At 32.1% G+C, this 288,358-nt stretch overlaps 1 long non-coding RNA gene across 2 annotated transcripts; it reads right to left on the reverse strand.

Annotated features, from left to right (window-relative positions):
• Positions 1 to 27,500: 27,500 nt before the first annotated feature.
• LOC118182417 (uncharacterized) lies at positions 27,501 to 170,602 on the reverse strand. Of its 2 annotated transcripts, none has more exons than XR_015041007.1 (3): positions 170,474 to 170,602; positions 38,365 to 38,434; positions 27,501 to 28,104 (listed from the first exon to the last, which is right to left on the reverse strand). It is a non-coding gene; the product is annotated as an uncharacterized LOC118182417 (long non-coding RNA). The 2 variants fall into 2 exon arrangements; XR_015041008.1 differs by having other exon boundaries at positions 27,502 to 28,104; positions 38,377 to 38,434.
• Positions 170,603 to 288,358: the final 117,756 nt, after the last annotated feature.

Consider the following 288,358-nt stretch of genomic DNA (forward strand, 5'->3'; position numbering starts at 1 on the left):
CGTACCTTGAATCACCTTAAATATTATCGAATTCTGTGTATTTTCTGAGGTAATAGTTTTGTTATATAACTATACTTGTTTTGATTCATTTATAGGCTCATATAACATACAAAGTATTTTAATTTACAAGCTATTAATTCAATTCAGTAGTAACTAAGTTCTGCAGTTAAAAACCTCATAAATAATTTAACATGTTTGTCCTCGAGTTTTCTGCTATTTTGAAGACTGTTTCGGAATAATTCCCTGAGCTTCCTTTAGCCTCAAAAATGAGAAAGATTATGATTTTTGTCTAACGTCCACTTTTTGTTAGCAGTCCAAATAAGGAAGAAACAAAAAAAAAAAATCATGTTTACTCTTGTCAGCAGAGAAGAGCACCGCTGTCTCGATCTGTGAACTCACACAGAGTTTAAAATTTCTTGCCATACCTAATACTCTAAATAACAGGAAATACTTCAAGCTTGGAAAGTTGACTTCTGTGAAATTTTCCTTTGAGCTATTTTTAGTGGATTTTTAAATTCGACAGGATGTATAAAAATATATTTATTTCATTTTTTATTAAGCAGTCTTGCATCTTCTGATCAAAATTTTGCAAAACAATACCGAATGGCTTACAATACCGAATTTGGTGAAAATTTCTCTCTCGGAAGTTAATATATTTTGGCTGAAAACACAGTGCAATTTCACAGTTCATGTAAGGGTGTAGAACAATGTTTTCAACATATTTAATGCTATACTTCAATAGCTTTCCGCTGTTTGTTGTGTTAACACAAATTTATTTAACTTATCTAATAGTAAAATAAGAAGTTTACGAATTGTGGAAGAGTACAGAATTGTATCTGCCGTTGGCGTGGTCCTTGGGAAATTTATAGGTCACAGTATTTGCCGAACTTCGTCTGAATTTTGAAAGAAAATTCCTCGGGAAACAGATCCAAGGGTCTGTAACCTCTGTTTCCCTGACGCCCAACCTCTTTGAGAGAACTTTCAGCTCGCGGTGTGTTTCAAGTCGTCTCTTAGAGCAAAGACACTATACACACGAATGTCTAAAGGGCCATTCCCACTGGGGTTTATCTGAGTTAACGGAGTCAGTTCCATGTGTCGAATAGCTCCGCAGTTCAGATTTTTCAACTTGCTGGTTTTGGAGATGGGTCGGCTACGTTAGTTGCATTCTTTAGCTCAGATAAACCCCAGTGGGAACGGTCCTTAATTCTTCTCCGGGATTCGAACACGGGCCCACGGGAACCAGCATTTCAAACTACTATACTGATCAGTACACTCTGCTAGTATTTCTAGTGAAGCTATCATTCGTTTATTATTGCATTACTTGTGTTTTTAAATATGTTTTACCATCACAAATTTATATAATCCACAAATCTGTTTTGCCTCAGAGAATAAAATATGCCACATTTTCCAGCTGCCGCCTCATTTATAATAACTAACAAAAGTAAAGTAGCTGATGTAATGTGTTTTCAGATTACCATATTAATCCAAATATAAGACGAAAGTTATTTTTTTAAAACATCTATCTGAAAAATGTAAATTTATACGAGAAACCTAACATTTGAAAAACATATGAGTCTAATATTAAAAATATCTTTAATACTTACTTGCCTCCTATATACCCATTAGCCGCTGGTGTTGCGGTGACGCAACGGTCAAAATAAATGCGTATATAAATATAACTACCTAAGATATTTTATACCAGCAGATGATTTTGTGTAGGGAATATTATGAAGATTATTTCTGTAAAAAAATATTTGCCTTCAACAATCATTTTGTTTATAATAATTAATCTCATACTTTAAGAAAAATTTAAGCAAAATTTTCAACCGGGTATTTTTGCTGAAAATATTTAACGAAAAAATCGCCGTCTTTATGAGAGATCTATTTTTAGTCAAGGTCACCGTTTATCAGAACATTACAACAGTCACATATTTATATTTGTGTTGGGAAGGAAGGGAGAACAGGTGTTACGCTGACGCAACGTCAGCGGGAAACGGGTAGTCAATCTCCTTTTTCACTCATTCCTTTCGATGTTCTGGTTCATGTTCTGGTTGTTTAAAAATGCCTAGAACAAAATATCTTGCATTAGAAGAAGCCCTTCAAAGATTTTTTGATGAAGAAACAGATGATGATAATGTTAATAATGACCAAAATGAAACTGATATTGTTGTTGTTCCCCCAGAAATTGCAGAATCTAGTGACGAAGAAGAAAGGAAGAAAGGAATGGCAATGTTTTAAATAATGATAATGATATTTTACCAAATGATACTGCTGGGGAAGTTGAAATTCATGTAAGAAGTAAGTTTCACCCTTCTAAAAGCAGTTATAGTCATACTAAAAAGTTTAAAAAGCAGAAGACTGAAATCTTGAAGTGAATAAAAAAGGAACTGTTAGCTATGTCTCAGGAAGAATATGAAGAAAGAGATACAAGAGAAAATATAAAAGACAAAATACAAGGTAAAACTAGTGCACAGATTTTCGATTTTCGTTTTGGTTTAGACATTTACTCTCTTCTCGATGAACAGATAAGTATATACGCTCAGCGAAAAAAAAAGCGCCCAGAATTTAGTGCATCTGAAGCCTATATGAGAAGATTTATTGGAATATTATTGCTTACAGGATATCATTCTTTACCTCAAGAAAAAAAAAATGTATTGGTCTTTTGATAAGGACATTTCTGTTCCTGTTTACGAGAATCGATATCACGTTTGCAGTGCAGTAATATGAAGCAGAATTTGCATTTGACAATAGTCAAATTGACATTACTGATAAATTATATGAGGTGAGACCGTATCTAAACTTACTAAATATCACCACTTTTTACTACTGGAAATATGAAGTCTCGTTTAGATTTCAGACGCGAGAATGCATTATTACTTTTGCAAACTCCTATTGAGAGCGTAGAATCAGCCAGAAATAGATCAGCAACAGGAAGACCAAGTAAATTCAGCATTCAAAAACCATTGCATGGAGATGTTAGACATTTTATCGTAAAGTCCGTTGATAACAAAAGACTTTGTTGTAAAGAGTACCATAGACAGACTGTTTATAGATGCAAAGTATGTAATGTAGCTTTACATCAAGATTCTAATCAAGCTTTTCATGCTTGAATCTTTCAATTGAAATAATCTGTATTTGTAAAAGAAATACAATGTATATTTTAATATTAAATTAATTAAAGTAAAGTGATTTGTAGATTTATAAAACGTTATACAGCTAAAAAGTAATCCTGCGCTCCACTCAAAAGAAACATCACACGAGTACAAGCCTACTCACTAAACATCCGTAGTCTTATCCCGCTGACGTTGCGCGAACGCAACACTCGCGTTTTCCACAGGTAAGAGCATTTTTTTAAAATTTTGAATGTAAATTTATGTTATAAATGCTTAATTTAATATTTGTTATTATTTTCATGAGAAAAGAAACATTCCTTGCAGTTTTGGCGGTGAATGGGTTAAGAGTTAGAAGAAAATATATTTACCTATCTTTTATTAACACAAAGATTTTATGTTTCAAACTCGTATATGTAAAGTTATCTTACGTGTAAAATTCTTTTGATTGCTTACAAAATACCTTAAAGTTTTGGTATTGGTAATATGATTTTGTTAAAGTTTAAAATCAGGTTAAAGACCAAGAGAAGGAAAATAATCATAGATATATCAAAACTGAAACTGTCAAAATTCGAACTTATTGTTCTTTGTAGAATTTGGACACCAGGTCATTTTTTTTTGGAGAACAGGGTCTGTGACAATGAATCAGACACACCCGTCAGAATTCTGGAGGGATGCTGGTAACCATGGCAACGGAAGTGGGAACAAATGTGAGCGGTTTTCGAAGAGAGCGGTTTACGGAAGAAATAAGGGGTAAGCGCTCGGTAGGAGGGTAAGTAATGGGGTGATAGCAGTTAAGTGATTTCCTTTCTCTTTTCCAGGGGGAGTGATACATTCATTGTCTATTCCGATCGGGATGAATCAGTTTGGAAAATGACGAGGGGAGGGAAGGAAGAATAAGAAACCAATGGAAAGAACCTTTTCCAAAAGAGAAAAAGAAGAACGTTATGAAAGTGTAAAAATACCTTAAACATCCATTTTCCTCTTATTCTTGTAACATAGCACTAAATAAAGGAAAGGCTCTACTCGTAACAAGCAATTTGAAATATGAATGAATTCTGGCTTTGAAATCTTACCTAAGACTGTAACAATCAGTTACAGTTTTATTTTTCAATGCAGTTTTATGATATTGACAATATTTATAAGGATTTATGTATTGAGGTTAGGCTATATTATAATAAGGCCATAAAAATCTTATTGGCATTAATTAAAATAAAAAAAAAATACATGAAAGGTATCATACATTCTAAAGAAAAAGAAACTTTGCCGGTCATTAAGTTATAAGCGGCTAAAGTGTGTGTCGTCGATAGTTTATTGTAGCCACTCGAAAAAATGAGTGCGGAAATTAACGTTTCCGCAGTTTTTAATTAATATCTCGGCTGATTAAAGTCGTACGAAAATGAGAACGGTATCGATGGATTCGGAGAATTTTTTGGAATCCGAAGATACGCGTCTCGAATTTCAGCTCGACGCCGTTCCGTAGATATTCGAGAAAAAAAATTTGGCACGTAGCCAAATCCCTCTAATAGGGAAAACCCAAGAAAGAAAGTGGAAAATATAGAGAAAACGTAGGGGAAAATTAGTTTTTAATTAATATCTCGGCTAATTAAAGTCCTACGAAGACGCGAATGGTCAAAATGGCGTGCGACGGACCTGGGGAATGCAACTGTGTGCTTCGTAAGCCCGGGAGCCAGCCGTTTCGGAGAAGATGATGTTACTTAACCCTATATATATATATATATATATATATATATACAAACAGACACTTAAGCCGCATATATATATATATATATATATATATATGCGGCTTAAGTGTCTGTTTGTCGCCGATAGTTTATTGGTTGCTTGCGTAACTGTACTAGCCAATGGGGTGAAGTTGCCACGGCACAGGGTTGCCGTTTCAATTGAGACATAGACAATTTCCTGTAAAACTTGCCTTTGCTATGACCATCAATAAGTCTCAGGGCCAAACGCTTAAGCGTGTTGGCATTTTTTTACCTGAGTCTGCATTTGGACACGGTCAACTTTATGTTGCCTGTTCAAGCGTTTGTGAAAGAACGGACGTAAAATTAAAAATAATGGATGGTCCTCTTCAAGGCGAGATTAAAAATGATGGAAATATCTACGCAAGAAATGTTGTGTACAAAGAGATCTTTGACATGTGAATTAACATTTTATTATTTAAACCACCTTTATTCATTGAGCTAGCAGTGGCTTTTAAGAAATGTACCGCCAGTGGTTTCCTTCATTGCACTCTACTTTAAGCAATTATGCAAGTAGAAGGGGGAAACCACGTGGGGCAGTAATCCTCGCCGCTTGCCCTGGGTAATTCAGTTTGAATTAGCAGACACCTTTGCACAAATCATTTTAATTACAATTTATATCTAGAACAGCGGTCATTTCGTATGTCCGCCGGGTTTTCTAGTTAAGTTATAAACACTGCAGTTGCAAGTAAAGCAAATAAAGTACAAAATTTTTGAAAAAATTTTAAAAGGCTGTATTTTTGGCAAAAATTAATGTTTTGTAAGTACTAGCAGGTATATCATTAATTAGAGTTATCGAAATCTTAAATGTTACAAAAGAAATCTTACAGCTGTGTAAAAAACAAGACACATTACTCTCAAAATTTAAATTGTGACAATGTACAATACAAGAAGTTCAAGTTTAAGGGTGAATTAGCAATTTCATGTTGCAAGTTTTATGGCCAAACTTCAAAGTAGGAAGTTTTAAACAAATTATTCCAAGTATTTTCGCGCAATATGCTGCTGAAAATTGATCAGTATAAGAAAAAAGTAAGAAATTTAGAACCAATTTCACAAAGGCCCCAAAGAAGTGAATTTCAGTACCATTAAATTTCAAAACCCCCCATAAATATGTAAAATAAGAATTAAGGAAATGTGAAATACTAAAAACTGAAACTTACAAAAATTAGAAAAATACAAAAGAAGAGGAAAGCAATCAAATATGATATAACGTTATTAAGAGGAAGGAGGATACAGGCTCAATTGCAATTCCACTTGAAAACCACTGCATATTGTTATCCAAAATTAGCTGATGAACAAAAATTTTGAAGGACTAGAATTAGAATGATCGCTCAACCCAACAGGTGGACTTCTACCCTATGTTGTCTCAAGACAACAAACAGAATAATGTCATAAAAACAATCTTTAAATTAAAGTTATTTAAGTTCGTTTTGTGCTCAATACTGCACATCAGCACAGCAAATCGTATGTCTTTAAAGCTTACAAGGTCGAAACCTCCCTTTTAACCGTGAAAAGCAAAACCATCAGCATTCAGTAAGTTTTATACATGTTTCTCGTAAAAGGTTTACCACTGCGGTAGCCGTATATGCAACATAATGGTTTTGCAGATTCCGTGCATTGAAAATATAATGTAAGATGGCCTTATCAAACTTCTACTTCTTGTGGCTACAATTGAGCTACAAGTCATTCATTATCAACAATATGATTCTCAACAATGTGATGGATGGTTTCTCCCGCAATTGTTCCGCATTTGTGGATCCATCTGGATTTTACTACTACTTTGTATCACTGATCTGAGCTATGATACCTAATACATCCCCAATGGAGACAGCTTTCTTGTTCCCATGGTAACCCAGCGGTCAGACTACTAATATTAGAAACTGGTATCATTTGTCGAATACTTGGCGCCATGAGGAAATGCATCATGAGGTTCCAATATTTGTTTGCTTTTTCGATGTAATTCGATTTGCTAAAGAGACTAATCTGGATTAAATTGCCAACTTTTGATTTTCCTTGACTTGCAATGGCGTTCATGTTAATATGTATTAATTTTATATCATTAGTTTTTATTGTAAACCCGATCACTTCAAAATCTCACATATTTAATTCGCTTTATCTAATTTCTAATACGATCAAATTGAAAGATATTGATTATGAATGATCATTTCTATCCTTTACACAAAACGAAGCAAAATTTATTAAAATTTATGCGATATAAATGTTTTTTGCTGTACATCATATTTCGATTTATACATAAATATCTGTTATCACTAAGAGTTCTTGAAGCAGATCTATTCATAAATTGAATAAAGTTTGCGTTTAAGAATTATTTAGACATGTAGGGAAATAATTCTCCCTCTTAGAAGATTCTTTTTCTTTCCCTTTTCTTTTTTTTTCTTTTTTTTTTTAAATCATAATAATTTTTTTAACAAAACTAAATTTTTACTTCATTTGCTAAATATTTATCAAATTATACTTAGAGAGTAATAATAATAATTCCAATTTATAATCATTTTCTGTCTGAAATCCTAAGATAAATATCCGCAAGAAATTTCTGATGGTTACAATTTGTAATTCAAATGTATTGGCAACTAAAGATTAAATTTCAAACCGACATTTATTGCAAATAATTCTAACATTTTGAGAAAACTATTAAATAACTTATTTGTAACTTAAAATAAAAATAAGCAAATTATGAAACCTTTCCAAGTGGGACAAAACTTGAGGTCAAACAATGACATTTTCAGTTTGTTAAATTTTTCTGACACGTAATATAAATAATAAATATGTACATTTGTATGTAAATAATTATAAATTTCTTTATTTTGTAATCCAACTTTCAACAGCAAAATTTCATCGCATTTGGATTTTGATATAATTTGTAATCTTCGAGAAAATTTACTTGTTGCGTTAGTACGGGTTCTTAATAGATTGAATACATCCCGATCCAGTGATAGGTTGATAAAACTTATTTTATCAAAAGACACCCTTCAGAGATCTGGAACCTTCCACAAAAATTATCTCATAAATCTTCACAGTATTACAGAGTACAATCTGTAGTGACACTTCAAACTACTGATAACATTAAACACAACGCAATGCAAAATTCAGCTAAAGAGCGAAGCTAAACCGGAGACAGTTCTCTGAACTCACGCAGAGCTAACAGCTAACAACAACAACTGGGAGCAGATGTTCTCTCTGGCCTAATATAGTTTTTACCCAGCCGCCGAGATCTTTCTAGCACTTTCTGCTTCTCGAAATTATTGAAAAGCAATATGTGAGTCGAATTACGGTTACAATTACAGTACCTATTACGGTGAGTGATCAATTAAATTTATTTAATTACAATACCTACAATACCTATTTTGGTGATACAGGGACGGGGCCAAAATGTCGCTAAACTGTAGACAAGTGTAGCGAATTTTGACGATTTCATGCCAAATTTAGCGACAAAAATTAGTCGCGAAATCATTGCCAGCTTGGCGATATCTCGTCAGATTACCGAGATACCCATTTACTCAAGGTTAAATAGACTTGACCCTGTATTCTTAATTTTCCGGTATAGCTTTTCTCTAAAAATCTGTCTAGATGTTTTATGTTACATTACACAGAAAAATACAACAATTTCAAATATAATTACATTAAAATCATCTATCTAGGTAAAATGTTCCTAACCTTTTCTTCATCATGAATTAAAGACGCTCAGCGATCATTCTGGTTCGTTTTAGAGACTTATTAATTTTCAACTGCGAAAATTCTGCTCACTTATAAATGTACTCCCAAACATAGTGATTTTTCTTATCACAAAAAATTTAACTGGATTTACTTATCATTTCACAAGTACGGCTGAAATTTAATCTAATATATATCTCCAAGTATTTGAATAAGATTTATATCACACTGTAATAGTGACGCTCAACCGGTATAGTGTCGCTAACTGCCGTGCCGAAGTGCCCGGCTTCAAATCCCAGAGAAGGCATGGATGTTTGTGAATGTATAGCGTCCGTGCTGCATGGGGGCACTCTAAATATGCGGCAAGCCGAAATTCCTCTCGAGAGGTTGGGGTAGAGGAAGAGGAGTGGGAGACCCTTAGACCCGTCCATCCGGGGTGCTCTCAATCAAAACTGGCATCGGAACTGAGCTAAATCGCACTGTCACCTGTAAGGGGCTCAAGACTGTTACCAACGACAGGCGTAATCTTGTACTCCTTGCCACAAGGAGTTTCGTGGCTTAGGCTGATTATACGTCAGACAAGTGAGCATCAGTTAACAACAACAACAACAAATTAATAATTACATTTGCAGATTTTCTCAGGCGTTACTCACATTCACTTTTAATGACAAGGAAAATGATGTAAAACTGGACTCCAAATCATTAAAATCACAAAATGTTCTCATATTCTTGTCATAATAATGCTAATTAATTTACGGAAAATGCATTAGTGGTCTTCAAAAACTGTTTCGGGGGCCGCCAATCTGAGACTATAGTAACTTAAACTACAGACACTAAACTTACTTAAACTACAGTAAGTGATTAACGCATGGGGTATTTCGTTGAGGAAGGAAGAGTAATGGAGAAGTATAAGGAATAAGGAAGAGTTTCATCGTTACGCAGCCGGCATAGTGTTTATCGTATTATGCAACAGTTGATTTATCGAATGCAGATAATTTTCGAAACTATCTTTGAATTGCTGAGTTTCCTTAGATGTAATACTCCACTACTTTGTAAAATACAATATTTGGTTAAAATATCTGTGGAATTTCGAGATCTGTCTATCTATATTCTGAAACCTTGCCCCGTTCAATTAATACTACGACGTAGGCTTCTGAGGACCGGTTCTTCTTCATAGATTAAATCATAGGTGAAATAAGAAAATCAAAATATTGAATGAAGCAGAAAAATCCTTAAGTAATTTACAACCTGTGTCATCATTCCAACGAAAAATCTTTAAACTAATTAATAATGCCAAGAAATGCAAAATCAAATGCAGGGGAGAGCTGAACAAAAACACATAGTAATAAACATTATTTTCCTGTAATTTTAATTTCGATTTAGAATAAAAGCAGGGGTCACAAATCTTTGGTTTAGCTAGGTATCCAAGCGGAAGTTTCAAAATGCAAGATGTCCTAAAAATATTAATGATAAAAATTTCCCTTCCCTTTTTTTTTTTTTTTTTGGAGGGGGGGTTCCGACAAATATAAATGAGCTTGAAAATATAATTTACAATATGAAATTATTTAGTATAATTATTTGTAATATTTAGAGCATTATTAGTTAATGATTCATTTAAGAGTTTTGAAAATTATTTGAATTAAAATCAGTTTAATAATTATTGTTCACTGAAGCAGTTTCTATAACTGCTTTAGTTCCTTTCGGTAAATCTCATCTGAATCTGACTGAGATGTAGCAATATACGAATCAACTATTTGGAAGAACTGACACTTGCAGTATAAAGAAGAGTTTAATTCAGAAACTCTTGTTTATACTGGAAGGACTCCTTTATCTTTCATCACAAATCTACCCATGCCGTTAATACAACATTAGTTCAGATTCAGGGTATGATGTTTTAGTAAAAATCTTAGCGATTCTTGGATATTCTTTTGGTTGTGAAGAAAAAGGAATCGAATAGAATGGAACATATCTGATTGATTAAAGCTCATTTTTTGTATAAAAAATTTAAATTTAACACAAAAAAAACGAAATTAATTTCTTATAAACTCTATATATTGTGCAAGTACAGTTTATTATTATGCTTACTTGCTTCTCATCACTTTTTGTTACAACTCTTAATCTATTCATTCCTTGTACAACATTCATTCCTAGTACATGTTTAAATCCTAATGCGAGATTAAATAATTTTCAAAACCTCAAAATCCTTCTTACCGTTCATAATGTGACAGTTCTTATTTCATTAATAAATATAGAAATTCTTGTACGCAGGAATAAGCAAAGAAATTGGAGATTAGTTACAATAAAAATACATTTTCCGCATAGATTTGACTAATTCTAAAGATTATACGACCTAAAAGCCTCTAACCATTACAAACCTTCCTAGCTTAGATTCCTAAACATAACCCACAGTCGCTCAACTGTCAATGCATCAGTATCACATAACACAGCGGAGTTTCGCTCAATCTAACGGCCATTATTCTCGGCTTTAGAATTGAGAGTTGTGCATGAAGGAGAAGGTTGGGAGGGTGGGATTTCAGCAGACGATTAATCTTCCTTGGAGGAGACAACCCCGCTTTTCAACAGGTGTCAGGGGAGATTCTGCCTTAGCTTCTCCCTTATGCAACCAAATTGGTCTTATCTATGTGCAATTCGAGCGAGCTCAGGAGGTCTGAAATCTGATGAAGATTTTAAAGCTGGGAGGGGAACACATAAGACTCAGATGCCTCGTCTGCTCTATTAATAAAAGTAGCATCGGTCTCCGTAAAAGATTTACCTTTTTTCAAGTTTCTCGTTACTTTCAACGAAACCTTTTACAGTGGAAACACATGCTCTGAACGGCGGAAGAAATAGCGCTAGAATTTCCTAAATCATGAAAATTGCATTATTTGACTAGGAAGACAAATTTATTGACATTTCGTGTTTTTATTTTCATCATTTATATCAAGAAGGTATCCAATAAACAGATACATAGCAAATGGTAAGGACGTATATAATGATTTGTAGTTCCAAAGAAATGCGTATTATTTTTCTGTGCTATAATTTAATTTGATTTTATTTCTTTTATGAATAATTTCGTCAATTTTCTTTATTATATAAATTAAGGAAATAGGGAAAGGCTTAGTTATAATAAACATAATCATGACTGTAAAGAAGAAAATGCCGTTATTACTTTACTTCATGTTTTCGTGTCTAACTTTAAGCAATTCCTACTTGACTAGCTTTTAGTTAAATTAATGTCAGTTAAATTAAAATTAATTAAATTAAATTTTAGTTAAATTATTTAGTTAAAGCTGTGTCTAACAAGTTTACTCAACGAACAGAAGTTAAAATTATCATTATAATAAATTATACAGAAATGCAATATAAAATTTATTTATGACAAAATTAACTTTTCATATGTTAGAAAGTTAGAATTTAAAATTTGTAACGTATTTTGTAAAGTTGACAACATTCAGCATTTGTTTATTAATTCAGAAAATCTTGTTTATACTGGAAGGACTCCCTTTATCTTTCATCACAAATCTACCCATGCCGTTAATACAGCATTAATTCTGATTCAGGGTATGATGTTGTAGTGAAAGTCTTAGCGATTCTTGGATATTTCATTAGGTTGTGTTACTGACCAGTTAACGCATTAGCACAAAAAGGGGCAAACCTGCAGTTGGACTGACGAGACGAAAAAAAGGTGAGCTCGAGAAAAAGAAGGAAGGGTTTGGTTTGTTTTTATTTGATTATGACAAAACACTCGAGGGCTATCTGCCTGGGAAAGAGTTGCCTTCTTGGAGGACTTTATAGGGAAAACTGACTCGTATTCACTTTACACATGGGGAAACCATGGAAGCGCCCATACAGCTAGGCCGTTCGCCGTGATTCGAACCCCGGACGCCGTGATTCAACGACTTTGCCGCTCGGTCGCTAGTGGGCGAAAGGAAGGAGGGGGGAAAGAAATTGCGGTTATTGAAAATGGTCGATGGCATCGAAGCGATCTACGAGTTTGCTGAGAGGCGAAAGTAAATGAATTTATTACGAATTCATAATGAGAATATAAAATTTTTTACAACTTTTTGAATGCTGGGCCTCTTTCACTATGAACACCGCTCAGTTGTGGTAAATTATTAAAGGGACGGAGGGAACATGGAGACGTTAGGCAAAGAGGTTGCTCTTCGAATTTGTGGGGAAATGTGAGGGTGGTTCAAGAATCTAATGTCTCTAAATTCAGTTTTATAGAAAAATTGAATTCTCTGAATGAATGCAATTTTGTGTTATGAAAAGGGAATATTGAAAGATAAACTAAAAGTCACTAACATATTTTTTTCAAGCATATAGGAGTGGAAAGACACATATTTGTTAAAACAATAAATTTGTATTGTACACGTATTTCGAATTCTATGTTATATGAATACGAAGTATCTAAGAAATAGTTTTAACTAAAATGGCTTTCGAACTTTCAATTTTAATCGATTTTAACTGTCATTTTCTGTATGGTACAGCCCTCTTTAGTTCAACAGAAGTTGATTAGTATATTTTGGAGTTCATTTTCCTTTATATTACGTTTTTCATACACATAACGCGTACCTGTTGCTTGCAACTTTTAACATATCTAGAAAATATCAATATGGGAATCCAGGAAATGACTCTTAACGATGCTAAAATTATTATTATTAAGGTTTGGCTGCTTCAAAATAATTCCATTGTTTAAAGGTAGATTAACAATATAATCATAAACTGGCCCAAAAATAACACCTGCGAATCGAAACAAATAGGATTTCTGATATGAAGCCTTAATTAAAAAGCAGTTATAGAAAATGTTAATCAATACTTAATAATATCATGTGGATGAAATACTTATTCAGTATTTGATCAATTGTATTGTAAACTGAAATTCGGCACACATAAAGGAAAGAAAGGCTAATCAAAATGCATTGACAAGTTCTATTTTCAATTTTCCGACTGGAAACTCATCTTAAGAAATTACGGATAAGAATAATAATATCCGTAATTTTTTAATTATTATGAATAATAATTGAAAAATAACGGATTTAATCTTCAAATTATTCCTCTATTATTCAGAAAAATGGAGCCATTATTCTTAAATACAATTCACTAATGCAAATCCTATTTTGTTTTTAAATGTTTTTCATTGATTGCATTATTGGTAGAAATTATTAGTAAAAGCTGTTATTTGAAACACTTTTTATTACTTATGTTTATGTACTATATTATTATAAAGCTTATTTTATATATTAAAGTTTTTGTATTGGGAAGCAAAAAACTAATATAATATGAAAGAAAAAATCTGATGTGTACACCACATGACTTCCTTGTACGGAATATTAAATTATACGCATTTTTCCTTGCATTTTATTAAAACTTATTAGATTGAATTAAACCTACTTCGCCGACAGCGCATAAATTACAATAGAATAAATGCATTCTTTAAAATTCACTTTGTTTACTATAGCGAAACTCTGGCGCTAGGTTCACTTAACAGTATTATATTTCATTCATATTATAACTCAGAATGCACAAAATGTATATCATTTAAAGAATTATCTAATCGTTGCCACATGTTCTATTCAAATACTATAATAAAGCTAGAACTATGTATAAAAGAAATTAAGCAAACAAAACAAAAAAGAAACAGTTTTTCACAGACGATTGAGTATTTCGCATTTAATTAATTCAGTTCTCACTTCGCGAGAAGGCAAAAATACATGAAAACTCAAAATATCTATATTAAAAATTACGAAGTAAATCTCAAACCCTTATTTCCTCGAAAAAATTCCAGAAAGAATTAAGCATGATTTAATTGGCAATAATAAATGAGTGCGTTATCTCTGTTGTTGAGAAGCTAAGTTTCTCTAGATTGGCAACAAATCCACTAGTCTCCTGTTTCAAATGTAAACATCAATGGCCGCCATTAAAAACAGGCTTAGCGGCAATTAAACAAATTTAAAATTGCTGATAATTCTAAAAATATTGCACACAGATTTACTAAAGGCATAAAATCCTTAACCGGAAGATAAAAACAATATAATTCAATCATTTTTAAAGAAAACAATGTACAATTTATAAACATATAAGAGTAAAGAAACTGAGATCACTGAGCCGGGTAATAGAGTGGATATATATATGGTGCTACTTTGGTAGACGGTTGCACAGAGTTTTGGCGATTTACGTTGGCGCGATTTTTACAATCGTCAGCCATCTTAAAAAACGCTGTTTTTAAGCATAGTAAAGTATTCGAAACTTTAAAAAATAAATAAATAAATAAATAAATAAAAAATAAATAAATATCGTTAAAAGTAATGGATTAATTTTTTGTTGAAAATGTCGTTTTTTAAGATGGCAGACAAGTGTAAATAAACACATTTACTATGAGTATAAAGTACTAAAGTAAGGCTATTATTACTTTCATATAGCAAAAAAGAGAATAAAAACACCGCTATAAAACAATGTGCCAACGTTTAATTAGATTAAAATATTACTAAAATTGAATATCGAATTAAAAACCATCCTACCAACATTTAAAAGAATTAGAATATTATTAAATTCAAATATTTTAAAATACGTTATATAAAATATAATTAACATTAAAACATATGTGACAATAATTATCTCAGCAATATTTGAAAATAGTGTATTAATTTTTTTTACAAAAATTGAAGTATACAATTATAAAATAAAAGAAAAATATGTACTTACATTTTTTTGAGTAATTTAACCTCTTGTTTATTGATAAGTACCACAAAAAAAATTCGAAATCATAACTGAATCGGCTCTTTTAACCATCTTCACCTGTTATCAAAATATCTCGCTCTTCATTCAAGAAGCAATTAGCGAGGTTTCCTCCAAAATTTCCTTTGACGCTATTAACAATTTATAAATAAATCTTTGATTAGGAAAGACAGGTTGGCCAAAATAAAGTCTCAAAGGGCAATTTTTTTATTCCAATACCAATAATTCTTGGTAATTACCAATAACAACATTCGTCTTCGAAACGGAGATATCCATTTCTTTGAAATCTGAGGAATTCGAAGAGATGAATAATAAAATTTTAAAATGGCGCGGTAATGCACAAATATTCAGTTACCAATCAGGGAGCTGATTACATCACGCATAGAATTAAAATTTTTTAAATAATCATTCATAATAAAATCATTTTAAAAACAAATGCAAAATTAAATTGTTTTTTTAATATTTAACAGCCATAAATAATGTTTAAAACATTAGATTAAATTTATAGATATTAATAAAACCAATTACTTTTTAAGTAAGGTGACGTCATTGATTACATCATCCACAACGTAAAATTATATAAAATATTATAAACAACAAAATTTTTATTTCAAATAAAAATGTAAAATTAAATTGATTTTTAATATTTAGAAGCCATAAATAATATTTAAAACACGGAAGTTATGCATAATAAAACGCATTGTTTTTTTAATAAAATGACAACAAAGTATCGGTTACCATAAATAACTTATCCAACAATGGTTTTACCATAAGTTGTATTACTCGCCAAAAGGCAAATCGCCAAAAAATCGCCAAAATCCGTGCAACCGTCTACCAAAGTAGCACCATATATATAAATATATTTATATACATTTGGTGCGGCCGATTGCAACCAAAATACGAGGTGCACATCTACATGTTATAGAAGTCCTATATACAAAATTTCAACGTTCTGAGGCTACTCGTTTTTGAGTTATGCGAGATACCTACGTACGCACGAACGTACGTGCGTACATACCTTCGTACAGACGCCACGAAATTCTCTTCAGAATTAATTTTAAAGCAGTTTTATAATTTTTTTGAAGGAAAAGAGTATTTTATTCTGTCCTTACGTACACATATCACGCAAAAACATCGTTAAATTGCATTCGATAGCGTTCAAAATGGATATTTTCGTTGAAATATGCTGCCTGAAACTTTTCGCGATTACAATACTTCCTTTTTACTTCGTACAAGGAAGTAAAAAGAAATGAAATGAATTAAATTGCTTATGTTTAGAAAATTTGACAAATCACATTAAAGAACCTGAACCGAACTTGAAGCCAGAATATTATCAGATAATATCCTGGCTTCAAGTTCGGTTCAGATTGTAGATAAGAATAGATACCCAGAGTCGATCAGGAGCTGATGGTTAGTCTGTTATAATATTTATTTGAAGAAAAAATATTTAAGAAATTACGATTATTATTATTTAAATTAAGCAGGATTTTATGATTTGGGTTGTTATTATAACTTCATCTTTCCATTTTTCCTCACCAGAATGTAAATGAGTGTAGCAAGTATTTAAACTGACATTTTTGGATTGCAAGTCAAAGCATGTTTCTGCTCTAAGCGTGCCCGCAACGTTTATTTTTTGCAAGCTCTAATAAGATGTAATTGTTAGACTTTGTATTATATCGCTACCAACACTTGAGTTTCATGCACCGTTACATTTATTGAGCCAGCTTAGAATGTATTAACTTACGTTGTTTTGGGTTACCATTTTAATTTAAATTAATTTAGTGGATTCTTTTTACTTCCTTGTACGAAGTAAAAAGGAAGTATTGTAATCGCGAAAAGTTTCAGGCAGCATATTTCAACGAAAATATCCCATTTTGACCTCTTTCATTTAACGATGTATTTCCGTGATATCTGTATGTAAGGACAGAATAAAACACTCTTTTCCTCCAAAAAAATTATAAAACTGCTTTAAAATGAATTCTGAAGAGAATTTTTCGTGGCGTCTGTACGAACGTATGTACGTATGTACGTATCTCGCATAACTCAAAAACGAGTAGCCTCAGAACGTTGAAATTTTGTATATAGGACTGCTATAACATGTAGATTTGCACCTCGTATTTTGGTTGCAATCGGCCGCACCAAACGTATATAAATATATTTATATATATATCCACTCTGTTACCCGGCTCAGTGATCTCAGTTTCTTTACTCTTATATGTTTGTAAATTGTACATTTTTTGCTTTAAAAATGGTTGAATTATGTTCTTCTTATCTTCCGTTTAAAGTTTTTATGCCTTTAGTAAATATCTATGCAATATTTTTAGAATTATCAACAATTTTAAAATTGTCTAAGTGCCCTAAGCCTAATAATGTTTTTGATGGCGGCCATTCCTCTTGTTTACATTTGAAACAGCAGGATAGCGGATTTGTTGCCAATCTAGAGAAACTTAGCTTCTCGACAACAAAGTTAACGCCTTCATTTATTATTTAAATTATGCTTAATCCTTTCTGGAATAAGCGTTTAAGATTTACTTCGTAATTTTTAATACAGATATTTTGAGTTTTTATGTATTTTTGCCTTGTCTCGAAGTGAAAACTGAATTAATTGAATGGGAAATACTCAATCGTCTGTGAAAAACTGTTTCTTTTTTGTTTTGTTTGCTTAATTTCTTTTTTACATAGTTCTAGCTTTATTATAGTATTTGAATAGAACATGTGGCAACGATTATATAATTCTTTAAATCATATAAATTTTGTGCATTCTGAGTTATAATATAAACGAAATATAATACTGTTAAGTAAACCTAGCGCCAGAGTGTCGCTATGGTAAACAAAGTGAATTTTAAAGAATGCATTTATTCTATTGTGGTTTATGCGCTGTCGGCGAAGTAGGTTTAATTCAATCTAATAAGTTAAATGAAATTCAAGAAAAAATGCGTATAATTTAATATTCCGTACAAGGAAGTCATGTGGTCTACATATCAGATTTTTTAAAATCAAAATGGCAAAGAATAATATTTTTAGACTTCAAGATTTTTTCAGTACTTAATTTTTAAGCTCGACCAAATCTATAACATGCTGGGTAATTTTCTTTAAAAATATGATCAAGCGGAGAAAACGCAAGTAGTAGACAGACGCGTAAGTCTGCTCTGTAGAAAAACATTGTGAATCAATATGCGAAATTGGCAAATAATCGCCAAATGTGAGCCACCTGAAGACATGAATCAAGGAAAAGTTAACACCCGAAAAAGGATGAGCAAAGTTGCGACGTCTTGGACAAATGGATTGCGTTTATTTATTTGCAACCTGCTTCGTTTCTCCTTCACGGGAGCGGAAGGAAAAAATTTGAGTTCGAAATGCACTAAGACATACATTAATGTCACATTTTATTAAGATTTTTTTAAGTGTTTTAATGCATTTGTGTCTTCACAAATTTTGCACTTTCTTGAAGCATCAAATAATTTTAGGAGAATCTCCAAATTTTTTGAAAATGATTGTAGTTAAGTTACCTAATTTTACTACGGATTTAACACTTACGAGATTATCGTATTTCGCGTATCTAAGAAATTTATTCTATTCCTCTTCCTCGCAACTGCTGTTTCACGGAGCTCTAAGGTCTTCATTTTATCTTGTTGTAAATTACCAGTTCCCATTCTTTTGTGGCATAACTCTTTAACTTAGATCTCAAATTATAACTGCTTCAAAGTTTGAGCAATTTGAATGCCATAAAAGAAATTTTTAATAATTTAGCTCTCTTTTTGAATAAAATGTCTAATTTACACAATTTGAAGTATAATTAGTTAATAATATATGCAATCAACTACTTTTATGAACATCTGTAACTTTATTTTTAACATTTCTAATGCCATATATCTCGTATACCGCTGTTCAAAATGTTTTCGTAATATAAATCCCACATGCAGTAGCAATATTTAAAAAATAAATTAAATAAATTTTCGAATATTATTATTGTTCAAACAATTTAAATTTTCTAATAGATTATTTACTTTGTCTTACAATGATATTTTTCTTTGACTATTATTAAAATTTTTTAAAATTAGAACGCGAGAAACAAAATTAGTTTTAGAGAAATATTTACTTGGTTCGGTTGCGGAGATGAGAAACGCTTGAAAATATTCAGAAGAAATTCATTTTAGTTTTAGCTTTTAAAAAGACACTTGTCCTCTCGATACGATTCAAATTTCAATTCCTGATTCATGATCCAAGCATATAATAAAGATAACGAAATAACAAAAATATTTTATACTTCTCTTTAATAACCACTTCTGATATTCAGACAAGTCCACCCACGTTGCCAATATATTTTTGCTAACTTTAATTCTTCTTTAGAGCAACTCACGAACTTCTCTTTTGTTAAATTATTATATTTTTTATTCGAATGACAGCCCTTACGAAAATAATTTCAAAAGGATGTTTGAACTACAGTCGCTCCTATTATTATATTGCAGAAAGATTTGCCGTTCCAACATTTATTAATATTTATTTATTTTGGAAAAGCGAGGACTAGATCCAATTATACTCCGAAATCCAATTACAGAACACGGAAAATAACTTTAAAATACAATTGAAGCTTTCAATTAAATATGACAGTTATTATTTACATATCTCGTATTACGCATAATAAGAACATTTTCGGAAAGCAATTTTTATTTAATGGAATCTGATGTAAGAAAGATATATAGCTATAAATTATACATAAAAGCTAGAATTTTAAAACCTAAATGGTATAAAATTACCTATAAATATTTATGAAAGTAACTAGCCATTAAATTCAAGCGAAAGTTTAGTTTAAAATATCATAAGTAGGAATTTCATGGCAGCTTCTCTCAATACTTTCTCAATATTTAGTATATTAAATTTTTAATTCTACATTTTCCGAAACGTAGTGATACAGCCTCAGCCTATGTTAGATACAGTTTTAAAAATGTAGTAAACTCATTGCTAGAGAATGTGTAATGGATTATTCTATAACGTATATGACATTATATAGTGGTGTAAACGCATTTTATTTGTTACACTAGTGGGGCAAACTCACGAACTTACAATTATCAGTCAGATATATTGCGAAAATTAAGATATTTTAGGAAAATATGGAGTAACGGTACCTCACTGAGTTGGTTTAACATAGACGCCGTATTCAGGTCATAGGAAAAGCACAAATTATTTTCAAGGATTTTTCGTACCCAGACACTTTTTGTTTCTGTAGTATTATGAGTTACATTTCTTGAAATTGTAAGGTTTAGCAGCATTTTGGGATTTAACTAATGGTAGACATACTACTAAAAACGAATATCAAATCTGAAGCATAGGTAATACGGTACCTTTATTAAAACAGGTTCTGCACGATGTAAAATACCAAGGAGAAAAATTCCATGAAGTATTCGCAGAAACGCGTATTGCTTACGTAAGAAGACAAATGTCGTAGCTACCCCGAATTCTAAAATATAGTTACTGAATCTGTTAATATTTTCTCCACCAGATTTTTCGGAAGACTGGTTAGTATATTTTCATTTTCAAGTTAACGTTATTCAAAAGTTCTGAAGAGTAGGGGAGATTAACAGTCTATGTGCCGCAGGCACGTTCTTCCCAAAAGCTGTATTAGACAGAAGTCTGGAGAAAGTGCAGTCTATGTAATGTATACAACATCTTCATTTTTCTGCACTTTCTTTGTAGAGTCATTAGGATTTTTTTGGAGGCCGGAGAGATGAAAAATTAACAACGCCTTCGCCGGGAATCGAACCACGGACCTCTGGAATACCGGCCCAGCGTGCAGAACCACTACACCCCGAAGGACGCTTGGAAAGCGGGAGAAATACCTTATAACCTAATCGAACGGATCTTAGGCGAGCATTATTATTATTATAATTATTATATATATAATTATAATAAAGTCAGTATCCATTGCTACTCTAGAGACACGACTATAAACTAGCAGAATATTTTATTTGTATGTGATGATCCCTTTTTGCAGGCATGCAGCAGTATTTGCCATTGCGTATCATATCCACTGATACCGTATTTTTTCATCTATAACGGTTTTTATAAATAAAGTTTCTTTACTGATAACTTGTATTTTGTCATCCATACAATAACTGGCATTCTAAATCTTAAATTTAGTATAATAACAAATTGGATTCGTTTAGGAATAAAGCACACCGTTACTATCAGGTTCAACTAAGCGTATAATAATGCACTACATAAGGAAGACACTTGTGCAAAATCAAGAGAATTCGCATATTATGTCAAATTTCTGAAAAACTAATGGTCAGATTATAATGAAATTTGTTACAAATATACACTTAGAACAGGAAAAGCGAATCACCATTCTAAAGTCATTCTATGTATGCATGATTATCTGAAAAGGTCATAATGCAAGGATGCCCAAAATCCACCTGCGATATGGAAAAAAAAACAACTCTCACAGCGTGAAAGGTCACGCGCAGCTTGCCAACATACTGAACAGGAAATAGTTGAGGAGTGCCTATGATAGTCGATCCCACTTTTGCAGCAAGCAGTTTTCAACTTTGGGATGATTCTCGGAGGGGAATGGGGAGATAAATTTGCCCGCACAACAGCATAATAGTGGTGTATATGGTTAAGGTAAGGAGATCTGGCTGGCCAATCCATACTTCGAATATCCTATCTTTCCACGTAATCGTCGACCAGCTGAACTCTTTGTGGACGAGAATTGTCGTCCGTTAAGAGGAACTGAGGACCAACTGCATTTCTGAAAAGTCAAATAGAGGATTCTATGATTGTAGAGACAGTAGGTATTTTATAGCATGCAAGATGAAAGATGAGCCACGCCTTCGCCTGGAATCGAACTACCGACCTCTCGAATACGCGCCCAGCGTGCAGACCACCACACCACGAAGGCATGCCAAAAAGGCGGGAGAAATACCTTATATACTCCCTCTTTTAAAGGGTGACTGGTGTTTCTAGGGGACCGAATCGCCAAATCCTGGGTGAGGAGAGTCATCACGGACCTCTGGAAAATGCGCCCAGCGTGCAGACCACCACACCACGAAGGCATGCCAAGAAGGCGGGAGGAATACCTTATAAGATCTCTTCCCTATGTCTCATAGCAACCAGGGAGCCTTTGTCAAACACAAACAGAAGCATGCGGCTATCCAACGTAATGCATTCCCAAACCATTACACCTCCACAACAGTAATGATCCTTTTTCCTGATGAGGGAGGGATGATATCATATTTCATGCTTTCTCCAGATACAGGTACGCCAAAAATCAGTGTCTAGGCGGTATCTAGATTCATCTGTAAAACGCATAGTACTCCACTGAAGTCTGGGCCAAGGCGAATGTTGTCTGCACCGTGCACCATGATAAACGCGCTCTTTTATATGCTGCAGTGAAAGGACGCAAACAATGGGTCTTCTGGCCACAAAGCCTTCGGACAACTATAACCGTAAAATTCGGGTTTCAATGGCAGTATACATCTTATATGCGAGCTATGAAACTATGTCGCTGCGCTGAAGGTGACAAATAACGATAATCATTCGTCGTTGCAGATCTTGATCGACCTTGTCAGGTATTCTCGATTTGAATCCGCTGTCATGAAACTTTTTCCGCAAATTGCAGACGGCAATGAATGTTACACTGAGATATGTAGCCACCTGTGCTTTTGACTGGCCTGTCCCCAATTTGGAGACAATTCTTCATCTCATTCCATCGTTCGTGATTATTCCTTTTACCTGATGCATTAAAAAATTTACCTAACTCTTACGAGAAACACAGCTCACAAATTGCCGAAAAACCATCGTGCGTTTGTATCTCTCCACAATCACAGTTCCACAGATACGCATGTGTACGTTTACGTATTTCGTTAAAAATTTGCATAATTCTTCAAAGACATTGGTACTTTTAGTTCTATACTTTTCATAAAAACAGAAGTAATTTGCAAATTCTCTTAATTGTGCACACGAGTGTAGTTTTATGGTTCAGTATCAGAAATAAAAGTGTTGTTCGAAGACCGCAAAATTTCTATATCATTTTTATAGGTGGTGCTATTATATCAATGGTATTATTGATTATTAAAATAGAGATCACTGCAAGAGACTCGACGAAATCTTCAAAATTCTTTTCTGACGTGAGTAACATAAATAGTGTGCGTTTCTAATGAACGTGTCTATGAGCCACGTATAAATTCAACGATGTTCAAAGAGCAGAACTGCGGCATTGAACCCGCCACTGCACGGGTTGGGTCTGTGAGACCCAGGCAAATACTTTTTTTGTTATTATTTCAGACAGATAGCAGCATCTGTACTGATGATGTTCCATCTACCTTCCTATCTCTAGTACATCAATTAACACGTGCACTGACAGCAAAGCATTTTCTTTCAGATGGGAGTTATTTCATCTTTATTAAATGCAAATATGACAATATGACTCATCCATGAGTTTTTTCAAAATTTCGTTTTATTTTATTTTTATAAATTTTAGAATTTAGACAACTGTGTCGTACTTAATTTCTGGTTTATGTATTTGCAGTACTTCACGAAAATTTAAATCTCAATAATCCTGATGATTTGGCTGCGGTACTGCGTTTGCTTAAAAAAGTTTGGTCGGATTGCAAGATGATATGACTTTAGTTTCATATGTCCCAAAGCGCATTAAAACAGTGGTCCTCCTGGCATGCATGCATAATGATGACAAAACTGACGAAAATTTGGATGACAAGAAACCTGAAATCATAACTTTTGTAATGACACAAAAGGTGGTGCTGCCTGTGTCGATGAGAGAGTGGCATTTATAATATTACTCGAAACACGAAATGTTTGTCAATAATTGTTTTTTATGCCGTGCTAAATGTAGCAGCTTATAATTCATATTTTATTCTCAAATCAAATGAACCTGATAAGGCTGAAGCCAAAAACAGAACATTTAAAAAAAAACTTATGTTCGATTTGATAGAATACGATGTAAAAGAAAGAACAACACCAAAAAACATTTCCAAGCAACATTCATATTGCTGCACAAAAAATTGTCAGGAATAGTTGTAGAGTTGAAACATCGAAATGCAACAGGAAACGGAGACTCATGTGCCCATTTTAAGGACAGAAAAACTCAATACATGTATGAGCAGTGCAAAACATATCCTTGTGTACAGCAAGATGCGTCTTTTTTGTAACGAATGTCAAAATGAAATAAGAGTCATCGTTTTGAGTCAGCTATTCATCGACAGCAGAAAATACCTTTATTTTAATTATTTTGTTTTGTGTTAAAGTTAACTAAAATGTCTAAAACGTTACCTTTGTTGCATAAAATTGCTGACAAGAATGTAAAAATTAATTTTGTTGATATATTTTAGGATATTAGTGTCATAAATATGTTTAACTAAAATAATATAAAGTTGTTTTAATTTAAAAATTACGTGTACGATTACGAGTACATGAGTTCGATATATCTGATGTAAAGTATAATGGGTCTCACAGAGCCAACCCGTGTATTTACGGCGTTATTTTACTCCTGTGCACTCAAGGGTTAATTAATAAAGCCGATGATTGAGATGCTAGAGGAGCAAGCAACTCGATATTACAGGAAGCATCTGCAAATTAAGGAGGATTTTAAAAATAAAAGCACATGTAACATGCATGAAGAGCCTATACATAATATGCATTACGTACGCATACGGAAAATAAAATTCTGTTTTTAATTCTCAATAGCCTCATTGTTACCCTTTTTTATTTGGCTACTTTCCCTTTCTCGCCTAAAATTTATAATATGCTTATAATAAATTTCTCCCGAGACAGACATTACACAATTAATCTGTGTATGTCAAATGATTTATAAGTAACCATCATGAAACAAGTGTTTATGTAACATCAAAAAAAGCTTCAGCCAATAATAATATTATAATTTCCAAATCAAAACTTAATCAATGAAGCCGCAATTTCACTGTTCTTAATCTAAGATTTTTAGTAACCTACTCTCTGTTTAGTCCGCTGTCCAGCTATAATGCAGGTTGTAGCTACGCTTTCTTTTGAGTTGTAATGCTACATAATGTGAAACCTGCATGTGAAATTGTTGAACATTGTGTTACTGCGTGTATTTACGGCATTATTTTACTCCTGTGCACTCAAGGGTTAATTATAATAAAGCCGATGATTTATTATTCTTACATAACTATGTTATGACCATTATTTAACTAATATGTAAATTAAACTGATCCAACATCATGTTCCCCATGAACGCCCAAAACTTCTACGTTATTATACATATAAAGGTAAACATATAATACATATAAAGGTAAACCTATTATACATATAAAAGGTAATATACATATACATATAAAGGTAGTAACATATTTCATGATTTTACTTTAAAATCATTATATTTATTACCTACCTATATCATACATATATTTTTGTGCAGATTTCTTTCAATTAAATAGTATACGTGAAGAAATAAATATTAAGAACATAATCAATTTAGATTTCGGATTTATTTTAAATTCCCAAATCATACTTCTTCCTATAATGAAATAAAAGGCAAGAAACAGCTCTGACTCTTATTTAATAAATAAGGCATCAGCTCTGCATTAACAACCATTCTAAGGCATTAATTTTAAGCGAGAAATCTCCATAAGCCGAAGATCTCTTTTATCGCATAATTACGATACATGTTTACGAAATAGGAGCCAAAAATTGATTTACTGAATCAGAGAGTACCGTGCTCCTCCCCTTTACCCCTCCACCAGTCCCCCCGATCACTCACTTCTATCCCCCGTTATCGAGAAACTGACCGCCGAAGTCAGCTGAGTACATCCTCTTTCCAATAACTGCATTAAGCCGCCTATCACTTCTGTTGCATGCTCAGCACCTGTGCTATGATTTACAGCGCCACCGTTTTGATATCGCCAAATCTCAACAGCTTTTTAGAACATTAAGAGGTGAGGGGAGATGCCAGGGTGCGGTGGAATGAGGCGGCTCTTTAAGTCTGAAATATTAGCAATAAAGTACTAAAAGTAGAAAGCTAGAAGAGCTTGAGCTTTTAGTGCGAGATAGCACTATCAACGGTTTGCACACGTGTGGGATTGCATACGTTTGCTTATAGTTTGTGAAAATTAGCTACCATCTGGACTGTGTTTCATTTGAGTTTTTAATTAAACATGTTTGTTTTCTGGAGGATAAGAAATTAGTACTGATTTACGTCATAAAGAATTTACATTATAACTTTTAAGATAAATTTTACGTATGCATGACAACCAGTTGAGATAAAAATAATGTTTAAACAACATTCATATTCTCTTATTTAACTGGAATGAAATTATATGACGTTTAGATATTCAAATTCTGTAATATTGTATTATAAAATAAATACAGGTAAAAATGGCTACGTTGAATAGCATAAAAAAGTTATTGATTGAAAAATAACATTTCCTTGATATGTAAACCAAAAAATAAAGTTATGCACTATGTATTAGAACACTTATAAGATGAAAAATGAATGCTTTACTTTTTGGTCCTCATTATTTTGAATCATATAACCAAGATTTTTATTTTATTGTTAATAATGAGCTGTGATAAAATGTTGAATTTTGAAAAATATGAAAACATGAATCCTATTACGATTTAGCTTTAATTAGAAGTTTAAAAAATAATAAACTACCTACTCCAAAAGTAATGCATTTAAAAAAGGATTAGTTATACATACCCTCCCCCCAATATATATAAATATAATTACTAATAATGTCATGCAGAATGCTGCGAATTTAATGAATTTAGAGTGAGACGAAGTATATAGAATCAGGATCGAGCAAATGTGGCTAATCTGCTAACAACAAAGTAAAAATTGAAAACGACTTAATCAAAAACTTTGAAAATAAAGCTGAAATTAAATGTAAATAATACAAAATTAAAACAGTGTATACATTTAAAACAAAATCCACACTATATTAAATAATAATTGATAATTCCTTGACCTTTGCCAATGAGAGCTGAAAGATTTATCTACAGAGCTAAATTATATATGGATGGATTGCAAACAAAGTAATTTTTAAATTTAAAACAATAATGAATGAACTATTAATACCAAAGTAGCTTTATTTTAAAAATAGTTTAAGTTTTTAAGAAATTTATAATTGTTTGACAATTTTCAGATAATATCTGCTATTATCTTAAAATAATTATCAGGATATAACCTGCCGCAACGTGACTTGAAATTATGTTAAAATGTAAGAATCATAATTTTAAACAAGAGTACTACTGCTACTACATTTAGAAGTTATTAACTGTTCTTAAATTTTAAATTTAAATTAAAAACTCATTCTCTTCTTTAAAATATTTTTTTTTCTCCTTATAAGGCAATACTAAATTTTGCTTTGCGTACGAATTTCTTAGCTCTATATTAAGATTCACCAATTGTTCGTTAAAATAGAAATACACTTTTCTTTTATTTTTGAAAATCTGACATCGGCTAGGAATTATGAACGAATTCATTGCTTAGTTTACAGTTTCATCACTCAAGCAGCACAACAAAGAGCGACCGCTATTGAATTTATAAGGAAGGGAAAGAACAATATGCAACATCTAGGCCCTACACATGAGTCGAGCCCACAATTTTGAGCTTCCGATGAGTAAAGTTTCTTTTAATCACTTTATAAGGTATTTCTCCCACCTTCTTGGCTTTGTTGTGTGGTGTGGTGGTCTGCACACTGGGCCGGTATTCCAGAGGTCCGTGGTTCGATTCTTGGCGAAGGCGATTGCTAATTTTTCATCTTGCCTGCTTCCAAAAAATACCTAATGTCTCTACAACTTGACAACCCGGGCGGTAAGACGTAAACCTGGAATTAAAAATTTATGAGTATCTACATTTATATATGTGCATTACAGATATTATCTCTTCGTCAGAATATATTAAGGTTGCATGCTCACTCTAAAGAAATATTTATTTAGAATTTATCAATCAAATAATTTCCAAGCATCATTAATTACACACCCAAATTATTACTGTATTGAGCGATCTGCTTTTAAATAACTTGCTATTCTCTATACCTTTGAATCTTATACAATAGGGCAGCTTTTCGTAAACTTTCCTCAAGTGGGAACGACTTTTAAAATAAGAATGCTATGCCGACCCCTTTACTTTTGTTTCTTCGAAAGAAATTTTTTCACATATGTTATTACCAGTATACTTATATTTTAAAAGCAGATAATTAAAATTAATTTAATTTTATATTGACATTCATTAATTAAATCAATAGAAGAAAATTTATATTCGTATTTCAAAATTCAAGGTAATTAGAGTTTGAATAAGTTTTGCCTTATTAATCAAAAATTAAATAAATGTTGGTACTCACACCAACAAGATGGATGAGCTTGCCATTCTTGCACAGTTGTTCAATGTTTGGTTGTATGTTTGTAAGTTTAAATCCGAAAATCGGTACATACATCAAGTTGATTTTGGTCCCTTGTTTATATTTTAGTTAGTGATGAAAACTCTTTTTTATGTAGATACGTAAAAACCAACTGAATTTTATTTTTAAAGCATCATTGCACAGTGTACTACATTCCGTTTTCACTGGTAATAAGGTCAGAAATTTAACTTTGGCTTAGAATTTTATTTTAAAATCGGTTTTGTTAAAGAGTTCAATAAACTGTTTTCTTTCATCAGTGTCAAGGAACACTTGTGGTCCACGGAACACAAATTGAAAAACGTTTTATTAGGAGGATCCAAAATCTCTGTCTTAGAAAATACATTGAAGGAAAAAAATGGTCAATTCCTCGGCAACCGTCTTCGAAATCTTTATTACAAGGGCATGTAATTCTGACTTACAACATTTTGAATCTTATTATATGTATTTTATATCGAATAATAATAATAATAATAAAATAAATAAAAAAATCAAGAAAGAAAAATTGCAGGCATTTGTTACAATATTTGGGCTGGTTTAATTATTCGGATCATAAAAGACCTTTAAAGATTTTATTTCAAAAGTTGCAAAGTTTCCTGTTTACAGATAGGAGCCAGTTACAAATAGGAATCAGAAGTAAAGATATTACATTCCTAATAATAAGTATTAGCCATTCTTCGTTGTATTTGTATTTTTAATGTTATCGCCTTCTTTTAGTTTTAGATCAAACGTATGACTTCACACACATTTCAAAGTATTTTGAAAGTTCTCAACTTGGTTAAGAGTTTAGAAATATGTAACTTTAATTCTTGTAATTTGTAGGGTTTCCCCTGATCTGGTAATGCTAATTAATCCAATAACTCTAACAGAGGGAAGAGAATTATCCCTATGTCTGAAACAACGCCAAAGTCGTCAGATGGTTGAAAATAACCTTTTTATTTAAACAGAATTTAAAACACAAAGGAGCTTTTTTATGCTGCAATATAACCACAACTTGAGGTGTTAACCTAATACCAACACCTAAATAAGTTCCACGTTTAACATAAGTTAAACGTAGAACAATAGTCAAAGACTACACAATTAAAATTATTACGCTAGAAGCTGGTTCACTGCTATACCACAGCGTCAGAATTAAAATGTCGGCAGCCAGAAAACGCAAAGTCGAATAATTGCAACTGTTAGTGGAACTAACGCTTAGCGTCCAAGCTTTCCATTTGCATTTTTGCTACTCATTTGAATATGGAAAGAATATGGAAAAGGGAAGTTATACTAAAGGCTGAAATATAAATAACTGACTAATTAGCATAAAATACTCTACAAATTCCCAGTATAAGCGCTTTTTAAAAAGTCGGGTGATGGGGTTTTGTTAAGCATGAGAGGTTTGTTCGGTCTCGGATAAAATCCAGTAGTTATTGCACAATTTGACACATGGAAATATTCTATAGTTAAAAAGACTGAAATATTCAGCCGAATAAAATTCTTTTCATTCTGTAAAGTAATACCGAAAGAGACAAAGAAAGTGAGATATTTAAATGAAAAAAATTTGAGGTGGACACCTGATGACTTTTTTGTACGATCTATTAAATTATACACAATTTTTGGCTGCACTTCATTTAAACTTATTTTCTGGAATTTCATTAGAGATTACCTAGAAAATCAATCATCATTAAAAATTGTGAAATACAGAAAAATCCTAAAACATCATATAAAGCTAAAAATAGGAAAAAAATAGAATTAAAATTAGAGTTCCTTGGCAAAAACAATCAATTCGGACAGCGGGCAAAAAGACAAAAGTTTCGGTGCAAAAAATTGAAACATAAATTTTGGTCACACTGGACAAAAGACAGTTTACTATTCTACTGAGAGTTTCAAATGTAAACAATAGCGGCCTCGTTAAGATTAGCCACTAAACTCTTAAATTGTCGATAATTCTACAACTATTGCATGACGATTAACTAAAGGAAGAACAACTTTAACCGAAGCATAAGAACAATATAATTCAATCTTTAAAACAAATAATGTACAGTTTTCCAGCATATAGGAATAAAAATACTTAGTTCACTGGTAATAGAGTGACAATATATATATATATATAGATATATATTATAGGTCAGGTGGGGAAGATTGCAAAGAAAAGGGGAGGTGCACACCTAGATGGCATAGCAGTCCTACATACAAATTTTCAACGTTCTATGGCTACTCATTTTTGAGTTATGCGAGATACATTCGTACGTACAAATGTAACGAAAAATATCCCTTCTAAATCCATTTTACAATCCGTTTTGGAAAAAAAAAAAATGTTTATTCTGTCCGTACGTAGAGATTGTGTACGTAGAGATATAGAGATTGTACATAGAGATGACACGCAAACACATTGTTCAAATAAATTCGAGAACAGTCAAAATGGATATTTTCGGTGGTAAATATGGTACCGGATATTTTTCGCAATCACAATACTTTCTTTACTTCGTACAAGGAAGTAAGAATGCTGTAAAATCACTCTGTTAACCGTAGAAACATTTCTATATTTAAAATGATGAAAAGAAGCGTAAAAGACATATAAACATAATTGTATAATAAAAAAAAATTCTTTTAAGGTTTTATAATTACTTAAGTATGAATTTTATTAAAATTTTTCTATGAGTAGTATTTACATAGATGTCTCATAAGTTCCCGTAGCAATCCCTAGTAAAAAATTAAAAAAAAAACCTATTAATTCATCATTAAACTTATTTTGCTATAATACGTTAGCATTGTTTTCTATGCATATTATTTATTAGTAATCTAATATAATATTTTTTATAATATATAAAGCGTGTGAGTAACGAATTGTCTAAACGGGTTCTTTTAAAAGATTTACCTTCGAGATTTTTGGAGTGCGCTTTATCTTATATAGGTCGAGTTGCGTTGATTGCACGTTTACTACCTCTCCCTCCTTGTTATTAACATAATACGCTCTCAAAAATGCAAAATATGTAGTCGTGCTCGTGTAATTTTGTTTTTAGATGCGTATAGAAGCTGTTTAAAAAAGAATATTTTCTTCAACTTCGATCGCGTTACTTTATATTGTTCCATTATTACTGCAGATTAATTTATCACAAGAATAAAAAGTCGATTGGATGTATACTGCTATTGTGATTCCCGTTTCTTTGAAAAACAATCTACACTCATTCATTCATATATTATCACTCATAAGACAGATTTAATTTGTGAATTACCTAAGAAAGATTTCCGTGTAAAAGCATACTGCTTGAAATGTGAAGACCTCCAGCGTCACAGAAATCTAATGGACGGTCTTATATATTTCGGTGTACAAAGCGCACTGGTGTATAACGCGCATTATTAATTTCAGACAACATTTCTTAGTTTTTAGGTACATTCGCCGTTAAACGCGCACCCTTTTCTTTATGAAGAAACCTGAAAGATACATGTGTGATGCGTTTATCTTTTGAAGTCATTCTTTCAAAGATTTTTCGCAGGCTTTCGAACAATGGTGTAACGAATTGACACGCGATAAGGGGAACAGTATATGTGTGTGTGTGGGGGGGGGTGCTTAAAAGAGTAAATAATTCTGCAGAAAGAATCTGTTGTATTCAACGCAAGAGTACACAAGAATGTTATTCTAGGATTTCGAGAAAAGGGAGACATAATTCGAGGTAAGAATGCACTTTCAATCCAAATGAATTAGCAGAATTAGGAGTTAGATGTTTTCTGATTCTGTTATCATTTGAAGCCGTGTCTTTGAAGTCAATATCGAAGGCAATGAAGGAATAAGGAAGAAAAAGGAGACTAACTGCATCATACTAGTTTAGAAATAGCATGCGAATAGATAATAAAAGAGTGGAAGGAAATTAAGCTGATATGATTCAAAATCCATCAAAAATGCAGTATATTTAACGATCTAGATGGAACGGAAAATGATTATTTATTTATGGACCAGAGTAACAGTGATGGGGAAGATGAAACAGAATTCGATGATGTGTCTGAAGATGAAACGAAGACGAACATGACGAACTTTTCATACTGCTAAGATATACAATTTTAAGTTCATAAGGAATGTCATTTTTTTAAACAAACATAATTTAGGCACATGGTAGAAATATAGTTTTTTTATGATAATAATTTGTTTATTTTTAAATTCATCATTTTTAAATCCTCTGTATAATTTGCATCCGTAAATTTTGATCTTATAAATTATATTAAAAGTGCGTGCTATATGCTGGAATATACGGCATTTGGCTTATCAGAAGATGTCTATTTGTTTATTTGTCGACCGGGTGTTTTAATGATAGTTCCTTTGCCTTTCATTCATTAAAGACGCACTGAAACTTATAGCGTGTTTTAGTTTAAAAAAAATTTAATTTAATTATATGATTTAATAAAACGATAAACCTAGGATAAAGACTTCTTGATTATGAATAATTCATTGGAAAGCTCAAGATGAATCTGATGTACATTTTTGAATGTTTTAACGTATGGGTTTCGCAGTTTTAATTTACTGCTTTCTGAGTATACATTCGTACGCAATGAAAATTCAAATTACTGAATAATATTAAAGTAATAAATGAGTAAATAATATTATTAAAACTATATATATGCATTAATCTTCTCCTTTTTTGTATTTTATTTACATGCTACGTTATCTTTTTAAATATTTATGTCTAATATAACATTTCAGAATCACTATTTTTGTATGTAACTGTCCTTTTATCATTTCGCAAGATTACGCGAGTCAGAGAGAAGTCGAATCGAAAAATCGGAGTCTGGCTCAAGTTTTTGAATAAAAATGCACTAAATGACCTGTCTTCTTTACTTAATTTTTTAATACATCTTAAATGTTAACTTCGAGAATTAATAAACTAGTGAATAAGTATACTCCTTTAATAAAAGCAGAATTTCTTCCAATTAAATGTCTTAAGAAATCTGTAGTAATTAATTAAAAATTCATAGAATAAATAGCATCTCATTTATTAAATTGCTGATGTGCGCTGGAATGTTAAAATAAACATAATATAATTTTATTCAAACGTATAGTTCTTTTCTACTTAACGAAAAACATTTTTTAAATTTAATAATTTTTTTTTCTGTTGCTTAAAGGTAGTGGATATTGTGTTCTAAAATTCCTTTCGATCATTCGAACTAATATGAAATCCATTTTCTGCTCACTTGGTATGAACTATGGGAATATGGCTTTCCAAATTGATGAATCCGAATAGTTGAGTAAAACGTTTGGTGAGTTGAGGTGCGGGTATTTGAATCAGTTACCTCTCATTATGCAGTGCGATTCAAAAGATGTTCTGCCTTGAAGGGATCAGCTTTTGTGAGTACGCCTGTGGCAATCCCGAAGTGTTTTAACCTCCACTGGGTCATCTCGGTCCTGGAGCTCCAGTGATCTCATGTTCTTTTCTTCTACACTTCTTCTTAGCTATTTCTTTTCGAGTACAGAAATAACTTGTATGATTACTAAATTACACAAAGAGTGAGTAGAAAGTATCATTTAACGGAATATTTTTGAAATGACCACTAAATTCTTTCACACAAATCCGCATAACAAGATACATTTCTCATAACTTTGTTCAGAATGTTAACTGAGATATCCAGCATGGCTGCTTCGAATGCTGTTCCACGTATCTTTCAACTTCTAATGTGCTTGTAGCAAAGCAAACTTCTGTTCCTCAGTAATACTGATTGTTCCTTCATCCTACCTCTCGGTTACCGTAGTTGGCGTTCTGCCTATAATGAGCAAGAGGTGTTCAGTGAAAGTCAGATATTAATTCAGATTTGCAAATGTATTCCGTTGTTAGAATACATAGAACGTGCAATCAGAATTCGGAAACACATGAATCGCGCTGTATTTAATTGCCAATTAGATCTAAAGCGACTGAAATGTCTGATAATGATATTAAACCATTAATCAGTTGAGAAACTATTACAGGTTTTTCATCTGATACTTCAAGCGGTATAGCAGTTCAGAATCACACTTTTATTAAAACCCAATACTATAGATTGAATTTCAGATTTAAAGCACATTTATTTTCAGACTTGCAATGAGGAAGACTTTAGCAAAGAATGTTTAGAAACAGAAGAGTGGAGTTCACTGGAACCAGAGTAAACTATTAACTTTTTTTAAAAATTCTGAAAACACTTTTTCGAGACATTTGTTAGTACTACTTATAATTAAAAATATATTTCAGGCAAAAATGAAAATTTTGTCATGCCGCAATTGGATTCATACCATGTGAAATTTTGAGGCTTCAGTAAAAAAGGTAAGTATTCCATTTTTCACCTGTAAATCCCATATTCTAATATTCTTCAAATAGCATACAGTCGATACAATGCATCCAGATAAATTTAAAAAGCAAAATTTTTATCCGGATTAATTTAGATACCCACCTTCTCAGAGATCTCAAAAGGAATATTTCCGCGATATTATTTATGCCTGAGGTTCTGACTCTCATAACAATTCAATACTCAAAGGAGACGCTACCAACGCAAAAGTCTTATCTAGTCAGTTTAGACATCTAAGCTCCTGTAGAGCTTCACCTATAACTAGAAGCAGAATAAGCTCTTTTTCCCCATTTAGCGGCCGCTAATTAAGACCGCTGAACAGTGATATTCACAGTTGCTTGCATGGCTGTTTTTATTTAATCTCACCATATATAATTTAAATGTGCGCTCCTTTTCCTTTCACAGACCACCACAAAAGCAGCCCTTTCCTAGGCAGGTACCTTTCGAGTGCTTTACCAATAATCAAACATACACAGTTACTTTAAGAAATAGCTTAAAATGAATTCGCTTTGAAAGAATAATGTATTTTTTGCGATATTTTCTTAAATTGTAAATATGTAAATATTATTTCAGAAACAAATTTAAACGAAACTGATAGTAATTGCTATTTATAACATATGCGTTTGCTAAAACTAACTTTTATAAACATTTCTTTAACTTAACACGTACATATATATCTTGTGGGAATTATTTTTAATTGTATTCAAAACTATTTTTTTTTCACATTTCATAGGCACATAATGCTTTTGAAAGCCTATTCTTAGGCTAATGAAGGCACATAATGCTTTTGAAGGCACGTAATGCTCAAGGCACATAATGCTTTTGAAAGCCTATTCTTAGGCTAATGAAGGGTACAGTAAGAGGCAATATCCTGGTTATTGAAAGCAATGATGCTAATTATTGAATGTGTTGTATAGTATTTGATAAAATTGTAAAATGAAATGAAGTTAAATTCTTAAATACAAAACCGAAGTGTTTCAGAGTAATTTATTTATTAAATATAATATTAAGAAGAGATACTTATATTTTACGAAAAAGGATATTTTCCATTTTAATCTCAGAGAAAAATGTGTGGACAAAAGGTTTGAAAGAAGGTCTGAAAGTATTTTTTATTGTATTTATAAATATTTAAAAGACCATTAGCGGTATCTGTACAAAGGTTTTTGAGAGTTACATTACGTATACTACCTTGCATATATCATCCCTTTCCCTTGCAAGTGTTGCCAATTAAAGAAACACAGTATCTTTGTTTTCCGCATGACCTTGTGCTTCGTATTCGTAAGCGTCTTCCTTCACTTCTTTTTTTCTATATGTGTTATGTTTTGGATACCACAGGCAAAATGCTGATTAAAAAAACTAATAAAAACAAGCTAGAATTACACTGTTAGTGTTTATTATTATAACTGTCTTTAATCAATCAAGTTCTGTCTATATTCCTCTTAAATCGCTTGACAACCTGATTGATTCCAAAGTAATAAATGTATTTCTTAATAATTTAAATCTTTGTTTTACTTTTAAATTTATATGTCTGCCGCTATAAGCTAAAATATATGCAACGTTACTGTAAATACTAAAAAATGTTCTCTGACGCTATATTACATACTTGGTACAGAATCGCTTAGTTTTCAGATCTGTTTTCATTTGTTTAATTAGTCATTTATGTATTTTTGAAGGTACCAGAAAGTACTACGTATCTCGAAAAGGTGAAATGAATAAAAGGACATTTTACGTTATTTTTATACATTTTTGTCTGATATCAAATGGCAGACGACAGAATTTATAACAATAGCCAGAAAAAGTAATTGAGTTATTTATGTTTTATTCTTTCAGACAGAAAATATTGCTTAATTGCTTCCATTATTTAATTCTCTTGGCTTTGTTAATTGAAGAAATATTTTAATTTTTTACTAAAATTATGTATATTGTAATAAATGGTGCAGTTCTATGACACTTCGTTCCTGAATTTTCCTTTATGCATTTAGTGACTTGATGGTTCAGCATATGAATTACTTTTATTCTTTTGTATGAAACTACCACCAAGCTGAAAGGGAAATACATGTCTAACGTAAAGTGTTAAATCTCAGAAATACTATTCTGTAACACTGAAATGGGGTTAAATTCAGATTTAAACTTCCTTTTGAATTTGCAGCTAGAGAAAATGCACTTAGTTTAAGTTTATATCCTTTAATTCATGAATAGCTTTAGAAATATCTATCCAGAAGTTACAAAGACTAAAGTAATGCCCCGGGGATAGAGATTTCTAAGCGTTCGCAGCGTCAAACGATCTAAAAGATAAATTCGTTCCTTAACAGCTTTTCACTTCATGCTGAAAAGCACATGTCAACCTTTGTTACCGGAATCTTTAAAGAATAGGAAGTAGTTCAGCGCCCTCTGCTGGTGAAGCGACGAAATTCATCGCATGCCTTCAAGCGGAATAGTCATATTCACTCAAAAGTAATTTTGTTTTAAAAATATTGCCATATCAAATTCCTACTCCATGACATTTTTGACCACTGACGGGTATCAGTAATTACAATTTCTGCTTTCAGAATTAAAATTTTCGCTGGAGCCGTCAGCAGTATTACATAAATGTCTCTTCAAAAACTCTGCAGTAAAAAAATAGCAGATTCTTTAAATGAGACAGTGCTCTTTAATGACGTATCACAAATGGATCTAAGCTTTGAACATAATTGAAGGATAATGTTAATTTTATTGCAACTGATCAAGAGTTTGGTGCAAATAAACAGCAATAATAAATATAATTATTCTCTTTTACCTGCTTGATAAGAATCTGAAATCTGCTCTGAAATATCATATAAGTTTGTTCTTGTAGTGTTAGCGTAAGTAAATGGGGAAGGGGACTGAAAGCAATTTTTGATTTTTATAAGCTTCTATTTGGCTGCGTTTGTCGCATGGTCAAAAATGTGCAATCGGTTTCTAATTCCTGATAAGCTATCGAGTTTAAATTTTGAGCACCCACTGTTCGTATATTACAACAATGCAATGTGGTGAAGCGATTTTTTTTCCAGATTTTGTTTTAGTTAATTTTTAAAATTTTGCATATATCTTTGTTGAATAGACAAGCTAAAAATCTCAGGAACTTACTGTATCGGAAAAAGCGAAAACAACTTTTAAGTGAAATTTGTAAAAATTTTTAACATAACAAAATTTTAACATTTATCAACTTTTTGCTAAATTTCCGAAAATTGCACGATTTTTTCGACTTTATAATTTTAAAATTTCAACTTCCAAAAATGTATCTTTTATCAAGTTCCGAATTTTTCACAAAATATAAAACGAACTCTTCGCCCTTTTATAAAACAAAAATGATTAAAAGTTATAAAATTGGCAAAATACATGTATACAAAATGAGCTACAGTATGAAACAAAAGGGTAAAATACCGCTTTTCTCACTTTCAAGCTTATGATGTCACTCCGTTGGTGTTTCTTGATTCCGCCAATCCCCATTAATCTAAAAAAAAAAAAAAAAAAAAAAAAAAAAAAAAAAAAAAAAAAACAGGACTAAGTAGTGTTTAAAATTGATGGCAATAAAATTCCCCCGTCACTAATTTTTTTATTTCATAAATTTATGTACATTTTCGCACTATTTCATTAAAAAATATATTTGCTTAATTTTATTGTGGTACGTTTTTGTATTATTTTATGAGAATATAATGTTCTAACATTCAAAAATTTATTTGTTACAAAGATTCGAAATTTTTAAAGCTTATAAAGAAAACTCTCCACCATCATTTAAAATAAGAATGTAATAAAAATATCAATTAGGCAACTTTCTAAAAGTGTTTTTGAAGAAGTCGTGTTTTAATAAGTTTTCATTTATTCAGCTGCTGGTGTTTTTCACTTCGGTCAAAACTTCTTGATCCATTTTTAAACCATTTCCTAATAAGCTATCGAGCTTTGCCCATAGACTCATTAATTAAGATAAAATAACACTTGGAACAAGTATTAATTTAGAAGTCAAACAACAAAAATCAGCGTTATATTTTCAAATTTTCACATGAATAGTTTCGATGGTTTTACCGAACCATCATCCTCTGTCAAAGCGCAAATGTTTGCACTTTGGCAGGTTTGCACATTGACTCCATGTGCCATTTGGCAGCTGAGGATGATGGTTGGGTAAAACCATCGAAACTATTCATGTAAAAATTTGAAAATATAACGCTGATTTTTGTTGTTTTACTTCTAAATTAACGCATACACTCATTGTATAGGACAATATAGTGTGGGGCAGCGATATTTCAAAATATGATTTACATATTTTTATTTAGTTTAATGTTGAAATGATTTTTTGGATTTATCTTCATTTAATGAACAAACTACATTTACTAGAATTGTACAGTTTGCAGCATCGGATCGAATGAAAAGCATCTTTTAAATTAAATTTATATCAGATTTCAGCGCAGCTGATTTTGAATTAACTGATGTTTTGGAAAAATCGCTGCCTTTTTCAATCATTTGACATAATAGAATTTTTGGGAGCAAAAGAGTAACTTTTCATTGTTGAAAAATTAATTTTAATTTGAAAAACTTGATTGGAAAAATGTCAGAGAGGCTTGAAAGAAGAAAATAAAAATGTCGAAAAGTACGTTTTTACTTAAAACTCATAAAGTCATTAATGAACCAAAAGCAGAAAAATAGTTTCTCATATAGTTTAATGGGATTAAGGAATTACATAATGTTTCTTACAAAATATTTCTACGATTTTTATCACGAATAATAAAATGTAGGCGCCTAAAAATGAAATCGAATAATCAAATTGCATTGTAAAAGTATAAATCGTTATCTTTAAACTTTATCAAATATGCTTTACGCTTTTATTATTCGTGATATAAAATTTAATTCACTTATGATTCTATAAACTTTAAAAAAAAGTTTATTTAAAAAAAAACTGTTTTTATACGAAATGCTCGTATGTACTTCTTGATTATATTTGTGCTAAATATTTCAGTAATACTTACCTAAAATTGAAAACTGGAGGAAAAATTGCAAATTGAAAACTTTAGGGTTTAGATGCGAAACTTTAAATTAAAATCCCAAAGACGTTTCTTTTACTAAGAATTTAAAAAATTAAAGCATATGGGAAATTTTAAAATATAAAATATTATAAGTACCTTGATTCAATGCCAATTCTTTAAACAAGATTTTCACTACTAGGTGGCCAGCTGATTGAGCAGTTAGAAATATGAACTGCTAGAGACATGTGGCCAGCAGTTGTTCTGTGATTTGCAAGTTAGCGAAATTTTTATGTCTTGTTTTCGTATTATTTTAAATTATAACTGCAAATTATGTTCCTTTCTGTATTTTTTTCTTTTTTTTCCAACTGATTATAAAATTGTATAAAAAGGAAAATATCGAATGTGTTAATAAAGTGTAATTTTGTTTTAACAAAAACATTACGCAAAGTAACACTCAGAGTTAATTCTAAATGAGGCGCTTAAGATTTTAGAAGACTGGCGCTATACTCATAATATTTTGGTTAATATAGAGAAGACTGTGTATCGAACATTTTAGTTTACTCACCAGCAATTAGACCTTTTATTTGAGGGCTCATACATACAGGGAACCAACAGAAGTGGAAAGTATGTGTTGAAATGATTTTAGAAAACGCTACTGAGAGGCTGACCTTACTGAAGAGAATTGCTGGATCTAAATGGGGTTGTTTTACAACACTCTTGGTTTGACATACAGCTTCTATATACTACTTACTATTGCTTGCCCCTGGTGGAGCAGCATCTAAGTCAGGGATCGATACACTCTAAAGATTTCACAACCGAGCTCTCTGACTTATCACTAGTACAATTAAAACTACCCAAACTGATACACTTTTATTAGCTACACATGATACGTGCATTAAATTCATTGTGGAAGAGAGAGCTCTATTACTATGGGAAAGCATTTCAAAGTGACAAGACTGCTTTTTCCTGTGGAACTATTGCCTGAAGAGGAAACTTAGAATAGTTTTCTTCAAGCAGTCTTTTCCATCCGAGATCAGCTAAGCTTCAGATGGTAAGCTGAAACTTTTGTAAAACCACAATGTCCAACTGGTATAAGAAAATATGTAATCAGAATTAATCTGTTAAACGAAATCCCCAAAAAAGAAACAAATGACCAAATTTTAAAATCTATGGCTTTGGAAACCAGTAATGCTTTATATTCTGAGAGTGAAGGGCTATATGTGTTTATTGATGGCTTTGTGTTGGCTGACAGAATTCATGTAGATCCTGGCGTCTTTTGCAAGTTTTATCATGGCAATGTAAATTTTCAGAGCAGACCCCGACAATTCAGTGGATAAAACAGCAAAGTAAAACTTTAGAGATCTCCACGTTGTTGGATTAATTGACCTAAACAGCAAAATGAGAACAATAAGCCATTGGTTCTATGACAATCGACTCATTGTAGCAGAACCTATGTATTATCAGATGTTAGAAACCAATTTTACCCATGCTATTCTTAGTATACTGTAATACGTATTTGAATAATATTGTTATGAAATCCAAGAAAAAAATTACCTTCTCAAATAATAACTTATGCTTTGTCTAAAAATGATTTTTGTAATATAAATGAAATTATACATTGTCGATTGACACATCTATAATGCCAAGTATAATTTTCAGTTTGAAGGATAAAAAAATTGAGATTAAACAAAGAAAATGGCGACTTTTTATTTATTTTTTCAAAAGCACTTGTTACAGAAACATAACGTTAACAATCTTTTTATTAGGTTATGTGTATTTTTATTAGGTATAATATCTATTACTCAGATTTATAGAGATCATCAGATGACTCAAAAAGAAAAACTAATCATTTGGGAGAAAAATAAAAAAAAAGGGCACGAGTCGAATATTCTTACAAAATTCAACGACCTGAAAGGGAACACAAAAAGGTAGCAATTCTATTTATAACAGCAGATGCGTAAGAAATAATTACGTACAAGAAGAGATTTTAGATAATCCCTTCTGCATTATACTCATATATCAATTTAGATGCATCCACATGTGCATAGTAATTACAAATGGGAAATTAGAATCAAAACACACGAATCTCGCGAAAGATTTGAGATTCGAAAACTCAAAATTTTACATTGAATCATTCGAAACTCAGTTTTCGCCTTTCAAATTCATCAAATTTTCTAGATTGTTGGGGTGGGGGAAGAAAAAAAGAGGAATTGTTATTAAACGTTTTAATAAATCGTTGCACTTTCAGTGGAATTCATTACAAATATCATATGTAGCAAGTCTGATTTCCGTATTTTTTAGTTTCTGCAAATAATTAAGCCTGTATAATACCTATCTATTTTGTTAACCCCAGACATATTCCTCTCTCTCTGCACTAGAGCTAATTTAAAAAATATTTTGGGAAAATGTAAAAAATTTAAACTACTTATTATTTATATATTTTTGGTGAAATCATCAAGAGAAAATTAACCGCAAATTATAATACTTTTAATTATGTACATCTTTTTAAATTTCGTTTGTATCTTATAAGGTATTTCTCCCACCTTCATGGCGTGCCTTCGTGGTGTGGTGGTCTGCGCGCTGGGCGCATATTCCAGAGGTCCGCGGTTCGATTCCCGGCGAAGGCGTAGCTAATTTTGCATCTTTCCCGCTTCGAAAAATACCTAATGTCTCTATAATCTTACAAATAAATTAAAACACACTTTTCTTTTCAAAATTATATTCCTAACTTTGTTTTCCCTTAAATGCAAATTTTAAATTTTACTTTAATAAAAAACTTTTAAAATTAATATATATATATATAATTTTCCTTTTTATTCTTATTCCTACATAAGGAATTTGTGTAATCTGAGTTTAAAAGAATTCGAGAAAATTTAAGATCTGGACTCCAACTCGAAAAAATTTAGGATTCGCTCCACCTTTAACATTAATACTGAACAGTTATGTAGACGAAACATTACGTGAATAATTTAAAACTGAATCTGAAACTCAAAGCAAATATGCAAATCATACTGATCTTCCGATTAAATAGTTTTTATGAAAGAAAAAAAATGACTTGTAATCATAACAGCAGTAAAATAAATACAGATTTGACACAGAGGTTTCAAACAACTGTATTTCATTCAAAACAGGAAGTGAGTGCTTTCCTTTATATGGCTGAAACACAATGGGATGACTAGATCTCCATTGTAAAATTGACTTCCTCTTGTGAATAAGGCAGTCAATTTTCAGAAAACTGTCAAAGAATAAGCCTCATTCTTCTTTCGACGTCGAGCGAGCAGAACTTAATAAAATGCTAATTTAAGCGTTCTTCGCGTAATGCAGAAACTTCTGAACTTTTTGATAAGTCGGCAACTGAATAAAGAACCGCTGATACTCAGCTCTTTTCGTTCCAATATTCTAGAACTTATTTCATTTAGCTGCGTTGCTGACTTCGAGATAATGTTAAGTTTCAAAAATCGAGTTAGAAAACATTTTTTCTAACATTCAAAAGGGGAAACGGCTTGACCGTCGCATGTCTGGGCCTTCATATTTATAATGTATATTGTTAACATTAAACCTGACTTGGCTTTCTTGAAAAAGGTAAAATCGAGTTGTGGCAAAAGACTTCTGTAGAAATCTGTGAAAATTGGTGCGAAAATGCTGCATATGAAACAGTTCTTTTTTCTTATATTCCAATTTTCTGCAACTAAATCTAAAAAATTCCGTGGATTTCCATGTTTTAAAGACTATTACAACATTTCTGTAAATTTTCTTCATTTAATTAGACAATTGATTTTTTTCAATGATTGAGACCCATTAAGCAGCATAATACAAAATTATTTCGAAGGAATTGGATTGACTTTCGTCCGTCTTCTGTTTTACTTCTGTCTAACTTTTGTTAAGAAAGCACATAGTCACGATCATTGGTTGAGAGCTTGCTTCGAGCGTGTTCCAGTGCTTCCAGTTACACAACGATGGCAGGGGGAAAGGAGGGAGTAAATACCTTTTTTTAAACTTTGAATGGTGGTGATTAGACCCAATCACCAAATCCTGGAAGTGAGAATTATCGTCCACCACCACTTTCAGAACTTTTCAGAGTTAGGAAATTGAAATTCCTAACTCTGAACCTAACTCTGAAATTCCTAATTCCTAACTCGCCGGGATTCGAACTCCGGACCTCCTGAATATATGCCGAGCATGTTTCCAGTTACACCACGAAGGTAGAGGAAAGGAAAGGTTCCACGGGTTACTCGACAGGATGATTTTATATTACAGTATGCAGAGGTGAATCAAAAATTTCGATAGCTGTGCTGATAATAAAGTACGTTGCTTGTATAAATTTAAACACCTTGTCTTTCAAAACACTTAGCTTGATAAGTAATGCTCGTTTTAACAGTAAGTGGAAGTGCAGAACGATTAGTGGAAGTGTTTCTACCAGGGTTTTATGAAATGTCGCCTGTAAGGTATTATGCATAAGCGATTTTGAAACGTTTTGTAATTCGCGTTGGATCTTAGCAATAGTATGAAAATATAGTTTGGTTTATTATCATACTGCATCTAACATATTGTCATGTAATGCAAATCTAATGCATTGATAAAGTCTATGTGTAATTAATAAATTTGTAATTGTTAATTTTGCTGCTTTATAAGGTTAATATATAGCATATTAATGTGTTGTATTAGATGAATAAAGTATAATATTGTATTGGCTGTACGATAATTATAGTGCACTGCATGGAAAATTACTTAAAATCTTACTTATTATTATACTTTAAGACTTGAGTTAGATAATTACTTCTAATAAAACATTTAGCCTGATATACGTCGATATGCGTATCTGTTGACCAGCTGTACAGCAAATGATTAAAAGTGAATAGTAAGATAAGAAGGAGCAAAATGGGCCGTCATTCATTTAACCAGTTATAGAAATAATAGTTATAGAATGCATCATAGAAACTCCAAAGAAAATACTACATATTCAAGTCGTTAGGTTTGATCCATACGACTCAAAAGCAATGTCTATAACGTTATTCATCATATTTTGATGTTTCGCAGGCAAAAGCTTTAAATTCATTCCCCATTTTTTGGAATGACGCTAGTGTTAAGTTCCAGATCACTCATCATCTTCAAGGGATATTCTTCAGCCTTTGAAACTCGAAATTTTGAACAACTCGAAATTTTACTTACGATTATGCAAATACATGCCAACACATAATAAATAATAATGTATTTTAAATAATATTTATAATAAATATAAATAATATGCCAATTTATATCTTTATAAATAATGCTTTATAAATCGTATGCATAATAAATAATAATGCACTGGCATTTATTATGCATAAATAAAGTCAATGCATTTTTATTACCTGTCTGGTCAATTTGAGCTTCAGATTTTCATGTTTCTTCTCTATTCCATTTTCATATCTATTTTGTAACCACAGACGTAATAGCAAACACACACGTAATAGCAAAAACATTGTTGTAATACCTACCGATGTTAATACAACAATGGGGTTTCTTGACTCATTGCCTTATTAAAATTTAGCACCTTGTATTTTTGATCCACTAGCATAATATCAGAGTACAATTTCATCGATGATGACTCAGGTGTTCTTAGAAATAAAGGATTTTTCTCTTTGACATTTTATTCTTCCCCACGACTTAATATTACCTCCTTTCCTAGATGAAGTCAGAATTACTTCATCTAGGAAATCTGAAAACATAGCATCAAATGAACTTCATAGTTCTTAAATTTCACCACGCGGTCTCCAAATACTATTATTTTACATTTTACATTACTATCTGGATTACTAGTGTAATTACTTGTAGTCTTGTAATATTTCTGAAAAATTACAATCTGGCTACATTATGCTATAAAATTTTGCTTGAGCGTATTTATAAAATAGACCGACTTACAACTTAGATGGACAAAGTTTAAATAAGCCTCTTCCGATTTCGAGAATTATTGGCATAGGTCCTTCTTTTCCACGAGGAACCATCCCCCCTTTTCGTCATAGGTTTCAGCTTCTCAAAACATTCATTCTTCATTTTCTCTCAGAATCTAACCCCTTATCTGCTTCCTTTAGGTAGAGAATATAAGCACGGGTTTGAAAAACATTTTCATCAAAGTAGTTTCAGAATATCCGTTTTTCCATTTTCCGACCTTTTTAATGAATATTGCAACAACTGACTTACTAGAAATATTTTTCAAACAGATAGGCAGTTTATGTACTTTAGTGTAGCTAAAAACGAATTTCAGTCATTTAACCAGTTATAGAAATAATATATCCCGAATCTATGTTTGTATATTTTTGTAAAGATTAAAAAATATTTTCGCTCATGGCTGAACTGTATATTATTGGGAACATCTGATTTTACAGATAATATTTAGACCTTTTTTTTGTAATGTATCGCCTTCCCTTCTTTTATTATTGATTCTCTTGGGTTTCTATGGATACTCTGTAGAGAGATTAATTATGTGCTTATCGCAGCAGAGAGCAGGAAGAATCAGCGATGCTTTTTCCGAGATTCCTAGCTTGACGTGCTTCCATTCATACCGAAAATGCACGTAATGAGGAAAGAAAAAATGCCTTATAATATTTTTTGGCAAATGGTAACCCGCAAGCAGAATATTCCCTCTATATTATGACATATTTCTCGTCTTCGCACTATTCTATCTTAAGCATTGATGCATACAGTGCAGAATATATAGGTTTCCCACTTTTGCATGCTATACTAAAATATGTCTTTATTAGTAAAATAAGCATCCCATTTCTGACCTATTTTCTGAGATTTCACTCAATATTCGCTTCTAAGATTTCACAATATTTTTTAATCTCAATGCGACTCATGGTCTCTGGATCGAAAAATTGAAATATTTTTCAGAATTAATTGAACCATTTAATGTACCATGAATTTTTAACTTCAATAGAGTTTCAAGAATATTACCTTTGATCTTAAACTTGAACCCAGCTGAATTTGAGACTCTCTCGAATTTCATTTTACATTTCGAAATTTTCGAACATGGTCCCAGAATTGATTCATAATATTTCATATTTAATTCCTCTAGTTTATCACAATTTTAGAAACCTTCCTAGTTAACACAAGAAAGTTCATGGTTAATTCTCTTCCCTAACAATGTCAACAAAAATTCTGCTTTCAGACTGTCAAGAATACATTCACAATTAAAAACTAGATTTAAGGAATCGAAGAGTAGGTTTCATCCCTTTTACGTTTAGTGATAATTTCTATGCTTAAAATTAATTTCTCAAGTTACAAGTTAAGCCTGACACTAAGACTAAACAAAAAGATTATTTTAACCTTCTTTAGTGGCTCTTGAATTATTTAAAACGTAGCCATAACTCGGTACTAGTCTAGTACGGTTTACATGACTTAAAATATGTTTGTGATGTTTAGGATAAATATGTTTACAATGTAAGGTTTCTGTTGCAACTCTAATCTTCCTGTTACAACAGAAACTTTACATTATAAAGATATTTTTTTAATTTCCAAACTTATTTTTGGTAAAATATGATGCGAAATGTCCATGTTAAAATTTGTAAGAACTGATTAAATAAATCTTAAAACAGTATTTATTTTGTAGAGTCATTAGGTCTTTTTTTAAGCAGACGTGAAAAGTAGGCAATGTCCGCGCCAGGACACGAACCTGGACCTCTCGAACACGTGCCGAATGTGCAACCGTTACACCACGAAGGCATGCTGGAAGAACAGAGAAAATACCTTACTTTCCTTTTAAACAACAAATCTACCCCATTTAATACCGAAGAAAAGTGTTTATACCACAATTCCTATTGTAATTCAAATGAAGAAACGTGTGCCAGATCACGCTCTGCATTTTGAATGCTACCATTTATAACTATGTTGCATTCTAACTAGATAACTGAAGCATCCTTGTATTTTGATAGACATGCACACACCAAACTTTCATCGTTATGCTTTAAGCCTCAGCATATGAACGTCATTACATGTACAATCACGATTTGTTAGGCAACGTAACCCGAAACCGCATTTTCCTGGTATTCAGATATTATACAGAAACACGCGCGATCTGGGCGATATCGCAAAACACGTGTGGGCACATCCTGCTTTCTTTTAATCAATGGGTGATAGATAAGCTTTCATTCTCGTCCAAATCGGGATTCAGAGATTGCAGTAGGCGTGCACAAGAGTGCGATGATGAGATCTGGCCACCAAGCTGAATGTACCGAATGCACCTTCCCTCCGCTCTAAGTAAAGAATGAAGAAAATGTTTAAACGATTCATTTTTTCTTCCTGTTTCAGGGCCGTTGTATTCTTTTCATCTTGCAGCATAGATATATTATTTATTACATCTTTACTTCACATTATTGCAAAAGAGCATAAATGCCACATTATATATAAAGAGGATGTAGATGAAACATTTTTTTTTTTTAATCTTTGTTGCTTAAAAGCTTCTTGTAACATAGGTACATGAAAAAAAGAGTATTGCACATTTCGATCATTACGTCATATAGGCAACATAAAGCTAAAACAGCGAATCCGATGCCATTTCCATTTGCATGTATTTTGTTAGTTATCTTTCAATAATTTACACAAATCTAAATGTGAAAGATACATACTCTCCGAGATGCGTATAAAAGAATTATTTTACAGACGTTATAACTTGTTCTTCCTCGGTATCAAATGTGTGTTGGACTTTAAAAACATTTTTTTTTAAATTGCGACTTAAGATTTTTTATCTTGCAAAATGTGTTTTTGCAATGCATTTTAAAGTATGGAATGCGGTATTCACGAATATATTCAGTAATTACATTGTAAATACAAAAGATGTTTACCCATTTTTAGAACGATTTGGGGGCCGTTTAATTAATGCTTAAAATGTAAAGAGCATTTTTAAAACGTTCGCTCTGATAGCCCTTTTTTCGAAACCATAAGTCTGCATCGTGATTTGCATGATAAAAGGGCGTTTCCTAAAATTTCCAGGATATTGATTTCCAGCATTTTTTCACGACTTTCCAGAATCCATCAGTCGTGGAAAGTTTGTGTTCGGTCAGATTTTCAAGAACCGAAGGCACAATACTCCATACGTGAAATGTCAGGGGCTTCGCAGGAATGTCAGGGGCTTGAAAGGTATATGTGCAATATTTGTACCAATCGTCATTCTGGTTTTCAGAAACGTAGTGGTACTTTTCGAAGTATGAATTGTTAAGTTGTGTTGATGAAGTTTCATTCTGAAAGTCACTAGAAAAAGAAATGACATTTCTTCTGTAAATATCAGATGTAAAACGTTTTCTTGATAGTATATTGGACTGATTTTCCCATTTTCCCACTCTTTTTATTTTAAATTTCCCACTGTACGAGAATCCTGCAACATTCGTAAATTCCTTACTGAAATTTTCTTTGCATTGACGGAAATAGGTTTGTACATTCCCGCCCCCGTTTCCGATAATGAATAGACCATTTTTTGTTACAGTCGTTTAGACAAACCCATGCTTTATCAAGGGTCAATGTATTTCTATTTATCTCCTGCTAAGCAATTTTCATGCAGGTTTCTACAAACTGTTCTACGTTGAGCCACATACCACGGCAAAATGCGGTGAACATTATGTTTTTCAGGTTTTTTAATTTATAAATCTTGGTTTGTTATTTCCATTATTGCTGCCATAGATGTACTTGTATTATTATTGCATTAAAACTCATTTCTGCGTCGGATGAAGATAAAAAAGTAAAACGAGGATTTTTTCCTGTTACCAACGATTTAGTTTTAGAAACATTAGAAACAGTACATACTTTTTTCGGGTATACATTTGGAGTCTTCTTTTCATGTGGATTTAATGACTGACGGTTTCTAGATTTCTGATTCGTAATGTTACTTGAAATTAATTCGTAATGAATTAATTCGTAACTTGAATTCGTAATGTTACTTGCACTTGAAAATTTTTAAACCGCGCATTTCAGAAAGTTTTTGAATTGTGGAATAAATACATTTCGTTTCGGGAAGAGCAAAAGCATACCCTTCAATCCACAGCTTGTTGATTTCTTGACTTTCCTGTTGATTTCTTATTTCTATCACACGTAATATTCAAACATTAGCACGTTTTAGTATCGTTTGGTAAGGGAAATTATTAGTAAGTTATTGCATGTAAAATACGAAAAAATTACGCTTTTACATCAAGTTTTATAGAAATTACATTCGTTATCTTCATTAATACCATTTGAAGCCGCAAGCAATTCAGATAGTATTTACTTCCTTGTACGAAGTAAAGGAAGCAGTGGAAGCCCGAAACATTTCGGGTATCATATTTCAATAAAAATATCTAGTTTGACTCCTCTCGAATCCATTTGAACGATGTTTTTGCTTCATATCTGTAGGTACGGACAGAATAAAGGACTGCTTTTTTTTTTCCAAACCGGGTTGTACAATGGATTTAAAATAAATTCAAATGATATTTTTGTGTTACATCTGTATGTACATATGTTTCAAAGTTCCCATACTACTCATAAATGAGTAGTATGGGAAGTTTGAAATTTTGTATATGAGATTTTTATAACATGTAATTGTGCATCGCCCTTTTTGGATGCAAGCGGCAGCACCAAACATATATAAATATACATATATACTCACTCTTTTACTCGGCTGTGTGAGCTCAGATTTTATTCTCTTATGTTGGTTAATTGTGAGTGTTCTTATCTTTCGGTTAAGGTTTTTATGCCTTTAGTTAATCTGCATGCAAAAGTTGTAGAATTATCAACAGTATAATAGTTTAAAAGGCACTAAGCCTTACGAGGCTACCAATTGTTTACATTGGAAACTCTTAGTAGAATAGTGAATTAAGTCAGTTTGTGCACCAAGTTCAGTGTGTTTTTGCCGAGTTTGACCAAAAGTAAACTTTCGATTTTGTCCTCTGTCTTCGAAAAATCTGCCTTCCTACTTGCGGCCGAATTGCTTATTTTTGCCTAGAAACTCTAATTGAAAAAGTTGTTTTTTAATTACTGTTATTTGTCGTTTTATGTTTTTCTCCATTTTACAATTTTTAATAAAACTGTTTTGAGTTTTTGCGTATTTTTGCCTTACCGAGAAGTAAGAGCTAAATTACTTGAATAATAAATATATCTCTAATGAAATATGAGGAAATAAGCTTTAATGAAATGCAGGGCAAACAATATGTATAATTTAATAGGCAGTGCCAGAAAGTCACGTGGTGTCCACATCAGATATTTTCTTATTAGAAGCAAAATTATAGTGCACAGTTTTGGCCTAGGCTTATTATAAGGATAAGTGAAGTTATCCACGCTTTGAGAATGTTTCTTTTCTAATACTTAATACAGAGGTTCCCGGCGGGGTTAGTATTGATCCCCTGTGGGTCGATAAAACTTTTAAGGGTGTCAATGATAATCTGAGGCCAATATGCTCGGATAATTGATCGGCACGGTGAAGAGGACATTGAGTGCAAAAAATTATTAATTCTGTAAAATTGTTAATTAATTGTTTATTTATATAAAGCTATATCATGTATGGAAAGGAAGAAATCATATAAAATAAATGTAAGAGAAAAATATACAAATTATTTCATTAATATATTTTAAAAATTTAAAGTATTTTCTTAAGAATATAATACTTTTTACGCAAAAAGGGCAAGATAAAAAAGTAAAACGAGGGAACACAAGAAAACGCAACCTTCAAGAACGCAAAACTTCTTCAGAAGATACATTGTTACATACAAACCACCTAGAAAATTTAAAAGAAGATTTGCATATTTGCTTCCAAGACACTTGAAATTTGAATGTACCAGCATAACTCATATTATTCTAAACATGTGCTAAAACTTTTTACTGAATAACTTTATTACTTTAGAAAGACTCGTGCCTTAGATATAGGCTTTAATCATATATAGATAAGAGATATTTATAATATATATATAACAGATATTTCACTATAGGTAAGAGATATTTATAATAATAGATAATATATATATAACAGATATTTCACTAGGAAAGCAAGAAACAGGTTGAATATTGATGAACGAGGAGATTTAAAAAATAAGCAATTTATGTCAAATATTTAAAGTAATTGCAGGAATGCATTAAGCGTCAATTACAGTGAAATTTTTGTGCAATTAGAAGCTGTAATTTTGTTTCTGAACATTTTTTAAAGAAAATAATAATAATAATAATACAGAAATAATAAAGCATAAATCAGATGAACTCTTTTCTCAAAGCTTTTATTCATATTCTTAGTATTATTGTTATCTTTAATTTATCTTAAATTATTTTATAATTAATTTATTTTTAGCCCAAAAGGGGATTTACCCAGAAAGGCTATTAATTTTGTTTTGGCATTTTGCGTTGATTCACTATACACAAAGCTTCACATTTCAAATTGTTGTCGCCAATTATTAGAGCTCTGCAATATATTTAAAGAAATTGAATAATGAAGGATCAGCATAAATGGATGTATGTGTCTCGCACTGAGAAAAAGCAACGGTATCTAGAGAAATTAAATTTTGAATAACTGTTGAACTGAATTTTATGGTATTTAAGTGCGAACACACAAAACGTTAGAAAAGCGCTCCTTTGGGCGTAATATAAAATCTGAAAGCTTTAAGATTTTTTTTTTTTTAGTCCAAAGTGGCAATTTGCCCAGAACGACTATTAATTTCGTTTTGACATTTTGCTTTGGTTCACTATAAACGTCGGTTCACTTTTCAAATTGTTGCCACCAAATATTAGAGCCCTGTATTGTATTTAAAAGAAATTCAAGAATCTGCATAAATGTATGTATGTCTCTCGCATTGTGATAAAGCAACGGTACCTAGAGCCATCAAATTTTTAATAACGTACGTCTCCACCCGAACATGTGGAAGCCCAAATTTTGAATGTGTTTTATTATCTATTTCATATTTTATAAAGCTTTAACGAATTTTTGATTAACAAACTCAACGATCTCAAAGCGAGCAATGGCAACACTGTAGGGGAAAAAAAACATTTCTATCTCCAGCTCGCGAAACTGTGTATCGGAAATTGTTAAGATATGGTCATTTTAAAATTATTTTGCGATATTGCTGTTGAAATGAATTTTATGGTTTAAGCGCGAAGAACATGATATTTAATAAATAAAGGTAACACACAAAACGTTAAATAAGCGCCTCTTTGGGTGTAATGTAAAATTTGAAAGCTTTCAGCTTTTTATTGACTTTTCAATTATTATTTAAGCTATTTCTTGCGCTCTTTGCACTATGCTTATGTTGTATGCGGTATATTACAGAAAATCATTCTTCTAAAAAAGGTGGGGCACTTTATGCCTTTCTCGATTACCAAAGGAAATTCGAAAATTCGAAAACATTTGTTGCAGAAATAAACTTATAAACTTTTGATGATGAGGATGATGATGCTTATAAAGCAATAATGACAATAAAAATAAATATTACCTTTTAGTACTTTTTCAGGAATGGTTTCGGAAACATATGATTTTAAATATGAAATAGCGTACAAATTTCATGTAATTTTTTGCGATGTTTAATTGTCGGCGAAGAAGAATGGTATAGAAAAAAAATATATCAGTCTTAGAAGTCGAGCATTTCACATTATCTAGAGCAGGGTTTCTCAGGCAGAATCCCCAAGAATCTCCAAAACTTTGAGGGGTCTGTAAGAAAACAATTATATTTCTGGAATCTATAATATAAACTAACAGGTTCATGATAAAATTTTATTAATAAAATAGTTTAATAATGATTGCAAAATAAACTAATGTCATATGAAAGTCCGGAAGTTCGCGGTTCGAAGACACTCGTATTTTCTGGTACCTTCTTTAGTTGGGGCGGGGGGAATTCTTCAATAGAAAAGTCTCGAAGAAGAAATCATCATTTAAGCACCAACTAATGTAAAATGTCAGTAGTAAATAGTGGTTTCATTCTGTAGTGAGTAATCGGTACGATATCGTTGTTGAAAAATTCATTTTTGTGTTACCGGACGTTATTGCTCTAATGGACTGTTTCCATAAGTAACTACAAGTAGTGGCGGCTTTTGGGATGGACAGCTGAAACCCTTCCGAAAAATAAAGTAACAAATTTTAATTTGCAATGCATTTTTAACGTTTTCTATAGGTTTTAAACTTTTATTTAGCAATTTTTTTAATATTTAGTCTTTAATGGTTAAAGTGGAAGACAATTGCACCAATAATAACTATTAAGATTACATGTATATTTTTGAACATTCATCACCTGAAGTATAAAAAAGGGTTAAGAAAAAGTAGATGGCTGGCAGTCACTGTATAATCTGTGTCTCAGGCTACATTACTCCAAGTAACATAGTCGTCTAACACGAATAACAGCACAGTAGTTTATAAAGTATTTTTCCCGCCTTCTTAACGAGCCTTTGTGGTGTAGTGGCCTGCACGCTCAGCGCGTAATTGAGAGGTCCGCGGTTCTATTCCCGGTGATGGCGTTGCTAGGTTTTCATCTTTCCTGTTTCCAAAAAATACCTAATGTCTCTACAGTGGCGCCCGAACTAAAAGAATGGTGGCTTCTGATTCTCCTCATCCAGGATTTGGCGATTGGGTCCCCTATGTAAAATATGAATGCCGTAACAGAAATGAATGTTATAGATGATTGCATAGTCAAATTGGCATTTAAGAACTGCATACTTAACTCCACCAGAAGACTGAAATACAGCCACTCGTAGAACGTAATCATTTTTCTCTCAATTTTTTTCGTTCGTAATGTAATAATTTTTCTTCTAAGAGCCTTCGCGGTACCTAAATAGAATTAAATACCTCACGTTTGAATACATATATATAAATGATGTACAATTCCACGTAGATATGACAATTAACTTTTCTAAGATCAGAACTTAGACTGGATATTCTTCTTACAACACGGATTACTTCTCTAAAAATTATCAAGTAGTTTATATACTATGTTTATATTACTTAGAACAGCATGTAACAACATAATATTATTTAACACAATAGCTCCTGATGGATATCATATTCATAAACCTTTAAATCTGAAAATTTCAATAAATTTAATAATCTCAACAATATATTTTAGTGCCAAGTTTCAACTTACTGATGTTTCTGCGCTTATACGTCCTGGATACTAATAAGTATCCCAGAAAACAATCTATCTCTAAATAATTCAATCAAACTAGAACCAAAACTGCAAACAATTTTAACTATAAACGTCCTAAATCTGACTCATGCAGAAATATTTTCACATTCTTCATTCCCATGTTAAAATGGAAAGCTTTCGATTATTTCTGATTATGCATGTCCAATGGCTCTAAATGGTTTATTGCATCTTAAACGATACGGTAGTTAATGGTGGTAGCTGTCAATACGGGTTCAAATCATGGATAATCTGTGGGTATTTGTTAGTAGCTTATCTACTCGAAATTGCACTCGAAACACCCGTTTGTACTAATCTTCTTGTAATTCTGACCGCACGGAAAATTGAATGAATGATACTTTTATTTTACATTATCCTTTGAAGGTGATTTGGTCTAAATTTGTATAGTATTTGATTGCTGCAAGTATACCGAAGTAAAGTTCTTAACGCACAGATAGTGCGTCCACGTTCGTTTTTTATTCATTGATTTATTTACATTTTTAACATAGGTACGTTTCAGAAATCAAAAGATCCTAGTGGTCTTTGGAGACTCTGCGCGTAACAGAAAAAATAAATTAATTTATTTTTCTTTGGAAACATTCTGTTCTGTAATTATCCCCGCCCCCTTTATCTCTCTGAATTTAGATGATTTCCTCTTCTTATTAAAAAAAAATATCAACTCTACCACGTCATTTAATTTGTACGCCTGTCCTTGTTAAACATGTTCCCTCTCCTAGATTTTCTGCTTGTTTAATTTTGTTACGTAACTCATTTCAAGATGCTAATTATATAATAGTAAGAAAGACGTATAAATTTAAATTTCTATTCAGTTATGTTTCGTGAGCTAGCTTTAAACCCAATAGCATCAGTGTTAGTGTATAACCCTCTAAAGACGAAATATAACAAACTAAACGAAGTAATTTCGATTGACAAATTAATTACTACTGTTGAGTGTTTTAAAGTAAATCCTTCTGAAACTAACTTTTACTGAGATTCTGCCTATTTCTTCATATCCCAATAAAAGCTTGAAGGCCTTTAAAAAATGTGTTGCTCATTTACAAAACTTACTTCTGAATATTTACACTGTAGTTGGAAATCGCCTTTTATATTTTCTCACTACTCGTATATATGATAGAGGTGATCTGATCTTAACTAAGCGAAAGTGATAAATGAAATTTGCAACTACTTCAGCCTAAACTTGTAAACAGTGCTGGATTTTCTCAGAAAGTCTTTCACTAAGACATCTCTTCTCTTAAGCAGACAGCTCTCATGATTTTTGCTATAATCATTTAAACAAACGTTTGAAAATACATGAAATGTCAGGAAATTATTTGAATTTTTTACAGTACAGCGAATGAAAAGGCCAGGAATAAAATATCGTTTCAAATCTGAAATAAAAGTAGTAGTTTGAAACTAATTAATGAAACTTAACGATTTAATAAATATAAAAATACACTGTTTGCAAATGTCGTGACGATTATAATCTCCGTATTTTAATACTAACGAGCTGCACACGTTTTTAATAAGTGGTGAAAATTCGTCCAATATATTTCTAAGAGAAAATTTATGTAACTTTTCATGACTTTTAAATGTTATTTTATTAAATTAATTCTGTTAGTTTTAAACTACGATTTCCCTTTTGTCAATTTTTCTTTCGAGTAAGAGTTAATTAATTTTAATCAGTTTGATATTAATTTTGAAACATAATTTCTATTACAGGTCATAAACTATGCTTATAATTACAAAAAATGAATGAGATACGTTTGAGACCAAGCACAAAATAATATGAAATTAAGAAGTTTAATCATTATTTTTCTAGTTTTATATATTTCGAGTTTAAATCCTATTTTACTAATCTTTTAATTCATCTATTCTGAAAATATTTACTGCCTCACCTATCAAACATATTTGCTAATACATTTCTCTTGCAGACTTACAATGATACTACTAAAGTATATCAGTAAACCTTGGGGAAATTAACTTCGAAGTAATAGCATTTGGATCTGCAAAATATCTCACTGTACCGAATTTTTTTTATTAAAGAAATATACTACCATTTATAAAATTAAAAATAAAACTTATCTTTGATATTAGTACATTAAAAAAGCCTCATAAATGTCTTTTATTCTTAATGTTAAAAATATTTTAATGGTAATTATATAGCTGTGTATTTATGTAGCCTTATTGCTGAGTTTAAAAATATATGTATTTATTACAACAGTTTTTTGAAACATTGAATTTATTCTTGAAAATTCTTTCAATGAAATGTGTCATATATGTTCTACTTTTTAATTATGCATCTGTATCAGCTTATGCAATTCATTTTTAAAGAAACTGAATTGAGCTCCAGAGACTTGGAAATGTTTGGGTTTTTGCGCAAAATTAAAAATTCAAATTAGAATGTTGAATGCGACTTCGAATTGCAGTAGCACCTAAATATTATACGCAAATATTTTTTTTAAACTGAAGCGTTTTAAAAATGAGAAAAATGATAACACTATATTTAAGACTTTTTATGAAATAAACTATGCGAACTACATTCAATTTCTCTACAACATACTTGGTTAGGAAAAGTCATAAGCTAATCCAATATACATATTTTTTATCTTTTAAGAGGTTTATATAGAATAATTAATAACTTTATTTATTTTATGGAATTTTTTTTGTCAATCCATTAGGAAGATACCTTCATGGTATTCAGTATAGCATAGACAGGTATATTTTAAATTAAAACATCTCTCCATTTCAGTAACGGTGTTTGGAAACACCAGCAAATTAATGAATTCGTAACGAAAATCCAAAATATCTTAGGAGATTTCAGTACGCATAATGAAATTCTCGTTTGGTAATCATTCAAAGTTTCAGAAAAATGAAAGAAGAGTGATTTTCGAATCCCTTGTGGCTAGTGAGACTCATAATTCTTAAAAAATTGCTCTCCAGTCATCTTTCCAGGAAGAATTTGCCGTAGCTCGGTTTTGCTGTTCATAGACCGCGACGAGTAAAACGCATGTAGCTACAGCATACATTATTTGAAAGATATAAGGTCCTTAGAATTACACTTATTCAGAAGGTGAAAATAATAATACAATAAATCTCTATATCGTCACATATAATATTCGAAAAACTTAACTACATGAATTATTTTACTAAATTTAAAACTTAAATATATATTTCTAGAAGAACAAGTTCCTCAGAATGATGTAGAGAATTCTAGGAGATGTGTTTCACAAATGTAAGCAAAGGTTTTGAAAATACAAGAACATAACTTCTTCTAATCTGCAATAAAAAAGTCCCTATTGGTTAAATGTTTATTATGTGCTATGACACTTTTTGTAACATTCTTGAAGATAATCTGAAACCAATTTCTGGACTGCGATAACTTCTCAAAACATATTTTTCTCCCGCCCCGAAAAAAAAAAACCATTTTCTACAATTTTCTGTCTGCTGAAAATTTGTGAACAGCTGCAAAATAAACATAATTCATTTTGCAAATTATCCTGGCATTTTTAAAATACTAATTATGAATAATATAATATAATAAATTTTGAACGTTAACATAAAACACCTAGTGAGCCTTTTGAGTGATTGCATAAGAAAAATTTTACTGATTGGATGCTCGACGAGAATAACGTATAATGTTATATTAGTTGGGCTTTCTAAAACCTATGCTCAAAACTATGGTGAAAACAACCCAAAGCCTATGAAACTATGCTCATAAAATTCCTTCTGTTTCTTGTGAGGAACTTCGCAAGTGCTTAAAATCAGTATTTAAGAAACAATAGCCTCTAATAAAATTTTAAAATATCCTTCACATATTAATTAAATCATAATGTATTATTTTTACGCATGGTAATCTGATAGCGATTCATAATTTTTTGTGCATTAGAAGAAGAATGAAAAGAAGCATCTCAGTACTAGTGAGCAAGAATATCGACAGAGCTATTCAACATTCTCTTCCTCTATATTTTACATAAATTTAATTTAATTTCTATTCTCTTTTAACCAGCAGTTATGATAGTCAAGGAAATTATCCAAAGGAAGATAATAAATTTAATCATATAAAGTGATCAGCAATTCTAATGATATAAAATCACAAGGAACATGTATAATGAGAATAGCAAGCGTTGGTAGTAGATTATTATTAAAATACACCGCTGTTTATGCGTTATATGCACCCCTCTTACGATTTTCAATCTGTCACTATTTTTATAACTATGTTTTTAAGGAATCTGATAAGCCTGTGAAGCTTTCTCTAAAAACAAAGAGAGTTCAAAGTTAATAAAACAAAGGCAGATTATTGAGTTAAAAACTAATAAATAGCTTCCATTCCATAAGAATTAACAATTAGCTACGACATGAATATCGTAAGGCTGTATTAAAAACATTGAATTTTGCGAATCTAATCTTGCTTAATTTTCCCACTACAATTGTAATTTATCACGCTTATTTTTTCATATTTGATTCTTCTCTTTTTTAATAGAAAAGTATTTTAAGATTCTATAATTTTTGTCTCATGATTTCTCTGTTCTGAGATGAAAGAGTTTCTCCTTCAAATACACAGTTTGGGTTTTTAATACTATTAATCAAAAGCAGGAGTAAGTGCTCTAAATTTGTGTAATTGTCCTGAAAAGGTTCTGGAAAGAAAATGAAGATAGGATTTAAATTATACTCTGGAAAAATATCATTTTTCAAAGTGTTCCCGCCCTCTTCAATATCGGCCACTACTAAGGCCGAAAGCTGTAGTCACTTTATTATGGAGACACGTAATAGGTGGGCCATCGTTGCCTCATTTGAAAGAATAGGCAATTTACAGCCACGCCTTTTCCGGGATTCGAACCTGTGCCCTTCGTACAGCACTCAGAGTCAGTAATCGCCTTTCCGTGTGGGCGGCAAACATCATAATATTGCTTTGAAGTAATACAAAATAACGGCAAACATCATAATATTGCTTTGAAGTAATACAAAATAATATAATAACAGCAAAACAACAATTAAATAAAAAAATATTTTATTTATTCTCTTACATACGACTGCAAAATCGTATATTCAGATTTTCAGACTTAGATTCTCCGTTATATAACTACAGAATTTCATTGAGTTCATGGGAAGCTACATTTCATAAACTGTATATTTTATGCACATTTCCATCAGATTCGTGGTAATCGAATGGCTTTCGAGTTATTCAAAAGCGTTTCATTTTACTGTGCCATTAACATTCTATCAGACAGAATTCGATCTTTTTTAATCTGCAATTTGAAATCTTGTTTATCTTAAATATTAAACCATGAATACATATGTTCTTAATTCCTTTCTTAATCTTTAACTTAAATTTCCATTACTAGATAAAAAAACTAATAGCGCGTCGCGCAGCAGCACCGCAGATCCGGGGTTCAATCCCCGGGTTGGGCAAGGTTGACTCAGGCTTTCATCCCTTGAGAGGGTCGATAAAATGAGTACCAAGTTCTAACATCACGGAATAAACACAGAGGGTACTGCGACAAGCTGACCACTTGTCCAAGCAATATGCACAAGCACCTCGGAGCCCACGGTCTAAAAAGCAGATATCAGAGCACTGCCGGCCACGGGTCTCTACGGGCTGTTTGTGCCGTTAAGTTTAGTTTAAATAAAAACTAAAAGGGAAATTGAGAAAACAAATTACATTGATTTTATAATCTGTTAAATTTTAAAAGGTTTTTCAAATCTGTAAAAAGTTAATATTTCAGCCATATTTAAAAGGCGCAAATTCTGACTTCAGACTATTTACAGCCAGAAATAACCACGTTCATATAATAAAAAGCAATTAACTCTCTTCAAAATGACTACCTATGTCTTCCTATGATTTTGATGTTTTGTGAAAACAAGCTTCTTAGAGAGGTGATGATCAAGTGGTTGTCACGAAAGAGTTCACTATACGAGTTATAAAACTGTGTGGCCAATTTAGTGAAAAGGTGAATGATCTGTATTTAGTTAATTTATTGTCAAGTGAAACGGTTTTATTCCATGATGTTAGTTCTAAGAGGGGTACATTGCAATTGCGAATAGAAAATATCAGAGAATCCACTTTTGAAGCAATGATTCGAAATGTTTTAACATTATATACTTTTCAAAAAAAAAAAAAGGAATATAAATAGTAGGTAACTTCCCTTAACATGTGTTATCTGCAATGTATTAAGAATCGCAAATTCAAGTTAAATCAGTAATATACTGCTTGTGGTGTTTGAAAGTTGCAACGCGCAAGAAGATTAATGAAATCGGCTTATAACTGTAATTTATATGCCTCTGCCATAATTCTCGATGTTGCTTTTGCATTAATAGCAAGCATTCTACTTATGTTCTAGGAATTTCAGGAGGGAAGCAAGGAATCATTATAATTCATTTATTTCTACTAAAATTAAAATAATGTTTTGGTCAATTAACTGAATTCTTTAATACTCTTCATGTCTTCTAATATTGATAACAATGCTTTAACAATGAGACAAGTTACTATTAGTTTTAACTAGTTAGTTAACTAACTATTGCTCTATGACATTATCAACTGATGTTCATCTAATTCATGCTGAATTTCCATGCTTAATGGGGAACTATAATATTGAGAACGTAATCTAATCTTTGTTTATTATGCAGATTTATTAGACCTCATCCATCGAACATTTGCAATTTCGATTTGTTTAATCAGATTCTTCACTAATCCTGATGTAATCTGATATGTTTATGAGACAGACGTAATCTTACAGTAGATTATTTTAGATTAATATTCTTTAAAGTGTTGAATTTTAAACAAAGTATTAAGCGGCAGATGAATGCCTCCAAAATAATGTTTAGTTTAATTTGTTAAGACTTTGTTTTGAAATGAAAACGGTGTTAGAAAATAATGAACAACTTAAATTTTACTGAGCAAAATAATTGAGAGATATTTATTTTGTCGTTATTATGTCAACTTAAATTTTATTGAGCAGGTTTATATTAGTATTGTGTTTTACAAACTAAGCTCATGTATAATAATATAATAATAATGTTTTGAATGCCGTTGATTTCGTCATACAGCAAAAATTCAGTCTTAACAGCTCTGATATTTTGACCACCTCTTTATCTTAAGATGATATTTTAGTTACTACGACGTAAATACAAAAATAATGAAGAATTTTAGATTGATTACGACATCTAATATCTTAGAATTAATAACAGGAAAGAATTAGTCATTGTTACATAGTGTTCTATTTTTTTACTAATACTAGTTATATTTAATTTGGTAGCCTTTTCTGTCTTCTCTTATATCTTTCTCATTTTCTCGCCAGTATTTAAATTAATTAGGATGAATGAGAGCGTATTAAACTGAAGTAACGACACGTTTAGTCAGAACGTGGTTTTGCCATTGTGAGCGCACGCTGTTAAATCTATCAGCTGTTAACTTTGAATCTCGGCTTCGCATTCTTGCGGCCGAAATTATTATCCTGCCAGCGTAGGCTTCTGAGTCAACCTGCTATTGTATAGTCCTGCACTACTCTTTATCTTTGGATTTAGTTATTACTTTACCTCTTTAAGTTCCTCACCACAAGTAGTGGGTCAGTGCGTAATCACGCAAGTCCGTGCCGTCTGTAAACTATTGTGTTCAGCAAATGGGTCTTTTAGACCCTTACTCTACTATATTCATCTTCGAGTCTTTGCGAGAAGTCGCAAGATAGCCTTTTAAGTAGATCTAGTTACATTGCATGTGTATCAGCAAAGAAGACTAGATCCCATATTTGTTATCAATAAAGAAAAGGATATGGTTGATTTCCAGTTTGCTGTAACTTAACTAAATTTTATAAAATCAATGTAATTTCTCTTGCAGGTATATAACATCATATTATATTATTGATTTCATTACACTAATATTACCTAAATATTTGCATTTACCTATTATTACATTATTAAAAGGGATTTAATGAGCGTTTTTAAGGATATACATTTAAAAATCTCAAAAGTTATTTGAAATAGAAAGATCACAATGTAGATTAAAAATAAATAAGCCACTACCTCTGGAATTGAAAGAGAAAACTAAAATAAGAGTAAACAAAACATTTTAAACCCTGTGTTTTCGAAACATACAGGGGAAGGTTGCTACCTATGGGACTCTTAATGATCCTTAAAATAGTCAAATTTGGCAATTTCACAGATTTTGACATGTTAATGTAAATATTGTCTTACATGCTACATATAGCTAGAAACAGACGTTATAATTAAGAAATGTTCAGGAATTATTAGAAAAATAAAAGTAGGCACCACTAGCCAAATGAAAGAAACGAGTCGCCTTCATTGAGCCGTGGAGTTTCTATCAATGAGCCGTTCTTTTTAATACAGTATCATCTTAACACAAGTCAATAAAATGTTTAAAACTATTTTGAGCATGATTCATAAATATAAAATACTGGTTGGAGACCAACACAGACCTCTGAAAAATTCATTGAAACGTATTGATAGCTTCGCAATATTCCCAAGGAATCAGGAAATGGATTCTAGTTAAGTCTCTGTAATCATAAAATAGGTCTAACGTGAGAACCTACGAAATAACACTGAATTTCTTTCATTAGAAACAATTTAATGAAAATGAGAATTTGAGGGTAATTTATAGTTAATCTAGTACAAAAAGAACAATAACCATAACTTAAAAACTTAAACCTCAGATAGTATAAAATAATGATTAAGCCTACAATTAATATTAGGCTATTAAATCTAATCACAAATTACAGCATGTCTTATGACAGTCCATCTAGTAGAAGCAGTTAGACTTCTGTCAGGAACTTCTACAAACTTCTTTCCCAAACAATCTTGCTATATGGAATTGGATAAAAAACTTCTAATTTTCCTTCTTACTGTCTCTGTCGTAGAAACTTGTTCTTTAATGTTTATTAATCTATTTATTGCACAGATACAATCATAAAACTACAAATAGACATAAATTACGCAAGATATAATGAAAATCATCACGATAACTTCAACAAAAGATTAATTTCACACGCGAATTGAGGATACTCCGATTTAGATTAAAATTAGATTAATAGCTGATAATTATTGTTGTAACAAAGAAAATGAGATCGTTTTCTAAATATAGATCTAATTACTCCTGAAGGCCTTTTACTAAATCAGAAACAATGAAATTTTATTCTTCAACTTGAAAACGTTATTAGCCTCGATATGGTTACCATTTTGAGCCACCAACCCACTCATAGCAACACAGGTTGGCTTATTCAAGACAACTAGCAGTCGGTATGTAATACGGCCGTTATTTCGGTTGACACAAAATAAACAAGTATTGTCAATATAGACGAATAACGCTGATTTAACACAGTTTTAAATGTTATCAGTAACAACTAAAGCACTGTTGAAGTCTTACTGATATCTATACATTGATGAATTAGAAGGGTGAGTACAAAAATCTTACTTTCTTGTAAAGCAATCTTATTTGAGAGTGGATCTTCTCCTAGCCAAGATGCCGATTTTTAAGCTTCATGTAGTATACTAAACAGCTGACAGGTAGCGCCTATTCTCAATAACTAGGAAATAATAGAGGTGGCTCAACGAAGAGGCCGGCCCATCGATAGCAACCTTATTCTACATAGGTATATAATTTTGGAAAGAAAAATATGAAAATACAGGTAGCAATTTCAGTGGCGTGTAATACGTAAGCACACTAATTTATAAATACCTTTTCCCATCTTTGACATGAGTAAAATCTTTCCAATTAAAGCAGAAATTTTGATTTTCAATTTTGAAAAGATTATACCGGATCGGAGGTTTGGATTCTTTAACACAACATGTCAGATCGTGATGAGAAAAGTGCTTCTTTACACCTTGATTAACCAATTAATTTTTAATTTAAAAATTTACTGCAAAATTTCTGCTTTACTCTCAACATTCCTATTAGACTGATAATACAGTATAGCAAGTTTATATTGTTCCTTGCTTTTATTATTACTTTTATATTTTAATGCAACGTAGATGTATTTCTTAAACAAAGTTCCTTCATTGATCATGATATGTAACGAAATTGTAATATTTTACAAATTATTTTAAGTGTCTTTTCAATTATTTGAAAGAGCAATTAGAATTATGTAATACTTTTCTGAAGGGAAATACAGTTAGCTGGGTCATTTATCCCCAATAAATAAGATCTTAAGGTTTTCGAAATAAAATGCATAAGATACTGTAAAAAAAAATTCAGTATTACATAAATTTGCGTAAGTTGAAATTATAACTCTAATTTTAATATTTTTATAGTATGAGAATAATAAATTTCACAAGAATGTTTATGTTATACATATATGTCACGAATCACTTTGAAGATATCTGGAGTAATGAAGAGCAAATTTGTACAAAAGGGCTTAAATTAAGTAATTAAATGTAATTTACGAAGCATTTATTATAACATTTCGATCTCAAAGATAAAAATATTAATAAATAAAGATTGTATTGACTTATCTCACTGAAGTTGTATTTTGTTTTCATAATTGCGTTCAAAAATGACCTCTGTGTTCCTATACAAGCATCGTGAAACAATAGCAAAAATGAATCAACATATTTTCCTGTTTCTCTTATAGCACTTTATAAATTCCTTTTATAAAATTTTAATTACTTTATAAAGAGGAAAATATATGCTCAATATACATAATTATTATATAGAAAACATACTTTTCTTTTTCAAAACTACATGCTCCTTATACGAGTGATTTTAAAACGAAATTTCTTGAATCAGCCATGTTACAGATTCATGATTTTTGCATGATACTGGAGATAGTATTTACGCAAGGCTTCTAAGAAGAAAAGAATGAACAATTTCCTTCATTCAGTTTGCTTTTCGCTAAAGTAACTAATGTTATTTATTATGCATATATTACCGAAATACATTTAGACTGGCGTGTAAGGCATCGAATATCGTGTAATGCATATAAGTGTAGTCATTACGAAAGAAATATTATTTATTCTCAAAACTTAATTTTTTAAAATTATTTCTTATCCATTAAATTTGTCATGTGTATATGGATGATCCAGAGTTAAGCTTTCTCATAATATGAAATCTCAAAAATTCCGATGAGCTTCATCAGTTGCTTTTTCAGGTTTAAACTTCATCCGCTTCGTAAGCGCAACTAATTTTGGAGGTCTTATCTTCACAGCATATTAGAGCGCCGTTAATTCTGTACAAGAATAAACTTACCAAGTATCTCAAAAGCTAAACTAGACGACGAAAACTCTCATATTTTTATCACCGACCGCAGCAGCTACGCTTCACACATCTCTGGACATGGAAGAGTTCCTCTTAGGGAATTAAAAAATAAAAATCTGCTTCGCTCGCATAAATTAAAATAAACAAATAAATAAAAAGGCGTAACGGCCAGCGAACATTGTTATATCCCCCTGTCTCTCTCCAGTGTCCCTGATATAGCTCTCACAAAATGCTCCACTTATCCTTCATCCAATTTACTTTCCCAGAATTTTCCAGAACGAACTCATCAAACAGTTCATATCAGCGTGTATGAGTTTAAGACCTTCTTTCTATCCATCCATCTCTCTACTCTCCCTGTCTCCGCCTGTGCCGTTCGTACTCTCTTGCGGAATAGCTGTAGTTATTAGTTGGAAATTCAGTCATCTCGGGAGGATCCCAAATTGGTGGAAATTTCTCTTTCCCTTATGCTTTTCGTCGCGGGTGCCCTCCTCAGGATTATCGATCACTACTTTGCATGCATTTACTAGTCTGTAGACTGTCACCATTCACTTCTCCGAACATCCTCCTGAATCTCACTTCTAGCCTTTCTAGTGGTGACTTAAGAAATGGATTAAAATAGCATAAAAATGGTGATAGGAAAAGCCATTTGTATTTCACTGAAATCCCTTAGTTTTTAATTATAAAACTACTACAATACAAACGCGAAAAACCTCAGAAATCTGAAATACAGTAAACGTTCTCTAAGACGACCGACCGTAAGCTATTCCAGTTGATTTTCGTCATCTATGGAAGTTATTTGAGTTATTTTAAAATGTGAAGTGTACTGGTGACTTCGAGAAGTGATTATCTTATGGAGGTAATTGAGAGGAGATGCTTCGTCATCCTGATACATCGTACTTAAAATGCTATGCAGTATCACAATGATGGGAGTCTTAAAATCGAAACATTGAACATTTTCTAAAACTTCCTTTCTGTGCTATGTGAGATTTAAAATTTATCTTTCAAGTTCACAACATTATATATTTCTGAATGTGAGCGAGTTACAAGCAAAACTCAAGCAAAAGTTAAGCAGAAGTTTCGGATGTTAGTTTTTAGAGCGTGTCTGTATAGTCTAGGCCACGTTATATTGTGATTATTTGAGACTTGCGGTAGCGACATTGATGTGTTCTTGCGTTTAGGCTTGTCTCGCCAGTTTAAATTTGCAGAGTTATGTAAGTTTGCATAATTTGTTTTTTAACTTCTGTGAATTTGCGTTTTTATGAGGCTTAAATGGAAGAAATATAATCATCATTTTGAAAATTATTTCTTTTATTTTGGTATGCATTTCCTTCATTATTTGGGAAAAAAAAACGAAACTTGATAGTATATTTTACCGATATTTTTTCCATACCATTATTTCTAACTTGAAATATCGTTTGTAAAAATTTATGGCTCAATTAGTTAATGTACAAAGTACAACCAAAATGTGGCAATCTTGCAAACGTACCTGCATTTCATATTATAGTATTCATGAGAGTGAATTAAGTCATCTTTAAAATCATTGTACAACCCATTGTATTTTTCTATATCACAAACATTATTCTGTAAGCTTAAGACAGCTTATAATATAAATTGTTGAATCAACTAAGGATATAAATTGTTCACAAAGTTTAGCAACGAAAAATACTGAAAAATAGTCCTTTCTAAAATTAATAAATCTTTCATCTCAAAATCTGGATTCTCAGGTATAAAAAGAAAGCTGTAACTCATATTTAATGAGAAAAAGTTAAAAAAAGAAGAAAACTAAACATATTCTGGAACCCTCTGTTACTTTTCCTGCAGTAAGTTTTATTGTTTGTTTCTTATACGATGAAGTTCTTAAATTGCTAAGCCACATAAAAAGGAACATTTGACTTTTTTTTTTTTTTTTTTTTTTTTTTTTTTGATATAGGTAACAAATTTTACAGCAAAGTAAACAGCTGTAAATATTCCGATAAAGGAAGGAGAAACAGAAATGAGGGGAAATTTTGCTTAACACACGAGGTAGAACGAAGGTCATCAGAATCGCTTACAAATAAATTTAAACAGTAATCTAAAACATAATCATCGAATAGTATAAACAGTAATCTCCGAAAGGAAGCTCATTAGCAAAGTTTTCCACTATTTTCAGCTCTGAACTTATTTCTGGCTACAGTGCATTTTCATATGTATACCAATCTTCAAAGAACAATGTTTGGAATTTGTCAGAAAAATTGCTTTTAGAGTTTCGCTCCTCATTTCCTGAAACTTCTAGAATGTCGCCAAGTTGAAAAGAAATTATTAAATCTTACTAACATGGCGAAAAACTATTCCAAGACCCGATACGGTTAATATTTTGAACAGAGCCACCTTTAATTAAAAAAAAAACTTTTGCACGGAAAATTCAAGCTGGTTCTACAATATATTGATATACATAGGTAATTAAAATATTATGAATAGAACTCCCCCTTTAAGTGCAGTTCTTAAGTAATGGATTAGGTGACTGATGTAATAGTAGGGGCGGATTGACATTTTAATACAAAATGTATTCACTGTATCAATGGCGTCAATTTATTTCATTAACTAGCATTTGAAATTTAATCCTATACACTTCAAAAGATTACACATCAATTCCTAACTTTCTTTTTATTCAAAATAGTGTATATTTAGAGCCTTGCTGCTTGGAATCTTGTTACGTAATAAAATATGAAAGCAGTATGCCAGATGTAGTAACAGATTCTGATTTGCTGTATTTCTAATCAGCGTAAGTTCTTTTAGAATTATTAATTTTAATGAGGAATCATATATTTTACTAAAGAAATATTGATTATGTTATCTCCTAATATAAATTTAGTAGAATGTATCAAAAAGAGGGAACCCACATGTAGGAAGTTTAATTTCGAAAATTGTGTTTTAAAGGAACTTGAATGTAAATCATGACTAAAAAACTTTTTAAGGGGACTTGAATTTAAATCATGATTAACAAAATTAAATGAATTCAATTCGAAGTCAATGAATCTTAGATCATTAAATATATATATATATATATTTAAGAGATGTATAAACTATTGTATTACAATTCTTTGCATCATATTTCTTCGTTGGTTCTTTTAATGACACTCTTGACATTTCAAAGGAAGTGTTCTGCTGCTAAGAACGCAGATCCTTGCTTATGTAAATTGGAGGCAATAGACTCAAAATATATTCGCACCAATTTAAACTTGGCAAAGGAGAAATTCAGCTGTTGTTTATCATTCATAGAAATAAAAATGAAATGTACAATTTGTTTCGAAAAATGCCGCAGTCCTTTTCCTTCAAGAACACTTAGGTATAGTGCATAGCAAGATTTCAGATTTTTAACTTAAAATGTTTTACATGTTCATTAACAGCGAGTGCTAATTTATTTTTTAATTATTATCGAATACTTAAGTTTACTAATTACTTCTTAAACAAAGCATTCATTATCCCCACCTTCTCACTCCATACTCCACAGGAAATGATTTAAAACTTTTAAAATAGCGAGAAATTCTCCTGCAGTAATCAAAGGTGTTTTCGGAATTATCATGCTTAGCTTCTAGCCAAGGTTAGTTTGGTAGTTTTTGTTTAATGTTCATCTGAGGAAGATCTTTTCTTAAAATCCCTGCTTTGTTAGAAACCTACTTAGGAGGTGATCTTATTTTTTTAAGGCTGAAAACCGTGTTAGTTACGACTCGCACCCAGTATAATGTTGCTTCAATTTCCGAAACACTTATTTAACTTCAGCTAGCGGACTTCCTCAAGAATTGCAGATATTTTTATATTATTTCAACTGGCTATTACCGGCGAAAAACCGTGAATGGACAAGAAATTTATCAAAGCCTTTTTTGTCAAAAATATTTAGCCATTTCTTTTGAAATTTATTATAAAAATAATGATTTCAAACCACTTCAACTGCTTCATATCTGGTAATCACATACTTTTTAATTCCACTTTTTTTAGTTTTTTACGTAGTAAATTTGTACCATTCTTCATTATATGTTCCAGAATATTACCGCTAATTTTACAGCTTTTTATTTGAATATGAAATCTTTTTTTTTTTCTTTGTACAGATAATTATTTTCAACTTACCGAATGAAAACTGTTTTTTCCAAAAACTGAATTAAAACTTTTTCTAATAAGCATTACTTCACACAAATAACGATGCGTGAGAAATTTCAAGTATCCAGAATCTCTACATATAATAAAAGGAAAAGTCTGTCTGTGTGTGTCTTTCATTCGAGCTGCGCGTGAGCTAATAGACTCAGGGCTACGAAATGTGGCACATAGGGTGCATCTAGACAAGAGCCAGTGCACCTCAAAGCGATTTTTTTCAAAATTTGAATAAGTTTTTTTTATATTATGTTTTATAATGAAATCGCATCAAATCGATAAGTCTCTCTCATTATATCAGCACCACTGCATTTCGGAAAAATGAAATGTGATAATTCAGTTCAGTTTTTAAATTTAATGTTTCTCTTGGATACTGGATGTTTGTCGAGAGAAGGCAACGGAAAGTTGGTTAATTTATTTACTAGAATAATTAATATGTGCATTAAAGAATATTGCTTATTTCATTGTAATATTTTTATATGTTATACATTTTTATTGAAATTTGTGTTCTTTAGTCCAAAGGGGCTTTGTCTCTGAAGAACTATTCTTTTCGTTTTGCGATTTTGCGTTGAATCACTATAAATCACTTTTCACACTGTTGCCACCAAATGTTGTCCTGCATTGTGTTTGAAGAAATTAAATAATGAAAAATCTGCATAAATGTGTGTCTATTTCTCGCATTGTGATAAAACAACGGTACATAGAGCCATAGAATTTTAAATGACGTAATTCTCCTACAAATATGGGCATGTGGAAGACGAAATTTGAAATTTGGAATTTGCTTTGTTATCGATTTCATATTTTGTAAAACTTTAACGAAATTTTGAGTAACAAACTCAACGATTTAAAAGGGAGCAATGGCAACACTACGGTGGAAAATAAAAAAAATGACTTTTTATCTCCAACGCGCGGAGCTGTGTATCGAAAATTCTAAAGATATGCTCATTTTAAAATTATTTTGCGACATTGCTATTGAACTGAATTTTATGGTTTAAGTGCGAAGAACATGATATTTAAAATCTGAAACCTTTCAGATTTTTTGTTTGTTTGTTTTTTTTTCTTTTTGATAAAGTTGTTCTACAGAGTAAAATTCTGTGCAGTTTTTAAATTAATGTTTGGTATTCTGTTTAGCCATTTTTCCGGTACATTTAAAAGCCAGACGAAGGCTGGCCGCGTAGCGACTAGTAGCAAATAAAATGGAGATACAATTTACAAAGTCTTCTGTGAAAGTTGAGTAAAATATCTGGTGGAGTGCTTTTATGTGGATTTTTTGATTTTCTTTACAGATTTTAAATAAGCAGTTTATAGAAAATAAAGGCTCATAATCTACAACTCGCAAAGAATGTTAATCATCGAAGATTTTTTTAAGTGCTTATAAAGTTTATAAGGTATTTCTCCCGCCTTCCTAGCGTGCCTTCGTGGTGTAATGGTTTTGTACGCTGGGCCGGTAATCCAGAGGTCCGTGGTTTGATTCCCGGAGAAGGCGTTGCTAATTTTTCATCCATCCTGCTTCCAAAAAGTATACCTAATGTCTCTACAAGTTTCCTAAGAAATTGCATTTATTTTGCAAAGTACAAATTCAAAACCTAGCTGCTTATATGATTTAATCAATTATTTGAAATTATTTTACGATACTTAATTCAAGTCCTGAACTACTGATTTTAATTTAGCATAACAGAAACTTGTAATATTATTCCCTATTTTTGATCATCAAGTTACAGTAAATTCAACTCTAAAATTTTAAACAAGGATATGATTAATTGATAATTTCTGTGGATACAGCTTCAATTAAAAGCAAGTGATCAGTTGAAAATTTCGTGTAATTTTAATTCCGTCGCATAATTACAAAATGGAAACTGATATATTTGCAAGCTATACCGCTTTCCCAAATGACAACGATTATCCATTGCATCAACTGACCAACAAGTTACCGTAACTTCTCTGTAAATCATTTCGGTTTAGAATATCAAAGACATTTCTGAAGCATTTCGAAAGCCTGTTGCTATGTAGACAAGAATATTGTATTCTGTCCCACTACTACAAGGACATTATTGAAATTAGATAGCATTTGGAATTCAATCTGTCGCTCTTCCGAATAACCTGCGCTGCAATTATCGACTTCCTGTCATGGCAGAAAATTTGATACTTTAATTTTACTCAACAGTTTTCTAAAAGCTTAAAAATTAACGTTCGATCCTCCTCCCTTATCTCCTTCCTCCCTTCTGTAGTCTTCAGAAATATCTGAGATGAAAATTCCATCAAACCTCGAGGTGTGGTCGAGCGTTAGGCTAAGAGGGATGGTTGTAAGTGTAAAGAGTGCGAGGAAACTGCTAATTTCGAGGATGACAGACAAGACTGCGATGGTAATCAATCGATATATGAATATATTATTAACTAGTACACCCCATTCAATATTTAATTTAACTTTAACATTATAAGAATATGCGTCTAATATTCGTCATGCAATTTTTGAACTCATGCCGCATGAATATTTAAGACCAGTAATTAGTTATTCATTAAAGTTTATGAGCACTTCTAAACGTGTAATGCTTCTAAAAGTGAAAATGGTATAATAATAATTTATTACGCAACAGGAATAAAACTATGTCCATAAAATTTTAAATTATGCCTTCATATTACGCATATATTGATATGTATGAATACCTTACGGCACCGCAGTATTAAAATTTCAACTAATGGGCGAATAAATTCGTAATTCTGTTTCAGCGTCTCACACATATGTAGAAGTACTTTATTTAAAACTTAAGCAGGAATGTTACTTTTGTTATTTAAAAGAAACTGTTTAAAGTAAGCTGATTTTTTAGTAGACATTCTGGATTTATCGATAATGAAAACACTTTATTACACAAATATATATCTTTTAAAATCCTTTCGTAGTATTAGGCATGGAAATAAATTGAGATCTAAGACAATAGACATAAAGCAAAAGTATGCTATATTGAATGATAATGTATCTATGATAATGTATATTGAATGTAATTTAACTTTATTGACCTTCCTAATCAATGTCTAAGGTGAGAAAAAGTATTCTTCTTATATATATCAAATAATTATCGTCACTCAATTTTTGTTTGGTTTGTTGATTTCAGCTAAATCAATTTGAACTCAATTTTCGCATGCACTCATATCTCAAGGCATAAATGAAAACTATCTTCCTAATCCAAGTAGATTTTGTTTCTAAAATAGGAGGTAGTGTAATTTATAACTTCTAGGCAACAAATTTGTCAAAGTTTTGGAGATAATCCCAGGCTTAATGTGTAGTTTATAGGTTATTTAAATCAGTGTTTCTCAAATGGATTTACCCCAAGCATCGGGGAAATATTTCGGTACATTCTCGCGGACCGGTAAGTTTAATAACTCGATCCATTGGCACAATTTTTTCACATCAATAAATCATCAGCGATTATATTATTTTCTAAACTAGCAAACTACTGTTATTGTAATGTAGGTGCTGTTGTAATATAGGTTTTTGGCAGATGACACTTTGGATTTTGTACAGATAGCTGGATATTTCGCAGACCGGCGGTTGCGACCGACGGTTGAGAAACACTGATTTAAATGACTCTTGCAGTACTTTATATAATGTACTGCTGTTACATATATAAAGTACATAAAATGACATTATAAAAGACTTTGGCTTTTTCGTCAGAAAGTCAAATACTTCTAAACAAATCGGGATTTGTTATTTAAAAAGAAATATAGAGGAAACATGAATCAGATTTGTATAGTTTGTAATGCATTTTTATCAGCAGAAAGCATAGAGTACGCTCTGCGAATGACACATATTTGCATACAAAATTACTACGTACAGGAATTAGGTTTGTTTTGAAGCAGGAGACGTGAAAAATGTACGATGCCTTCTCCGAGACTCTAACCCTGCACCTCTAGAATACACGTCGAGTATGCTTCCAATTGCACCACGAAAGCATGATAAAAGGAAGGAGAAAATACATTATAACTGAGTAACGGTTTGCTCATGCGTGTACTTTTATTATCGACAAATATAGCTGAAGCAGTCAGAAAGCAGCTGTCAATACAGGGACGGCCTGTATATTAATATTATACAAATAATGATATTCTGAATATTTAAATATTTGTAAACCAGAAAGTATTAAGAAACTGAATTTACTTTTCTTTGTAATTAATGCCTATGGTAAATTATGATATGAACTTGGATTAATGACAGCTAGCAACAGTTAATAATCCTAAAAATTGTAAGAGGATTTAAGGCATCATTTGTTATTAACTTGTTATATAATACGCAAAACTCTAATATTAAAATTAATTTTTCATTTTAATGATAAACAATATTTTCCTGATAAGGTATTTCTAACATATTTTATTTTGGCATTATAATCAGATGACAATTTTTCCTAAATTTATATAAAAGAATACTAAAATATCTTTTATGGCAATATTATGCTAATGCGACATATAACTTTACATTTTATGGTCAAAGTATGCACAAATTCTCTTAATTTTTTATACAAAATGAAACACACAAAAACATGGAAATTTATATAGTCAATGTTTTCCTCCTCCCCATATAAATAACAATAGCCTTACACAAAAATGAATGCTGCTTCAGCAAGTAAAAGGAAAATGAATATGACAGTTCTTGAGGCTTTGACTTAAATCGCTTAGAATGTCTCCGATTTGGAATTTGCTGGTTATTGCATTCTATTGCACTGAGAATTGCAGTTTTCAAAACGTCTGATATAAGCTTTTGTTTTGCTTATATTGAGCATATATTCTTATGTATAATTTTAGTGAATATATTCTTATGTATAATTTTAGTGCATATATTTTTATGCATAATTTTAATTTCATTATGAAATTATTAGTAATGGGTGGATAATAAATGGTTAAATTATTCAAGTAATTCATAAATATAAAATCATGCATATCTGCTACTGCTATCTATATAGTGTAGAAAATATGAGAGGTTTCTGACCAGGAAACATTAAAAAATTAACTATGTTTTCATCGGGATTCAAACTCAGGATCTTCCGGTTGCTAGTTGACTTTCTAAGCGCTTTAATGATCAAAGCTTTAACTTTTGTTACTACAAATATGTTTTCACCAAATTACTCTCTTTTAAAGACATCCAAATTTGTTCCAAATTTTACAATCAATTCTTTAGTTCCAGCTAATACCTTGCTATTAATCTTACTAATGTTTACTTTAGAGAAGCTCCATACTATAAGGGTAAAGAAAAAATAAAAGCACTGAGAAAAAGGTCAAATTAATGTGAGTTAACTCATTCTCCTAATAAAAACAAGTAGCTAAATGCATAATAAATTTTAGTTGGATCAATCTTTCAAATTTCGTTATTTCTGCACGTGAAATTTGGAACTCATATATTTGAGCCTATCTAATTTAAAGATATTTTTATAAACGTTATTCAAAACCGTGCATAACCTGTGTCTAGTAATGTTTGTAACTGTCCCAATAGAATTTGGTTAACATTATTTCGAAACATTTTATGCTTTTCATGTGAGATTGTGTTCTCCAACTGATTGATTTTGGGCACGAAAAAAATTTCACTTATTCACACATTTTTCTGCTACAGATGTGACATTTCATTCAAGTCGACTAACAGTTAACATTATGTTAATTCATTCTTTTATGCCTCGTTTTCTGACGTACTCGCTCAGTCCGGACTCGCTATATGCAGATTATATGGCATGTAATCTGTCACATATAGGTTAAAATGAGAAGAGGAATCGTAACCGAAATGTTTTGGAGTAGAGATCTAGCTGCTGCTTGCTTGTAGAAGAAAAGCAGCTAGTCAAAACAGGCCGCTTGACACTGGCACAATTGATAAGAGTTATAAATTAACTGAGCATTATCTTTAGGTCGCAGCTTGACGTTTTACTATATGATCCACTGTACGAACAAAGAGCCTCTCCCACTACGTTTGCGGTTTTTACGACAGTGGATATTCCTCAATTGTGCAGTCACTCTTTATTCAATTAGAAAACGGAAACAGGACAGAGAAATTCCCTCTCAAGTCTTCCAGAGTACTTTAAAAGTGAACTTTGCATCTCTATCGGTCATCTACTTCAATTTTAGTGCTTTTGGTGAAATTTTCATTTTAGTAACAGCTTGTATAGACTCTATATTGTGTGATAAGATTAGTGTTTCATTGTTTTCGCACTCTTTTCTTAACAAGAATTGAGAATTTTCTCTCTTGGAAATTGTCTAACTTACGGAAGAAGTACTGCTACCAAGGTAGGACTTTTTACTCTTTCGTCCCCGCTTCTCATTCTCCTTGCTTCTGTAATTGATTAATTATACCACACGCATTGCATAGTTTAATAACAAACAGAGTTAATTGCTTAGTGTTTAAAGAGATGAATTAAGGTGCCTAATATTCCTTATTTTCTTAAGTGCTGAATAACGCAGCTGACTTTATATATATTCGGCCTAACATTTTTCATTTCATTTTACCAATGTTTTTAATAAGTTACATTCTTATATTAGTTACTTTTTTCATTTATTGCACTGAATAGAATCTATTTGTTCTTAACATTCTATTATTATGTTTATACTTGTTTTTTTGTTATATATTTTATATTTAACTCATCTAATCTGATTAGTAATTTATACTGGTATTATTCATCGTAAAAAAAAAAAAAAAAAAAAAAAAAAATTGGCTCTCTACGTATAGAAAGCATTTCCATTCAATTATCTCTGTACTACGACATTTCTCAGGAGTGTGTGCAACTTATCACAGTATAACTGTTCACAATTTATAATAATAATTCCCTCATAGTCAGCTTCCAGCATGGCTCAAACTACACGTCCTTTGAGCCCAGTGTCCGTCAACTCGGAAAGTATGCTTTTACCACCGGAAAAAACAGCAACAGTACGCCAAGAACCGCGTATAAGAGCCGTAAATCTTTATCATGCATGTCTAGATCTAGCCAGTACTAGACGAGGCGGAAAACGCATCCAGGAATGTTCACAAAGCTTAAAAAGATGCTCGATGAGCTCAGAGATATTGCTACAAGTAATGGGATCAGTAACGTAAGCGACGTTCCGTTTCCGATAGGTATTCCGCATCCCTCCCACGGCGTCACACGTCAGTGCGATGATTCCACCACAGACTTAATTAATACAGAAACAATGCCGTCATTATTAGAGGATAATAATGTTCCTAAAATTTCATATGCTGAGGCTGTAGCAAAGGTACCAAGAAAAAATAACCCAACTATTTTGCTATACCCAAATCAAGAGCTAAAATGCCATATTACAGAGAAACTAAATCAGATCCTTCCCCTCAAAGAAATAAATGCCAATATTGATTATATAGCAAATATTAAGAATGGAGGCATCGCGATCAGCAGCACTTCAAAGGAAGAACTCAACAAGATTACTAACGCCATAAACGTTTCCGAAGAAGCAAATAACTTAAATAAAAACACCAAGGGTTAAAAAACCGAAAATCTCAATCAATAATATCCCGAATACATTACCACCAAAATTAGTTCTCGAAGAACTAGTTGACCAACTAAGGATTGATAAAGAGGAGATTTCACCTCTCTTTTACACAAAAGGCAAAAACCCAAACACCATTAAGTGGGTTCTCGAATGCTCCCCTCGTACTCTATCAAAATGTATTGAACGTAGGAAAATTATAATTAATTGGAGCATTCTCCCAATCGCAGAATTCTACGGAGTGAGGAGATGCTACAGATGCCAAGATTTCTCACATTCTGGTAGTGCATGCAAATTTAGGACTTATTGCGCTTTCTGTGGCGGACCTCACTCCATAAGGAATTGCAAAGAAGACGTACCGGATTGTATCAACTGTAAACTGTTCAACTGCACATATGGAACCTACATCAATACTTCACATGCTGCATTCTCCCCCAAATGCCCATTATATCAGAGGGAAATCTCAAAAATTAAAGCTGCTGCAGTTTACACATCAAAGCAAGAAGAATAGTTAGCTTACTACCTAGTTTCTTTTAAGTTAATTTAAACTTCCCTTTCTGTACATGAATCCATCAAGTACTACCGCCGCCCTTTCAATTCCCCAATCTCAACTGTTTACGACAATTTTACACAATAATTCGCCTCCACAGGACAAGCTTAGAATTCTTCAAATAAACTTAGGCAGAGGAAAAAAGGCGTCAGAACAACTTAGTGAAGTAATTGAAAATAACAATCATGATGTAATTTGCATTACTGAGCCGTATTGCGTAAAAGGTGAAGTTAGATGCTTTCCCCTTCACTGGCAAATATTTCAATCTACTGAAAAGGATCCTCTAGTTAACCCACGTGCCAGTATTATAGTCACCAATACCAAATGGTCCCCTACAATTATATTAAGCCATAGAGATGTGATGACGATAAGTATTAACTGTAAATCAGAACAGCTATTAATTACTTCCATTTACTGCTCACCACGAGAGGATATGGGGCCGAATCTCCACACATTATAAAATATCTTTAGTAATCTCAGAAGATCACAGCACGTGATTACAGGTGACTTCAATGCTCACCATCAAATGTGGCATTACAATAATACAGATAATAGAGGACATACACTAGCTGACTTTATTGCTACACACAATCTGTATATACATAACCTCTCTTCAGACACTCCTACATTTGAAACAACAAATGGTAAAGGATGGCCGGACTTGACACTGTCAACATTGAGATCTCCAATAAAATACAAGAATGGAAAGTTCTTGATGATCCAAGCCACTCAGATCATAACTACATTTCATTTGAATTATCAGAAGAAATCCCCGACCTCAAATTAAGAAGATTTTCAATCTCAAAGCAAAAAGCAAGGCAATTTGGAAGAAAAATCTCCACATGTCTTCAGTATGCGGAGAAACTTATAGATAAATGCACATCAGCCGATGCAGTCCATGATTTAATGGAAACAATTATCAAAACAATACAGGAGACAGCGACCAACACATTTAAACTCCGTAACAACAACAAGATTACGAAGACTAACTGGTGGACAAAGGAATTAAGACGTGAAAAGCAACATACAAGGGCCCTTCGTAGAAAAATGAAAAGTGCTCCGGAAGGGTTGAAAATGGAAATATGGATAAAATACAAGCAACAATTGGCAAATTACAAAAAGAAAATAACTGAAGCAAAATTAAGCAGCTGGAAGAATTACTGCTGTAGTAATAAAGATACGTACGGCCAGCTGTATAAAATGGCTACAAGTAAAGTTTTTAGTCCCGCACATATCGGTCTTTCGAGAGATCAACTCTCACATAACAGCCAGCTTGGTAATGTCACTGAAAAGATTCTCAACAATATTCTAGATGTTGTCTTCCTAAAAGATAACACAGAAGATGATGGCCACTCACATTCCGATATTAGATACAATAATACCGTTCCAAATACTCCAGACGATGTGGATTCCACTCACAAGAAATTTCAAAAATTATTAAGTATCTTCCGAATAATAAAGCTCCGGGACCTGACGGATTAGACAACAGGATTATTAAGATAATTCACCACGCAATGCCTTTTCTGTTCCACAAACTACTAAACCTCTGCCTCAAATTTTATGTCTTCCCGAATTGTCTCAAACAGGGACAAACAATACTATTCAAGAAAAATAATAAAGATCCTACGGATCCGGAAGCCTTCAGACCAGTCAACCTCTTACCTGCAATAGGTAAACTTCTGGAACGTGCAATCGCGGGCAGATTACGCCACCACTTAGAGAAAAACGAAACCATAAGCCCCAACCAATACGGCTTCAGACCTCTCAAATCTACATCACATGCGATAGTAGAACTTCAAGAGCAGATCCGTAGGAATAAATCTTCAGCTCTCCATACAGCAGTACTCTGCATGGATCTCAAAAATGCGTTTGACTCCGTGTGGTGGCCTGGTATCCTTGAAGCCTTGCGCAAAATTAAATGCCCTCAGAACATATTCAAGCTAATGAATAGTTTCCTAACAAACAGAGCAACGATAATCATCAGCAACAACTGTATAGTAGAAAGAAGAATAACGAGGGGCTGTCCACAGGGTTCTTGTCTAAGTGCAGACCTGTGGAACATCACCTTCAATTATATCACCTCCTACAAGTGGCCGGACCATACAAAACTCATCGCCTTTGCCGACGATGTGGCCTTTGTAACAAATGGGCATTCAAGAGACATACTAGAAAAGAATAGTAACGAGACTCTCTCCATATTCCATTCCCTCTGCGTCAATCAAAAACTAATAATTTCAGAGTCTAAATCACATATTATTTTATTTCCAAAACCGGGCAAATCGCTACAAAGGCTACCTTGCATTAAAATCAATAATAGAAGAATCAAGATCTCAAAAGAAATCAAATTTCTTGGATTGAAAATTGATCAAAAGTTTTCTTGGATCCCACACCTCATGGAAATTCGCAAGAAGACCCAAACTATTTCTACAGCCCTCGCGAGGATGCAAGGCACAACGTGGGGCCTCAAGTCGAGGATGCAAAACATTCTCTATAATACCGTGATCGAAAAAACAATCCTCTACGGGGCATCAGCATGGACTCACCCTATGACAGTGAAAAAGAAAAGACTCTTAGCTTCGATCCAACGCCCCTTCCTCTTACAAATAGCAAAAGCATACAGAACTACCTCAACGGCAGCTCTCTGTGTATTAACAGGAATCCCACCCCTCCACCTGAAAGCAAAAGAAGATGCAGACTTAGCCACGTTATTCCACCTCAAGAAAAACATAGAGGTAGAAGATCAAAACCTGTGCCCCCTTGATTTTGAACAGCCACGAAATCCTTACCTAAGACACCCTGCAGTACATGCAAAACTCAGAATATCTACCCTCAGTGTACCTTCATTTCCAGTCGTGTACACAGATGGGTCAAAGTTAAACGAAGAAGTAGGATGCGCATTCTTTGCACTCCTCTCAGAACAAGAAACAACAGAATGGAAAGGACACCTAAGGAACAACAACAGCGTTTTCCAAGCTGAGCTTTCAGCCATAAAACACGCTATTCTGTGGTCTCATCAAATGCATCTAACATATGTTACCATCTACAGTGATAGCCAAGCGGCAATTAAAGCTGTCGATGATACAAGAAACAAATCATCAATAGTGCAAGATATCTACGATTTATTATCACAGCGCAAGAGAACATCTATAAAAATAAAGTGGGTAAAAGCGCATGCTGGACAAGCCCAAAATGAAAGGGCAGATGCGCTTGCTAAAAATGCAGCTCAAGACCCATCTCTACCTCCAATCAATATCCCATTCCCTAAATCGTATGTGAAACATATGTTGAAAAAAATTACATTAAAAAAATGGCAAACTGAATGGGAAAATGCAGAAGTAGGTAGAAGGCTTTTCAACTTCTACAAGAAACACACATATGATCCAATCTCTTATAACTTCTTCATCAACATATTCTTATCTGGACATGGTCCTTTCCCCACGTACTACTTTGCACGAAATTATTTGAGCGATTCAGACAAGTGCGTATGTGAGGAAAAGGGAGACCCAGAACACTATGTTTTCAAGTGCCAGCTCACAAAAGAGCTACACTGCAAAGGAAGGTCACAAATTACGCCTGAGTACATTAAATGCATGCTAACGATACCTCAATTACAACAAAAGGTTTCCTTGATTATGAAGAAACTTTTTGCATATAAAAGAGAAGACATATGTCAAGATGCTATCACATCTGTATAAATACCTCTTATTCTACAACTTGCAAAAATAATGCAAGATTTCAGAAATATTGCAAGTGTCTGAAACAGGCAAAATATGGTATAAACAGTTTTTATAAAATAGTTACATTAAGAATTTGGACTGTATTAATGTAATAATTAAATCATTAATTAAAAAATAATATAAATAATATACGACTCTATTAGATATATTAGTGTTAATGTAAGTATTATGTGATTTTCTAATGTATATTTTCTGTATTTATGATACATTAATTTACAAAAATAATAATGTAAGATTTCAGTGCTGATGCATTTGTGTGTAACAAGTTAAAAAAAATGAAAGGAAATGTATTAATAAGAGAATTCGCCTTAGTAATTCAACTAAGTATGATAAAGTGCACAAAAAAAAAAAAAAAAAAAAAAAAAAATCCTTCAATTAGCTCCTTAAAATGATGTTTATTTTAATTCGATGTAACTAGATATACTAATGTAAATATATTGTTTGTATGAAGTACAATGTACAATGAAAGTTTGTATGTATGTTCGAAGTAATTATGTTATTTCAATCTGCCATAATCCAACTTTTGTTAATAGGTTAATTTCTTTGCAATAATTGTATACTATGTCTTTGTAATTGTATATTCAATACGTAAGTCTAATATTAATGTAAAATTACTATGTAAATGTCTTGGTAGGCTAGCATCCGATGCGGGCCAACTAAAAGCCCAGCGGGGTACAGTAGTGCGGCGGAGCAACACCTGTAAAAGTCACTGACGAAGTTCTGATGCTCCGTCCACTTTTCCCTGTCCCTGTAAAGTTTCAGCGCCCTGCTGTTGTTGTTAGAATTTTAATTTTGTGCAGCGGTTTTTTAACTTCATCTCACCAGCGTTAAAAAAATAAAATTTTAAATCAACTTTAACATTTGTGCGTTGTTTCTTGCGTCCACACTCAGAATTTAACAAAGGTGATAACTCTACGGTTGATAAAGGTAGCATTTATGGGTGACAAGAGCTTAAGTTAATTAAGTTATTAGACACCTTTAATCTTTATATAGGGCCGGTATAAAAACTGAATATTTTATATTTAAACTGAATATTTATTTATGTCGAGATTTTACATCCATAAGAAAAAAGTAACTCTATAGATGAAGTGTAATGCTGCCACTGTAAAAGCTGTCGCCAATGGGCTGCTGTCAATGATATTACGGCAGCCGAATAGGCTACCTCTATGAATTCTTCTAGTCGCAGTAAATCGGGACAACTGTCGTCTGGTTGCCGTGCTAAGCAATGTTGCCCTCTCTCTGGTTTCGAACTCTGTTCTCCTGCAAGGCGATATATCAGTCATCAGTCACTGTTGTTTTCTTTGACCGTCCGTCAATTCGTTTACATCTGTACCTATAGTTTTTCAAACTCATGAAACGACATTTTTATCAATTCCAAATTCTTGGATGTCAGATTATGTCCCTCATCAAGCTTGACAATTATTCTGCCTTGTATAAAGGCATCCTCTGCACGTACAATCTCACTTTTCAAAGTATGCCAGGAAATACGCTTTCCTTTCTATTTTTTAAGTTTTTTGCACTGCTGACGTTGATACCTAATACTTCGCTGACGTACCCATTACCGTTAGGATGCTGAAATTTTCATAAGTACAATCTTTCTATTTAGTTGGCTTTTCATTGCACTGTTCGCAAAAAGCATCATTGTTGTGTACTGTTGCTGAAATTTTGCACACTATTGTATATTAATGGTGTCACAAACCTCTATGAACTCTTTAGACGCTCAGCTGAGTCAAAAAATCATCTATTTGTTTTTGGCTAGTGGCTGAGCGGTAAAGTCGCTAAACACTGATAGTTTGGTCCACGGTTCGAATCCCGGCTAACGGGCAGGTTGCATGGGCGTTTTCGTAGTGCTAAACGTGTATATTAGCCAGTTTCCCTAGAACGTCTGCCACGAAGGCATCCCTCCCTTGAGACTAATAGTCCTCTAGCGCTTTACGATAATAAAATAAACCATCCAACCATTTATTTGTTTTCTGTGCTAACTATGATATAGGTTTTATGCTTTTCTCAATTTCACAAAATTAGAATTGTATTTTACCTATAATTGCTAACTTCAGTCCAGCGATTACTTATGTTTAAATGCGCTATATTGTGGTTAGTTTATTGTCTTTTTCGCTCTAGATTTTTTACGTTGATAACATAGTGTCGAATTTTTACATTAATAAAGACATTTTAACAAAAATTTATTTTATTGATTTATTGTTGTTAATTTTATTGATCCAACTCAATTCCCTTTAAAATAAAATAACATCACTCCCTTCCTTTCCTTGACTTTCTAATGAGTCGCAATAAATGGAATTTCAGCGCGACTGTTTACAGTAAAAGATTTCTGTTTGCTTATTCTTCCATACGAAATCATGTCATCCTGTTAAATATAAAATTACTTCGTTTTACTCTTATACACATCGAGCTCTCAAGATTTTTTTAAGAATCTTTTATTTATCAGAAGTTCAGTTATTTGAAATCAGTTGCTATTAACCAAGCATGTTCTTTTATTATTATTGAAAAAGCCTTTAAAATCTATTCTTCGTGTTATCTTAAAAGGCATGTAGGTTTTAGGAATAACAAAAAAGACCTTGTTGTTAATCCTATTCATCTCTCAGCTATAAAAGTCGCTCGAATTGGTTATAATTTTGACGCTTATGTCATATTTTCAACTATCGATAAAATTCATTTTTCGATTTTTAAAGGTCACATCTATGATTTTAACTCTCAGAAGATTTGCAGTACTTTCTATTAGTGCAATTTAAAGTGCATAAAGTTTGGTATGTTTTGAATCATTCAATATTGGCTAAAGTCTAGATAGAGTGGCAGGGAATTATCGTAAGTCCAAAGTAACAACTGAAACTTGAAAAATGTGACAAAGGCCCTTTGTTTAAACAAAATAAGAACAGAAGACGCACTTAGTGCTTACCACTCAGCCAACAGTGCGACGAGATAGCTTAAAATAGCAGTAAGTCAATTATAAAATTTAATTTAAATAAGCTAGCAGCCAAAGGCTACACAGATCTATTAACGCGAAGTTAGCTCTAAATTTAACCGGTGTGGATATTCAACTAAAGGCAATCAAAATATAAGCCGATAACTACAATTGTATCTAAGATAGCACCATAGTAACGCAGTCTCGAAAATCAGATCACACTCCGTTTTACAGTCCAAATCTCTAATCTTAAATACACGCTTACTAATTTGCATTCTGGGGGGGGGAAATGGAAGGTAGAAATGATAGTAGAGATCCAAAACATGAAATAGTTGGTTAATTAGCGTAAAAAAGCTTTGCAAGTGTATCGGCCAGACTAAAACAGGTTTCGTTTGTTATTAAAATATAAATCCAGAAGGAAGCCCAGTCTTCGCTAGCTAATCATCATTTTTGATGACAGTTTTGAATTTGATTATGTGAAATTTATCTAAAAAGCTTCTTCAGAAGATAAAATAAATTTCCTTGAAACTTTCACATTTATAAGAAATTAACTACGTTTGCAAAGACTTTATTTCATATCTAATTTTCCCAATGTTTCCAAAATTCTTAAGCGTTTTCATCTTTTATTACGGTTTTCTTCCACAGACGGTGAATACGTTCATTTTGCACTTTACCTCGCCTATTGATTGTTTTGTAAAGATGTTGCTCATCTTTACAAAACAATTTTAGTTGTCTAAAAAGAACCTCAAAAGGGTTTTATTCAAAATTTAGATTGCTTCTTTTTTACTCAGCTTGAAAACTTGCGGGTTTTCTACGGGAACACATTGCGAGTTCTATAATCCTAGTCATCTTGCCATTTTTCTTCAATTCGTTTCCAAACCAGGCTTCGGATTATTCTCTCAAGAAGACAGAAGTAATATCTTTAGCCTTTAAAATAGTTTCGTACCTTGAAAATGAATCTAACATTTCGTTACCATTTATACCAAACAGACTGTTATTACAGTAACAGTTAGCTATCAGTTACTCAGTAATTTTTGTTCATTAGATGGATTTCGAGGCAAAAGAAAACTCCTTCTCCCTAAACAGGAATTGAAAAACAAAATTTCATAAAGGAAAAAAATTTAATATATTTTAAATGATACTTTTTCTTAATAATATGTTAGTAATAACGTTATATATTATTCTAACAACAGGCAACTATTTCTAAGAGCAATTCTTAATTAATTAAGAACTTTAGCAGAAATATTTCCAAAAAAGGCAAAACAAAAAATTTAAAAAGTGGTGGTTCAAAAGAAATTTTATACTTTAAATCACTTTTTCATGCAGTTCTTCGTCGTCTCAATAACATTCTCGATTGAGGAAGGCAGTGACAGTTACGGTTATGTTACAATCTCCTTTCCCTTGAGTTCGTTCGCGGGGGCGTTCCGCGCAATTTGTCTTCTGCAAAGCGTGTCTGATGTAGTCAAACTAGGAAACTTTAAGGGCAGAAGAGGGAAAGGTCCTCCACGGAGTTATCTATCTTCCAGCGAAAAGTTCCGTTTCATGCTACACGAAATCTGGATCCAAGGGGAGAGAAATTTATGTCTGATTTTATTGATGGGAGGAACAAGGAATGCATGAGAAAATTCGGTGTTATATACAGATGAGTATGACAAAGAAAACTGGGGTTTAGTGCACACACTGAAAGCTGAAGCGTTCATCCGAGCAAGGAAATGGCAAAATAAATTTCAATTGTTCATCCAATTCATATAGCCTAGTTCAAATATCATTCCTTCGATGATGTTGTTGTATAGATGTGTTTGTTATGTAATGTTTGTTAAAGACTGTGGTGATATAGTTACCGTACTGTGAATAACTGCAACATTTTTAGAGAAAAAATTTTACAAATCTGACTTTTCTCCATTTTATTTTAGTTCACTATATTTTTTCTAAATAAATATGGGAAATTTTAGAAAGCTTTTTTAATGAGTTTATTAAGATAAACATGAGCTTTGTTCTCTATTATGCAGAATTTCTTTCATTTAGAGGTTTAGCTTTTTTTTAATCTACAATTTCTAGAAAAATGTTCTGATTCAAGTCCATTTAATACTTTTTTTTGCCTTAAACAATTCTCTTCAAATGTTTAAAAGCACTGAAAATTGGATACCTCATATACATCCGAATGTTCTGAACTGAGATATGCATTTTTCTGAAGTATTTCAAGTACTTATTTAGACATTTATCAAGTATTGAAGATGAATACCATGCTTTTAAATTTGCTGTGTTTTATGAGCTACCAGAAAACATTCCCACTACACGAATTTTTGCTATTCTGCATGATGATTTCCTTCTTTCTATATGACTTTTTGCTTGCAATATTGTGCCATCAAAAGAGTTTTAGAATTGCAAAAACCGCTCGATGCCAGTTCAGTAGTTTCCTGTTTCAGGCATGACAGTTTTAATCCTAACTTAGCATTAGAGGGAAGAATTAGGTAATTTATTCCCAGTTGAACCTGATCTAAAATATAATACAACATTTCTAACATTTTACGTTCTTTTACCCATATTTAGTTTTTAAATAAAACAAATAAAGTAAATGCTTTCAACAGCATAACATTTTCTAACGAGATTTATCTTTTTACACTACTACTATGTACTACGTGATTATAATGAATTATTTTTTAAATACTATTAAGTAAAAATATTTTACATGATGATAATTTTGAAAAGACACATTTTAGAAACCTGTTTGATGCGCCACCATAAAGCAGGCTATAATCGCCTCGCAAAACTAATAGTTATAAATATTATTTTGCTATAGTTTTCAAACTATGAATTTTTTTAAATTAATGTTTTAACAGTTCAAGTTAATATAATGCCATATTTGGAGAATATTTACATATTAGAAGTCTACATTAAGTTCGCTATAACTTGAAAATACTTCTTTAAAAATACTCTAACGGATGCACTTATGAAATTAGATATTGATAAGATATAAGATTTTAGGATCTAAAAATCCACACATTAATTTAATTATCTATTGTTGTGAATTTCATTTTACTCTTTGTTATTCCAACTATGTTCATTTTAAATTTAAAGATAACCACACACACACACAAACACACACACACACACAAAAAAAAAAAAAAAAAAAAAAAAAAAAAAAATTACATAACGCCGAAAGGGGCTTTTTTTTTAACGTTTTGTGTGTTACCTTTATTTATTAATATCATGCTCTTCGCACTTAAACCATAAAATTTAATTCAACAGCAATATCACAAAATAATTTTATAATGAGCATATCTTTAGAATTTCTGATACACAGTCTCCCGCGCTGATTCGTACAGTGTTGCCGTTCTTCGCTTTGAAACCGTTGAGTTTGTTAATCAAAAATTCTTTAATGTCTTACAAAATATGAAATGGATAATAAAACAAATTCCAAATTCGGGTTTTCAGGTTCCCGTAAGCAGTATGCTTTACAGGTTTAGATAATTCCTCTAGTACCAGCAAAATGTGTTTAGTATTTTAGGTTTATTACTATTATACCTTGGTTTAGTATTTTAGGTAAGAATTTCAGAAAATAATTAAAACAAAATAAGTAAAATATTAACTGTCCTGTCATGTTAATAAATTAAAATAAATCAATACTTAAAATGATATTTTCTTCATTGTTTGGTAATGAATGAAATTGTTTGGTAATGAACTCCAAGAGCCTGTCTGTGATTTTTCTAATAATTTTTGTTTACCTGCATACATTAACTTTATGTGTCTATGCAAAGAAAAGTTTACGGATTCATTTTAGTGTATTAATTACAAAATTTAATCTTTATCCGAAACATATGAAAATCTTTCTTTCTTTAATGGTAAGAATGGCTATTAATCTTCTAAAACAACTCGTGGTTATTGTATCATTCTTTATACATATATAATTTTTCTGATCAACTATTTCACCACGCGAGCTTATATGAATTGTTTCCATTACAGCTAAGGATCATTAAACATATAGATTTTTTTAACGTTTTAATCTGGAAAACTCCTATTATAAATTACGGTTTTTTGCATCTCTGATTTCCAGTGTATTCTATCGTTTTTATAAGACATTTTTATCGCCAACAGTGCAGAACAAGACATACAGATAACAAGTTAAAATAATTGCTACTAAAATTTGGTCATCAATTCATATGTAAAAATAGGCTAATAAAATATAGTCTAAAACGAAAACTGAATAGCCATAAACTTATCTTCTATACAATGTAAATGGGAAACGATGGCTTATTTGAAAAATATGATCAAGAGCTATTTCCAAATAGGGTTGAAATGGGAATACAATTGATTGCTAGGGCTGAAATGCGAAAAGGCTGTTCGAAATGTCACCTCAAAAATATTATGAAACAAAAAAGAAAAAACAAATGCCGCAACAAAACAAAATATTTTTAACTTTACCCGTTTTAAGAGACGTTTGAAATATGGGTTGGTTTGGTTTCTTTGATTATGGCAAAGCACTCGAGGGCTATCTATCTAAGAGGTTGGAGGACTTTCTATGCGGAACTAGCTCGTATACATGTTAAATAACCGCGAAAACGCCCATGCAGTCGGCCGTTCGCGGAATTCGAACTCGGACTGAGCTATCAGTGTTCAGTTATTTTACCGCTTGGCCGCTGGTAGGCGCTTGAAATAAGAGGAGGGAAAAATTAATTTCTCTTATTTAAGTAGACGCTTTTAACGCGCTTCGAGTAAAGATCTTTGTAAAGTAGTAACGAAGAGTCGACAACATGTAGTCTCTCTAACGGAGAATTTTTAATCAAAGACTTTTTTTTGGAGGGGGGACTATATTTAATAAGGACATGTATTTGGACAAATGCTAATATCAGTTTAAATTTAGAGCGTACCTTTTCTCACCTTGATAGCCTCAGAGAAGAAGCAAGAAGGGAAGACTAATATTAATAATATCTTCATTTCACAAAAGAAGCACCTTATTGTTTAATAATATTGCGTATTACGAGACTTCAAGTTGAATACTTTTGGATATGATTTCACTTACTCTTTTTGTTCTCATCATTTATTGCAATCACAGACGTAATCATCAACTAGTCAATCAATGAATGATACAGAACAAAAATAAAATGTATAAATATGTGCTGATTTAATAATGAAAACGGGATTATAAGATTAGCATTCTGATTAAGAAAAATACGAAATGTTTTAGTTATACATACTATTGGGTTCTATTACATTAGAGCTGCAGTTAAAAGTTCTTCAGATCCTACTAGATAGGTAGCAAATTATCGCTATATCTTAAACTATTCACAAGATACTGGAGAAAGTTTTAATAATATTTTGTTTAGTTTTAAGTTGAACATAAAAACACATCTTGTACTACAGACGAAACCACTATTTGTGCCAATTTAAGTTAACAAGTAGCATACACTTAATTTCAAACGCTGATACGTAATCTAAAACTGCACATAAGATAGATAAAGAAATGAGCTTGCTGAAAGTATTTTATCGGAGCGCAATTTAATACATTGGCTACAGAGAATGCCAAAACTAGGAATAACAGTTTTAAGCGGAGTTCGAGGAAATGTATTAACAGCGACATCAGAAGTTATATGAACTATGAGTCAAAAACCTCAGCTTAAATACCCTCAAAGCAATTTGCATTCTGGTGAGGAATACGGAAAAGGGACCACACATGTATGTGATTGTAATTACTCATCATTCATATTATTATGCACAAAGCGATTATTAAACACAAATTTATGGATGCAAAAATATTATTAAATACTCTGCACTTGACTAACTATGTTGTTGCGAATTTCGGAATTTTTCTCGTACGTCTTATTCGAATGCACTTATCAGAAAACCGAGATTATATTTTTGACTTTCATAACAACAAATTAGAAAGTTGTAAAGTATATCTATTAAACTTTTTAAATTAAAGCAGTTAATTATATTCTTTCACCTGAATACGTATATTAACTACTCGATGATACAAATTCTAGTAAAATTTATTTGGGTGGTTAATTTTTATGAATTAAATGGCTATAGGGTTATTAAATGGTTAAAGTGCTTTAACAGGAGTCTGGTTATTTTAATTTTGCTACTTTCTCATTTAATTATGCAGAAATGTTGAGCAGTTGAAATAAAATATTTCTTTCTTCACTAGAGCAAAATCTAAACACAAGTACATAGACACAAAAAAATTATTAAATTCAAAAATAAATGCTTTCATCTATAGGTATAAGGTAATATAATTAAAAATGTTTATCATTACTGATCATTATTAGGCACAAATTTATGGACTCAAAAATATTATTAAATACTCTAGGCTTGATTCTTTCAGCGAATCAAATAAAAAATGTCTTCATTTGCAATATTTCTTCAATTCAAATGTAGACAATATAGATAACGTCAGATATTAGAACCTGATGCATATGAAACAGTTATCGATAAACAGATCGTTACACTTCTTTTCGAGAAATTTTCTTGATGTATTTGCGGTGCATTATTATGATAAATGTTTTTGAACACATCTCGTAAACCCACCAATCTGTATCGATATTAAATCTAAATTATGTTTAAATTAGGTAGCTTTTTTCACGTGGAAAGTTATCAGTGAATTTTTAATCAGAAAAACTTCTCTTTATGTAAGACATTCACCGCTCAGAGAAGACTCAATGCCTCGGTAAATAAGCTGTAAAGTAAGAATGATGAGATCATGTTCCTCAGCCAGTTAAAGGGTGCGCTTCTTTTATTAATGGAGACCCTAGTATGGTGAAGCGATGGGCAGATGAACTTAGGTTGGTGGTCTTTGGAAGTTCTTCCTACAATTACTGTTCAAATTGCAGCGAAAGCTATTGCTGCAATTCCCGACTTTTATCATGATCATGTAACCCCACTGCGAAATGGGGATCGTATCCAAATTTTAACAAGTTACAATATGATTGAAATATGGGGAGGGGTCATGCCTCATTTTGGATTTAGAAAACTTATTCACCAATACTCTAACAACAAAACTGAAAAAAAAGTATACATTATAACCATAAAAATTTGAAATTAAGAATAACAAAATGATGATATTAGTTTGTAGGATGAAACAAGCAGTCTCCTTAAAAACAAATTACCAAAAATATTCAGGAATAAAGATGCAAATTTCAACTAAACTTTACAAATATTGATATAAAAATTTCTAAATAGTTTAATCTTTTTATTGTATTTTTGCCTTTTTGTATTGTTGCGATATTTCGTATTGTTAACTATAATTTATTTTATGTTTAATAAAATCAACCATTTAAAGTAAATAAATTTATGACCTTTCTTGTTGGCTTATTTCAGTTTTATCACTAATTTATTTACTGTCTTGTTGCATTAATTTGAAAGGGAATATTTTTGCTTAAGATTCACGCTTTTGACATTCTTCGGAATTCATTACCTGTGCGGTACAACTAACCATAAAAGATCAATATGTAAACAAAATCAGTACAACGGGTGATATTTTCGAATGAATGGGAAAGCACAGAGTTAAACGTAGGGCAGATTCTGATTAAAATTGTTTAAAATTCTTTTTATATTTAAATATCCAAGTAAAATTGAAAACAATGAAAATAAAAAAAGAAAGAAAATATGGAAGGATTCAGAATTTAACTTTACACCAGAAGATTTCTTAAAGCTTTTTATGCTGTCGCTGAGCATCGCAAGTTACTAATATCGCTATATTATTTCTTCGAAAACTAGCCGCTCGAGCTACCAGCCGCCTAAAAGAATTATAATAAAAAAAATAAAAAAAAAGAAAAACTATATAATGATTTTAATGAGTTCTGTTGTGTCATTTCATCAAAGTATTTAATTTTTCTAATTACAGATCTCAGGATTTAAAATTAGTTTACTTAAATCAATCAGATTAAAAACTAGGAAAAATATTTTTAAGAATTGCGTTGCTTGCTATTTAATCATTTGGTTTACAACTCAGTAACAGAAAGATTAAATATTAAAGTTAAATATCTTACTTTTTACTGAGTGGCAGCAAGCTGTTGCGCAGAAGTAATAAGTATTCTATTTGAGATAGTGATAACACTTTGCTTTCAAATAGCCAAATTTGTGGATTAAAATAGAAAGATAAATATCTTACATTTTGCGGAAAGGCAACAATCTGGTGCTCTGAAGGTAAAAGTATTTTATATTGGACAATATTGTCACTTTTCGCATTTAAATCGCTAAGTCTGCTAATGAAAATTCGTTAAATTTGTACAAAATATGAAATAAATAAACAACAAATTCGAAACTCAAAATTCGGGCTTAAGCGTGCCCATGTTCAGATAGATGGAAGGCTATGCGTATTAAAAATTCGGTCGCTATAGTTGATGTCATTTTTTCACAGTGCGAGGAACAGTAACACATACAGATTATTCATTATTTAATTTTTTAAATTAATACATCGGTATAACATTTGGTGGCAACAATTTAATTTACGTAATTTAACACATGTTTTAGAGAAAATGATTTAATGTAATATGTTGAACATGCAGATAGTTTTATCCACACATGCATATTACATGCTGCAACAGGAATATACCAAAAGTTTAAAAAATGTTTTCACAAAAGGAAACCAAAAAACATAAAAACTGCATGGCACTTTATATATTTCAGCATACTGAGTATCTAATCATGCCAAACAGCAAAATTTCCTCGCACCAGTTTGCTGCTCCATTCAACCATAACTTTATCGGATTTACATAAACTCAATAAATACTATAATTGAGAAAGATTAAGTCAAATTCTTAGTGCTTTACGTAGAAGGAGAATTAAATTTGTTATTACATTTTCTTTGAAAGTATTTGCTTCTCAATGTATTAATAAAGCACTAAAAATTACCATTGATAAGAATATACACTGTAGCTTATTCGTAAGATGTTTGTCGCACGAGGTATAAATAATTAGATTTATGTAGCTGTAAACAAAAGACAATATATTAAAATCAATATTTTGAGTGTTCTTATCGAGCAATAATATTTGACTACACACCACGTGACACCGAGAAACAGAGATCATGGATGGCGTGTGAGTTAAGCCATTCCCCTCACTTCCTACACAGACCTACAATTACCCCATTTAGTGCACTACTATTAATATTATTATGCCTGATGCTAAATGCACCCTGTGATGTGTGAGCGAAATACAGAGCCGTATGTTGAGGGACAGATAGATGTGTCGGATTGCTAGAACAAAATAGGAATCAGCTCTATTCTAGCGTAAGAGTATGTCACAGATCGTCTTCTAGAAGGTTGGACTTCAAGCTTCCGAGATGGCCCTGGTGTGCATCTGAATGTTCATTGTATTTACAATGCGTATTAAAGGAAATAGCTAATGAAAAGCAATAACACTCGCAAGTATCCCACTGGGATAGAGCGGATGTGAAGCTGTGAAATGTATTCCTACAGATGATGTTCCTCAAAGTATCTAAGATCAAGTATGTAAGTATCATGGTGCACAGCACTGAATCTAAATTCGTCAAAAAAAATGGTGTTTTCTGACATGTAGGATTTCAGTATCTTCCTTCTAAGTGCCACTGAAAGTTTTGACATCTATGATGTAGGATCAAGAAAGGTTTAAGGAATGAATGGTAAGCTAGTTGTCCTCCTTGAGATATGTTATTATCCTTCATTGCTTTGCATCTAACTGTATGATTAATTTGCTGACATATATTGCAGTTAATGGTTATTTGTTATTGTACCTTTTATTTCGTACGGCTGTCGTGCTTGGGAACATGTGCTTGCAAAGAAGAGTAACACAAGAAAGTTGAGAAAAATTCAACGCAGAATTTTTCTTCGCATTATTAGTGGTTAAAGAACTTTAAGCTATGAGGCTACTTTTGTTCTTGCAGGAGTTCCGCCTATTGATTTTGAAACTGCATGCAAGAATAATATTTTCGAGTCATTGGCAACTGATACTTTGGAAGACTGCATAAATGGAATTGTCCCTTTCACTGATCTTTCTCATTCCTCCATTTTTGAGCCCATACATTTCTGCGATTATAAGGATACTACTGAAATGAGTCTTCATATGTTTTTATTTACAGATGGCAGCAAGATGAACAACAAGGTTCGCCTTGCATTTGTCCTTTTTGTAAGTCATTCTGAAGTTTGTTATTTTAGACACCGTATTCGAAATGAATGCACAGTTTTTTAAGCAGAACTTTTGTGTATTTATCTTGCCGTCAAATGAAGGATAACGGGACAGCATCCTCAAGGCATCTTATTTGTACTGATTCTCTTTCTTCTATTCAGCTTTTGAACAGCTGCGACAAATTTATTATCGAAACCCTATTAATTGTCAGTTCACTTAGAAATAGAGGAATTGATATCTGCTTTACTTATGTGTGTGCTCATCGCGGTTTCTATGGAAATAAAAGAGCTGCTTTCGCAGCTAAAGATGTCTTAAATTTACCCATTGATATCAACATTAACATTTCAAACAGCTAGTGGAAGTCCTTTCATTATAAGAAACTTTTAACTAAGTGGAATGAAGAATATATTTTAGCTTGTAATGTTGAGATAGTAGAGTCATTAGGTTAATTGGAAGCAGAAAAGAGGAACAATTAGCAACCGCCTTCGCCGGGAATCGAACCTCTGGAATACCGGCCCAGCGTGCAGAACCACTACACCTCGAAGGACGCTAGAAAAGTGGGAGAAATACCTTATAAGGTTACAAAAAAGTTCTTTCCTTCTATTTAGCATAGACTGCAATCCGAGACTTTCCTCTCTATAAATTTTAAAGCTTCTCAGTTTTTATTTGGTCATGCTAAATTTGCAAGTTACGTGTTTCGTTTTAATATAAGATCAAACAATTTATGTGAATGTTCAAAAAGAGTACCTCAGGATGTGGAACATTTGATTTTCTCATGTCCTACATTTGATGGTAAATTTAAAGCTTGCAGAACGATTTTAAAATGTTCGGAGTGACTTGGCCAGTGAACTTATAATTTGTTTTTGTGAAGTCCAGACTGCTGTTCTCTGCTTTTGTTCGTTTTATTTATGCATGTAACTTTTAATGTTTTAGTTAACTTACTTCTGTAAGCCCTGTGTTGTACATATGTGATGCACGGGGAGTCTGTATGTTTTCAAATAAAAAAAATGGTTATTTCCTAAGGATATTCTAAATGAAGATTCTTGATAACCATTTATAAAGCCACATGCTGTAAATGTTATTATGTATTTTTTGAGCTGCTCATATATTAAAAAAGGGAGAGGGGAGATTGTTTATTCGAATAAACATGCACGGCTATCTGCACACAATGGCTATCTGCCTAAGCACGCATTGCCTATCTGCCTAAGAAAGGGCATACCTTTGTGGAGGAAGTTTTAGAGAAAAGTGGAGAGTATTCACTTTGCATATAGGGAAGACCAAGATCGGTAAACAAAGTTGGGCTCTTTCCTATGCTTACGTTACTTATAGAAGTAAAGAGAAACAAAGACATAAAATGAGTAGAAGAGTAGTTATTTTGAGTAATCTAGGAGTCGCTGACATCATGTAAAACAAACAATGTGTTGTAGTAAACTTGAAGAAATCCAAGAAAACTAACCGTACACCCATCCTGTTCATCGAGGATAACCCCGGAGAGTTGAAATGTATACCAGTAGCTTAAAATTAGTCATACTCTCCTGCAGAATATGTAGATACTTTTTTATAAGACAATCTTTCATAACTTAGAGTTTGGTGAAGTTGCATGCAAATAATATTTTCATACTTGCTGCGATAGTAATCATTTGCATTTTGCATAACTCATTCAGTTATTCGTCTCGCAAATTTCCTTTCTGGAATTCTAGGATGCAATTCCAAAGAAGAATCCTGCAGTTTCAGTTAAAAGAACCTTATATATGTACATATTACGAATTGAATATGTGCTTATATACAGCATCTTTCCGATACATTTCGCAGATGTGCTGACAAGGATTTTAGGTTTAATCGCATGTGATCAAGAATTTTATGAGGGTTTTTTTTTTTTATTGAAAATTTTAAATCCTTGTGCACCACATAGTATTACACAAGGCTTACAGAGGTAAGTAAAAAAAAAAAACAAATACAACAACACAACACAAAATAAAATAAACTTACAAATTCACAGATGATACGTAAGAGATAAATTTACAGAAAAAAGAGAAAGCCATTTTATGTTCAACAAAAACATGAAGAGGGGGAGGAAATGAAATATTCACAGAGTTTAACTTAGAAATGAGTTCCTTTCATCCTTCCTTGAGCTTTGAACAATAGAACAACAAATGTTCGACATTTTGCACTCCCCCGAAACTGCATGAACACAAGTCTGTACTAGATAATCTAAATCTCTTCAGATATGAATTGAATTTACCATGTCCAGTTAGAAATTGAGTAACTTCAAAATTGCAGAAAAAGTGTTTATTATTCAGTCTGTGAGGAATGGAAGGAAAATATAGTTTAGTCAAAGAGGCAGTAGTAGAATTCCTGTATAGTTTATTCCACTCGAGTATTGTATCATCCCTACTTTTGTTCTTGTAAAATGACTTAGGAAGTATCATTGGAGTAATTACTTGAAGATGTGTAGCTTGTTTTGCCAACCAATCAGCCCGTTCATTTCCTAGATTGCCAGTGTGGCCACGTACATGAGAAAAGATAACATCAACACCTTTATTATTAAGGTCTTTAAGAAGAGCATGGGAAGTCACAATTAATTTATTATATGAGAAGATATTCCTAAGAGAAAATAAGGATGAAAGAGAATCAGTGCGAATAAGAAATTTAGCACTCAGCGAACAGTTGTTAGATATCCACTTAATTGACTCACTAATGCACAGTAATTCGGCTTGGAAAACACTGCATTCGTTGGGAATTCTAAAGAGTTTGTATTCCAGTTCAGAATCATTATGGAAAACGACATAAGCTAATCCAACTCGATTATTAATTTTACTGCCATCTGTATAACACACAACAGGGAAATTATCATCAACAGAATTGTCATAAATGATAGTTTGAATTGGCAAACGATTGGCAGGATGAGTAAGATCTTCAAACAACACCTTGGCATCGAACATAAATTTGCTGATGGTATCTTTAAACTTTTTGTCATTCAAAACATGAAGGTCAATCGGAGGAAATCCTGAAATTGCGAAACAGGCTTCATAGCTAATTGTTCTGTAGCCACGCACAACTCTTAGTAAAATTCTTCTTTGAATTCTGCGAAGTATACGGGTATTAATCTTCTTTTCTAAAGCTGTTCCCCACACTCTAGAAGCATAGCAAATAAAGGGGACAATACCCTGCTTATAAATCATATCAATAACATTAACTTTTAAACCAAAAGTATTGCAAGAGACACGATTAAGTCCTCTAAGTATATTTTCACACTTATTGGATAAATACATAATATGAATTTTCCAACAAAACTTATGATCAAGAATAACGCCTAAATATTTAATTTCATTCACCGTTTCGAGTAAGGTATTATCCAAGTACAGTTGTTGGTTTGTATAGCTGACATGCTTTCTTTTAATTATCATAACTTTAGATTTATTAGGATTGAATTCCAATTTCTGTTCTCTGGACCAATTGGAAATAATAGTAAGGGTGTTTTGAGCCGTATTAAAGAGAGTAATGGGACACTTCTCTTGAAAGCAAATTAGTAGATCATCAGCAAAAGCAATTGTTTTACAACTCGGACAATGTGAGAGTCTATTGAGTAGATCATTCATAATTAAATTCCACAATAAAGGTCCGGAAACCGAGCCTTGAGGGCAACCTCTTTCCAAAATGCGGGAGGAAGAAATTTTATGAGGGTTAAGGAAATTAATTTTACATTTTACTGTATTTAACTGAAATTATGTAATTAAAGTAGAGTTTTACATATATATATCGTATTTTATAATTTTAGGTTATAAAATGGCAAAAAATAGGAAAAATAAAAATAATTTCCTACAAACGCAGGAAGAGAGTTCGTCTAATTAGAGTAATAATGATTGCATTCAAAAGACTGAATTCCTCAAATTTCTACATGATTGAGATATCCTATCGTTACTTCAAATCACGGGACACTAGTTTAAATTTCCATGATTTGAATGCTTTGGATTTGAATGATTCCCATGATTTGGATTCGAGCTCCTACGATAAAACAGCTTCATGGCTCTTCCATGGGTAGTATGGATACGACCCAGTTTCCCTTAGAAAATACTCCATAAAGACATCGCTCAGTTTGGGCATATAGAAAGCATTCCTTTGCTATGCCGTATTTACCAGACATGAGAATTATATGTACAAGCTCTACTACGAATTGAAATTTATTACATTGGCATATCAAACATTACAATAAAAATATTACCACCAGACATGAGAATTATATCTTGACGTTTTTACGCTGTACAGTGGCACTTGAATAGAAGAATGCGTATATATTAAATCAATTACTGCATTCTTCCTTTTCTTTGATTCATTTCGTTTCCTCGTACCTAAATAAAAATACGATATTCATTTTTAAAGTTTTTATTCACACTTACGATTAAAAGTTAAATGCAATCAATTGAATCAATGAACTAAAATTTGCCAGAAAGCATTGAACCGAAGAATAATATACTTTAAATGAAAGCTGCAAGATTCTAATGCAAATAAAATCTGAGAAAAAAATTATTTTCTAAGATGCAGTGAAGAATAACGACAAAAGAAAAGTATAATTATAAAAATGATTAATCGCTACTGTGCCAATATTATACAAATAAAATAAAAATAAACTAATTTCGTCTCTAGTAGTTAAAGACGCATTACGAGGGCTGATGAAATTAGCATTAATCATTTTAGAGTCACTTGTAATCCAACAAACTAAAGAAATCTATTCAGAATTTTATGCTTTCAATCTTCTATTAACTTATGATCCAGTATTCCAAAGTTGAGAACATTTAGAACAGGGAAAATGTAAATTACTTTTCATATTTTACATAATAATTCAAATATTTCAATTATTAATTAAAGTGCTGATTTTCAAAATTATTTGCGTCATAAAAAATAATTGATAAACTATATTAAGATATTTATTATTTATTCATTCTAAGCAAATTTTTAGAAACTCTTTTAGATCATTTTAATTTCAGAACTACGGAAATTAAAACATATTTATTTAAAAATTTTAAATAATTATAAGGTATGTCTCCCGCTTTCCTAGCGTGCCTTCGTGGTGTAGTGGTTCTGCACGCTGGGCCGGTATTCCAGAGGTCCGTGGTTCGGTTCCCGACAAAGGCAATTGCCAATTTTTCAACTTGCCTGCCTCTAAATAATCCTAATGTCTCTACAGTGGCGCTCTAACTAAAAGGGTTGGAGATGATGACTCTCCACACACAGGATTTGGCGATTGGGTTCCTTAAAAACCCCAGTTGCCCTTTAAAAAAGGGGAGTATATAAGGTATTTCTCCCGCTTTCCTAGCGTGCATTCGTGGCGTAGTGGTTCTGCACGCTTTGCCGGTATTCCAGAGGTTCGTGGGAATCGAAATTGTTCATCTTGCCTGCCTCCAAATAATCTTAATGTCTTTACATAATTATTTAAAATTACTTGCTGACATTCTAATGATTAATTTATGAATGTATATTACAGATCTGTTCTTTAGTAAAAGCGTGTAAGCCAATTAGCTACGAAGGTTCTGAAAATTGCTCCTAAATTGGAAATATGCCAAAAAATACAATATACATTCTTTTCTCTTATTACAATTATATTTTTACCTCTGTCTGGAACTGCTCGGTAAAACTGACAAAGCAAGCTCAAGTTTATATTATATATCAGGAAAGCCATCAGGACACTGAATCAGCCAACACATCTGCTAGCGTTCCAGCCAGGATCTAACTACTAATACACAGCACTTCGGTCTCTTCAGCCAGTGGTGGACAAATATCTCGCTAATAATTATTGTATTGCACAATATTTGCTCCTTGAGCGAAAAACCCTCTAGTGGCAGAGCGATATAGACGCTGAACACTGATAGTTTCGATCCGGGTTCGATTCCAGACATTTGATTGGGTGTTTTCGTGGTTTTCGCCATGTGTAACATGTATACGAGCCAATTTACCAATTTCCCTTAGAAATTCCTCCACGAAAGCACACGTCCTTTTAGGCAGATAGCCTTTGCGTACTTTGTCATAATTAAGTAAATCAAATAAAACTAGTTCTTGAACAAAAATTATTGCCATTCTCCTAAAATGATTACAGCTTTTAACAAAATCAGCGTCTATATAAAATGGGCGATGTCTTATTTTTTGAATTAAAAAAAGTGCTCTTTAACTGCATCATTTAAAATTTAAAGCGTTTTAAAACAAGTTCCGAATTAAAATTTCCTGTTTAAGTGTAGACAAAGTACGTTTTAACTTTACTGTACGTTATTGTATCGTAGCTATTTTTTTTTCTAAAATGAGGGCAGTTTATAAAATATTTCATGTTTTCTTCAGTTTCTCTAACTGAATTTGTTCATAATTTGCATTGATAAAATAATATTTACTAGAGGTGGTCAAATTATTTATTCTTGAGATCTACAGCATATATAAAAATTTAATCACGAACTACGTATAAAATTAACGAAGCGTTCAAGCCTTTTAGACTTATGATGATAAGGCGAAGGCGTTGAAATGAAATGTAAAGATGCAGACTAATAAGGAATTTTCGCCCTCCTTTCCTGAAGCCTTGGTGCCATAACTGTTCACTTTCGTTATGTAACTATACACTCTCTATATGTACTCGATATGTAGTCCGGAGTTTAAATTCTGGCAAAGGCACTGCGGATTTCTTCAGCTTCCTGACTTCGAAAGCATTCTACAAAAATGTACATTGCTCCCGAACTAAAATGTGGTGGACCATAATTCGTCGCCACTAGGACTTGGCGAGTGGGACCTCTAATCAGCACTCGCTCTTTAGAAGTGGCAATATATAAGGTATTTTATCCCGCCTTTCCGCGTCCTTCGCAGTGTAACTAGAAACACTCTCAAAGCGTGATCTCGACGCTCGAACTAAAAGGGTGGTGGATGATGATTATTCACACCCAGGATTTGGCGATTGGGTCCTAAAAAGCCCCAATCGCCCTTTAAAAGTATATAAGGTATTTCTCCCGCCTTCGTGGTGTAGTAATCTGCATGCTGGGCGCGTATCCAGAGTTTCGATTCCCGGCGAAGTGTTTCGATTCGTCCGTGTTTCGATTCCCGGCGAAGGCGTTGCTCATTTTTCATCTTTTCTGCTTTAAAAAAAAAAAAAAAAAAAAAAAAAAAAAAAAAAAAAAAAACCTACTGTTTCTACAACTTAATGAATATAGCGTCCTAATGTTTCAACCCTCTAACCCATCTGTAACTAGGGATCTGCATATGGGCTAAAACACGGGTATATATTTTAGGAAGACAAATTAGAGAAGAACAAATAAAAAATTCTTACAGAGGATTTACGGACTATTAAAATATATTGAGCAAATCAATCAGTATGTAAGTATGTATGAATTGCATTTAGGAATTAAATAAACCAATTAGTAAGAAATAAATAATTTTTAGGCTTAAAACATTCTACACAGACCCTTAAGGGAATATTAAACAACATAAGGATCTTGACACTGCAGGGTAAACTAACAGCAGGAAACATTATTTTAAATGTATCTTAAAAATTTTTAGAATATCACAAAATCGTTAACGTCTTAAAAACATGAAAACGAAGACACGAAAATGATATTCTGTAGGAACATCTCCAGAATATTGAGAAAGTTCGGAAATTTATGTTTGTGGTACTTGGTATTCATAAAAATCATCCTTTCTTTTCCTATTTCTTATATCAACATACGCATTAGCCAATTGTGAAATGGTTTTGTTAAACTAAATTTAAATATGGAACTCAGTTTGTGCTACTAAATTATATTCTCTTGCGAAAATAATAAATGTGTAACTATGCAATAGTGAAATGATTTTATAAAATCAGCTAGTGCAAGAGTTATTAACAAATTCAAAACTGAAGAATGCCTTAAAAGAATATACATTAGTTATAAATCCAAAAATGCACTCCATCCTCTGATCTTTGGAAATAAATGGAAATAAAAAAAGAAAGATGATCCTTAACTTTTATAGACACATTAATTTCAACTGTAATAACAATGTATATATGGAACTATAATGTTCAATATATTATGATGATGGTGAGTTAATATCTCGAAAGCATTGAACCATTATTATTTCTAATGTAATCTTGAATTTTACATTTTTTAAAAACTACTTATACTCCGATGCTTTTAATTTAAAAATTGTATTACAGTTATATATTTTATACATTCCAAATAAAAATATAGCAATAAATTTACGCCCCGGCTTAACTCATAATAATCATGTACTGTTTTTTAATGCAGTAATTGAGATGCTTTCAGATCGTTTTTTATATGTAGCATTTAAAGTTTCGAAATACGGCATAAATGGAGAAAGTATAAGATGCATAAAGCTTACGCTTTACCGTAATAACAATTCTAAATTATCAAATGATTCCGTAAGTGCATTTTGAATCATCTTACCTTTTAAACTAAAATGTATTGCAAGAACGACATTTCTATCATGATGCATAAAACCGTTTCTGAATAATGCACGTACGATTAATGCATAATCTGACACTTTGATGATCTGCAAGCAAATTATACATTTGCTGATAAGTCTAGGATAGATTATAAAACATTTTTTCAGACTGATACTTTATGAAGGCGAAATAGTTTAGATTTTAGTGAAAATCAATTTATGAAACAATGAGCTTTATTGCTAAAATTAAGAATGAAGTTAAAAGCTTAAGGCTAGTTAAAGTCTGCACAAATATAATCATTGATATTAAAATTTTAAAAAAATTGCCGGTGAAGAGGAGATTTTTTTTAAGGTATTCCTTTAGTTTAAAGGTCTGAGAAATAATCGTGAAGAGTAGATTAAAATATTTATTGATGGAGAAAGATAAAAATAAATGAACGGTGTAGAACTTCATTAAATGAGGGCGTTCTTGAGGCAGACATTTAACAGCTGCTAGTAGATAAAAAGGAAGAGGAAAATAAAGATTTAGTAATAAAATGAAAATGTTGACTACTTTGAGGTAGGATTGCGTAGACAAGAAATTATAATGTGTCAGTTCATTAACTGATTTAGTGACCTTGTCATTAGATTAATTGGTCTTATAAGTCATTAGGTTATTTGGAAGCAGAAAAGAGGAAAAATGTGCAACCACCTTCGCCGGGAATCGAATCACTGACCTCTGGAATACCGGCTCAGTTACACCACGAACGCTCTTCGTTACACCACGAACGCACGCTAGGGAAGTAGGAGAAATACCTTATAACCTTATAAAGTTTGGACATTAGTGTCTATATGGTTTGATGAATATCAAGTGTGCATGCACCTATATATAGTGTGTAAAATAAGAAACATGTAAATTAAAATTCTAATTTAGTTTGCAATAGTCTCTTTCGTGTGAACATGAATCCCGGTATAGAATAGTCCTAATCTAAAATGTTATTTGACTTTCCGCTAGTTTATTTGTCATATGAATATTTCGAAGTTTCCACGTGTGACCCACACATATCAAATATAAATATTATCTTAATCTAGCAAACGTATGAAAGCGGTTTGCTATATCCGAATAATGATTTTTGCTGTTTTATTGTATCTTCATTCATACTACATGTTCATGTTACATATTTATGCTTCATTTCGTTTTAAGTGAATGCAATAATCTTGTACGAGTTATTAAGTAATTTATCTTGTAGGCATGTTATCATGAGACATTACAGACCAATCAGGACTAGAATTCCCTTAATTTATAATTATGAAAAGCGATTTTTAAAATAATCGGAAAATATTTTAATAAATCTAGTTGTTATATCTAAATCTTCCTCTTCTTGAAGAGACATTTAAACTAACGTTGAGTTGAAGCATCTTAAAAATTCACCCTCGAAATAAATAAAATTGGCTCCCCATGATGCTAACATTATTGTCATTTTGTAGGAAAATGTGTGAGAAACAAGAAAATTTAAAGTTTTGCTTTCGTTTTAGTCGACAGCATTTTGTGTAAGAGCTTTTAACTAATTTCCTTTTTTGATGGGAAGGGGCGGGAGACACTATGTGCATGTGTCTTAATTAAAATTAATCTTAGTTTTAACTTTTAGTTATAACAGTGTTTCAACTCATGAAGAGGTTATGAAATATCAAAATATGTATTTTATAATAACTTGTGATAGTTTTCCGAAAATATGAAAATTATTTCTGTCCTTATGCGTGATTTTATAATATAGTTCAGTATTATCAAGAAATAATTATGATGTACATTTATACAAATCAGATCAAGTAAACTGTTGTTAATTTCAATACAATTATATTTCGTATATAAATTTTCTTAGATATATTCTAAAAAGTAAATATGATCAAATCTGCAGAAATCTAGGCTTTTGCAATAGACTTCTCACTGGAGTTTTTTGGTTATATTATTCATCAAACTATTGTTCTTATCCTTTTTTTTTACAAGTATCGGTCACCAAAATAGAAATTTTGCGTGTACCTTTTGATCTAGAAACAGAGTATCTGGCGTTGTACTATTTAGTTGTTCCGTTTCCTATGTCAAGAATAACTCTAGGTAGTGCCTGAGTAATCCGGCAGGTTTGGATCCTTCAGATGATGATGATGATGATGATGGTGATGGTGATGAAGTAGATGGGGGGAGACCTGGAATTGGATGCGAAGAAAAGGTCGAGGATGGGAGGTTTGAATGTGTTCACAACGAAGAGGGAAAGGAAAGAAAAGGTGAACTTTTTCCCTGAAAAGGGGACGAATACATATTGCTGGAGGCATTGTATCAGGTACAATCAAACTGCATACCTGTTTTGCTTCAACTTCAGGAAGACAGATTGGTAATGATATCTGCAAAACTTAACTTTTTAGAGAGTACTAAACATTCATACAAACTCTAGGGAAGTGACCATATGTTTTATTTAAAGAACTGAGTAACTATTAAATGTCTATATGAATGTTTCTATTTGTATTTTAGGATAAAAAAGCAATCTGGTATAAGATAACATATCGCAAGTTAGAACTAATTTAAATATTTTTATAATTTTTTTTTTAAATGGGAATTTTCACAGAGTTTTTGGTTATGTTTTCAATGTACAAGTTTCTTAAAATTTAAAGCTTCAAGAAAAACATACATATAAATTTATTGACGCAATATTCTATACTTTTATACCAGCAAAAAACATTGTCAAAACATTTTACCTAAGAGATAAATTGTCCTTGTATTTTTAACTGTCCTAAAAATAGGACGACGGTAAAATCCACTACTATATAATCCACATTAGTTTGTAATAGTGATAAGTTTTTCTTTCTCTGTTATATTCCAAACATTTTTATTTTGCAACTAACCTAGGCACTTTAGTCTAACTAGTAGGTGCATGTCAATTGACAGACAAGTACGTGAGGTGTGAGGTAGGGGCTGAATAAGTGTTTCAAACACTGACTCATGAAGCTAGTTTGTATTCTGAAATTCATCTAAGTAGACTAAATTGCTCTCGTTTCTACATCCTTGGATTTTGCATTTTCTTTTGGAAAATAATTTTGATGTTAGTACTAAGCCGCATATTATTTTCCAAAAGAACTGCACAAGAAGCCTTGGACTTTTTGTGGACTTCAGATCACAGATTTACTCGACATATGCAATAAAATAATGATTTTACCCCCACCTCCCGATGCACTGAGTAACATCGAGGAGATTGATGATTTATTTGCAAGAGAGGTGGAAGAAATAATGCGTGATGCAGTAAGTCCTAAAGAGGTTGCAGGCACAACTGCAATTTTAGTTTCAAATAGCAATGAGGAACATGATGCTAATCCCAAATGGGTAAAATGTGAACCCAAGTTTTAACGTATTCCGAAGGTTTCTTTTCTTATGAAACAGCATGTGTTGCTTCATGGAAGGTCAAACACTTATTTAGTGATGATAATATGAGCCTACTTGATTTGCAAAGACACATAGCAGTTGCCTTTTGGGAGCAAGAAATCCATCTTGAAGAAAACTGGGTGTTCAGCAAGTTAATGAAAATTTTCTAAAGATTCGAAATGAACATGTTATTGTGAAAAAAAAAACAGAAAATAGACAAAGAAGATGCCAGCTAAAGATCTGCGCTGCGAAACTAACAATTATCTTTAAAAAATGTAACGTTGAGCTATGTTTAAGATGCTTTTTCCCATTCCACCTACATAAGAATGATTAGCAGTGGATCATACCATTGTCCTATTTTTAGGACAGGCTGCATTGATCAAACTAATAAAAATTTAGTAACTGTTTGGGTTTTATACGTATACGTAAACTTAGAGAAACACTTATCTAAGAATTAATAAATATTAAAATATTAATTTCTTCAATGCTTGGTGTTATATGGGTTAAATTTTACGAAAACGTAGCATGTAAAAATGTAACACTTAAATTTAGCGTCTAAATAAGCATATTATTGTAAACAGTAAGTAAATATGTAGCACAACCATTTTATGAACAGTATAGCAAGAAATATTACTATGATTTATCGCAACAGATAGCATTTTATGTAGGATACATCCAGCTATCTAAGACACATATGGGTCCAGCTCAATCAAATTTTGTATCGTTAAATAATTATCTGCATTAAAAAATTCCTTATTTTTGTATTAGTGTTGGACACAGTACTTAACTTAAAATCATCAACAATGAATTTTTTGTGACTGTAGAAAGGAAAACCAAGTGAAACAACTGTGACAACGAAAACTGTATCATTTAACTTATTTTGTTAGGATGGTTCGTAGAAGTTTTAATTCCCCCCTTTTCAACTCAGATGATTTCTTGAAATTTTCCTTAACTCAACGTTCCACTTCCCCAAGTTTAATTTTTTTTTTTTTTTCGTTAACTCTAATATCAACTCCTCGTGTTCCACTAAGTATGCAACTAGACTTACACTAGTATGTAACAACGCTGACAGGAAAAAAAAAATATTTTTCTACATATCCTTTAGATCATTAAGATCATAAAATTTTTGCGTCTTTCTGCCAGACCGGAATATCGTGGTATAACGGTAGCTAACTCGGCGCGATTTTTAGAGGTGCAGGTTCGAGACACGGAGAGGGCGTTGCACATTTTTCACACCTCCTGCTTAAAAAAACCCTAATGACTCTGTAAATTTCCAGAATTCTGGAAATTATTAAGAATTATTCCGATTTTGGCCATTATGTGGCTGCTAAAACTGACAGATTTTTAAATTAAAAGTTTTAATCTTTAATTGTTAGCAATCACACGATCTTATTTTTCATTAAATTCAGCAATAATGTTGTGAGAACTTTCACTTTTACTTTTGGTGTTTTAGTGCATTTACGTAAATTCGTATACAGTGTAAAAGTATATATATGTTATATAAGGTATTTCTCTCGCCTTCCTAACGTGCCTTCGAGGTATGGAGGTTCTGTACGCTGGGCCGGTATTTCAGAGGTCCATGGTTCGATTTCCCGCGAAGGCGATTGCTCATTTTTCACCTTGCCTGCTTCCAAAAAATCCTAATGTCTCTACAATGTCATATATGTATATGTTAGAGAAAGACAGATTATCTTTGAAACTGAATATTTTTTTGTTTATATGCAACACTAAGGTAATACTTTTTTTACACTATGTTGCTATTTCTCAGTAGTAACGAAAGCCTAATTAAATGTCTATACCACTTGAGCTTTGTTCCTGCCAAGTACTTTTATTGTTTTTTTATATGCAAATATTTACTTTTTCAGCTATCATATCTGTGTATAATTCTTAAATCATATGGATAGCTTCCTGTAATTTTATACTTTCATACATATTTTCTTCAAATACATTAGTATAAATATAAAACAAAGAATCAAAATCATATTTCAGATGATAAAAAACCTGCCCCAGTCTGTGGGAAAACAAGGCTTGTCTAGTATTTTAATAACTACAATAGCAGTTCCAAACAAAATAAACATCAGATGTTTCTAATATCTAGTTTCTAGTTTTCCTCTTTAGTCAAAAAATCAGGTCTATGTCCCCCAAATGATAGCCGACATCACAAGAATCTACTGAATCCTACAATTGTAAATTATGTATAGGAAAATTCTGACATTTAATTTTATTAATAGCCGTCAGGACATTTCCCGTGCTTGGATATTATATTATAGATTCTTAACCTATTCAAAGACTTACTTGTAAAGTAGTAAAAGTGCTAGAAAGCAGAACCTGTAGTATCGGCTTATATTTGCATAACAGTTTTAATAATTAATTACTTCATTTAAAATACAGCTTAATATTCTATGTTCATAATATAGAGTAAATAATTATCGTATTCATATATGTGCTCTTTCATGGTGTATGTGATTAGCATATCCCGCTAGGAACTGGAAGATCTATAGTTCGAATCCTGGCAGGAATGATGCAGTTGATTTTTCCCATTTCACTCTCTGAAAATCTTATGGTTTCCTCAATAATACATTCGTAAGGATTTAGACTCCATCTTGAAAATGAACTTAATACATTTCTCTTATTCACGATCGCTGGTAGTTCGGTCCGAGGTTCGAATCCCACGAACGGGCTGGCTGCATGGGCGTTTTCGTGGTTTTCCCATGTGTAACGTGTATACGAGCCAGTTTCCCTTAGAAAGTCCTCCATGAAGGCATTCCTCCCCTTAGGCAGATAGATCTCGAGGCTTTACCATAATCACACACACACACACTTACTCACGATCGTGCTGAAACTTCTCTTAATAATTAACCTGGCTGGAATCGGTAACTGGTTTGCGAATTTATGTTATTAATTTTATCATTAATTAGCAACTAAGCAGGTAGATAGTGTTATGTACTGCCTACTTTCTACTCAAAATTAATTTAAATGTATACGTATGTACACTGCGAAAAAAAATATGGGACTGTTCTATAGCTCCGTTCTACTGGGCCGATTGACGAAATTCAAATTGCGTTTTTAATGTCTCGAAAGCGCGACTTAGGACATGTATTAGATTTATATATATCATTGTTCTAACATAGGTATTTTGACACAAAATTGGACTTCTGAAATAACATATAAATGTTTTCCATATTTCCATTCTACGACTCAAATTATGCCTAGATATTAAATTTTGTAAAATTAGCTTTGAAATTTACAAAGAAATTAAAAAATTTATCTTGGCGCAATTTTTTCACTTTGCGTCAAGAATTGTCGAACTTTCTAATATATGGCAACCAATTTTCCTTTTCTTTCTATACTGCGGAGCAGGAAAAAAGGCACCTAGTTCTCACCTTTTTACATTGTGCAGGAGCGAGAAAAAAAATCACATCGTTCTTACTTTCAAATAATTTCAGCAAAGTGTCCAAATTGCATTTGATGGTTTATCGCTTTCAAAAAGTATACCAAACTTCGAAACGAGCCAAGTATGCTTGTCTGCAGGTATAAATTGCAGGTATGCTTGTCTCTTTTAAGATGATGGTAAAATTTTATAGATTATAGTTCAAAATATTTTTTGAAAAATTTATAAAAATTATTTAAAAATACAAATTTTAAAAATAAATCATAAAAAATGGATGAATGTTATTTGGAATAAACCTGAATTGCTAAATGTGAAAGGAAAAATCAAATAAGCTTAATAAAAAAAATCTGATGTGTACACCACATGACTTCCTTGTACGGAATATTAAATTATACGCATTTTTTCTTGCATTTCATTTAAACTTATTGGATTGAATTAAATCTACTTCGCCGACAGCGCATAAACCACAATAGAATAAATGCATTCTTTAAAATTCACTCTAGTATTTGTTTACCATAGCGAAACTCCGGCGCTAGATTCACTTAACAGTATTAATAATTATATAGCAGTTAACTTATATAATAATTATATAACGGAAACTAAGTTAACTATTATATAATCCAGTAATTATATAACAGTTAACTTATATACTTCGTTCATATTATAACTCATAATGCCCAAAATTTATATCATTTAAAGAATAGAATTATCTAATCATTGTCACATGTTCTATTCAAATACTGTAATAAAGCTAGAATGATGTATAAAAGAAATTAAGCAAACAAAACAAAAAAGACACAGTTTTTCACAGACGATTGAGTATTTCTCATTTAATTAATTCAGTTCTACTGGGCCGATTGACGAAATTCAAATTGCGTTTTTAATGTCTCGAAAGCGCGACTTAGGACATGTATTAGATTTATATATATCATTGTTCTAACATAGGTATTTTGACACAAAATTGGACTTCTGAAATAACATATAAATGTTTTCCATATTTCCATTCTACGACTCAAATTATGCCTAGATATTAAATTCTGTAAAATTAGCTTTGAAATTTACAAAGAAATTAAAAAATTTATCTTGGCGCAATTTTTTCACTTTGCGTCAAGAATTGTCGAACTTTCTAATATATGGCAACCAATTTTCCTTTTCTTTCTATACTGCGGAGCAGGAAAAAAGGCACCTAGTTCTCACCTTTTTACATTGTGCAGGAGCGAGAAAAAAAATCACATCGTTCTTACTTTCAAATAATTTCAGCAAAGTGTCCAAATTGCATTTGATGGTTTATCGCTTTCAAAAAGTATACCAAACTTCGAAACGAGCTAAGTATGCTTGTCTGCAGGTATAAATTGCAGGTATGCTTGTCTCTTTTAAGATGATGGTAAAATTTTATAGATTATAGTTCAAAATATTTTTTGAAAAATTTATAAAAATTATTTAAAAATACAAATTTTAAAAATAAATCATAAAAAATGGATGAATGTTATTTGGAATAAACCTGAATTGCTAAATGTGAAAGGAAAAATCAAATAAGCTTAATAAAAAAAATCTGATGTGTACACCACATGACTTCCTTGTACGGAATATTAAATTATACGCATTTTTTCTTGCATTTCATTTAAACTTATTGGATTGAATTAAATCTACTTCGCCGACAGCGCATAAACCACAATAGAATAAATGCATTCTTTAAAATTCACTCTAGTATTTGTTTACCATAGTGAAACTCCGGCGCTAGATTCACTTAACAGTATTAATAATTATATAGCAGTTAACTTATATAATAATTATATGACGGAAACTAAGTTAACTATTATATAATCCAGTAATTATATAACAGTTAACTTATATACTTCGTTCATATTATAACTCATAATGCCCAAAATTTATATCATTTAAAGAATAGAATTATCTAATCATTGTCACATGTTCTATTCAAATACTGTAATAAAGCTAGAATGATGTATAAAAGAAATTAAGCAAACAAAACAAAAAAGACACAGTTTTTCACAGACGATTGAGTATTTCTCATTTAATTAATTCAGTTCTCACTTCGCGAGAAGGCAAAAAATACATAAAAACTCAAATATCTATATTAAAAATTACGAAGTAAATCTTAAACACTTATTTCCTCGAAAAAATTCCTGAAAGAATTAATCATGATTTAATTGGCAATAATAAATGAATGCGTTATCTTTGTTGTTGCGAAGCTAAGTTTCTCTAGATTGGCAACAAATCCACTAGTCTCCTGTTTCAAATGTAAATATCAATGGCCGCCATAAAAAAAATCTGATGTGTACACCACATGACTTCCTTGTACGGAATATTAAATTATACGCATTTTTTCTTGCATTTTATTTAAACGTATTAGATTGAATTAAACCTACTTCGCCGACAGCGCATAAACCACAATAGAATAAATGCATTCTTTAAAATTCACTCTGTTTACTGTAGCGAAACTCTGGCGCTAGGTTCACTTAACAGTATTATATTTCATTCATATTATAACTCAGAATGCACAAAATGTATATCATTTAAAGAATTATCTAATCGTTGCCACATGTTCTATTCAAATACTATAATAAAACTAGAACTATGTATAAAAGATATTAAGCAAACAAAACAAAAAAGAAACAGTTTTTCACAGACCATTGAGTATTTCTCATTTAATTAATTCAGTTCTCACTTCGCGAGAAGGCAAAAATACATAAAAACTCAAAATATATATATTAAAAATTACCAAGTAAATCTCAAACGCTTATTTCCTCGAAAAAATTCCAAAAAGAATTAAGCACGATTTTATTGGCAAAAATAAATGAATGCGTTATCTTTGGTGTTGCAAAGCTTAGTTTCTCTAGATTGGCAACAAATCCACTAGTCTCCTGTTTCAAATGTAAACATCAATGGCCGCCATTAAAAACAGGCTTAGCGGCAATTAAACAACTTTAAAATTGCTGATAATTCTAAAAATATTGCACACAGATTTACTAAAGGCATAAAATCCTTAACCGGAAGATAAAAACAACATAATTCAATCATTTTTAAAGCAAAAAATGTACAATTTACAAACATATAAGAGTAAAGAAACTGAGATCACTTAGCCGGGTAATAGAGTGGATATATATATAAATATATTTATATACGTTTGGTGCTGCCGATTGCAACCAAAATACGAGGTGCACATATGCATGTTATAGCAGTCCTATATACAAAATTTCAACGTTCTGAGGCTACTCGTTTTAGAGTTATGCGAGATACGTACGTACGCACGTACGTACATACGTTCGTACAGACGCCACGAAAAATTCTCTTCAGAATTAATTTTAAAGCAGTTTTATAATTTTTTTGAAGGAAAAGAGTACTTTATTCTGTCCTTACGTACAGATATCATGCAAAAACATCGTTAAATTGCATTCGATAGCGGTTAAAATGGATATTTTCGTTGAAATATGCTGCCTGAAACTTTTCGCGATTACAATACTTCCTTTTTACTTCGTACAAGGAAGTAAAAAAGAGAGATTAATAAATATATAAACTCAATTAACATTGAGCAGCTAAAATTTTGAGAGCTAATTTTTTAAAAACTACTCGTAGGAGTTTTCCAAAACTTAGTAGAATTTGTAGTCGTCGTAGAATGGAAATATGGAAAAAAAATTAATATGTTATTTCAGAAAATGTCCGATTTTGTGACAAAATACCTATATTAGAGCAATGCTATATATAAATCTAATACACATCCTAAATCCAGACATGAAAAACGAAGTTGAATTTCGTCAATCGGCTTAGTAGAACGGAAGATAGAGAACTGCCGCCTCATTTTTTTTTCGCACTGTACTATAAATATCATATAGCAAAAAACATTCAGTCATTAGAAATCGCTTGAATAACTTTTAATAGGTGTATACACTCATAAATACATAAATAAATAATTTCATTTCATATTTTTCAGTTTCATACAGTTTTACTTTTAACTCATATTTGAAGTCAGAATAAGACTATACCAATATACCTTATTCAGCTTTATTTGACTCATTTGGCAGACTCACCCAACAGAAAGCTTCCTTTTGATTTTTTTCGATATGAATTCGAATCACTGAAGTTTCAAGTTTCTTGTTATGAGATATAAAATGCATACGATGAAATAGAATATGAATAAAAATTAAAACAAATAAATGTCATTTCAGTTTAATTCTTTGTTTTTAATTTCGTATGAAAGTAAACAAAATATTGTTGCAGGATACAATAAAATGGATCAAGATTTCCTTAAATTTATCGCTAATGAGAGAATTGCATTCTTATTAGTAACATTCTTTAAATATTATTAGATTCAAACCAACAATACTTCTAACCATAGCACTAGTTTTAAGATAAATATTATTTTCTGTAGAGAAGACAAGTTATTACACGCGATCTTGAATTCTTTGATATTTCTTGAATTCTTTGATATTTCTTGAATTCTTGATTCTTTGATGCACAAAAGATATATTTGACATATGATCATAAACAGTAAAGTGTCCTCCTGTTAAAACCATCAAAAATGTTCAGTGACTACCTGCTACATGTCAGACATCTGAAATAAGTGTTCCACTTGCCTACACTGTCTGAAATTTCTATATCAGGGTGATTTTAGAGTGAAAACTCTCATTTGTACTGTCATCCATGAATTACTCTTGAACTTGAGATTTTCGTTTCCCTTGTCCTAAGGAAATAAGTTCTTGAATTCTCATGCACTTCTATTCATCGAGTTTTCAATATTCAATAGTCATTTAAATACCTTAATTAAAAGAGACGGGCGTAACTTCGAATCTAGATTTCTGCAAAATGACTTTCCAGAAGGAGTGCTCTCTTCAGCGATTTCGCAGAAATCTTCCATATACTATATGCCATATACTTGCGCTTTAGTTTAAATGAAATTTCATACAAAGTTGTATCGGGGATCTTATCCTCATTGCGTTTGCTTATTTCCGTGATAAATGTCCTTTCTCATAGTTGTATAGCATTTGTTTCCGTAATTTTGGCATTTTTGAAACTGCTGATTACGTTAACAGTTGCTTAAAGAGTGGCCAGAAAGGAAAATTCTATTTTAAGTATATAAGTTATATTTATCTTAATGTTAAGTTTATTTAACCTGTAACTCTGTTTTTCCGGTGACGCTTGCCACTCTGAAAACTTTCATATTCTGTTATAAAAAAAAAAAAAAAGATATCAAAATTAACACGTAATTTCACTAATATTATTTGCATGTAATCCAAAATTCGTAACGATGTGAATCCAAGTGTTAACCATTACATACATTTATAATGGTAAGCATGTAGGTAAATTTGACCATATAATTCATAGATTGTAACAATAAATGCTGAAGTTATTGCTCTCTGAAGAATTTCTGTCTGCCTTCCAACGATTGAAAACTAAGAAAAAGATGACTAATATTTATGAACTTGTATCAGAGGTGGGATCCAAAATTCACTGAACATTTGTCTATCTAGTCTTTGCCACCATTTTAAAAAGGACAGCTAAATTAAGAAAAATATCCGAAAGTGTTCAGGTTTTAACTGTTGCGCAAATCGGCCTTTTTAAAGTTTAACGTGGTAAACCACATTATTAGTAGAGATTATCAATAGAGATAGCCGAAGTGAAATAGCGAAACATTTTATAGGACACTAAGTGCATATACATTTAGGCTAACATGGGATATATATATATCTTCTGTATATTTGAAATGTAAATGAATATATATAATGTAATTCAATAACAATATTTGATGTTTATACTTACGCATTATTACTTAAATCAATATAAGTAAAAAATATACTAAAAATGCCTCTGTTGGTTTTAAATACCTTAGTTGTTATTCAAAAGTCTTGTCAGACAGATTAAATTTGAAAGATTTTGTATTTTAGCGAATGACAACAGACTTGAATGAAAAGTGAATCAACTCAAAATCGTGTTTCGAGACTAATAACCTTTTTGAGCTTATAAACAGGAAATTTTTCTTCTGTGAAAATTACGAAACATTTCTTTTTTCTATGAATAATAGTATATTGCTTCACTTTATTTATTGATAATACATGATTTTTGCTTATTTGCAACTGATTTCTCAATAAGATATGCTATTGATACATTAAAAAAATTCCAGTTTCTCTCTTTTTCTATATATATATATATACGTATTATTTCCAAAATTTTACAAGTTTGAAAACATTAAATTCTAGTTTTATGTGTTAAATTAAAAATGTGTTTATTTAGCAAATGGAGAAGAATTTCTTTATATTATTGTATAAAAGTTTACCAGCTAATTAGCTAACGTTGAGAATAATTCGGAGGCAATCATTTTGCGCAATAAAAAGTAAATACAACAAAAATTCTGGAAGGTAGCCCGAAAGGGTTTTTAAAGTTTTTTACGCTCTCACGAAGCTCATAGTGCGCCAGTCTGTTCTTACACTCACTCCTACTAACCATTTTTTTTTTTTTTTTTTTTGTATTTTTAGCTTTATTATTAGGCATCACTTATGCCATAAGCAATTCAATAGCAATAATTACGAAAAGTTTAATAGTAGTATAGCAATATACGTTTAGAAAGCTCGATGCAGTGTTTAGTGTCGGCACGCATTTTTTTTTACTTTTTTATTCTATCTTTTCTCAGTTTATCATATCAATAATCAGTTTTCTTACTAAGATGACTTAACGTTCCGTGTGTTTATTTTATTTATTAAATATCACATTCTTGGCGCTTACGCCAGATAAAATTCGATTCAACAGCAAAATCGCAAAATATTTAAAAACAGCATATCTTTAAAACTTTCGATAGACAGTCTCGCGCGCTGGAGATAAAAATATTTTTTTTCTGTACAGTATTGTCATTGCTTGCTTTCAAATCATTGGGTTTGTTAATCAAACTTTCGTTAAAGTTTTATAAAATATGAAACAGATAATAAAATAAATTCAAAATTCAAAATTCGGGCTCCCAGCTGGCCATGTTCGGGTGGAAAATAACGTTATTCAAAACTGGATGGTTCTATGTACCGTTGTTTTTCCACAAAGCGAAAAATATCTATCCATTCATATATATTCTCCATTATTTAATTTCTTTAAATATAAGACACGGCGATAATATTTGGTGGCAATAATTTGAAATGGGTAAAAGGTATTTCTCCTACCTTCTTAGCATCCCTTCGTGGTGTAATTTGCCTCGTGGTGTACCTTCGGCGCGTATTCGAGAGGTCCGTGGTTCGAGTCCCGGCGAGGGCACTGTTCATTTTTCATATCTGCTGCTTTCAAAAAATACCTAATGTCTCTACAATGGCGCCCGAACTAAAACATATGGTGGATGAGGATTCTCCAGTCTCCTAACCCCATTCGCCCTTTAAAAGGGGGATTATTTATATACTCTCGCATTGTTAGCATGCCTTCGTGGTGTAGTGGTCAGCACAGTCGGCGTGCAAAGAGAGGTCCGTGGTTTGAGTCCCGGAGAGGGCAGTGCTCATTTTTCATCTCTCTTGCTTCAAAATAACCTAATGTTACTCCAAATGATGTCCCGTTTATAGTGATTCAACGCAAAATGCCGTTTCGAGACTAACATCCCGTTCAGGAGTAATGTCCTTTTTGGGTTAGAAACCGATACACTGTACCGTATCTTTCATAAATTAACACCAATCGAATTTTATCTGAATTTATTTGAATCGAATTTTATCTGGCGTAAGCGCCAAGAACGTGATATTTAATAAATAAAATAAACACACGGAACGTTAAGTCATCTTAGTAAGAAACAGAAAACAAGTATTGTTTCCCTTTCATCCATTTAACGTTTGTCTTGTTTAGCTTGTCAGTTGCCCCATGAAAGTTATTTTATAATGTCTTAATCTAACCAGTTTCTAGAATTCAAAACTCAGTAAAAGAATTATAGAATCTACCCCCGCTCGTACTCTTGTAATGCAAGTGGTTAGAACATCCAGCTGGAACGTGAGAAATCAATGTTTAGAATTCCGGCCATAGTTAACTTTTCACTTTTGCAGCCTTTGAAAACCTTGATGAGGGCTCTGATTACTAAATATAAATCCATATTATATAATTCTATATTTTATTTTAGCATATCATTACATCAGACACGTTTTCTACCTTCGGAAAGTCACAATTATATAATCTGCCTTGTTCAATAAATGATCAAAATATGTACGGTGAATCTCGTGAAGCTCTGCAGATTTGTTTAAATAGTTAAATACATAAATCCTATGGTAGTTCGAAAATGTAGTTAGACAAATTAAGAACTTACATAACTGCTCATTCCGTTCAATTGTTTTCATTGTTCCGTAGGCAGACATCTTTTTCTAGATTCCTGATCAGGGTGATCACGTTTAGTGCATTTTTGAACATTTTTGCTCATTAGAAAAACATCTTTATCTTTTTGCGCGTTTTTAGTATTCTAGTAGGTTTACCATCTGATTTAGTACTTTTACGCTTCTTTGAGTGCAATAGATTTAGTACTTTTACTCTTCTGAGTTCAATCAGTTTCACTTTTCTGAGTGAAAATACCACGAAAACGATAGGGACACGGATTTTATTCCTCAACTTAACAGTATTAAAAGGTGGATTTTAACAAGTTAGCTAAATTCTCGCTCTTGACTGCTGTTCAAAATTCTTAATCAAGGCATATTTTATAATAACATTCCTCCTTTTGTCACCTGAATATCTTTCACCTTCGTCTTTTAATTTCATGAATAGAAAATGAAATGAAAAAAAGTGCGAAATATTTTATGAAAACTTAAAGTGTCACAACAGATACCACCTGAAAACTAAATCCATCTGACAATGCTTAGTTGTTAAACCTAGCCCACTTCTAGGGGAGCGAATGGATATTCTGAAATGAGAAAAGATGAAAGTGAAGTTCCAGGAGAAAATATTAAGAAGGAATCTGATATAACCACACGACCTACTACCAACGCCATGATTTAACCAATTCACAGTTTCCCCCGAGATGTACTCGTCGATTTGAGAAGTGTCGTCAAGAGCCAGAAACATCACACACTGCTCGGGGTTAAAAGTGGCCTGGATCGTTACTTCCGAGATAGACTTGTCGTTTCCTGTTTTTCAACCATCACAATGCAGCGAATATGAAAAGAAGTGATTGAAGGCTTAATTGGTCACAAATTCTCCACAACGGGGACTGTATCAGGATCATTCAAGAAGTATTCTAAAAGACGGTAAATAGGAATGCATTTCCGGCTCTCTTTTGAACTGACATTGCAATAGAACTACTGACAGCTTGCCTTTAGGTGTATCATATTTGTTAATTTTAATGAACAAGGCAATGCAAAAAAAATTTTTCTCTTGGGTAGAGAGACGATATTCAGCATTCTAGTGTGAAAAGTAGACGGTTTTATATATAGGTCTTAAAACTTGCAACTTGAGACTTGCAATTCTCTTCCGTTTCTCGACATTCTGGTCACACGTAATACATCTAACTTCAGTACTACGGTTTACCTTAAACCTTCACCGGTTTGCCTTCCACCACACTTTAAATCATGTCATCCGACTAAACAAAAGTTAGCTTCATTTTATTCCTATGTTTTCAGTGCTCTTCAAGTTTTCTCCTCCAAACTAGTCCTTGATGAAAAACTAAATTATTCAAAAGCAATAGCTATTGACAGGGGCTTTCCACCCAACATTATTAATCAAGCAGTTAAAAAATTCTCATCTCAACACACTAAAAGGCACACTCTTGTTTTAGGAGATTATAAAAATTCTGTTGTCATTCCCTTCTTTCCATCAATTAGCTATAAAGTTGCACATATTTTGCAGAAATTTAACTTTCGGGTTGTTTATTCTCCCATCAATAAAATTCCGAGTTCCATACTTAAGGACCCCATTCCGGATATGAATTTCTGGGGTATTTATAGGATTCCTTGCCAGTGTGGTTTAATTTACATTGGCCAAACTAAGAGAGCCTTAAAATTTCGCTTCAAGGAACATGAGGCATATGTTAGAAAAAAGGAAACACAGAAGTCTTCTGTTGCTCAACATTGTTGGTCCGAAAACCACACTTTCAATTTTTCTGCTGCAAAATCATTCAAAACACATCTTCTTCCATTGGATAACTGGATTTTCTAGAGGCATTTCACATTCATAAAAATCTTTCTGTTCTAATTAACGATCCTAATTCCAATCCAAATTTGCCTTCGGCCTTTAAAGAAATTGTGTTTTAGTTCTGGTTTCACCAACAGATGGCGCCACTTGCTTATTTCTGTCCAGGCTTTCTTATCTAATCATCATTTCCTATCTTGTTCATTTGCGGTTTTGCAGCTGAGGATGGATTCGGTAAAACCATCGAAACTAGTCCTGTGAAAATTTTGTAAATATAACACTGATTTTTGTTGTTTGACTTCTGAATTAATATAGATCTTGATAACTGGCAAAATGGGAAAAGAAACATTTCTAAGGCTAGTTTCAGACGTAAGATTTGGAGGAAAAAAAAAGAAACAATTAAGTAAAGTACTACAAAAATCAAATTTGCTGTTTCAATAAATATAAAAATATGTAATATCAAATTTTTGGATTATATTTTATTATGATTAATTACTTATCTAAAAACTAGTTTTTCTAATTTTATATCAACATAATCAAATGTTTACCCCCATTATTTTTAATTAAAAATATTGAGCAATTGAATGAAATATAACTAAATTGGTTTTTAATTAAAGAAAATTAAATATATTTAAAATAAATACTTTAAAACGAATATCATAATTTAACTTTTCTTCTGTGTTATTTATATGGTATCAACAAATATATATTCATTTTGATCTACAGGTATATCTCCGCAATGTTTAGATATCAGTAAGTAATTCTGATTATTTTATGGAATTGCAGATAATAGCAAATAACATGCGTTCCAGGACCAGTAAGATGTAAAGCGATAAGTGTCTTCTAATTTGCTATTTGCTCCTAAGCGTAGTCATCATCAAGTGTACGTTTTGGCAACATGACTGTACAACAAAATTTTATCATTTTCTTCTACCGCTTGATATAAATAAATATCATATCTAGATATAATAGGAAAAGGCTTCATATGCGATGTATTATATATTAGACCATTATCCTAGAGATTCTACATTTTTCCACGAAATTCTATTGAGAGTATCACTTCTGGTTTATCATATATAACAAGGCTGGCCAAATTTCACGTCAGTAACGGCCACTAGTTGTAATTTAGGAAAGTTTGAGAGCAGTATTAGATTTTTCAAAAGCCTGAAGCCATATTTGCGTCATTTTAAAGGTAGCGAAACAGCTTCAAATGGAAAGAAATCTAAATTCTAAACAATTATTTAGTGGCCTTTTGAGTTCAGCATGCAATGATGCCTCGAAGACAAAGCGAAGTTTTGTGGCGTCGCTGTTTTCTCTAATTTCAGCTTGATGCTATAAAAAGGACTGTTTTTCAGTTTTTAAGTACTCCGATTCTTCCGTGATACCTTCTTGTTAATGCTAATCTCTCACAGATTTATAATACTCATGAAACTTCTCTTGAATCTGTGCGACAGCGAATCAAATAGTTTTTCTGTACTTCAAATTTATCCCGTAAATTCCTCTGTGTCGTTGTTCCACGGCAAGCAAACCGTAAATCTGTTGTCTTCAACTTTTACGGATTATCGAAATTTTCTAAAGCTAATACCGTTTTCAAGGCTGTGACTATCTAGATTTATTAGGAATTCCCCAAACTTTCAACTGCATAAATGTTTCATCAATTTGAAAGTTCAATCAGCTTCTAAATTATTTTTAACTTGCATCAAATTCTGTATTAAATGTTTTTGATGTATTAAATGCGTTTTCTTACCACCATAATTACACACAAACCACCATAATTTATTTTCTACTTCTGCTAATGATTCCGAAATTCGGCACACCATTCCTGAAAAGCATCCGCAAGCAAATCTAACATTCAGAGCTTTTTTTTACAAAATTATAGTATCAGTAGAACATTTTTATTTTCAGTTTTCATGCTTTTCAAAAAACATTATTAAGTTCCTTAACTAATAAGAAAGGAAAGGAAATAATTATGTTTGAACATTAATTACTTTAAGATTACTAATAATTTAAGTATACTAAGTAAAAAGTAAAGTACTTAAGTACGTACTTAACTAACTACTTAAATAAGTACTTTACTAAGTACTTAAGTAAATTTTTTACTTAAGTGTACCTAAGTAAAAGTAATTTAACTGAATTTAAATAAAATTGAAGTAAAAGTAAATTGAAGTAAAAGTAATTTAATGAAATAAATTAATTAGTTTTTTTTCAGTTTACCATATTTTATGCGTGTATTTTATTTGCATTATTAAAAGCCGCACCACTCACCTGTTAGAACTGCACGTGGCTCGCGAGCCGCGCTATGGCCACCCTTGATATATATAACCTAAATCTAATGTATGGTTCTCGTAATTGTTTATATGCAGGTACGAGTTTTAAATACCATATCTGCAGCATGGAAAATCATGTTATCCTTTTCTCGATCGAACCCCATATTATATCTTACAAGTTTTGGATTATAACATAATATAATCCAAATAGTATGTTCAGTATTTCAAGTAAATAACACTTCCGATTTGTTAGTTTTAGCCAAAATCTAATATTTTGTTCCCATTGATATAAAAGTCATAAAACTGATATGTTTTGGATTGTGTTTTTAACATAATTTTTCATAAAAAAAAACTGTTTGGGAATTCAAGTAAAGCATCACTTTCGAATGTCTAAGTTTATCCAAAATTTAATATTTTTTTATATGAACGCAGAAAGCTTATACGGAAACAGAAATTTTAGGAAGTTTTATATAAGATTTATCGAAGACCAAAACGTCGTCTCACACATACACAGACACACAAACAGACAGACATCATCGTAAAAACGTGTTAATGGGGATCCTAAATTCGTGCTTAAATATCACTATGGAAGTTTTGGTCCACAAACTATATAGGTATAGGTTTTAGCACCTGCCAACCAGTTTATTTTCAATAACACAGCATCTTCCATTTTTAGGTACTCCTATTACCTATATAGGTTGGTATAAATATAATGAACATATATTTCCCGCGTATTTTTTACATGGGAGAATACATTCTATAGTTTATTATATCAGATAAATAAAATAGCTATATGGAGGTTGTATATGAAAGAACTAAAATGTATGTATACAAACAAGGGAATATTAATAATCAGAAATATGTAATTTCATAGATAGATGACTGTAATGAAGTTACTTATGAGACTGTGCTTTCCTGCTCGTCTGGCATACGTTAAATTAGCACTTTTAGTTGAGTTCATCTATGATAATAAGCAAGCGATACTGCAAAATTCCCAAAAGAGAGTATAATAAAGTTATAAGGTATTTCTCCTTCCTTCCTAGCGTGCCTTCGTGGAGTAGTGGTTCTGCACGTTGGGCCGGTATTACAGAGGTCCGTGGTTCGATTCCCGGCGAAGGCGACTGCTAAACTTTCATCTCTCTGCCTTCAAAAAAAATCACCTAATGTCTCTACAAAGTAAACATAAATTTCATGGGTTTTCTCAGACCTAATACCTTTTTCTTGTATAAGTTAGTACGAAATATTTTTGTTGGGTGGTCATCTTCTAATCTATTTGTGATATATTAATATTGATATCTTAAGTATCTGAATTAAAAATATGCAATTAATTCAAAATAAAGGGAATAAACAAAGAAATATCTGTTTCAGTTAACAAAGAGATATCTGCTTCAGTTAATTGTAATCTGTGTGACACACACCTGCTGGCAAATTAAAGAACAATAGAATATGGATTAGAAGAAATAAGGTCTATTTAAAGAGCAAAGTTTACACTAAACATCTGAAGAATATAAGTAATATTAATGATTATACAGAGTTTGTTTATTAAAACGATCTGTAGAGGACAAGGAACTGAAAATATATTTCAGTACTGCAAAGCAAAATAACAGTATCATATGAAGATTCTTATGATTCTGAAAACTTATATCCAATATTAAAACAAATTATAAGTTTGTGGCACTAAATAAAGCCCAAGTATCAGATTTAAATGTAAACGTATATTAAAGATGCCTTTGCATAATAAATTTGTTTTTTTTTCCACGAATAAGGATTGTATTTTCTACTTGTACTTCTGGAAGAACTGCTTTTAAATTCGAATGAATACAGAGCCGTTAACTTTTCATTGTGTTCGAAGCTGTTTTATAGTCAGAAAAGAGTTTTTCTCTTATGCTTCATGTCAATTAACTGGAGATGATATCTTTTAGACTTCCAAACGAATTTCGAAATATCCGAAAAATTTTAAGAGAGTTCAAATATAATGCATTCTTATTCTTATATATATTATTCATGCTTAAATGCATTCGGAAAAGATCTCTTATGCATGAGATAGAAAGCATGCACGATAGAATGCATGAGGTAAAAGTAGAATTACAGAAATTATTACACTGAGATGAAACAAAAGCAGATTGACTTACAACATTAAAAACATCATTTAACAAAACGTACTTCTCTCAAATTCCAGAATTCTGGCATTATTATGGTGTATGCAGTTCTTATGAAAACTAGGAATTTACAAGTTAAACATGCAATGCGATGTAACCAGAAACTTTTATTACTTAGGAAAGAACAGTCACAAAACCCTTTTTTTCCCAATAAAAGTTACTAGTTACAACAAAGAAAAGATTTAACTCAATAAAAACCAGATTAAAATCAATTCTTTGTCAAATCTTATAAACTGGAATTTTTCTCAAGTGGTAAACTGTGGTCAAGAGCATACAAAACAGCTTAAACGAACTTTATTTGCATTCGTATTTTGTTTTCAATAGTTGGGACTTCAAAACAGAGACAGCAGTGTCTCGGTTTATTTTCAATAGTACAGTATCTTCCATTTTTAATTTACCTAAGTAATGAGTTTATAAACTTATGAAAGTGGCTGTAATTAGACTGCAATTTAGAACTTAAATAAAAAATAAATAGATATAAGACTGAGGATTTAAACTAATTGAAAGCAAAAATGTTCGAATTTTAAAGAGAAATAGCAAAAGTGCTTCTTTATTTATTTAGGATCCTTCAGTATACTTTGAAAAATAGATGCTTGAAAATAAACAACCTCCTTTTTTATTCCTATCTAAATTATTTTCATTCAACAGCGTTATTCTAAAATTGTTTTCCAAATTAATAACTTTCAAAAGGTGTCTTTTTTTCGCTTTGTTCATATTCACGTTTCGAGGAGTTATACCCGAATATTTTTTATAACTCGAAAACAAAGAAAATTCTTCACCTCTTCAAATAGATAAGATATCTAAAAATAATACCAAATCAAAAAAGTTGCCTTCCTCTGAATCTTTTCCAAACACTCCACAGTGCAATATAAACAAAACTCAATTATCAGAGCGTGTGCGTACTTTTTAAAAAGAAATTAAATGCACAGAGGCAAAAAAAGTTACTGCAACTACCCAAAAATATAAACGTCAGTTTCAAAATTCCTGCCATACTGCTTGAAGTGGCCACTTCAATGATAAGGCATTTCAGGGAGCTCTGGCTGAAAGGCTAGACCCACTTCTTAAAACTATCCACTTGAGTTTACTCCGGCTCGTGGTTAATGCATTGGGAAAGCACTAGGCAATCCGTAAAACCTCGCCAGTCTTGGAGCAAATGGCACCAAAAAGGTCTTTCAACGGAAAGCACTTGACTTTTAAAATGCGAGTTTTTCTCGAATATTCGATTTATGGGTGCATGTATATATTCAGAGAGCAAGAGACTGCATTTATTATATTGGATGGAAGACATGCGTCGCTAAAGTAGTACCAAAATCGAATTAATGTTGGAATGTGGTCTTTTTTTGCTTATACCCCTCCCCCCACTTATTTCTTCGTGATTATTTTATGGAATGCTTTTAGAGTGAAGTTCAATTAGTTTATGTAAAGGGGTGACAAAAAAGTCGTACTCTTATGCTTTAACAAATCTATCATATTCATATTCTGCTTTGCAAAGCTAAATGATTCTGGAAAAAGATGAAAAGAATATTGAAACGTCCGTAGTAGTTGTAGCTCTGAAATATAAATCCTCTTCTGGATTACATAGACGTTGCTTAGAGAGTTAAAATGGAATTCTTAAATCCGAAAGGCATTTTGAAAAAGAATGTGGCTTTCTAAGCAATTTCTACATTGACTTTAACATTCCGTATTTACTGAGTTAAAGTGATATAAAAATGAGGAATTCACTTTGAAATGCGCGTGAAAATAAAAGCCTTTAAAAATAAAGTCATACATATCATCTCTTATTGAGAAGTACACGAATTTAATATTTAATTAATTTCTTAAGATACTAAAGGTACTAAAAAAGTTAGATCTTCATTTTAAAGATCAGATACAAGCTACATTTTCCATAAAATTTTGTAGTGAACTTAAGTAAGTATACATTCAAAACATTAATGATTACTTGTCATATTTAAAGCGCAAATATTATACAAGATCAAGTTTTGTAGTCAATGAATTAAAACATTCTATCCTTTTAATTCAAGTAAATACTAAGAATAATATTTAAAATTAGCTTATTAGATAAACTTTATGATGATGTATTAAAAAATTGTTACAAATAAAAATATACTAATTTTGAAATAAATATAGATCACTGAGGCTGTAAATACAGAATGCACACTCATTAACACGACACGCGCGGTTTTCGTTTATTTAGTTATGACAAAGCATTCGGGGGCTATCGGTCTAATGGAAAGTATGCCTTCGCGGAGGACATTCTAAGGAAAAATGGATCGTATAAACGTTTTTACACATTGAAAAAACCACAAAAACATACATGTAGCCAAGATGCCAGCCCGTTCGCCGAGATTAGAACTCTGGAACGAACTACTAGTGTTCAGCGAACCACGCGCGGCTCCAGACGACTTTGAAGTGGTCACCTTGGAGAAGTAATATTCATAATGGGTGTTTATTTATGTTCTCAGAAATACTTTTAATTTTCAAAAGGGATCATTTTAGAATCTATTATACCAAAATTACAGAATGAGAAGTACTATATCTAACAATAATTTTTTAAAGTATAATTTTAATCTTATTAAATTTTATATACTTATTAGTGTACACATAGATGCAGTTTGAAAAAAACTGAATTATTATAATTCATATATCCAGTTCTTATAAATTTGTGTGGCAACTTTTGATCAAGTTAATAGTTTCCATTACTTTTCTAGGAACTAAAAAAAATCATGTTATTTAATCTGTTTTTTTAATTCACTATAAATCATTAAATCCAACACATAATGATGAACTAATAAGTTTAAACAAAAATTTACTTAACAAACATTTAAAATAAACTTTTCATTTCCATACATTTTTTATTTGTCCCTTTTCCCATTCATGGTTCACAAAATTATTCTACTCTGAAATTCTGTGAAATAAATAGATTTTAAGAAGCAGCTATTATGATCAATAAGATACAAACATAAAATTTAACTCATTTAAAGAAAATAGTACAGTTTATTATTCATTGCAAATGCCTTCCATGGGTACTTAAGCCGAAGGCAAGGAGAATTAAGAAACGCCCATTAGACAGCTTATTTATTAGAATTTCAGTTTGGGTTGAGAGACTAGTATTCAGAGCCATGACAATTTGAACTTTATGCATTTTTAAGGGGCATCATAAATGTTCAGTTGGACTGCCTTCTTCCCAATGAACATTTAAGTGAAATTATTGTTATTAAGATTACTGAAACTAAGTTTTTTAATTTAAAATCTAGGAAATTTATTGACAATTCATCATTTCGAACATCACAATGCATAAGGAACTATAATCCGTACAACAATGAAGGGTGACTTATATTGTTGTTTTTATCGAAATAATGCTACAAGAGTGAAGCTTTCCGTTGCCTTAGAAAAACTTCTTCTTCCACATTTGACCCTAGGGCCGTTAATTAGCGGAAACCTCATTTTCAGTCACATTAACTCCCAAAAGTGAAAGGTGTATTCCCCATAAATATTCATGAGATAATACAGAGCATTTTTCAAACGGCTTGTGAAATTTTAACCCCATCGAAGACGTGCATTCGTGACAGGAAATACAGATACACGCATGAAGACATTTAGTTTTATTCAAAATTCGTTCCATCTCTTTGCCATTTATTATTATTGTTCTTTAATGCAGCGCCTTTATTTAGTACTGTTCTTTTTTATCTCAAACTTAGCCTGATCACAACTAATGATCATTTTGATTGCCATCATCTTACCTGGTTCAGAATTTTACCTGGTTTGATTTTGTTCCTTCATAAATAGTGTAAGGAATTCATCTCAAATTTAGTTATAACTTTAGTTATAAATATTCGAGTCCAGTGTAAGTTTTTCTATTTAAGAATATTTGAATTCCTTGTGCGCCACATAGTATTACACAAAGCTTACAGAAGGAAGTAAAAAAATAAATACAACAACACAGTACAAAATAAAATAAACTTACAAATTCACAGATGATACGTAAGAGATCTTACAGGTATCTAATACAGAAAAAAGAGATTGCCTTTTGATCTCGAAAAAATGCATGAAGAGGGGGAGGAAATTGTATGTTCAGAGAGTTAACTTAGAAATGGGTTCTTTTCGTCCTTCCGTAATCTTTGTACGATAGAACAACAAATGTTCGACAATTTGCACTTTACCGAAGCTGCAGGAACACAAATCTATCTTAGATAACCTAAATCTCTTCAGATATGAGTTGAAATTGCCATGTCCAGTTGGAAATTTAGTAATTTTAAAATTGCAGAAAAAATGTTTATTATTCAGTCTATGAGGAATGGAAGGAAAAAATAATTTAGTTAAAAACGCAGTAGTAGAATTCCTGTATAATTCATTCCACTTGAGTATTGTTTCGTCCCTTCGTTTTCCCTGAAGAATGACTTACGCAGTATCATTGGAGCATTAACTTTGCAGTAAGATTTGTAGCTTGTTTTGCCAACCAATCAGCCCTTTCATTCCTAGCTTGCCAGTGTGGCCACGTACATGAGAAAAGATGACATCAACACCTTAAGGTCTTTAAGAATGGCATGAGAGGTGAAAATTAATTTATTATATGAGAAGATATTTATACTATTAATATATATAAGAATAAATAACTAATAAGTAAGTAAGAGAATAAGTAAGAAATTTAGCACTTCCCGAACAGTTGTTAAGATATCTACTTAATAGACTCACTAATGCACAGTAATTCGGCTTGGAAAACACTGCATTCATTGGGAATTCTAAAGAGTTTTTATTCCAATTCAGAACCATGATTAAAAATGACATAATCTAGCCCAACTCGATTATCAATTTTACTGCCATCTGTATAACATAGCTGGGAAATTATCATCAACGGAATTGTCATGAATCATAGTTTGAATAGGCAAACGATCGGCAGGGTGAGGAACATCTTCAACCAACACCTTGGTATCGAACATAAATTTGCTGATGGTATCTAAACTTTTTGTCATTTAAAACATAAAGATTAATCAGAGGAAACCGCGAAATTGTGAAACAAGCTTCATAGCTAATTATTCTGTAGCCACGCACAACTCTTAGTAAGATTCTTCTTTGAATTCTGCGAAGTATATGGGAATTAATCTTATTTTCTAAAGCTGTTCCCCATACTCTAGAAACAAGCAAATAAAGGGGACTATACTCTGCTTATAAATCATATCAATAACACTAGATTTTAAACCAAAAATATTTCAAAAGACACGATTAAGTCCTCTAAGTATATTTTCACACTTATTGGATAAATACATAATATCCAGAGTACCTGCCCACATATTTTAAACACCCTGTACATTGTATGAATATCTGCGCTGGTCACTGAAGATGTTACCAAAGATTGAAGGCTAAAGATAGATGTGTGTGATAAATACACGCTATAACTGTCGTGGTAAGTTAAGAGTTAATCCTGTTCAAAGCATAATTATATGCAATACGATTTATTAAAGAACTTACCAGGCTTTACTTATTAAATTAAAGAAATTTCTCCACACTACCAATAAAAGTAAAAAATGTGTTGCAGTCAAAAAGACAGAATAATTTTTTGCTAGAATCGACTTGATTTTTCAAATAAAAATCGTATTGATTTGTTATTTTTAGCAAAGAGAACTTTCTAAAATGTAAGACACACTTTCATAGTAACATAATACTCGCGTTATTTTGAAAGCCCTAGTTTCTAAGGTGTTACATTTTTAGTGTTAGGTTATTTAATTATGACGAAGCCTCGAGGGTTATCTGCCTAAGGAGAGCGATGCCTTCGTGGAGGACTTTCTAAGGGAAACTGTCTCGTATACACGTTGCACATGGGGAAAACCACGAAAACACACATGCAGCCAGCCCGTTCACGGGATTCGAACCTCGGACCGAACTACCAGTGTTCAGCGACTTTACCGCTCCGCCGCTGGTGGGCCCATTTTTAGTGTTACAGCTTGCAAGTTGCATTTTATAGCAACACTGCTTTAGTAAGAAACATACTTTATCTGTGTTGCACAACAGAGAAACCATGAAAATGCCAAATATTACCCAATTTATATTTAATCCAGGATTATTTAGTAAACAGTTTAATCTCTAAGTCAACGCTAATAGTACTATGCATGTGATATTCTCAAATATATTTCCTTGCAGGAAAAATAATAAAGTGAAGAAATTGTAATTTAACATAAAGAATTGAGAAAGGGAAGAAACTAGATGCTGCATTTATTTCTTTGCTAAATCAGAATGTCCGAAACTTGAAAAACGAAAGAGTACAATATAGATCGCTTTTGATCTCCGGCCAATTCTTTTTTGTTACGTTTTTATTGCGAGTAAAATCGAAATGCCTTTTCTTTGAAAAGGTGTATAGAAGAAAATGGCAAAATGTTTCGCGGAGCTTCATCTCTGACTTTCGGGAAATTGGAAAATATTTTATCAAAAATTTGTTCGGAGTCTGAATTTTAGAAATGATCCCACTCATTCGAATTGTATTCAGTACCTAGTGATTCTCTTTTATAACACACTAACGACAAGAATTCACGCGAAATTTCAGCAATAGCTTCTGGGAATGCCACATAGTATATTTTTACTAAGTTGGCTTAAAAAGGCTTACACGTTGTATATAAATGCGTAAGTGCATTATTGCATTTATGTATATATACCTATACGTATATATGATTCATTTACTAAAGAAATATTGATTATATTATCTCCTAAGATTTAGTAGAATTATCTAAAAAGAGTGAATCTAAAAAGAGTAATTTTAATTCCGAAAATTGTTTTAAAGTAACTTGAATGTAAATTGTTAAAAATGTTTAAGGGGGACTTGAATTAAATTATGAATAACAAAATTTCAATTGTAAAAAGAAATTAAATTAAAAGCAAGTAATTAAATTAAGAGCAAGTAATCAATATATACATGTAAGATAAAAATATATGAATCAAAATTATAGTTTAAACTATAAACATTAATTCTTCCTCTTTATATTCTAGATCACTCTATGGCTCATAGATCACTCTATGGCCCGCGCAAGTCTGATGACGTAATAATTGGGAACTGAAACTGCCGTTGTATACCAAAACTTTTCTCTTCGCCATGCTTCCATCTTTCATAACTATGCACTTCAGCTTTTGCTCTCTACTTTGCTAACATGTAATTTCGCTGGCCTGCTTTCTATCTCAACTATATCAAAAATGTAAATCTTCTGTGGAAAGGCACGACTGTGGAAAGGCCAAGTGATTGTGGCCACAAATATCAGTTGCAAATAAAAATGGAATTAAAACTGCCTCGACTGCCAAGTTCTTTAGATATTACCAAGTTAGCATTACTAGCATACTACGCAATCAAATTCTTCTTCATTATGGGTCTAATCAAGCATCTACAGTGTTCCGTCTTTTCCTTTGCTTTTCTTATGACATACATATATAAATATATAAGGAAACTTAATAAGAGACCCCCAAAAAGCCAATTTTTAACACCGTCCTGCGCTGTAGTTGCAGGATTGAAATAAAATAAAGCATCTAAAATTAAAAGTAAATTGGAGTCAAAGCAAAGCGATTCCTTAACAGTATTAATAATTGCATCTTTGTAAAAGGGTTAAACATAAAATCAAAACATTTCAAAATAAAAATGATCGTAGTAGTACAAACTCGAAAATTAAAATAGTAAAAAGGGAAAATGTACACAAGATAATAAAACTATAAAAATTAATCTCCCTTTGTTGAAAACTTAATTCAGAGTTCATTAGGAAAAATGAATTAAAGCTTCATAAAAGTTGATTAATTAACTTTCGAAAACATGTTTTTTTCTCCCTGTAAGGGCACACCAGCTGCCGAGCGGTAAAGTTGCTGAACACTGGTAGTTCGGTCCGAGGTTCGAATCCCGCGAACGGGCTGGCTGCATGGGCGTTTTCGTGGTTTTCCCCATGTGTAAAGTGTATACGAGCCAGTTCTTCTTGGAAAGTCCTCGACGAAGGCATCCCTTCCCTTAGGCAAATAGCCCTAGTGTACTTTGCCGTAATCTCAATAAACCAAACCAAACCAAACGTTTTCCCTGTAAATTTGAGATAAAAAAACCCGATAAAGAAACAAATTTATATTACATAAAAACTAATATAAAACTGAAAAACGTGAATCTCAAATGTACCAGGATTTTCCCTACACGCCTTCGAAACACTTGGAAAAAAGAATAAAGCATAACATTGTTTCAAATTGACTGCAAAAAAAGAAAACATCATTACATATTATAAAATGACCATTCGAGAAAAACCAAATTGGTCTAAAAACATTATATGCAAACTCAAAATTCAAATATAAAGATAGATCGCAATATAAGTATACTTTAAACCAAATAGTCATTTAATCAGTAATCTTAAAAATGGGCGGTCACCGGTTATGTTTAACTACCCTTTTAATTCCAAGAAAACGAATAAATTTTCATACGGATTGCATAAATAATAAAATCAAAGCAGAGCCTATTATTCTCTTAATATGAGATTCAATTTTGATTTTCTCCCTATTAGACTGTACATCAACATGAAGGAGGCGTTGGCTCTGTTTAAAGCATATGCCACATGATCTTTAAACGTTAATTGTTCATCAAGAATGACTCCTAGATATTTTGTTGAACTAATAACTGGAAGTGGAGAGTTATCTATGGTAATGTTAATATTAACTGGCTGATTTTTACGATACCTTCTAAATAGGACGATATTGCTCTTACTGGTGTTTATTTTGCATTTCCATAACTTACATCAGAGATTTATGTAGTGAATTCCAAAATGTAAATTTTCTATGGCATGTTGTGATTTGTGTGAACGCGACATAATAATGGTATCGTCAGCATATTTGGCTGCTTTACACAAAATGGTTCTAGGAGATCATTTATATATAAATTAAAAAACGTCGGTGCAAGTACCGATACTTGAGCGACTCCAGCTTTGAGATATTTTCTTTTTGACAATTCTTGCCCTACTCTAACCTGAAAAGTTCGATTTTTTATATATGAACTGATTAATCTGATAATTCCTTGAGGTATTCTTAATGAAATCATTTTGTAAATTAAACCAATATGCCAGATCCAACCAAAAGCTTTTTCTAAGTCTAAAAAGCAAACTGCTATGCATTATTTAATAGTAAAGGATTCTCCTATTGTTTCAATGACGTTTAAAATTTGCACAGTAGTTGAATGTCCGTGTCTGAAGCCGAACTGGTTGTTTTTGATGATATTATTTTTCGAAATATAATCGTTGAGTCATATTTGGATAACGTTTTCAAAGCTTTTGCCCAGACATGGTATCAAAGTGTCCAGTAGCCGAAAAACGTATTTAAACATGTGTTAAAAAAATCCTATCCTGTTAAACTTTGTGTGCGGGGGTGTCAAATGTGGGTGCGTTTGCGAATATTATTACCTTGGGGAAGGGAGATCGTCGAAGTTCAAAATGACGGCGTTAAGAAACTCTAAACGATGCTGTCTTCTGTAAAATTTTGAATTCTGAAAGTACTACTAGCTTAAGGTTGAGGAAAAGGGAAAATGTGTTAAAAAAAGATAAACGTCTTCACGAAATCGGGGTACAAAATGTCTTTGAAACTAAAAAGCGCCATTTTATAGTAAAAGCAAGAAAATTTGTCAGTAATAAATTTTAAAAATATTAATAATTGAAAGGGAAAAGAAACAAAATCTTTGTACATATTTACATTAAATTTCTTATCGTAGCCATCCAACTATTACCTCCGATTAAGGTTTAAGTAATCATTTTCATATCACTATAGATGAGAAATATAAAAAAGTACCTAGTACCAGCTTTCTTCAGAGTTATAGAAATTTTGAATAGAGATGTTTATTCTCTAAGAGAATTTTCACTAAATAATTGGTTTCTTTTTGCAAGTATTCAACTTTGTTGCAAATATTTTTTATTCTAAGGAGCTGAGTATGTATGGTATTTAGGATTACTCTTTTGGAGATATTGGAGTAACAATGGATGAGTTTAATAGTAGGGAAGTCAAAATCTCTTCTTTTGTCGTAAATTTTGGTATCTTTAAAATTGATAGAATGTAAATGTTAGCGTAATATGAACGTTGTACTTGAGAGAACTGCTGTTGAAAATGAAATTCCTTGGTGAAAATGTACACATTACAGATCGCTGAACTAGAGCTGGTCCCCATCGGTATGCCGTTGGTTTGTTTATAGAAAGTATTATTAAAAGCAATGTAGTTATTAAAAGGAATACTTTTTAAATACAGCTGCCATTCTTTGGAAATAACCGCAATAATTTGTGGAAATAAGTCTGTTAGAGTTAAAAGACTGTCAAGAACTTCTTGTAACGAAAGAGCCGCGTATAAATTCTCAAAGTCGTAACAAAAAATATTTCCAATTTTAATAGTGCGAAGTGCTTCTAGTCTCGATGTGCTATTACTTATTATTTAGTTGAAATTTTGATCTTGTGTCTGTGTGTCTTTAACAAAGTAGAGAACTTTTTTTATGTATTTTAGCAAAGTCTGATGTGGAAATCACATGACACTTGAAAATTGGTGGATTTCATTTCTGTGATGGTATGTAATTCCGCTTGGTACACCTCTGTGGTCGGAAGCCAAGTGGCGTACTCACTCACTCGCTCAGTAGGTGTAAGCGTCAAGTAATGAATGTGGGTGATGGTGAACGAATGGCCTTACTCAATGTGCATATTCACTATTGGTTGTCATAGTTTATTGATATGGTTAATTGATCAATATAGCTCTGTCATCTCTCAGTTTTAACGCTATAATTACGGGAACGGTTATTTTGACCGTATCTTCATTTTAATTGGGCATAACTTTTGTAATTCTTTATTTATAACTTTGATATTTTTTAACTTTTTCTAAAAACTCACAAATATTATATGATATTTTTTGTTCATTTTAAATAATTATTTTCAACAATATTATTGCTTATATGTAGAATTAAGCCTATCGGTCATTTTGACCGTATCCAGAAAATTATTGATTTCTCAATATTTTATAACTTTCTTTAGCTATTTCCGGTTAGCTAATAGATAAAGAAGTGTATTTTTGGTAAGGAAGATTGCATATTTGACAGAAGTGAATGGAGAGGGAAGGCGGGGGGAATAAAAACACCTCTTTGGAATTTTTGAGCGCCACGTGTCTACGCATTTCGCTTACGTTAGAAAGTTTATTTTTCAGTAGATGCAAATGTACTTTACTTCATTTATATAGTTTTGTTGTTCTGACGTGTTTGTCATGTCGCACAGAAGCGTTGGTAGAAAATATCTAACAAAGGAAGGTATGCTGAAAGTTTTTGAAAGTCTTTCTGATGAAAATTCTGCTTCAGAAACTGAACCTGATGAAGGATTTCATTCCAAAACAAACTACATCCCGTTTATCCGACGAAGACTGGATTTTTCCTATTAAAAAGTGACAAAGTGAATCCGATTCATCTGATGGGGAATCTGTTCGGGAAACAAAAAAGGAAAGTAAAAATTTTGATCAAGATCCCAAAGATGGCAAACTGATCCATTTGCCCTTGTTTCGGATATCTGGAATGCTTTTATAAAAACTGCTTGAAATGTTATAAATAACAGTTGGAAGAAGTAGGAGAAAATATAACAGTTGATGAACAATTGTTCCCTAAAAAGACCCGATGCCGATTTACTCCGTATGCCTAAAAGCCGAACAAATTAAGCATTAAATTTTGACTTGCTGCTGATGTGCAATCAAAATATTTATTGAATGGTTTTACCTATTTGGGAAAAAACGGAACAAAACCAAACTGGAGAAACAATAGATGAACGTGTAGCTTTCCGCTTGAAGGAACCATTGAAATTAGTAAACGAAATTAGGAATTCAGGGATAAGCTGCGTTGGCACAATAAATCGTTCAAAAGTGAAGTATCTTATTCTTTCAATAATACGAGGGATGAGCTCTGTCCTAGTAAGATTTCTAAGCATGACAATATAATGCTTACGTCTTGTAAAGGGGGGGGGTACAAGAACGGGCTGCTCTTGAGTACCATGCACCCAACATTGGAAATCACGTCTGTTGAAAACAATACACCGGAAGTTGTGAATTTTTACAATTTGATTAAATAATCTGGAGTTGATGTTTTGGATCCGATGGCCAGGAAATACTCAGGGAAATCCTCATCCAGCCGTTGGTCAGTTCAAGTTTTTTTTTTTTTTTTTTTTTTTTTTTTTTTGCTAATATACTTGATTTAGCCGTGATAAATACATGGATAATATACAAACAAACAAATGAATATAAGAATATCTGCCGTCGTGATTTTATTTTAAACACGGCTGAGGAACTTCGATGTACATTTCATATAATGTTCACAAACTTTCTGTATCTAACTAAAAGAAAATTGGTACTTGAGTCAACCCTTCCCGTAAGCGTAGACAGTGCCACATAAATGCAGGCAGAAGCAAGAAAACTTTGAATACGTGTGAGTACTGTAAAAGATATGTTTGTGGAACTTGTAGAGGTAAAATTAAAAAAAAAAAAAAAACAATGATCTGTATGCACTGCAAAACTGAGTAATGTAGGTACTAATATGTGTAATTTTTAATATATTTATTCAATAGTGAAAATTTTTATGAGGTAATTTATTAAATAATAAGAAGATTAATACTAGTGTTAATGTATTTAAGGATATAATTGACACACTGGCTAAAATATTTAATTTCAGAAAATGAATTAAGTATACTGCTTTAAAATAAGTACAAACTATAATCGTTTCGACATATAATTTAAAAAAAAAAAAAAAAAAAAAAACCTGAAAATGAACTTAGCTTCTCCCTTAGCCATAACTAATATCTTTTGTTTCTTTGTTTTAACTCATTAAAACCAGCCTAAGACAATAGCCCATGGTTCCAAGTTATTTTGGCCCCTTAGACATGTCGCTTAAGAGAATATGGGTGCTGACAATATTAAATAACACTGTGGTTTTACGCTATCCGGGAATTTGGTCATTTTCAGGGGTGTTGCCTACAAATAAAGTTTTTATGACTACTTCCTCCAAGATTTTGTTGTGCTGAGCAAAGTATTCAGTGCTAATCAGCAATCAGAATAAGTTTCGTATTATTTATGAAAGAGAAAAATGCCATAATTTAGCATCATTTGCAACCTCAAATATAAACGTGAAAGAAGCAAGTTAATCTAGATTTATTCTTGCCAAAAGCAGCCAAGCAATTATACAGCGGGTCTAAATACTGTTGGTTGGTTGTTTTAGATTCGGCCTCTGCAGCTTGAATGGTCTGAGTTGTATGGAATTTATTTTAGTTGAAATATTAGTTTAGCGAGCGTCTGTTAACTTTTCTGCATGAAAAAGTCTTTTCCAGAACAGCTAGCTTTTCAGCAATAATTTATCTATTCTTTACCAAAGTAATTTCGAAGCAGATGCAAAACAGGCTCGAAACAGCTTCTTGTTTCTTTCTGTTAAAAATTTGAGGCAAGTAAAGTGCTAGTGTGTGCAAATCGGTGCTGAAACGTATTATACAGACAAATGTTGTTTTGCTCCTTGAAATGTATCTGATCGTCCTTGAGTTCAAACGGGTTTTATCCAAAATTTGCACCAAACAATTGTTGCTTTTTTGCAGAATTTTGAATTGTACAGCGTGTCCATTAATAGACAATACGCGAGTTTTATTTTTGCAATCATTAGTCTAAAACATGCACTTCCAAAACAAAAATGTTTGAAATAACATAAATATTCAGATTTTTTATTAAAAATGTGAATTTTTAAATTTAAAAAATTTCATTACTGCGAAAATTACCGAAATCTAAATTTTTATTATCACGAAAGGCCCTTAATTATACTTAGTAAACTTTTATTTTCCGTACTAGAAAATGTGATGCGAAAGGTTGTCTTCTCCAGCATAAAATTCACCTAAGATATTTAATTATAAAGTTTGTTTTTTTTTTCTAGATTTTTCACTGCCAAGAAGCTATTTTTTTTCCTTGAGGTGTCAGCTAAAAAACAAATTAGAATAATTCGAGATTGTGGACGTATTTTTCTCTTTTAGTGTGATTCACAAGTATTCTTTGTAATTTACTAATGTGTAACCTTTCTTAATTTAAAATTTTATTATATTTGGTATAGCGAAAATAATTTTATACCAGTAATTTATAAATCTTCAAATACTAAAAGAAAGTATGTTAATCATATTCACATTTAGGATCACTATCTAATAGTCATTAAAAAATAGAAATATGTTTTATTTTAATTTATACAAATACTACTACGAGACGAGTATGCTCTACTACTTAACGCTTCCTGATGTTATCTAGAACACGAAATCTGTGAAGTCTCTTTTTTGAAAAATGTTGTAGGTCAAAATATTTCACAAAAGCCATCGTATCAAAACTAGTCACTTCATCTATTAACGTCAGAAAGCTTTCATTTACTTTGTATTAACTTCATTCACAATACATTAACTTCATTTTTAGTTACATAAAAATTCAGCTCTATATGTTATCAATTTGTGTACGATCCCTAAATTCTTTAGGAAATGTTATCTCAAAATTTAAAACTAAATATCTCAATCAATTTTTGTCGTATGAGAATAAAACGTTTTGGGTTTTATTTTTTAGAATAAGTATAAATCCATATTAAACATAAGTATAAGTACAGGGGGATCTATAAAAAGTTAGATTTCGTAATTTCTATAAAACTTATTTTTTAATTTCAAAAAGCGCCAAAACATCTGAACATTTTCATAGCTGGAAGTACACGTCTGCGACCAACGTTTGCGAAAATAAAGGCTCGACTAGGGAATATATAATTGTATATTTTGCAGGAAATCTTAACTAAATACTAATTCAGCTACAGTGTTCGGAGTCATTGCGTCCTGGGCCAACAGGGAAATTTATTTTTATTTCAAATGCCATTTAATTGGACAGATTCTTCATATTATTTTGCAGTAAATGCACATTTTCCATAAGATAGTTGACCGTTAGAGATGTGTTCTTTCATGTAAGAATATACATTCCACGTGTATAACACATCGAATATTTCTCGAGAAATCAGACTGGCTATGTTTTTTATTTCAAGAAAATAATTGCTTTTAACATAATTTCTCAGCCTTTTGTTAAAACTTTGTTAAAAAGAGACAATTTCTTCTACTGAAATAAAATATTCTAAAGTAAAATTTCCTTTTGCATTTTCTCTAATAAGAACAAAATTTTCTGTAATCGGCAAGAAGTTCTATAGTTTTATAACAAAGGTAAAACTTTTTTCCTCATATAAATCACTTTTCTTTATTTCATTATGACAATAAAATAATGCAAGGCATGTAAAAATACAATACAACTTATTAATTATAATAGGGTTTCATCATAATTAATCAATTATAGGCTGAAAATGTTATAAGTTGAAATTCTATGTAATACGCCCAACTTACTGACCACCATAGCTCAGCCGAATTTTGGGCTCGTGCTCTTAAAATGTACTCCGCTTCCTTTCACCGACTGAGAGTTTATTGGGTTGGATTATAAGGTATTTCTCCCACCTTCTTAGTATGTCTTCGTGGCGTAGTGGTCAGCACGCTCGACGCGCATTCGAGAGGTCCGTGGTTCGATACCTGGAGAGGGCACGGCTCATTTTTCATCTCTCCTGCTCTCGAAATAACCTAATGTCTCTACAGTGGCGCCCCAACTGAAAAAGGCGGTGGATGATGATTCTCCCCCACCAGGATTTGCGATTGGGTCCCATAATCCCCAGTCACCCTTTAAAAGGGAGAGTATATAAGGTATTTATCCCGCCTTCTTAGCATGTCTTCGTGATGTAGTGGTAAGCACGCTCGACGCGTATTCGAGAGGTCCGTGGTTCGATTCCCAGCGAGGGCATTGCTCATTTTTCATCTATCCTGCTTTGAAAGAACCTAATGTCTGCATAATATATTATTATGAGCAAAGCTTCGAGGACTACCTGTCTAAGGGAAGGGATGATGACTTCGTGGAGGACTTTCTGAGGGAAAATAACTCGTATACACCGATAAAAGTCGAGAAAAATCTTTCAACTTTCGTACAACATTGCGTTGATTATGTACTTAATTTGATATTTGATAAATGATTGATCCAATGAAAAACAGCATGCTACTAGGTATATACCATTAGTTTGCGCAGCTGAAAGCATACTGGAATTAATATTTATCTGAATTGATTGAAATACTGAATTCGAATCAATGGCAGCGAAGCTAGGAATTAGTTGACCTATGTTGCTACTTTCTACGAGGTTCAATCTTATAGAACGTATTAGAGCATCGACTTTTATTGATAGTTCCTGTTGAAGAGTCTTCAGAAAACATTCAGATTTTCACAATGCATTTCGTTTCTTATCTTCATTACTGACAAGACCATCTGCCTATCAAAGCTCTTGTATGCACGCGCGCAAGTATCGCGATAGTTCTCAGACTTTTGTGCTTCATGTAACCCATGGAAATATACACATAACTGTAGTACACCGCGTGTAAGTGCTTTTTAGCAAAAGAATGAAGCAGAAAATGAAATAAAATATATAAAAATGCAATAAATAGTTAAGTATACAGTATATTTAGCACTGCAAATTCTAAAATACAGACTTGTTAACGTATCCGGTATCTTTCTTTTCAGCTTTAAAGTTTCCAGATATATTTCTTCTTAATTTACTCAAAACATTAAATGACTTCAGTGCATAATTCGTTAAAGAATTTTTTTTTAAATACGTACTTTTACTACAGTCCCTTAGCTTTATTAAGGTTGTGACAGGAGATTACCAAAAAAACTGTTTTACTTATTTATTTCTTTTCTGGTGCTTTGCTAATATGAGTTTCGTGGGAAATGTTCTTACGAAAGTACTAAGCAGAACAACCCCGAAAGTTCTGTTCATAAGCTGAGAAAAATTTTCTCAGCTCTTTTCTCCTCTTCGCCGAGATTGTTGGCGAAGTTTATTGCTGAGGCGACACAAACACACAATGTGTTATTGCTTAGTTTTTCTTTATCCTTCTTTTTCATTCACTTACCATCCAATACTGTATCACTGAGGTTGGGGATATTTATAACGATTACACATAAAAAAATAGTGAATTTTTTTTAAAAATTTAATATGACTTTTTGATTTGCTTTGAATATTTTTACTGTTAATGACTATTTCTTTGCTTTTTCCTTATTCAGAAACACTTTATGGCAAGGCTGATTTGGTTGGTTTGGATTATGTAATTACAGCAAAGCCTCGAGGGCTCTCTGACTAAGAGGAGGGATGCCTTCGTGAAGAACTTTCTAAGGAAAACTGGCTTGTATACACGTTACATATTACCCGTAGGCCACGGATATTTTTCCACATAATGCTAAATAAAATTCTTGGTAGTTACAGCAATGATTTTGTGTTTGCATATGGTACTCTGGGATAACTGGTCGTCAAAAAAAAAATCAAACATGGATACTTTACACCGTTTAATTATCAGTTCAGTGAAGCTTTTAATTAAATTAACTTTTTTTTTTGCTTTTGTTATCATGATTCAGACATATGTGAAATGGATTATTATTTTATATTTTAAGTTAAAGTGGATTGTTTTTATTTCAATATAAACAACTCTTTTTAGCGTAAAAATAAATTGTAGGATTGTTTTTAAAGAAATAAATTGCTTTGATTATTTCATCAACATTATTTATATTTTTTCTGATATCTCTTACTTCAAAGTGATATTACTGATGTATTTAGAGGTCATTAAGGCTTTTTTTTTCTCACTTCCTAATACTCCAACCAAGATCTTAAAACTTCCTGCTCTTCAATTTGATCTGGTAGTTCGGTCCGAGGTTCGAATTCCGCGAACGGGCTGGCTGCATGGGTGTTTTCGTGGTTTTCCCCATGTGTAACGTGTATAAGAGCCAGTTTCCCTTAGAAAGTTCTCCACGAAGGCATCCCTCCTCTTAGGCAGATAGCCCTAGTGTGATTTGCCGTAATTAAATACACACCAATACACCTTCAATTTGATAATAAAGTCATTTTTAAACCAACTTTTGCATCAAGCTCGACGAAGCCGAAGTCATTATTGTCATTATTAAGCCCATTTTTAACATTAAAGTGGGTTTATGTTATTGAACTCTCACATTTTGGTAATTGTGATAAAAAAAAGTTAAACTAAATTTTCTGCTAAAAATATTAAATGCACTAAATAAATATCCTTATGTAAACGGGATGTCGAATACTGACCTGCTTATAGAATAGCATTTCATTTATGCAACTCTGGAGGTACGTTGTCTTCCACTCCGAAGTACATTTAATTTAAGGTATCATAAATGACTGGTAAATTTCCTGTTATTTTAAAGTACCAAGAAATATATTTTGAAAACATTGTATAAGTTTCATATCTTTTCCCTTCGGTTCTATATTTCATGCAAAACTATTAGTTTAATTTAATTAATAATTCTTGGATTTTTGCAGAATTCTTGAATTACTCACAAAACTTTGATAACTGATAAGATATCTATAAAATAATTCCGAAAATAAATATTTTCGGAAATGCTTGGAATAAACGTAGTAGTTGAGGAAAAACACGTATTAGTAGAGACTGGAGAGAAGACTAGAAACAACAAAAAGAAAAAGAAGCCGACCCATGAGTTGTTATAAAAAACGTTAACAGCACAGTGGTAGGGCATGAGCTCCAAAGACAAAACGGAAAAAATGGTGACAAAATTCAACCATTGTAATATTATCTTATGTCTTACATGGTTTAAGGAAAGGTACTGAACAATTAATTATAGCAAAGGTCCAAATTACCCGAGGGCTATCTGCCTAAAGGAAGGGATGTCTTCATGGAGGACTTTCTAAGGGATTGTCTACAGGTTACACGAAGGGAAAACACTAGAACGCCCATGCAGCTACCTCGGTCGCCGGGATTCGAACCCCGGGCAGAACTACCAGTGTTCAGCGACTTTATCTCTCGGCGTGCGACTTAGGATATACTATATTAGATTTTCATATAGCATTGTTCTAACATAGGTATTTTTGACACTAAATCAGACTTTACTGAAACAACATATCTGGTTTGTTCCACATTTCAATTCTACGACTCAAGTTAATACTAAAATGTCAAGTTTTGTAAAAACCACAGAGTAGTTTTTAAAAAATTAGCTCTCAAAATTTGAGTTCCTCGGTGTTAATTGAATTTCGTTATATATTTATTAACATCTCTTTCTTATTAAAATTGAATCCTTCTTTCACAGTTCGAAATTTAGGTTCAGTCCAAATAAAATTCGCAGCTATTTTCTGATTTTTTTAAATATGTATATTTCAGCAAATTTTATAAATTTTTCGAAAACAATTTTTAAATATGTCCTATAAAATTTCTATCATTACCTTAAAATATATGTATTTCTACGCATTACTGCAAAAATTTAGAGTTTTTATTCAAAATTTCCGAAGATATACGTGAACTTATACATTGGCACATTCTGAAATTCGGAATGTTTGTTATGAGCGATAATATAAATAAGCGATAATTTGTCATAAGTGATAAATGTTGCTATACCTACTTTGTTAAAATGATTTGAAAGAATGAACGATGCAGCTTTCTTTCTTTTCTTTTTTTTTTTTTTTTTTTTTTTTAATTTCGCCAAGTGAACCATTTTTTGTGCAAACTGAAAAAAATGCATTAACATAAACTTTTTAATTTCACTGTAAGTTTCGGACCAGATTTTACGAAACTTAATGTTTAAACATAATTTGAGTCGTAGAATCGAAATATGGAAAAACAATCGGTATGCCATTTCAGATAAAGATCGACTTTGTGTCAAAATACCTATGTTAAAAGGACACGAATATATATCCTAATATATATCCTAACTCTTGTTTGCGAGTCATGAAAAACGCAAATCAAATTTCGTCATTCGGCCCAGTCAAAGGGAAGATATAGAACTGTTGTTCTTCGCCACCTTTTTAGTCCAAAGGGACTTGAGTCCCGAAGGACTATTGCTTTCGTTTTGGCATTTTGCTTCGGACTTATAAATGTCGGTTCACTTTTCAAACTGTTGCCACAAAATGTTAGAGTCCTGCATTATATTTGAAGAAATTAAATAATGAAAAATCTGCATAAATGTATGTATATTTCTCGTATTGTGATAAAACAACGGTACATAGAACAATCGAATTTTGAATGACGTAATCCTACTACGAATATGGGCATCTGGAATCCCAAATTTGAAATTTGGAATTTGTTTTATTATCGATTTCATATTTTGTAAAACTTTAACGAATTTTTGAGTAACAAACTCAACTATTTAAAAGCGAGCAATGGCAACGTTGTGCAGAAAAAACATTTATATCTCCAGCGCGTGAGTCTCTGTATCGGAAATTCTAAAGATATGCTCGTTTTAAAACTATTTTGCGATATTGCTGTTGCACTGGATCTTATGGTTTAAGTGCGAAGAACATGATATTTAATAAAGAAAGGTAACACACAAAATGTTAAAAAACGCCCCTTTGGACGTAATTTAAAATCTGAAACATTTCAGATTTTTTTTTTTTAATTTAATGTCCTTTTCTTCTTAAAATTCCTCTCCCTCTCTTTTCCGGTCCTACTTTCACGTTGTAATTATAATCAGCCCGAGCTTTGCAATAAGAACTTTAGTTAGGTGTAAGCCTTCATTTATTTTAAAATTTTTCTACTTTCTGAAGAATATGATGAAGTACTTAACGCATTAGTAGAAAGTAGTAGTTCTGCTTGAATCTTCACCATTATGATCAAAATAATTGCTAAAAACTAAGAAGAAATATGTGTATTCTATCTCTTACCCTTTAATCCAGAATATAAGACAAAATAACGCGTCATTAACGGCATTATTAATTAAGAGCATTAGACAAACAAAAGTTTCGAAAAATTATGTTTTATACCCAAACTTCTCAGTTTAAAGAAAATGGGTGTCGTGAATTTTGATTTTTTAGCCCTTATTGTTATAAAACTAAGTTACTTGGAACTAAGCAATTATAAATAATGATTTCACTTACGACGAGAAAATGTCTTAAATATCCTTCCAGAAAGTTCCAGAGTTAAAATTGTAGTTTTTTCTGACATTATCATGCAAATAAGTTTACTAAGAAAAAAATCCATGAAATAAGCCAAATGTTTAGAGCCACAATAAAAGCTCAATTGTGAATAAGTGGATAAGACTATTATTAAAACCTGCAGTTCTTTAGGGGTGGGAAATTTGTGAACCAGCTTGTTTCATTGGATTTTAAACCTTTTACCATGTCTTTTGTGAATATGGTTTAACTTAGGAAGTTTCTATCATAAATAGATAGCTGTCACCCTTTTGATAATATAACCAATTAATAACACTAAAGGAAAGTCAATTTTCCAGTCTTTGGTACAGAAAAATCTGTCTAGCAGCACAGAATTTAACTCTTTGTATGCACCCATACGTTTTGTTACGGAAGTGACAGGGGAAAAAATTATTAGCATATCCCAAACACCAAATTTTGAGAGATAAGCAAAGTTTATACTTATTACATTAAAATGTTATCCTAATTTATTCTCTCTATAAAAGCAAAGGGAAACTTTTATATAGACTAGCAGCAGATGAAAGCTGTCCTAAACAATTCACGTTCTCTATGTTAAGTTACGTTGATAATTGCACATAAATTTCCCAAAATGTCCAAATACTGAATCGATCACACGAAGAAAAGAGAAGAAATCCACGATCAATAACTCAAAAATCCTGTATTGTCAGGATTTAAAAGCAGAGACATTACATACCTGTTAAAACGAACACGTAGTCAATCGCTACTCCTCTAAAACACCCCAACCCACCCTCAATCAGAAAGCTGTTATCACACTCCGGTGACAAGGCGTTCTCTGACCGAAACCTCCGACCCCCGAAGCGGCCGCCCGAAACTCTAATTACAGAGGCACATGCCTCCACCACCACTCCCTCAAAGATCTACGCCAGGGCAAAATCTGGAAGTCCAAATCTGGAAAACCTTGATTAAGCTTTATAATGACATCCGCGGCACAGAGCACGGTCCAACGGTTCCAGCAGTTAGGCCAAGTAAATAGGAATGCGTGGAAATTCCTGAAACTTCATTTAGGTGGTCGGGAGCAACCTGATGATTGTAATTACCTTGTGTGATCAGGCTTGATGCGAAAGACGTGATTCGCGAACGGATCTCACGGCGTTGCATTCTACTCCGGCTTTGTTGAGTTTGATGCAAAAGCTGGTTTAAAAAAATGACTTTATTATCAAATTGAAGAGTAGGAAGTTTTAAGACCTTGGTTAGAGTATTAGGGAGCGAGCAAAGAAAATAGTTTGCATTTCGGATTAGCGTGTTAATAATGTAGGTAAGCTGATTAATAAGCGCTTGAGTACATAAATTAGTTTTTGTTCGGAAAGCGTTTCAGTGACATTTAGGAAGTTGATTTTAGGGGTAGGGAAGCATGTAAGTGGAGATGACAGATAAAGTCTTAAGGAATAAGAATTTTGCACTATTTCGTAACAGTAAAAACAAAATATTTTAAGCAATTATCATAATCCTCATGTTTATTCTCCTCGTTGATGATACGTTTTATGCACATTTTAATACCATTCACTTCAATTTTTATAATCTCTAAAATTCCTGCATATTTTTGACAGACTAAAAAAAATATATTTTAGAGTCTTATCTTTTATGTTTTTTTATATATGTCAGAGTAAAACTAAAAACCATGAATTTTTTTAAAAATTTTATGCTAATATTCTAGAAATTTTCCTTTAATTTTAATTTCTAAGTTAAGAAAATGAGATTTTATTTTTTATTTAAGCAAATGAGATTTATAAATATTTACTGATAGTTTAATTTAGATTTTAGAATGTGATAAAGCAAAAGTGCAGAGATTCGACAAAAATCTCTTAAACCAAGAAGTAAAGTTTAAGTCTAATTTCCAGCAATTATGATAATGGCGGTTATCAAAGCACTTATATGTGTCCTTGAGAGGAATCTTTCGTGGTAACATCATTTACATATATATATGGTGTCTGTACGAATTCTAATTAGAATTTGCTGTACTCCTGGATTCTCTATTTTAATTTACTTTTCCATCCTAAAATTTGTAACTGCTCATGATAAATTACCCTAAACTACTGCATTTTAAAATTAATATCATGTAAATGATTCGTGCATGACGTTTATCATGAAGATGCTTATATAGGCAACAGTAATAGTAATATGAAACGGAACTTAAAATCAGCAAATGGGAACAAATCCGAACTAAAACAAAATCATTGTGAAGTGATTTTCCATCTTGAACGCGTCGCATTCTCTCTATTATGTCTCTGTTGATGACTTTCTGACGCCCGTTGCTCCGTCTGTCCTCGAATAAATTTCAAAAGTCTTTCAAGAAAGGGCAAGCTTACTGCGGTAATTTATCTTTATCGGCTTAAAAAATGGTGGCTAACGAAACCAGAGATGAATGCCTCTCTTTTTTTCTAAATTATCTATATATCTATACCTATATATATAATAATTTATTTACTAATGGATTATTGAGTATATTATCTTAGATAAAGTTATGTAAGATAAAAAATATATGAATCAAACTTGACATAATAAAAACAAGGAAAAGCCAGAACACTGCTGATGCGTAATACCCAGACAAGCTAGATTGTCGATCCATAATGAAGAGGAAGACTTCTGATTGCTTAGTATGCTAATATTTTGACTTCGTAATATCTAAGAAATTTAGCAGTCGAGGCAGTTTTGATTCCAATTTATTTTTCAGTTGACATTTTGGCCAGAATAACTTGGCACTCTAATCGTGCCTATTCAAGAACATTTACATTTTTGATATTATTGCAATAGGAAGCAGCATAGCGAAATTACGTGCAAGCAGAACAGAGAGAGAAGCTGAAACGCGTAGTTATTCAAGATAGAAGCCCACGAAGAGAAAGGTTTTTGTTAGTTTGGTTAGTTTAAAGTTTCAGTTCCCAGTTATTACGTCATCAGTGTGCGTTGCGCAGGCATGCAAAATAGAACGATCTAGAAATGACGCAATCCAGAGCAGTTATTGCGATTTTTAGAACAGAGAGGGAGAATTAAAGTTTTACCGCTGGTTTAAATTATAAGTTTGATTCACATAGTTATTATCTTACATATTGCCCCCCCTCAAAGAGAAAAAGGCTTGGCGACAGAACAGCAGTTTTAAAAGAAAGCATTACAGAATTAGCGAAATAAGGGTGTGATGTGGCGTGGCCCCAACTTGCCCGCAACAATAGTAGTGACTGCTATGAACTGGAAATTACACAAACTCTTAAGAAGGGTTTAACTCCCTTTTTATTCCACTTTAGAAGTTACAGATGCGTTCACTTGACGCTCACAAACTACGCCGACCCGGCGGTTAAATAAAAATCAGAAAGTACAACTAAAAATAAATAACAGGCTGAATAAATAAAGAGATCACTACCTACGAGGCTCTATAAACGTGACTAACTTAACCGCGTTCTAAGATACAGCTGAGATTTCAGCAACTTTCTGAATAAGAAGTTGAAAGATTCAACTAACTGCCGAAGTAGGCTCACAGGCCGAAACGCGCAGTTCGTAAATTTCTACCTAGCACCCTTCACGCTCGTGAATCAAGAAAGCACACCTACAAACTCGTTTCCCTTCTATATAACTCAAAATACTTCTGCTAAAAGTTTGAATACTTTGCGCGTTCTACTAAAATTTACATACTCTGGCATTGGTAATTGCAGGGGAAAGTAAAGGCTTGACATGAAAAATAGCTTAAAATAAATGTTAGTTAAAATAAATATAAACCCTACAAGGGAAATACAGTGAAATAAATCACAAAATTAGAATTTTTTTAAATAAAACATCTTGTAAATATCATTTTTAATAATAAATTTAAATTAAAAATTCTATTGAAATTTAAAAGTCTTCAAGTTTATTTTTCTGTGAAAACACAGTAAGGATTGTCCTAATTTTTTCAAACAATACCTGGAAGAGTTCACTATCCTGTAAAATCTTTGCTTAAATATTAATCATAATGAATATTTTGCAGACCTTAGCTTGAAAGTCTTTCATAAAAATTGTTGTTATCAATATAAAACCAAAATTTTCTTTTATAGATTCATGAAATTTGAACTAATAATTTATAAAATAATCCACATTTTCTTAATTGTAAAGCAATGTAAAATGAAATTCAGAACTTAATATATAGTAAGTAAGAAAATTCAGTACAATAACAAAACAAACCTTGATAAAAATGGGCAAAATGCAAATCAGCGTAACAACTTGCTGATAGCTGTGGGATGCTTAAATACAGTTACACATAGAAGCCTCCGTTCCTTAATAAAGGTAACTGGCCTCTAGTATAAAGTGACCACACGTCCCGATTTTGGAGGGACAGTCCCGCTTTTTGGAGGACTGTCCCGCGTCCCGCCAATTTTTAAAAGTGTCCCGCTTTTCAGAAAACATCTGCATTTCTTATTTTAAGTGTACTGTAAAAATATACTACCTATTATTTATTAATTAGTATAGTAAATATAAAGAAATAAAAAATACATAAATAAAAAACACATAAAATGCATGAAGAGTAAACTAAATTAGACGATGTAACGAGTTAGATTTGCTCGGTGGTGTTCGATCATTGTCGTTATGTCTCGCGAAGGAATATGCATTGTTAACGGAGGATCAGCTAGCATTAGCTGAAGGGCTATTTGCTTTTCACACCATAAACCACAATAAAAGTTTCAGATTAATTGATTGTACGTCGCAAATGATCAAAACGTACGACAAAAAATTTGCACGTGCAAGGACAAAAACCGAAGAAATTATTTGTAATGTTTTTTCACTATATTTGTATTCACAATTGCAGAAAATATTAGATTTAAATACACATTTATATCCATATATTATGATGCTTCCAACCACAAATATTAAAAATTATTTCCCTCAATTGTTAGACTTTTCGATCCAGAAACAGGAATTAAAATTAGAATATTAGATTTTATTTCATTGCCGGGTGAAACTTCATAAATAATTTTTGATTCAATAAGTACTATTTAAAAAATAATTTGAGCAATAAAATTATTGCTTAATGTGAGGATAACACAAACGAAAATTTTGGTGGAAAAGCTAGAAGAAGCATCACTAACGTTTTTACGAAACTTAACGAACATTTGAACCAAAAAATTATTGGAGTAGATTGTGCAACGCACATTCTACACAGTACTATTCAAACAGCATCTGACTTACTTCCAGTGGATCTTGAAAATATTATTGCAAAATCTTATTCGTATTTTTATATATATACTGTGCGTGTTAAAGGTTTGAAAGATTTATGTGAAAGCGCAGAAATCAAATATAAAAGAATTGGGTGACATTAAAAATGGAGATTTTATGGGAATATGTGGGAAAATCTTTTTTATATTAATTAATATATTAGTAACCATTTTCCGAAAAATAATATTTGCGAAAATGGTCTTTTTGATAAATTGTCAATGGCGAAAAGATATGTTACTGAAGAAAAAAATAAATGTTGGTTGTCTGCAAATGTGGAAAGAGACCAAAATGGAAAATGCACGGAATTATTCCTCCATTTTAAACAGAATAATATTCCTTTTGAAAATTATAGAACTTGCGCTCTCCTTTTCAGGAACAAATGCAGCAGCAGGACGTGTTTTTTCTAGTATCAATAAAATTTTAATAATTGAAAAAACATAGTTGAACATTAAAACTTTAAAATCTGTATTAAGGGTAAAATATAATTTGATCAATTCATGTGAGAAATTTTACGACATTTTTATAAATGATCCGAATGTATTGCAAAGTATTCACTCGGATAAAAAATATGACCGTGAAAAAATCATAATTTTTTAATAAAATTTTTAATTAATTAAAAAGCATAATATTCAAATTATAGTTTTTTTACAAATATTTTTATAATTACCAATAGTTAATAATAAATATATTTTGTATATTTATAGAGAAGTTTATGAATGTATACAATAAAATATATTCTTTTTTGAATTATTGTTCTGCTTTCATAACTAAATTACAATTTTCATTTCATTCGATTTGTCCCGCTTCATCTCGATGGTCACTTTACTCTACTATTGTATAATTATCAAAGTTTACATTTATAACTTATAGCCATAAAAATTTTCAAACTAGTTTAATGAAATGAAAAAGAAATATGCAAAAATTAAAGATGTATTAAATTCTAAAGTGCCCTACAGTAATAATATGGATCATTTAATTTTGGGAGTATAAAATAAGAAAATTAATTTAACTATATATGTTTAGGGAAGGCTTTTAAAACTTTTCAATTATAAAAATTTCAAACACATTCATTAACATTACAAAATCGCAAAATTTTTCAAAATATTATAATGTAATTAAATTTTCATTTGAAATAATATACTATAATTATATTATTGAAATTCCTAATTTACTTATTTTGTACAAACTGGAAGACCCCACAGCTTTCTACTAGTACACACATATATAGCTATTTGGGCAGTTACTTGGAAAGGCCTCCGTTCCTTTTATAAGGTAACTGGCCTTTGTAAACTGCATAACAACATTCCATTTATAAAAAAAAAAAAAAAAAAAAAAAAAAAAAAAAAAAAAAATTAACCACAGTGCATTATATTAAAAAAATAAAAAATATTATATACAAAAAAATGTAAAAGTGGAAAGCCCTTCAAAGTTTACTTCATCATATTTTTTTTCATAAGTTTACTTCACCCGTAAATTTTAAAATCAGTTAACATAATTCCATACCTTTTATGACTCCCATAAAACTACTCAAAGACACTATTTGTTTATCGTATTTTATATTATTTTTTTCAAAATTATTTCATTCACTTAAAAATTCTTATCAACAATTCAAAATTTTGAACGATAAATTCAAAAATATTATTTTTGATTTCAAAAATATTATTTCCGCGATCTGAAGAGAGCGATGTCAGTTACGTGTATTCATCAGAGTAAAATTAGAGATGTATTAAGAAGCAAACACATTTCTATACAGTCGAAGTGTTGAGTATTTAACAATGGAAATATATTTAAAATTTTTTTAATATTATTATTAAACGTTGCAGAGATAGCTAATTCAATCTCACCACGAATTTTCTACAATTAACAACAGTTATCTAAACAACGGAGCTGAGATGTTCTCTCTCTGGCGATTTATAGCTTTTTAAATCGGCCGCGCGAGATAGTTCTACCAATTTCTGAAAAGCAAAATTAGTAGAATTATGGTTACAGCTAACATAGCAGTCAATTACATTTATTCAAATTGAATATAAATTACGAGATATCTATTTATTAAATGTTAAATGCACGCACTCCTGGATTTTTACTTTTGCGGCGTAGCTTTCTCTTAAAATTGTCTTGTGCTGTATTGCACAGGGAAATAGAACAATTTTTAATTATAATTCTACTAAAAATAAATAACTACATACAAAATTAGTAAGAATAGCATTAATGCCAAAAAATATCAAAGAAAATCGACAAATTCAGCAATTATCATGTTTCAGACTTTTCGTGTTTTTCTGTCTAGTGTGTGTGTGGGGGGGGGGGACTTTCTTAATTAAATCATATGATATGAAACCTCTCCACGTGACATCCATATCACTTGTATATGATACATGAATAAATAAATTAATAATTGTTTTCATAGGTAAACAAAGTTATTTGAAAATGCGGCTATTCGTCGGTCTCATTTAAATTAAATTAAGCATGGAAACTGTTGCTGTTGCTTATGCTCACTTGTCTGACGTAATCAGCCCAAGCCCACGAAATTCCTTGCAGCAAGGAGCGCTACATTACGCCTGCTGTTGGCAACAGCCTTGAGCACTATTCAGGTGGCAGTGCGATTTCGCTCAGTTCCGCCCCTAAATTTCATGGAGGACGGGTCCGCGGGTCTCCACTCCCCCTCCTCTTCTACGAAACTCATGGAGTGGAGGTAGGAAGTAAGATGGAGTCGCCCTAAACAAGTTTCTCCCGTACCCTGCTCTGAAGCACCGGCGATCCCTACGTGGTGACCAAAACATTGGGTCATTTACCCATTTACTATGGGATTTGACGCGTTCGGATGTAAATATTTTGTAATTACGTCGTAAATATACATATAAATGTATATATTTTCTTTTTCTACAACACTTCAGACTCCTAAGTATGTGAAAACAACATATTTTTAAACAACATTTCATTGTGAACGGAATTAAATGCTATACTTTTCACAGGACAGTTTTCTCAGAATGTTTAATTTGAATGAAATATTTTCACAAGTTTTCGTTAATTACATTAGAAAAAAAAATTAAAGTAATTCGATTTTATTCGGTTAAGGTACAAAAATTAAGATCAAAGTTTATTGTATTATTAATATTAAAATTATGCATTATTTCTTTTCTATTTATAGAGCTTCTTCCTAAAATACTTTCTTAAATATGACATGATTTTTTGGCTTCTGAGGCATTAAATCGAACAATGTAAGTCAATTTATAATTAATGCTCTATTCGGTTCATTTTAAATTAGAGAATTATTAGAAATTATTAGGAATTAGCGAAATACTTATTTAAAGTATTTCGCTAATTCCTAATAATTAAATAGGTATTAAATAGTACTTGACTTTCTCTGAACATTTCTGAAAGGGAATAAAATAAGTTTTTTTTTTTTTTTTAAGTATTATTTAAATCTTGTAACTGAGTTATTATAAAATGTAAGGGGAATAATTCTTTTAATTATACTTATCAGATTTTTTTTTCCCCTTCATTTCAACAATACATATTCCAAAACTCTTTATTACATTCTTAAGTGCGCATCTCATAGCATTTGCTTTACAATACCTTTTAACAGATTGCTTTTCAATACGAACAATTCGTGCTTAAATAATTTTATAACGTATTTGTCAACAGGATTTCAATTTATGTTTACAATTCAATATTAAGGTTATTATATATTTAGATAACATTTATAATCATTATAAATTAGATACATTTAATAATTAGATTTCTTCACAGTACTTTCACAGTTGTTTATAAGTGAATAAATTCTTCATTTCAAATACATTTATAAATAATTTAATGAATATTTAGGTATTTTGTCAAAGGCAGATACATGCTTTTTGCAAGCACATGCATAAATACCCATACATATTTCCTATTTTTCATTTCCGGCATGTGCAAATCTTTAATTTCTGTGCATTCACTATATTTTTCGTGTAAAGTAATTTACACTAATTTAGCATACACCCGAAAGTTTTACATAAAAAATATATATGAATGCAATTTTAATGAAAATTATAAGTATTATTTTTAATACCCACTCAAAGGTCAGTTTTTATTCAAAATTTTTCCACGATGGCATCTCTCTCTTTAGGCAGATAGCCCTTGCATGCGTTACTCTATTTAATAAAAACTTAATCTGACCTATGTGCCTAATTACAAATATTTTAACATACATAATTTTATATTTATAAAACGTGTAAGCCCAAAGTGATTATTTTTCAGATATATAAAATTAAAACGATGGGTTTAAAATGAGCAGCAGTAAAGCCGCTCCTCTAAAAAATTTTAAAAGGTACATGCTACAATAATATATGGATGTGAAAAAAATTTGTTTTATTTAAAACATTTTGACGTTTGGAAAATAAAATAAAAGTAGCGAATACTCTATCAAGGAAGGGTACGTATACAATTTTAAATGTACCGTAAGGTATTTTTCATTCTTTAAGCATAACATTTTTCTTAAAATGTATATTTTTGTAGTGCAACAGCTTGTAATTTTATAAAACAAATTCATAATCAAAATCGCTGTTGTAGTTATCGAGAAATAACCAAGATGTGATTTTTGCGTAAATGTCACTAAACTATACAAATTGCTATTATCTATCACACTATGAATGTTTCTTTCATGCGAAAGTGTCCCTTTTTCGATTTCTATGGAACTGTCGTGTGTCGAAATACTACCAGAATCTTGTCAAGCGAGCTTCTGAGTGTAAACAAAGAACACCCCATCTGGTGACCCAAGCTTCAAAGCAGTGCTTCACTTTTAGCGCGGGTTGGCCCCTCTTCCCTTTCCTACCTCCATGACCAAACTACACGAAAGGACTCGTCGATTTAGAGTATCGTCGATTTAGAGTGCAGATATGCCGCATTGACACTGTACATATACAAACATCTATGCCTTCTCCGGGATTCGACCCCATGCCGTTCGACAAGGCAGTCAGTGACGCTAACCGCTGTACCGGATGGGCGGCATCATGGAAACTACTTCATCTGATGCTTCGTTTCCTTTCTTAGGCATTGTCCTTATGAAAAGCACTTCTAGGTGCACGAAATAGTGGTGAAATATTATTTTTGCTTTGACTGTTTTCGCGAAAGTCACAAATCTTCCGGCTGATTGCATCATAGATGATGTTCTGTCTTTAGAAATAGCGATACATTGAGTCTATGATAATTTCAACGTTTTGAAAGCGACAGTATCACTACAAAAAAGGTCTGGCCAGCTTGTACATTCCAAAAGTTCTTTGCAACATAAAAATTCATTTATTATCTCCGGTTCATAAGCAAATCTTACAAAGCCTAAGAGATGCGCCTTACCGCTTATATCAGTTAATTCGTTTACTTGTTACGCAAAGGGCATGTTTGTACTTTCAATATCCCAGGCTATTTCATTAATTCTTCTACGAATCGTGTCATCAGTTATACTGGAAGCTTCAAAATTTCCCCCCTCCCTTTTTTTATTTTTTTTATTTTCCAAGCATAGTACCTTGCGTTTCCCAAAACTCTTTGAAGTTCTTTCAAATCCATCCTTTCTTTTACCAACGGTTTCCTTATCGAGCCCTTTTCATTCCTCCACATCCAACATTTTCACTCCGATGATCGGCCTACAGCCTTCCTTCTCAGATGCAGCGAATGAGCCCTTCCTTTGACAATCATTTGTGACGTAACTGGTTTTTTTATACCATTCGGTCTATGTGATGTCATTTTTTTATAGCAATAGGTACGTATTAAATTTGCAATACCACATGTATAACTGAAAGGTTTCATTATCATTTGCGTTGGCTGATCATAGTCCTATACAAAAATTATATTACGCATAGATTTTTGTCAAAAGTATTCAATTACGTACTCAGTTTTTCTTCTTTCTTGAGAAACATTTAAAGGATTATGGATTTTGACAATAACGGTGTTAGAGTACAGCAGAAATCTCTCTCTATAAATGCATCAGCACTTAATTCAGGTTTCTAAAGAAATTTGTATTGTTTCTTTTCTTAAGAAATATGTTGTTACAATTGACATTTAAAGTAGACAAAAAATTCAAGACCAGGTGGACAAAATGAAACTATTAGGCAAATTTTATTCGCAATAAATTACAAACATTATACACATTATGCTTTCCCTCTTCCACTTTTCTAAAGATATATCAGTCCTTTTCATACTTATATTTTCAGATTGCGTTTAAAATGTTTCATCTGATTTGTTTATTACTTTTCTTAAACTCTATTTGACGAGATTTTCTTCTTCCAGCACGTTTTCTCTGCTCTTAAATCATATTTGTTTTTATAAAGGGTGTTACCATATGGTTAAAGTATGTTTGTATGTTTTGCGAATAAACACGTCGCTGTAATTTGATCCCAAGCTTATTTAACTTTCTAAAATCCATCAATAATATTTTATATTCTTAGGTAATGATTGTTATTTTGAAAAATAGTTATATTAGCTGAATCCTCTTCGTTAACAAAAGTGATTTCTCAAAATGCATCTGCTAAATATATATTTTAATCTCAAATGGAAGATGAATCATTTTATGTGTTTACATAAATCAAAATTGATATTTTGACAAATTATTGCGCGGTAAAACGAATTATTTCTCTAAAAGCACGATTTTCCTTTTTTATTGAAAAGATTTTATAATTATGTACTATAATCATTCATGAAAGAAGTTTTGACGTTTGCTTTATTTGTCTTGCACACACACACGCATAAAAAAAGGGAGGAGTTCTATATCTCCCATTCTACTGGGCCGATTGACGAAATTTTTTATGTTTCGAAAGAGCAGCTTAGTGTATATATTAGATTTATATGTAATTTTGTTCTAAAATAGGTCTTCTGACAGAAAATCAGACTTTTTCTGAAATGAAATACCGATTTTTTGAATATTTGGATTCTAAGGATGAAATTAAGCCCAAATATTAAATTTTGTAAAATTTGATGAGAAAATTAAAAATTTATCTTGGCGCACTTTTTTCAGTTCGCGCCAAGAATAATTTTGTGAAATTCTTAATTAATTACCTGTTTTCCTCTCCCTTTTTTCACTGAGCATAAGTGGAAAAATGGTGCATTATTATTCTTTTCAAACAATTGTAACAAAGTACAACTTTGAATAAAAAAACTCTAATTTTTTGCAGGCATGCCTAGAGATACATCTACTTTAAGATGTTGGCAAAAAATTTATAGGTTCTATTTATAGGAAATATAGTTCAAAAATGTTTTCGAAAAATTTATAAAAATTACAAAAAAATATAATTTTTTTACCCAAATCAGAAAACTGGTGCGAATTTTATTTGGATTGAACCTAAATTGGGAATTCTGACAGAAGGAATCAATTAAGTGTAATAAAAAAGAAATATTAGTAAATGTATACCAAATTCAATTAACACTGATGAGACCTAATTTTTTAAAAACTACTTGTGCGATTTTTACAAAACTTGACACTGCGGCAAAAAATGTCCGATTTTGTGTCAGAGTACCTATGCTAGAACTATGCTACATATATATATAAATCTAATACACATTTTAAGTCGAGATCCTTTGGAGAAATAAAAGACTCAAGTTCGTTAATCGTTACAGCAGAACGAGAGATATATTACTGTCCCTTTTTTAGCCCAAAGGAGCAGTAGCTCAGAAGGTCAATTAGTCTTAAAATGGTATTTTGAGCCTTTCAGTATAAACTGCGAATCACTTTTTAAATTGTTGCCCCCAAATATTATCGCCCTGTATTATAGTTAAAGAAATTAAATAATGAAGAATCTGCATGAATGTATGTATGTTTCTCGCAATATGAAAAAATGACGGTATCTAGGGCCATCCAGTTTTGAATAACGTAGTCCACCACCCGAACATGGGCACTTGGAAGCAAATTTTGAATTCTGAATTTGTTTTATTATCTATTTCTTATTTTGTAAAACTTTAACGGATTTTTGGTTAACAAACTCAACGATTTCAAGGCGAGCAATGGCAACACTGTACGGAAGAAAAAACATTTTTATCTCTAGCGCGCTAGACTGTCTATCGGAAATTCTAAAGATATGCTGTTTTTAAATATTTTGGGATATTGCTGTTGAATTGAATTTTATGCGGTTTAAGTGCGAAGATCATGATATTTAATAAATACAGGTGACACACAAAACGTTTACAAAAGTCCCTTTGGGCGTAATTTAAAATCTGGAAGCTTTAGGATTTTTATTTATTTATTTATTTATTTGTGCAAGGTGTACGTGATTATGATTTTTTAGATGTGTAATTTGGTGGTCTGAATTTAGATAATTATAGAAACATTTGTTTTTAGAATCTGTAAACCAATACTATTTAAATGAAATTTGTTTCGAAATCAAATTATTGTTATATTTTATAATTAGAGGTTGAAAATCCTTCCTACACTAATTGAAATGTGAATTGTATTTATGCTTTAAATAGAGAGTATAGATTAGTGATTTTAAACAATGTATGTATTTATTTTAGCTTCTGCCCAAAAATCAAAACCTCAAAAATTAAAAAAATATAGTATTTTTCATTACGATTGTTCTAAATGAAATTCAAATAAGTCTTTTAATTTTAGTATGAAAAATTTGTGGTAACGATGTTATTATAAGTCTTTTAATTAAATATAAATTAACTATATATAATATTTTTACCGGAAATTAATTTGAAACCTTCCATTTTCGCAGTCGTACAACGGAGCAGTAAATAGGAAGGTGATGGCGATCAAAAATGAAATGAAATTTAAAAAGTAAGTAAGAACAAAAGACAAATCTAACAGGCTAGGATACAAAAAGACACTCTAGTATATATTGTCCGAAACTTCTTTAAAACTTTAATGCGACAGCTAAAAATATACCATCGCCTTCGTATAAATTCTTCTTGCAGTTTGCCAAGAATCCGAAAAAGGAAAAGTAATTAAGATGCCAACCTTTAAGGAGATCTACTCAAAATAATAGCGCCTGCAAAAACAATTTAAACCGTTTCTAATTCCCTGAAGAGTTTATTTTTGTTTCTTTTACATTTTCTTATCCCTTTTTAATCTACATTAGAGGTTGGACGACCTGAAGAAGTCTTTCCATTGTGATGTTATGAGAGGTGCGGCAAATAATTTAAGCTAAAATGACTCTTTCACTAATAAATAGAGAACTCTTTCCAAAACATTTTGGCGGCATAAATAATCCACGCCTTTAACAAAGTTCTTCAAGGCAACCGTTACTGGATTTTATTTTCTTGAAAAGTTCATATAGGTAGAAAATGATGAGATATACAATCGTTAAAAATCCTACCACTATCAATCTGTCAAAAAGGATAACTTAATGCTTTAGAGGGTAAAACGAATCCTTGCCTCATTAAAAGGTTGTCATATTTCAGTCCATATCTGAAGAATATAAAACTAATAATAATTTCATGCATTTAAAAAATTATTTTGAAAGTTACCGCTTATCATTTAATAACAACTAACAATCAAGAGGTTAATAATCTTTATTTTAATCCTAAAATAAGTCAGTTAGTTTATAAATTGACTTGTTCTCTATATGTAAGATATCAGAAACTTCTGTCAAATTGTGTAAACCAGAGATAAAAAATGTCTCCAGTCATGTAAAAGTCATTTCTTAATATATTAGATAGTAGCATATTAGCCGCCCAGACGGTATAGTGGTTAGGAGAGCCTACTGCGGTACCAAAGGGTCGAGTTCGAATCCCGGAGAAAACAACTTGACTGACGCCATTTTGAATTCTTTCCATGTCTTTTCGAGTCTTTCAACCCCTCTTTAACTCGGGGGGTACGGGTTCCCGCCAAAGGACAATCTAATCGCATTGGCTGCTACGCAGTGACATTGTTTCACCCGCCTACGTCACACGACGAGAGGGATGGCTTTGAAAGACACAGAGGGGATTACAACCCCTTTTCAAATTTGCTTCGCGCTCAAGAGGACAGCATAGCCACAGGTCTGTTTTTTGTGTTTTTTAAAATATTTTTTCTTGGTCTTAGCAAGACCCACGGCGTTTGTTTTCATTTGAATTCAATTTCAGGACTATAAAATTCATAAAGGTTTAATTCTTTAAGCTTATAGGTCCAGCTCGTACGTTATTGTATAGTTTGACTAATAGCAAACCTCTATTTATTTTATTTTTATTGTAATTTTAGCTATACTCGGAGTTGCATTTACATTTTTTTACACCTTAATGTGTCATTTTTTGCGGACGCGTCGGGAAATTGGAACAGAGAAATGTAGCTCCAAAAGATTTTTTGGGACAATTCATATTATTTAAAAATTTTTTCGTCACACAAGAGCTTCAATTGTCTGTTTCGGCGAAACGCGTAATGGTGTTGGCTTGATTCGACGTCCAACTGAAATTTCCCTTGAAAAGCCAGGTTGGAAGTCGAATTAGGCTAATTTACCATTTTCCGCTTTGTTCTTTTTATAATTTTTGTAATTTTATTTTTTTCATATGTTTTAATTTTGTTTTAACTTGTTCCGTCGATCAGTTTTTATATGTGTTAACTTTTCACTTATCACATCGATAGGTTTTTTTCTGTATTTTTTGCCATTCACATGTTTCCAACGATTGATTTTACAGTTTTTTATATTCTGCATTTTATTTCGCGTGTAGGCTAATTTTTTACCCTTCAATGTCATTATATTAAAAAATACTGCGTTCAACTATTTCTTGGAGCCACAGCTCCTGGTAACTTTTTGGCGAGCTCACTACAATTTTTCTTCCTATTATAGTGTTCTAAATATATAGGGTCTATGCGGTATAGGGACACTCTAAATATATGGCAAGCCGAAAGTCCTCCCGTATTGTTTGGCAGAAGGAAAGAGGTGTGAGAAATCCCTGGACTCCCCCCTCCGCCTAGGATGTTCTCCTCAAAATTGGGGTGGAAGTAGAAGTCCAACTTCCTTGAGGCTCTGGCAACAAATCTTTCATGAAATATGGACTCGGCAAACACAACAGCTGGCATATTAAGCTTCAGGAATCAAGAATTAAAACTTTTAATATTCTATAGGTAGATTGCTATAAAATAAAAATGTATTCGCACTGTCATGTATCTGGCAGCGGTGAGCCAGCCAATCAGCTGCCTGGCAGAGCCCAGCAAGTGAGAGAGGCCAGTTGCATGTTAGCCTCAGAGGAGGCAGGTTGTAGGTTAATTATGTTGTAGGACCGAGTTTACCTTTATTCTTTAAATGTTAATTTTTTTTCATTATTCTTTGAAAGGTAAATTTTAATAAATGTTGGTGTCGTTTGCCTCATGGTGCCTTATTAATCCGCAAGGTCATTACAGCACGCTCTCTTACGAGAACCAGAGCTAACGAAGCCAACTGGATTTTGGAGAAAAGGTGAGAAATTTTTGTTGTAACTTTAAGGAAAATTTCTTCTAAATATGTTTAAAGGAGTAGTTAAAAGTGATTTGATTTCAGTGTTGAAGGAACTCGGTGAAGAAGCCGATTCTAGTTTAAAAGTTGTAGAATTAAAAGATAAGCTTTTAAGTTCAAAATTATATTTGAAAGATAAAGATTTTGTTATTGAATTTCTTAATACTACGGTTGAAGAAAGGAAAAAGTCAGAAGAAATTGTGAAATTGCGTTTAATGCAAATCGAAAGTAGCAAAGAATCTAGTAATAACGTAGAAAATACACTTTCATTAGATAAGCTTTTGAAAGCTGTACAGGCATTATCGATTTCTGTACCTAAAAAGGGTGAAGCATGGAACTTATTTTTTGATTCCATAGAAAGGGCTTTTAAGCATAAGAACGTACCAAATGAGTTTAAGTCTGAAATTTTACTTAAAGTGATAGGTGATAAATCTTCTAATATTCTAGTATATATTAAAGATGATGATTTGAAAGATTATGAAAAAATTAAATCTTTAATTCTTAAGGAATATGAACCATCACCAATTATATGTTTAGAAAATTTTCGCCAAGCTCAAAGGTTGACGGGGGAAACTCATTTGCAGTTCGCCTCTCGTTTAAGATCATGTTGGATCCATTATTGTAAAAGTAGAAACGTCAATGATTTTGAGTCTTTAATTAACTTAATAATTTCTGACAAACTTTTTCAAACATTGGATAGTGATTTAGCGTGCCATGTTGCAGTTCGACAAGGTGAAAGTTGGCTACGTCCAGAAGAACTAGCGAAGGAATGCGACACTTATTTCATCGCAAAAGGTAAATCTTTTGATGACATAAGAGGTGAAAAACGCGCTAATTTTCGTGATTCATACAACAAAATCTCTAAATATATTCCACCAGCGCTAAGAAAAGATTTAGTGGTAAATGAACAGAAACATTCGTTTAAACCGCGAGAATGTTATGTGTGTAGAAGCAGTTTACATTTGGCTAAGGATTGCCCGAACAGGCGAAATAAATTTGAGAGGTCCAATAAACAGAACGATAATTTCCCGGTCAAACCGAAAGTTAACACTTCAAGTAAGTCGAAGGACAATGCGGTTGTTACAAATGTAAATTCTAAACATTTACAAAAACCCGAGTGTTCCGACGGAAAACTTAATTTTTATTCCTTGGAAAAAATTACTATTTACATTGCAGGGAAGCAAGTAGAAGCTATAAAAGATTCAGGTACGGAAATACCAATTTTGAACACTACATTAATTCCTGATTTAAAAATAGAAAGTAAGGGTAAAATCATTTTAAGTTCCGCATTTGGCGACGTCATAGAGGCAGCGTTAGCAACTATTCCCATTTATTACAAAAAACCAAACAGTTGTCTATATTCGCGCGTAGAAGCTCTTTTCGCGTTGACAGATAAGCTAAATGTTCAATGTTTAATTACACCAGATGTATGGGATCGCATATTTGAAGACGAGAATGAATCAATGGTCTACCCCGAGACGAAACCGGAAACTCATAAACAAAAACACCCTAAGGTTGGCGCCATTGAACTGTCAAATGTAAATCTTTTTTATAGCTCAGTTGCGAATCAGAATGATGAAAGACTAAACAGTTATTCGGAATCGAATAAATTTAAGGTCGATCAGAGAAACTGCCAAACGTTAATAAATTCTTTTAAGGATGCAGAAGTAGGAAAGAATAATTTCTTTTTACAGGACGAATTGTTATTTCATAAAGAAAAAATGTGTGGGGAAAACATACAACAGTTAGTTTTGCCCGAGAATTATCGAAATAAAGTCCTTCAATTAGCTCATGATTCCATATTCGGAAATCATTTAGGTATGAGGAAAACTAAAGAAAGAATTAAGCTTTCATTTTATTGGCCGAACATATCCAAAGATGTAGAAAATTATTGTAGAACATGCGAAAGATGTCAATTAAAAAGTCCGGAAAGACAATCGGATAAAATTCCGATTACTCCTATTGTTCGCGCGCCATATCCCTTTCATACAGTAAATATAGATATTATTGGTGAAATTTCACCTCCTTCAGGAAGGAAACATAAATATTGTTTGTGTTTGATAGATAATCATTCAAAATGGCCAGAAGTCATACCTTTAAAACGTCTTTCTGCTAAAGCTACTTGTGAGGCTCTTGTAGATATTTTTATGAGAACCGGTATTCCAGAAATAATTTGTAGCGATCAAGGCACTAATTTTACCTCACAATTAACTCAAGAATTCGAAAAAAGGTTAGGAACTCATCCTCGTTTTTCGACACCTGGTTACCCAGCATCAAACGGCTCAGTGGAAAAATGGAATCGGGTATTTAAACAAATGTTACATCATGTAATTCGCACAGATCCTGTTAATTGGGACAAGCACATACCTTATTTACTTTTTGCGTATCGTGAAGTTCCAAATTGCACTACCGGTGTATCTCCATTTATGCTTATGTACGGTCGTGAAGCTAGAGGTCCCTTAGCTGTGTTAAAATCATCATGGTCCGGTGAAATACCATTACCTCTTAATCTGAGTAATTCAGCAGTTGATTATCTACAAGAATTAAAGATAAATTTAGAGAAAGCATCTGAGCTCGCTTCTTTATCTGCCGCGGAAAAACAAGAAGCTTATGCATATTATTTTAACCGTCGCAAAAGTTTGAAAGAATTTAAAAATGGTGATCTAGTATATTTACTTATACCAGACTCTAGCAACAAGCTATATGCTAGGTGGACAGGTCCAGGTGAAATTGTTGAAAGAGTAAATCCTCATTCTTACAAAGTTAAATTACCCGATGGGAGTGTGAGGCATGTTCATGTGAACAAAATAAGAAAATTTTATGTTCGAGCACAAACTGTGGGAGTGATATTTGAAGATGATTCTGAGTTTGGGGAAATTCATACCACTCCAAATAAAGGAGATTGCGCAGTAACTAGAAGGAACATCGAGGTGAATATTAGTCATTTAGAGGATAGCAAACAAAAGGAATTACCCGAGCTCTTACTCAAGCACATCGCGTTATTTTCTGGGGAGACCCAAATAGCCAGCGTTGGTGAACATAGAATTCGGTTGTTACCTGGAGCTGAAAGAAAAAAGCCATATATCTATAAGATCCCAGAATCTTTGAAACCTGAAGTAGATAAACAGATCGAGGAATTGGAGAGCTTGGGTCTTATTGAGCCAAGTGAAGCTGAAATAGCATACCCAGTCGTATGTGTTGCCAAGAAAGACGGAAGTATGCGTTTATGTATTGATTTCAGGTTGTTGAATCAAGTAACCAAGCCTGTTGATTTTCCAATGGAGAATGTGACTCATCTAATCAATAAAATTGGACACGCGAATGTTATCACCTGTTTAGATGTCTTGAAAGGTTACTGGGAAATACCTTTAGAAGAAGAAAGTCGTGATTTAACATCATTCAAGACACATCGTTCCCAATATCGTTGGAAAGTGATGCCTTTTGGATTAAAAAATGCAGCTTCTACTTTTCAGCGAGTGATGAATGATGCCTTAAGAAAACATAGTGATTTTTGCAAAGCATATATTGATGATATTGCTATCTTTTCACCAGATTGGAATTCGCATCTCAAACATTTAGATGCTGTGCTAACTACATTAAGTGATCTCAGGTTTACTGTGAACGTGAAGAAATGTGTTTTTGCACGTTCGGAGATAAAGTATTTAGGACATATAATAGGAGCTGGAAGACATCAACCTGATCCTGAAAAATTACAAGCCATTGAAATTATAAAAAGTCCTAAAACAAAGACTGCTCTAAAGAGTGCATTAGGCTTATTCAACTATTATCGTGATTACATAAAGAATTATGCAGAAATAGCTCGCCCATTGACGGAGCTTACAAAAAAGAAAATTCCTGAGAGAATTCCATGGACTGATGTTGAGGAATCAGCATTTAAAGAACTGAAACGTCGACTGTGTGAAGCACCAAAACTGTACACTCCAGAACCAGAAAAACCTTACACCATACAGTGTAATGCTAGTTCATATGGTGTTGGTGCTTGCTTGTCACAACGAGACAGCAAAGGCAGTTTGCATCCTATCAGCTTTGCCAGTCAAAAACTTTCGAAAATTCAGCAGAACTGGTGAACTATTGAACGCGAGGCTTATGCCGTTGTGTGGTCATTAAAAAAGTTCGAGTGTTGGGTGTTTGGATCGAATATCGAGCTGATCACAGACCATAATCCATTATTATATTTGTATAAGTCGGCACCGCATTCAGCCAAATTACAGAGGTGGGCAATGGCACTTCAGCGCTATAATATTCATATTTATCATTGCCCTGGTGAACAATTAAAAAATGCAGATGGTCTTTCAAGACTAGTGGGTGAATGAAATAGGTGTGAACTAAGTATGAACTAATATGTTTTAAAACTTTGCATTAGTTACTTTCTTTTGTTCCGGAATTGTACGAGAGCTACTTTCCATCTGTTTTGAAAATCAAATTACTGGTTTCCATTTAATATTGCATTATAATAGTGTGTTTTGAAATAGTATTGCATATATGTTTTATTACAGAACTCCGGTATTGTATCAAGCCATCTGTTCATCTGTTGTGAGATGAATGTTTATTGCACTTATTTTAAAGTACGTTATTATGTCATGTATACATGTTCATATATTTTGAATTAATTTGGTATGTGGAGTATACAATTTAAGTTTGTATTTGCTGGTTCAGTTTTCAGATTCTGCTTCGCTTTGGCGTAGCACAATCTTACCGGGGGGGGGTGTCATGTATCTGGCAGCGGTGAGCCAGCCAATCAGCTGCCTGGCAGAGCCCAGCAAGTGAGAGAGGCCAGTTGCATGTTAGCCTCAGAGGAGGCAGGTTGTAGGTTAATTATGTTGTAGGAGCGAGGTTGTAGGTTAATTATGTTGTAGGACCGAGTTTGCCTTTATTCTTTAAATGTTAATTTTTTTTTCATTATTCTTTGAAAGGTAAATTTTAATAAATGTTGGTGTCGTTTGCCTCATGGTGCCTTATTAATCCGCAAGGTCATTACACGCACATTCTGTATTAATGAATTCAAGTCAAGTTATTATGAATGTAATTATATGTTACTTTGGTTAACTAAGAATACCACAACTGAAAATGTATTTTCACAAAAAATACATATTTTTAATCACTAACTTGAATCCATGACCATATAATTTTAACGGACGATATTTACTACTTGGAATCTCTTTAATTAAATTCTGTTAGATATTTCTCTTCAAACATACTTTTAACATGTCACTGTATTTCAGCTGCAGAATAAACTGAAGCTCATCAGTTGCAAATATTAGCGTATTTTAAAACATAGAATTTTTCAATGGCCTGCTTGGATTAGAGTTCTATTTCTAAAAATACACTATTCTACACAGAAAATGAAACATCGTGAAAATATACTTCGAATGAGAAGAAATTTCACTCAGAAATTTACTTCAGTATTTTCTGAAACAATGACTTTAATTTTAAAAGATTATCCTTCATTGGCAATCGAATTCGCAAAATAGTCTGAAACAGCAGCAGTGAATTTTTAGCGAATGAAATTAGGCGCGGATTTAATTCATTAAGTATTCAAATTCTGACTCTAGAGTACTGCAGATCATGTGATTTTGACCCCAAATCCTAATTTATATTTGCGAAAGGTTGAAAATCGCAAACTATTGACATATGGCAAAAATGCCATTTGAAATGCAATAATATAAGGCAATTAAAAGAGTTGCGGCATTTCATAAGCAAATTACCTTGCTGTCATTGCATTTATTGTGAATACTAGAAGTAGCAGATAGGCTTTGATGTTGCTAGCACTCTAGTACCTCATTTTATACTGAAGAGCCAAGTGACGTTCACTAAAGACAGAAGTAAAATCCTCTCTAGCTCGGTGATTTGTTAACTGGAGTTTCCAACAATAATCAGTCTTTAATCGATGTCCATCATTGGTAATACAGCATCAAGGTGCCATATTGATAAATTATGCTGTGTTATATGCCATCTGCGACATCATTTTAAGTGTTTAAGAAACGTAAACAACTTTGCAAAGAACAGCTTCATTGCAGATCTACTTATTTAATCGATAATAAACTATTTGTGCTAATATTTTATCAATAATACGATTCCATATAATCTGTAGAATTTTCAGCTGTAAATTGAGGGCCGCTAAAGTTATATTTTCTTCTGTATTCCCTCCGTAAAACCTATGACTAAACCTCTAATACGTACCTTTGATAAAAACACTCAGGATGTCATCCCCTAATTTTTAACTTGACCAAAAAACACAGTGAAATCATTTCCTGTCTTTGAGAATATTTTAAAAGTTAATTTATCAAACTTGCAGATCACGTGATTGACGTAAACATTTAACAGTTGGCACAAACGCCGTTAACCTAAATATATTTGAAATTTATGCAAAGCTGCGACAAAACTTTCATTATACTGCATTTATTTTTTTTTAGGGAAGGTGAGCATCTACGCCACATGCACAAAAAAAAAAAAAAAAAAAAAAAAAAAAACTTGATTGATGAGACTGAAAAGAGATCTTGTTTCTTCTAACGATAAAGATGTTTATAAAACAGCATGATGGTTCTTGAGATTCAGATATGTTAGTAAAATAGCATGATTTTCTCATATTAACACTGAACTTTCTGGTAATTTCAGGTTGAATTTATTATAATGGATTTTAAAGTTTACATCAAAATTTGATTTCTAAAGCCTTCTTACGAGTCAAACAACCCATTAGTGGGTCGTATTGCACCTTAAGCCACAGTTTGGTTGTAAAATTATAGATTTCGCTTTGGGACTGTCCTTGTAGAGTCAACAAGGACTTCAAACATAGTATGATTCAGAGGTCTAACGCATAAAGGTAATCTTACTGTGTCCCATTAAAAGCAAACATATTGCTTCTTTTTCATCACTTCAATCTTCTCTTCTTAGATTGTTTGCCACTTCTGTCGGTTTCGTAGGCCTTTATTTTTTTATCATAAATTCTGTATTTAAGACTCAAATTACACAATTAAAAGGAAATGAGTATTTGTGAATTATGCTTCATTTTCTAAATAAAAAAAAAAAAAAAAAAAAAAAAAAAAAAAAAAAAACATATATATTTTAATTTGAAAAATTGTTTAAAAGTTCTATTATATTTTAATCCTTATAATCGCTGGAAGCAGGATATTTATGCTGAGTTTTTAAACATAAGCTTTAAATTCATTTTCAGCGTTCTGCTAACGAAGTAATAAAGCATTTTCCTCAACGATTGCGCTCGGTGTGATCTCCAGAAATGTTAGTATCGGACCATCTATAACACTCACTCAGTAGACTATGGCAAACAAAATGTTTTTGGTACAAAGGGTTAAGAGATTATCCTTACAAAGGCAAACTGGTAAGCTCCAAAAAGAGGTAAAAACGAAAACAAAACTACAGTGCACACATTCCCACAAAACAAAACAAAAATCACTGTATATCGAATGACGGAAAAGAGCTGATAAAGTGGAATAGTCATTACCCAAAGGAAACGTGTTTGACTCTGACTACAGGGTTAATGCGATTCTGTGGCAAATGGCAGCCATTCTGGATCCTTAAGCACTGGCCGAAATGACACTGTAGGTGGTTCCTGGTAATTCCTTTGAGGCTCAAGCATCGCTGAAGTATTTGGAATAAGGAGTTTAGATTACAGCATTTCTGAGACAGCCTATACTTTGGAAACACGAGCCTCATTTTTACTTTTGTGAACAGAACATAAAGCATTCGCTCTAAAAATAACCCTCTAACAAAAACTGCAGGTGTTATCTGAGAAGGAATTTCCTTCTATTTTACTGTACTCTCCAAAGTTGACATAATTTTCGCTTTATTATTCGAATTTTGAATCTGCATATAATTGTTTTGATTCCTCTGCATATTCACTTATAATAATCAAAATATATGTGGCTAGGCCTCAATGAATTGTGAGGAATTTAGATGATTCTAACTATATTACTTTCCCTAACTATATTATTGGAAATAACTTAAGTATAGCTAAGAAAGTATCTTATGTCTACTACCTTTCAGGTTATAGTATAATATTGTTTTATATTTTTCATTATACTTTTCATACATTTAAGCATTTTACCTTTATTAGATCAGATTCCTTCAGAGGATTTTGGTTCAGATTTCATTAATGAGGTCCACATTACGAAACAGTGATGTTTGACTTTTTTTTATGTCTTCCAACTGAAAGTGATATTCATAATGAATGGCTAAAATAAATAAATATATACGTTACAATATATTTTTCAACAAGCACAATTATATTTTTCAACAATCACATGCAAATTTCATTTATATCAAAAAAATGGAAGGTTCTCAAATATCATTAAAAAAACACGCAGATTAAAAAAAACGGGTGTCACACTAAAAAGAAGTGATTATAGGAAGAATTTCTTTTGTACTGGATCACTGATTACAAATATAGAATGTATTTTCATACCAACATACCTCTCCACATTAAGAAAATGGTATCTTTATGCGTGGATAGGATTTATGAAAATAGAGTTGCTAATTATTTTCGTTCATTTTTGATTATTTAATATAGGTTTCGTCGTGATTTAATGAAGTAAAAACGAAAGCCTTGATATTATTATAAACAGAAGCTCTACAAAATTCTGAAAAATAAAAATAATAGTCGACTATACGAGCGTTTCTATTTAGTTACTTCTTTTAAGATATAGCGAAAAGATTACTAATCAGAATATGGAGTTGCGAGTCATTTTAAGTAAGAAAATTTTTTTAAAGTAATTCCTATTTTATTACTATCAAATTTTTTTTGGTGTATGTGAGCATGGAAAAGAGAATAAAATTCTGTCGAAAGAACTATGGTTTGTACCTATTTTAAAGTTACGTACTTAATTCCTTTCCTAGAATTAAATATGTCAGCCAGTATGTCAATTATATCTTTAAATACATAAAGACTAAAATATTTTACATTATCTAATTTTATTTAAAGTAACTGTCGGAAACAATCAGTTACAATGCCTAGTACCATAAGTACTGTACAAATTTTAATTTCGCGATTTTGATACTGAGATTGTTTTGGTTAAAGGGGAGAACAGTCAGCTGCGTAGTTAACTTTTTACCAATTTTTATTCCTTCTAAAATATTTTATAGAGAAATTAATGAATAAAATATCGTAAATATTAATCTGAAGTGCAAAATTTTATAATTTCATATTTTTTTTTTTTTTTTTTTTTTTTCATTTTGAATCCTTTCAGGGTACTTTTCCGTTTTGCCGGCGCAGGCGATAAAATCGCCAATAATGGTACAACTGATGCCAAACGTAATATCCTCGCTGGTAACCTTTTACACCTCATTTTCAAAATAAGTCGCAGCCATTTCTTATCAGATTGATTGTTTCTTTCAATATTGGCATATAATTACATAGAATGTTTACTAGATAGTTCAATTTTATGCCCTAAGGCCACTCGCGGTATTAAGTCAATTAAGATGTCATCACACCGCTCACCCGGAGGCAAAAATATAGAAAAGGCAATGTCAAGGGTTAAATTCATCAATTCTAATGAGAATGCACTGCGAAATAAAGCACTGCGGTTTTACGTAAGCTATTCGTACGAATTGAAGTAATTCTTTCATTTAAACTTGTATTACAAATTGAGATTTAACTTGAAATTAATGTAGATAATTACTGAGAGAATTAGATTTTTGTAGCGTAGTTTACGTGAGATGAGATGACTTGGGGTAACGTGATACGAACCGGCGAATCAGGATGTTGAACTATGAAAGCATAGTAAATTCTTGAACTAATATTATTTTACAAATTTATTGGCTTTTTACAAAATTTTAAACGATATTAAAATGCTTATGCTTTCAAAATTAAAAATTCTCAGAACTAACATTTGTTAAAATTTTTTATGGGAATACTGTATGTTGTTGTCAGTAAAGTCTGCTTGGCGAGATTTGCGCCGGCGAAACGAAAAAGTACCCAGGGTAACTCTTAATGATTATATTGTGAATGTTTCAGTTTATAATCAATATAAATTTTCTATTAAATAAGATGCATAAAGTTTACTTTTAAACCAGCTGCTAAAAACATTTTCAACGTGTCAACGTAGATAATAATTCTATATTTTAATGCAATTAACCTAAATTTGTTAAATTATCGAAAAGACTGCCACAAACGCAAAGCAGGCTCATACACGTAAAAGAAAAATAGGCAGATAGCCCTTGAACTCTTTGCCTAGTCAAATAAATAAAACCCAGCTGAATAACAACCGAATTTATATTTTGATACGTCACTATTGTATAGAGGTTTTATTACTACTATTGTAGTACTTCCCTGTAACCTGAAATTTGTCCCCAAAAGGCCTTGTGATGAAAATTCTTGAATAAATCTCGCAATGTGCGATCTTGATATTAAATTTACTCGTCTTGGCTCTCGGAGCTGTATTTATACAGTGTAGCACGGCCTTCTGGAAGCTTCGGGTAAAAATCGATCGTAGGGCTCCGAAAAGACGTTTTCCCGAATCATCCCAAATTTTGTGATACTGTGGGGAGAAATCGCCAAATTTAACAAAGCTGGTGACAAAAATTTTCATTAAAACCCATCAGGAGCATATTTGTCTATATCTCGCGTTCTACTTGCGCTATTATTAGTTTAAAAGCTGTTGAACTCGGAATAGAAAAATCTATAATTCTATATAAGAAATAAATATTTATGTACAAAACGTCTTATCACTGCCATTATGTAGGAAATAAACCTTAAAATTATCACCCCATAAGCAATAAATAAAACAATGCTCAATAAGTTAACGGTACATAAAAGCAAAATAAAGCACATCATGCATGTAAATTCTACATCCATCTACATAATGTGTAAAAATTATTTGCTTTTCTTCTCTAAATCAGGTGTAAGGGTTTACAGATTATTTATAACAAATAAAATCATGAATTAATAAGTAACCCCGTCCTATATTCATAACAAACAACTTTTTGGAAGCTGCTACTTTTTCTTTTGTGATCATTTCTCTTATATGTAACAAATATCTTTGCTCAAGAGTTACTGTTACCGCTAATTAAAATATAATCAATGAGTTGCTGCGAGCTACTTATTCGTGAATGCTTGTTTAAATAATCACTCCAGACAAGCAGAAGAAATTGACAATTTATTATAAATAAAACACAGAAAAATAAACAGATATATTCAAATATTATAATCTAACTTCAGAACTAATTAACAAGTAATATTTCCTATCTCTCGAAGCTGTATGCTTATTGTGTTGCACAAGTTTCTGAAAGCTTCTAGAAAACTCGATTCTAGTGCTTCGAAAATATGTTTTTCTAGAACTTTCAGTAAGTCGCCAAATTGCCTAAAATCGGCAAATTTCCCCAACTTCGTCAAATTTTCCCAGCAAACAGCTTGTCGCTAAAGCCCATTAGAAGCCAATTTTTTCCCACTTATGCGGAGTTCTAGTTGAGATATTTTAACAATTTAAACGACTTCGAAATCAGAAGTAAAAGATCCACAATCTTATGCAAGAAATAAATACATACACACAAAAGATATTGACACAAATTCAGTTATACGCAAAATATACCCTACAACTATTACCCAAAACGTAGAAATTAAATAACTAAGTATGAGGTACTTCTCCCGCCTTTCCCTAGCATGCCTTCGTGGTGTAGTGGATTTGCATGCTAGTCCTGTATTCCAGAAGTCCGTGATTCGATTCCCGGCGAAGACGATTACTCATTTTTCATCTTGCCTGCTTCCAAAAAACACCTAATGTCTCTACATAAGTACATTAAAAAATACACAATAAGATAAAAAAATGTTTAAAAAGTAATGCAAGCAAAAGAATTCAAATATTTACAGAAATTTACATTAATGTTCCGTGATACACGTTCATAAATGAATATCTATAAAGTATTACAAATTATTCAGTTGACATAATTTTCGTAGAATACTATATTTTACGAGTATATAATTACTTATGAGATAAAATTAAAATTCTCATACATTGTCATGCATCCATTGAAATATTCATATAAATGGGGATTTATTTAATAAGCGAAATTCGGCATTTTTTAAATTTATTTATTCGAAGTTGTAGGGAATCTTATATTAATAAACCAGTTATTAATAATTCAGGGCTTTATTATAACTTTTCCTTTTCGTATTCCTCACTAGAATGCAAATGAGTAATTAGATGTTAAATTGAGGTCTTTGGTTTTGGGACACAAACTGTTTCTGGCATCGCGTGCGCGTGACGTTGTTAGTTTTCTGACAGTTCTGAAAGTTGTAATTATTGCCGGCACTTTATTTCTGAAACTCCGGTAGAGGTTGTAAGCCAGCTTCTAGTAGTATTTAATTGTGTACTCCTTGACTACTAGTCAGTGTTCGATTTTATTTGGATTGCTTTATTTTATGTTTCATCATCACAACGAGTTGTAGAAATTGTAGCACAAGAGAGTGCCCTTAATTTAATCTTTTCAAGCCTTTTTTCTGAGATACATCGATAATTTGCTTTACGTCTGTTAGGGTTATTAGATTAAAATATCATTACCATATCAAATGTAACCCTATAAAGTATTTAAAAAAGTTTGAGTAATTAAATAACATAGTCATTACCTGATGGTGCGTATTATTATGCATCAATAGTGTTTTGTATAATATAACTAAAGCACCATTATTTCATGCATAAATTTCAAGGGCACGTATTTTAACAGCAGAGAAGAATATGTCAAGTTCAAATCTGGTGACGCAAACTGGGTGCAGTCGAAATGCTGGAATTCGTTTTGCTAGTAACTCTTGATTTATTTCTCTTGATTCAGTTCACCGTCATAAAATTAATTGCGTGAATTATTTTAACTCTACTAACTCTTCAAACTTATCAGGCTCCATTCAGATGCCACGTGATACCGTATATTCAGTGCTGTGTAAATGGATTACTGTGTTGAAGTATAGAAAGATTCCCATAGTTTTCCCCCTATGCTTTCTTTTCTGTAGTAATCAGAATGGTAATATTTCACGAAACAGTGTCCTTTCCACTGCGAAACACAAAAATAAAATGGGAAAAGTCTGTAAGCTTCTTATATCTTTTATAAAGCAGTGAAATGCTTTATTTCTTTTCATACAGAAGAAAACAAATAACAAGTTAGAAAAAGTGAGATCTGCGTCGAAAGAAATCGTGTAAATCTTTAAAAATATTAATACACATCCGCTTACTCCTTAAAGAATTAAATAATTTAATTATGAATTTGTGATTAAAGATAGAAGCAGTACCAGTTAAAGTAATGCATTGAAAAGCAATTAAAGCAATGGACTGCAGATTTTCTTTTAATTAGAGAAAAAATTCTTATTTGATTCTTTGAATGATTATGCGTAGACCAAAAAGATTCCTTTCTTTTACAGATTACATTTTTTCACCTTAGCTTACGGGTTTAAATCCCTGCGACGGGAATGGGTGCATGGGTGAGGGATTTCGTGGATTTTTCCATGTGCAACATTAATAAGAGCCTGTTTCTCTTAAAATGCTCTCCTGCACCCACTTAAAATGTCCTCCATTATTTATACATTTAGGCAGATAGTCCACGTGTACTTTTCTACAATCCAAATAATTCAACCTAATTCTTTACTTACATCTTTAGACAAGTTTAATTATTAAACCTCAAAATTTCTAAAAAAGAATATTTCTTTAGCGTAAAATAAATTTCCTCATATTTTTTTCACTTAGTTTTTTTCATCAGGGGAATAATTCTGTCTCTGCGATCCTTTCATTTCCCCAAGAAAGTAATTTTCGAAAACTGCAAAGTAATTATAGAAAATACTATGGGTTTACCAAAATGTAAAATTACATCTCATAAAAATAAATCATATAAAAATAACAAAAAAATTAAAAATTAGTGAATAGTAATAGGATAAGATATAATAATAAAACTATCCAGTGAATAATTATTAAAAAAATAAAAATTGTTAGTGTTGCTTCTACTACATATAACTTTTATGCGACTCCTGCTTTAAGAATATATAATGTAAAACATGTTTTCAGTTTTACTTTAAATTAGTAAAATGTTTGAATAATTAGATAAACAGGAATGTTACGCGTCTTTTTGAGAAGAGATATAATTACATAGTAAATTAATGGTAAATAAGAAAGTTACCACAAATCTGCACGAAAACATGGAAGTTTTATAAACTTTTATAAAATTTAATTATATAAATATTTATTCTGTCAGCCCGACAAATTAGTATTTTTAATTTACGCAATAAGTATGCTTAAAATAAAAGTTTAAGCATACTTACTGACAAACAGAGAAAAATTTGATGTCATTATTCATTTGCCATATTGTTATACTAATAAAGATAAAAGTTTTTAATTCTGACTTGATGCGTAGTAGAAGCGAATATTCTTTTGATGAATGAACGCCGTGGGGAAAGAGGATTTAAAAACAAGATTCACTTGCATAATAAAATGAGCATCCATATTACAAAATTATGATAAATGCTTTTAAAGTTAATTTATTCACTAAATTAGCTGCTAAAACTCTTTTAATTCTCTAAATTGAAGATCTAAGGATTATTAAACGTATAATTTCTCCAAGCTAAAATCGTAGTCTGGCACTAAATAATAATTCTTAGGAAGTTAAAAAAATCCAGCATAAAACAGCTCCCAGGAAAAGTAATCCATTTATAAAACAAATTACTTTCACATTCATTATTAAATAGGAAGGAATTTCTCGCCATAATTTAACTTCACAGATGGGGGTGCGGTCGGTTTTAGGGAAACGATCGTAAGAAAAACTTTGGGAAGATGTTCTAGCCATTTAAAGGAGAACAACCGGCCTTTCAGTTTATACTTTAGCTTCTTAAATGCAATACATTAAAAGTAATTAATTCTTAGCTTTCCGCCTAGCAATTTGCTGAAATTCTGAATTATGCCCTTGGATGAGAAAGATTTTAAACACAGAATGATGAAGAATGGCACATTCGCATTGGAAAACACATTAAGTAATGCACAATACTTCTGAATAATGACAAATTAGTGTTAAACATTTTAGACTTTAATATTTCATATTAGAAGTAAGTTTTGTTTTTTCAAAGTATTAAGCAAATACAGGTGTTGTGTTTACTTCCTCATCTACAACAAAGTTTTAATAGATCATCCGCTCCCTTTACGCGCGGTTTTTGCTTACATGATGATAGTGAAAAGAAAGATCAATATGCAATACAATGAAATAACGGAAAGAAAGTTACGAACTAGAAGGTATGCACCTCAAGGACAATTATTTTCACTTTTATTTTTATTCTACCTTAATTTTTGTAGCAAAGAAAAACTGATTTTGTACCGAAAATAAAATCCTTATGCAACAAGATATTAAGTATACATAAATTACGAAATTAAGGCGTTTCAATTACTGATTCTTTAACTGATTGGAATTTTCTGTTTAGCAAGTTTTAATTTAGTCAAACAGAGTTTCCGTGTATTATTCTCATAATGATAACAATTCGATAAATTCTTATGTCTCAGAAATTCTTAGAATACAGTAAAAGTTTATTATCACGTTAGCATGTAGTGATCGAATATTTTTTTAACTAAATTTTTATTGCGAAATTAACATGACTGATTTTGTTTCATGTAAAATTGAAAAACAAAATTAAATGTAAAACTTAAAAAAACTTTGATCGCTGCAATTGGAATTACGAGATGCTGAAAAAGGCAAATTATTAATACATTAAGAAATAAGAGAAAATTTGTCAACAATATCTTCATGATGAATTTCAACTCTTTTAGTAGAGTGGACAGTGAAAACATCGATAAAAGACGCAGAAATAAGTGAAAAAATTCCTGATCGTAATAGGTGGTAACATCATTTGGTTTAAGATAAAACAAAAGGAGCCTAAGTATGGATAATTCTCAACAGTTTAAATTCGATGATGGACTATATTTTGGCATCATCATCCCTATCTATTTCTTTAACACGTGTTTTTAAACACATGAAATGATTCACAGATGTTGTAGGAGATATATGATTGACAAAGGAAGCAAAACTTTAAATCAAATCGCAATTGTGATGTAACGGGTTTTCATTTCTTTTTACTAATAGTTATTTTAATTTATTAGCCTTTTCTGACTATTTCTATCGCGTTTCATCGCCAGAGTGTAAATTAGCTAGAGCGAAGCAATGTATTTAAACTGACGTAGTCAGAGTGTGGTTTCGCTACAGTGAGCGTACGTTGCGATTTCTTCTAGCTATTATTAACCTTGAATATCGGCTTAGCATTCTCGCCGCGGAATGAGTATGCTGCTGGTGTAGATTCTGAGTTGGCCTGTTAGATTAAATTGAATTATGTAGTCTTGTATACTCTTACCTTTAAATTAGTATTAAGTATCTTTTAAGTTCTCACCGCAAGTGGTCGGTGTGAGTAAGCACAAAAATCTTTTAAGTTCTCACCGCAAGTGGTCGGTGTGAGTAAGCACAAAAGACGTGCGGTCTGTAAACTATATTGTGTTCAAATAAAGGATTTTTACTCCCTTTCCCTGGCTATGTTCATCTTCGAGCCTTTGTGAGAAGTCACAAGCAGGAACACTTAAGTATTACATTTTGTGGGAGCGAAGTGAACTATATCCCTCAATATGTCTATACGCAATCAGCAGGACTGAGCCCCGATGATCGAGAAGGAAATGGCAAACTCTCCCAGCACTGGAAACAATCAAACTGACATTGCTCATTACCTGTCCGAAAAACCAAAAACAGAGAAAATATGCCTTTGGTCACTCCTGATCTTCATGCTACCGTTATCATCAAATAATAGTTAATGATTACTATAGCAAAAATCACATATGGCCTAATCTGAGATTGCTTTCTTTCGAGGGACTCCATATTCGTTTTTTTTTTTTTTTTTTTTTTTTTTTCTGTTACAAGCTCGAGAGGCAAAAGTTGTTCGCGACAAAAGCCAGCAAGGAAAAAGAAAAGCAAGCTATTTCTAACAGAGATGAATAAGAAAGGATTCTGCTGATCCTTTCTTAAACAAGTGTGACGCAATGGTTGATGGGCTGTGGAGTCCTACATTATATAATCGTTTTTCCGTAGTTTCATATTTACACGAGCATTTATAGATATTGTAGGCGACATGTGGGAAATCACAGTTAACCATGTTTGCGCATCTTCCGTACATTTTGATGCAACATGCTCGAAGTAATCTCTGATCGATCTTTTCCCCCCTTTCTGCAGAATCATCAGTTTCTCTGAAAAGAGGCTTTCAAGAAACTTATGGTGCTTGAAACCTATTAAAATCACATGAAACGTCCATTTATCGACCGCTACATCTGCTCATTTCAATAGCTCGTAGACGTTCGTTCGTCGTTAAGAGGCGTCTTAAGATTGCTATATGTCAAGCAGTTCAGAAAAACGAGCGTCAGTTTCTCTTAACCACTTGTTCCTCCCTATTTTTCAACGCCTCATCACATTCGTCTATAGCATATGTTTTATCTTAATTTTATAAGTTTTCCTGATAATCACTTCAGAGTTGGACATCATAAAAGTTTCATGAAGGTATGAAAACCAAGAAACTTTTATATTTTTAACATAGTGCAAGTAGTAATGCTTTCGTATCGGCAGCTAATACATTCTAAGCGTTACTAGGAATACCTGTAACTGTGCATAAGACCCCTTAATAACATTGCTACAAATATGATAAACTATAACTAAAATGCACAGAATAATAATAAAATGCGCGATATGCTACATCGCAGATTTGCGGAACTTTACTTCCTTTCTGTCTTTAAGTACGTAGTCATAATAAGTATTTTAATAATAATAATAGACTTCATTCACTCGCCTGTGACAAGATTAAGATTATATACTATTTTAGCTTATACTCAAAAACTAACCGAGAAAAGAGAAAAAACATTGTCATCGTACGATGTAGTATAAATGTATAGAATTAAGCACTGCAGAACAGTAAATATCACACTTTTCCATCGCTGAAACACACCCAATTAACACTTGCTTACGGGATTGTCTTATTAAAATTTATATCCCGTTATGTCCATAAAGCTGCAGTTCTTAAAATTGTTTAGGCCCACCAGCGGCCGAGCGGTAAAGTCGCTGAACACTGGTAGTTCGGTCCGAGGTTCGAATCCCGCGAACGGGCTGGCTGCATGGGCGTTTTCGTGGTTTTCCCCATGTGCAACGTGTATACGAGCCAGTTTCCCTTAGAAAGTCCTCCACGAAGGCATCCCTTCCCTTAGGCAGATAGCCCTCGTGTGCTTTGCCATAATTAAATACACACACACTTAAAATTGTTTTGCATAGATAGTTTCTGTGGAAGACTGCATTTGTGAAGGAATGCTTTCATTGGGACCTCTTAAGAAGAACTGATTCTTACTGCACTGGCTATGGTACACTGAGGTTAGAAAAAAGGGGGGGCAGTTGTATATCTTCCGTTCTTCTGGGCCGATTGACGAAATTCAAATATTGCGTTTTTCCTGTCTCAAAAGCGCAACTTAGGAAAGTTAGCGCGATGATGTTCTCTAGATGATGTTCATTTTAATGATGTCTGTATTATATTTATATATAGCATTGTATTGATTTATATATAGCATAGTCATTTTGACACAAAATCGGACTTTTCTGAAATATCATGCCAATTGTTTTCCATATTTCGATTCTACGACTCAAATTATGCCAAACTGCGAAGTTTTGTAAAAATCGCATGAGTAGTTTTTAAAAAATTAGCGCTCAAAATTTTAGCTCCTCAACGTTAATTGAATTTGGTATATATTTATTAATCTCTTTTTTTATTAAACGTATTTGATTCTTCCATTCACATTTCGAAATTTAGGTTCATTCTAAATAAAATTCGCCCATTTTTTATGATTTATTTTTAAAATTTGTATTTTTAAATAATTTTTATAAATTTTTCGAAGATAATTTTGTATTGTAACCTATGATATTTTTACAATCATCTTAAAGTAATTGTGTTTGTAAGCATACCTGCAAAAAAATTTGAGTTTTTTTATTCAAAATTTCTGAAGATATACGTGAATTTACATATTGGCGGGTTTTGAAATTTGGCATATCTGTTGAAAGCGATAAAATATCAAATGTGATTTAGGCACTTTTTAAAAATTATTTGAAAGAAGGAACGATGTGACTTTTCGTCCCTCGTGCACAATGTAAAAAGGGAAAGGAAAATAGGATGCCATATGTTAAGAAGTTCGCTAAGTGAATTATTCTTGGTGCAAATTGAAAAAAAAATGCGCTAAGATAAATTTCTGAATTTCTCCGTAAATTTCGCACCAAATTTTAAAAAATCTAATACTTAGGCATAATTTTAGTCGTAAAATCAAAATCTGGGAAAAAATTGACACGTCATTTTAGAAAAAGTCTGATTTTGTATTAAAATACCCATATTAGAACAATGCTATATATAAATCTAATATATGCCCTAAGTTGCGCTTTCGAGGTATGGAAAACGCAATTTGAATTTCGTCAATCGGCCCAGTAGAACGGGAGATATAGAACTGTAATTTCTCCCCCTCCTCGCAGTGTACATACTGCTTTGCATAACTCTAACACAAGGAAATGCCTATATAGATTATCTGAGGTTTTTTATGGGAGATATCTATTAGTATTAGTGCAAATTACATTCATTTCCTATTTAACCGTGCTGCTAAATAAATATATTTGTATACCTAACGTCCTTTGCTAAATATATAAAAAATCGACATCAATGTAAACGTCTTGTTATTCTAGAATAGGTTATCTAGTAACTACCTTTACTAACAAATCTTTTTGTTTCCTACTGGAAAGGAGAAAATGTCAATATTTGTTTTGTACTGAAAATAAATAATAAAAGAAATCTGAAAGGTTTAAGATCTTTAATGGTCCAAAAAGGTTTGTTAAGTTTTTTAACGGTCCAAAAAGGTTTGTTAAGATTTTTGCTCTCTCGCTAAGCTTACAGTTCACCAATCTGCTGTTACCCTCACTCCTACTACCCCCCTTTTTTTGTCTTTTTAGCTTTGTTATTAAGCATAATTTTCTTCGCACTTCGCACATGCACATTTCAACAACAAAATTGAAAAAAAAAAAAAAAAAAATAAGAGTAGCATAGCAGTATACGTTTAAAATTCCGGATGCAGCTTTAGGTGGCATAAAGTTACCTGTTTCCCTTCCCCGCCCCCCAGTCTTTCTTCAGTTTATCATATCAGTGTTCAGTTTTCTTACTAAGACGGCTTTACAAAACTTTTTTTTTTTGTCTTTTTATTATTAACATTTCGTGTGTTATCTTTATTTATTAAATATCACATGCTTGATACTTGCGCCACATAAAATTCGATTCAACAGCAAAATCACGAAATATTTATAAACAGCATCTTTTTAAAATTTCCGATAGATAGTCTCCTGCGCTGGACAGGCGAGAAACATGCATACATTCAGACTGATTCTGTATCATTTAATTTATTTAAATATATTACAGGCAATAGTATTTAGTGGCACCAGTTTGAAAAGTGATACGCCGTTTATAGTGATTCAACGTAAAATGCCGTTTTGGAGCAAATATCCTATTCGGGACTAACCTTCCCTTTTGGGGTAAACTGAAAGGAAAATAATTTCGAGAATTAATTAATTAGTGCCAATCTGAGAAACTGAAAATTCTTAAAGGCTGTTCATATTGGGGTTTATCTGAGCTAAAGAAGACTGTTTTAACCAACGTAGCTCCAAATCCACTTCATCCTAAGAGCAGAGCGAGTTGAACTATCCGAACTTTAGGTATAGCGTAGCTAGTCGGCGGCATATGGAAGTGATTCCGTTCGCTTAGATTAACTTCATTGTGTGGCCCTTCTACTGGTGTTGCTTAAGACTTACCGTCTGAATTTCAGTCCGAATTTTCTTTGAGAACGCAAGAAATATAACAGTATAAGCTTGGAAATTATTATAATAAGATGAATGAAACACGTGTTAAAAGAAAATGACAAGCAGAAATATTACCTGGCTGCTGCTGAACTTTGCAAAAGAAATTATTAGAAACAAAATGTTAAAAATCAACGGTAACTTTATTCTAAAGTAATTTTTATTAATAATGACTTATATTACAATATCTTTTTGCAGAAAGGAAAAAGTCGGTTATTCAGAACCAATGCCCGATAAGAAAATTTCGTAACAGGATTTGAAATCAGCGAAAATGATATAAAAAACGTGGATGTTTGCGAAAAATTTCATGTTAAATTTTATATTTCACTGATAATATTCTCACATGTACTTAAATCTTTTTATTTCATTCGTCACTCATAAATCTCAGGTGAAAATTTAACAAAGGAAAGCAAATGATTAAGCTAACGTGCTACCAAATACAAAATACAATAACATCTTCAATAAGAAAGTTCAAGAGAGGAAAGAAAAAGGGAAACAGAAGGTGAAAAACTACAGTAAAGACTTCTGTTTTGCCAAGACGAGATAAACATCAACTAAATACATATGAAAATTCATATAAAGAAAGATAAGCTGATTGAATTCTATTTTTTAACTTATTTAGTAATATTAGTAAACTCAAGATTTAATTCTTTTATTTAATGCAGATAATAAGAGATTAGAAATGGTAACGAATTCAAATCTTTCAACAATTCACATTATGGAAAGAGATTTAATTCTTTCAATGGTTGCAACTGAAACACCATATAAGCTTTCTAAAATTAATTTCCTTTGCTTAACGGTCCCTTCTAAAGTAGAGACTCACAAAATACCTAAAGCATTCCAATTTTTCATTTATCATAGCTCTGGTTAAGTATACAAATACATTGATTGTAATCAAAGTGAAAGCGAATAGTGTAAAATGTCCTGTTCCTTTACATGCCTCGACAGCGAAACTTGTCGGTTATGAAATAATGATTAAAAGTAATAAAATAGATATAAGTTACTAGAAGCTATAAGTTACTAAAATAAGAATAAAATAATATGAAAGTAGTCAGTTATTTATTTATTTTTTTAATAAAAGAACGATAAACTGGAATCCAGTAGTAAAGAACAATATTTCAGATGCCCGCGGAAATTGTTAAAACCAAGTAATGGATGTATAAAAGTATTCAAAAGAGAAAAATAAATCTAATAGAAATTAATAGTTTGATTAACATCTCTGTATTTTTTGACAAGGTGAACTTAAAAATAAAAGTTCCACAAACTGAACCAAGTCTAATAGCATATCATACTAAAAATAATAATAATAAAAACCTTATTTAATATTTGATTCTCTTTATTTAATAGAAAATTATAGTTCTACTTTTACAATGCTAAAATACATATTTTAGTTGGGTATAATCATTTTCCCTTAATCTCAAGCATTTAAAGCACATTTCTTTGCGTTTTACTGTAGATTAAAGTAAAGGAATAAATAGTAGATTTTTTCCCTCTTTTATTTTTGCTGATAAACTAGCTTTTAATTTCTCCATCTTTGTTATTATTGTCGTTATTGTTATTATTATACTTGAATATTCTCTTGACTTACACGATAGCGAAAGTTATCAGAAACATAAAACAGTATTTTCTTGATTAGACCAGAAACATTTAACCTGGGTTAAAATATTTCATCCTAATAATGGCAAAATAATTAATTCAGTAAAAAAGGACTTGAGATCTAATGCTGTACGAAATTAAAAGAACATATAGAATATGTCAAAAAGTGAATGAGATAGCCATTCTGTAAGCTTGCAAAACTTTCCTTTTCGCGAGAATAGACGAAGCGAATTTCTACTATTCACATCATACAGATAAGATCATACTAAATTCCACTTTTATGTCCGCATTCAACAAACGTACAAGTTTTTTAAACGAGGAAATAACAACCAATTGCTCTCCATAACATGCTGCGTTACATCTTTTCTTTCGAGATTAGAAACCGCTGGGACCCAGGAGGCCAAAAGAAAGAGAAAACTCACAGATACATAGAGTGAGAACGAGAGTTAAACAATGCCTGGAAACTTGGGGATATCTTCTTCCTATTGTTCCAGGGAGACTGCCTGTCAAGAGGGATCAAGATACGAAGACAAGAATAGAACAAGTTTCCACCACCAGACACTGAACGTGCTCGCAAGACACCCTAGGGTCAAAAACTGACACTAGCTCTTTGGAAAGTGACACGTAAGAAAACTGACACATGGGAGTGGTTTCCAGTAGTTTTGCTAAACTCTTCCTTTTGCGCACTGTACTCGAAAAGTCGATTTTTGTTTTTAGTTATTTATTTTTTAACTTTTGTAAAAGTTTCATGTAGGAGAATCCCAAGCACAATATAAGTGTGTGTGTGTGTACATATATATAGATATATCTTTATGGAAGGATTTCTTTATATATATTGGAGGATGAAGGTGGAAATCGACTCGCTAGACACAGAATATGTTTTTTATTCCTGTTTTTAAGATAAAAAGTTTAGATAAACAGGTAAAAGTCTGACACAGTACTGAAATGTTTCATGTCACGTTTGCAAGACAGGAGTTTCAAATTCTCTGTTATCTTTTAAGTTATTTTTACTTGTTATGCCAATGACTGCCTCACTTTTTAATACTTTTGCGCAACATTTTCCTGTTCTACATTAACATATAAAACTGGAAAGAATAAAAAGCGAGCCTTGATGGTAAGTCAACATTTACAGCTTAAAACCATGCAAGGTATAAATTAGTTTTATTTTATCATTGCAGTTTAATTAGCGTTGTTATTTGACGATTAGGAGCATAATCATATTTTTCCTATTTGGTAATTTGGGAAAAGGTCTCAGAAATTTGAAAAACATCAATTATTGTTACAGGATATCTTCCAAGTCATATGAAAGTATTGGATTAATCTGTGTACTTTTCCTTAATGCAGCATTAATAACCAATGTCTGATTTCCTGCTTTAACGCCTCATTCCGAGAAGAAACTCGAAACGTAATCTTGGAATACGTTTTTTTTTCTTTTCTTTTCTTTTCTTTTTTTTTCTTTTCTTTTTTTTTTTTTTTCTCTATTTAGAGTATATAGGAGCGGTCCACTTAAAACTGCTAAACGCTGGTAGTTCGGCTTCCAATGAACGCGCTATCTGCATGAGCATTTGTGTAGTTATTCATATATAACGTGAATGTGGATTACTTGGCTACTTTTCTTTAATTTAGAAGTACTGAAGACTATGGCGACAATTCGCTTTTCTTACAACTACAGAGAAAAAGTCCAAAGAAGGGTTTACGTACCCTTTTATTCCACTCAAAGAATAATAACAGTTGTCCTCTGTCGGGCTTACAGGAAAAACCTCCATTTCGACTTAAGACAGAAAAAAAGAAATTTACTTAATTCTAACTAAAATTTAGCCGAAGCTGTACAGAAATAACTAACAGGGTTGGCCTTTAATTTAACCTCACCGGTGTAGATTAACAGGTACGTAAGACTACATCCGGAAGCTGTTAGATAGTTTAAAGCACCGAGGTGGCTCGAAGGCAGAACAAGCTGTACTGCGAACTTCTGAGCTTTTCTACGGAAGTGACTGGACTTCCCATTAAATACTAGTTCTACTTCATTTACATAAAATGCTATACTGAAAACTCATTCTGGCAGGGAATTGTAGGTGGAAAACGAGAAAATAAAGGAAAGGGTTTGAAAATTAAAAATACTATTAGAAAATTAAAGTAAACTCCTAACTAATTACCAGCTGTTTTATCCGCTCTGCTAATTAACCGGTTATTTTATCCGCTCTGCAGCTCATGAATCGACAGACAGACGAAGCTGACTGAAACAATTCGCTTTTCATTTAACCAGTTCTATCGAATTGTCTTACTATAGACTCAAACAGCATTAATTTTTACTGGTTTTAAAGTAGATTGTGGAAAATGATTGGATAGGATTTTGACATCTTCGTTTAAATAATTTAGTTACACAAAAGATGTGAAGGGCAAACATTGCCAGTCAAAATTCGGCAAGGAGAAGAAAGAAATCAGTGAATCAAGCATGAAGCACATCAGACATCTAACAACAGCATAAGCATGCATTATGTCGTTATCGCAAAACAGTTTTAAGAAGTGCTAAGAAATGAAATGAAATTTTAAATTACAATGTATGTGTGCATATTACAGAGAATTATTCAACTATTCTCTTAAACATATAAGTTTAAGAGAACTGTAGTTTTAAAATTTAATTCTTTTGAAATGGAATTGATTAAAATTTTATAATTGTTTTTTTCCTATTTAAAATATTTGAATTTGCAATTACATTTTAATTCAAAATAGCTCCTACTGACCAGAAGTACCCACCCGAAGACAAATTCTAAACATTAAAAAGTTCGAGAAAATAATCCAATTTGCTCTCATTATTGCCTAAACCTTCCTCTGAAATAATTATCACATCAACAATACTTAATCCTACTCAACCTTTTGAATATTCTTTACCCTTGACATAAAAACTGACAATCGGAGCTTCTTAGAATATGTCTGACCTCACAGCTCGTCGTTTTCTAATCAATTTCTTCGCAAATTAACGTCCCAAACGAAAAATTTCATCGTCAATATAATTATCCTTAATCGCTTCTAAGTCGCCGCTGGCATTTTGTTAATTTACATAGGATGTTGTTGGGCGGACACAGAAGATTAGGCTTAATTGGTTGTAATCAGAACCCACACAGTCAGTGCTGTTTTGTTTATAGTTTGATTGCGCCAGGGTAAAAAAGGAAGCTTAATTAATAACAGCAGTAATATCGATAAACGTGATGAAGCTGTTATTGAAATCAACATAATGTTTATCGCTGATGGAATAATCGGTGCCCGCTTTTGCTTCTTTGGCTGTTACCAGAATTTACCTCCACTTATTTAAGCTAGTTTCTGAGTTATACTTGTAAAGATGTAATAGCTAAATGCGTTTCCTTTTATTTCGTTGCAGGATTTCTTGAAGCAGCCGCATGAAAAGAAATTGATATGACGCACGATTTATTTCATAACATTATTCTTTAGCACTTGCCTTGAATTCTGAAGGAATGGATCCACGTAATGTTTATATTTTGCTCATTCCTTTTCTGATTGCTAAGAATGAATTAATTAATGTTGGACTGAAATGAAAATTAGTTTCGTAAAGCAAAAATGAAGTTCAAAAGGAACTGCCATGGAACTCTATGAAAAAAAAAAGTGTCATGGTCATGTATCTCGGCAGAATTCAAACCTCCATAAACCAACGATACGCAGTCAATCAAGAATTCAAATAAATAAAACAAACGCATGTATTACATGCATAAATAAAATTAAGAAAGCAAATCCTAAAATAAACTACCAACGTGAAAAAGAATATCATATTCAATTCTACATGCAAAATTCTTGCATCCACATAAAAACTTCACTAAATGAGCTTTTACTGTTATATTTCTTAGCAGGAAAATACATGCATTAGAATTTAAAGAATTAGGTGCAAAGATTTAGTTTGGTTTACCTGATCATAATCAGGCAAAGTACTCCAAGGTTATCTGCCTAAGGTGATGGATGCCTTCATGGAGTACTTCCTAATGGACACTGGCTCTAATAGACGTTGTACATCCTGAAAACCATGCAGCCAACCCGTTCGTTAGATTCCAAACACGGAGCGAACTACTAGCGTTCAGCGAATTTTCTTTATTTCAAATCAGAATGGCACATAAACGGTTATAACTTATTCAGCCAGTAGCTTTAAGTCATCTGTTGGCTCCGTGGTTGATAGATAAACGCGAAAACGTTTGCTGGCTCTAGTGGGCTATCTTTCAAGAAGTCCTGTTTACTAGGTCTAAAGGAAGGATACTCCGAAGATACTGCCTTGGAATCATCAGGGAGGTATTTTCGGTCAGTACTGAGATCTTTTTTGTCAACTTCGAATAGATTAATTTGAATAGGGACATGACCTGTCACGGGAAGGGTTTCAAATATTTTCAGCAGTTTTCTTATTGTTCCAAAAATATTTTTCTTAATCTTCTGGAAAAGATGACGAAGAGAAAATTCATTGCAGTGCAACAATTATAAAAGCCAATGCAGTTTATGACCAACTAAGATTTCAATGCATCTTATTACGCAATTTATCTTCCCAGAGTAGACGTTCGTTCAATCACACCCAGCAGCAACCAGTTTGCAAAGTTCAATCCTTTTCTATGCAACAATGTTGGTTATGCGTTGTGCAATATCTGGATTAGACCCATAATCCGGTGTTACATGTCCTGTATAAACAGAACCAGCTTCTGACAAGAGAACAATATGCTATTCTTCAGCATATTGTTCTCTTGTCAGAAGGAGTTGTCCTGTAAAAAGAATTTCCCTTCTCCTTATACATAGTTTTGTCCTTTATATATGTCAGCAGGTTCATTAGTGAGCGCAGGATATGGTCTTAACAAATATACTCTATAAAATTTTCCAATTTTCATTGTCTTTATTTCACGTTGTAAATTCTTTTCATCCTTACCTAACTTTTTTGAACTTTAAGTTTATGTTCAGTTGTAAGAGGTCCTGTATCCGTTGCTCAAATGATATGTATTTAAAATTATACGGAAAAATGCACAAATGTTTACCGGAAGGGTAAAATTAATGCAACGCAAATAAGAATTGTAATTGATACATGAAGACTATTACAACACATTTCCACAATCTTGGTTCTGAGTGGTTATAGTTTCCTTTCTCAGACTGTGATATATCTGCAGCATATTGCAACTTGAATTAAATGTATGGTAAATCAGTAAGACATAATACAGGAACATTCGTTATGTTGTGAAATAGTTTTTTTAAATATACAGTAAATAAATTTTGCAACTGCTCTAAAATAAAATTCACTGAAACAGATATAAACTCTTAAAGTTTTATTAACATATTTGAGTATTTAGTGTGTCAACGTTTGTCGATACGGCAGCCATCTATGCTTCAGCTGAAGAATTTTTTAATCGTAACGGAACGCTGAGGGTTGATATCACACTTTGAGTGAAAACAATGACGATTACATCTTTCAACAAAACACAGTCTTTGTGTATTAATACAGCAGAGGCCATTATCAATACCGTTTACTAGAATATCTCAATAAAAATTTGTCATAAACGTAGGTAGGAAGCAAAAAGTAAGAAACTGGTGCGTTAATGTTGTAATCACGCTGTTCTTCGGATATGATTCTTTTTGTGTGTGTGTGTGAGGCGTTATTAAGAAAATAATGTTCTTTACAGCTAGTGTCTAAGATCATCGCAATTATATCATCTGAGTACTGTTCTGATCTACTGTGACTCATAGGGAGCAAAACGGATTATCGTATAAATGTCTGCCATATCAGCGTTGCTGACAAATTGAATACTTACGAAATACGTTAAAAGAACTTAATGAGTTTCCTTGAAAGTGCATGCTGGGGTAAGTGGAAACGAAATTGCTGACGGATTAGGCAAGGAAGAAACATTAGAGAATATTCATTATCACCAACGAGCATTATGCCTCATACTTGAAGAAACAACTGAAACGCAGGGTACAAATCAAATGACAAACTGAGTGGGGCAGATGTAGACAATGCCGCTGCACATACTACTGTATCACACAAGTAAACGAAAAACGTTACTTGTTAACGAAAATCGTTAAATCTTGTTAACGAAAAACGTTAACAAGATTTATTACAGGACATGGTCCGGTTTCAAGAATATTTTAATAGACATGGCTTCAGTAACACCGATCTCTGTACCTGTGGAGAAACTGGTACTCCAGAGCATTATCTTACCATCCGCCCACTTACCAGAGAACACCTCCTTAAAATCCTCAGTAACAATACACGAGCCTTCTGCAAGTTTATGGCAAAACAACGTCATTTGGTGGCAAAGATCGTCCAGATTCCAGATTATTGATAAGCTTGCAAAACTTTGAGCTGACCTATATAACTCGTCATATAACGTTTTTTTTTTTTCAAATTTTATTTAATCTTTTTCTTGAGGGGACTAATAGGAACAGTGCCTATAACAGAAAGAGTATTAATAGGACAGACTAAAAATTTAATATTCACTCAGTTTGTTTGCAGAACGTTTAACTCTCTGTACTACTACATTTGGATGTCGCGCAATATATGTTTGTAAATTTCTCTGAAGTCTGTAAAGGTCTTTGTGAAGTGTATTTGTAATGTAGACTATTGTATGTTCTTCTATAAAGTAATCTGAGTATCCGAAATATTGTAATAATTATGTAAATTATGTAATTATATCCTGAGCCACAACGACTAGGCTACAATATCGTACAATGTTATTTGATATATCTTGTGATGCTGGATATGTTGGGACGCGAGACAATTCCACCTAACCTCTTAGTACAATGATCTCTCGTCAACTATATTTCAGTACAGTAAAATTTGGTATCGATTTCTTATTTCATCTGTTATAATTTTTTTAATTCTTTGCCTGTCATATATTAATTGGTAAAGAGATTTTTAGTATGAATTATATTTTGTGATACGTCGAAAAATCGGAATATCAGATATTCGGCTCTCTAACCGAACAGCAGGCGAACAAATGGATAAGTGAAGTCTAGTCTGAAGGGCGAATTACTTCTCCTCCAGTCGCAGATCATGAACCTAAATGCATAAGTAGATTTGAATTGAATAAATTCTAGACATGGATCATAAATTAACAATGCCATAGATCTATAATTCTAAAGAATTACAAAATAGTATTCTTTTGTTTTTTAATCACGTATAATTAACTTCACTTCTTCCGCTTTTATTGTATTCCTCTTTTCTCTTTCTTCTGAAAACACATTCAAGTTGTGTCAACTTACTTAATGATTTCGCCTTTCAAGGTCAATCATCTTCATGACTCAGATCCTTAAGGAACCTTTTGTTTGATGATCCGTCGCCACAGTAACCGAGTAACAAAGAAAATGGAACTTCCATTATATATTTGTTTTCGTCTAAGCTCCACAGGCAAGTAGGACAAAAGCAGGAAGAAAATCTCTATTGCTTTCAGACATAATCCCATGACATTTAATACTCTACTCTACGCAGCAGAGTAAAAACAATTAAAAATATCGTTAAACCTTAACTTTTTTGTTTGACTTTTGCGATGGGAAAAGTCTATTAATTTAGTCCTTGTTTTGACGTTAGTACAATGGGTGCGGCCTAGTGTTAAGATGTTAATAGTCCCAAGTCAGATGTTTCAGAAAACATTCATATTTTGATATCGTGGTAGTGTCTACTTTTCTATTTTTTAGCGAAATTTAACGATGACGTTAAGTATTTGTAGGAATGAATTCTAAGTTAAAATAAGAAACAAACAAAAAAAAACAAAAAAAAAAAAAAATCAACCAGATATTTTTCTTTTATAATAGTTTTGCAACTGAGAACAAAAAGAATTTTACCCGATACAAAGATGTATTTAAATAGCCAGTTTAAAATAAATAGCCATCTTCACAATGTTTAACATGATATGAAATTATTTCTTTAAATGGTGCTTTACTTTTGCAAAACATTGTACAGATGTAAATTTGAAGTTAAGCTTTGAGATTTTCCTCTACTTTACGAGCATTTTAAGCTGTTAAAGTACGCAGCTGGTCTACTTACATAATTAGTACGATATACAATAATTTACATAAATTAAACTTATATTCTTGGGAGATCTATTGCAATGAACACCTTTTTTATGTACTCCTGCTGCTGTGTTTACTGCACTGGAATACAAAAATGATAGTTTTAAATAGGGCTTAGAATTTCAGTAAGGAAAATTGGCTGTGCCTCTAGCCTAAGAACTCCCCTGGTTGTCTAACATCTTGAGCAGTATTTTTCTACGAGATGATGAGTATCTCCTTTATTACTGAATATTAAGTAGTAAGTTTTCGAAGTCTCACTTGGGTAAGTAGTAGGATAAAATTCAAATTGTGAATTGTAAATATTTGGATACTGTGTGTTGTAATTAATTTACGTGTTGTTGGTTTTTCCCACAAGAAAAGGAAGCAAATTTGTATTCGCTACTTTTAATTTTTTTTTCAAGTTGGAGATACAATAAAATTTAATTGTTGTTATGTCTTGCAATCATTTAATGTTTTGACACTAATTACAGAATGGACAAAAATTCGTTTCACAGGTTTCATAACTGAATTAATTTTAATTAAAGCAAAAGTGAGCTTAGCTTTATACTGTATACAGTAGAATAAGCCCAAAGAGCAATAATTTATTACTAAAAGAATAAAAAGCTGAGGCAATAAATAATAAATAAAAATTTACAAATTGTAAAAAGGAAACTGTCTGATCAATAATTTCTTTCATCAACGAGCAAAATATGTAGCTCAGTTTAATAAATCCTAGCGTGTTATCTTACTTATTTTGTGTAAACATCACCTTCGACTTACAGGCTTAACAGAAAAAAATTTCGACAAATTGTTAGAACTTTAGGAGAACTGTATCACATAAATGAACAAGTTGTGTAAAATAACGAAACTGTAGAGTCATTAGGTTTTTTGAAACAGGAGACGTGAAAAATATGCACTGCTCTCACCGGGACTCGAAGCCTGGATTTCTCAAATACGTGTCGAGTATGCTTCCACTTAGACCACGAAGGCATGTGGAAAGGAGAGAAGAAAACTTCATAAAGCATTCCATATCAATTTGAAATAAACAGTTAAATATTGGTTCAAACAGAAGTGTTCAAATATATTAACAGTTGATATTAAAAACAAAATCACACTTTTCTAAAATCCTCTAACTTAGCAGTTGTAAAATGTGTTCATATTGAGCAGTTAGAAGCAATCTTCTGTTTTTTCTTTATGCAAATATTGGTATCAGTTCATATTGCAGTAATATCTACTAGTGCTTATCGGAGGCATCTGAAGTCTAATCATTACTTTCGTCGTCAAGCGCGTCATCAAATGAATAAAATAAGATGAAAACATTTCTTCTGTTCTGGTCGTATAGTTAGTTATATTTCTTCCTTCAGATTGTCATAGTCTTTTCGCATTGTTATCGTCATAACCATTATCTTTGATGGGATTATCATTACCATCTTAATCGTCATCATCGTCAAAATCAAAATCAAGGTGATCATCGTCAATGATTTTTTTATTTTAATCTCCTTTTAATTTCATTTCCCCTCTTTGGTCAGGGTGCTTTTAGACATTTTGTTTTGATTCATTCACTTTGTTCTTTACGCCTTCTACTGGTCCTCATCAATGTCTGAGCAGTTAAAAAACTACTGATCACTGGTAGTACGTCCTGGGTTCGAGACTTGGGCTTGCTCCGACGATTAAAGCTGACTTGAACTAGTCTCAAATGAGATGGAGAAACTAATGATGTCCAATGAAGAAGATAGGCGTTGTTACGATCGCAAATACGGAATGTCTAAAAGACATTAAAGTGCATGTTCTAAAGTAACAGACTCTACTTGGGAAGATAAATGTATAATATTTTATCAAACATATTTATAGTACATTTAAATATTTATTATTAAATATGAACATAATTTCATACAATTATACAAGTAAAACTGTAGGTTTGATATAGGTACTCTTACGATATTTTATTGCTCATGCATTGCTACAGTAAAATATGTATTTGCCACGAATGCAAATAATTTATTGCATTATTTTTATTATTTTCTGCATCCAGGTATATCACATTCAGTAAGTATTTAATATCAATTGGCAGCTCAAAGAGCCCAAAGCGAAATTTGTTTGGAAAAAAAAGGCAGGGAATTTGCATTAACGTATTCGATAGTTAACAAATTATAAAAAAAAGTCAGCATTTATAGTAATGATACTATTATAAACGCTGATTTGTAGTAAAGAGTTGTATTAATTAGTCACAATTTTTATAATCGCAGTTTTGAATGTTGGGAAAACAGAGTACTACATTTTTATTCTTTAATCCGAAAATGTGTTCAGAGAAATTGACATCGTTAGGTTTAACTATTGATTTATTGCCTGAAATACATATTATAATAACAAATAACGTGTCTTGTAAACTACTTTTATTCAGGAAGGTAAAAAAGCAGACGATTTATAACATAGCTTAGAGTTTCTTATAATCAGAAAGACCAGAATTTGGTTCTTTTATGTTTAACATCCCACCCATCCCCTATGATTCGGCGCCAATGCTGCGCTGTTGATCTTAATTTTCTGAAAGCTGTCATCTTTTGTTTCTCAAACAACGATGCTGAGACAGGATGACAGGATTTAATTTATGGCCAAATAAATTCTGTTAGCTCCGCTTATACTGTTTTAATCTCCTTAATCGTAATTAACAAAAAGCGACTTAACGGTAAGGGGCGGACCCGTCTTGCCACCATTATGGATTCAGTGTACAGCTGTTTTAACTTGTCAACTCTTGGATGCGCAACAACCCTTAAAAGAGAACGCTAAGCTGAGCTCGGCGCCGTGTTTTATTAATTCATCGTCATCATCGTTGAGCCTGTTACCGTCGATGTCACGAATGATGATAATCTATTCAATTAACTTCAGAATAGTAGTGATTAGCTCTTAGGAAATGAGAACATTGCATTAGCGTTTTTCATCAGCTCGAGAAACTTAGTATATATGTCGAAGAAATTTAAGTTGAGAAAATTGGCTTTGGACTAAGTTCTGATCATTAATCCCTTTTCAGCGCAATATTCCTAAGGTGAGCACTAATCCATCAAGCAAAATGAAATGGAAACTTTTCATGTAACCTATGTTTTAGAGTCACATTTGGGTATAAACGCATTATAGATTACACTTTCGCTGTTTCCTATTAAATAGTATAATCTCATTTTCTGTATTAATATCTAAAATTTCATTATACTAAAAAGTTTCAAAATGTTGTAGTTTTTTCGTGCCCTAATGGAAGCAAGGCATACATAGGAAAAAAAATGCAAACAGAAACATTTTTTCTTAAATTTTTTAATTTTAATAATAATAAGAAAAGGAAGTCCCCTTTAGTGAAATTAAATTCAAATATATGCATGTTTTGTTCCACTGTTCTTTTAAAGAAGAAATGAATTAGGTGGCATATTTTTCGCCAAATTAGGTTGAATTTAGAGTGTATATTTTTTCATATTTTAAGGTCGCCCAAAAGGATTTGTTAAGTCTTTTTACGTAATAGTCTAGAAGTCTGCTGTTGTACTCTTTTCTGCTAACCTATTCCTTTTGCCTTTTTAGCTTTACTATTGTGCATCCTTTTCTTCGCACATACGCCATGTACAATTCAACAGCAAAATCACAAAAAAATTTAAAAGCAGCATAGCAGTATTTGTTTAGAATTCCCGATGCAGTGTTAAGTGTTGGCAGACATTTTTCTGTTTTTGTTCAGTTTTTTCCTCAGTTTATATCAATGTTCAATTTTCTCACTAAGATGGATTTACAAAAGTTTTTCTTTTTCTTTTTTTTCTATTTTTTGTTTTTAAGGTTTGCGTGTTAATGTTTTTTATCAAGTGTCATACGCCACATAAAATTCAGTTCAACGACAAAATTACAAAATATTTAAAAACAGCATATATATTTAGGACTTCGCATAGAAAATCTCGCGCTCTGGAGATAATTTTTTTTTTCATTCTGTAGTGTTGCCACTGCATGCTTTCAAATCATTAAGTTTGTTAATCTAAATTTTATTCAAATTTTACAAAATATGAAATATAAAATTTGAAATTGAAAATTCCAGTTCCAGACGCACATGTCCGGGTACTTGATTACGTTATTCGAAATTTGATGGTCCTAGGTGCCACCGTTTCCTCACAGTGCGAGGAAGATATATACATGTGTATAGATATTTTATTATTTAATTTCTTTAAAAATAATACAGGGCGATAATATTTGGTGGCAGCAATTTAAGCAGTGATACAGCCGTTTATAGTGGGCGATGGAAAATTCGGTTTGAAGACTAACAGACCATTCCGGTTTACGCCGTTAATCCAAAAACACCTACCTAGAAAATAAATTGCAGTAGAATTCAATTTTTACCTAAATCGCGTATGTAAATGCTTTGAAAATACTCTGATGATGGAGAAGCTTATTAACGCTAAGATGGTAGAAAGAGGTTCTTTATTAAAAAAGTAACTGCATTCGGTAATATAAGTATCTTGCATTTATGAAGATGAAAAAATTCATAACCATTTTAAATAATTTGCACAAAACCTGTATTCTTAAACAATAAAGTTTACACTTTTTAAAGTTAGTAGTCTTATGCTATATTTACAAAGCAAATTAATTTCTTCCTTCTTAATCAGCATTAATCACTAGAAGCTAGTTTTCATGCAATTATTAAGTTTTATTTTTTTAAGAAATTGATCAAATGAAATTTGTTTTTGTTCTGTTAAAAGTAATACTTACAGAAAATGCAGAATTTTAATATTTTATGAGATATTTAGGTATATACTGGATTTATATATTGGATATGCTGTTGTTTAGGAAACTAAAATAATGCTTGCTGACGAAATAAAAAAATTTGATGTGGTCATCCCATATCTTCCTAATTTCATATTCATCTGATATGTTCTTTCCACTATTATAAGAGTCTTACACTAAAATTGAAACATTTTGGGTATATTTTAACATAGGTTTTCGTGAAACACATATAAGGACCATTTCTAGTTGTTTATTTTTTCTCAAAATACAATAAATTCTTTGTATGAATGTAGGACGCTAAAAAATGGAAAACATAAATTTTTGAAATTTTTATATAAGAGTTAATTTTGGACGATATATACGTGACACAAATATATACACACATACAAACCGACATCATTGTAAATGTAGTATAAATGTCTTGAGAGGACGCGCTTATTCACTGAAAACTTACTGTCGAAATTCTGAACATTAAACATTAGCCCCATGTTTGTGTATATAGCTCGGCGAGAGAAAAACAGGTGCATTAGATTGCAGTGCATATTATCATTGAACAGTTGTTAGAAATTCTAGCAGTGCTCTAAATTTGATATGTATTTTTATATGAAAATTTGTAAGGAGAGATTTTGAAAACATTTCCAAATTTACAAGTAAATTTAGAAGTCATACACCAGTGAAATATAAATTAAATATTAATAATATTGACAAGAATAGCGTGTTTTAGGATTTATATTTAGTTTACAATGTTATTCTGTGTCAGTAACAAATACATGGAATGTTTGCCACTTTGCAATCCGCTTACTAAATATAACTTTGCAATCTGCTTATGGTGATATGCTCACGAAACAAGACGTAATGCGTCAGTTGAAAATCATTGCAGATAAGAAATATTCTGACAGCTTACATAGCATTGCTTTACTGCTTTGCCACGCGTTTTGAGAGGAAAGAGAAAATATTTAGAAGAAGCGTAACATAAGCAAAATTTAATATCTGAATCCATTGTTTCTGAAATTTTTCGATGTTAAGGGGAACTATTATTTTTAAGCACATTGATTATAAGGTTTAAGAATTATGGAGTTTAACCTCTTAAATCTCATGCGCATGAAGATTAGAATCATTAATTCTCTTTCTGTATTGTTTTATGAAAGTACCTAAGGGAGATTTGGACGTCATTTGGAATGAAATAAAATGAGTTTGAAAATTCTGTAACATTAATCTGTCACTTCATACAAACTATTTATCCCATTTTTAAAACAGGCCATTTTTACAAAATATTACAAAATACAGTGTTACTTCCGTTACATCATTAATCCTTTCCAAATCTTACGATTTACACTAAGCGAATTTTTTCTGTAAGAAATAAAGGAAAAATAACTAATTTATTCTTATAAAATGTCCTATTTTATTATTCTAACACTTCTTAAAACAGAAATGTAGTGGGGAAATATATACTTTGTATAAATTAAAATTCTCCTATTATTTGTTTTTTCTCTCTCTTTTTTTTTTTTTTTCCTTCTGTGAAGTGCTTACTTAGATCAAGTTGAACATCACGAGGTCTTACGTTAGCCAGTTGATAATATACTATTTCCTCCCTCCTTTCCGCTTGCCTTCATCATGTAACAAGAGGCCCACTCGACGCGTATTCGGGAGACCCGAACCTCCCTGCCAGGGAATTGCACATTTTCACGTTTCCAGCATCACAATAACCTGTCATGACTCTATAACTGGCATCCGAATTAAAAACGGGGAGGGAGATAATTCGTCACCACCAGGATTTGGCAATTGTGTCTCCTTATCCCAAGCCTCTCTTTAACCTTTAAGTACTGTGACTTAAATTGTCGCATAACTACTGTGAGCAGTCTCTCAAACCGCTTCTGCTATAAACAAAATAAGATATAGTTTTATTTTTCTTATTTCAATAAATGTTATTTAATTTCATATACGTGTTTAACATTTTTATGAAGATATAAAGCAATTTTCATACTTAAATCAGTTCATTAAAATAAAATATTTACTATGCATAATAATTCCTTCATTTAATTTTCTTTGCTTACGTATCTGAATGGAAGAAGTAAATTTTAAAATTAAACTTTTTATTTTACATTAAAATTTGCGATAAGAATGCTTTAATAATAATATAGAAAATTAATTTTTATTTTAAAAATTATAATTCGAGCTACATTTTATACATACTTTTCTACTGTATTGCAGACACACTGGTTCTTTGTATGCTATACATTTGCAATCTGTTTTTCTTTTTTTGCTCGGTGGACAAATATAGCACGTTCTTTTTTTTTTTTATCTAATTTATCGTCTTCGATTGCAATGTTTCCTTCATTATTTATTCCGAAAACTCTTCTTATTGTAAATTTGAATTCTTTACGTAAAAAATGATGAATTTATCCTCCGTTTTACATGAGACTGCACCAATTGAATTTCTAATGAAATCATGAAATCTTTTCGTTTCATTTTCGGAGCTAATGGATAAGATTGAAATAATACGAATGCATTTACAGCACAGATATCCAAGATCCTGATGAATATTGCATAGGCCAACGTTGGGTTCGACGAGCAGATGAACAGTTTGAACATTTCTTGTCAAATTCATCCGCACCACCTTTGATCAAGTTATACATTGCTATGATTTCAGCTTTTCCTGAAGAATGCACATGAATTTTCACAAGAATGGTGCATCAATGATATTAAAAAAAAACAGCTTTTCTTTCTTTTAAAACATACGAAATAAGCGTCATGTCTTTCGTAAAACCACACAGAAACTACCCATTTTTCTTGACTTATTGGCTTGAAATTCCTTAGGATCTCTTTTCAGAGTTCCCACAAAAGTAAGTCCTTTTTCTTTCTAAATTTTTACAAGTTCAATGAATGAAAACCAATTGTACGCTGTAATGCTTCTATTAGTTTTTTTTATTGTCCGCTGCAATGTTTCTATTACTTTTTTTGATTGGTTCCACGAGGCGAAGAACTGCCTGTGTCTGTTTCTTCAATTGTTTTTCATCTTCAGACAGCCCTTCTCCATCTGAATCTTTTCCGCAGTAGATATATGCATTATATAGGTAGTTACTTCTTGCATCACAATGGCACATATTTTTATGCCATATCTGGCGGCTGGTTTTGGCATGTACATTTTATATTTATATCGTCCTCTAAATTTCTCTAACATTTCATCAATACAAGCGTATTTTCCAAAGGAATAAGTACTTTGACAATTCTTTATGACTGTATTGAATATTTCTGAAATGGCTGCTGTTTTATCATTTGCCATACGTTGCTTTCATGTCTTAGGATTATCAAATCGTAAAGAATCGAGTGAAAATAAAAACCTTACTTTCGTAATAATGCATCGAAATATTTCACGCCTGTACCATCTGTTGGAAATAAACTATCAGTATCTTCGAGATTTGATTTGAATACTGCTGAATATAGTAAAAGTCCGAAAAATGCTTTGATTTCAGTTTCATCAATATTAATTAGTTTATGTCTTTTAGGATCAGAATATTTCATTTTGATTTCATTAATTTTGACCCTAGTCCATTTTACAATAATTCTTAGAATACTTTCATCAAAAAATAAATTCCAAGCTCCTTCGGGGTCGGCTTTATGACCTATTCTTGCAGCACTTTTCAAACCTGGTAATTGAAGAATAATATTGTGACTACGAGTTCGAACACCCTTGTTGGGTTCTTGAATAGGCCATTTGAATTCATTTTTTTCCAATAAAAAAATCGCTGGTAGAAGAAGAACATGGATTTTCATTTTCATCGGCAGATATTTCTGAATTTGTATCGTGGTCGCTCTCAATAATCTCATCATGGGAGATGAGAACTCTGAATTAGACCAATTTCGAACAATTTGGTCTTGGGTAAGATATATAGAACGTTTCCAGCACGCATTTGAAGCCATTTCAAGAATATTTATAAAAAAGCGAAATATGTAACAACAACGAAAAGTGAAATTTATCGGCCGAAATTTGAATCGTATCTGCTGTGATTGGTCCCACAGACCGCTGAGGGGGAGGGCGGAATTAAAAAACAAAAAGAAAAAATAAAGCTAGCCAAATGACACTTGGCATGTGACCTTGGAAAACTGGTTTAGAAAGGTACTAGGAAGGACAATATCCATTAATTATTCTAAGAAGTGGAAGCATTTAATGGAAAATGTCGCGCGGTCTGAGAGACCGCTCACAGCAGTTAAAGATTAAAAGGGTGAGTATATGAGGTATTTTGTCCCTCCTTTCCTCTTATCTTCCTCCTTTCCGCCTTCGTAGTGTAGTTGGAAACATACTCAACGCGTATTCGAGAGGTCCAGGGTTCGAGTCTCGGTCAAGACACTGCACATTTTTCACGACTCCTGCTTCAAATATGCCAATCATTTTACAAATTTAATACAAATCTTTATTTTTCATAATAGTAGATTTCTAGACACACGGAATGCAATAACCAAGTCTCGGATTACTCATGCCATCTTCATACTTTTTTTTTTTCACCTTTCTGTCCCTTTTTTTTCACCTCCATGGTGTTTCTAACCATTTTGCTCATTACCTGATTCTTTTCGTTACCTGATTGTTCATGGATTTACAAAATATTTACGCAAAAATACACAAAATTCGCGTGTAAAGAAAGAAAATAAACGATTCCATTTTTAAAAATGAATTGTTGTTAAATTTAAAAAGAAAGACTAACCAGAACAATTTCAGTTAATAAAAATGTTCCATATAGCATCCCTATAGTTTCCAATAGGTGTATATATTTTATTATGCGTAAGATTATAAAAACTTAATTTTGTAGTGTATAAAAATTAAATAACTATTTATAATTAATTATTTAAAAAAACTTTTAACTTGTCAAAATAACTTATTCTATTATAAATAATATTTTCAAACAAAGTTTTAATTTTGCGGTATTTCTGGCCGCCAGTGGCTTGTAGTTTAAGGAGAAGTGTGAGAGACGAAACATATATATGGTTATGAAAGCCATGTATTTAATTCATAATGAATTTACGAAATGAAAAACTGGGTCTAAAATATTGACTTCAACCTACGTCATGCATTAATTGTAAAGAATAAAAATGATACGCTTAAAGACTGAAAATAATCATAATCTTTAAGTGAAATATAATTTTCAGTTAAGAACACAATAAAATATCGAAAACGAAAGCAAAATACATATTTACCAAAGAAAACATATCGTTTGAATTTTTTCTATAAATGTAATTAACGTTAATTCTGGACAAGATAAATAAAGGTATGTGACAAGCATCAAGAATAATTATGATCATTTGAAGATAAAATACGTCTTCTGATAAAATAAATATTACGTTTAAGCGAGAAAAAGGAAGAAGCGCAAGCAGAGAATAGGATAAGTACTTAATAAATCACTTGAAGAAACCTAATTTTTGATATTAGTGCTTTTGCCGAAATGTTATTTTAGAAAATGTCTTCTAGAAATCAAATTAATGCGTATTCTTTTTTTCTTAAGAAGAGAAATTGGTTTATTAAAAGCTATAATAAGGTATGAAAATGTTAATTTAGAGAAAATGAAAAATACAAAAATTATACATAAAACACTGATGAAAGGGGATTTAGTATCAAAAATGATGAAAGTAACCCTATAAGGTATTTCTCCCACTTCCCTAGCGTGCCTTCGTGGTGTAACGGTAGCACGCTTGGCCGGTATTCCAGAGGTCCGTGGTTCGATTCCCGGCGAAGGCGGTTGCATATTTTTCATCTTTTCTGCTTTCAATTAATCTAACGACTCTTCCATAGAACCCTATGGAAATTCTTTCCCTGAATTTTAAAACATATGAAAAATCAATAAAAAGTTCATAAATCCTCCGAAAATTGAATGAAAATAATTTTCAACGATCAGATAAAAGATTTTATGCTAATATGTAGTAGAATCGTTGGTAATGTTAAAAATAGAGCGCTTTATAAATTTATTGCATTGAAGTAGAATTCGTTTATAATTTTGAATCAAGAGTTGTGCTTATGTTTCTTATAACGAAAGTAATGTAGATTCCATGATGACGATCGTGCAGAAAATCAAAGCTTAAAAACTACAACGCTAAAATATTTGCTAAGTAAATCATTCACTATGTTTGAGCTGTTTGGAAGTGCATATCTAAACATTTGAAGATTTCGCCATACACATTGTAGCGTGCGTATGGGTTCGTAATGGATTGAATCTAGTTAAACCATCTTTTTTTTGACAAGGACGATGGAATAGCCCAAGGAGTTCCTGAAGGCTCAATAACTTCGTTGCTTAAATGGTGGATGATCTCACGTATCAATTCTATGATGGGGCAAATTGGTTCCACCGACGTCGTTTGATTTGCGAAGAAAATATCTTGAAATTCTGAATGACACGTTTGGCAGCTCTCCTTTCTTCATCGCTTAGTTCCGCATTCTGCCAATAACTCGGATGTTAGGTTCTCCGAAAGACGCAAAGATCGACGGACTATTTGGTTCATTAAACGCAGGTCACTGGAGTACATGCTGCAACTACATCGCCTTTCGTAATGCTTTACCACTCACGTTCACTCACGATCACTTAGTGATCTCACCGAGATGAAGTCGACAAGTGCTGAGGCTACTAATACTCTTCGCAGTAGTTACAACTCTTAGGATACTCCATTGTGCTGTATCGGAAATTTCTGTTTTCGTCTATGGATCCAAGGAGTAAAATAATGTTCTTGGGTTTATTGTGATATCGAGCTATGGTTGAGTGCTAGGTTTGCTTGAGCTATGGTTTGGTGCACAGATTTAGCTCCTCCTTCAATTCCTAATAGGGTTATATACTCAGAGGCGTAGTTCAGTTCCTTATTTTTAAAGCCTAAGGAAAAATTGTTTTCTTTAGAAATCTAACCGGAATATGAAAGGTTTGGTAGTATCCGCTACGTATGCCTTGTGATGCAGTGGCGTCCGCATTGAGTTTGCATTCCAGTCGTTGAACCAGATGTTTTCGGATTATGGTAACATTGGCTCTTGTGTCGATGGTCATTTTGCAAGGAACTCTACTTATATATTCCATGATAAAATGTCCATTACTGGCGCCACACGTTACAGAAAATTGAATTGCTTTAAAATGAGGCTTCTTAATACCTGGCAATTTCTGCTCCGCGAGATGGCTACTAATTTTTTGTTTCTGTTTCTTTGCTGGGAAGTGGTCTTAGTTCCGTGCCTTGGGGTGTTCTGCAGTTCATTTGAACATGGCCTTCTCCACCGCAGTTCCAACACTTTAGGATCAGTTTATCACCACTCTTGTTTTTTCTCAAGGCATTGATTTCCCTGGTTAAATCGTCTAGACGAGCAGTCAGTTGTTTCACTAGTTCCGGAAAATGAGCAGCTCTGACTGTTTAGAGGTCTCTAGGAGTTGCTTCGTAGGCTGTCTCGAAATTCATGGCGTACACTACAGTGCCCTTGAAATCCTTAACATCCGCCCTTCACAGAGCTTTCTGTATCTCAGGATATAGGATACCATCGATCAAGTACGGTAGGGACGGAATTTTCTATGTTTCTGATGAGCAGTCCAAAAAAGCGACATGAGACAGCCTGCGGGGAGCTCCTGGTGTGCATCCTTGGGATTCTGTTGGCAAGATTTTAATTGAAGCCGGATAGTCTCTTAAACACATCTCGCCAAAGCGCAGCTCCATTACGCCAGTGGAAAGACGAGAAGACCTGGATAGGAATTTAAAAGCTTCAGAAGGGTGTCTACCTGTCACTATCGAATTCTTTAGGCTGTCAACTTCCTCGGCGACAGCAGAAACTTTTGTCATCGATTTGTTGTTTGAAAGCAGAATCTCTTTCTTCAGTTTCTCAAAGTTTATCTTCAACCGTGTCAATTCTGCGTCCCATAACCTAGAGTTTGTTTTCTCTTTCGACAGTAATTTCTTTTTTCCTTTCCTTTTTACCTGTTTCTATCTTTTCTTGAATTGACTTAACGGACCTTTCCATCTTTTTTTGGCTCTATTCTATCTTTTCTTGGCCTGCTTCCATCTTCTCTGGGAGTTATTTGACCGCCTCTTCCGATTTCATCTCTTCTTTAACGGAGTTGACCGCCCCTTCTATCTTCTCTTGGAATCAGCAAAGGCCGATACCGCTTAGTTGCTCCTAGACCGCTCCTGTCACAGGCATTCAATTCCAGTTCTGACACAAAGAATTGTTGCTTGCTTACAGGTATCGAATGCACACAGAACCGATGATAGCTTGATATAAATTATTTTCCCAAAAGAAACACTTAACAGTTCTCTAACTTTGCACAAAAATACTCGTAAAGCTATTCTCAGTATTTCAGAACACAATCAGTAGTTACACTTCAAACTACGTTAAACGCATCGCAACGAAAAGCGTTTATAGAAGGCGATACAGTCTTTCCTGGGTCACCGAGAAATTTCTGGAGCCTTCCATTTCTCGAAATTACTGGAAGTTAATATATTAGGGTTAAAGTTATATATAAGGGTTGGATACAGTTACAGTTACATCGGATCAATTACAGTTATTCTGTTACAGTATCAATTATAATTATAGAAGGAGCAGACTACAATATTGCCAAATGTTCATCAAGTTTAGAGTTAATATATATATATAAATTGCAATATTACGCCAATTTAGCGAGATAGCCATTTACCTCAATGTTAAATATACTTGCTCCTGTTATCGTATTTTTTCGGCAAAGTTTTGCCCTCTTCAGACTTTTCATGTTACATTATACAAAAGATACTACATTTTTACATCTAATTTCACTAAAATTATTTACATATATATGTGATATTTTATAGGTGAAGGCTTGAAAAAGACGTTAACAAAATCAATTTCGGCGAATCACCATCTTTATTTTTACACATTTCAAATCATCTCTTTGCCAAACAAATTACTTTTCAATCATTGTCGAATACAATGATTTTTTATGTAAGAGGAAAAAAGATGCGACGTCATTTCAGGCAGGGTAGCATAAGCAGCGTAGCTAGGAAAAAGGGGGAGTCATTGCTTGCGAGAAGTATTTATATTGCGTAGATGCATATGCGAAGCTAAGCCGGGATTGGTAAATTTTAGTTTTAGTTACCTTTTTCAAACAGTGTTGTGTAATTTGGAAAGATCTCGAATTGGAGAGAAAGGATGAACTTAGGAGGAGAACATAAAATCTAGAACTCTCAATTTTGAGGTTGCTAATTATTTCTTAACATAGTTATTGTAGTTTATTATATCTAACGTATATATATATAATTCGCAACATTATGTAAAACATTATACTAACGAAAATTTAAAAGGAATATTTCTGTGCATGTAACTAAAATTAGTTTTCTTTTTTGGAGCAAATAAAAATAGTTCTTTATTGTAATAAATGTGAATACATTTTAACATTTAAATATTTATTTTTTACAAGCTGAAGTTAATTTATATTAAAAGACAGCAATTCTTTCAAACGAAATATTAAAAAAATATGCTGATAAGACTAGTTAAATAATCTCTTTATAAATCTAATTAACGTTCAGAGGAAACATTCGGCATGTCAATAAGTAATAAAACATGCATTTAGTAAAGGGAACCAAAAATAAAATTTATGAGGAATACTGCGATATTTTTCGTTAAATACTCGTATATGTAGCGACAGGGAGGAAATTAAAGACGGTAAAAACTCATACATACATGAAAATAATTTTTTTCGCCTATCACTAATGAGGTTTTACCGGAAAATAAGCAAATATTTTTGGGAATGTTAATAATAATTAGTTAGTATAAAGGAAAGATTTAAAAAATGTAATGAATGAATAAAAGAATATGTATTTTAAAGTAGGATTAGATGGAATTAATGTCATAAAGCGAAGGACTAAGCCTGTAATCCGCTCGCACGCAAAATAATCTAAACATGTCTTTTCGTTTCACGCAATATGCAAGAGTAGAATTAAGTATCAAACTTTCGCCTGAACTGAGAAAATTACAACGAATATTTTGAATAGGATATAAACTGAAGTAGGGCCTTTATTCGTATGTTAATTTTATAGACAAGACAGATGCATTTGAAAGGAAAACACAATTGGAGATTTGACCAAAGGAAATTCCCTTATTCGATGTTGCCATCATTAAATTTTCATTATTCTAATACTCCGAAGGAATGGCCAGATTTCAAAGCGCCGCTTTGTTAGACAACTGTAGCACTTGAGACACAAATTTCAGATCTCTGACACTTATTGCACTGGATGCTGGATTTGTAAAGCGCTGCAGTTTCAAAACGGTAAGCGCTTCGGGAATAAAGCAGTAAAGTTTTCCTAACTTAATGGACCGAAGTTGCAATTAAATGATGGTATTCTCTCTTCTGAATGATTCTGCATTAGAAAGAATGAGAGTAATAATTTATAATTATGTCCCTCGACTCAGACAATACTATACAATTTATTTATTTGGATGAATATTTATTGATACAGGTAGAATTATTATTCTGGAAAATATCTTCTAGTGGGTAATTTTTGAAACTTGAGGGATTTTAAAGTTCAAAGTTTTAGGTAAGGAAGTAAGTACTGCATTAGCAACATTTCTTTACTCAGTTGAGGAAATTCTTTTGCATTAACCTTTCCAAAGCTTCAGTAATTAAAAATGGAAAACATTTCGTTATATAAAGATTTGATTTAAATTATTGTTGTATTCTTTTAACACTTGAATGTCTTTTCCCTGTCCATTGAAATGGATTCGTAAGCACAATGAATACTATCATCTGTAATTAATTTCTACTCCTACTAAATGAGAAGTCATAACAGTGATTATACTTTTATCATTCCATATGTCTGTGATGAAATGGAACGTTGTTGTTGCAACTAATCTCGCCCGTCTGATATCAGAACAAGCCCATGAAATTCATCTTGGCAAGGAAGCCAAATTGCGCCCTCCATAGGCAAGAACCTTGGACACCATAGAGGTGACAGTATGACTTTGCTCAATTCCGCCCCCAGTTTTGAAGAAAAGCACCTTAGAGTAGGGGTCTTCAACCCGTGGCCCACTGAAGGCAATTTAGTGGCCCCACATTTGAATTTGAAGAAGTTTAAGAAATTTTGATTTCAAGAAAGATTGCCCTTTTGTCGTTAAAAAAACTTTCTTTCTCTTATTCTTGATATTCGAATATTTTATTGACATGCCTGATATTACTTGAGATAAAATGTTCTCCAAATGACAAATTTTTCAAAAATTTCGCATTATCTTATATAATTTTAAAAATAAAGAATTTGACTACGCATAAAATCTCAATTCGATAAAAAGGGTAGATTCTTATCTCTAACAGGTTTGCAACAGATGTCAATCTTTCGCCAAAAGTTACCTCAGCCTAGCTCAAAGTGCCACACGAGTTTAGTGATGAAAAATGGTCGAGAGACTGTATTTCATGTCTATACTACAGGTCGTCTCAATAGTTTGAACTACCTCTTACTGGGAAAAGATCTATTTGTTCATAATATTTATTACTTTGTGAAAGCTTTTGAGACAAAATTGATTCTGTGGGAAAGTCAGTTGCTAAATAAGTCTTTCACTCACTTTCCAAAACTGATGGAGTGTGTGAAGAGCTCTACAACATGGAATTCAAATAATTATGTACAATTCATTTCGAATTTGAAAGAGGAATTCAAAAGCAGATTTTTCGATTTTCGTGAAAAGGAAATTTTTATGAGAATGTTCTCCTTGCCATTTTCAGTAGACGTTGGAAGTGTTCCACCTGAAATTCAATTACATATGTGAACAGCTTTTTAATAAAATGAAAATCCTAAAATCAAAAACAAGAACACGGCTGACAGACATTTGGAGGAAACTTTACGAATTGCAACAACACAGATTAAACCGGATATCGAAGCATTGATCAAGCAAAAAAAAAAAAAAAAAAAAAAATGTCAAATTTCACATTAAAACTAAAGTAATTACCATCTCCTTCCAGTAATTTAAGTTTTTTTTTTTTTCTTTTTTTTTATTGTAAATGAATTTTCTAACATCATTGTGTACAATCACCTTTATACTTTTTTTGAAACATTTTAAAAAAATGAAAAATATTTTAAAGTTGAAAAACATTTTAATTCGATTTCTATTAAACTTTTTGGAACCGATGTATATATATATATATACACAAATCTGTAACACTATTTCTTCGCTTAGAATCAGTTGTAGTCTTGCAAAACAAACCTTCCTTTTTATATAAACTTTCTGATTACACTATTTTTTTGACAGACATGTGGCCTGCGGATCTTTCTGAATTTATTGATGTGGCCCTCGGGCATGAAAGGTTGAAGATCTCTATCTTAGGGGAACGGGTGAAATCTCCCACCCTTCTTTTTTAAAGATGAAGAACAACCGAACAAAAATATGCATGTTATTAATCTATACCACTTATACGGAATTTAGCTTTGAAATTCATTTCAGTATCGTAATAATTCCAAAATGAGAATGCAACTGATGCGAAATTCTGAAGCGCATATACCGAGAAATATTACAAATGTATTATGCCCGTTAACAGTAATTTGAACAAAGACCGTATGATTATTTACTCAGTTTGCCCAGAATCAGTATCATATATCGAGATTTTTCCGATTTTTTTTCCTAAAATATTCCAAGTGAAATTTAAAAGGTTTGTCGCTCGAGTATCCTCCTTTTCATAACGCCAAGAAAGAGAAACGAAATGACTTTTACGGAAAGGGACCATTTAGAGATTTAGATATGATATTATACAAATTTTAGGAAACGATGTAAGTACTTTTTTGTGAGAATCATAAAAAATGTGAAAATATAATGCAGCAGACCTGCAATTGAGCCTATGAGAAAGAACAGTTTATATAAGTCTGAATTGTATTACTTACTTATTCTGATTATGTAAATGAAGAACACAGTGACATCTTTTAACAAAGTATTGAAGATCTGATTGCCAAACCCGTTAACGTACTGAAACGAAGAGCGTTGATTACATCTGAAGCTAAACAGACACTCCATTATCAGTCTAATTTGCTAATTTAATAAATTAGATTTTTTAAATAACATTATAGTTTGAGAAGCATGTTTTCTACCCGAGTAAGACTTGTTAAAGTTATTTAACCAACATTTACATTTTTATTGAGGAAAACAATAAACAATGTACGAACTGAACTTAATCTAACCTTAAAGATAATTTGGGACAACTAGAATTCGACAGTCTGTTTAGTGATATGAAAAAGCAATAAGAAAGCGTCAAATGTTAAATAAATCGGCTTTTTGAAATTAGTAGTGCAGCCTAGTAATGCAGCCCTTTATTTCAGTGCAGCGTGATGTCCAGAGAGGAGATACATTATGAAATATTTCATATTTTAAAACAAAAATGCAATTAAGTTAATTCGAGTTTGAAAGTACTTAAATCAACGATGTATTTGGAATCACTGTAATTTGAAAAAAGGCCAAAATTTATTAAATATTGTTTATTTTCTTTCATCTAAAAATGAATGGGATGCCCAATTGTTTTTTTTTTTTTTTTTTTTTTTTTTTTGCGCGGAAATGTGCAAAGGAATCCATTCATTGGTACCTCCAAAATTTCCAAAATAGGTTTAATGCGGTATTTTACTAGAATCTAATTTTGAATTATTTCTTTGATTCTGACACTTTATATTACACAACATAAAATTAATCACTTTTCAGCTTTCTTTCTTACACAATTTGTTTTTCAATTTGATAGTAGTTTATGCAACATTAAAAGAAAATTGCTTACTGTTTTGGTATAAAAATTAAAAAGTAAATCGTCAAAAACTATTAAATGTGTATTGTAACTGTATTTCCAACACTGGTACAAACCTTTGAGCTATCTTTGAGCTTTGAAGTTTTAAATACTAAAGAAAGGAGAATGTTATCAGATTCATCTAAAAATGAGCCTTCTTTCCGGTTTTCCTAGACAATAAGATCAGTCGCGAGTGCTTAAGTATACAAAGGAGGAAGAACTATCATTTACACACATGACTAATTCTTCGAAGACTGTAAGCACCGGTATATAACCAGCGGAGCGGAACTTAAATGGACTCAAAGTGACATATTAATCCGCTTTACGGTGTTGGATTGACGAAGTAGGCGTGTATCGGAAGTAGACATTTTGTGCCGGTTTTTGTTATGTACCATAGCAAATATATGAAGATTCTAGAGTAATTACTAAGACGTTTTATTTTTTTTTAGTAACATTTCTTTAGGACTTAATCCTCGCAATGCATGTATTGACATACTTGTTTGCTACCATTTCAAATTCAAATAAACGCGATGGTTTGCAAGATAAAGTGCCCACATATTGTAATGATTAATGCCAGTATAAAGAGAATATTAATCAGCAGATCACTGACGATAAGAAAGAAAAATATGAAGGGGTATGAAAAGTACTCCACCAAATTGAAAATGGCGATATGATTGAATTAAACGAATTTAATGTTTTCATATCTGTAGAGAGTGAATTATAACAAAATTTTTAAAAAATATTTTTCTGTACCCTTAAGTTTACAAATCAATTATTCTAAAAAATTATAATATAATAACTCTCTGTTTCTGTATAACATTGAAAGCATAATTCATATTATTGTAAAATTATCAACAAAAATAACAACTACTGAACGGGTAGAGCTGTAGAAAATTGGCATTTTCTCTTTCGAAATCAAACCATTTTAAACTTTGGATTTTATCTGAAAAGGTTTTGAAAATCATAATGCCCGTATATAAATGATAGGTATTTATTTCTATGAGGGAAAAGTTATAAACACTAAATTCATTGAAAAAAAAAATAACCCGCTTATCGGTAGGATAAGGCTGACAATGTATTTGTATTTATTCTATAAAGCTGGCTTTCTTTGCTAACAAAAATAAATTATACTAGCATCGGATATTGGAATAAACATTTTAGGTATTAGAAGTGTAAATGAAATTTAAAAAATGTTAAATGAATATTTAAAAAAATTAAAACGTTATTTATTTGACTTAAAACGTAACAGATTTTAATGTATTCAGAAAAATGCGGTTGCGGGCGTAATATTTGTTATTATTTCATGCAATGTCCTTTAATCAGAAAACAGTTAAAACTTTATGCAATTATAGTCAATCGACATTAAATTTAATTAGCTAAAATATGCGATTCTTTTGTTACTAAAATGTAGGTATCAAAGTATCAAAGAAAACTTCCACAACTTCTCTTCCCAAGTTTATCACATCATCGTAGAAAAAAGGTAAAGTTTTCTTTCTTGCCTGTGTGGCATTTATTTTGCACATTGTTTATAGTTCGAAAAAAAAAAAATCTCTATGGAGTTTATAAAAGGACTAAAGGAGGCATCGAGGCAATGTTGATTTCAAATGCCACGCTTCAGTATTTCCTTGTAGCTAAATTCTACATATGTCAGCATATTGTATATTACATAGTTTAGAATCTCTATATTGCTTCCTGTTTAGTTAAAAACTGATCAGCAAAACATTAAGATTCCCATTTCACTGTGAGAATGTGCTCACCGGTAAAGCTAGGTGGGAATGTAATTAGCAACTGACGAAGATATTGAGATACGATTTTGTAGATTACATGGGTCTGCAGTGCGAAAGACAACTTTTATTTAAACCACTTTGATAAAGACCGGCTTGGGATCACCTGATTGCTAAAAAGGAGTATTGGAAAAGTTGAAGAAAGAGTAAGGCATTCTATATCAGGTGTTCATCAGCTGCTATTATTAGTAAAGGATGTCCTAACAAAAGCACCGGATTTAATATGGCGAATAAAATACTTTGTTTTTAGAAAATGGAAACTATTTTACATACTTCGAACAGGTAAACGTTCCCACTTAAGAATGAAAAATAATGTCTAACATATGTCTCTTTGGATTTGCTCTACAGCACCGGAATTTCTTAAGGAAATTCGTAATAATGTTTTCACGTATTTGGCGATCAAAGTGGCTATGGCAAGTTCAGCTTCCTCTTTAAAAATCATTAGTTGTTTAAATTCGGCTTCTTTCTGGTTTGCACTAACACTGTAATTCACAATAATGGTGCTTTCAGCACACCTGTTGAATTGAGAGCGTGGATATTTAGTACCTATTGTCGAACCCGATTTCTTTATCAATTTGCGAATTGTTGTTTCATTAGATACACTATCAGGCTCAAGCAGCCCAGATGACATAGTGGTTTGGGGAGCCTACTGTGGTGCCGAAGGCCCAGGTTCGAATCCCGGAGAACGCATGGATGTTTGTAAATGTAGAGTGTCTTTGCGGCCAACCAAAACGTCCTCTCGAGAGGTTGGTGATAGGAGAAGAAGGGTAGGTAACGATTGGACCTCTCTCCGCGGGGTGTTCTCCATCAAAACTCTGGGTGGAATTGAGCGAAGTCGTACTGTCACCTGTACGGTGCACAAGGCTCTTGTCAACGATAGGCGAAAGCGCAATCTTGTTTTCCTTGCCGCGATGAATTTCGTGAGTTTGATCTGCTGTTAACGTCAGACAAGTCATAACACAACAACAGGCCCGAAGAATGAACGAACTTCCTAATACTTGCATTCTTTTAATGCGATTTCACAAGCAAAACTCGCTGTTCCTTTATGTAGCTTCTACATCTCATCTGCGGAATGAATTGACAGTCATAAAACGTCAGTGTTACCAGGTAAAATCAAACTCTATTTTCTGATAGCGGAATATTTATTACCTTTTGCAAGTATGTCAAAATATTTTCCATTTTCTGAAAATAAAGTATTTTTAGGCATATTAACTCTGGTGCTTTTGTAGGAACATCCTATGCATAAAGAAGAGGAATCCAGCAGTATACGCGGAGACGTTGAAAATCTATGCCTAATCAACGAATACGGATGAGTGAGACATTTTTATGAAAATAAATAAGTGATGGTTGGTAACATAGCTGACAGTTGAATATAATACAGGTCTAAGAACATGTGCATCAGAGCACATAGCTCATCGTATTCTTTTAGGTATATAGGGCTTCGCATCTGACGTCCTTCCATGCACATCTGTTAACCCAGTATCATTGACCTTTACGTATATTTGCCCATAATAATGGGATGTATGGTGCATCTTGATTGGATCACAAAGAAATGGAAAAGGTGTATATGGCCGAATGAATCAGGATTTCATTTACGCCACTTCACTGTTCGTGGCGAGGTACTCCGTCCTCTAGGCGCAAGCTGTATCGGCGGATGTATATGGCCAACTAGTGGGAGTATTATGCTTTGAGATACTTTCGGATGAGAGTCATTGGGGAGATTAGCTTGTTGTGGAACATACCATAACAGTTTCGGGCTTTGTGAATGTCATTGCTAATCATTTACAGTCTTTTAAGTTTCACCCCCCCCCGAAGTACGCTTTTACAGTATATCAGCGTTTTTTGCCGTACGTCTAGAATTATGTTAAAGTGATTTAAAGAACAAACTTTTGAATTATAACTGATGTTCTAATCTCATAATTTACCAGGTATAAATGCTATATATATATATACCAAGAATGTCATGGAGAATTTGGTACAGTCTTCCTCAGAAAGCTTACCAAGGATTTATAAAATTCATACTGCCACAGATTGCAGCTGTTTTGGGTGGCATAGACTGAACGACACTTTAGGACCCGTGTCATAATGCTATAGTTTTCAGGCTATATATTATAGCTATGTACGAGAATATATTTATAGTTGTAAAAGTTACTTTCGCTTTTAATTTTCAATGTAATTTCCTTATTAAAAATTCAATTTTAAATTTGCTTTCTCTTTACATTGAAAAAGGGAGAATAAACTAGTTTAGACGAAATAAATGTTCAGGAGAATTTCAGACTGTGTCAGATCTGTGTCAGATCAGAGTCTGTCAGGTTACATGCAATGCTTGTAACAGTATACGCCACAATTTTAAATTTGCTTTCTCTTTACATTGAAAAAGGGAGAATAAACTAGTTTAGACGAAATAAATGTTCAGGAGAATTTCAGACTGTGTCAGATCAGAGTCTGTCAGGTTACATGCAATGCTTGTAACAGTACACGCCAATATCACATGTAAAATGTATTAAAAATCAGCCTTTGATTGGCATAGGTTTTATAGAAAAACCCTTTATCAATTCTGGAAGTTTTTCTTCTCAAAATGAAAATACTTGTAAAATATCTTTGCTGTGGGAAGAAGAAAGAACTCTTATCTGAAGCTTTGTAAATCCACGGAGTTTTCTATAAAACTTACTGCAGTCCAGTGTTTTTAGTCCAAAGGGACTTTGTCCCTGATAATACTATAAATGTTGAATCACTATAAATGTCCGTTTCACTTTTCAAATTGTTGCCACCAAATTTTAGAGACTTGCATTATATTTGAAGAAATTAAATAATGAAAAATCTGCATAAATTTATGTCTGTTTCTCGCATTGTGATAAAACAACGATACATAGAGCCATCGAATTTTGGAAGACGTAATCCTCCTACGAATATGGGCATGTGGAAGACCAAATTTGAAATTTGGAATTTGTTTTATTATCGATTTGATATTTTGTAAAACTTTAACGAATTTTTGAGTAACAAACTCAACGATTTAAAAGCGAGCAATGGCAACACTCTACGACGGAGGAAAAAACTTTTTTATCTCCAGCGAGCGCGGAACTGTGTACCGGAAATTCTAAAGATATGCTGATTTTAAAATTATTTTGCGACATTGCTACTGAAATGAATTTTACGGTTTAAGTGCAAAGAACATGATATTTAATAAATAAAGGTAACAGACAAAACGTTAAAAAACGTCCCTTTGAACACGTAATTTAAAATCTGAAACCTTTCAGATTTTTTTATTTAATTTAATTTAATTTAATTTAATTTATTTATTTGCTTATTTTTACCAGATTGCTTGTTTTCTCCGTCTTTCTGTGACATACCTGCAGCACTACTGAAGATGAGTAGACTGGATTGATATTATTTAGCAAAGTACAGCACGTCAGAACTGAAATGTTTAATATTTTCTCCGGCACTGCCTTCTTGTAACCTTTATGCATATTTACTGTTTTCCAGTGCATGTCAGAAGGGCAATGATTTATAAATTAAAAATTGTTATCCCATAATCAAAGCCTCTTAAATGAAATAGGCATTGGTTCGGGACAGCTTCCTTAACAGTGAAAATTATAAATTAAAAACTGACATAAAAATATATACGGTTGAAGGATCAAATATATCTATTACAAAATAATATTTTTTTTAAATCTCCTTCCAGTTTTATAAAGTTTCTTGCTTAATAATATATTCTTCCGTTAGTAAGGATGTACGAAAGCGTTTTAAATCAGAAATGGTACTGGTATTTAAGTTTTGTCATCATAATTATGAGTGCAGCACCTTTTATATAATTCTCTATATTTTCAAACGAACAATGTTAAAATAGCACAGATATATGCACAAGGTTTACAGTTCTTATATACAAGGTGTTACGGGGTCACAGTTCTTTGAATTAAAGTTAAAATGACTTTCGCAGACGATAATAGATGTCTTCATTGACAGAATGGCGGTATTGCAATGATCTAAGGATTTTGGTGAAAAAATAATGTTACTAGTAACATTTATAGTTACATTTTTAGCCTCCCTCCACTTATATTTTTATAGTTTTAAAAGTCTGAATGAAATGTGGGAACATTAAATATCAAATATTTTTTTATAAAAATAGATGTATTTTAAAAAACCATAGTTTCTTTTAATAATTTTTAGAACTGTTTTTAAGTAAAATTCAAAATTCAATGCGGAAACCCATTGCAGGATGAAAGAATATGGAACAGAGGAAGAAATTTTACACAGGGGAATATAATGTTATATAAATAAGTCAGATCGGGTGTAAAAGCACTCAACTATATTTTTGATATTCTTTATTTTACTTAGAAAAGAGCAAGTTCTTAGTTTCTAAGCTATATGTTTTTAGCCCAAAGGGGCATTAACCCCTCGAAACAGTATTTTCATAGAATCACTAAAAGCGTTAAAACACTTTTCAAATAATTACCACTAAATATTATCGCCCTGTATTATATTTAAAGAAATTGAATAATGAGAAATTTGAATGAATGTATGTATGTGTCTCTCATTGTTAAAAAAACAACGGACCTAGAGTCATCCAGCTTTGAATTAGCCAATAGTCGTGCATCCGAATATGGGCACTTGGAAGATCGTAGTCTGAATTTCGATTTTTTTATTATTTATTTCACATTTTGTAAAATTGGAAAGAATTTTTGAATTAATCAACTCAACGACTTCAAAGCGAGCAGTGACAAAGCTGTACAAAATTTAAAAAAAAAAAAAAAAAAAAAATTATCTCCAGCGCGTGAGACTGTTTATCTGAAATTCTAAAGATATGCTGTTTATAAATACTTTTAGCCGAAAGGGGCTTTACCCCAAATGCTCTCGAAACGAGTATGTATGTGTAAATGACAAAAAATGTCCGTTTGGGCGTAATATAAAATCTGATAGCTTTCAGCTTTTTTTCATTATTCTTTTTATTTTTCATTTATTTCTGTTAATGCTTATCGAATTTGATCGGTCATGTTATTTTTATTATTAAAATTATATTCAAAAAATGTCGATTCACATTTTGAAGGAGTTATTGCATTAATAAATAGAAATTTCTGAGTAAATCTCTCTGGCACGTAAAACTGACTCCGAAGACAACTCACATATTTCATTCTGTTTAATAATAAAAATTTCCTATGGCGTTTTAGAGATGTGTTCCGAAGTATATGTATTGTATCTACCAATTATTACGAAGCATTCAAATTATCACGCAGCATGTATTTATATGTTCTCCTTCGCATCTAGTGAATGCAACCTCTCATACCATACTCTTGTAATCTTACGACAAGAATATGATTTGAGAGAATACAATTTATACTTAGCAGTTCCGTTAAGATCCATATCTAGAAATTGCTGCTCTTTTGCTGCAATGAACATGAACAAATCCTTTCTAAAAAATAAAGAATTAAAATGTAAGCGTTCATTATTACTTTGAGAAAGGAATTCAACAATGCTTTCTTAATTATGAGAAAATGTAGGAAACTGCAGAACCCTACTTTTATTCAACATATAAGATCCATAAACTTTCTTGTTATTAAAAATTTTATTCTTTTCAGTTTTAAATTCTACGATTAAGTACTTTATTTCTGCCATTATCAGTATTCAAAAATGCGTTTTTAGTGCTTTAACCGCAACCAATAACGTTCCAAAAATTTCTACAAAGAATTATCTTGGCTACTAAAGTATGTTCTTCATCGGGCAAGTATCACTTTTATTTCCAAATTTCGATTAGTTACGGTTCATGAACTTTAAATTATACTCGCGATATGCGTTGATGGAATGCAAATTTTGATTTTTATCCTTCTTAAAATAGCGAATAGATTAAGAAGAAAAAAAGATCGCCGAAGAGAAATTCGCATTGAGAAAGGACGGCGAAGTGCACATTGTGGTAAAAATGGGAGTATATTCGGAAAATTGCTCTTATTATTTACAAGATGGGTAAGAAAATTACTCTGCATGCACCTGATTTTGGATTACGGTGCGTTTATGGTCTTAGTGGTTTCTTTAAGGAGCAAGACCCGAGGGTAGATGCTGAAGATAATGCATACTTTATTATGTCTATTAAGTAGTTTTTTTTAAACGGGAAATGTCCCTGACCTACGATTATGGCCATCTAAGGACAAAGATTTCCCTTGAAGCAAAATTCAAAGCAAGTAGTTTTTTTTTTTTTTTTCGTAAAAAAATGGAGTATATGCAAAATTTATTTGGAAAATTAAGTTTCATTTCAGGAAAGAATGACAGTTCATTAACACACTATGTAGACTAAAAGGATAAAAGGCCCTTTTTTAATTAATTTTTTCCTTGGATGCTTTTTTTAGGCTACCTGTACTGTTCTTTTTATTCCTTCTATGAAGTAAAGGAAGAGTTGTAATTGTGATAAATTTTCTTTATCAGATTTCAACAAAAATATCTAGTTTGAGAGTTCCAGAATCCGTTTTGACTAATTTTTGCTTGACATTTTTACGAACAGACAACTCCCCAAGCTTGGTTGTGTTCATATGTTGGGAGTGGACAAGATGGGGGAGATAAGGTGCCTTCGCAGTAACTACAATCATCGCCTATACGGTGACGCAAGATTCGGCAAGAGTATTGCCAAGTCTGTCACAGGTTGTGTGATCGCTATATATTAAATATTATAAACCTTGGGGGCTTGAGCCTGGTGGGATCGCCTCTGGTATGAGGAGCATAATAACCATGTATGGGCTACTAGAATATCTAGGTCTGGGTGCATTTCCCACTGGTACAATATACGTACGGACAAAATAAAGGATACTTTATACCAAAGTGGACTGTAAAATGGAAGCAAAAAGCACCTTTACTCGACATTTGTGCGTAAATAAGTATATATCTTACATAATTCTAAAACGATTAGCTATAGTACGTTGAAATTTTGTATTCGGGACGGTTATAAAATGCGCGCGCGCACACACACATACACATACACACACATATGTATATATATGCCTTTTCATGAATCGAGATTTCTGGCAGTCGTTGTAGCAGTTGAGAGAAAATTAAGAATCCACAGTTGACATATTTGACTGAAGACCGGGTGGTGATGGCATAACTACGTAGAAGAATGAATAATTTGCAGACAAACTTGCCATAAGTTAAACAGATAATTTATTTTTGAACAATCCCGAGGGAGATTTTTTCCACTTCCCTACATTACAGCGACGAATAAACACCCCAGGATGTATCTATGACGCATTACATTTCTAAAACAATAGAGGAAACCAAGCAGCGACCGGAAGATTTCAGTTTTGCAAGCAAGAAGTAACAAAAAGGAAAAAAGTCCTTATCCGGCCTTTATTTTCGCAATCTTAGGCATATACTTCCAATGACAAACATGTTTTAAATGACGAAATTATTCATGTTTTGGACAAATAAATCTAATTTTTAATGCGATGTTTTGGAATCTAATTTTTAATGCGGTTTCCCGGTTCTTATATTTGTATTTGAGAAAATTTTGTTGTTGTTATGAAAAAATAAAAATATAAGAAGCTTGACTCCCGTACGACAAAAATTCACCGGAGAGTTTCAAAATTGATAGTTTTTGATGTGATTTACAACTTGGCTTGAGGTATCGGTAATTAAGTTAGAATAGTTTGAGGTTAGCCATAACATAATATTTCAAATTATGTTATTAGGCCAGCCTAAACTTTCGAAATCCCATGTTCTTTCCACAGCTTTATGGTTTATAAGAGCCATACTATTTTCTTTTGCTGAACATATAAAACGGTGCTAATCTACTTTCGATCGTGAAACAGCATGCACATTATACTCTCGCGTGTCTTATGCTTTTCGCTTTGACCGCTGTTAGTTATAATAAAACCGGTTTAATTTATCTGATTATGATTATGGCAAAGCACTCGAGAGCTATCTGGCTAAGGGCAGGGATGCCTTTGTGGAGGACGTTGTAAGGGAAACTGGCTCCTACACACCTTATACATCCTGAAAAACAAAACAAAACAAAAAATCCCACGCAGTCAGCCCGTTCTCCGGGATTCGAATCCCGGACCGAACTAGTGACCGAAGTGTTCAACTACTTTACCGCTAGGCTGCTGGGTGCCCTATAGAAAAATTGTTTTGATGATGTTTTTCAGTCTTAAACTTTTAATGTATCTATATACATCTAATAGGTTAATATTAAAAAGTTCGCAGCTTTCACTTTAAGGTAAATATTTTTTACTGAAAAATGCTCATTGGGGTATGATTTCAGTCTTTCATTTTATCCCTGTTTTGATCTTGTTTTCGAAATTGCAGCTAATATTTTTATCTTTATACATAAATTTTAAACAATATCGTCAGAAAATAAACTGATTTCTACCCCAATTGTCAAATTTTTTGTAAAGACATAAATTGAATATTTTGTGTTCAGTAGGAATCATGAAAAATTAACCATCAGTTTCTCACAGTCTTTTAATTTACAAAATGCATATTAATAGATAACTAAATCTGAATAAATTAACACTGATAATAATGAATAAAATTTTGACAATGAACATAAATATTTTACTTAAGTTTATGATATAACTTTTTTTTTTTTCTAAAATTGACTTTAAAAGATATAAAACGTTTTTTCTATTTAAACAAAATGTGCTAGAATATAGTATAACAAAACAAGTTAATGAAAAATAAAAAATATTGTTAAAATGTGCATATTCTAAAACATTTATATAATACATATTAACGAAAATGCAGTTAGAGAAGGCATTCTTACATTTGGCAAATGCATGATAGAACACATTTATTCAGCTTGTATACCAAAACCGTTGTTCATATTTGGTACAGTTTAAAATGTGAATCAACAACACGCTTCAACTCACTTTTGTTTTTTGGACTCTGGTTACCATTTAGTATTTCTCAAAATTATCAAATGGTGACATAGACACTCTTCTGCGAAATTTTTCACAATATTCTAAACATTCCTTGCATATTGTTTTCGTTTCACATAAGTTAGAATTATTATTTAGCTCCTTGTATAGTGTTGTTCTTTATTATGCATTTTTATTTCAAATACATTTCCAGGCACAGCCATACATACGCACGTTCGAAAAATTATGACAGAAAAGTTCGTGTATTTTTAATATACCAACAACCACTTTTATTCTTTAAAAATAAGCATAATCTTCATTTATTGTCTCTGCTGACTATTAACTCTAATATTAAAATGTATTCATAAAAATGCATAAAAAGTGAAAAGAATAAAATTTAATTTATATTTTACCTGCTTATGAATATTAATACCATTTATCTGGCCTTTAAAGGCTTCATTGTTTCTTGTTTTCAGAAGATAAACCCTCAGATGGCAGATATTTGCATGAAATAAATGTACAAATAAAATTTTTAATTTTAAATTAATTATGTGGAAAATAAATTTAACGTACCACTCAATTTTTAAGCAAAGAGAATACAAAATAAGCTCTAAAATGTTTCCTGAATAAAGTACTGTAATTTATGTATTATTTATAACTTATAATTAAAAATCCCCTCTTTTAAAAATTTGGGAACAATGCAAAAACGCATCGTATATTTATAGCAATTAAGAATTTTCTATTCATAAAGAAAGAAAGAAATTGAAATTATTATTAATGTAGTTAAATATATTCAATTCCCAAACTTAAGTTAAAGGTAATAAATAATATGTTTTAAATTCAGAGAGAACTGCACATAATGTCATGACTTAATCAAATTAAGTAGTTTAGTAGAAACTAATTAACTTAAAATTTTTATTTTCTGATGCAGCAGTAAGCCTGTCAAAATAATAAATGGCTTTAGATAACGCATCCAAGCTGAAGGACGAATTAACATATTTCAGGTACTTTGTTTTATTAGGAACAATTACTGTATTAGCTTTATTTTAAGTGCTAAAATCCATTACGCGTTTACATACCACCAATATAAATATATAACATAAACAAACAAAACTATCAGTAAATCTTTCAGTGACAGCATATGGAACTGAATTTCTTATTTATCAAGGTTTTTCTTTTCAAGAAGCTGACACAATTTTTAACGAAAAATATATTCATTGCATCAATCAATAATACAGTGATTATTTTGTAGTTATTTTTAAACTTCTTTAACAGTTTATTATCTTCTGTAATTTACAATTGTAGAGCCATTAGGTTTTTCTCAAGTGGGAGAGGAGAAAATTGTACTGTGCTATCGCCGGCCGGCTCGAACTCTGGACCTCTCGAATACGCATCGAGTTTGCTTCCAATTATATCACGAAGGCATGCCGAAAGGAGAAAGAAAATAACTTGTACAATAACATATTACGCATTGGCCCACAAATAGCCTCAGAATACTAGTATGGTAGTTTGTAATGATTAAGTTAAGGGCAGCAAAAACAATTAGATCAATTTTCGTCAAGTTTCTTGTTTGAAATATAAAGACACGTTATTTTGCCTTATAACGTCCTCCTACGGCAGCGATACCTAGCCTTAGATCATTTTCGCTGTTTTGCCGTCTAAATTATTGCCAACGGAATAAACCAGAAAACCAGATTTTTTTTAATGGCTCTCTTAGCGATATTCAGTTATAAATAATGGGAGAAATATTTTTTATAATTAACTTTGTTGATTACAACAATAGGCTACTTTATATTGCAACAAAAAGATAGACATAAAAGTTCAAAAATATTAAAATTTGGCGAAATTGGTGGGAAGGGGGAAGCAAAAATATTAAAATATACTATTTGGATAAAAGATAAAAGAAAGAAAGAGGAAAGGGAACATATCTGGCAGAAATTATTTCAACAATATGTTATTAGAAAATGAAATCAGCAATAAGAATATTTCAGAAAAGTATTTAATATGTTTCTTACGTTATAAAAATCATTTTACATTGCATTATAGTGATTTCCTGTAAACTTCGTGCTATTTTATGGGAACAGATTTATTGAACTTGAAGTTAATATTCAAGGAACATTTAAGAGTTTTATTTCTAAGATATTGCGTCTAGGTATGTAAAAGTACTTTTCTGAAAGTTACTTAATAGGCAATCTTTGAAATATTCCTCAGTTTTAATACTTTCCTTGAAATACCCATCAAAAATAAATTTCTAAAAACTTACCAAGAACGCCTTCTCCATGAGAAATGTAATAAATGCCTATGTGATCGACGAAATTTCTACAAAAATGAGTTGGAAACTTGATGTTTGATATATAAGCACTAATTTATAATTAGAACACCTTTTTATATATACCATCGCCAAACATAAATTCAATAAAAACCATGAATTATGGTTCGTGCCTTTTATTGAACTTATGTTTTTTATTGAATTTATGTTCCTTGGAGATGGCGTATAAAAAGGGTTCTATTTATAAATTATTGCTTTATTACATTGCAGCTTTGCGCAAGTCAGAGGCTTTTTAATTTACTTTCATTTACTTTTATTTAGAATTTATATATATATTCAAAATAAAATAATTAAAAATGTAAATTAAAAAGCTTATGACTTGCGCTAAAGCTGCAAAGTAATAAACTAATAGTTAATTATAATTTATAATAAGAAAACTTTTCATATACCATCTCCGAGGAACACACATTCAATTTAAAACCACGAGAGGTCCCGGTTCGAGTCCCGGCGAGGGCACTGCACATTTTCTATGCAGTTTCATTCGGTTAAATTGTTAATGTTTCACTGGTGACTTTTGAAAATTATCATTCTGATTGCCAAGCAACTAAATATTTAGAAAAGTTGTTCCATTTTACCAAATTTCAATGAGCATTTTCCTTGACATTCTGCTCTTCTTTTAATAAAGATTAACAAATACAAAGCAGTTACTTGATCCATTTTTAAGGGGGAAATGTAGTAGTTTGTTTAAAAACGGTTTAAAATTAATAAAAAGTAAAGCTCAGAGGTTCATTTTAGTTGAAAAACTTTAAATTTTTTTTTACAGAATGGAAAATTTAAATGAAGCGGAAAAATTTTCCCTTCATTACTTCTTATAAAAGTCGATATTTATTTACGCGCTGTGTTTCATTTCACTCTACCGATTTCCTCTTGAATAAAAATAATAAATAAAAGGAAAAGAAAAACCTTTGTTTTCGTGGAGTTCAATGTTTTGTCAAAATAATCACAGCCCTACGTTAGGCAAAACAGGAAAATCGGAAACCATGAAATTGAACAGACACCATGTAAATGGGACAGTTAGATCTCAAATGAGAAACGTTCAGAAATTCATTTTACACGACATGTCACCGAAGAATGAGAGAAAGAGAAGCCAGCTGGCGATACACACGCAGAATCAACCAAACAAGCAAAAACACTTCCAGAAATAAAACATCGGTCATTTCCGATTACAGATATATATATATAAATGTGTGTGTGTAAGAAATACCGTCGCTTGAAGAAAGGAAATAATAATAAAAAATATGTTAGATATCGGAGGTGTCTAGATTTTCTTCCTTTTCTTGTACTATTTTACTTATGAATTTTTTTATTTGTATAGCTGGCTGTAACTTACTTTGGAGCTGAAGTGGTGCAAATCCATCTGATTTCGAATAGTTTTCTGAAGTGAATGGTGAAATTTTATTCAGCCTGAGATATCCGGCTAATTCTGGAAAATAAATCTATTATTGCTGTTATTTAGCAGAGGTGGTAAAAATAAACAATAGCTGATAAACATATTATCAAAGTATAATATGTGGTTTTTTCTTACATTTTTACATAAAAATATGTTAAATTTCAGGATTACTTAGATATGTTTCTACAAAAATATTTATCAATATTTTACTTTTATTTTTATCCCTTGCGTTTATTAAGGTGTAAAGAATTAAATGGATTAAAATCTAACTGATAAAGAATGTAAAGACATAAGGTTGTTTTGAAGCAGGATACATAAAAAATGAGCAATGCCGACTCGAACCTAGACCTATCGAATACGCGCCGAGTGTGCTACCGTTACACCACGAAGGCATGCTCAAAGGAAGGAGAGAATACCTTAAGAAATATCTATTAAATATAACAGTTTGAATACCGGCTATTTTTTGAAAATTTCTCTTTTTTTTTCCTTTACAAAATTATATGGTAAAAGTTTAGATGTTTACATAAACCTAAACTTGTAGTCCATTTAGTTCACAATGTGTCACAGAATATTTGTGGAAATTTTCATAAATTTACTGTAGAAAAATTTTAACGTTCTGTAGGGTATTTCTCCCACCTTCCTAGCATGCCTTCGTGATGTGGTGGTCTGCATGCTGGGCGCGTATTCCAGAGATCCGTGGTTCGATTCCCGGCGAACGCGTTGCTCATTTTCATCTGTTCTGCTTCCAAAAAATACTTAATGTCTCAATAGTTCGTTAAAAAGAGAAAAGTTGACAAAATAAGTTTAATTTAAACACAAACAGAATAAGAAATGAAAATTTTGCCAAATGTGAAAATAAAAATGCAAAGCTAATCTTGCTCCCGACCACTTAATAAGGAATAGAAAGATTCAAAATCCTCTTTCGAACAATCCCCAAAAGTATTCAAATGAAAAGTTCTCAGTTTAAAATTATTTAAAATATTCTGTGTACTTTATACATCAACTTCGATCTTCTTAAACAGAAAATTCCGTCTCACGGCGTAGAACAAGAAAGGCCATAACTGTGCTAACGACCGGTGAAACAAAGTCAAAGTAGTTTTGAGAAGCTTAATGTAAAAGCTTTAAAATAATAAAATAGTAATAAAAATAATAAAAGGCTTTTGAAAAATTTTATCAAAATTGACGATTAGAACGTAGTCGGTTCTAGATCTTATCATTTGGTAGAAAACTTCCATCAAAGGAAAACGGTCTTAACAAACAAAAAAAAAACACATTTTATTCTCAGCTTGATTGCAGCATTTATGATACTCTTAAGTCATGGAAATCTTATGATGAAATCTTTTCACGGAGATAAATCATTGTCTCAAAAATTATCGTAATGGAACAACCCAAATAAACAGAAAAAAAATAATTTAAACGGAAAAGTAGTTAACGATTTCAGTGGCAAAAATAAACGGAAGAAAATGTATGAGTTTAACACGAATAAATGTAAGGAAATACGTATTTTGCTTAATAAAAGTAATATAAACATAATGAGTGTTTTTTAGCAATTTATTTTATATCATTTACATGAAAATCTAAATTTTTATGCAAATTCCATGACTAGAGCGTAGGTTTGAAAGAAAATTTATGTTAATTAACCGGTTATTTGAAATTTCAGCCTTTACTATAACTTCTCCTTCCGTCTTCCTCACCAGAATGCCAATGAGTAGCTAGTATTTAAAATGAGGAGGCGTGTTTCTGGTATCTCGTCAGCGTTATGTTGTTAGTTTCCTGCCAGCTATGATAGTTGCAATTATTCGGCTTAGAACGCTTTATCGCTGTCGGTACTTTAATTCTGATGCTCCGTCAGAGTTAATGAGCCAGCTTCTAGCAGTATATAATTGCACAGTCCTTGACTACTCTTCAACGTTTGAATTAAGTTGAACTGTTCTACTTTATTTTGCATCACCACGAATTGTAGAAATTGTAGCACAAGAAAGCGCCCTTGTGGTCTAAAGAGTTAATTTAAACTTTCCAATGCTTTATCTTTTTCTCAGACAGCGATAATCCGCTTCACGTCTGTTAGGGTTATAGAACTAATTTAGCATTACTAGAACAAGTGTACCCCTACAGGATATGTCTCTTAGTTTTTCCACAGCCGATCATTCTTTACGTACACTGTTTTACAGCACATTTCTAGACCAATGGTAGAGTTTTCCACACCTTCTTTTCAAAAAGACTTTTTACGTAATATAAAGTTGCAAGCAATAGGATTTTAATAGAGAAAAGCAAAGAAATTCAGCTATGCCTTTCAAGAATTGAAATCAAGAATCTTTTAGTACATTAAGTGGATGTTCAAGTGTTTACACTCAAAGAGACTGCGCAAAGGGATTCAGTTCTTCACCATAGGAAGGGCGATTGGGAAAGGCACAAAACGCAGTCAGCCAAATCCAAGCAGTAACGATCACTCATTACATTTTTAGTTCGATGCCATTCTAGAGCGTATGTATGCAACTAATTTCTGACCGTTTTTCCAAGAACTTCTGCATCATTTATTCTCAAGCTCCACATTAATTCTCCGACGACTGTAAACTTTTATTAATTGTAAGTTAAATATAATAGCAGGGGTATATTGAAACATAAAAATGTACCACAACCTAGAACATCGCTGCTAAATCAAATTCAAGTTGAGTCATTACATTTATTAAGAATTTTGTCTTACCTATGGAAATTTTTTATTACCTGACGGATTTCGCTAGTGTACTATTCCAAGGTTCGTAGAAGAAAAAATATAAATCTATCTAATAAATGCCAAACATTTTCAGAGGCAGAATTTTTTATTTCCTTTACTTTCTTCCAAAACGTATAATTTTTTGCAAATGACACTGATCAGCACAAATTTCGTAATATTCTAAATAGCACTTGCTTCCTGTATAATCGACAGCACTGCCTTGAGTGTATATTTAGATAGTACTAGCTACAACCGCAATTGTTGGGTGACATCACATCATTTATCAAATCATTATCATTTATCAGTATTTTACGAAGTCATTCTAAAATTATTATTTTAAGGTTTCTACAAGAAACATTCTGGTCTTATATAATGGATTATTGTATCTAAAAATTATTCATTAAACCTGTTGCCTCTCTTTGAAAGATTTTAATATTAATGACAAATGCATTAATTCTTGAAAGGTCAAGGATAGAGCTTCGACCTCAAAAACGGGTAAATAAGAAAAAAAATTGTCCTATAAATAACAAGTACGTAATTTTGAAAATAGCTTTGCGTGTTACAAATTTTCTAGAATAACGTATTTAATGACTGATATGCAAACATCGGAAGAATATAAATACTTGTTTCAAATGTCTTCAAGTTCCAGCTCAAGAACGTTTCCGTGTGTAAAAGTCCATTAAAACAAGATTAAGAAGTCCATTAAGTTGTACGTAAGCGTTTTAGCGTTGTCAAGGGAAATGGCATGCTCAATGAAGCATAGTTTACAACTTTGTACATAAAATGAATACACGAGGTCTGATTTTTCATGTTTCGTTATGTAATAATTTTTATAACTGATATTTTTACAGACTATTTTTTAGTAATACTTAATTTATGTTAGAAATTGTTAGTTTACTCCTTTAGTTGCTGAACCCCAGATTTCAGAGTACAGACTATTTTAAGGTATAGGATGATTTAACAACTTATGTATTATTCTTAAATGCAATTCGAATACGCATTTCTTTTTGAATAAAATTATTCATGCTATACTATTCAGAATCCGCCCGACCGGTAAAGTGGTTAGCGTCGCTGAATGCCGTGCCGAAGGGCTCGGGATCGAATCCCAGAGAAGGCATCGCTGTTTGTAAATGTATAATGTCGGTGCGGCATGGCGGCATTATAGATATGTGACGAGCCGAAAGTCCTCTCTTGTGGTTTGGTGGAAGGAGAGAGGGGTAATAGACCCTCGGACCCGTCCCCCTGGGGTGTTCCCAATCAAAACTGGGGATCAGAACTGAGCTAAATCGCATTGTCATCTGATTGGTGCTCAAGGCTGTTGCCAACGGCAAGCGCAGTTTAGCACTTCTTGCCACGAGGAATTTCGTGGACTTGAGCCGACTATGTCAGACAAGTGAGCATAAGCAATAACAACATAATATTCATTCCCTTAATAATCTTAGTTTGTCAAAATAATTTCGAAAAACAATTTCATGTTCAATAGGATAGGAAAGCTTTCCTTCAAAATCTCTAATACTTAATAAAAGTTAAAATAAACAGTAGAAGCTTAAAGACTAAATAACGTACTTTCAGTTTTCATTTGTTTTACTAAAAAACTCTGAATAATATAAAATTTTCAACAAACGTAGAAAAATCAGATTTACCTAAAATCAATGCTTAAGTAAATCACGCTACAGTAAGGAAATGCATATTTCCACAAAAATCATAGGATCATAAGATCCTTTGAATTTATATCAATTTATAAAAGCATCAGCACAGTAATAATTAAAAATATACATTGTTATCAATTCTCGAATTAAGTGGAAAGTTCTCCAGTAAGCTATATATAAGCAAATTTGTTGTCATAAAAACAAAATGCATTATACTCGCTTAAACGTTTCGGGCATTCGCAAAGATGATTGGCACATAATATTGTGACTAAAAATGTCGGCAAGGTTTATATTTGGCAATAAGATCATGCCAAATTTCTAGCAAAGTCATATTTTTTAACCCAAAAGGGACGTTAGACCCGAATGAGATATTAGTCATGTTTATGAATTAATTATTCATTTCTACGAGCGTCTGGGCCTAAGACTTATGCCTATCTAAATGCTGCGGGATATTATTCTCTAAACGGTATTTTGAGATCATCCACTAAAAAACGGCGTACCACTTTTCTAATTGTTTCCACCAAATATTATCTTCTTATCATATTAAAAGAAATTAAATAATGAAGAATCTGCATAAATGAATGCATGCTTCTTTCATTAGGAAAAAACAAAGTACCTAGAGCCATCAAATTTGAATAACGTAATCCTCCACCCGAACATCGGTAGCTGGGATTTTGAATTTCGAATACGGTTTATTATCTGTTTCATATTTTGTAAAACTTTAACGACTTACTATACGGAGAAAAAAGCATTTTTATCTTCAGCACGCGAGACTGTCTATCGGAAATTCCAAAGATATGTTGCTTTTAAATATTTTGTGATTTTGCAATTTAATCGAATTTTATGTGGCGTTAGTGCCAAGAACATGATATTTAATAAATAAAGCAAATAAACCAAAACTGTTCCAAAGAATTTGGTCGAACAAAATGATTCAAATTTCGCTTTCCATTGTAACTAAACCGTTCTGTTTAAGATTGTCGTAGATGTGTAATTGCAAAAGTCTTCCGATTGATAGACTAGGAAGCCCTTTAATCTTGCTTGCTAGTACAAGAATGGCCTGGGTAGTCACTCATATTTTTACACGAGTTTCATCATCTGAAGATTTATTTCTTTTAGCAGGAAAGTTTGCTGCTTCTTCGATTCGAAAAACATTCATCTGAATTTCAAATAATACAATGACATTTAACTTCTAGGATATAAATTCTGTTGATTGTCTAAGATGCTAATTGATCGGAACGACATCCATGAATTCAAATCGAGCTACGAAAAATGTTGTAGATGGCGTAACGTGAAATTCCTTTGGAAACTTAAAATAAGGGTAAACGCAAGCTTAGTTTTGCATACATTTTGAATAAAATACTATTGATTTCGAATGCAATCGAAGAAGTTAAAAACATTTTTTAAAAGATCGAAGGACGGGTGAATAGTTTTACATGTAGGAATTGGTACTTCGCAAAATGAACACGAACGTAGCGTCATCTGTGAAGGAAAATAGTTGAAGCACATTTATATATATAAAAAAAATATATATATAAGATTTCTGAAAACGTTAGGAAGAACTGGACTGGAATTTATGTCATATATCCCTAAAGAAGATTATGAATCATTTCCGCAGAACTAAAATCAAAATTGTGATTCAACGCCAAATTGTGATTAGATATCTAAAGTTTGGTTATAAAGATCCATGCTCCTTGACACGAAATGTTAAACTTCTTTTTGTTTGGCTGATACATCTCAAACCATACTAAATGGTATAAATTCTCCAAGACTTAAAGATCCGTGTTTCATGTCATTTCTCATTTCAAATGACAAAAATTTTCATTCTAAAATATTTACTTCTGTTAAATTATTTATCGAAATCATTCTAAAAATGTGTAAACTTCCGCTGCATTTCATTACAGATCTTTTGAGATATAAAAACTTTTTAACTTTTAAAACATTAAAACTAAAAGACAAATTAATTTTGCTTTGGAAGCCTAGAAGACAAATTTTTATTCTTAGTCTTCAATTTGAGTTCTACACATCACATAATAACATAAACACGAATGAATTAAGCACATTTTTCAGGCATTAAAATACGCTGTACGCGGTTATTTCATTTAATGGAATAATATAAAAATATTTATTAACGGTAAAAGCAAACGACTTTATTTCAGGTGCATAATAATCATTATAACACTACTAGCGTATTTTATTAATTAAAATAGTACTGCAAATTTCATAAAAAATATTAATTTTAGATGCTGTACATTATATGCAATTAAAATTATACGAATTATATCGATTACTAAAAATCAAAATAAGGAATTGGATTATTTAATTATGGCAAAATACACGAGACTATCTGCCTAAAGGGAGGGATGCCTTCGTGGAGGAATTTCTAAGGGAAACAGGCTCGTATACACACGAGGAAAGCCACGAAAGCGCCCATGCAGCCAGCCCGTTTGCGGGATTCGAGCCTCGGACCGGACTACCAGTGTTCAGCGTCTTTACCGCTCGGCCGATGGGGGGCAAGCAAAGTCAAGATTTAAATTTTTAAAAGGTGCGTTTGTTGCTTTTAATTTTTTTAGTTTTTTGTGTCGTGAAAGACAATAAATCTGAAAGGTAGTTAAAATCTTATGTTTTTCCGAACAACAATACTAAAAAGTATGTGCAAACTGGGTATGTGAGTGTAAAATAATTTAAGCATTCTTTGTATTTAGAGCAGTGACGAGACCTTGCGTAGACAGTGAAGGGTAGTATGGATGTACTACCAATTCACTGTCTAATTAAGAGTCATGAAACTGGCCAGATGTTTCCGAAAGACTATTAAATTAGTCTGTATTGTTAAAACGTACTAAAATACAATATAAATATATTATTAAAAAAACATTTTGTGCTCATTATTTACGGGCATAATTACGTATCATCACGTTTACGTGCTGCATGGTAATATAAAATCAGTTAATACAGTTTTAATTTTATTTTCTCCTAAAACGAAAAGTAAAATGTACTTTTCTTGTGGAAACTGATTAATTTTCGTCACTTTTGGTTGCAGGATAATTAATGCTTTTGACAGAAAAAAATTTGACATACCTTTGCTACGAAACAACTGCATGCCAAACTAATATATTTCCTGTTGCAGTTGAAGACGGATATTTTTGCAAGTAATATATTGTTACGAATTGTATACTGTAGTTGTAATTGTTATACGAATTGTATTTAGATAGCTAATATTAGTAGAACTATAGTTAAAATAGGTATTTTAGTAGTAAATTTAAATTTTAGTATAATAATAAATAAATTATAATAATTAATAGGGAAAGTAATAATGCTACTTAAAATTTAAGTTTTAAAATTTGAACTGAAAGTTAGAATTAAAAAAGGCCTTTTCTTGGGGACGTGTAGTTACCATGTACGAATTTAAGGCTCAATATTACCCGCCGCCGAAAAAATGATACTGACCTGATATTTAACATCCTTGGTGCTCTTATACGAATTGCAAAAAAATCATACATTTTACAAAGTTGAAACACAATTAAAAATTTTACATATCTCTACTATATACGTTTATTTATTATAGATGTAACAAGCTGCAACAAGGAGAACTGAAAACAAAATATTTTATTTAGCATGTTTTTCTGATTGATTGCATAATCATATATTATACCGCACTCAAATTTGCAAATTACTGCTTTAGATATTCATCATGACTCAGTTTATGTAAATGGTTATTAAAATAAATAAATGGTTCGGAAAGTTAAATGTGACTCTAATTTACGATATTCAAAGAATAAATTATACAGATTTTCATTAGTTCAAAAAATTATACAGAATGATAAAACAAATTCAACAAATTTTTCTAAAAACTTTAAAATGATGGTTTAAATGCAGTTAATGAATGTAATGTAATGAATTTACTTAACTGTGATTCAAATCCTTTGCAGTTGGAATCAAACTACGCTGCAAATTTGAATGTTTTAAAAGCATTCTTTGTAATTACATTTCTTGTTCTGGTCCCCCTCCCAAAAAAAAAAAATAAAATAAAAAGAGGCCCACCAGCGGCCGAGCGGTAAAGTCGCTGAACAATGGTAGTTCGGTCCGAGGTTCGAATCTCGCGAACGGGCATGGCTGCATGGGCGTTTTCGTGGTTTTCCCCATGTGTAACGTGTATACGAGCCAGTTTCCCTTAGAAAGTCCTCCACGAAGGCATCCCTCCTCTTAGGCAGATAGCCCTCGAGGCTTTGCCACATACACACACCCATAACCCACCCGAAAAAAAAGAGCTGAATTTACATTTTACATGCGTCATCAATTTAGATTATCAACTTAACACTCTCAACATTTTAATATCGAAACATGTGAATATAACATCTTTATGTTATTGAGTTCAACCGACTCTGTGGATATCATGCAAGCAAGCACGTTCTTTTTAAGACACGTAATAAAAATTTACAGCACTGCACGTATATTTATTTATGTATTTAAGAAAGAAGTCATTTAAAGATGGGAGAATACGTTTTTGCGTCTTGCACCTTTTTTAAGCGTTGGGCTGAATACACTTTTGACGTGTGTATTATTTTTAATATAGTTATTTTAATTTGTTAGACTTTTCTGTCATTTTTTGTTTCTTTTGCGTTTTATTGCCAGGTTGTAAAGGAGTTAAAGTGAAAGAGAATAAAGTATTTAAACTGAAATGGCGAAAAGGTTAGTCGAAGCGTGTTTGAGTGCGCACGTTTTTGTTTCTACCAACTGTTTGAATTCTGACTCTCGGCTTTGTATTCTTTCCGAAGTTTAACATCACATCAGCGTAGGTTTCTGAATCAACCTGCTAGGTTAAAACAATTTCTGTAGTCTTAAACTACTAGTTTATCTTTAAATTTAGTTTCATTATCTTTAGTTTTATCATAAAAAGTGGATGGCAGATTTATAAGCACAAAGACTTTGCTGTCTGTAAATAACTGTGTTCAATAAAAGGGTCTTTTACACCCTTCCCCTGTTGTATTTATCTTCCAATCTTAGCGACAAGTCGCTAACAGATTTTCAAATAAGTCAGTTTTTGTTAGCCAAGAAAACTAGATCTTACACAATAAACATATTTGAACTCTAAAGACAAAAATATGTTATGGTAAAAGTGTTAATTTTTTCTCATCTTTGTGACTGGCAGCGAAGAAATCTAGTTAACAATAAAAGAGGTAAAGTTTTAAAGACGTGTTGCCTCTCACAAATTCGTATGATTTTGACAGCTAGTGCATATTTCCAACTTTTCTTCTCAGCCGTCAAGTTTCACGCTTAAAAACTTTCTAGAGAGTCTAACATGCTGTCGTTTCAGCTAGAATCAATTTCTGATCGAATCAATTTCTAATCTAAATAATTTTCTAATTTTCCATTTCATGAAAATACCTTTTGTTCTTTTATTTTCAGTTACATTAGGAAATTTAATCCTCAGGTACGTGAACCTAACTTCATTAAGCCTTAGCAATTTTGACATAAGTCCTAGCTGGAAGGGCTGTGAAGAAAGGCATATTTCTTCAGAATTCACAAGTTCCCTGTTGAAGATGTTTCGTTTGTCTAGAATTATTCTTCATTTTGATTTATTTCGAATGAATGGAATTTTCATCCTTAAGTTATAATTAGTAATTTGAACGGGCAACTTGAAGTCTTATGAAATCATCACAAATAACTGATAAGTTTTAAATAGTGGCTACTTTAATCGTGCTACTCAGCTACTTTAATCGTGCGACTCAGCTACTTTAATCGTGCGAAGATGGATTTGTTTTTGTAAAGGTAATTTCATTATGAAGATGTGTTTTCAAATTTTTTTCTTTGGGCTGCTACTACTAAATTAAAATTTTGTAAATGTTATATTCACTAGCGGCTGAGTAAATAGATTATTGAACGCTAGTTACTAATTCTGGATTCGAATCTTGATGAAAGGCTGGCTGCAAATGCTTTTGAAAATTTTCCCTTTCTATAATGAGACTCATACAATCTGTGTTTGTGTGTAAAACAAACTCTCTCTTAGCGGGTTCTCCATGAAGAATGCCTCCTCTCAGGAACATGGTCTTGGCATGTTTTGTCGTAAACGGTTTAACGAAACGAATATTTGTAATCAGTTTACTGAAAACAAACAACTGTTAATATTTTAAGTGATTACAACAGGAGTACAGCTAATTAACATTAAATTATTTACTAAACTGTACCATTTGACCGAACTATTTGCAGGCTGAGGACGTACCTAATTTGATTTATTTTTTAAATCGAACTGAGAATTTACTACCAGCCAATCAAGAGGTGCTTTGTCACGTAATCCTTCTGAAAGGTCACGTATTTTTGCTTATGAATGCATTAATTTTTAATTATTAGTATCAGTTTGTAGAGTCACTAGGTTTTTGATGCTGGAGAAGTGAAATATATGCAATGCCCTCTCCGAGATTCGAACTCTGGATCTCCCGAATACTCGTAGAGTGTGCTTCCAGTTATACCACGAAGGCATGCTGAAAGGAGGGAGAAATATATTTTTACTTTCCCTTAGATAGTGCGACTGAAGATGATGGGACCCAATCGCCAAAACCCAGTGGTGAGGGACCATTGTCCACCCCTATTTTTAATTGGGACGCCATTGTAGAGTCATTTGTTTTTTTGATGTTTGAAACGTGAAAAATGTGCACTACCCTCACCGGTACTCGAACTCTCAGATTCCCGAATACTCGACAAGTGTGCTTCCACTTGCACCACGAAGGCATACGGAAAGGAAGAAGAAATGCCCTATAAATTGAGTTCAATGGAAAATGCAAAATCAAGTTACAGTTGCAAAAAATTGATTAGACATTTTGCAATTCTTTTGGGCGGAGAACTTGACTTTCTTTAAGTGTCTGTCTTGAGGTCTTCTGAAGAGTTTATACTCACACTGATACCGAAATTCATTGCCTAGATGCCTTTTTTCTTTTTTGTTTCTTCTAACAGGTCAAAGGCAGAAAATTTAAATTAAATACTTTAGTTGTTTTCCTTTATAGGACTAGCCTTAATGAAATTACTTTAAAAGAAATCTTTGTACTTTTCATACTTCTTTACACCAATAAAGGAGAAAGAAAAGTTTTGATATGAAGATACTGATATATTGCAAAAGCTCTTAGTTGAAAGGCCTTTTAATTAGTTTCAGTAAATATATAATTACATTTAAATTTACGTAATTAGTACGATGTAGTTATTCCTCTTTGTTAGGAAACGTTGCTTTATTAAATATATATACGTTTTCAGTAAATTTAGATCTGCATGTTTGGTAAAGCTCCTAACACTTGAAAACTTGCTTGAGAGTACGTAAAGAATTACTGTGTGATTTTGTAGTTGACAATAAATACCTCATGCGCTCAACGCCAAGGAAGAGCATAATGAATATTGCAAAATTTCTTTTCTTCACTTTCCTTTTCTCCATATTCATTATTATGTTTTGCTTTCGCCGCAAGATGGGAAGAAAGCCAAATATAAGCTTAGTACATTTTCTTGATATGTTTCACATTATATCGCTTACAAAATATTATGGACATCCACCTGTTTGACATTACAATAAATTTAAAAATTAGCTTTGCATCCATGATTTCGCGAAATCCTGACAGTTATTAGTTGGCAAAAATAGACACTGCTACATTTTTTAAACGGGAGAAAAAAATTCAAAACTGTGTGATAAGGGTAGAGGTAAAATATGTATTAACACTATGGATTTCATCTCACATATCCAGATTCAAAATTAACAAACTCTGGCATTATGTCATGAGATCGCTCATTAGTCACATTCATTTATAAACAGTATATTTATCAATGGATAGGTGATTACTTGCTACTATGGCATAAATTCATTTTAAAAAATGTTAATGATGCTTAACAGGAATTATCCAATAGAGTATACTTGGAATACTAATATTTTTACTCTAATGGCTGAATAAAAATAAATTTTCTTTGATTCGCAAAATTATTTAAAGTATTCCATAAAATTATATTTTATCTATGTTTGCAAAGAGCGGTACGAAACAAAAATACGTTTCATGTTATCCAGCATGCTATATCGTTTTATCCAGCATATCTGATTATGTGCACTCAAATATGATCTAAAATAAAAAAATGCGGATGAAATTCAAAACAATTATGTTTCGAAACACTACGGATAAAAGATATTTAACCCGTACAGAAATAAAATATCACGTGCAGCATGATATACCAAAGGCGTACTTTTTTAAATACTATGAAACCTTGGTTTATGAATTTAATTGAACGTACCTGAAAACTGTTCGTTAATCGAACTACACTCATGTCCATAAATTAAGGATAATGCAAAATCAGGCAAAGGAAGATGCTATATGTTTGATATTATTAAAAAAAATTAGCGATTTTTCTCCCTGGAGCAAATTACAAAAAAAAAAACCTATTTACAAAAAACCAATATTACATGGTTGGTATAATTGTTAAAACATTGTATGTCTCCCAGACGATGCAATACAGTCCGTACAACGCCTAGGCATGCTGAGTATCAAATTATCGATCTGATCTTGGGGGATATTACACCACTCAAAATGCAATGCTCTCCGAATTTCCGGTAGACATGTAGGAGGAAGTTGACGGGTCGCAACGCGTCAGCCAAGCATGTCCCACACGTGCTCTACTGGATTCAAGTCCGGTGAGAATGCTGGCCAGTCCATACGGGTGATATTCTCCGATTGAAGGCATTCGCTTACGATGTTTGCACGGTGAGGACGGGCGTTGTCCTCCATAAACACAAATTGTGCGCCCATGGCGCCCCGAAATAAACGTATATGTTGTTCCAGAATGACGTCCCGATAGATTTGGCTTGTCATGGTTCCAATTTGAACATGCAGGTCAGTTCTGGAACCTAGAATAATTCCACCCCAAACGAGCACTCCTACACCACCGTAACGGTGTCGTTCAATGATGTTTTCTTGGTGGTAACGGGTACCTGGAGCTCTCCATATGAAAGTCCGGCGAGAATCAGACTGCAAGCTAAACCTGGACTCGTCGGAAAACATCACACAAGCCCACTGTTGCGGTGTCCACAATGCATGCTCTCTACTCCAGGCTAACCACAGGCGACAGTGAGTTGCAGTAAGTGGAACGCATCTGACAGGTCTACGAGCATATAGACCAATCTGCCCTAAGCGTCCGTACACGGTCTACCTTGAAATTGTCGTACCAGTGGCTGAAGAGAGCTGACGAGGCAGGTCTGAGGCTGTGCTCTGCCTGTTTTTTTTTTTTTTTTTTGACAGTAACTGCCAAATACCTGTCCTTATTCGGCGTTGTAATTCTGGGGCGACCTGTGCTGTAATGTCTACTCACATTACCATCATCTTGGAATCGTTGCCAAAGCCTGGAGATGACACTCTGGGCAATTTCAAGTTCGTCTGATACTTCCAGTTGGGTACGCCCACATTCCAGACGGCCTATAATTCTGCCACGTAAAAAATCATCGAAATGCGTCCTTTGTGTCACAACTATTTGGTTATTGCACTGAAATGCTTATAAAGCGCCTGCGAACAATTTTACTTCTTTGCCTGTATTCGTTATACATCACTCTCTTACACTCTCGTCATTATGATGTACCATCGGTGTCATCTGGTTACTTCCTGAAATTTGCATATGATTCTTGAAGATGTGTGTAGTGATTTTACAGGTGATATATTTATTTTAGAGTTCGATTTCCGCGTGACTCCGAATTAACCTTAATTTATGGACATGAGTGTATTTGTAGCCAAAACAATTTTTCCCTCAGAAATTAATATAAAAGGGGTTAATTCCTTTCGAGGCCATAGATGATTACTTTAAAACTCAACATTTTACTCTTGAACTTTATAACAGTATTTTGGGCACAAGCGTATAATCCAAAACCAGTGGAAATCGTTAAATCCAAGAAAAAAGAACATAACACGATATAAAACAGATAAAATAGATAAAAATGGAGTTTTACTGTGCCTGTACGAAGGAGAGCGGTTGGCACAGCTAGAAAATGACGAGAAAGATGTTACTGTTTAGATGCGAAAATTACTTCCATAAAAGTTTTCTGTCTCTAGGAGCCAGTCCACTCTGCTTAAGACTTATTGGGCTCTATTTCACTTAAAATTTGTCCAATGTAATTTGCTGTTCGTTAAGATTTAAAGTGCGAAACAAGGTATTGTCATTGAAAATGCTTATGATGTAACTTGATACTGCTTTATCAGGGTGATAGTCTACGTGAAAACTTTGTACCTTATTCTATTTTGCACAAATTTCTATCACAAAACTTGGATTATTTTTCTTTTTTCCTTTTTTTGCTGAAGAAGAATTTTTTTCCGAAACCGCCTTTTGTTGATGCTTCTCATTTGGTTTTTTTGACTAAGTAACGCACTCGAGGGCTATCTGCTTAAGGAAAAGGATGCCTTCGTGCAGGACGTTATAAGGAGAACTGACTCGTTTACATGTTACACATCGGAAGAACTAGGAAAACGCCTATGCAGCCTGTCCGTTCGCTGGGATTCGAATCCTGAACCGAATTTCCAGCGTTTAGCGACTTTCTCGCTCGGTCGTTGGTGAGCGTCTATGCTTCTAAAAAGCTCTCTCTCACTGAACTTATTTTCATGGTCCTCTAGTAGCTTATCCAAGTCTTCTAAGTTATGGCTTTCCTGACAAAAACCTAGAGAATAAAAAAATAATAATAAGAAGAAAATAAAATATTTGGCCATTCCTCCAGGTTCAATTCAGGGTCCTGTTAATTACATTCTTCCATGGGCTGTTGATGAGAATTCAATAGTGGAAAATATAAAAATGTTTTTTTCAGAAATTCTTGTGAATTAATTATGTGGCGCAGGTTCTCTCGAACTTTAAAAATCATATGTTGCTGACTTGAGTGTTTGTAACTTGAGACATCGATCCTCATTCAAAGTACTTTTTGTTCAGATAGGTAATTTGTTAGCAAACCAAACAGTTCGTGAAGCAATGCGTTCGTAAATGTCACTAAATGACACTAAAGTTTGCAAAAGTAGGACCCGATCTATGCTCGTTATGTATATTCTTTTATAATTTTAATTTATTTTATCTTTTTTTGTTGTTATTAATGAGAACAATGCCTAGAGTAAGAATTTAATATTCACTGAATTTTTTTTCTGTAAATTTGTCTCTATGTATTACTAAATGTATTTCGATTTAAGGAACGCACGTTTGGAAAAAAATTCTGTAAATTTTGTAAAGTATTGTCTTTATCTGTAAAGTGTACTTGTAATGTGTACCATTCTAAAAGTGTATCTTCGGCTGTAAAATAATTTCGGAATCTGAAAAAGTGTAATAATTATGCAAATTATGTACTTATATCCTGAGCCACAACCGCGACAGTATATCCTAACGCAAGACATGCAGAGAAGTGAGACAATGCCACCTAACCTCTCCCGTCTCCCATCAACTACTAACTGTAATTGCTCTCTGTAAATAATTTTCTTGTGATTGTAATACTTGTAAGTTCATAAACAATTTAAATCCTAAAACCGATGACATGTGATAAATATGATAATTATCAGCGGGAAAAGAAAAACGTCTTAAGAAATAAAGTAAATCAAAAAAAAAGCATACTTGCTGTTATTTTAGTCTGCAGTCAGAGATATAATTAATGGTGGGCATATTTTTTCATTTTTAACACCTTGAATAGAAATTTTTATAAACTTCATAAAAGTAATCTTAAGTGCTGGTTGGTGAAAGGAAATGAATCTTCATATTGTTGCTTGCGTACGGGTTCGTTATGAATTGAATGCACAAGTCCGATGAAAAATGAATAAGATTTCTTATTATCGCAAATAAATAAAACACAATACTTCAATTTTCTCAGATATTCGTACAGTATTACAATATCTCACAGTAGTTATCTTTTAACTATTCAAACATTCAACAGAACTTAATTCAAAAACAGCTACAGAAAGCTAAACCGCGAATTCGATACAATCAACAAGAGCAGTTTTCTAAACAAACTCTTAAAACAACAACAAAACTAGCTAACTTGAGATGTTTTCCTCCTTTTTAGAAGATTTTAAATCGCGCGAGAGAATTTTCTGGAACTTTCTCGAAATCAAAAAGAGATATTTATTTATTAAATGTTAAATGCACGTGCTCTTGTATTTTTAATTTTCATAATATTCGTCACGCGCTGCATTGCGCAGAGAATAAAACAATTTAATTTATAATTTTACTAACATTAACTGTTTAAATGCCAAATCCGTAACAATATTGTTTATATAAAGATTTTTCTCACTTAAATTTAAATTAGATAAAACAAAACAAACAAACAAAAATCTGAAATATTTCAGATTTTAATCCAAAAGGCCTTTTTGTAACATTTTGTGTGTTACATTTATTTATTAAATATCACGTTCTTCGCACTTAAACCATAAAATTCAGTTCAACAGCAATAACGCAAAATAATTTTAAAATGAGCATATCTTAGAATTTCCGATACGCAGTGTCGCGCGCTGGAGATAAAAATGTTTTTTTCTGTACAACGCTGCCATTGCTCGCTTTGAAATCTTTGAGTTTGTCAATCAAAAATTCGTTAAAGTTTTACAAAATAGAAAATCGATAATAAAACAAATTCCGAATTTCAAATTTGGGCTTCCACATGCGCATATTCGTAGGAGGATTACGTCATTCAAATTCGGATGGCTCTGTGTACCGCTGTTTTACCACAATGAGGGAAATATACTTACATTAATGCAGATGTTTCATTATTTAATTTCTTTAAATATAACACAGGGCGATAATATTTTGTGGCGACAGTTTGAAAAGTGATTCGCCGTTTGTAGTGAATCGACGCAAAATCGCAAAACGAAAGCAATAGTCCTTCAGGGACAAAGTTCCTTTAGACTAATAAAAACCTCAGAATGCAGTAGACAATGACTGAAGCTCTATTGATTTCGAGGGAATTAAAATATTCTTCTCTTCAGAAGCAAAATAGTTTTTGAAAAAGTGTGAAAAGCGGCAACCATTTTATATGGGAATCAGAAATCAGGACGTTAGAAATTTTAAAGCGTTAAGAAGAATCTAATTGGACTTTTTGTTACTAACTAAAGAAGATAATATTTAATAAATTTAAAGTTTTGTGAATAATTTTCGCAGAATCAGAAATAAAATTGTAGTTAAATGCCCAATTATGATTAGCTATCAAAGGTTAGTTTACTTGTCTGATCCTTTTTTTTTTTTCCAGGTAGACATTCCTAGTGGAGTTTTAAAATAAATTCATTTTTAAGAGTACTGCATCTGCAGAAGAAAGATTGCACATCTGACTTAGACCAGTAAAGTTATCACTGAAATTCAACCCACGAAGTCCATTTTCTCTCCCCTCACAGTTTTCGTTTGATACCAGCCTCACTACATTTTACAGAACTCTTTCATTCCATTAGCTACAGCAAACGGTTAACATCGTTAAGTGACGTTAGATATCAATATTTCATTACTTTTATCGCTGGTTTTAGATGTTTTTCCCCCAACCAATAAATTTTTAGTTACATGCTCTTTCTTGTTTTAATTTTTTTTACTTCACTGATGTTGATCAATTACGCGAAGAAAATCGTCAAGTCCATAAAATAAAGAATAACACCTGTGTATTGAATTAAACGATAGAAAGCTGAATTATGTAATGCAATTTGTTTTTATGCGTTTTATCGTAAAAATCAACTGTAATATGCGTAGAATAGAAAATAAGTTCGAGTAATCACAAGCCGTTTTCGTCTACTGATCGGTAAACCTGCAGTAAAGCACAATTGCTCTAATTGCATAATAAATTAAAAAAAAAAAAACTGAAAGATTTAAGATTTTTAACAGTCGCCTGAAAGGTTTTGTTAGTTTTTTATGCTCTCGCTGAGCTCGCAGTATACCGTTCTGCTGTTACACTCACTCCTAGTAAACTGTATTTTTGTCTTTTTAACTTTACAATTGAACACAATTTTTTTCGCACTTACAGCTCAGCAAAATTACAAAAATTAGTAACAAAAATTTTAAAAGTAGTATATGTTTAGAATTCCTCATGCAGCGTTAAATGATATACACTTTTCTGGGTTTTTTTCCCCAAATCTTTTCTCAGTTGATCATATCAATGTTGAGTTTTTTTACTAAGATGGCCTTTGCAAAACTTTTTTTTTTGTCTTTTTATTGTCAATATTTTGTGTGTTTGTTTTATTTATTTAATATCCCATTCTTGGTGCCTACGCCACATAAAATTCGATTCAACGGCAAAAATCACAACATACTTAAAAACAGCATATCTTTAGAATTTCCGATAGCGCGCGCTGGAGATAAAATTGCTTTTTTCCGTACAGTGTTGCCACTTCTCGGTTTGAAATCGTTGAGTTTGTTAATCAAAAATTTCTTAAAGTTTTACAAAATATGAAACAGAGAATAAAACAAATTCGAAATTCAAAATTCCGGCTTCCAGTTGCCCATGTTCTGATGGAAGATTGCCTTATTCAAAAGTGGATGGCTCAAGGTACCGATGTTTTCTCACAATACGGGAAACATGCATACATTTATGAATATTCTTCAATTTTAAATTTCTTTAAATATAATACAGGGCGATAATATTTTGTGGCGACAATTTGAAAGTTATACGTCGTTTATAGTGATTCAATACAAAATGCCGTTTCGAGACTAATATACTTTTCGAGACTAACGTCCGTTATGAGCAAGAAAATTATTTTAAGGTAAAATGCGGGAAAAAAACTCAGGAAGCACTTTAAATAGGTAATCAAATGAGTGACAGTACTATAATTTTAAATGTGCTGATTTAAGACTACACGCATCTTGGATATCATGCTATCAAACAAAAGAAACCCTGGGTGTTAGATGCAGAAACATTAATACAGAAATATATTACATGAAAATTAAATTTATAATCTTTGTGTAAAGAAAACGAAATGAAGTGAAATAGTTGAATATCACAAAATAGCAAATATAGTTATAAAAATAGCTATAAAATATCACGAAATTTGGAACAGATAAATCAAAATTGTGACCGACATAGGTGAGGAGATAATTTATTAAATAAGATTTATAGATTTAAGAACAAAACACGGTTATAAGAGTTTCTTTAAAAGATTTAGTGGGCTAATTAAAAAACACTAGGGATCCCTGTATTCATTGGATTGGGTGCCTTCGTAAAGAATATTCAAATCCCCAAAGAAGTATAAAAAATACAGTTGTTGTTGCTGTCGTGTCTGTGATAAAGCCTATTCCAAATAGTGCCATGGGCGAACATGACAGCCCTCGCAATCTGCAAAATTGAATCTAAGCTCGTCATAAAAAGGTGTGCCATTTCACTAAAATAAAAGGATTACATTCAAATTGTATAAAACTTATGTTAAACAAAATAATATATAACATAATAAACATAACATAACATAATAAAATGAAAGATGATAAGAAAACTTTCGCAGAATTTAAAAGTGCTCACAAAAGGACATAAATTTTTAAATGCAATTTTAATCTAAGACTTTACCATCTAAGTCAGTAATCTCATACTGAAACTGCATGCGGGTCGAGTATATGCTCTAAAAACAGCTGACGTCCAGACATTGTAACAGACATATTAAATATAAAAGAATAATCTCTTACGATTTTCCGAATGAGAACGGATTCGAATGGAAATTAATTTGTTGCAGTTGATTTTTCATGTTTCATCGCTCTGAAAAGGATAAGGACCTCTGTAGTCTATAAATACGTACATTCGCTTTCAGCTGTTAAAGAGATAATGCACCGATATTTCCTGAATTTTCTGGAAACTTTTATTCTTAATAGACATTAAATATCGGTTAAAATTTTTTACGTTAGAAAATGACTTAAGAGTAATATTTCTCCAAACCAGTAAATCATTACATTATGTTATATCAAAGTATAAATTACTATCAAATACGTTTTGCAAATGTTGCTGTTGCAGCAATATTGCATTGCACTATCTTGCTGATTGAAGATCAAGATTCATCAGTCATTAAAGGTCTTGACAGTCAGGGATGTCCTTCAGTCGTTTCAGTTAATTTTAAAACTTTTTTTTATTTACTGCCCTACTTTGCATTAGTTACATTATCTATTGACCACCATTAAATATAAAGGCATCTATGACCAGCACCAGGGGCGAATATGGTGGTCATCAGTCAAGATTTCTAACGTCATATATTCTGCAGCTGATACAGAATTGCTTGAGTTTAAATCTTCTCATCTTTCATACTGAATTTAAATGTTTCTATCTTCAAGATATATTTAATTAATTAGAGAGTATTAGCATTTCGTAAGTTATTTAAATGAAAATTTGGCTCTATATAAAACCTAAACTTCTAAATGTTTCAAACATAATCTTGCATAGACAGAATGAAACAGGTATAAATTTCCTAAAGCAGAATAAATAGGGCGATTTTCTATTTCATTTTAAATAATTTAAAATTTAAAATTTAAGCATTTTCTATTTCAAGTGTAGCTTCATATTTTGGACGGAACTTCTGACAATGAAACTGAAATGATTTACAAAGAAAATTGATTCGACAACCTGCTTAAGACACTTTATACAGTAATTGAGATGACAAAATAATTGTCGAAGTATTTGAGTTATATACTTAGCTTGTAGAGACATTATGTATTTTTTGGAAGCAGTAAGAGGAAAAATTAGCAACGCCTTCGCCGGGAAGCGAACCGCGGACCTCTGGAATACGCGCCCAGCGTGCAGACCACCACATATTCTAGACCCCGAAGGCATGCCAAGAAGGCGGGAGAAACACCCTCTAAGCTCATTACTTCCTCTTATATGTAAATATTTTGACCGTTATGATACAAAAAAGGATTTTTGACCTGGGAAGAGGCCTATATGTTAACTAAGCACATATTGCTTTAATATTAATATATGGACATGCCTCCATCACAAGAGGGTGTACTACAGGATTTACTTATGCAAAACTATATTATTGTGCCGCTTACAAGCAACATGCTCGGTTTTGAACAAATTGTAAATGGGCAAAGTCAAGTAGAAAAAATGAATCTTTAACAAAATGAACATACATTTAATATCGGAGGTTAGTAGGTTTTGTTTTCGTAAATGGGTTTTATGGTAAACCTCTACTCTAGGAGCTTAAAGTTTATTTTTGTGATTTCATACATGCAGATGGAAGCAAAATGGGGAATTAGCTAAGAGAAAGCCAATAAATTCTTCTAAACTAACAGTACGCAGCAAAATAATTTTTGCGCAGAATTGTACCAACATACCGCAAATTGTCTCTAGCCACACATATCGGAAAAGAAGATCTAAAAAATATTATCGGCACAAATAAATCATCATGAAAGTATTTAGAATGATCTTGCTCTTTTCTTTGCTATATGCAGTTAACTGAAATAAATGCTAATAATGTACGCTAAATCAGATGGTCCAAAATCTAGATCAGCGCATATCCGAAATTTAAGCCATGGGAAGTAAATCCTAAAAGCGTTCAGCTTCATATTCTGCAATTAAAGCAACTGTATAACATCGCAACGTATTTAACAGAACGTATCACTTCTAGACTACATTGTTGTGGTAATGAAGCTCTGGGCGAGCATTATCACAGTATGGGCTGTGCTGAGTGTTTTGATTAGAATCATTAGTCATTATCCTAAACGCAATGAATGCTATATTGTAGGCAGACATCTTATATAATTATGCAATTCCCAGTATTGTTGAAGCATTATTTTAGCAAACGTTCTTACCAGCAAAATAAATATACCAATAATATCTACGTTACTGAATTCATATTATAAAGGAAAAGTTTGAGAACAACGGTATGAAAAAGTTTGATTGTCAAGCACATTTCTTTGATATTAATGCTCTTGAGCATCCTAGGAAGAAATGGATCACCATAAAGGTGAAATTCAAGTTCACACACACAAGAAAAAAACCTTACTTGGTGAATTCATTAAGAATCAAACTACGAAGCTAGATAAGTTGATAATCTGATAATTAGAAAGATTTCGCGTAAATATGGCGCAAAGTATGGTGGTTATCACAAGAACCCAAAGCTTTTGTTTAAGTCTCGGATGTTTACGTCTTAGTATTGAGATACTGTGTTTTATCGGAAGATATAATCTATTTCGAAAACGCAGTATCTGGTACTACCCTCGTTATTATCTAATAAATTTCCCAAATTCCGTCGGCAGTTGTTATCTTGAATAATTAGAGAAACGATGGTACAGAATTATTGCTGTGAATTAGATCAAAAATTATAGTTTTTCAAATCATGCTCAATTCTTTATTTCCAAGATCATTAAAAACTAATGAAGTCTTGATGCATAGCAAACGTAAATAAATACTTCAATAATGAAATCTTTATACATAGCAAGATGTAAAAAAATACTTCAAATGATGCCTAGACATATTGTCTTTCTTTTATGTTTTTTGCTGTAGCTCACGTTGACAGTTAGTCAAGAGTATTCATATTATATTGAGGGTTATTTTAATTAACACGCCGCCCAGTCGGTATAGTGGTCAGGGAAGCTGACTGCGATGCCGAAAATCCCTGGGTTCGAGTCCCGGAGAAGGCATGGTTGTAACTGTCCGTCCCTTCATAGGAAAGGCGATGGTGGCCCACCTATTAGGTGCCTCCATAATAAAGAGACCACCACAACTGACCTTGTATAGATTAATGGACTACGTTACATTTGTAATTGTTCACAATCTGCCATTGGGGGAAAAATAATTAATACGTTATTTTCATATGCTAAATCTTTACTGCACTTCTATTCTTCGTCATCTCCACTAGAACTGGAAATTAAATAAATCTAAATTACGAGCAAGAATATCAGTTTACATAAATTAAATAAATTTAAAAAACGAACAATAATCTAAGTTTACAGAAAGAGCGGCAGTTCTGAATCGAAGCGCTGTATCTCTGAGAGTACATATTGCAGTGTTGTACTAATTGTTTGTGAGTTTGGCTTTCATTTGTAGTTACGTTGAAAGGCACACTAGCATAAAAAGAAGTGCATTTAGTAAATATTTTGCATATAGTTAACATAAGTTAATCCTTTTGTATACGTATATAATTGAACTAATATTATATTCTCAAGCTGCGGGAAGTTACGTTTCTATTAACTATTTCAGTTTTTGTGGCTTCAAGATGAGTAGCAAACAAATGGCATGGCATAGATCAGGGGTTCTCAACCGGTGGTACGTTTACCACTGGTGGTACGTAAAAGAGAAATAAATGGTACGCAAAGAAGCAAAGTATTTTTAACTATTATATTCAAAAATTAAAACCCCAACATCCTGACTGAGTTTTTTCTCTAACACTCGGAAATTTATGCGATCTGAACTTTGTTCAAGAGTGGTGGTGGTAGTAGTACTTTTTAATGGTGGTAGTAAAGATTTTCAATTTTTGTTTAGATGGTACACGTTAGTCAAAATGTTGAAAACCGCTGGCATAGAGGATTTCCTGCTTGTCATGCCACTTCGTGGTAATGGATTCTAAGTTAATAATGGAACAAAAATACATCTACACTCTAGAAAGGTTTCCCGATGTTTACATCATTGAGTATAATTCAGGTTAACTCTACTTCTTGCCAGTACTGTTAACTCTATTTCTTGTCCAAAGGATTTTCTTCACTATCTGTTTTTGAGAAAATTTCAGTTGTCAAGAAAATGTAATTATATTAACTTATTAAAAAATTATGTATTAATAATTACTTAAATTTGTATTCAGATTAACTGCTTTCTATATTTTTATTCAGCAAATTTTGCTAGTGCATTATTTGTATGAATAGATCAAAGCTGAATTTAAGCTAAAAATATAAGTTTACTGTGTAAATGCAACATTTCATTCGTAACATTTGAATTTTGCTTAAAACTGACTTTAATTCAAAAGAATTCAAGGCATTTTCAAGCAGAAATTGCATTATTATACAGTGGAGTGGGATATCAGAAAATGTTAAATTTTACTTATCGTTTGAGATGTCTTATATTGCTTTTCATCTATTACTTCCTAAAAATCAACCATAACCATTTTATTTACCAAATGAAAATGATAAATAAGAAAGTAATTAAAATGTAAAATTATGCATAAATAACGTATTACTATGCTATATAGTTATACATTAAAAAACTTTTATCACCAAAACTGCGATCTTATATCAGAGGAAAATCTTTTGAATCAGCTTATTAAAAAGCAGAAATTAAAACTGGTTCCAGCTTTCTTGAGTGACAATTGTAGGCAAAAATCTGATACGATATTTAAAACAATTTCAGTTCTTTTAACTTTCTTTAGTGTAATAAATACATACATAAAATAAAACTCTAGAAACTCAAGCATGTTGATTCAACGAAATTATGAAAAGGATAACGGCAGATATCTTATGAATTTACTGTCAAGTAACTGGCGGAATCTCAGAATCTGTCTGTCATTTTTCATACCTTCTTTGACCAAAATATAAAAGTGCAGTAATCTGAAAGAGTTTGAATAGTACATCTTAAAATCCCCCCATACTTAATGTTTATTTAAAAGTGTCCTCATTCGTGTCTATCCATGCAAGCATGACTTTCCTCTTCGGAATACCTCGATTAAATGTTTTTTTAAAAAAATATTCTTGAATGTTTAAAATTTTTATTATTTTGTCCACCTTCTAATACCACAAAATATCCACATTGTTTTTTTATGCAGTATTTAATGATTAGCAATATTAATTAAACTTAACGGTATTTTTAATGGAAAAGACTTAAATTTATTAAACTTATACGCCTTAAAAATTTTCACTATTATTGCGCTTCCTCATTTTGTCAAAAACTTTCAATGCATAATTCCTGGATATAGTTTGCAATGTTGTACAGTTAATTTACGGTTTCTAAGCAGTAATAAATCTTATTTTTGCCTATTTTATAAATTAATTCGAAACTCTGGTAGTAAGAAAAGCATAAACATTTCTTATCTGTTTAGTATATTAATCAATACATTAATAATAGACCAAATGTTTTCATTGGAGAATCCATAGATTATTTCCCCCTTTATTTTAATTGAGAAATAGCTGTAGCTTTTCCAAAGTCTGTCAAAAGTTCATTCCATATTCTAATAACTAAAATATTAGAAAAATATTTTCATTGCTTTTAATTCTAATCTTATATATATATATATATATATATATATATATATATATATATATATATATATATATATATTCATTAACATACTGATTACTCTTGATTCAAAAGATCCTTTTTTAAATATTTGTAACTTTTAAAACAAACTATTTGCCCATATCACATTTATTTAAATAACTTATAAGGTTGTAGAGACATTTGGCATTTTTGGGAAGCAGGCAAGATGAAAAATGAGCAATCGCCTTCGCCAGGAATCGAACCATGGACCCAGCCGGGAATCGAACCACGGACCTCTGGAATACCGGCCCAGCGTGCAGAACCACTACACCACGAAGGTAAGTAGAATAAAGAAAGCATTTAAAGACAGGTTTGGGAGGGGAAAATCGGAGCATGTTCTGCCTGCTTGAAAGCCATGTTACTAATTTTAATTCACCCTATTAGAATTCTGCTACGTTGAGTTATTCTTGCCATTAGGCTTGTTTTAACCGATTTCGATCAGAGCCAGCTTGCACGCTAGTTACCCTGTGCAGCCGTTAGGCTATACTTAATTAATTTTAGTTTATCTGTTAAAAAAAGTGTTGGCTTCTGTAAGCACGAGTTAATGTTGTCTCTTAAACTTTATTTGGAATTATAAAAGGGTCTTTTACACCCTTCCCTGCCTCTGTGGTATGTATAAGACACAGTGAAAAGTCACGAGTTGTCTTTTTAAAGCTCTAGTCTAATTGTATGCTTCCTAAAAAGACCGAAATCTTATAAAAAATCAACCAAAAATATTCGTGGACTATTTATAAATAATAGGTACAACCTATGATTGCAATGTATAAATATTGTATAAGATTTGGTCTTCTTAGGAAACATACAATTAGACTAGAGTATACTTTTTTTTTAATATGATGTGCTCTGATATCGAAAAAAATCTTTTAACTGCTGTGTATATACTTCATGTGTACATGTGAACTGATTCCTTTAAGCCCCACCAGTGATCAAGTGGTTAAGACAACTAAAGTTTGACTTGGGTTAGAACTCAGGCCAATGGACTGACTGCATGGATGATTTTCGTGTTTTTTCTTATGTGTTACGTGAATACGCCTTAGATAGACTTCCACGACTTTCCACGTTTTTTCTTATGTGTTACGTGAATACGCCTTAGATAGACTCAGTTCGCCTTAGATAGACTTCCACGAAGGCATTCCTCATCTTAGGCACATAGTCCTTGCCTACTTTCCAGTATTCAAATAACCTGACCTTATCTTTAAACTAAAATGTCCTCATTAATAATAAAGTGACATTTATAAATTTCGTTCTAAATATACTAAAAAAATTACTTAAATAATATTCTAAATCTAATACGATGTATCTAAATAGCCGTATAATAACGCATTAAGTTACTGATTTTATATGTTTGAAGCAAAATCAAAATTTTAATAGAGGGTTTTCCTAAGAACCTAATTCAAAGCAATAACAGGATTAGCTACAATCTTATTAATTTCAATTTTTAAGACTAATATTTATGTTTTCTTTTTTTATTTTTCTACATATTTCTTCATTTAAGTGAACATTATTACAAGAACATTAAGAACATTATTACAATGTTCTTGTGTGGGAATTGATTGCGCATTCGGTAATTTTTTAAAACAGAGTTAGACACGAATACAAGGGCCGTATAAAGATAATTAATACCGCTAATTCAAACATTTCAAAAGTTCAGTACAACCACTAGCATTTAAAAGTTAATAAATATTTTTTTCTGTAAGAAAATCTTTTTAATAAACATTAAAAATAAAAGTTTGATATAGGATTTAATTTGCTTCTTTAAATCTTACTCAGAAAATACAATATAAAACCACTAGTGTTTGCATTTTGTTTTGAATACTGATAATAACAAATGTTGTAAAAAAACAGCATCTGTAACGATTTTCTTCAAAACAGCTCTATTTATCTCCCAAGACTGTAATTTAAGCACAAAATTTAAGATTATTGGTGGCAGCATTTTCCAAATGCTTTCTAAAAGTTGTCCCCTTCCATCCACGTCTTTCGACTTTGTGACCTTTATTCTTCCCTATACTCAACTACCGAAAGTAAAGGAAAAAAAATACTGTCTCTACTTACCTCCCCCCAACCTTCAGAGGTGCTACTCGTTGAAATCTCCCGCAAGAAAAAGGAGAGCGCATTACGCTTCTTTTGTTGTCAAGCATTTTCTCCATTCTTTTTTCTCCATTCGGCAATGACTTTGAGACGCTTGATGCTTCATTCCGCGGTTACTCCCACGAGAGAGGAAGACCCTCACACATATAGAGGAAGAAGAAGCTGAGAAAAGAAAGAAAAGAAAAGTTAAGGAAGAATAAGAAGTGCCGCTACCTGTCTATAAGGAGTTCTCAATCTTGATGCACTCGCCGTTGGGGCGAAGGATTATTCCCTTGTGTTGTGGAGAAATGGGCACCATTGTCGCAGACATTGAGTTTTTCTATGGTCTTGGTTCCGATATCCGAAAGACCAATATCTGCTTTCCTCGACTTAAGACTCATTCTTTAACGTACTCCAGCGCAAGAATTCCTCATCAGGATCGATATGCTTAACAATGATTTGAAACTATTCTTTCCATTTTCTATTTTGGTATTTCTGTTGCAGAGCATTCTTTTCACGATGTTTCACCTATTGAATAATTTCTTCCCTAAGATTAAATAATTAACAGAACAAAATATTCCGCGTCATACAATCAGCCTACTGAAAACTGGCCGACTAACAGAACGGTCAGTTAATTGGAACTGTTTTTAATCTCAGACAAATTAATAAATTCGAATTAGATAAATTAGCTTTTATTTGGTACATTACAAAGATATTTCACTCCCAAGATTTTGATAACTCCATCATTTAAAAAACATATTAGATGTAAATAATTATTATTAATCAAATATTTTCGAAGTTTAAAAATTGTTTTCATTTCAGTAAAATTTCCACTTTTCTGACCTTTTCATCATAAAATTGTAATGGCGTGTTTAAGTTTAAGCGACTGATAACAAAGAATGTCAGGATATGAAATTATAAAATAGAGAAAATGAACGCAGTCTGTGATTTGCAGCGCAGCACTAGACGACAGTCTAACGTGAATTAGACTAGACGACAGTCTTATTTCCAGTTGACGAGTGCTGAATGGCGTATATTAATTTTGTGCTTTTTCTCATGTAGTCGGTCAATGTGAACTATTTTCTCTGAGAAAGTTCTGCTGAAAGGCTTTCGTTTCTATAAGAAGATAACTCTAGCATAACCAATTAGTCCCATCCAATTCAACGGATCTACAATCGAAATCAATTTCATACTTATAATCGAAATCAATTTCATGCTTATAATCTTAATAATCTTAATAGTCCGAGCCATTTATGATTTGTATTTGATGTGTAAAGGCTCTTGTTTTAATCTACGCACAGGCAAAACGTAGAAACAGAGAGAAATCACATTATTTATTACTTTTTAATATTTTTCTGTATTTAATTTTTGACAGCAATAACCAAGGACAAATACTGAAAATTATGTGCGTATTTTCTCCTTAAATCAAATGTCTAATTTTCTTTAAATTAAACATTTCGGAATTTTAAGTAGTTTAAAATATCTGCTTAAAATTTTAGTTTTCAGAAAATTAGATCAAAGCATTTTATGAACAGCAAAATTATATCTGAAGTAATTATACTGCCTAGCTAGGTCTCGGTAGAGCACGAGACTCATAATCTCGGGGTCGGTGGTTCGTAGCCCCACGTTGAGGGCCGTTTTGTAACCATTCTCCTGTGAACACAAATTCTAGCTGTCTCTAAAGCTGTTTATTAAGAGAATACAGACATAATTACAAAGAAAATATACGTCAAAGCAGAGAACATACATCAAAAAGGAACACCTAACATTTGAGTCACGGAAGTCATAATACAGGAGAACCTATCCCCCATCGCAGCTGGAGGTCGACTGCTATTAGATGACGTTCAATAAAAGTAGTTTAGTTATATCCAAACAGTTCTGCTACCTCGATCAATTAAATTTACCTTTTCAAATAGTGCTTGAAGAAGAAAGCGGAATTTGAAAGCTAGGCTAACTGTAAAACTTTAACTCACATAAAGTTTTTTTTTTTTTTTTTTTTTTTTTTTTTTGGCTTAGTATATACTTCGTTCTTTTCAGTGTATAGTTAGTTCATTAGAATAAGTAAAAGTTAGCCAATGGTTTTTATTCATAAATTTAAAAAAGCAAACTTCAGATTAATGGACATCATTTAATTGGGTCACGTTGTTATGTCCCTTATGTTCCAAGTAACCGGAAACAACGACATTTTATACGTTAAAAAAATAATAATTTTTTTTCCCATCACGACTTAACAAATGGTTCAGCTCTTATGAAATAATTGTTCTTAAATGTTTTACAGCTCTTTTTCCAACTTTCTTAAGAACAGCGAGAAATACTACAGTCTTCCTATATATGTATCACACATATTTCTAGTATTTGTAAGAATATACCCATATCGCTCAGCATTGCTTTAAAACTTAAAATTTGACTTACTTAAACCAAATTTTTCATTTATTGTGTACATTAAAAAAATCTTATATAATTTTTGAAGATCCACTCCCTCATATATTCTAATATGCTTTAGTATAACGCTTATAATAAGTAAAAATATCTGACGTGGACGCCACAGGACTTTCTTGTACAGCCTGATAAATTATACACGTTTTCTGTTTCACTTCATTTAAACTTATTTCCTTGATTTTCATCAGAGATATATTTCTCATTCAATTAATTCCTTTCTCACTTCGGGGCAAGCCAAAAATGCAAAATTCTCAAAACATCTTCATTACAAATTGTAAAATACAATTAAAAACAATTAAAGAAAAACGATTTTTACAATTTAAAGTAAGAGTTTTTATGCAATACCAAGTAATTCGACCAATGGGCAGAAATGCAAAATTTTCGGTTACATTTCGCTACAAAACATGTAGAATTTTAAGTACGCATTTATAATTTTGATGTTTTAGTTATTGCTTGTGTATATAATAATTATTTTGTACAAATGTACATATATTAAAGCATTATCATTTTAGTTATGTATTATTATAGCAGTGTGATTAGAAAATTAAATTATTAAATGAATTTCTTTTCAAAAATTAAACTAAGCGCCCTTGAATGGCTTCTAAAACATTTATTTTGCCCTTAGCTACAAAATGATTGAGGACTTATGGCATGTAGGATACGTTTTAAGCATTATTTAGTAATATTTTCGAATTCATTGCTTCCTCGTGTTTACTCAAAGTCGTATATAATTTTGAAGAGATTCTTATTCATTAATTTTGAATTGGAATTTTATGAAATTTATTGATAGTGAGTGATAATTAATTTATTACTGATAGGTGGTAAAAACGTCCTATTGTAGTGTTACCAAGTAAAGAGGGATTTAAAGCACTATAACTGATGTGCTTCTTAATAGCATACATACAAATATATGGGTAGAACAGTTAGTCAAGAATCGGCAGGCTCATCCATTACATAAATGTGAGTAACAACTTTTATTAATAAGCTAAGGTTTTAAAAAACCCTAACAGCTTTGAATTATTATAAACAAATATAAAATTTCTTCTGTCAACTTAATGCAAATATAAAATTAATTAATTTTATTAATTTTACTTTAAAAATATAATTAAAATATAAGTATACTGGTATGAACATATGATAAAAATTTTCTTTCGAAGAGACAAGAGTAAGATCGCCCACGGATGATTCTTATTTATAAAAATGGACTGCTCTTGCATTTTGAGAAACGCTGTTATAAAGTTTTTAAAACAAAACAATGCTTCTTTTCTGGAAAAGTTTCTACATGCTGATGATATGTAATAGATGTTATCTGAAATGTCCTTTTGTATGTGCAACACAGATTTTGTTTTGCTGCTGTTGTTATGTTTGTGTGCAAGCAAAGGAATTGAAAAGTTGTTTACAAGCTTTATTTTCTTAATTTTTAATGCTAGACATGCTCAGGTTTATGACGACTTGTTTTTACGATAGCCAAGTCTTTTAATTTAAATCCTTAATTAAGTTCTTTAATTTAAATTTTCCATCAGCATATGCATACAATCACTGTTTTTGTACGAGTAATGTAGCTTCGTTGAAACGTCGCTGTTCCTGCTAAATGTGCTATGTGATCTTGCCCGATGTTGTTTAGCTTTCATTATTTGCTTGTTGTGGTAAATAGTAGAACATTCTAGAGAAGTAAACTACACACTGAGTTGAAACAATTTACTAAAAATGTATTTATGCATTATAAGGTATTTCTCCCGCCTTCTTAGCATGCTTTCGTAGTGTAGGGGTCAGCACATTCGGCGCATATTCGATAGACTTTCGAGACAGGAAAGCCGCAAGTTATATTTCGTCAATCGGTAGAACCCAGTAAAACGGGAGATATAGAGTTGCTTCCCCTATTTTTTTTTTTTTTTTTTTTTTTTTTTTTCCATTTGTGCAGACTGTACGATACCAGTTATTCACTTTTGATATCCATTATAAAACAAGCCTCGTTTAACTTTTTGTTTTACATACAGGGTAAATTTAAAGGTTATTGAAAGAATTCCTGTTTAAGAATTTAAGAATTGCTGTTTCTGTAAACCTAAAGGTTATCAGAAACAGCAATTCTTAAAAGTAGTCTTAAATAGTTATATTAAAATGTAGGAATATGGGTCTTATATTTGTAGGATTATTATGTTAAACTAACGAGTTTTTATGATTTAGATCTTTACTAAAATTTATCCTTTCAGTTTCCTCTCCAAAATGTAAACTGAGTTAGAGAGTGCTTAAAGCTGAGATTTTTGGATTATGAGACAGCGTGTTTCTGCCTCTCGTGGCCACGTTGCGTACTTCCTGCCAGCTCTGATTAAGTGAAATTATTCTGTTACATAGCTGCCGACATTTGAATTTGATACGTCGGTTAGAAGTTTTGAGCCAGCTTTGATTTAAATTTAATTGCATAGTCTTTGACTACTGGTCTGTGCTTTAACTTAAATTTGACTGTTATTTTAGTTTGCTTGGCAATGTTGTTTTTCTGGACAGTTGCGGGATCAGGACGATACCTGAATAGTCAATGAAAGCCGTCCAGGTGCCCGGACGGCTCTCACTGATTATTCAGACCCTGCTTTCACCTGCCACCTGTTATTTTAGTTACATCGCTACAAATGATGGCTGATCCTGTTAGCACAAGTGCGTTTACTTCAGAGTTTGTATTTAAATAAAAAAAAAAGTTTATTTTAAAGCCTTTCAAAGACTTAGTTGCTGATTTTAGATACAGTGACAATTTGCTTAACGTCTATTAGGTTTTGGAACTAGTTTATGCTCTCAGAGGAAGCTAAACTCTGTACATTTTATACCGATGTGATATTGCTGGTCATAGGAGTTACTATAACAGACGAAAGAATCATTACTTTGGTTAACATAGTTTCCAAAAGTGTGAAATTTTGACCATAGTAAGTCAGGAGACAAGTTATATTTTTTATTAGAATTTGATTTTTGTATTTACGGTTAGCAATTAATTATTGAGAGTTATTAACATTTTTTATAATTATTCACCGTTAGCAATTATGTATATTTAATTTTTTTATATTTACTTCATCTAGCCTTTGTTGTGTAGAGAATTTGTCTGATCGCGTTATAAAAACTAGGTGAATGATTTTCTGATTTAAGGAAATCTTAATTTTATTTGATTCTGAATTATTTATTTTAATGCTTTAATTTTGGGGAAAAACAGATGCTTCTGGGAATATTATTTAGTTTAAAGGATATTATTTATTTTTCTTTTATTTGCAATTTTTGTACAAGCTTTGATTCATTGTGAAAAGAAGCAGGGAAAGGGAGGCAATTTTGCTAAGTCATGATTTCGCGCGCTTTGTCCTTTAGAATGTTCTAGAAGAAATTTCATTGTGCAGTTGACCTTAGGACAGGAAGTACGTGACAGAAGGGTCAGAGGTTGCCACTTAACCTTCGATGTAAGTCATTCAGGTTTTGGCAATTGAGGGTCCGGTTTTTGGCTAAGCGAAAAAGGGCGCGCATGCGCGATCACCCTTATTTCCGCATTCGGGGTTGAAACGCAAATTTTGCCCAAATTAAGGGGGCGATAATTGAAGCCATAGTGGGAGCCCGCGTTTGTGAAGGAGACGAAGAAAATTCGAGTTTTAATCACTTTTTGCCGGACTTCCAAGGCTGAAGGATTTGTTAAGTTTCTGTGGATGAATAGGTGGTGATTAAGGCGGATCACGGCGGACACTATCCGGCCGTCGCCTTGCTGTCGAAAAAAAATGATCCAGCGAGTATTAATTTCCAAAATTATTGGCCAAGTTCCACCCCGGCCAACGTGAGATTTTATACTCGACATCCTGACTGCGAGCTTGAAGATTCTGCTCGGGTGCTGGTTCGAGGGCTTGTTTTTCTGCAAGGCTGTGCGAGCGGATTGTGTTGCCGAAAAAGGAATGGAGTCGGGTTATCCGGAATTGCGGCCAGTGGCACCGAAAAGCGTGAGACTCCTTAGACGCCTGTGTTCCCCTTACGGAATGAATTCTTCCAGGAATTATGGTGGAATTATAACCCCTTGAATTTTCTCCCAGAATGCAAGGCCAGCCCAATACCTTTCCGGGTGCTTTTCAAGTCGTCAAAATCACAGATAAGGGCTTTATCAATTTTCCTTAGAACTTTTGGAAATTGGAACTTTACCTTAAATTGAATCTTAAATTCAGTCTATTGAAAATGAATTGCTTCCTTTTTCCCCTTCTTAATTTACTGAGACAAACCTTAAGGTCTTTATATGAATTAGGATGTAATAATATAAGTTGTTTGTGTAATCTTCCTTAGAACAGATGTGAATTGCAAATAATATGTTTTTTTTAACCTCTTAGAAATTATAGAACGGATACCCGTTAAATTAAAAGAGTCATGTAATAGATTTGCAAATCATGAATTTAAATATAACAAAAAGTAAATGACAAATTGAAGAATTCCCCTGTGTCTAAAATAAGTAAATTAAAAATGTAACACAAATAAGAAATTTGACTGTCTGATTAGGTTAAGATTTAATTTTTATTGTGAGGAATTTGAATAAACTGATATTTAATCTGGAAAACTATTACTTATGTTTTCTTTATATCTGTTATGTGTTTTTCTTATATATATATTGATTTTACATGTTGTTTATTCGATCCTCTCACGGCGCGGTCCCGGATGCATTTTCACCACGCAATGCATTAAAAATTCACTTATACGCTCACTAAAAGTTTGGTAATTAGCAAATTCTTAAGAGTTTAGTTTCTCAGTTGATATTTAGTTAGTTGCGGTTTCAACTGTCTGTTTCTGCATTAGCTTCCACCCTAAGAGAAGTTGTAACACAGCATTGGTGCCCATGATTTTTACGGCAAAGTATAGAAACAGAACATTGGTGCAGTAGCTATTTAACACCTTCATTAGCCCTTGGCATAAAACTTTCAGGTCATCTTTCACGCTCTTTTTATTCGTACTTTTAAAAATCATGGTTATTTTATATTATAATTAAAGCAATTCTACACAGTACCACTATTTCTACTCTGTAAATCTTTGCATTAATAGATTTGTAATGGCTACGGATTTTTTTTCCTGTTCCAAAACTCTTATTTTCACTCTTCTCCGTGTTCCTTAATTTATAAACTTTTAAACACATTATGCATTTCTGCATATCCCTCGACAAATTGAAAAAGCCTTTGTTTGTTCTTTCATGAAACACGATCCACACGTATTCTAATTTAGCACGCTACGCCCCCCCCAAAAAAAATAAATAAAAATTAAAAAACTGACTTACATATACCTAAATTTTACAACAGTCTTTAAGCATTTTTTGATATTTCACTTTTGCCATTAATGCAGTTGATTGGTAATTACCTTTATAACGTAAGTATAAATAGAATGTAATTAATTAGGTCATCCTTAAAAAATATATAAAATTTCACATATCCAGGCATTTATACCCACATATACTGAGGCCTGCTCATTGACATCAATTCAGAGCACATTACAGGATGCTATTCCTAGATGCCATGTTTAGACATAATTTTCTACAAATACCCCTCGACCATAACTCTCGTAACGATTTGGGAATAGATTAGGGTTATAGATTTCCGATTGCACACATTCCTTGATGTTATGGCTCGTCTTAAACGTGGAAGAAGCAGTATATGATCGATCTTCCTGGCTGGTCATCTAAGGCTTCAACATTCATTTAACGAAGCTGCTTATTACCCAAAAAGATGGGCAGAGCCAGGTAACAAAATGGATTGTGCATTTTATTATATTAACAACCAAACACATTCTATGCTTAAATTTTGAAACACTATCAATAACTATTCTTGTATTCTATTAAACTTAATATGTTTCACAAACTATAATCAATCAACAAATGGAGTGTATTCCTACACTTTTATTTATTACACTTGTCAGCGATGCGAAATAATTGATACAAAATAAGCGAGCCATTCTACATGGCTGTCACAAACACAATTCTATCAATTAATTATCTTGTTGCCACACATAAAGTTCAAAACTAAAAGAAGAAAAACAAAAGGAATTTATGCTGTTTGCAACAATAAAATGAAGCAAACGATACTCACATAAACATTCTGGCCCTCGTTGAAATCCCAGGGGATTTCAACAGTTGGAGCATTTTGAAACTTCTTAGTCTGTAATAAAGATAAACATAAGAAAAAATAATACAAAATATTATATGCGAAGCAGTTCATAGTTTTTTAGTCTGAATAGGAAGAGGACACAATTTCACGACTGGTCGTTTTATGACACCATGACCAGTTTTAATACTAGCAACTCTGACTCTTTGATCTGAGCCCGGATGAACAGCAATTATTCTCCCTAACCTCCATTTAAGAGGCGGAAGGTTGTCTTCTTTGAAGAGGACTAAGTCATTGACTTCTAAATTGTTTTGACTTTTTTGCCATTTAGGTCTTTGTTGAAGCTGAGACAGGTATTCTCGACTCCATCTTTTCCAGAAGTGCTGAAAAATAAACTGTCTCACATGCCATCTGTCAATGTGATTGAAGGAACTATAATTTAGGTCTGGTTCAGGTATGGCAGTTAAAGACGTTCCTATTAGGAAATGACCAGGTGTTAATGCAGTTAAATCATTTGGATCAGCCGATGTTGGACACAATGGCCTAGAGTTGAGACAAGCCTCAACCTGCGCTATCAAGGTCTGAAATTCCGGATAGGTCAGCACAGTATCACCAACAGTCCTTTTTAGATGTAATTTCATTGACTTTACAGCCGATTCCCATAGTCCACCAAAATGGGGAGATGATGGCGGGTTGAATATCCATTTTATTTCCTCTAAAGACAAAAATTTGTGAATTTCTTGATTTTGCTTACATTGCAAAAAACATTTTCTGATTTCTTTGTCTGCACCTTTAAATTTAGTACCGCAGTCACTATAAATCTCAAATGGTTTCCCTCTTCTTGTAATAAATCGTTTCAATGCACTTAAAAATGCCTTTGTTGACAAATCTTCTACTACTTCAAGATGTACTGCCTTGATTATAAAACACACAAATAAGCATACGTAATATTTAAATGATTTTTGTCCACGTCCTGCACGATGTTTAATCATGAACGGTCCAGAAAAATCTATTCCAGTTCGATGAAATGGTCGCGATTGTGTTACTCTAGATTCCGGTAGATCAGCCATTATTTGACTTGCAGTTTTAGCTCTAATTTTGCAACACGTGATACAAGATCTTACTACTTTTCGGATAGCAGATCTAGCAGCTATGATCCAAAATTGCTGTCTAATTAAAGATAAAAGAAGTTCCGGTGCTGCATGCAGATATTTGACATGAAAGTGTCTAATTATGATTTCTGTCAGATTGTGTTTTGAAGGTAATAAGATTGGATGTTTTTCATTTTCTGATAGTTGCGCATTTTTCAGTCTTCCTCCTACACGTAACACTTTGTTGTCATCTAAAATTGGACACAAGCTAAGGAGGTTGCTGTTTGTAGGTAAGTCCTTTCCCAACTCCAAACATTGAATTTCTTTTAAAAAGTGAAATCGCTGTATTATTCGGACAATACAGAAAGTTGCAGCTCGAATTTCATTACTAGATAAAAAAGACGTATTTCTTTCTAGATATGCTACTTTAGAATTCGATATGAATCTTAATATCCAAGCAAATATGCGTTGTAACTTTTGAAATGAAGATATATTTGATATAATAGCAAGTTCCTGTACAGGTTCAGAAACTACAAATGAGACTGTTTTACGTGCATCTGGTAATGCCTCTTCATCTATAAGAATATTTTTAGATAAGGCAATCTCACTGCACTTTAACCAAGAAGGACCATTCCACCACAATTGATGAGATAATAGTTCTGCAGGAAATAATCCACGTGAAGCACAATCAGCTGGATTTTCCTTTCCATCAACATGACTCCAGTTCTCAGGTGGTAAGATGGATTGTATTTCAGAAACTCTATTGGATACGAATACTTGCCATTTTTTAGGATCTGACCTTAGCCATGACAACACGATTTGTGAATCACTCCAAGCTTGCACTAAATCAAAATTTATAACTAATGCAGCTTTTACAGACTGAATTAAGCGTGCCAATAACACTGCTGCACATAATTCCAGTCTTGGAATCGTAATAGATTTTAATGGTGCTACACGAGTTTTAGCTGTTACGAGTTTAACATTAATGTCAGAGTTATTGCAAGTTTTGATATAAATAACTGCTGCATAACCTCTTTCAGACGCATCACAAAATCCGTGAAGTTCACATCGAAAATAATCAGGTAGCAGAATTTTCCTAGGTATATTTATAGAATTCAAAAGTTTAACTTCTCTACATAGATTTCTCCAATTTCGATCAATCTCTTCTGTTACAGGATCATCCCATGATAACTGTAATTTCCACAATTGCTGAAGGATCATTTTAGTGAGAATTACAAACGGAGCTATCCACCCCTGTGGATCGAATAGTTTTGCTACGAATGACAAAATAATTCTTTTAGTCGGAACACTTTGATACTCTATTACACCGACATTACATTTGAATTCATCATTGTCCGGATGCCATTCCAATCCCAGAACTTTCAATGGTTTGTCTTCTATTACACGATGAATATTGTCACTATCTGTGTTTGTTAAGCCAGAGGTTTTTAACAATGACGGTTCACTTGTCGACCATTTGTGAAGCTCAAAGCCACCACTTTTTAGCAGATGTTGCAATTCGTCTATCAATGCAATACCTTCCGAACTATCTTTTACACCAGTTAACATATCATCAACATAAAAATCTCTTAAAACTATATTCTTTGCCTTTGGAGAGTTCAATCCTTCATCAATCGCTAACTCACTCAACACTTTGGTTGCAAGATATGGAGCAGCTGCAGTTCCATATGTAACTGTTTCAAACGACAAACTTGTATTTGCTTATACGGGCTATCTCTCCATAATATTCTCTGAAAATCTCTATCTTTTTCATGAACCTTTATCTGTCTGTACATCATTTTAATATCAGCGGTTATTGCAATGTTATGAAGTCTAAATCTTATTAAAATACAAATTAAGTCATGTTGTATTTTTGGGCCTATCATTAGTGTATCATTTAAAGAAACACCTGTGGTTGTTTTAGCGCTCGCATCGAAAACAACTCTCAGTTTTGTTGTTAAGCTAGAGTCCTTCAACACGAAGTGATGTGGGATATAATAGTGTTTATTCTCTAATTCATAATCTGTGTCTGGCACTAATTCTACGTGTTCTAGTGCAAAGTACTCTTTCATAAACTGAATATACTGGTTGTAAATTTCTTTCATAGATAACAGCCTCTTCTCCAAGTATTGAAATCTTCTGTACGCTACTTCACGGGAGTCACCTAGAATATCTCTATTATGTTTGAATGGTAATGCAACTGAATAACGACCTGATGTGTCTCTAAAATGCGAGTTTTTAAAATGTTCTTCACAAAGTTTTTCTTCATTTGTTAAAGGTTGTACATTTGGAAACTTTTCTAATTCCCAGAAAGAATTTACTAACTCATCTGTGTTTGTATTCAAATGATTTACATATACTGGCTCAAAATTTGTAGATTCAAAATTTGTAGTACCCGAAATTATCCATCCCAACCTCGAATTTAGAGCAAATGGTAGATCAGGACCACGTTTGACAATTTCTCCCGTCATTAAATGCAGAAATACATTTACTCCAAATAAAATGTCAACTGGTTGTGACTTGTAAAATAATGGATCAGCTAATTGTAAATCACTGAAGTTATCGAAGATGATTGATGGCAAAGATACATAGGGAATGTTATCTGTCACCTTGCCCAGTACAAACGCTGATGTTGATACACGAATATCACTTTTAAAATGAGAAGTGAATACTAAATCGACTTACTTATAGTATTAAATTGACCCATTACTTATAGTATTAAATTCTCCTAAACATGATACAGAAATGGAATTATCTTTCACTCGTAATCCTAATTTCTTCACACAATCCCTTGAAATAAATGATCTCTGAGATCCAGTGTCACATAAACATCTACACTTCACAAATTGTTGCTTAGAATTTTGAACTTTTATTAAAGCAGTACACAATAAAATGTGACTGGTTTGATTACCTTTTGCATTCGAATCATAATGAGAGGCACAAACTGTGGCTGAAACGTCCTTAGGACTCGTTAATTCATCTTTTAGGGATAGATTGCGTAGGCGGAGATATACTGTATAACTGAGTTTTATTCTTTGAATTATTTACAATGTGCAAAATACTGTGATGCTTCTTAAAGCAATGTTGACATGTATTTAAACTCTTGCATTTTTTGAGCAAGTGCATATTAGATAAACAATTAAAACAGTAACGATTAGATTTTACAAAATCTATCCTTTGCTGAACCGATAAATTTAGAAATTTCGAACATTTGGCTAAACTATGATCTTCTTTACAATAACCACAACCCAAAGTTGCAACCAGAACATTATTCTTATTTTGAAACACAGATTTAGGTACCTTATTACTTGTTGATTTGCTATTTTGAAGTGTTCTTGCATAGTTTTTTAGGAATTCAATTAAAGTCGTAAGTTTTGGAATTTCATTAGATTTTAACTGACGTTCCCACCATAATTTTGTAGCAGGGTCTAATTTTTGCAAAGTTAAATAAGTCATTAAAGTGTCACCAAAATTATCAATGGTTTGATTCAATACTTCTAAAGAACGAATTATTTCATTAATATTGTCAACTAAATTTAAAATAGCAAATGCTGATTCATTTTGAATAGTTGGTAAACTTAAAAAACGTTTAATATATGCAAAAATTTGTTCTCTCTTATTTGAATATCTTTCGTCTAACAGATTCCATGCTATTTCAAAAGTACAATCCGAAATTTGAATGGTTTGAATAATGCGATATGCTTCACCTTTCAACGAAGCCTTCAAATACTGCAATTTTTGAGCATTAGATAAATTTGTATTATTTCTTACACAAGCACTGAAAAGATCTTTAAAAGCTATCCATTCTGTAATATTACCACCAAAAGTCGGTAATGTTAACTTGGGTAATTTAATATTGTCAAGAACCTGTTCTGAAATTACACTATTAGAATTATTTTTATTATTTTGATTTTTTAATATTTTTTCACCTTTAAATTTCCAGAAATAAATTTTATCTGTGTACTCCTGAACATTATCTATTTCGTTTTCTAATTCTTTAGTATCTGTAATTAAACTTTCGATTTCAGAATCAAGCTTCCTTAACTCAGTTTCTTTTTGTTTCAATAATTCGACACATTCCTCTAGTTCTATTAAATTAATTTCATCTGCAGTTAAAATAGTTTCAATTTTCTTTACATAATTAGTAACACTCCTGCGTAAGACCGCTCTTTTTGTTTTAAAAGTTATAAGTTCACTCATAATTGATCAATTCAAAAACAGAAATTGTTCTTAAATCACTTAACACTATTATTAAAATGAAATCGAATTCTATGTTGTATTACAACATTGTTCTTAAAATTTAACAGCAAATTAAACGAATTTTTGTTCAAAATCCACTTACCTCACAAAGTGGATAATTTTCACAAACCATATACATATTTGCGTTGTTAGAATACACTTAGAACAGTCACTATCTTCACTAGCTCTCCGGCTAGACTTTTGACCAACAATATGTGTTCTTTACACTTAATATGTTTCACAAACTATAATCAATCAACAAATGGACTGTATTCCTACACTTTTATTTATTACACTTGTCAGCGATGCGAAATAATTGATACAAAATAAGCGAGCCATTCTACATGGCTGTCACAAACACAATTCTATCAATTAATTATTTTGTTGCCACACATAAAGTTCAAAACTAAAAGAAGAAAAGCAAAAGGAATTTATGCTGTTTGCAACAATAAAATGAAGCAAACGATACTCACATAAACAATTCTTTTAATAAGACATGAAGCTAAACCATGATAAATGCAGGATAAAATTTCGGGCGCATCATTACCTGACGAATCAATGGTTAAAATATTCATGAACCAAGATTTAACCGCTATTGTAGTGGAATTTCATTTCCCGATTGTGTGCCTTATCTGTCATTATATTAATTAGTTTGTAGTTTAATGTTATGAACATTGAGATTCAATGAAAATAAAAAAGTAGATATTCAACATACTTCTATTGGCTCTACTTGGGAGTTTCTTTTTATTTGTTTTTTATCTTTGTTTTAAATATCTAAATTGTAATTATAAATGGATTTATCGTTTCATTCTAGAGACTAATTATTTCTATGTTTAAAATACAAGTAGGTTGATTAATTCTGAAGTTAACTTTAGTATTCTGAACTGTATTTAACTTTAGTAGTAAAGTTTATAACGCTCTACACAAAATTTACAGTTTTACTAACATCCGCGTTATCGTTTCCAATATTTATACTGTTACATAGCTTATTTAATCGATAACGTCTCATACTGAATACTTGTATAATAAGTAGAAAATATTCTATTCTCGTCTTTTGTATTTATAGATATGAAGCGATGAATAAAATGGGAAAGGAAGTTGCGTCATGTATTTTTGTCCTGTTCCATGTATGTTTTTAATCATTTCCTGCCATGTAATGAATTAGAAGCAATACTAAGATAAAATTAGTATCATGAGAAAGCTTCATCTATGATCTCTGGTAAAATAATCAAGCTGTAGGTTAACATAACCTGATCTCTTCTATTCATTATCTGTTGTAACATATTTAACGTAACATATTAATTGAAATACGATCGACACTCGTTATAGCAGCGTTTCCATTGTGAAGAGAACAAATACTCCCAGCTCCACAGTGTATTAAAACTACTTTTGCTACGAAAATATCTCGGTGTCGAATACTTTTATTACGGCACACCGTCATAAAGATTCAGGCGACTTTGTACAATAAGGCGACTGTTTACCAAGACTGAAACGTTCACAAGGGTGCTTCCACATAAAGATGCTTGTATGCTTATAAAAATTAATTTCTAACTCTAAAAAATAACCCTCGATAAAGTGTTAGCACTTTTTAGTAACTTGCATATTGATACCTTTATCGCGATATCGTTCCGGAAGTAAAATTTCTATTTGCTGTATTCTGTTATAATGAGTAGAAAATCCTCTGAGCTCATGAGTTTGTATTAAAACCACTTTTGCTATGGCAATAGCTCGTTATCGCAAATAAAACCCTACTGGCATAACTCTACCTCGCTATAAAGGTGCGGTCAAGCTTATGAAGATTGTTTTATTCAAAGAAAAAAATAATCTTTAAAATCTTTAAATTTAAAAGATGTTCAGCTTAATAAGATAACTTAACGTCCAACTCAAGATTTTAGGCGTCTCTTTTTCGTGAAAAAATGTTTGGTGTACGATTTTCGTTTGGAATCAGACTCGAGTTCGATGAGACGCGACTACACTTGTTTACCTCTTATAGGAGTCACTGCTACTACTCCGCATAGACTGCACTTTCACTGCTACGCCCGTTTACTACTATTCAGTAAACATCCAGCGTTATAACTCTGCATTTTGATAATGCTGCTTTTTTTTTTTTTTTTTTTTTTTTTTTTTGAGGGAGAGGGAATAAATATTTTGTAACTTCATTAACAATGAATTTTAGATGTGTTAAGGAAAAAAGTCAAATAACGAAAATAATTGTTAGGTTTCTAAGGTATTTCTATCGCCTTCTTAGTATGTTTTCGTGGTAGCAATAGTTCGTGGTTAGCACGCTCGATGCAGATTCGAGAGGTCTGTGGTTCGAGTCCGGCGAGGGCATTGCTCATTTTTCATCTCTCTCAGCATCAAAAATCCTAATGTCACTACAGTGGCGCCCGAACTTTAATGGTGAAAGATGATTCTTCACCACTAGGATTTGGAGATTGGGTCCCCTAAAAACGCTACTCGCCCTTTAAAAGAGCGGGTATATAAGATATTTCCCCCGTCTTCTTAGCATGCCTTCGTGGTGTAGTGGTCAGCACGCTCGACGCGAATTCGAGAGGTCCGTGGTTCGAGTCCCAGCGAGTGCATTGCTCATTTCTCATCTCTCTAAGCTTCAAAAATCCTAATGTCTCTACAGGTTCGCCACACAAAAGTCACAAACCATGTCTAAAGTCAACAAACCAAGACAAAATTTTATGACCAAAATTTCCATAGCGTGACAGCATCAGCACAATTTATCAATAAAAGAACGTTCATTTTAATCATTTATTCATATATGAATACAAGATGCGCACAAAAAGTAACCGAAAAATGTTTAGAAATATAAAAGTAGGCTACTAACCTTCAAATAAATTTTCTCCTTTGAAGTAATCACCAAAGTCTTTGCAATTTTCCAAACATACCTTCAGATCATCGCAACACTATTTATAGGCATTGAAACTAATCATTCGCAAAATGCCCGTAACATTTGATTTAATATCTGAGATGTTTTCAAATCCTTTTCCTTCCACGGACGAAAAAAGGAAAAAAAAATAAATTGGTGACAAGTCGGGAGAATATGATGGGTGATTTATCAATACATTTGCAAATAATGCTGTATGAGACTTAGGACTATCGTATAAAAGAAAGCAATCTCCAGATTAAAAAAGAAATCATAAATAAACTGAAGTATGTCAAACCATGATCCATTTAATACCTAGTTTTACGAGATGCATTTCAACGACAGATACCTGCATCTGCGACTAATTACGAGATGGGCCACATTATCTGTTCAAATGTCCAGTAACAAAAGCCTTTTGAATTCGTCATTTCCACATCCATCGCAAATAACTTCAAAAATATGTATGCTTTCTCATCCAAAGGAAAGAGCACAGAAGATACATCATCAAAAATGAATATGGTAGCAAATATAGGCACAGATTTATGTCATCCGTGATGAAGACATTTTCAGTATGAAACAACAACAAAAAAAATTCCATTAAGCCATAATTTTTTTCTATCGTTTTGCTTTAGATCTTTTGCACGCATAAAACGATTAAGTCATTAGCTTTCATATTACAAGATCTCTCGTAAACTCCAGTCCAAGCAAGTGCTTATCATTGCAAAAATCTCAAGCATTGTATCGTCATTAACTGCAAGAGCCTCACATACACTACTAATGAGTTCTCACATATCTGCGTTTCCCTAATGCTGGAGAAGTATCGAAGCTTGGGAAAAAACATATAACTCACAGAAAATTACAGTTCAAGGGCTACACCTGTTGATCCCACTGTAAAACACTGGTGAAAACACGGTAAAACCCTTGACTATTATCAGCTGTCAACTGTAATCAGGATTACATCTGCCGCCCAACTGAGATAATGGTTAGTGACTCTGACTGCCGCACTGAAGAACTCCAAGTTCAAATCCCGGAAAAGGCATGGATGTTTGTAAATGTATAGTGGCTATGAGGCATGGGGGCATTCTAAATATGTGGTGAGCCGAAAGTCTCTCGAGATGTTAGTGGTAGAGGAAGAGGGGTTGAAGATCCCTCGACCCGTCCCCCCGGGGTGCTCTCCATCAAAATTGGGCACGGAACTACACAAAGTTATAGTGTCACCTGTATGGTGTTCAAACCTCTTGCTAACGACAGGCGCAACCTTGCACTCTTTGCTGCGATGAATTTCGTGGGTTTGTTCTGATGTTATTGTCAGACAAGTGAAATATGTCACAAGAACACAGTTGGATTACAACTGTACTCTGTGGCTGAGTATTCCAAATTTTGAACTCCCTTTTTTTTTTCTACTAAACTAATGGCTATTTAAAAAAGGAGTGAGAAGGGATATTCTAATAAAAGCATAAAATTTCATATCATTACAAAAGTATAATTTACTTCCACCATTAAATTAATTCTGGTTACCATTAATCAGTCTAATTTGGCTGTAATTTTTTCTTTTTGTTTTTTTGTTACCGTTTCTAATGTCAAATACACAACTTTAGCAAAATCAGTTCCCTGCAGCTTGCACTCAATATGGTTTGAAAGTAACAATGTTTAAAATGACATAGGTAAACTTATGTAGCGCTGTTATTATCTTATTAAATTACATTAAGTATTTTCCGAAAATGTTTAGCAGAAAATTTGGCTGGCTTTTACCGCCAGTTTAACAAAAGGCCAGTTGAAATATATATGGATTAGATTGCTCTTTGATTGGCCCAGTGCTAATTAGTAAGCCCCCAATGGTGAACTTGTAATAAAATTAGCGATAAATCGTCATTATAGCTCTACGTAACTTCTAAATAAAGTAATTTTTCTCAGTTTAAATTAATTTAACTGCGGCTAATGCCAGTCTCTTTCGGGGAGGTTAGTAATAATTCACAACAAATGTTCGAAAATCATTTTCAGCAGATCCCTTGATCTAGATAAACTGTTAAACATAACATAATTAAAACTAATATCCATGTCAAGTATTAAATCATGCTCTCCTTTCTTCTTTATTTTTTTAACTTAAACGCAATAAAAGCGAAACTGCACCGAAAAATTAAAACGATTAACGCTTAAATGAAATTTGAAAACTTGTACTCAATGAAATGTTTCAAAATATTCTTTAAATGGAAGGAAAATTGACCTACTTATTAAAAACCTAACTCAGTTGTATAAGTACTCCATGCACTTTATATATTAAGATTTACCTTTGCTAAATTTAGGACTTGGATATAATCTAAATTATTTATTAACTAGTTTTCTATTTAAAATTTTACACCAAACTAGTTCGACTAGAAATACAGACATATTTATATATGAATATACATATTGAAGTAAAACGAAATGTATTGGAAATGTAACATGTTTGCATTCAATAACATATTTTTAAAGTAATTTTTGGACAGTTAAAAATAGTTCGTGTTAGTTACTGAACTTGAAATTTCAGAGACGCTAAGAAGTACCATATTAAAGCCCAATCTTATAAATACTACTAAAGATGTCGTTGGAGAAAATATGCAAAACATCTGAATTTAAAGCGAGCATGACCATCACGCGGCACAAAATAAATCACTGTGACACATCGAACTTAAAAAAGGTAGGTGGGTGAGGAGCATAAAATTGTAACTCTAACAACTTACAGTCATCGAATAACTTTTTTTATCTTGTTTTATTACACTTTATTTTACGACGCCGAAACGCAATTAAATTTTATGACTCATAACAGCCTGCAATCAGGTCCTTACATATCAACAGAGAGTCGAGTCCACAGAAAGCCGTAAATTTTACGGAAGAGGTGGAGACTGTGACATAAAAACGGTTCACAATGTCCTCGTAACAAGAGCAATTACACGACGTAACGGTCCACTTTTTATATCTATATCTATCTATAGGTATAGCTATAGATATAGAAGAGTCTTTGAACACGTCACGCCAGATCTGGACCGTAAAATCCAGAGCATCTTCGCATTATGTAGCAAGGATTTTTTATGGGGTGTGCAGAGTGTCCATTTTGAGAAAATATTTTTTATTTCGGAATTATTTTTATATGAACTTAATTCCTTTTCATGACTCTATGACTCATTCTCGCTTCGAGGGGGGACGTTTTATTGTCTATAATGATGTGCCATTGTATAATTTTAAATAGTAAGTGATTGAATGATGTCTATTAACGCCTAGCATTAAACTGTTTACCTAACATACAACTTTTAGTTTTTTACAAAAAGACAATCGATTTTTTTCATTTTAGAAATGCTCTGCATCTTCCATTTTGAATTAGAATATTGTTTTGGAATATACATTTTTGAATTCATGCACTATTAAATATAATTCATTTAATTTTTCAATGATTAAAATTTAAGAAAAAACCTTTGCTTGAAATTTCTTTTGGCACGATTTCCAAAAGAAATTTCAAGCAATAGTGTTAAAAACGTGCAGTGTATATAAGAAACAGATAATTGTTTCAGACGTGAAAAAAAATATAAAAAAATCTGAAGTGGAGACATGACTTCTTAGTATGGCCTGCACTTCATTTAAATTTATTTCCTAAAATTATTCTAACTTAATTAACCGATCGTTCAAGGCAAGTCGAAGCTGACACCAAAAATTGCAAATTTTGAAACTAAATACTTTAGTCAATTCTTGACATACGGAAGTCAAACTTATTCTAATTTTATTTCTTCATAGGGAGTATGAAACGTTTTCAAATATAAGAATAGGAACCGGGAGATCGCATTAAAAGTTCATTATTTATCAATTTTTTTTAATTTGACGCTGCCAAATACATGAATATTTTCTTCATTTAAAACAATTCTGTAATCGGAGGTATATGATTAAAAGACCGGTATACGCTTGGTTCTACTGATTGCAATAAAAAGAGAAGTACACGACTAGTTGTTCTAAATGTTATAGCCGTCCCATGCAAATTTTCAACGTTCTACGGTTAACAGCTTTTAATTTATGATACATACATATATAAAGACATGTAAAATATAAAAGTATGAAGGAAGTTTATGTACCAAGTTAATCTGGATTGGAAGCAGTCTTTTAAATTTTGAATTTTAACTGCATACACTTCCTCTTTACGGTCCATATTGTACCATGTTACATCATGCTTTCCCTGCAGTAACTGCTGTGAGAAATCTTTTATCAATCACTGCCCAAGATTAAGAAAAGACTTCCTGAGCATAAGCTCACCTATAACTAAGTGGAATTGCAGAATCAATTAAGGGAATAATGCTGCAGTTATTACACATCTATTTTCGCTACTTAGGCTTCCTGCTAGCAACACGTCGCTTAGTCTCTGCTAGCTTTTCTCCATTATTTAAAATGTAATTACCTATCTAAAATTGTGAGGCGCATTTAGCAGCCCTAGTGTTCTGTAAATTAAGAGAATAAGTATTAAGAAATCCGTCATTCAGAAATAAACGATGTTTAATTACCAAGCTGGTCATGCTTCTTTCGAATTTATCGATGGGGAACTGACTTGTGAAGAACCTACCAATGAGAAAATTGTTAGACATAAAAAATAACAAACAGAGCAAGACACGAACGATTTGAAAATGGCTAGACATCATAAAAAATGCAGGGATACTGAATACTTTTACGATTTTAGTATGGTAATAGTTTAATTGGGAAAAATGTTACTCAGCTATAACCAAGCAGAATCGTTTTTTTTTTTTACTTTCCGCTTTCCCTTTCGCTGCATTTTTCTTTTGAAGCTTTCCTTATTAAAAATGTATGAATTGTATCATAGATCTAAGGATATATTAAAGATTTTAAAGATTTAAAATTCATGGTTAAGAAAGTTTTAATTTATTAAAATGTGAAATATATTTGTATGAGATTATCTGAAAGAGAATTGTTATTTAAAATCCATATAAAGTAAGCGTAGGAAAATCGATCACAAATTCTGACTTAATTCTTAAGTACCGCAGATTCAAATATTCAGAATTAATTTATTTGGAAATGTGCAGTATTATATTCGGCAAACTACCCTTTCAATAAATGAAATAATATGCGAAGATTTGAGAGCTACATCTAAGCACAGGCCGAATTGGAAATGGGCAAGTTCTCGTCTTTCAGTAAATTAATTAAGAAGATGGCAGCAATGATTTCTGTGTAAATCTAAGTGCGTTTCCAAAACTCATACTGATATATGTGACAATTGTAAAAACAGGAAAAAAGAATTTAACATTGTAAACCGCAGGTTTTTCTATCTCAAAAATTGGAACTGATTCTAAATTTCAGCAAGCTCACTGTCAAAAATGTAAATCTGGAAATCATCCCCCTACTTCTTGATTTTACTTTATGAAAAACTTGTGATATTAATATAGCGAACTTGTTATATTAATCTAGCTAACAAATGGATCAGTTGGTGATTAATACAAAATAAAAATCTGTATCTTAAAACTGGATGAATATTATAAAGCTTCATAAGATTCGAAAATTAAAAAAAAAATTAATTTGGACTTCGAAGTTAATACTTTCAACAAGAATCAATTTGAATGGTTAAGTCTACGAAAATTTAAAAAAAAAAAAGAAATTAAATTTTACAAAGCAATTTTCCAAATAGGGAGTTAATATGATTAAAAAAATGAATTGAAATAAAACATTTAGATAAATATTTTGAAATATTTATGAGTATTTTGAAATATATTTTAGATCTTTATATTTACTATTAATAATAATATGCCAAGAATCTTTTCCTTTTGCGAGCTTTTGTGGTGCAACTTGAAACACTTTAGGTTCGGAATCAGAAGGTTGCATTGCGTTGCCAACCCATACGATGTTCCATGTTCTGTCAGCAAATACCTGAAGACTCTGAAGATCTAGGTATTTGAAAATGTGTCGGTGAGCGGTACGTCATTTACATTACTGCACAAATATATTAGAAACCGAAAATTCACTGCTTTCCTGAAATGATGGTTTAGAAATACAAAATTACTAACGCTATAATTTGAAATTAATCATCGAGGCAGGAGTCGCATGCTGTAAATTAATTTATTCTGTTAACTTTCATTGGAGTTTTTCTAAAACATTTTCCTGAGTTTAAGAGTCATTGCACAGCAGTTAACTCTTTGCCTTGAAGCAACATGTGGAAGAAGTGATGTCTTGTTCTGGCCAAAAGTAAGAACCACATATCATATATGTAACTCCTTTTCTCTGCCTAAATGGGATTTTGTATGGGATACGTGATTGTTTTTAAGTTATTGCCCTTTTTTTGTTACAATTGCAATATAAAAGCTGTTTATTTTCCATTCGGCGTAGGTGCAATAGATTCGTGAAACTAAATATAAACTAGATATCAGAGAATTATTACTGAAAACTACACAAACTTTATTAGGTTAGGACATATTCCCACAGGAAATACATCAGAGAGACTTAAAAGACGAAATTGGAGACATTTTCCAAAACATATTCATCCGACATCATTAAAATAGAAACCAACAAACATTTTACGCAAAGCCTAGACAGTAAAACAATAATAATAAAATTATAATTATCAAATTCTGTGGTTTTATTAAATAATAAACGCATTACTATTAATTTCTAGAGGTTTGCTCAAAATTTGTCCCGTGATAAAACTGTTCTTGGTCACGACTCATGAGAGAAGCTTTCATGTGAAAGTGACACATAGAATCGTCGTTCAATTTGTAAGGCAAGGGGTCATGTGGAATGTTTTGAAGTTCAAAATATATTCTACTCCAAAAGTTTACATTACGTATTTTAGAAAAATGGAAAGGAACACAAACACCAAATAGAAATCTGTTTACATCACATACGACTTGAATTCCAGGAAATATTCTACAAAAACATCAATTTATATTTTAGCTAATTCGAATCTCATTCTTCTTTGAAAGGGGTAACGATAGAGCCATTTTTACGTAAATAATATAACTAGGTTCCTTGATGTTACGAACAGTGTTTCTGGATATTTGCAATACACAAGCCGTTGTAATTTGGCGAACGGACTTTTTATATGTCGAAGCCATTCTTTTTATTCGCTATCGCTGCGACTATCATTCACTTGGGGTCTTCCTAAACGTGGTTTTGGCTGATGTGACGTCTTGCGAAACATTACACAATAAATAAAACTTGCAGATCGATTCAGAAATTTCGGAATTTCCTTAACAAACCTGCCGTGCAATTTAAAATTCAGAATCCTATTAACTTCAGCATCAGAAATTTGCGTAGGCATACTTAGACGTACTTCAAAGGATCTTGCTTCTTTTCTTAAGTTGGAGGTTTGAATGAGGGCATTATCATATAAAAGGCTCAAGTTCCCCATCATGATTGTTGCTAACTAATTTGCATAAGTTACATTTTCTATAAAATTCTGGGACGCATACTTTTTCTATTTTCATATTTTTTCAAAAAGGGAAATTTATATTTTTGTTAAATATTTACTCAGATGCAAGGCTATGTTTTAAATAACCATATTTTAATTGGGTAATTTAATACATTTCCATTTTCCTTAAATATGTAATTTACTGGAGTCTATAAACTTTTGGGACAGAGTGTACGCTTGGTAAACATTATATGTAGTATGAAATTACGTAGTTGAAACAGCATTTCTGATAATACTTTTACAAGTAAATAATTTTTTCTTAAATATATCACACTAGTGAATACTAGTAAAAGAACTCGGGCAACAGGCTGATTGTATGCTTCTTTTCATTATTTTTCATCGTATGTAACGTGCATAATGCTCCGATAAGAAATCTAGCTCAATTACCCCCCCCCCGTGTGCTCTGCAATATTCAAATAACCTTATCTAACTTCTACAATGTCTACAGTTTTTATAGGCTGTACATAGGAATAAGTTTTTCAGCGATTTAGAAAATTTGATACTTAAAAATATCAAAATATTTCTATATCAAAATAAACTCAGCAAAAAATTTCGAAGGAAAATAAATGTAAGAAAAGTGAACGTATTTAAATCTATTTGGCAAAAAGAAATAACTTATGGAAGTCATATAAATTTCATTACTTTTTTCTGAAACGAAATTAATTATCTTTTATATACAAGGTTGCCATTGGAAAATATAGGAAAAAGGGCAAGGAACTCTTTGAAGTATGACTGTCTTGAACCAAAAAATAACGAATTTTCACATAATATTTAAAAGGTTAATTTTAATATTCCTTTAAGTTTATCTAGAAGAAAAATTAACGTTTTAAATAATTTTCTGAAAGAAGAATTTTCATGCTTGTAGAGTTAATTTATGGGAAATAATTAAATACTAGAGAAGGTCTCTGAAATAGCACGCGTCTAACATAAAGTAACCTTTAACAAATTTTAGTAAAATAGATATTTTTCTGGCTTTCTTTAAATTGACGTCCCTAAAACAGTGTTAAAACATATGACCGCTTTTTATCGCAAGTAGCTAATCATTTCTTAAGAGCATATATATGTCGCTCTTACTAGAAAAAAACAATTGACAATTTTTATGGAAGGCGCTTACAAATAAGACAATTTACCAAAACAGAATGAAAATGTATATATAAAACACATATTTTAATGGAATATTTAGATTAAATGAAAAATAAATTTATTATTATAAATTTTAGTGAAGGTTCCTTTCTTAAATGCACGTTCTTGATTTTGAAAATAACTACTGTCAGCTACTGCAGTCAAGATACACGCTTGGCAAACGTCATATCCGATGCAAAATTATTTCAGAAATACCTGCCTGTTCAAAAATAATAAAGAGTTTTAATAAACGCAGCGTTAGTCGTTAATTCGGCTATTATTTGACCTCATTACAACAGCAAAAATGTTTGATCTAAATTTGTAATAAAACGAGCTGTGCTACTTTTAACCCAGTTTTTTGCGTTATAAAAAAGATTCTGATATTACTCAGTGCAATTAAATTTCAGACATCCAAAACCAAGCAATATTTTCTAGTTTAAGCTCATTAATTGCTTGGTTATATAACTAGCCATGAATCATTTGTAACAGGAAAAGAATAACCATTTAGATTTTCGGGATTATAGTACCTGCCGCTTATTGAACTCACCGGTTAATAAATTCAGCCTTTTATTACGTTCAAATTTCCAGTAACCAAAGCATATAAGTAATAACCAATAGAACAGCTGCCGTTTATTAAACTCATTTCCGCCTCTTTTTCTCAGATTGGCAAAAGACTGATCCTTCAGTGCCAGAATATCCTACTTGTTTGTACCAATCCAGGTTTTCCGTAATTCTTTCGTTTAAGGAATTGTGGTTGATATCTTTAATAGTCATGCAATAAATGAATAAAACGGGTTTGACTGGAATGTCCCTACTTTCCGATCGCTACACATGTGAAACCATGTTTCTTGAGCTATTTTTCCGCACTGGATTTCAGAGGGCCAGAATTTCCTTACCTTAAGTTTAACAAAAACAAATCTGGTACTTTTCCGTTTCGCCGGCGCAAATCTCGCCAAGCAGACTTTATTGGCGACAACATACATTATACACACAAAAAATATTTAAAAAATGTTAGTCCTAAGAATTCTTTTTTTGAAGGCATAAACATTTTAATATCGCTTAAAATTTTATAAAAAGCCAATAAATAAAGACAATAAATTTATAAAAAGACATTAATTTAAGAATTTACTATGCTTTCATGGTTCAACATCCTGTTTCGCCGGTTCATATCACGTGACCCCAAGCGATCTCATCTCACGTATACTACTCTACAAAAATATAATGCTCTCAGTAATTATCTACATTAATTTCAAGTTAAATCTTAATTTGGAATACAAGTTTAAATGCAAGAAATACTTCAATTCGTACGAATAACTTACTCAGAAATTATGTAAAACTGCAGTGCTTTACTTCGCTAATGGATTCTCATTAGAATTGATGAATTTAACCCTTGACTTTACCTTTTCTATATTTTCGGCTTCGGGTAAGCGCTGTGATTGCATCCTAATTGAATTAATTGCCGAAAATGGCCTTAGACATAAAACTGAACTATCTGAATGAGGCGTAAAAGGTTACCAGCGAGAATATTCCGTTTGGCATCGGTTGTACCATTATTGGCGACTTTATCGCTTGCGCCGGCAAAACGGAAAAGTACCACAAATCTTCTAGAGGCATTGCAAATGAGGAGGGTTCCTTCTCGAATACCGCCCACCAGCGGCCGAGAGGTAAAGTCACTGAACACTGGCAGTTCGGTCCGAGGTTCGAATCCCGCGAACGGGCTGGCTGCATGGGCGTTTTCGCGGTTTTCCCCATGTGTAACGTGTATACGAGACAGTTTCCCTTAGAAAGTCCTCCACGAAGGTATACCTCCTCTTAGGCAGATAGCCCTCGAGGCTTTGCCGTAATTAAATAACCTAACTAACCTAACCTTCTCGAATACCAGTTGTCAAGAAATGAAATGCAAGTTCTATATCCTACCTTTTAAAGTTTTCACATTCAAATTCTTCCGTTTAAGATAGATCGCTTTTACATAGAGTTTAAAAAAGTTTATGAAATGTTTTTCAGCCTTACATTAAGAGCCTTTAAGTAGGAAGGAAGTGATAACGGTGGTCGGAAAAAAAGCAAAGAAAGCATAAGTCATGTTTATAATCATGAAGGATTAAACAGACAGATCGAATAATCAGACAAAGAGTAACCTTTCTAGTGGCCAGAAACGCAAATTTTTGAACTTGAACAAATCATTGGACGAAGCTTTTGTTTTTCAATTTCCTGGGTAGTTAATTTGTGATTCGATAAATGCTAGGAGAGAAGTTTTTACCAACTGATAGAGCCACTTAGAGAAAGATAAATCTAACCGTGCTCATCAGAAACTGCATAGAAGAAGCAAATCATCATACAGCCGATTACTGAATAAAGACGTTTAGCTTGGGCTAGTAAATGAACGCCAGACATGCGAATCTTATAATACAGACGAAACTAGACTGCATTACAGAACATTACCAGGACATTAATACTTAAAAGTGAAACAACAGCTGTTTTAAGAAACTGAAGGAAGGAGTTACTGTGTTATTAACTTCCAGTATGGATCCAACAATTAAAAACATGGCACTGGAAACAAGAAGAGCAGAAAATTTTTATGTTTAAAAGGAATCAAGAATTTACCTCTACCACAGCAACCAAAAATCATGAATGTCAAATAATATTTTTACTGATTTTCTTCTGAAATGGAACAGAGAAATGGAAAAGGAAAAAAGTGACCGTGTAACACACACACATCTCTGACTTCATTCTGGAACCCACCAATGGCCGAGCGGAAAAGTCGTTGAACACTGGTAGTTCTAACCTGGGTTCGATTCCAGGCGAGCGGGCTGGCTGTATGGGTGTTTTCGTGGATTTTCTCATGTGTAACTTGTATACGAGCCAGTTTCTCTTAGAAAGGTTTTCCACAAAGGCATCCCTTCCTTTAGGCAGATAGCGCTCGAGTGCTTTGCCGTAATCAATTAAACCAAAACCACACCTAATCTCATTCTGAAATATATTAGTGCTGCTTCCTGCAAATATAAATTTTAACAATGGACAATGGTATTATAAAAGCTTTCAAATATCATTACAGAAATAACGTTCAGGAATTGAAAAAACAGAACTGAAATTTTTGAAAATTCTAACACTCCGAAGGAGATAAGTAAATCTATAGTTGCGCTTATTATAATAAATGCAAATGGATAATCTCTTAAAGTCAGTTAAAAACTGCTTTCGAAAATATAGCTTTAATGTATAAAAAGCCTCAGTGAACTCCAATCTAGAGCTAATTTTTGAAACATAAGTGAACGAAGTTATGAAAATTCATTTTTATAATATGTGTCATTCGCAAGAACATTGAGACAACATGTGTAAATGCTGACTGTGGAAATATTAAAAGAACTGCAAAAACTAACAGCGAAAGTGATACAAAAAATACGATGATATGCCAACATCAATGGAAACCAGAAAACACTGCAGAAACTCGTAAGGAAACTCTTGAACTGAAAAGTACTCATCAAAATAGGTATCGGCAATATTATAAAATTGAGGATACAATTGGGAAAAAACTATTGTTGAATAGCAGGAGTCAAACAGATAGGATGTTTGATTAAATTTCTTAAAGAATGTAACTATGAAAACCTTTTTATAAAGATATTTTAAAAATTAATTTCGAAACTGCAGAAATAGTTTACGTTTATCATTAATTCTTAATTATTATTTAAAGATTAATTATTATTTTGCTTTAAAGTTTAAAATTGATATCACATTTGGCGTTACACAAATCGTCGTCTATTATACTTAGCTGCTTAAGAAACCCAAATATGTTTGGAACGGAAGTGTTTTTAATTTAAGGCGGTTACTGTATTTATTTGTTTATCAGGATACTTAAGTTTTAAACATATTTCAATACTTGTTTCGTAATGTAATATTAAATGAAGTGACATTACTCAGTTGTCCGAAGGTACGTTACGAGAATATGGTGATAAACATTTTCAGAATAATTTAATAACTTAAGTTTCAGTGTGCTTTTTTTGTTCATTTTCTTTCTTTCTTTTCGTTTCTTTCTTTTTACTTTTTTAATTTGCAAGGGAAAAAATTTACTTTTCATTTCGGAATGCTTAATACAATTCATGCCTATTACAACTATAAATTTCTATGGCTTTTTAATCGCAATCGGCCCACCAGTGGCCGAGCGATTAAGCCGCTTATTGGTAGTTCGGTCCGAGGTTCGAATCCCGCAAACGATCTGGCTGCATAGGCGGTTTCGTGATTTTTCTTATGTGTAACGTGTATACGGGCTAATTTCTCTTAGAAAGTCCTCCATGAAGGCTATCCCTCCCCTTAGGCAGAAGCCCTCGAGGCTTTGCCGTGCTCACATAAACCAAAACCAAAATTTCAATCAGTTTATTTGAATGTTTATATCCTTCTAAATTATTTTTATAATTTAATTCATCTCTTCTAGTCTGGAAATTTCATTTTTACTCAATAATAATGTACAAATTTTAATCATTATTTTCCTTAAATTTATAAACTGCGTTTATGGCATTTAACTTGCTGCGTACTAGAATCAATTTTTATCCCCTTCTCCAAATTTAAATAATAATTAGAAGGAAACAAAATTAACATTTAATTTTATGCTTTTAATTTTTTTTTACTAGCACAAGACTGATATCAATGCCCATTTTCCTCGTTAAATTTATAAACGAAGCAATTCGAACTTAGTACATAAAACGTGGCTTTAGAAACATCTTTTATTATAACAATGCTACAAATGTTCTTAAATTATCAGCTATGTATATTATATGTTCAGTACATTTTAAATCATATCAATTAGCTTCATTATTAAAAAATAAATTAATAAAATATAATTTATTGTTTTTAAATTTAATTTGTTCATTTATTACATACTTATAAAATTAAAAAGATAAATTAAAGATCTTATCATTTATTCGATGGTAATAATTTGAGAACTGGCTGTCTGCAAAACCGAAAATATGAATAGAAGATTTTTTTGTATCGCAGAATGAAAATCTTGGCAAGTCATATTTATTTGCATGGCTACATCATAGTCTGGTAACTATCTAGTTGACAAAATGTTGGTGTCAGAGCTAAGTTTCATAAAAGATAAATGATTGGCAAAGTAAAGTGACAGTGCAAAAATTTGGAAGAGTTCGTTAAAGATATGTTTACTACTACAGCAACTCATGCAATAATTTTTGCATGGAGAAGCAGCGGAATGATTTGATGTTGCTTACTACATTCATGAAATAATTATGATTTTTGTATTGTTAACTGCGGAAAAAATCTGATCTATTATATCTATTGAAAAATAAGTCAACATGTAAGAAATTTTATGTGGAAATATATTTTAATCGCCAAAGAGGGCGTAAATCTTTCATGATGTATATATACTTCTTGTTCTTGGATCTGGCATCCGCCAGTTGAGTGTGTGTTAGACTTGAATAAACTTGGCAGTTTAGAAACCTGATTTGTAGTGTTCACGTATCTTTATGTTATGTGTGATTCGAATTAGTGTTTTTTGAACTAAGATATCATGAAATTCTTGACAGTTAATATAATATTTTATACTTTTGGCGCCCAACAGTGCGCACGAAAAAATTTTTATTTAGAATGCGGTGTTTTCGTGTTAGTGAATTTATTCCTTTGCACTGAACGTGTGGCGGGATTAATGTTCGGAATACGTGTGAATGTGTTTCACCAGGAAAGTGAGTTACCAAATTTGGATTATACCATTTGAAGACTGCACCAGGTAAGAGAATAAAAATTACTTTGTTATTATGGCAGACGATATTATTAAATTGAAATCTGCTAGAAAAGTCCTGAGACAAGCTATTTCTAAAATAATAAATGTCCTAGAACCTGAAATTAAAAAAGATATTTGGGATAAGAATATGGTAGAAGAAAATGTGTTTTTACTTACTTCTAAACAGTCTGCGTTAAAAGAAATTAATGAAAAATATTGGATTGTTTTAAAGGGGATGAGTCTGAAATTGAGAAAGAATGTAATACTGTGTTAGAGTATGATGAAAAAATAAGTTTATGTATTTTTAGGGCAAAAAAGAAATTTAATTTAAATTCTCAGATAGTGAGCATTGAAAGTGAATCGCTTGGTAACCATAATGCTGCCGTAAAGGTCGAAAACAAAACTAACATTCGATTACCTAAAATTTCAATTCCTAAATATTATGGTGATCCTAGTTTATTTTTGGAATTTTATAATTCCTTTGAAAATGCTATTGGTAATAATAATGCGTTAACAAAGGTCGAGAAGTTCACCTATCTTAAATCCTTACTCGCAGGACCTGCTTTAAGTGCAGTATCCGGGTTTGCACTATCTAATGAAAATTATGACGCTTCTATAAGTTTAATTAAAGAAAGATTTGGACGAACAGATTTGGTAATATCTTCGCACATGAATACACTCTTGAATCTTGAACCGGTTAGAAGTTCGTCCAATGTGAAAGCACTAAGAACACTATACGATACGATTCCTGTGAAATCAATATAAGAAGCTTAAATTCATTTTGTATTGTGTCGGAAGCTTACGGAACCCTTTTAGGACCCATTATTTTAAAACTTTTTACCAGACGATATGAATCTGGAGTTTAATAGAAAAAAGAAACTCTAAACAGCAATATAGCCTGACAGAACTTCTCGAATTCATTAGATTGGAAGTTGAGAGTCGGGAAGCTTCTAATTTAATAATAAACTCAAAGAAAAGAGACACAAATTACGGTGTTAAACAGAATAAAAATAATTACTTAAAAGGGGCAAGCGTTCGTACTGCTTCGGAGTTAGCTAAAGTGCCTAAGCTGTATTGTTTCTATTGTAATCAAAATACACATGCTGTAGGAAAATGTGAGAAAACAAATGAGGGTTGATCTTTACATTATGGTAACTTGGCGTTTTTTGGCGAAAATTTGGCGACCAACTCTCCTACAGCAACCCTCTATTTTTTTTCCCGCCGCCATTTTGTCTTCACGAAGTAAAGACATGTTTCTTTTCTTTTTATCTACTGAACACTTCTTCCAACAATCTACTAGCCGAATTACACTTATGCTAGAAATTTTATCTAACAAAACTGCTTAATCGTGACAAATATTCACTGCAAAATTGGGAAAAAATGCACAATACCATACTCCTTACGCGTTTTTCAAAATAACACATACACATAAACCATGTACTTATTTTTACTTAAAAAAAATCCCAGAATTGCACAAAAATGGCATTGCGCACACTCTTCACTATATCCATGTACACTGCTTTTTTCTCATAAATTAGAAAAATTTCACGAAAATACATGACAATTTTCTCAATCTTTAAACCCGGTAAAAAGAACATATATGAAATTACCTGATCGCGAAAAAGTAATGAACATTTCCACATATAAAATAAATAAAATATCCAAAAACTTTTACCTCTAAATCATCTATTACATTATACACGTCACCAACGAATTCATACTGCAACCATTACAAATACTTATTGTCAGATATTTAAATTATTTCCATGCACGTTTACTTCAACTAAAACGTATACCAAATTCCTACAAACATAAAATTCACAAAATAACTATCATTTAATTAAAATATAATTAACTTCAAAAACACTACTTAAAATATAAATGAGCACATACATTAAATTAATACATACATAAATACCCATTTCGAATTCACTTTAGTTACGGCCATGGGATCCAAAAATTCACGAACACTGTTTCACACAACACAGAATAAAGCCAAATACAAAATTTCCAGATTTTTTCCCGATTTCCTTTATCGCCTCCAAAATGTCGCCAAACTACCAGTTACCATATTGTAAAGATCAAACCAAATGAGCAAAAAAGAGCGATATTAAAATAAAATGGACGTTGTTACAAATGTTTTAAGAGAGGTCATGTATCTTCCAGATGTAAAATGAAACTTCAACCTTGTGAGTTGTGTAATGGTTTAAATCATAATAAGCTATTTTGTAAACATATTCTTCCTAAAGTGGAAGCAGTTTCGGATGTTAAACAGAAAGTAGTTACAGTATCAGATTCTAACCAGAATTTAGTTGCATCCCTGTCGTTTAACTCTGAGACTGTTTTTGAAACTGTTGATAAAGGTGTATATTTACAAACTTGCACTGTTAACGCTTCAGATACAGATAATACTAGAAGCCAAATAATAAAAATCTTAATTGATGGTGGATCACAGAGGTCATTTATTAGATCTGATTTGGCTAAAGAACTAAAATTGAGGACTTTAAGGAAAGAAAGGTTATATATTTATTCATTTGGGTATAGCCAAGGTAGACTGATAGAATATAATGTTGTTCAAATTACCCTGAAAAGTATGCATTTCCCTAATGACTCAATCACTATTGAAGCTCTTGTTACAGATACAATTTCTGGAGCGATCATAAAAATTCCCTGCAAAAACATTTTAGAAATATTAAAATCAGAAAATCTAAAATTAGCCGATAGTGGTGAAGCAGCTGAAATAAAAATATTGTTAGGATCTGATTCATGTTGGGAGGTGCAAACAGGCGAAAAGAAAAGAGTAACTAATAAATTATTTGCGGTGTTTTCTATATTTGGTTGGTCCTTAGTTGGATCTTTAGAAGGTGATCAGTCTAGTGCCTGTATTTTTACAACTGGTGCTTCTCATTACTTGAAGGAAGATAATAATTCAGTTAATGACTGTTTGCGAAGGTTTTGGAGTCTAGACCATTTGGGTTTAGAGGAGAACGAGAATCCTGACGATAAATCAGTCATTGAGAAATTTGAAAAGGAATTGTATTTTACTAATGGTAGATATGTAGCTCGTTTGTTATGGAAATCACATCATGCAAACTTGGGTAATAATTTAGAAAATTCCAAGCGACGTCTAGTATCTTTGGTTAATAAACTAAAAAGTGATGAATGGCTTAGGACGAATTATGATAGCATAATAAACGAACAGTTAAAAAATGAAATAATTGAAGAGTGCGAAATTGAAAGTTGTGATAGTAGTAAAATGTATTACATGCCACATTCTCCAGTTGTAAGAAAAAATGTATCAAAAACTAAAGTCCGTATCGTGTTTGACGCATCTTCGAAGTGTAATGGGGTATCTCTGAACAATTGTTTGATGCCTGGCCCAAATTTGAATCCTTCTGTTTTGGACTTGATATTGCGGTTCAGACAATACAAACCTGCGTTCTAGCAGACATTGAAAAGGCCTTTCTACAGATTGGAATCTCTGAAATTGATAGAGATGTATTACGGTTTTTATACTTTGATAATAATTACAATTTGAAACATTATAGAATGACTTGCGTTCCTTTCGGTGTATCATGTAGCCCTTTCATTCTGGCGTGCACTATAAAAAAGCATATAAAGAAAATAGAGTTAGAAATTCCAGATATTTTTGAGATGTTGAACTGTTCGATCTACGTAGATGATGTTTTCTATGGTGATGATGATTCTGTGGAACAGGCTTTTAAGTTAAGTACTGGAGCCTATTGCGTGCTTAAAGATGCCGGAATGAATTTGCGTCAGTTTAATACAAATTCCGAGAAACTAAAGAAACTTTGGTATGATTGTGGAATAATTAAATCAGGAAATGAACTAAATAGTTCTTTAAAAGTATTAGGGTTTAACTGGTGTACGAGTAAAGATGTAATTTCTTTGAACATAGACAACTTGTGCGAAACATTAAATAGTTGTAGAAAAACCGCAAAAAGAAATATATTAAAGGTGACTGCTACTATTTTCGATCCAGTAGGTTTCTTGGCGCCATTTGTATTACGTGCAAAATTGATAATGCAAAACCTTTGGCAGTTGGGTTTACAATTTGACGATGAA

This window comes from Stegodyphus dumicola, chromosome 5, assembly GCF_044657685.1.
Source record: "Stegodyphus dumicola isolate Sdum_Otavi_A_Nest chromosome 5, ASM4465768v1".
Lineage (NCBI taxonomy): Eukaryota > Metazoa > Arthropoda > Arachnida > Araneae > Eresidae > Stegodyphus > Stegodyphus dumicola.